General features: G+C 38.1%; 5 protein-coding genes across 8 annotated transcripts; 3 read left to right on the top strand and 2 right to left on the bottom strand.

Moving 5' to 3' along the window:
• Positions 1 to 629: 629 nt before the first annotated feature.
• LOC126375128 (neuroendocrine convertase 2) lies at positions 630 to 99,626 on the top strand. The gene is made up of 14 exons (XM_050021974.1): positions 630 to 794; positions 47,427 to 47,531; positions 48,588 to 48,822; positions 50,644 to 50,681; positions 56,809 to 56,885; positions 65,186 to 65,274; positions 74,481 to 74,656; positions 89,436 to 89,548; positions 91,846 to 92,046; positions 93,378 to 93,453; positions 93,651 to 93,808; positions 94,638 to 94,802; positions 95,757 to 95,874; positions 96,344 to 99,626. Exons 1-14 carry the CDS (start codon positions 639 to 641, stop codon positions 96,518 to 96,520), a joined length of 1,884 nt encoding a protein of 627 aa, XP_049877931.1. The 5' UTR covers positions 630 to 638; the 3' UTR covers positions 96,521 to 99,626.
• A 283-nt stretch (positions 99,627 to 99,909) lies between these two features.
• Positions 99,910 to 161,404, bottom strand: LOC126375121 (putative epidermal cell surface receptor). Of its 4 annotated transcripts, none has more exons than XM_050021962.1 (18): positions 161,191 to 161,404; positions 140,894 to 141,040; positions 113,874 to 114,361; positions 112,189 to 112,375; positions 111,797 to 111,926; positions 111,192 to 111,345; positions 109,606 to 110,020; positions 108,821 to 109,037; positions 108,381 to 108,589; positions 106,513 to 106,837; positions 105,947 to 106,145; positions 105,483 to 105,619; positions 104,964 to 105,154; positions 104,429 to 104,648; positions 103,784 to 103,887; positions 103,279 to 103,446; positions 101,843 to 101,926; positions 99,910 to 100,766 (listed from the first exon to the last, which is right to left on the bottom strand). In XM_050021962.1, the coding sequence occupies exons 2-18, from the start codon at positions 141,024 to 141,026 to the stop codon at positions 100,759 to 100,761; spliced, it is 3,369 nt and encodes a 1,122-aa protein (XP_049877919.1). In that variant the 5' UTR covers positions 141,027 to 141,040; positions 161,191 to 161,404; the 3' UTR covers positions 99,910 to 100,758. The 4 variants fall into 4 exon arrangements, with proteins under 4 accessions (XP_049877919.1, XP_049877922.1, XP_049877918.1 ...); XM_050021965.1 differs by having other exon boundaries at positions 99,911 to 100,766; positions 140,915 to 141,040; XM_050021961.1 differs by having other exon boundaries at positions 99,911 to 100,766; positions 109,606 to 110,023; positions 140,894 to 141,038.
• Positions 161,405 to 166,179: 4,775 nt separating this feature from the next.
• On the bottom strand, positions 166,180 to 185,842 carry LOC126375120 (chromosome-associated kinesin KIF4). The gene is made up of 20 exons (XM_050021960.1): positions 185,622 to 185,842; positions 185,044 to 185,464; positions 184,647 to 184,748; positions 183,257 to 183,448; positions 182,492 to 182,651; positions 181,111 to 181,322; positions 180,540 to 180,702; positions 179,346 to 179,862; positions 178,455 to 178,643; positions 177,910 to 178,083; positions 177,453 to 177,656; positions 176,321 to 176,475; positions 175,212 to 175,360; positions 174,130 to 174,374; positions 171,767 to 171,892; positions 170,352 to 170,546; positions 168,745 to 168,996; positions 168,233 to 168,294; positions 166,999 to 167,083; positions 166,180 to 166,632 (listed from the first exon to the last, which is right to left on the bottom strand). The coding sequence occupies exons 2-20, from the start codon at positions 185,282 to 185,284 to the stop codon at positions 166,624 to 166,626; spliced, it is 3,432 nt and encodes a 1,143-aa protein (XP_049877917.1). The 5' UTR covers positions 185,285 to 185,464; positions 185,622 to 185,842; the 3' UTR covers positions 166,180 to 166,623.
• A 974-nt stretch (positions 185,843 to 186,816) lies between these two features.
• LOC126375123 (uncharacterized) lies at positions 186,817 to 191,852 on the top strand. Its single transcript, XM_050021969.1, has 3 exons — positions 186,817 to 189,606; positions 189,733 to 189,939; positions 190,838 to 191,852. The coding sequence occupies exons 1-3, from the start codon at positions 187,063 to 187,065 to the stop codon at positions 190,916 to 190,918; spliced, it is 2,832 nt and encodes a 943-aa protein (XP_049877926.1). The 5' UTR covers positions 186,817 to 187,062; the 3' UTR covers positions 190,919 to 191,852.
• Positions 191,853 to 214,812: 22,960 nt separating this feature from the next.
• Positions 214,813 to 223,811, top strand: LOC126375082 (uncharacterized). The gene is made up of 4 exons (XM_050021925.1): positions 214,813 to 215,761; positions 215,861 to 216,296; positions 222,465 to 222,810; positions 223,737 to 223,811. The coding sequence occupies exons 1-4, from the start codon at positions 214,846 to 214,848 to the stop codon at positions 223,809 to 223,811; spliced, it is 1,773 nt and encodes a 590-aa protein (XP_049877882.1). The 5' UTR covers positions 214,813 to 214,845.
• Positions 223,812 to 243,793: the final 19,982 nt, after the last annotated feature.

Here is a 243,793-nt window from a genome sequence, read left to right as displayed (position 1 = left end):
CTCTCAACCGGCGCTCGAGATTGCAACCATTGATGAATATGTGGAAGCCAGAGAAGTAGGTAAGTATATAAATATAGAAGCATTATGAATCTTCATAGTTACTGTGAGCAGTAATCACATTATGCACTTCTTCAAGAAGAAGATTATAAGTAAGTTAAAGTACCCAGGATGTGGAATCTACTATTTACATTGAAATATAACTTAATAATTGCAAAGTAAGCATCATGGTTGTATGAAATCCATTAGTAAATTGCTAAACTGTCTTAGGAAGTTTCTGACAAAAGCAATTTCAGATAAATGACGTCGACCTTTTCCACTAAGCGTATAACCCTCATTCCGAAAGCTATTATCGCGTTTGAACACTACATTGCTTTTAACTGACAGTAAGATAAATCTCAGTAGATATATATCTATCAGGAGACTGTTATTATAACGCAAATAATGGCAAGGTCATGCCGGTACTTCAGCAGTGTAATTCAAAACAATGGTCGCGTAACGTTAACGTCCCTTTTATAATCTGTGAGGGCTCAAACCTCAAAGGTTTTGGTGTTTTGTGCGCATGCGTGCGGCGTGGATCGATACGCGGTGACGTCAACAGCTGGAGTCGTCAGTCAGCCGTCGGCGGCCACCGAGCGAACATGTGGCTGCAATGCTTGGCTGCAACCGTGCTGATCGCGGCTACTGCCTCCAAGGAGGTGTTTACCAACTCGTTCCTCGTGAGGTTCAAGAGGTCTGTGGGGCCGGCGGAGGCGCACCACGTCGCGCGCAACCACGGCTTCGAGAGCCTCGGCCCGGTGAGTAACCACGTGACTACACGTAAACATACCCATAGCCTAACTGTGCCAACACCGCTGTAACTTGACTTACGCGACAGACAATATCACCCACACCGGAGAATCAAGTGCTGAAGAAACGAAGGCATACTTTACTGTTGAACGTCTTCTAAAATGGTTACGTTTGAATTTTACAACATATCTACTGTTGATAGGACTTGCAATAGACAGACACCACATTTCAGTACTCAATAACTTTATTGACATTAAAATTCCAAAAACAGGTGTCATAATTAAAATAATAATCATTATGAACCGTTATTAAATAATTATTTATTTCCTTTGCTTCTATTTTTGTAAGATATATTTTTTAAGGATTGGATTTTATTTTTTGGAGGGATTGTGTCCTCTAACATGATGGACTAATGTTATGGGCGATAGGCTGATCCCTTATCACCATAAGGTTCATCATATCCATCTTTGGACTTCGTATCAACAGTGGCTGCAAGTTGTCTTTGATTACTTGTGGCTCTGCCCACCCCATTAGGGATTACGGGCGTGAGTTTATGTATGTATGTATATATTTTTTGCCACATCCACTCTCATTAAAGTATTCATTCTTACGACACGTCGCAAGAAGGTCTCTTCTTCTGCAGCCTCTATCATTTGATTTATTTAAACTTTTCTGACTTTTTTTTGACGGTACTTCTGTTGACTGCAGCTTCAAGATCTCGTCAGTTGATAGGAGCAAGGCTATGAAGCTGTAAAGCATCGTTATCGAGTAGGTAAATACACACAATCTTCTTCTTATCGTGAGAGTTGTGAGGTGGAATACCAGTCTCATCAACCCTGGTATCAGGGTTATGATTGAGCCGCCAAAGGCTCATGTAACGATTACTTACATCAGTAAATAATAACCGGGACCAACGACTTAACGTGCCCTCCGAAGCACGGATCATCTTACTTTCGGACAATTAGGTGATCAGCGTGTAGTGTCCTAACCAAACTAGGGATCAAAAAGTGATTTTTGTGATATGTCCCCACCGGGATTCAAACCCGGGGCCTCCGGATCGTGAGTCCAACGCTTAACCACTGGACCACTGAGGCCGTTGATGCGTACAATAAATGATAACAAACAATAATTAATTAAGTATTGAACGCTAAAATAATTTGTATTGATTGATAAATATAAGCACATCATATAATAGCTTCAAATACTTAATCAGCAAACGTCTGGCCAATTTGTGTACATAATAACCATAACATAAGCTCACGACGATATTCCTAATTGCAGTTTCGTCGCATGATGAACTAAGTACCCACACCACACTCAGCTTTCTGTTAGAGCAACGTGATATGTAGTGAGTCGTATCGCCGTCTATAATGGTCGAGTCAACTGTGTTAGTGAAAATTGCACTTAAGATAAATTAATAACTCATTAGTGTAAGTCTGTTAAGCACGAATCATTTTCTTTTCGGACACTAGGGTATTTAGATCCTGTAATGTCTTAGGGACCACAAAGCGATTTTTGTAATATTAATATGTCCCCACCGGGATACGAACCCGGGACCCCCGGACAGGTGGGCCTAACGCACAATCACGAGTGGTTTATCAGGTCCAGCCCCAGACCCCAGCAGGAGATAATAGAATTAAAAGATGGAGAAAACTAATCATATAATGTACTTTGCATTCACTATTTGGTTAGAAACCAACATGTTTCAACTAATCTTTTGACTGCGTTATTCTAATGGCTCGTTCACATTTTCCGAGTAAACCGGCGAGGCAGTGCAATGGAATTGACACACTTAACAATAACAATTAAGGTCGATTTTTCTTTGGTAATACGCACCGTTTTTTCAGCCATCTGTTTTCCCAGGTGTGAACTAAGCATAAGTTAATTATTCTATTCCTATTAACACAAGCGTCTATGATTAATTGCTTGGTATATCTCATAAATGTCTCTCTCTCTTTATTTAAGAGCTGCGCTCTTGTCGGTGGAGTAATTGCCATTCCTCTCTTCTTCCCGCCAAAACCATCACCTCCTGATACGACACGACCTGCACCTTCTCTTTTATTTGTTTCATAAATGTTATCCTAGGTCTACCCCTTCCTCTCTTCCCTTCAATTTTTCCTTCTATGATGTTTGTTATAAATGAATCGTGTCGTATCAGGTGGCCAATCATATTTCCTCTCCGGTTCTCTATAGTCTTCAATATGGTTGTCTTTTCTTCAACTCTTTCCAGCACTTTTCATAAATATAAAAGATTTAAGTCAATAAGGTTATTTTTATTTATTGGCTACGTGTTATGTAGCAGGTGGCTACGATCTCGTAGCTGTTGCTACGTAGTTATTGGATACACTTGACCATGTACATACGTCATGGTCTTGGTCGTTCGTAAATGATACCTACCTTTCTATTTGCTGTAAACGGATAAGAACTATGGTCAGGATATGGCAGGTTGAAATCACCTGACTGTCTGAAAAATATAAGCATGCTACTCCTTACTGCAGTATGTACTCCTTGCATGAGCTACGGCGGCTCAATCCCCTGACACCAGGGTTGGTAAGTTTGGTCATCGACCTTGCAATTGATACAAAAAGTAGATGAGCGAGCTTCGAGTCCTGCATAGAAGCTCCCCTGTTCTATAGCTTAAAGTAACTCAATGAAGCAGCTAGGCTGTGACGTCAGAACTATCTAACAAGTCCCGCCAAAGACCATGAGCATTTGTGTAACCATATCTTTTTCTATTTGTACAGTCGCGGTTGGCAAAGACTTAAACGTAATCCTCCTTTAGAAGAAAAGCTGCAAAGGTCAAGTAGATTGCGCAGTAAGTTGTATGGACTTTTTTTTATTATTGGAAGACTAATAGATAGTTTCTTCTTCTATCAAGGTCTTCTTCTTCTATCATGTGGGTTTTGAGATGGATCAACAACCGTGTTTGTACTTATCGGTTTGACGTGCTAATCATATTTATGGAAATAAAATATGGTCCGAACTTATTGATAAAGCGAAACCTTATTTGATGTACGACAAATATGACATGTATTAAAATGTTGGCAGCTCTGTTTTTTGTACCGGTATGTTGGTATAAGTGATTATTGCAGTCCAAGCGAAAATTAACCTTATGGTGAGGAACGTACACACGTAGTTTCGCATAGCATTGCCCTCAGATACCCATGACATTGGCAGTCTATTTCGAGCTCATCTAATGCTGCAGATAACATCTGCAAGTGATACAATGCGGGTAGTTCACTGCCCTACACGTGACACACTCGTTACTGAGTTAAACAAGTGTTGCTATATTTTGTATTTTCTTAGGCTCCGTTCAGACTGAGTGAATACACTGCGATGCGGGCAGGTGCAGTAACAGTTTGGAGCGCAATTAAGGGCGGTTTCAGACTAGCGTTTTTTACGCGCGTATAAGCTCGTTTTTGGGAGCGCATGTAGGCGCGTATAGGTGCACCTTTTGCCACACGCGCAACTTGTACGAGTGTTGACGCGCTTCTAAGCTCGTATAAGCGCGACTCGCGAGCCGTGAGGGACACCTTCCCGCGCGCTCACTTCCCTCTGCCAGAGGCCCCGAGTACCGCGTCTCAGTTGACAACTTCACATTGCAGTAGATATACATACGTGTCGACGGCGAATAAGTAACACAAATAGTAATGTTTCCTCGTCAGAATCCATGTTCATACTGACCGGTTCGAGCGAACACGCCGATAATTGCGAGTACGGTTTTTTGAAGCGCGTAATGTAGCGCGCGTGTAAGCGCATATGCCGAAACGACCGTATACGCGCGTATAAAACGCCTAATATGAAACCGTGTTAACGTGTAGTCATAGAAATCATGTGCGAAGTGCGACGAGTAGTTTGCGTGGAGAACGCACAGATTAGGTAATAATAACATATCATAACGCCGGTCACTTGATGTATTTAAAGTAGAAATGGTGGTCAGTCACCGCTTTCCTATTAGTGCCTATTAGACATTTGTTTTCAATGTATTTTAGAAATTAAATAACATTTAAAGGTGAAGGCTAGTTGTAGAGTCCAAGATGCGTAACTGGAATATTTATGAGCCAAAATTTCATGTAAGTACAGCATAAGTAACCCGATAAAAAAGATACTTATTGGCAAATTAATTTCCAAGAAATATTAGTACTCAGTAATGTTCCGGATGGCAGTCTGAGTCTGTCTCGGACACCTCGCTGAATAAAAAAAACAAACAAAGTATTCAATCACTATGGGGATAGACAAAGACTGTAGATGACTGTGTCTTCTATTTAAGTAGTTACTTGGGGCTTAGCCCACCCTGTGTTAATGTCGGTACATAGGGTGTTAGTGACATCGTAACGTAAACTTTGATGGGTGATTCAGACTATGATTCAGAGTTGATATCAAGCGGGATATTCCGTTAAAAAAGTATGAAACAGAAAATAACACAAAAGAAAAATGTAAATTTTCCGACAGGATATTCCAATTGTTATCAACACAGAATCATAGTCTGAATCATCCCCCTTTGTATTCATTACGATGTCACTAACACCCATATGTACTTGTACGGCTACCTATAAGTACTTGTACGGGGTGTAAGTGACATAGTAACGAATACTGAGGGGGATGATTCGGGTCTTCTTCTTCTATCGTGTGGGTTGTGAGGTGGAGTACCAACCTCATCAACCCTGGTGTCAGGGTTACTATTTAGCCGCCAAAGGCCCCTGACACGCCTCATGTAACGACTACTTACTTAAATCAGTAAGTAGCGTTTAACGTGCCTTCCGAAGTACGGATCATCTTACTTTTAGGATTCAGGGATTCAGGTGATTAATATACATTAATATCAAGTGGAATTTTACGTCATATTTGGTATGATGTCACTATATATGTGTATGTAACAGGTTATTAAGACAGTCCATAGGACATCATGTAACCTTTCAATGAGATTTTATTTTATTTTTTTGGATTATTTTAGGTATTTATATTACTGTTTACAATATGCCCGAGAGGTATGTCTGTCTGTCAGATAAATAATGAAATGCTCCCATCAGTATCAGTTTCTATTTCGATCCTGTCAACAAGACAAATTATATTTCATAAATAAATCGAAAACAAAACTCTCTCCAAATAAGAATGAGCCTAAATAACATAACGAAATAACGTATTTTTGTTATTCTACCAAGATTTTCTTACGACATAAAGTTTAACGAGTATGTAAGTGGAAAAAAATCGGAGAAAAAATTGTTGCCGACTTTAATTTCTGTCGTGAAAGTTTTGTTCATTACAAAGTGGTGTCTCCTTTCAATTAGCGTAGGTAGGTACTTTCAGGGGCTTTTAAAAGTTGTTTTCGAAAATAAAATTGACATTTACCGGCTTTGAATAAGAATGAGGAAATCCTGTTTTTTTAAAGAATTAATTTTCTATTTCAAAGAATATTATTTATTAGAAATTAGAAAGTAACTGTTCACGCTTAAGCTGCTCAACAGATTTATTTTAGTTTATCCTGCTTTTTCCGATTAGTGTGAATCAAGCATTATTTGAGTATATTGTGAAGGAAAACTGTATCACGCGTTTATATAACTTTTGCATGCATGAAGACATTGATGTGAGTGTAAGAAGCGAAAGTAATGTGTCAGAAGAAGATGAAGAGGAGGAGATAGATAGATAGATAGATAAAATACTTTATTGAGCACAATGGACATAAAATACAGAGATAAGGACAGCATATACAGAAAAGCACAACAGGAGATTGGATGTTGGAGTTACTTCAGGACCCCGATACCGACCCCGCCGGCGTGGTCGACAATTTCCCTCATTCAGCGCTTATCGCTATCGACCCACTAGGGTCGATTAATTCTTTCAAATATTTTTCCTCTCAGACGACGCCCTGAGCCGAGGTTCGCGCCCAACTGGGCACCCTCAGGCCTGTTGTCTTAAACGTTGTACCGGGTGAGAGCCTTCAGCGCTCCCCATTTGTCCGGCCAAGTAGTTAATGCCATCTGCGGCAAATCTACAATAAGTCACGTCAAAAAAAAAATGATTTTGGAGTTGTGTGTGAAGAAGATTTGGCAGGATCGTAGTAAGTGGAATTCCGTCGTTTCCGCCAAACCCAATGGGAAATAGGCGTGTACTTATGTATGTACGTATGTATGTAAAACTTTATCTCCTAAAAGTGATTTTTATGCTACAACCAATCAATCAATAATTCTTTATTGTACAAAGACATATAAGTATAGGACGTGTACGATAAGCTGCAAAAGTCCAATCAGGTTCTTGCAAAGTAATAAATTAACTGGTTGCACTTAAGACCTGCTGGTTACATGTCGTTTAATAGACCAAAACAAATACAAAAACATAAATTTTATAATTATGACTACTAATGGTTCACAATTTCACCATTGTTTACAAATAATTTGCTGGGGTCAGTGCGTGATCTTTTGCTCTTTGAATGTACAAATGAATAAAAGAAGCACAATACGCGACCTTATAGCTAAACAGCGATTTCTACCAGGCAACCGTAGGGTGAAAGAACTTTATGTATTGGAGCGCGGGCAGCTTCCAGTTTCTAACCGGTGTAATTACATTACAACCAATTAATAACTACCAGAGACAGGTAGGTACTCTTCAGTGGCCTATTCCGAGATGAATATTTAAGTGGTTCGTTAGTCCCGACTAGAATCTTAGTATAAATAGATTACGCCCCATCAAATCAAGGACAATTACGTGAATTCTACCAATTTGTTTCGGCCTTGCGACGGGTTGTTAAAGGGGTTGCAGAATAAATCCTATTGTCTATTTGAACATCCGGAGCGCCATGGGTAAAACTCATGCCCGGACAAAGCCACAAATCAGAAAGTAACTTGAATTTTTTTTGTTTTAAAGGATACATATATCGACGATATACATAAATTACAAGTACGACTTTTGAAAATGATTGTACCATATCATATTAAGGTTAATTTGAAAAATGAATTTGAATTATTTGAATATTGTAGTGTTTTGCCAATCCATTTTAAATTTAAATTTCATATTTTAAAGGAACAATATTTTAGGACAGAAATACAAAATTATATATCGCATAAGAAAAAAAAATATATACATAAACTCACGCCTTTTCCACTGGGGTAAACAGAGACTATAGAATTACATTTGCTTCAATCCTGACACACTTTTCTTGCTTCCTCTACATGTATTAATCGTTTCAACTACCCACGCCGGTTCAGAGTAGATCGTACTGAATCTTTTCTAAGCATATCTCCAATTTGGTCAATGTACGTCCTTTTAGGTCTTCTTCTGCCTACCACCAACCTTCGCTTTATATACTGCTTTCGTAATCCTATTACTCTACGTGTCCGAACCAACTTAACATTCCTTTCTCAATCTTAGTCACTATATCGTCATAGATAGATAGATAGATAGATAGAGAAAATACTTTATTGAGCACAAGATACAGAAATAAGGACAACAGATACAGAAAGGCACAACAGGCGGCTTTATTGCTCATGCAGCAATTTCTTCCAGACAACCTTTGGATTGTTACTGAGGGGGTTTTAGAAAGGTGGTGGTGGCTATCACAATTTGACAAGTGCGCGCTTGCGTGTTGCTAAGCCGTTTCGGCAGTATTTATAATTCAATTGTTAGTTACCACTAAACAATGTGTAATGATGTATTTTTTGTATAAAATATTTTACTTTCTTCTTTCTTTCAAGTTCCGTCTGAGTCAGACTTTATCTTCCTTAAATTAGGGAGTGTATGTTTTCATTAGTAAACGTTGACATATGACCTATGACGCAGCTTTCTGCCTAAAGCAGGGGTGCGCAACCAGCGAGTAAGCGGCTTCAGATTTAAACTGTTTCTTTTTTATTTATTAAGTAATTTTCAGCTTTGTAATACTATAACTGTCCACTAAAATAGAGGGCTATTTATTCGGCAGCTACAGTCACTGTATTACTAATGCGAAAGGAAAATACCAAGGGAATCAAATCAAATATACCTACTTTATTGCACAGAACTTAACTTTAACAGCCAGCCATAACACAAATACTAAAAAAAAAACAAAATGTGCCGTTCTATTACTTTAACGACAATAATCGGTTGTTTAACGTAGTTTTGTTAGTTAGATCAAAAAAGTGTAATATTATGTGCTCAAAGGTAAAGAATACATCATGAGGAAACCCACATTCATTTCCGAGAAATGCGCTTTGGACGTTGTCAGCTGGGGCAAGTGGACTGTAGGGTTGCTTGTAGGTTTGAGCTGTCTTCACTACAAAGTAAACACCTTGGTACTTGAAAGAACACTTTTATTTGCGGAGCAATACAGAGCGTGCAGTACAGACACGAATGTTAGATAGCTAGTGACGTCAACAAAATCAAAGTTTTTTTTTTAAATATAAGTTCTGTGTTGGTGTTGCCAACAGACGTACCTACGTGACCTAACCTGTATTGGACTGGCTTTTCTTTCGCTTTTGTTTTTTTTTGTGAAATACCGAACCTGTCAAATCTTCAGGTTAGGTAAGCGGAGCCTGTGAATACAGGATAACGTTAAGGAAATGATGGTTATATTTTCTTCCTCGTTGGGAGAGGTATTTTAGTATGAAGTTGGGTGGGGCGTGGGACACGTAGATTAAAAGGTTGGGCACCCCTGGTTTGGGGATAAATAGACGAAGCAATCATCTTCCACTTAGCTGATCTGAATAGATATAAATTAATCAGTTGGGCCTGGGTGCTTTAATCTATTATAATATCGAATTCATTTGCCTAATCGACATTTTGCCCGGGAAACATCTATGTACATTTCAAAGAAAGAATGAAAGAATTATTGTTTTATAATTTTTAAATAAGAAAAGATATTGGTTGCATTCCTGACGGTATTACAAAGGTCTTGATAATAGAGGAAAGTACAAATAGGAACCCTGTAAAGGCACTACAACACAGTGAACACAAGTTTACTCATTTCACAAAATCTCTTTTTTTTTTCAATTAATTTCCATCTGGGTAAAACATTTAACTACATTTTATTACTTAGACTGAATCTAGTTTGTCTATTGCAAGGTTTTGTACAAAAATCACATTGTTTGAGGTTTACGCGTTTATTATTATTATTAACACAATACCGGATTGTCACCGCGTAACTCAGGGATATGGACTCTCTAAAAACAAAAATCAAAAACAAAAGACAAAAACCATACCCGAATTTGGTTTTTCAAAAACTTGCTAACGTGGGTTCCATTATAATGAGACGATAATTATGTTAATAACGGTTTAGGCGTGCGTAATAAAGCAATATGTTAATTTGGAACGAGCAAGAAGTGTGTCAAGATTGAAGCAAAAATAATTTCATAGTCTTTGTTTAACCCCGATAGGAAATTGGCGTGTGTTTATGTATAACACCCTATTGGTGTTAGTGACATCGTATAGAAAACATTGAGGGATGATTCAGACTATGATTCTGATTTAATATCAAGTGGAATTTTTCGTCGCAAAAGTATGGAACTGAAATTAATTTTAAATAACACTAAAAGGTCGCGAATTTTCCGACAGGAAATTCCACTTGATTTCAACTCGGAATCATGGTCTGAATCATCCCCCTCAGTATTCGTTACGATATCACTAACATCCATAAGTAAGTACTTGTAAGTAAGTACTTACATACTTACTTGTATTGTTAACAAATACTCAGAGGGACGATTCAGCTCATTATTTTGAGTTAATATCAATTGCAAAAGTGTAGAGTTGAAAATAAATTAGAAAAACTAAAACATGAATTTTGTGACGGAAAATTCAACTTGATATTAACTCAGAATTATGATCTGAATCATACCTCTCAGTATTCGTTACCATGTCACTAACACTATGTACGGTTTCGTGGTTGTCAACTGACTACCTGTTGATCAATGATGACGTCAGACCACTGACGTGGAGTAGTGATACACTTTATTTACTTAAGCTTTAGTGTGCGCTGACCCTTAAGTGACATTAAGAAAACGCTTCCCTAATGACACTTACCCTGATTTGACTTGATGTTTGTATACGTCTGTTGTCTATAACCCACGCCATTTATGTTAATTATTTGTTCGGTTACCCTACAGGTAAGGTTGTCGATTTGAATAAAATATTCTAAATAAACCAGATTCTATTTATAAAATGCTTGATCAACAAATAAATATTTAAGAGATATTTTGAGCATGATGAAGATTAATAAACCCGTGGAGGACCCCAGTAGCCCAGTTGGTACGCTTCTCTCACTTTGAGGTCGCAGGTTCGAATCCAGCACAGGCCTAAACCAATGTCGAATTTGTTTCCGAATTCATGTTTGGATCTTAAATGATTATCACGTGCTCGGCGGCGAAGGAAAACATAGTGAGGAAACCCATATTCCCGAGAAATGCATTTTCGGAGGTATGTGACCTAACCTGTATTGGGCTGGATTTCCCTTTGTGGTTCTCTGTACTGTCCCTAAGCGGGATGTATTCGGATGATAGGCGAGTATACCCGAATATGCCCCCTATAAGATCGTGCTCGTCTATGGTACAGAGGCCCTATTTTTGAAACGTTTTCCTTCAAATATACATATACCTATTTCATGTAGCACATCAGAACTTGTCATGTACAATATGAGTTATATTTTCGCACGCGAGTTGAAAGCGAGTGACTCAAGTAAGGCCACTGATTGTGTAGAGGCGGCATAAAAGTGAGTTAGTGTAGTTTAGGTACTAATATTTGATTTTTGCGTTGCTTTTTTTAGTCCGTCGCCCAACACAGCAAAAGGTCACATCAAAACAAAATCCTTGCAAACGTTACAAACTTCTTTGTACTCCTGTCATTGGTAACCGATAGGTCTGCCTACACAAAATATCTGTTATTTCACTTTATCCAAACACCAAGTAATAGGTGTAACCATAAATTCGCTATTCCACCCATCCGATACCTATTAATAAACACTTGTTGTGGGCAGATTGTCCTGTTGATATGTTTGGATTCGCGTCACTTGAATGACGTCAGTCACGATTATGTGTAGTCACAAGTTGTTTTCGAAGACACTCGTTTGTCGTGAATTTTTCCAGACGTAACCGGTTTCCCAGACACGGATTTTGCCTGCTTAGTGACTTTGTGGCCACCGGCCTCCGTGGTCCATTGGTTGAGCGTTGGGCTCACAATACGGAGGCCCACATATCACAAAAATCACTTTGTGATCCCTAGTTTGGTTAGAACATTACGGGCTGATCACTCAATTGAAAGTAAGATGATACGTTCTTCGGAAGGCACGTTAAGCCCTTGGTCTCTTTCAAGTTGCAACCCTTTCAAGAACAAAGTCACTCTTTCTCTTATCGTGTGGATTGTGAGGTGAATTACCAACCTCATCAACCCTGATGTCAGGGTTATTATTGAGCCGCCAAAGGCCTCTGACATGGCTCCTGTAACGACTACATACTTTCATTAGTAAGTAAAAACCGGGACGAATGGCTTAACGTGCCTTCGGACAATCAGGTGATCAGCCTGTAATGTCCTAACTAAAATAGATATCACAAAGTGAAAGTTTTGTGATATTTCCCCACCCGGATTCAAACCCGGGGCTTTCGGATTGTGAGCCCAACGCTCAACCACTGGACCACGGGGGACATTCTTGTGGTGGTGATGGTCTTGCTTGTGTATTGTCAGCACGTGCTCATGTAGAAGAAAGGCAATGCAGAAGTAGGGCTATTTTGCGGAAATCTGAATATACTATGCAAAATAGCTTCATTTATAACGTAATACGTTCCATCTGAGGACATCCAGACGTACGCCGGGTTACCATCCTTACTTGGTTGACATACCACTAATCCGCACCAAGCGCTTCGCTTCATCTTTCATAATGCGCACAGCCAAGGAATGGAATGGGCTGTCGGCGTCGGTGTTTCCTGTATCTTATAACCTGGGGTCCTTTAAATCACGGGTGAATAGGCATTTTCTGGGTAAGCTCGTTCCAACGTCGATCTCTTCTTCTCCTCGTAGAAGAATGAAGTCAAGAGCGCACCCATATTAATTAAAAAAAAAAAATAAATAAAAATAGACGTCATTCAACTTCGTACATTGTCATGTCGTCACATTCGCCTCTATTTCTGGATATTTCCGGGGTATTTACGGCGTACTTATTTACGTACGCTTTGTTTCTGGCCTTTACGGGATCCTATTTCATCAGGTTGTTTGTTCCGTTACGACGTTTTGTTGAAGACCATCAGCTCCCCCCCACACCAATTCTTATTGGGCGCCGACCTCACCCCCTTTGAGTCTTACTTTAGCATAGAATGAAAATGACTTTTTACCCTATTTTAAGTGGCCGTAAGCTCCTAAGGAGTAAGAAGGATGCGCGCATGGACTGCTAGTCTCGCTAGCAAGGTCCGTTTACTTAACCTGAAGATTTTTCAGGTCCGGTTTTTACAGAAGCGACTGCCTGCCTGACCTTCCAACCCGCGAAGGGAAAACCAGCCCAATACAGGTTAGGTCACATACCTCAGAAAATGCATTTCTCGGGTAAAGTGGGTTTCCTCACGATGTTTTCCTTCACCGCTGAGCACGTGGTTTATGATCCAAACATGAATTCAAAAACAAATTCGCCAATCATTTTGATGCCTATAATTACAGCCCATCAGGGAAAGTAATGTGGCCTCCCCTCTGTTTGATTGAGGGGAGGCCTGTGCCCAGCAGTGTGGCGTATATAGGATGTTTATGTAAGCAAAGTAACTACATACAGGCTGTAACATCGTTACAAATTCTGAGTTGATTATCCAGTGGAATTTACAGTTCCATTGAAAATAATTAAAAAAAAAACAAAATTTTTCATGATTTTTTAAAACTTATAACCCTACGACTCATACTCTCACATACCATTCCTACGAAACATATTCCACTGAAAATTAAGTTACATACTTTGTTAAATACATAAAATAGCAAGCGAAAGTTCCCCTTTTGTTGCAAAATAGTTGGTACTGTAATAGAGAATTTTCAGCTCGGGATGGAATTTGAGTTTTCAAATTGTATACTGTTTTGTGCTTTAATATTTTCATGGAATTTAAATGTTATTATTGCGCCGCATTGTGTTAATAAATAAATGTAAGATCACGACTATAATCACAATGAGGGTAGACTATAATTTCAATTCAACCATCTTACTTTTAAAATTAAAAACTGCAGTCACTCTCATCTGAAAACTTAAATCATATGAGTTATTAGTAAAGATATTATTTTTTTTTAAAAGAAAGATTGTAAGTACCGTCATTACTTTTAAGGCAGATAAGACAACTGGGTCTGATTACTAAATAAAGACAAATCTAAAACTATCGAAAAACATTTTTCTTTTTTCTATTTAACTTATTTTTGATTTTTTATCAAAAAAATGAATACTGAATACGAAAATAATGAATACGACATTTAATTTTTATCACGTTTTTTCTATTACGTCACAGTTTTTTCATACAAATTCCATTGTAATTCGTGTTTTGGCGTTTAGTAAAAAGTAACTGAGTTGAATCTTGCCTATTTATTATCCGTATATAACTTTTTGATCCATTATTGACCATCCAATTTATTTTTTTGTAGGTATAGAATTAGACCTTGCTAGCAACAACATGGACGTGACATAAAAATTATGAATAAAAGACGTGACGAAAATATGTTTCTTTCATCTCAGATTGTGAATGAAAAAAATATTCTTGACCTCTTAATATATATTTTCTGTAGATTAAGATTAATATTCTCTTAGTATTATGTAGCTGGATATTATGAATTCAGGCAACCCAGGAAATGACAAAGCAGGAAATACACATTATTTCACAAAAAGTGCAGTTTAATGGCAGTTTAATTTGCGAATTTAAATTTATACCTATTTAGGTTAAGATATTTATCGGTGCTGATTCTTGTAAACACCATCTAATTTTATTTTTAGTTATAAGTACCTGTCATTTTCTTATCCACCGAAAATGAAAGGGACGGGTACGGGTACGGGCATAAAATTTATGGAACACGTCAATTTTACTTTTTAGGAATTTTACAGCTCCAATTTAAAACCCGACGGAATTAAGTTGACAGCACACGTGAAACGGGGTGCATACCATCGAGATGTCTATTTTATTCGCCCGGGTTATTCATTCATTTTAAAATTAACATTTGTCAATCATCCGTCCCTTTCCTTATCGGCGGATAAGAAAATGACGGATATAACTTAAAATAAAATTAGAAGATGTCTGCAGGAATCGGGCCATTAAATCAATGATTTATTATTATTTGTGTGTCTTTTCCATATCTCGGGTCTATGGAGTCTCTCATTATATATTTCGGTGCCGTAAATTCAGTTCACCTAGCTGACTGTTATTTGGAATAGCAATATCTCCGAATAGTATTTATCAATGCGAAATACACTCCACTTCTCGACACAACTTTAATGTGTTCTGAATCCTAGAACTCTCAAAACTTTGCTAATTCCGAAGTTGTGTCGCTTCAGCAGTGTCATTATAACTTACATGCTTCTCCACGCGAGTTCTCTACAAGTTATTTGATAAAGAATTCCATTTACTATACATATTGGGGAAAACGTGCGGAAAGATAAGTGGGTATATGTCATTATATACCTACTTATGTATAAGTACTATAAGTATTAGTAATATTGTTTTTTTCAGTTTCCTAAAAACATTTTCGGTGATTTGTCTATGATTTTGTCTGGAGTTATCTTTTCAATAGGTCTTATTTTTTTATCTAAAGAAGAAATTACTTACTCTAGTTACTACCTACTTACTGCAGACGAGTTTTTAAGGCTTTACAAATAAGGTTTCACACGTGACTACTAAAGTAGTTTAATTGTTGAACGAGGATAGATATAATGTTTTTCTTATTGCAAAAAAAGAGAAAACTAGTTATGGTATAACTTATAACAATTATTTTATGTCTTATTCTGACGGTCATTATAGTCCATAGACTCCATCAGAGAAGTATCGACTTAAAAAAAATGTTTTCGTTTAGAGACCTCCCACACTAGCGTCTTTTGAGCATCGTCGTCATACCAGCGTCTGCGCGACGTCTACGCGACGTCGCGTCGTGTAGGGGGTCTCTTATATTTCCAAATCCGTACGTTCACATATTGACAATCTTTGATTCTACAATTGGGTAGTTTCTTAACTCAAAGATAAATTATAAAATTCTGATTACTAAATAAAGACAGACCTAAAGGTGACAAAAAAGCGTTATCTTTTTTCTATTTAACTTATTTATGAATTTTAATGAAGAAAAATGTAATAAGTGCAAAATTTTGTCACGATTTTCTATGATGTCACAGGTTGATTTTTCATACAAATTCCACAGTCATTTCATATTTTGACCTTTAGTAAAAAGCAACTGTTTTGACTAGTTGGAAACTGGTCTATTCTCACGATAATAGACGTAATTATATGTACAACATGTAATTTCTAAGTCACAGGGCACTGTTATCATAAGTAACTGGAGAAGACAGTATCGATTTATTGACTACTATTACAATTATCGGTTACGTAATAAGAACCATCTACCTCATTTCGTAGTACGTGTTACGGCGTAGCAAAGTGCTACGTGTTTAGAATATTATTCTCTAACAAGAGTAGAGAGGGTTTTGTTCAAAGGATAGCGTTCTATTTTCTTTCTATAACGTATGAGTGAATCTCACTTTTCACAGCGTTGTTAGTATGTCAAAGAATAATTAGGATGCTGTGTGTAAAGTACGGACGGAAAAAAATATATACAGGACGTTAGTAACAATGTAACGAATACTGAGGGGGATGATTTAGACCATGATTCTGACCTAATACTGGCTGACTGATTGATGTGTAGACTTATTTGGTGCACTATAAATGGTGCCTTAATAAGGGCACTGACCGTCGTCGCCGTAATTTAATTAAAATCGTTATTTTATATATCTTGTTTCTTTTCTGTTCGGAGTTTCAAAAGTGCAGTACGCACATGAAAGTCTTTACACCTGGTAAGTAGTGTGGATCTAAGTGTCAGTCACCTTGGTGGTAAAACCACAGTTGCGCCACCAACAAAATAAAAACATAATATGACAAAAACATTATATACATGAACAAAAACACATACGCATAATACATTATAAACATTATATATGTGAAAACATTAGTATGTCGAATAAATATTTTTTTCTTTCTTTCAAAATGAGCAATGTTAGAAGCCTTTGGCGGCTCAATATTGACCCTGAAACCAGATGCACGATAAGAAGAAGAACAAAATGAGAATTGGTGTCTTTTTGTGTATTCAATCAACAAGAGACCAGGTGAAGTAGCGTTTATAAAACTGCATACATTTTGTTAGTGGCGCGCCAGATTACGCCACCATAGTGTCCTTATGCGTTAGAGCCTTTAGAATTACTTACATATTGTATAACAACGTACAGTTTTACTCACATTCGCTCCACATCTGAGCTTTCATCGTGGTAAGATTACATGACGGCTTCAATAACAACGCTTCATTAACCAACCACATCACGTATGAAATACCGCAAACTTCAAAATATTGATACCATGCTATCCAACCAGCACATTAATAACATTCAAATGTAAATTCTCTGTGGCAATACTAAGCCTCGTAGTTGCATTTTATTAAGTGGGTAATACCGCAATTCGTGTCGAAGCGAACGAAGCGAGCATGCCGTCCACCGCAGCAACCGCAGCGAACGTGCCGGTATGACCACGGCATGTGCCGCGCAGTGCCACATCTGCGGGATTGCCACGCTAACGGCCATTTGTGTTTAGTGCAGCGTAACTGGATTCAGTTTGCACAACTTAATGGAACTCGAATGGTAAATTGAATCTGTTGGTTAGGTACTCTGTTAATGCACGCTTTAACAATATTATCGTAAGTAATTGAGAACAAGTAGGCATGTATGTAGTGTAGACTTATAAAATACATTTTACTGTACGAAAGTAATACTTACAGAAAGTACAAAAGGCAACCTAAAACTTATAATATTCGTTGGGGTTTTAAGATGGACGTAGCAGGGAGTTAGCAGTAACAACTTGTTTTTTTATCAAAAAACCTATTCGGTGAACAAAAAACAATCAAAATACGAAAAACTGTACTGAACTTACAATTTGATATGAATAATATATAATGTTTATCAAGTAGATTGCTCTTTGTTCAGGTTCAAATATCCCATCCTTTTGAATTATGTATAAAGCATCACACTAGATTGCTTTTACGTGAACAAACAAAACAGTACATTCATAAGCTCACGACTTAATCCCAATTTGGGTAGTCAGACGTACATCCATCTCAAGATGAACTAACCTTACCGAGCTTTCTATTAGACCAACGTGATGGGTGATGAGGCGTATCGCCGTCTATAATGGTCGAGCCAACTGTGTTAGTGAATTAATAAGTCATTGCTGCAAGTCCGGTACTGGGACTCGATCCGGCGTTCCCTGATGGTGAAGGAAGCCGATAAACCACCGGCCCACAGTGACTCTAACAAAATATTATAATATAAACATAACATTATAATATAGACATTATATTAATGACGTCAGAATGACGAGTTTCGGAGAGTGCGCACGTACAAAATGTCCCTAGATTTCACAATTTATTTTGTTTATAATTCATGGAATTATGTTTGCACGTAGGCGGTGGTATCTTCTTCCTATCAGTATACGACTCATTTTTGTATCAAGATATATATACTTACATAAATACCTTTTATCTCGACTAGACACGTGAAAGTTGGTAAGGTATTTCTTTTCCTGTAAGTATGGTGAAGTGTGAGGTGGTGTGGTGTGTGTGTATGGTGGTGTGTAAGTATGGTGAAGAGCTTATATGGAACAGATAAAAGAAAAGGTTAACGTCGTATCTTATAGGAAGTCAAGGAATTGGCCTTTGATAGACTGGAATGGAAAATGCTACACCGACAAGAGCGTGGCTCTTAAATTGATGATGATGATGGTGAAGTTACTGATCCAGTTAGGTAAGTCCAACTTCGAGAAAGAGATCTCTCGTCGGATCCAACTCGGATGGGCAGCGTTCGGGAAGCTGCGGAATATCTTCTCGTCCAGAATACCTCAGTGTCTCAAGACGAAAGTCTTTGACCAGTGCGTGTTGCCAGTGATGACCTACGGCAGTGAGACGTGGCCGCTTACTATGGGTCTCGTGAGGAGGCTCGGTGTCGCTCAGCGGGCAATGGAGAGAGCTATGCTCGGTATTTCCCTGCTGGATCGAATCAGAAATGAGGAGATCCGCAGGAGAACTAAAGTCACCGACATAGCTCGGAGAATTGCAAAGTTGAAGTGGCAGTGGGCAGGACACATAGCGAGGAGAACCGATGGCCGATGGGGCGGAAAGGTTCTGGAGTGGCGACCACGTGTCGGACGACGCTCAGTGGGTAGGCCCGCTACAAGGTGGACCGACGATCTGGTGAAGGTCGCGGGAAGCCGCTGGATGCGGGCAGCGCAGGACCGATCGTCGTGGAGATCCTTGGGGGAGGCCTATGCCCAGCAGTGGGCGTCATACGGCTGATGATGATGATGATGATGATGATGGTGAAGTGTGGTAGGTCTCATGTTCAAATCCTTAATCCCTAGTTTGTTCAGGATATTACGGACTGGTCACCCGATTATCGGAAAGTAAGATGATCCGCGCTTCGGAGGCACTTTCAGTCGCTACCACTAGACCGCGGAGGCTTTTACATCGATTTTAACTGCGTATGGAGTGAGGGGGTATGGAGTATATCTATCACGCTGCTCCACTGCGGTTTGGTGGAGTAAAATACACAAATGCCAACAAACTTCGTAGTCATCTCTGGTAATAACTTCTCCCACTTCATTGGAATAGATAAAATGTGAAAGCATAAACGAGTAATGGTAGATAAAATTTATTGCGTCGATGTAAAGTTTAGATAGAACGAGTCAGTGATAAGTGACGGGGTTCTGACGTAATTTTCAATCTTCTTTATAAAATGATCCGTGATCAGAAAGCACGTTAAGCCGTTGGTCCCGGTAATTACTTACTGAGGTAAGTATGTAGTCGTTTCATGAGTCATGTTAGCCCTTTGGCGGCGCAATAATAACCCATACAACAGGGTTGATGAGTTTGGTAATCCACCTCATAAACCACATGATATAATTGGTCCCACGACTGTTAAGTCGCTAACGCCAGCTTTGCGACTAAAGCCTCATATTTACGAGACAAGGCGATATGGAAAGATTTCGCCTAACGACTACTTCTCTCGCCCATCAGATTCCTGAAGCCTGGCTTCTTCTTCATCGTGTGGGTTGTGAGGTGAATTACCAACCTCATCAAACCTGGTGTCAGGGTTATTATTACGCCGCCAAAGGCCCCTGACATGACTCATGTAACGACTACGTACTTACATCAGTAAGTAGTAACCGGGACCAACGGCTTAACGTGCCTTCCGAAGCACGGATTATCTTACTTTTTGGACGATCAGGTGATCAGCCTGTAATTTCCTAACCAAACTAGGGATCACAAAGTGATTTTTGTGATTAGTCCCCACCGGGATTCGAACCCGGTCCTCCGGATCGTGAGCCCAAAGCTCTACCACTGGACCACGGAGGACGTTGCCATGGTAGATTTTAGTATAGTTCAAATTCAAAAATATCTTTATTCAGTAGGTATCATAGTTGCACCTTCGTCATTTTCTACATAACGAATGTCTCATGCGCTTAAAACTGCTGCAGCTTCTCAGAACCTGCATAACCGGGAAAAATAAGCTGTAAGAAAAACCTCGGCACAGAGCCCTAGACGTTCTTTAAAATGTTAATGTGTCCGTGGTGTGGCAACAGGTACAAAATACAGTTGTATTTTACACGTGTACCAGACATGACAACCCACATCCATGAGTGCATCCCATCAATTTCCACGCCATAATCCTCAGTCCGAAATATTGAATTTGTCAGCCGTGAACGTGTTATCAGAGTGAATAAATATAGAAGGATTAAAGGAGGCTTGGTAAATATATTGTATGCTTTGAAGTGGAAACATCGTATGGATAAGTGAGTATGAATAACGGTAGATTACAAATAGAATCGGTTTCAAGAGAGCCCGTCTAATGATATCTATTATGTTATGTTTTGTGTTAAACTTACTTACTTATCTCTTTTGTGTTAGTGACATCGTAACGAATACTGAGGGGGATGGTTCAGACCATGATTCTGAGTTGATATCAAGTGGAATTTCCTGTCGGAAACTTCATGAAAATATTTGTGTTTTTTTTTATTATTTTCCGTTCCATATTTTTGTGACGCAAAATTCCACTTGATATCAACTCAGAATCATAGCCTGAATCGAACTTTTAGTTACGATGTCACTTACTCAATAATTAAAACACATAATAACGGGTTCTTACCGCTTTTAAATGGGGATATGAGACTCCCAGCCCCATATCCCATATCCCCATTTAAACGCGGTAAGAACCCGTTATTATGTGTTTTAATTATGATAATAACCGCGTAAACTTAAAACAATGTGTAGTAGTAACTCAGTTTATTATAACCGTGAGGTATCAACAAGAACTCTGCTTTACCGTTGAGTGATTTTCAAATTAAACTCAAGGCAGCTGCGGCCGAACTATTGATAAATTAATCTGTAAACAGATATCCCTAAACTAATTTGGGAAAGCGATGCTCGGTTAAGTAGACGTACGACATTACACGTGCCGTCAAAATAGATCATGTGAAGTCTGATCCACTTTAGGCGGATGAGCGAATTTAACATATTATTTTCATATAAAATTCAGTAAGTACTTAACCATACTATAATACATAATCAAATACACTAGAAGTGACCCCCCTACCACCCCACCCCTCCGTCCTTCCAACATATACTTTATGCGTGTTAGTGGTTTTATTAGCATGTGTAAAAAGATAACCAATTAGTCTTCAAATTAGTCGCTTCAGTCTTAAAGTGATAGGAAGAAAAATTTGTCCAGTGGGAGTTGACATTTTTGCACAAGTTTTACACTTCAGGACCCCGATACCGACCCCGCCGGCGTGGGTGACGATTTCTCTCAATCAGCGCATATCGCTATCGACCCAGTAGGGTCGATTAATTCTTTCAAATATTTTTCCTCTCAGATGACGCCCTGAGCCGAGGTTCGCGCCCAACTGCGCACTGTTGTCTTAAACGTTGTACCGGGTGAGAGCCTTCAGCGCTCCCCATTTGTTCGGCCAAGTGCGACCAACTGCATGGAAAGTACTTCGCCTTGGTGCTGCGACACACGTTAGTGTCTACAACAAAATATCTGTCAATTCTGATTGCACTATTACATACATAAACAGCCTATATAATACGTCTCATTGCTGGGCACAGGCCTCCCCTCAATCAACCGATGGGGGCATGGAGCATACTCCACCACGCTGCTCCACTGCGGGTTGGTGGATGTATTTGGGCTAGTAGCCCAGCAACGGCTTACCGTGCCATCCGACGACAATGTCTCCATCGGGACCTCCAGATCGTGAGCCCAACGCTCTAACCACTATACCATGGACGCTATTTCACTAGACCACGGACCTTGATTAATTATTCATTAGTCGGGCCACCATTTATTTTACCTCATTCAGTTCTGGTGCTGTATAGCCACACTGGTCCTATGTACGGTCGTGAGCAATATCATGTATCCATTTTAGAACCCTGTCGCACTATCATCTCACTTACGGTTTAATTTGTCAAAAAAGTTAATGTGACATGGTTTCAAAGTGTATAAATATCGGGAGTCTCATATCGCCATTTAAACGCGGTAAGAACCCGTTATTATGTGCTTTAATTACATAATAGTACTCGTGACCGTACAGTCTCCATGTGCTGGTAAAAACGCCAATCGCTAATCGTCGGCAGTGGGAACTGAACCTCACCATCTCACTCTCAACAACTAAGTGACAAGCGACCAATCGCCTTCTAAATGTACGTAAGTACCACTATCTAGTTACGAAGTCTTATATTAATTTGTATTATCTGTGGTTCATTAGTGCACGTTAACTATACATGTGTGACATAAATACACCCACACACGCACAGTTAAATTTTCACACATAAAAGCAGTAAGGGTTGTAAAATTATAGGCGAAATTCTTTCTTGTTACGCAGCATCAAGCAATTTATTGATATTTCGAGTATAATTGACATCGACCTATTCTGTACAAGCACATCAACTGTAAGAAGACATATAACACAGCATGACTTTGGTGACTAGTTGGTTCCTCACTATTGCACCTATACCGGTTTAAACCACCGAATAGGTACTTACATTCGTTTTAGTATTATTTAAGTTTGATTGAAATACAATTAATATTAATTAACTGTGGAGATTTTTTGTTAGCACATAGTTAAGCAATCAGTTTTATACACTAATGTTATTTGTCTGTAAATCATCCTAAAAAATAAATAAATAAAAAATAATTCTTCCATAGTAATATGGTCTATCAAAGGACAGCGGGCCACTGCTTTATTGATAATACTTATTTATTTTAAAGAAAGCTCGGTGAGGTGTGGGTACTTAGTTCATCTTGCGATGGATGTACCTTTGACTACCGCAATTGGGATATCGCTGTGTGCTTATGTTATGTTATCTACTTTATAATAATTACAAATGAGTAGATTATTTACTCTGTTCAAAGTAGATAAAAGTAAAGCTAATTTCAACCATTAAGTATAGGTACTATATTTAAAAGTTACCACCAAAACATTAGCTTCGATGTTAGAAAAACATTTCTTTAGTTATGAGGAACACTACCTCTCGGAGCATGCTGTATAGAGTGAGCGTAGGATCGGTTCTTGCAGTGCGCTGCGACGTGAGCTGCAGTCGCTAATTCTACGTATGCGTTCGACTTCGCTACTTACACATTAAATAGCACATAGTACTAGTACAAGTACTAGTAAATCTTATCTTCTATTCGATCCCAATGCTGAACAAATGCCTCCCCTTGACTTTCCCAAAAAAAGGTTTTGTTTTCTCTATTTTATGTCTGAATTAAGTATACTTACTTAAGTACTTTAAGTAAACTACTACACTAATTAAGTAACGTCAAAAGCGTTCTATTTATTAGAAACTCGTTTTATTAAAATGCAAAAATAAAACGTTAAAAATTGTAGTGTCCCGCTTGTAAAATATTAAAATGTATAAACCTGCATAAATGAAAGGCAAAGAAACGAAGGAGATTTGAATAAATAATCCTTTGAGAGAATATTTCAGTACTACGTCATTTTAATTTCAAATAGTCACCTTTTTCGTCGTCTGAAGTTTGTTGTCTAAAATAGAGCTAGAGTGTCTTTATATTTATGAGGTCCGTGTAGCTTTATGTTATACATAGGTAGGGGACGACCCAATAAAGTGTGGATGTATTGTGTAGAAAGATATGGTGTGTGAAAAGTGTGAGTAAGATGACGACAGACAGAGATAGATGTTGTACCAACCCTACCTAGAGTGGGGTAAGGGCAGGGGGTTGATTAAATGAACATATTCATTGTCTACCAAATTACGTCTATTTAAGAATTTTCTTTAAAAGGAAACACACTGCCAACTAAAGTCTACAGGAAACCCAATGTGTTTTATATACTGGGTGATGTGACATCGTAACGAAAACTTTGAGGGATGATTCAGGTCATCATTCTGAGTTTAAACAAAACATTTTTTTTAAATCGTACAGTACATCATATCAAGTGGAGTATTCCGTCGCAAAAGTATAGAACTGGAAATAATTTAAAAATACACTGACAGGAAATTCAATTTGATATCAACTCAAAGTCATGGTCTGAATCATCTCCCTCAGTATTCGTTACGGTGTCACTAACACCCATACGTACTTGTATGGCTATCTGTACGTACTTGTACGGGGTGTAAGTGATATCGTCTCTTGATTCTTAGTTAATATCAAGTGAAATTTTCCATCGCATAAGTATAGAATTGAAAATAATTTAAATAAACCAGAAAAAAAACCTGAATTTAGACGGAAAATTCCACTTGATATTATTTCAGAAGCATGGTCTGAATCATCCCCCTTGTATTTAATTCTAAGATTATTGTGAAAGACCGACCCGATTTCTAGTTCTAAAATATTGATAGAATTAAATTGCGGTACTATACTAACATAAGGTACTTACATTACTAATATAATATAACATACATTGCGGTAGGTATTTGGTCCGAATTTTTCTAAGGCTTTACGCCGTTTGGGTTTTCCTTTTATGCCAATGATTATTGGCATCTGTTTAACAAAGAAATACTTCTAGGGCCCTATGTATAAATTCTTTGCTTTGTTGATATTGGAAGTGGGTATTTCGCCGCTGAATTAATAATAATATTGCTGTTTCGCAATACTGAGGTACGGAGAGGGATCATCCCCCTCAGTATTGTACCACGTGAGGTGAGGTACAATACTGAGGGGGATGATTCAGACCATGATTCTGAGTTGATATCAAGTGGAAGTGTACTGTAGGATTTAAAAAAAATGTTTTGTTTAAACTCAGAATGATGACCTGAATCATCCCTTAAAGTTTTCGTTACGGTGTGACTAGCACACTGTATGTAATTATTTGTTGATTGATTGACTAATAGAGGAAAAACAAAATGTTTTCAATTGTTTTATCTTTTCGGACGTACTGTAAAAGTATTTACTTAAGAAATCACTATTTTATGACAATCGCAAAAGGTGTAAATCAGTTCCTACATAAAATGCAGATACTTACGTCAGTTCGCGACATCAGTGAGGATTTACCAAGTGCTTCAGTGACGGTTGGCTCTACATAATTTATCACGCTAAACGTGTCCAAACTTTGTCCATTTATTATTCCCGCGTCTCGTCTGTTGAAATATTCCAAATTGCGATACTAAATTTTAATTACATAAACATTACCGCCTCCGTGAACTAGCGATTCGAAGAAGGTCGAGGTTCGATTCCCAATGGGGACATTATGGAAATCACTCTGTTTGATAGGATATTGTGGGTTGCATCATGTTTGTTTGACCCTCCGTGACAGAATGTTTCTTTTCACTTTTTGTTTCTTCTTTTATTTTGTTGTTACGTAGTAATTAACCACTTTTTAGCATTTAACGGCCTCCGTGGTCCAGTGGCTGAAAGTTGGGTTCACGATCCGGAGGCTCTGTTCGAATTCCGGTGGGGAGATATCACAAAAATCACTTTGTGATCCCTAGTTTGGTTAGGACATTACCGGCTGATCACTTGATTGGCCAAAACAAGTAAGATGATCCTTGCTTCGGAAGGCACGTTAAGCTGTTGATCCCGGTTACTACTTACTGATATAAGTAAGTTGTCGTTACATGAGCCATGTCAGGGGCTTTTGGCGGCTCAATAATAACCCTGACACCAGTTTTGATGAGGTTGGTAATTCACTTCACAAACCACACGATAGAAGAAGAAGACTGCAACTAACCTCACGTTACCAAATTTCCTAACCATGCCGTATATACACGTTTTGGGTTTCAATCTAGTTATTACCCACATATGTAACCTTTTGTTTTCTCATGCCATGATTGATACATGTTGTGTGTACCTTTTAAATAAATAAAAAGTAACATTATTCTGTGCTTCGGAAAGCACGTGAAGCCGTTGGTCCCGATTTTACCAAGCTGCAGTGGAAGAGCGTGATAGATTAAGGGGAGACCTTTGCCCAGAAATGGGACGTATGTAGGTAATATAGGCTGTGTATGTACATACACAAACTCTGGATTATGATCTCTAAAAGGGTGCTCAAAGCTTAAAGTAGTCATAAACAATTTGGAGCCACTTTTAACTCACTTATGTTTCATTTGAACGAGTAATATTTAATCCTATATTTATTTACCGTCAGTAGAGTAAACGGTTATAATTTAATATAACAAAATTGAATTCGGCTGAGATGAAATTTTCACGACAGACTTTGAAATTACATTTGGGCATAATTAGAATCTGTACAACGTTAACTGGGGCCTGCTAAATACAAAAAATAAGTATTGAAAAGGTGTCATGTCGGAATGATAAACAACAGGAAATCATTTTGAGAATCTTTTCCTTTTTTAAAATAAAGGGACTATCCCCGATCTCAAAACGCAAAAATACCTTTGTTCAGTTGGAAACATAATCGCCAATTTTACATAAATGTATTTTTTGTTTACCGTCTATATACATACATACGTACATACATAAACTCACGCCTATTTCCCACCGGGGTAAGCAGAGCCTATGGAATTCCATTTGCTTCAATCCTGACATACTTCTCTTGCTTCCTCCACATTCATCAATCGTTTCATACATGTACGCCGGTTCAGAGTAGATCGTACTGAACTTTTTCTAACATCTCGAATTTGGTGAATGTACGTCTTTCTAGGTCTTCCTCTGCCAGCCCTACTACCAACCTTCGCTTTATATAAGTACTGCTTTCGTTATCCAATTGCTATGTCACATTCGCCTAAAATTACTGCAGCTTCTCACAACGTGTAAAGCAGCGGAAAAGTAGCTGAAACAAAAATCTCGGCACAGGGAACGGTGCACGGAACACAACACTTTATGTTAAATGCTTAAAGCCGATATTGCTACGTATAATACAGTAGGTACATGGGTTGGTATTTTCCATTGAGCTTTACGTTACGAAGTTAAACATTTTCGGGAACTTTTGCTTTGGAAACAATCTGTGCCGGTGATGTATGAAGTGGAAAGTTAATAACAACATTGTGAGTTCTGGTAACAATGTGTAGCAACTTTTTTTATTGTTCTTCCATCGTGTGGGTTATGAGGCGTATTGCCAACCTCATCAACCCTGATGTCAGAGTTGCCAAAGGTGCCTGACATGGCTCATGTAACGATTTCAATGGATCATTTTACTTTCGGGCAATCAGGTGATCATTCTGTAATGTCTTAACTAAACCAGAGATCACAAAGTGATTTTTTTGTTACTTACTTATATCCCCATATATGGGAGTCGATCCCGGATCTTGAGTTCAACTTTCAACCACTGGGTTAAGAGGCCATTCAGGTGGTCCATTTCGGCCGAAACTAACATACAGTATGATGATGATGATGCCTTTGTTTTACCATACAACAGGAAATCTTATACAATTTGAAATATTGTCTGCGCGATCTTAAATTTTTGGTCTACTTAAACTTGTGGGCACCAAAAGTTGAGGGTTCTCCAGCCCGCAGCGTTCCTCATTTGTCCGGCCAAGTAGTTAATACCATCTGGGGCAAATTTATAATAAGTCACGTTAAAAAAACTATTGTTTGATATCAAAATACCCATGTTAACAAAAAGCCCCTGAGAACATAAGGCCCAAAATAAATTTTAAGTTTTGATAGATGGGCTATTTTCGACACAGTTTCGTTTGATCAAAGTTTAAACAACTTGACAAGTCAAAGTTTTCAAGAGTGTTAAAACTTCGAACACGTCTCAAAGTTGTTATTGAGTCGTAAATTAGACTAATATTCAAACCATATAGAAACTCTGATTTGGGCCACTTATTGTAGGTATCGAATCTTGTGCTTTAGTTTGGGAAAGTTCTTATTATTTTTACATACATAAACATATGCCTATTACCCACCGGGGTAAGCAGAGACTATGGAATTCCATTTGCTTCGATCCTGACACACTTCTCTTGCTTCCTCCACGTTCATTAATCCTTTCATACACGCACATCGGTTATTATAATTTTTAACTTTGTGTCTTGTTGGTTGCGCATCCAACCAACAAGACACCAGGTGCCGATTCCAGTTCACATTGTCTAATTTTATTTTAAGTTATATCTGTCATTTTCTTACCCTCCGAAAAAGAAAGGGACGGGTAATCGAGGCATAGAATATATGGAACACACATCAATTTTATGCAGAAAAAACACCCTTCTCAAAATTTTACATTAGCCAATAGCACACCGGTTGCATATCAGCAAGATGCCTATTTGATAGGCCCGGGTTATTCTACGATTCATTCATTCACTTTATAATTAATATCTGTCAATTATCTGTCCCTTTCCTTTTCGGCGGATAAGAAAATGACAGGTAAGTATAACTTAAAATTAAATTAGGACGTGTCTGCTGGAATCGGGGCCACTCTGTTATTATAAACGAAGACTAAAAGAGAAAGAAAAAAACTTGGTTTAATATAATGTTGGTATAGTGATGAGAGAAGTCCCGCAATCGCGGCGCTCATGTCGCAGATTCTGCATAGAATTATTATACAAACTTGTCAATTAGTTTCATTAAACTCCGTCAACTTTTTTCGTGGTGCGGATGACTGTTAAATCTAGTTTATCTTTAGTCTTCCTTTTGTAATAAGGTCGAAAATGGCATTAACTACTTGGCCGGACAAATGGGGAGCGCTGAGGGCTCACCCGGTACAAAATTTAAGACAGCAAGCCTGAGGGTGCCCAGTTGGCCGCGAACCTCGGCTCAGGGCGTCGTCTGAGAGGATAATATTTGAAAGATTATCGAACCTAGTAGGTAGTGATAAGCGCTGAATGAGGGAAACATCGATCACGCCGGCTGGGTCGGTATCGGGGTTCTGAAGTGTTTGGTGTTGCGAGCTGATTGGCCGCCTCTATGGCTAGAGTAATCCGGCCATCGGGATCGTATATTACGTCCTTCGGGCGCCGATACTTATCATTTTCGATACTTTTCCCTAAGCGGGCGGTAGGTGTCAACTGCATACATTTTGTTGGTGGCGCCACAATGGTTGTGCCACCTTAGAGTCCTAGTGAGATACAACCCTAAGGCTATAATAGGCATTTGTCCAAAATATCAGCAGAATTTTCCGTAGCACAGTACACGTGTAAATAAGAGGAAAATGGAGGTTATATAAACTCGAAAAGCGAAGATATTTTATTCCACGGTAAACATAAGGGAATGGTTATTTTCTCTTTTATTTGTCAACTTCTTTTTCTATCGTGTGGGTTGTGAGGTGGGTTACCAACCTCTCCACCTTACCAGCCCCTGACATAACTCATGTAACGACTACGTACTTACACGTAAGTAGTAACCGGGACCAACGGCTTAACGTGCTTTCCGAAGCGCGGATCGTCTTACTTTCGGACAATCAGGTGATCAGCCTGCAATGTCCTAGCCAAACAAAGGACAGTCTCAGAAAGCGATTTGGATAATGTTTCCATGGGGAATCGAACCCCGGAAATCCATCATGATCCTACTGTTCTAAGCATTAAACCACGTAGACTGTTAACAGCGGTAAAAAGATAACAAAAAATTTAAAATACCTAACATTGTAGTAACATAGTATGCTAAATTAGAAGAAAATAATTAACTTTAGAACTCGTCTAAAAGTAAATTGTTAAATTAAAAAAAATACAAAAAAACTAAATCTTAACCTTAAAATTCGTATCAACCTCTTTTCTCTTCTTCTATCGTGTGGGTTGTGAGGTGAATTACCAACCTCATCAATCCTGGTGTCAGGGTTATTATTGAGCTGCCGAAGAATCATCTGACTATCTGGAAAATGTAAGACTCCGTGTTTCGGAAATAACGTAAAGCGTCTCGGGATAGGCCCAAATATCTCCATTAACTCGTAGTGGAGCAGCGTGGTGGAGTATGTTCTATATTTCCTCCGATTGATTGAGAGGCCAGTACCATGCAGTAGGACATAAATAGGTTATTTATGCTTGTTATAGACGGTATAAGATGGAATTACTTTTTCTAATACCGTAAGAGGTTTTAATTCCTGTGTTAGAACGTGCGCGTGGGTTTTAGAAGCCATTCGCAATTAAACTTTAATGCACTTGCAATAAAGACGAGGAACGATGGCATAATACTGTTTTATTTATTGCAGACAATTTCTGTTTTAATTTTTATAAGAGTAGGTACTAAAATGGTAGCTTTTATAATGAATTATCTGCATCGGCCTCCTAGACACTGCATAAATCATCTGGAAAAGATGTAAAGAGTGTCTGAGGTTCTGCGAGATAATGAATGATGTGTGAAAATTAAATATGTTTTTAAATTGTTTACGCCTAAGTTTCATATGTTTAATTATATTATTGTTTATATTTAAAGTTTCACGGCGCATTGGTGCTTCAACACTAAATAAATGTACGAGGCCTGATGATGATAATGATCTGGATCGGCCATTACCTAATTAAAAACTAAAATCCGGCTAAAAAGCCGTCACTGAAAATTAAGTTTTTATTTTTTATTTTCGGTTTCCGTATATAAGTCCTGGACAAATTATGTTAGAAACCTTATAAAGGTTTTTAAAGTTCTTTCAATTAATACCTAATTCAGTGGAACAGATAAAAAAATCAAGTATTTTTATACACTATCTAACCTAGTTACCCGGAGTCTAATTTCGAAGTTATTGATATCTCATTCATTCAAATCAGATAGGTAATTTGGAAGATAAGTAACTACTAGGCCGGACAAATTGGGAGCGCTGAAGGCTCTCACCCGGTAAGTGACAAGATTTGCCGCGGGCACATTTCTACCGAGATTGATTGTCTATTTGTTATATGAGGTCTATGGCTAAAGCTTGCCCACCCTTACCCTTACCCTTGCCTTTGTTATGCCGTAGTGAGGTAGTGAGGAGCTCGGTGGCGCGGCGCTATATGCGCTCGGTCTGCGATTGTTGAAGTTAAGCAACTTTCGCAAAGGCCGGTCATAGGATGGGTGACCACAAAAAAAAAGTTGTCATCTCGAGCTCCTCCGTGCTTCGGAAGGCACGTTAAGCCGTTGGTCCCGGCTGCATTAGCAGTCGTTAATAACCATCAATCCGCACTGGGCCCGCGTGATGGTTTAAGGCCCGATCTCCCTATCCATCCATAGGGAAGGCGCGTGCCGCAGCAGTGGGGACGTTAATGGGCTGATGATGATGATGAGGTCTCAAAAATGGTAGACTTAACGGCTCTCCACGATGTTCTTTCTTTCAATTTTATTTTTAAAAAACTTCCCTGCATTCTAGTATTTCATTACCTTATTTTCCTCCGTCACCCGCAAATGATAATGACATCGAAGCTTTTTTCCCCAACAGCGATTTCCCGATGAAAATCTAATCCAATCGACCTACTTCTCGCCTCCTGAGTTAGAAACGCTTTCAATATTTTTTACCGCCATCTTAGATTGAATAAATTAAAAAGGAAACCCATTTATACGGTTTTCTTTGTAGTCTGTGAGTATACATTAAGAGAATATTCTACTTACTTAATATTTGTTTTACTTTCATAGAAAAAATGTTGAAGGGTTACATACACATCCATAACATTACGTCTATTTCTCGTTGAGGTAATTAGAGACTACGGAATTCCACTGACTACGATCAAGATAATCTTCATTTCGAATTGTAGCATTGACAGCGACTATCCGAACGGCGACCCTCGCTACGGCGAGTCTCTTTACGACGAGTGGCCTTATTTTCCCTCTACGTCGAGCGAGTTTTGATGTTATACTACAGTTATGGTAAAAACTAGTTTGCTGTTTTCTTATACTTTTTAGTTCGTTGTTTTTATATAAGTAGTAATGCATGCTCGCCGGTTTCTTTTGAACCAACCTTTAAATTTCTTCCCTCGTAAGGCCGAGATTTCGAGACTGTATTTGGTTTTTGTATTTTCAGAAACAATATTAAACAATAGGGCTTAGATTTCAAAAGACTATTGGGCCTTACGACTATCAATGCTACAACGTAATACATTTGATCGTGGTCCAGTGGTTGAGCGTTGGGCTCACGATCCGGAGGTCCTGGGCTCGATTCCCGTTAGGGTGATCCGTGCTTCGGAAGGCACGTTAAGCCGTTGGTCCCGGTTACTACTTACTGATGTAAGTAAGTAGTCGTTACATGAGCCATGTCAGGGGCCTTTGGCGGCTCAATAGTTACCCTGACACCAGGGTTGATGAAGTTGGTACTCCACCTCACAACCCACACGATAGAAGAAGAAGAACAGACAGACATGAAACATAAAAATAATAGTTATTTTATCTGCCTATAAAAAGAGGTGCTTACCTTAAACAACTCAAACAACGCAAACTTTGTTAACTGTAAAGTTTCAACTTTAAAGTTTGGGTTGGTGAGGTTGATACTCCACCTCACAACCCACACGACAGAAGAAGAGACTTTACCTGGTGTCTTGTTAGTTGGTGCCAACTACATGAAATTTATTGGTAGTGGGACTGTGGTGCCATCATTGTGTCGTAGTGACATATGGCCTTTACTTGCCTGTAATTGATTTCCGCACAGTAACGCCTGATTCTACGAAATATTCATCAAAAGGCTTTTACACCTTTAGCCTCTATGTTAAAAATAGACATCGCCCTGTACCGTTATGTGGTTGAAATAATAACCTTAAATAAACCTAAAATTATTGGAATTGACAAAGAAATTTCTGGTCATACAATTCAAATACACACAAATTCTAAAAGTTTCTACTATCTTTTTCAACATAAATTGATTTTTTTTTGTTTTCCTCGAAGGGTAAGGCAAAGGCAACTATGCCCATACAGCCATACAGCCATGTCTTACGTATTTTTTTTGATGATTAATGAAATTATGAAAGGTGATGACGATGAATGATGAGACCTAAGCCCCACCCACGGTGCAGACTCCTACTCAAACCCCAAACGAATTAACTCAAAAGTCCGTATAAACATTCGAGTTATGAAGCGGCTTGTTGGCATGAAGCGAATATAGATAGATACACTTTGTTCATTGAATATTCCGATATAATAATACTGTCGCGAATGTTTTCCGACTAAGTTAATGCGATCATTAACCACAAAACACCACTTCGTATTAATTATTTAGATTATTCAATGAAGAAAGCAACTGTCCTGTTCCCGTTCCTGCCAAAAAGCCCAATATAAATCGAATTATTGACATACCTTGGTTAGATCATATCAGTAGAGACAGAAACGTCGGCAACCCTATAATTACAATTTAAATAGGGGTCCTACCTACCTACTTTATCTGTGAAATCAAATACTCATAAGGGAATAAAAACATAAATCTAATTTGGAATAACAGAACAACATAACCAAACAAAAAACATAAGTTTTATTTTCCTGTTCGTTGCTCGGATTTTCCGCGTAATATAGGAAATGTGTCTTGTGAAGTCACCAAAACAAGATGGCTGCAACCCTGAACTTGACAGCGCGGGAGAATTTTTCCCGCGTATTATCTTTTTTCATTTATACTCATGTACCAGAGGCAGGGACTACAATACAGCGTAGTCGGATTTTATTTTAACATTTGCCTCGTATTCTATTTTTTCTGAAGCTTCATGGTTTTCTATAGATTCAACATCGCAAATTATCAACGAGAATTATTTATTTTAATTTATTCTTACGTCATTTGGAAAGTTCTCCAATCGATTAGAGTAATTATTTTCAACAGAATTGATATTAAACTTTGAATTAAATGTTGTTTCTAGTTGTACTGTCAATAAATATTTTATTAACAGGGCATTTACGACTCTTCGTTTCAAGTGAGTTGTACTGTAAGGTCGGTGATCAACCACACAACACCTAGCTAGAAGCCACCAAAAACTCCGACAGGGCTCCCAATTTCTAAGAAATATTAAATATATCAGGGCCGCTACGAAATTCCGTATGTTATTATAGATAAAAAGTAGAATATAAATTAAAAATTAAAAAAAAAACCCCGACCAAAAAAAGTACTCAATTATTATGACAAAGATTCCCACCAAACATAGCTAAGAACACTCTCGACTGATATACCTTTCAAACAAAAAAACCGCATTAAAATCGGATCATCCGTTTGGGAGCTATGACGCAACAGACGGACACAACACATTTACACACACACACACAGACACGTCAAACTTAAAACACCCCGTCGTTTTTGCGTCGGGGGTTAAAAATACAGCGACGTCACCTAGAGATGTTACTTAGACTTCTTGAACAGTAATTTTATGTAACATGACAAAAGTAACCACTTACACGAAATTGCTCGTGAGGTATGTTCCAAATTCAATTCTTACAAAACTAATCTAACTCCATTAAGGTTTATGAAAACTTTCCAACCCGTAGGTGAGGTGTCTTTTAAACGTCCTTCATACGCGAATATACTTTGATTTACGAGAAAAAGTAATCTTGTTGGCTTCTCTGTTGACGAAGAGAAATTGCTTAGAGCTTGTATTAAAGTGTCAAAGTTGGTACAATTTATTTTACTTCCGTTCTTTTAATGTGGCGATGACCTACGGGACGCGGAAGGGACGTGGCCTGGTTAGAAAATTGTGCCTTGAAGCCGAGAACGGAAACTGTAATTATATTTGAAGCCTAATTGATGATTATACTCAAATACTGATTTGGGGTCCGTACAACCATAAGGCACAAGAAACCACTTTTTTTGAAGTCTTCATAACATAAGTCCGCATTACAGACAACATAACATAAATGGGCATAATATTAGTTTAACCTAATAGTGGTGCTAATTCCTGTCATTTTCTTATCCGCCGAAAAGGAAAGGGACGGGTAATCGACAGGTATAAACTTTATGGAACACTCGTCAATTTCAGGCAAGCAGCAAAAAAAGCTGCCCCAAAATGTTATATACTAAGCCCCGACATAATTAAGTTGACAGCACACATAAAACGGGTTGCATATTAGCAAGATGCCTACTTTATTCGCCGGGGTTATTCATTCATTTTAAAATTGTTATTGACAATCATCCGTCCAGTTCCATATCGGCGGATAAGGAAATGACGGGTATAACTTAAATTAAAATTAGGGGTATGCAGGAATCGGGGCCAGTAAATTAGCATAATGTTTAATCTAAGTACATATTTATAATTCTATATAATATAATCTTGATTAAAATGATAATAATTTTTATAAGTAACGTAGTATTAAACGTATGCTTTCTAATATAGAGTACTCTAGCATAGAGGTGGCCAATCAGCTCGCGACACCAAACACTTCAGGACCCCGATATCGATCCCGCCGGCGTGGTCGACGATTTCCCTCAATCAGCGCTTATCGCTATCGACCCACTAGGGTCGATTAATTTTTTCAAATATTTTTTCCTTTCAGACGACGCCGACGCCGATTGTCTTAAACGTTGTACGGGGTGAGAGCCTTCAGCGCTCCTCATTTGTCCGGCCAAGTAGTTAATGCCATCTGCGGCAAATCTACAATAAGTCACGTTAGAAAATCTAATATAGACCCTAATAAACCATATGGCGAAAGGTCACCAGTTCACGCCATATACTTAAGTACGTAGGTAACTTTTGTAACGACGTGGCTGGAACTAAGCATCTAAAAGCATGCTATGTTTTTTTTCTATATTTGGTCCAACATAGAACAATGATAAGTATAAAAATATGAACGTGGAGTAGACAATGTTCATGCGGAAACTTTGATATCGATAAAACTTCTTTGTACTTTATGACCTCGGGCCATAAGTATAGAATGTTCTATATTTGATATTGTAAATGCATTTAGTATTCTCCAAGTGTCCCTTGTTTATAGTGAAGTTATCCACATATGGTAATTTGGACGTAAACTTCAAGTTTATTCAAGCCACGTGATTATCGGATTTATGCGTATTTTCGGGAACCTTTAAAGTTACATCTGGGGGGTTAAAATGGCCACATCAAAGCAATTCATCTAAGAAAGCAATGTTGCAATTTGACATTTGCGCATATAAAAGTAAGTGCGCAATACAAACACATGTCAAGCGATAAGGCCGCCATTTGCCATGTACTTAGTTAAGAGTCTTTGTAATTATTTCTTTTTATTTTAGTGCAATAAAGTGTATTTGTATTGTATTGTATTGTCAAAATCAATATTGCTTTCTTAGATGAATTGCTTCGATGTAGCCATTTTAACGCCCTGTATTCCCATTAAAACATAAGATTTTGGGCAAAAAGTCATGAAAACGTACGCTTATATTAATTGATGTAGCTAATTGTAGAATGTATTTATGTAAAGGGGGAAAAACAATAGATTTTAGGTTGTGATACCTGCATACGATCGCAGGAGATACAAACATTGCCATGTGAAAATTCATGCGTAGCATATGCCTCGCCACGCATATGAAGATACACACATTGCAAGCATGCGGCGCATGGCGTGCGCGGCACATAACTCGCAATGTTTGTATGTAGCCTTATATGTACCATGTTAAACACAACAAGATTTTTTCGTCGGCTTTTGCACCTTTGCTAGCAGTGGTAAAGAGAGGGGAACTTTCTATAGCAAAGAGTAGTAATAAGTACGGTCACGAGCATTAATATGTAAACACTTTGGTACCATGTCACATTAATTTTTTTGACAAATTGAACTGTAAGTCTCACTAAATGTCAAGTATGTTAGTGCGACAGAGTCCTAAAGTGGGTACACTATATTGCTCGTGACTGTACCTACATAAAAAGAGTACTTTACTTATAAGTCAATCTTTTATTCATCTTGGGTTGAAATGATAATATTTTAAATTGTTATACACTGGAATTTTCTTTTGAAATTCTTATTCCGTCTATTTTCTTTTTGACTTAAAGTTAAAATCTTCGCTACGGAAATGCTCTGAATCCATTTAAAACATCTCAAAGTTAAAAGACTTTGTATCCACAACTTGTTGAATAGAAAGAACGTTTTATGATCTCCCGGAAGAAATAATAAAAAGGAATTCAGAAAGTTTAGTAAGAGAAATAAAAATCAGACTTTGTTTCCAATGGGTTTAAGGTCAGACTGTATGTTTATAGATTTAGCACTTGTGACACTGCATCGGCTCACGATCTGGATTCGATTCCCGATGGGGACATTGTCGAAACCACTTTGTGAGACTGTCCTTTGTTTGATAAGACTTTGAGGCTTGATTCACTTGATTGTCCGAAAATCTAAAATGATTCCGTGCACGTTAAGCCGTTGGTCCCGGCTATTAGCCGTAAAAACACCTCTACCAATCCGCTGTGAAGCAGCGTGGTGGAGTATGCTCCATACCCCCTCCGGTTGATTGACGGGAGGCCTGTGCCCAGCAGTGGGACGTACATGGGCTGTATATGTTTATGTATGTTATGACACTGCATAGAATTACATTACAGCCACGACGACCTCCGTCGGTCCTGGGTTCGATTCCCGGTGGGGTCATATCACAAAAATTACTTTGTAGTCCCTGGTTTGGTTAGGACATTTCAGGCTGATCACCTGATTGTCGATTAAGCTTTTGGTCCCGCTTACTACTTACTGATGTAAGTAGTCAATACATGAGCTATGTTAGGGCCGTTGGCGGCTCAATAATAACGCTGGCACCAGGGTTGATGAGGTTGGTACTCCGCCTCACATCCCACACGATAGAAGAAGATTACATTACAGTAGGTAACAAGCATTAAATAGAACGTCTAATTCATTACAATTAGTGATGAATATTTCAATAAAGAAAGTATTATATTATAGCTTCATAGCGCGGTACGAATTCGATCTGTCAAAGTACAGAAGCCAGGGTTGTGACGTTCATTATTATAGTGATGTATCATTCGAGACTACGCCGATCGATTCTGTTCTATATAATAGTAGGTATGGTAGCTTATGATTTATTAAAGCAATTTTCAATGTAAATTGTAGCAGATTTTGCTTTTTATATGGTTTTCACTTCTTTGTTTAGGTTTATGAATCCAGCCATATAATTAATGTAATCTGAGGCAAAACAATACTTTTGCCATGTCAAAAAAAGTATACGTCACTCATAGTGATAGTCTTGTGGCACACTGGCTTGCTTCTCAACCAGGGAGCGCCGGTTTAAACCCCAGTACCGGACTAGCACCAATGAGTTAGCACTTTTTTCTGTCATAGTTGGTTCGACCATTATAGACGGCGACAAGGCTTATCACCTATCACGTTGATCTAAGGCCGGATTTCCACTGACGTGGAGATGAGCGGAGAAGAGCGGAGATGTGCGGATTTGACCAATTACAGCGTTCGAGAGAGCGAAAAACGAAGACGCTCTGTCACTCTCTCCCTCGCAGTGATAGGTCGATTCCTGCACATCTCCGCTCCTTTCCGCCCAGATCCGCGTCAATCGAAACGCAGCTTAACAAACTTCGGTGAGGTGTGGGTACTTAGTTCATTTTGCGTTGGATGTACCTTTGACTCCCCCAATTGGGATATAGTCGTGAGTTTATGTTATGTTCTCCCGTATAGAAGTCAAGCAAAGCATCTTTGCCTAACATAGAATGACGCCTATATCTCCGGAGTAATAACACACTCATTCATCGCCAGCTAAAGTTCAGTCAAATACTTTTTTTGTGGAAATGAAGTCATAGAGCCGCAGAGAAGCCAGCCAAGCATTTAGTTCACGATAAAACCACAGCTTTTGTGTTAAATGAAAAAGGAAAACTCACGCGGCTATCCGATCCCTGTAGTGCACATTTTTCCACTTTCTTAAAGGCCATTGGAAACTCGATATCAGTTAAGTTATGATGGCTTTGTTCTGCTTCGTGAGGCAAGTGCCTATTATCTACCTTTTGCCTGGTTTTACTTCAGTTTTACCTCAAAGGGTAACACGCTTCATAAGTTGCAATAAACGGGAGGCGGTAGTGTGGTCGAGTATTCCTGTAATAGCTTAAGAACGCTCGCGTCTGGTAATAACCATTCAAGCACGTAAACGAGGTGAGCCTTTGTGCAGTGCGGGTAATTTAAGGTTTTATTTTATTTTTATTTATTTATTTATTAAGTACTATTACTTATATCATATATATAAAACATTAACAACTAAGACAATTATTAAAATTAAGACTTATAGACATATGACAATTACAGTGTACATAGCATCTACAAATTAGTAATTAAATTAACAAAGCAGTCTCTATTTACCCTTAACTGACCAATATGAATAAAATATGAAATTAAAGTAGAATAAAATAAAAAAATATATGAATTTAAAATATGAAATATATGAAATATGAATTTTGCTGTTTAGCAATAAGGCCGCCTATTGTGCTTATGTTTTATTCGTATGTTTATGTCCTTTGTATATGTTGTTGTGCAATAAAGTATTATTGATTGATTGATTGATTGAATTTATTATTATTTATTTTTACAGTGTACTTATTCTTGAAAGTAGTAACTGCGTCAGAAAAAGATCTGTGGACAACTGTGTTTATTTCCCTCAACGGAGGCAGTAAAAACTTTTTTTACACCGTAAGCAGTAATGTTTTTCTCGAATTGTTCGTTTTCCATCAAAAGCTTTGGTGTAAAACTGTACTTCAAACCTTTATTGTCGAAGCATAATGTTTGTTTTCGTCGTAAAAATGTAATAAATAAAACAAATTACAGAAGCGAGAAATCGCATTTTATGTGGGAAGTAAAAGAAGCCGATTCCTTGCCTGTTGCTCGTGTACAACCTACTTAAAAAGAAAAACGTATAACTAATTTCAATTGTAAACATCGTAGAAGGGAAGATAGAAGAAAAGAGAGGAAGAGGAATACTAAGGAGAGCTTGATGGAACAAATTAAAAAGAAGGCGAACGTCGTGTTTTATACGGAAGTCTAGTCTAGCTTTCTACGTTCCTCAGAAACAATATAGATGGCTTTGTACATATTTTTCTTCGTTTAACCTTCTAATTTCATGGATAACAGACATATGCATCTTTTATCTTTGTTTTTGGGTATAGTAACCCTTTTTATTACACCCAGGCACAATTACATTTTCCACCCATTATTATTCTGATCAAAATAAAGAGATGTAATATATAACATAATTCTATACATAACGAGATCCAAATATCAGACAACAATTATTTTTATAAATATACCTTTGCCTTTACATTATATTTTTATATCAATGAGACAATAGGTAATTATCACGTAACACTGTCATCTGTATTTATATTACTCATGTTTGAGCAAATAAATTATCTTTATTTTTTAAATCTGAACAGCGCCATCTCTATTGTTTTTGGGGAACGTAGCCAGAAAAGTACCTCATTGCAAGATAAATTGATAACTGGTTGGTAAGACTAGCTTAAGTGCAATATATAGAAATAAACACTCTCATATCAATATGAAAATATATAAATAGAATAATAAAAAAATAATAGTAAATTTCCTTTGTATTTTCAATCATCTGTCGCGGCTCCGCGGAACTACCAACACCATTCTGAGCGTGTTCGCTGATAAATGGGACTCCCCATTGCTGCGCCGATGGGTGAAGCTCCAACTCTCTTAAGTTTTCATTTGCTCTGTTTTATACTAACCCTAGCTTAAAGTTTCCATTGTTACTAACATCTATGGACCTGTGTTTGAAAATAAATAATTTGAATTTGAATTTAAATCAATAAAGAGTATCCAAACAAACAAAATACACGAAAATAATATAAATCACAAGCACCGTCGAAATATGAGTATAACCCGGAAAAATTGATACCCATCACTCTTTATTTACCGATGTGTATTGTAGGCTTTTATTGAATTGCCGTACAAGCAGATAGATTTATAATACATTTTTGTAATGGATGGGTGTTGATTTTTAATATAAGTACTTACAAATGATTTAAACTGTGTCTTTGACACACACTTCAAACGTGTGTTGATACGACGATACGGGTGAGATGAGGGGCGCTCCCCATTTGTCCGGCCAAGTAGTTAATGCCATCTGCGGCAAATCTACAATAAGTCACGTCAAAAAAAGGAGATTTGTGGACTTGCGAGTAAAAATGTTTTAACGAAACTTTTTTATTGAATTAAGGGTAGCCTTGCCCTTTTGAAAGACGGGCAAATTCTATTCTTAGATGTTTTCTAAGTAAAATTATGTCCTTTTTATAACCCATCATCATCGTCTCCGGTTTTCACAGGGTTTCTCTGACCTGACGGTTTGACAAGTCTGGTTTCTTTTTACAAAATCGGCTGTCTTACCATCCAACCCGAAGGGAAAACCAGCCCAATGCAGGTTAGGTCACTCTCCGAAACGTACAATACAATACAAATACACTTTATTGCACCAAAATAAAAAGAAATAATTACAAAAAGTCTCTTAACTAAGTACATGGCAAATGGCAGCCTTATTGTATTTCTTGGGTTCGCGATTTTCAGGTGTGGGTTTCCTCACGATGCTTTAATTTATGATCCAAACATGAATTGGAAAACAAGTTCTAAAATCATAGGCCTGTGCTGGGATTTGAAACAACTACGACCTCATAGTGAAAGTCAAGCGTTTTTCCAACTGTGCTCCCACGACTCACGGTTTGTCGTTCTTATGACCCCACATACATACATAAACTCACGCCTATTTCCCACCGGGGTAAGCAGAGACTATAGAATTCCATTTGCTTCGATCCTGACATACTTCTCTTGCTTCGTCCACGTTCATCAATCGCTTCGTACACACACGCCGGTTCAGAGTAGATCGTACTAAACCTTTTCTAAGGACATCTACAATTTTGTCAATGTACTTATAAGTCCTTCTCGGTTTTCCTCTGCCAGCCTTACCATGAACTTTCGCTTTACATACCGCTTTTGCAATTTTATTATAACCCCACTTTTCTAAAAAGTGTTATAAAATACACCACATGTGATTATTTAAGTTTGACTACTTAGGTGTTCTAGGTTGGTACTCCTAGTAAGTCATCATCGTCATCTCCCTAGCATTATTCCGTTTTCCATAGGGTCCGCTTACCTAACCTGAAGATTGACAGGTCCGGAAAACCAGCCCAATACAGACTAGGTCACATACCTCCGAAAATGCATTTCTCGGAAATGTGGGTTTCCTCACGATGTTTTCCTTCACCACTGATCACGTGATAATCATTTATGATCCAAACACGAATTCGCAAACAAATTCGACAATCATTGGTTTAGGCCTGTGCTGGATTCGAATCTGAGACCTGAAAGTGAGAGGCAAGCGTTATACCAACTGGGCTACCACGGCTCCTAGTAAGTATAGATAAATGGTTTACATTAAAGAGAAAAACTGGTGCCTCACACGCAAAATATTCACGTCGTACGTTCTGTTTTTATCTGACAAGAAAAAGTAAAATGTAGGTAAGTACGTAAGTATGTTAGCTTCGTCCTAAACAAGGTCAGAGACAACGGGACACATATTCTGGGTTAAAACACATAATAACGGGTTCTTACCGCGTTTAAATGGGGATATGAGACTCCCGATATTTTGACACTGTTACAAGTGCCATGATCACGGGATGACGATGATGAGTCATCCCGTGATCATGGCACTTGCTCATATCCCCATTTAAACGCGGTAAGAACCCGTTGTTATGATAATAACCGCGTAAACTTAAAACAATGTATATTCTGGGTTGCTTAATATCATTGTCCAGTGAATTAATAAGTATCGAAGTTGCGTCAAAATAGTTTTAAGTCAAGTGAGATGTTTTAACGAAACGTCAAAGCGATACATACATTTCTATGGAATTCGTATAGTTGTTATAAATCAGTCAAAAAGAAAAATGAGATAAATTTTTAATTATGTTAGACTGCCTCCTATTTCTAGGTTAGGTTATATATCTTTGACCCAGTTTTATAGACTAATTACGTTACACTATTATCTTAGATTATTGCCTAACATTTTCCTAACCTAATTATTTTACATTGAAAGACATGGGAAAGTATAAAACGCAAGTATTAGAGCAACATGTATTTTTTTTGAGATGATTTATTGTACTTGGTCGGACAAATGGGGAGCGCTGCGGGCTCTTACCCGGTACAAAATTAAAGATAACAGGCATGAGGGCGCCCAGTTTAGCGCGAATATCGACTTGGGGCGTCATTTAGGAGGATTACCTATATTTGAAAGAATTAATCGACGCTAACATGTCGATAGCGATAAGCGCTTAATGAGGGACATCGTCGATAACGCCGGCGGGACGATATCGGGGTACGGAAGTGTTCTCGCGAGCAGATTGGCCGCCTCTATGGTCGTCAGGATCGTATAAAAATATAAGCAACATGTACTTTGTATTATCTTTGCTAAAATGGACTTCACTCGCAATAAACCAGTCAAGAACCCTCAACAATAGCAAAGTTACAGCAACTTTAACTAACGTTAAACTTAGTTGAGTTGTTGTGATGAGTCCTTATTAGTGATCCACCTCGTTGTCCTAGTAGGGCTGTCAAGTAGTGAATGCTCACACTACACTTTATAGACGGCCCGGACACTTCATAAAAAGTTTCAATGTCATCGTGTAAATGCGAACGAGACAGAGTCCGCATGCCGTCTCTCTTACTCTTTAGCGGCTTGCGGCCTTAAGACGAAAAATGGGTAAGGTCTGCGATTGATAAGTTAACCATTACACCACCAAGTTATAAAGCTGACGCCATCAACAATGAGACTTTTTCGATTTAATATTCTCTTTGTGAACCCACATAAGTTAACGAAATTTACGCGTTCTAATACAGTTAATTCGTAGCCATTAATAAAAACAAAATCTGCGAAATCCGCTGCGCCACCGAGGAGGTTGGTAGCGCAGCGGTAAACGCGCTCGGTCTGCGATTGTTGAAGTTAAGTAACTTTCGCATAGGCCGGTCATAGGATAGGTGACCACAAAAAAAAAAGTTTTCATCTCCAGTTCCTCCGCAGATTTTGTTTTGTATTAGAACGCGTAAATTTCGTTAACTTATGTGGCAACCCTATTTTGCAATTCGCTCGCGGCACTTGTATCTCTACAAGTTTAAAGAAACTTAAATTAGATACATGAAGTATCTGCAACTTTTATTATACATAGTAGAACTTTAAAGTTTAGAACGTTTAAAGAAACTTAAATTAGATACATGAAGTATCTGCAACTTTTATTATACATAGTAGAACTTGGGAGAATTCTCTTCTGAAAGTTAAAGTTGCTTCGGAACTATGATACCTATACAACATAGAGATAAGTACCTATCATAATATACGGTTACGAGTATTAATATGTATATACTTTGATACTATGTCACATTAACTTATTTGACAAATTAAACTGTAAGTCTCATTAAATGTCAAATATGATAGTGCGACAGGGTTCTAAAGTGGGTACATGATATTACTCATGACTGTACATAATAATGCTGTTAGCTTAAGTCGAGTAGGTATATACTTTATTATCCTCTGTAACAAAACACGATCTGCTATTATGTGCAACAGACTAGGTAATAATATATAATGTACTTAACGATTCTAGGAGGTTTCTATAAATAAAGCTTAAGATATTAAAGGGATTCTGCCCTGTGTAGCAGAATTTATGTGTCAGGATCGTAGTAAGTGTAATTCTGTGGTCTCTGCCTACCCCAATGGCAGATAGGCGTGATCTTCGTGTATGTACGGTCACGAGTACTAATGTATACACTTTGAAACCAAGTCACATTAACTTTTTAGAGAAATTAAACCGTAAGTCTCATTAAATGTCAAATATGATAGTGCGACAGGGTTCTAAAGTGGGTACATGATATTGCTCATAACTGTACAACATAACATCACGCCTGGATCCCCAAAGGGGTAGGAAAAAGTGTAAAGGGACAACAAGAAGAAAAAATAAAGGAAAGGAGGTGTTAGGGAATACATTATTGTCCTAAACAGGCTTGAAGGTTACTCTAAAGTCGACATGTATTGTTATCGACACGATATTCCCTCGAGGGTCTAAGCTGCGGGTAGATTTTACTTATTTTGCTGCGGCGACGAACATTTTCTATGAATAAATAACATCACTAAATTCATCACGTTTATATAACTTGAATTAAACACGCAGAATGCATAATTCTAAGGCTGTTTGCGTTTATAATTCTGTTTTAGTACCTACAAAATTTATACGCCTATCTGCCTTGAGCCTTTTACTAACCAAATAGCGAAGGCCAAGGGACATCGAAAAAAACATAGTTCTAATCATGGCTCTTTCCCAGGTTTACTGGAAGAACCTATAGGAAAACAGGTGAACCTTAGGCATATTATCTCACTAGGACAACGTGGTCGCTTCAACAAAAAAATGTATGCAGTTGACACTGTCTCGTTGGTTACGCAACCAACACGGTAGAGGTAACGTTTAAAACAGCTACATACATTTTTATTTGTTGCTGGCGCGAGCTTGGTTTTTTTCAACCCTTGATGGGTTTGCTCTTGGTCCCAGGCTAGCCCGAAGGCATTCGCGTCAACTCGTGATCGGGTGCTGCGTATGTGGACAGGCCTGCTTCTGTCAGGGAGCTCATAAAACACTGTTTCTGTGATAAAGTCACATAAACTCTTTATTTTTCACTTTCCTTCCACCGACTGTAATTGGAATACCATTGTATTTAAGTCTATAAATTATGTAATACAAACTGGATTAAAAAAAAGAAAAGAAAGGAAAACATGAAACAGTAGGACTAGGGCCCTGTGCTGGGAGGTTTTCTGGCCACGTCTTTCCCTCAGCGTTACAGATTCCGATGTGGTAGTAGTTTTACAGCTAGTTACATAATATGTAATTTAATTTTGTTTGACGTTCAAAAAGCGCTAACTTTGTAAGCCAATTTTGAAAAATAACTATTTTTGAATTTTTGAATTTTTTAAATTTTGATGGAGCTCGCTCGCCCAGAAGGTGCCTGTTCACTCTGGCCTAAAAGCACCCAGGTTATATGCATTCGGAAATACTTACAGAAGACGGCTGAGAATTCCACTTCTTTGTTGCGCTACCATGGTATACTAGTGACTGCTAAAAAAAATTAAAATACATGTTATCTTGACTTACATACAAAACTAAACTCACGGCTATTTCCCACTATAGAAGACTATACAAGTCCATTTGTTTCCTGACACACTTCTCTTGCTTCCTCCACATTCATCAATCGTTTCATACACGCACGCCGGTTCAGAGTAGATCGTACTGAACCTTTTCTAAGGACATCTCCAATTTGGTCAATGTACGTCCTTCTAGGTCTTTCTCGATATAAATCTATATTATTATTTTTTTTTTATTTAGTTCATCGCAATAACTCGCTTTGAAACGTTCACTGGACATTGTCGGGTGCTAGAAACTGGTATACATACTGTCTACTGCACTATCAGAATTGTCAGTAGTAATCCTATTAGGATGTTTGTATTTAATAGGCTTATGTCGGCTGCAGATCGCATGGTTCTATATTACATCATAAAACTCGATTCAATCGCTATAGATCTCGATGCAATTCTTCTTCTATCGTGTGGGTTGTTAGGTGAATTACCAACCTCATCAACCCTGGTTTCAGGGTTATTATTGAGCCGCCAAAAGCCTCTGACATGGCTCATGTAACGTCTACATACTTACACCAGTAAGTAGTAACCGGGACCAACGGCTTAACGTGCCTTCCGAAACACGGATCATCTTACTTTCGGACAATCAGGTGATCAGCCTGTAATGTCCTAACCAAACCAGGGATCACAAAGTGATTTGTGTGATATGTCCCCACCGGGATTCGAAGCCGGGACTTCCGGATCGTGAGCCCAACGCTCAACCACTGGACCATGGAGGCGTCGATGCAATTAAAGAATACTAAGAGGGTATTTGACAAAAGTTAATGTGAATGAATAAAAATATATTTTAAATATAGGACATTTATTTCTATACAAAACATATGTACGCTGGTCATTATTACGATTTCTCAGTCTTAAGCCGGTAGTTGGTTTAGAAGTTAAATAAGAGACTACTTACCAAAGAAAACTGAAGTCCTCTTTATTTCGACGTGATGTCGCTGTGTTGGGGTTCGCTTCGAGAGCTGCAATGGCGCCCAACGTAGGACATTGTTATAACATTATGTAATTTACGTACGTTTGTTGCAGGTGCTTGGCTCTGACACAGAATGGCACTTCGCGCACCGCGGCCTTGCGCACGCGCGTCCGCGCAGGTCTATCGCACACACGCGCATACTCAAGCAACACCCACTTGTGAGTAGACCTAATTTACTTGACAACCGACGCTGGATGGTGTCATAGCATGGTTTTCTCACAGCACTATATGTTATTCGTTTTACCTGTATTCATAATTAATTACTTAGTTCTTGACGAAAAATGTAAACTGTTTTTTTTTGGGAAACAAAGAGTTGTGTTCTATAACAAAAAATAAGTACATGTAAGTAGCTTAACAATAGAGTTTTCACAGATAATTCAAGCAACCTCTATGGAATTATACAATTTGTAATATAAAAAAAAACTAAACAGGGTTATTTTATAGTTTAAAGTATACCCGTTTCGTAAATATAACAAATCCAAATAATTATCATATTTTTTAGATTTGTTTTTAGACAGTATTATGATACTGTTACTGGCAATAAATACATTTTATTCTTATTTGTACTTGTTTAAGGCGCGGACTACACAGCCGAGCTCTGCTGAACTGCCATTATACCATTATTTTGTCAGTTATGAAAGTAGAAAGTAAAATTAATATGTATTGTCCTGGGTAATATTACGCATCAATCTCCCCCTAATCTCGATTCCCGTGTGACATTTTGTTTTAATATTTCCCGCGACGATTTTTTGCGGAAAGTCCTAAATAATGTTGCCATATTAAATTTTCGCATTCAGGCGTAATTTCAGCTGTTATATTATTTCCTCATGTTTTATAAATAAGCAGGAACATTTGGCATTAAAAAATAATCTAAATAATCTAATTTGCTTTCTTATAATTCATTTCAAGTAGTAGGCAAATCAGCAATAAGTCACGTCAAAAAAAAGGTAAAAAATTAAAATTACAAATTATTATCTGGATTGAAACTGGCGTTTCTATTGCAAGGTTTTGTTAACAAAAAGCCCTTTGGAATGGGTTTTTTTTCTTAAAGGCGCTTAAATGAATCAATCAGCTGTTTTGTATATTTATGTATTGAATAAATCGTCCCCATTTTCATAGTTTTTTTTTCATAACTTCGGCCAATAGTCTAGTAACCAGAGCCGGCAGCGGAAAATCATCCTTTCACTGCAATTGACTGATATTGTTTTTCCTAGGTCCACACAGCGGTACAACAGACGGGCTTCAAGCGGGTGAAGCGGGGGTTCCGCCCCCTACGGCTACCGGAGACAGAACCGGCAGCGGAGCCCCGCGATCCATACTTCCCCCTCCAGTGGTACCTGAAGAATACTGGCCAGAATGGGGGCAAGCCTAAGCTGGATTTGAACGTGGAAGCTGCCTGGTCCCAGGGGTATACGGGCGTGAATGTCACCACTGCTATTATGGATGATGGTCAGTATTGGTTTTATCTATAATTATATATTGGTGCTAATTCCTGTCTCTCTCTCTCTCTATTTAAGAGCTGCGCTCTTGTCGGTGGAGTAATCACCATTCCTCTCTTCTTCCCGCCAAAACCTTCACCTCCCGATACGATACGACCTGCACCTTCTCTTTTATTTGTTTCATAAATGTTCTCCTAGGTCTTCCCCTTCCTCTCTTCCCTTCAATTTTTCCTTCTATGATGTTTGTTATAAATGAATCGTGTCGTATCAGGTGGCCAATCATATTTCCTCTCCGGTTCTCTATAGTCTTCATTTCCTGTATAAGTACACCAAATAATTTTATTCTAAGAAATTGAGATCTCTGAGCGCTCCCCATTTGTAAGGCCAAGTGCTTAATGCCATCTGCGGCAAATCTACAATAAGTCACGTTTTAAAAAAAAACACTCTAGTCTTGACAATTGCAAGGTTAAGTATTTAGAATATTTTGAAACACAGTCTGCGGAAAATTATTGCCATATATTATGATTTTTTTACTGTTGCTAAGCTGTGATTTATTGTTTTTTTTTTATAATTTTCGTAAGTTTAGAACAACCATTGATTACAAATGAATTTAATCAGGTTTAGGTACGGATCGTCTGAAGAAAGTTTTTTATAGTTTGAGAAAATCGACGTATTACACAGATTTTTTTACCTTTGATGGGTTTGCTCTTGGCCCCAGACTTGCCCGAAGGCAATTAAAATAAAAAATATATAAATATAAATATTTATTATTTTTTAATATCTAAAATAAATACCTGTACGTACTTTTAACCTTTTTCAATCCTCCCACTCACATCTCTTACTTATTGGCAATGGCTAGAAACCCTTTTTAAGTGCAAACAGGCTTTTACCTCCTTTTGTTAAACTCTTTTACCCAAGACTTCTTTCACTTCCAAGGTTCGCAGTTTCTATTTAATTTCCGCGCTCGGTTTGCAAAGACGTACGTTTCTTACGAAGGTCATATCCCTAACCCTAAGGGGAAGAAAGAGATAATAATATATATCGCCGATAAGAAACAAAAAGATTTATGTCGCCTTTTAATAGAATAGATAATCACACATAACGCCATATCATAAAACGGCCTCCGTAGTCCAGTGATCAAGCATTGGGCTTACGATCCGGAGGCCCTGGGTTCGAATCCCGGTGGGGACATATCACAAAATTGAGTTTGGTTAGGACATTGCAGGTTGATCACCTAATTGACCGAAAATAAGATATTCCGTGCTTCGGAACGCACGTTAAGCCGTTGGTCCCGGTTTATGTAAGTACGTAATCGTAATCGTTACTTGAGTTACGTCAGGGGCCTTTGGCGACTCAACAATAACCCTGATACCAGACATGATAGAAGAAGAAGAAGTTTACACAGTTCTTCTCTTCCCTACGACATTTTGTGCCCACCAGGGTCCATGTTTTAGTTCCTATGCCTATGTAACACCTTACTGTACTACATGAAATACAATAAATTTACCTATTGAGTATAATATTTGTCCAAACATCACAATACTAAGAGCGACTACAAGTTTGCTGGCAACGTCAAAGTTTACAAAGAATTACGACACGGAATTGCCGACGAGGCATATTTTTCTTGTCTTGTTCACTTATGCACTTTAACACCATCTCGAAGGAGTTTTATTTACCGGAGCCAACACCGCCTCCAACATAGGTCCCCAGAGTGTCGTCAACAAAGTTGTCGTCTAATGACATGCAGCTCTGCCCACCCCATCAAAGACTATGAGCGTACGAGTACTTTTTGTATTTAAATTCGTTTACTAAATTTTATTTTTTGTTACAGGCGTGGATTACATGCATCCGGATTTGAAATTCAATTATGTAAGTACTTACCTATATTTTTATCGCGGCCGCGGCATAGGTTTGCTATTGTGTTCGGTCCTATACAGGTTGTTAGTGAAATCGTAACGAAAACTTTGAGTGATGATCCAGGCCATGATTCTGAGTTGATATCAAGTGGAATTTTCCGTCGCAAACGTATGGAACGGAAATTAATTAAAAAAAAAACACTAAAATTTTCATGAATTTTCCGACAGGAAAGTCTACTTGATATCGACTCAGAATCATGGTCTGAATCATACCCCTCAGTATTCGTTATTGTGTCACTAATACCCATACCTACCTGTATGTACTTGTATGGGGTGTAGGTGACATCGTAACGAATACTAAGAGGGATGATTATTCAGATACATAATTCTGAGTTAATATCAAGTGGAATTGTCCATCGCACATTTATAAAATTGAAAATAATAAAAAAAAAACTAAAAAGAATCATGAACCACTTGATATTAATTCAGAATCGTGCTCTAAATCATCCTCACCAGTATTCGTTACGATGTCACTAACACCCTGTATACCTATTTCTCGGTACAAGTATGAACTTAAATCTAAAATAGATTAGATAGCATATGAAAAGTAAAACGTAAAACAAAGAATAAAATAGAAATACTTAGAGAAAATTTCAGTAAAATGAAATCCAAACATCTTCATACAATTTCAACAATAAATTAAAACTACCGTTCTAAACTTAATTATAAAATGCAACTGCGGAACATAGCGGAATAGAACAAAACACAGAATAAACAGAAAAGAAAAATTGTGGCGAGTAATTAGTAATTCTCTTTATGAGACGATGAGCGTTTGAGTTTTATATTCTGAGAGTGGAATAAATGTCGGGACTGGGTAAAATAAAAACAATTACTAATAAAAAGGCTTCTGGCGCCGTTAAAAGTACCCACGGCATTGTTTTATCACCTCCCGAAGAGTTTGCGGTTGAATTTTAAAAGCGGGATATTTATTATTCATGAGGAGCTCGGTGGCGCAGAGAGGAGCTCGGTGGCGCAGCGGTAAACGCGCTCGGTCTGCGATTGTTGAAGTTAAGTAACTTTCGCAAAGGCCGGTCATAGGATGGGTGACCACAAAAAAAAAATTCATCTCGAGCTCCTCCGTGCTTCGGAAAGCACGTTAAGCCGTTGGTCCCGGTTGCATTAGCAGTCGTTAATAACCATCAATCCGCACTGGGCCCGCGTGATGGTTTAAGGCCCGATCTCCCTATCCATTCATAGGGAAGGCCCGTGCGCCAGCAGTGGGGACGTTAATGGGCTGATGATGATTCATGATACCGTCGGGTTTTAGAAAAGGATCATTCTTATTGTACATTTTAAAAGTTAGGGATTAAATACATACATAAACAGCCTATATACGTCCCACTGTTGGGCACAGGCCTCCCCTAAATCAACCGGAGGGGGTACGGAGCATACTCCACCACGCTGCTCCAGTGCGGGTTGGTGGAGGTGTTTTTACGGCTAATAGCCGGGGCCAACGGCTTAACATGCCCTCCGAAGCACGGAATCAACTTACTTTTTCGGACAATCAGGTGATTCAAGTCTGAAAAGTCCAAACAAAGGACAGTCTCACAAAGTGATTTCGACAATGTCCCCATCGGGAATCGAACCCGGACCTCCAGATCGTGAGCCTAACGCTTTAACCACTAGACCACGGAGGCTGTTAAAGCTAGGGATTATTCAACTTTAATGCGATTTACTTTAGGTCCTCAACTGATTGGCTTATTCATAACGAGACTAGTCATCGAGTTTAGGTTAGCGATTGGGTGTCAAGTTGAATCGAAATGACTTACGTATGTGTAAAATGTATCACAACGGCCTCCGGTCTGGAGGTCCGGGTTCGATTCCCGATGGGGACATATCACAAAAATCACTTTGTGATCTCTAGTTTGGTTAGGACATTATAGGCTTATCACCTCCGAAAGTAAGACGATCCGTGCTTCGGAAGGCACGTTAAGCCGTTGGTCCCGGTTACTACTTACTAATGTAAGTACGTAGTCATTATATGAGTCGTATCAGGGTTGATGAGGTTGGTAATCCACCTAACAACCTACACGATAGAATAAGAAGAACAGACAGATATGAAACTTAAAAATAATAGTAATTTTATGTGCCTATAAAAGTAGGTACCTTAAACAACTCAAACAATGCAAACTTTGTTAACTGTAAAGTTAAAAATGTTAGGTCTACTGAGAATGTTCGATAATATTAGATTAAATGAAATAATGTACTTAAAACATTTATTACTTTATAACTGAAGCCCTTTCACAGGCCGAAGCGAAGTATTTTTAAGTTGAGATTTTTAAAGGTTGTGATGAATTAACTGTTGTGGTCTAACACTGGCAACTTTATCCTAAACTGACACATTCATGTGTTACCAAAATGCTCCGTAGAGAAGGCTTACTTACTGTTTAAATAAATGATCATCAAAATTTGAAAACCTAAAGCTCAGCCACAAAATATGAGTTTGACCTTCGAGAAACATTCATTAGACAACACAAATATTACTTGTTTTCGTAAATAAATGTTATTCTAAAAATTCACCATTTATTATTCTTTATTTCATGCCTAAATTACATTGTCAAAGTAAAACAAGTATTCGCATCAAAGCCAAAAGCCTGTTTATCAAGCTTCTTAAGGAAATAAATTGAATTTATCGTCAATGTCTCCACAGTAAACCACTATTTATATAGCTTCTATCGAGCTTAATTATGGCAAAGCATACATTCTTTCATCATGGCCATTAATTTAAGAGACACGTTCTTGTCTGTGTAGCATTCTCTAACCTCGTAGACGAGGCTAAAAAAGAAGAAATGGGGTCCCAACGGCGTTCGCCTTCTCTTTCATTTGTTCCTTGTAAGGTCTTACTGGTCTTCAAATCAAATCAAATTAAATTTACTTTATTGCACAGAACTAAAGTTCAACAATCAGACATAACACATGAATACAGTACAATTTGGTCTTCCCTTTCCCCTTGTTCGTTCTCTCTTCCCTTCCATAATGCGTTTAATTTTGTCGTATCTTATTAAGTACCCAATCATCTTGCCTCTTCAGTCTTCGATAACTCTCAAATCGATGCTTTCGTTATAAATTATAATTCCGTTTAAATGTATTTAAATGGATTTCCGTTAAGTTTTCCGAAATTTCCTGCGCAATTTTCTTAACTTTTCCTTAAGTTTTCCGTATTATGTAAATGGGAAATAGGGATTTATTTTTATATGAGCAGATCCTCAGTGTGATCTCCGTCTGTGGTACAAAATCTTTGTGTACCTTCACCCATTCTCATGAGTGTACGGTCACGAGTACTAATATGTATACACTTTGAAACCATGTCACATTAACTTTTTTGACAAATTAAACCGTTAAAGTCTCGTTAAATGTCAAATATGATAGTGCGACAGGGTTCTAAATGGGTACATGATATTGCTCATGACTGTACCGAGATTTAAAGTACGTATGTGTGGGTGAACACAGGCATAACATAACCTACTCCACTTTTCCGATATGTGCTGACCTGTAAGGAAATCGGGGCAAGCTTGGAGCAAACTGGAGTAATGAGAACGATGACGCAATTAAAGGGTACTCTTCAAGGGGAGTAGGTGTTACGTATTGCGGAGACTGCGGGCGCATTGTGGAAATATTGTACGTACTTAAATCGAATGAAATGAAATGAAATATTATTTATTGCACGTACGGTCACGAGCATTAATATGTAAACACTTTGGTACCATGTCACATTAACATTTTTGACAAATTGAACTGTAAGTCTCACTAACTGTCAAATATGTTAGTGCGACAGAGTCCTAAACTGGGTACATTATATTGCTCATGACTGTACATACACGGAACATTTTAAAACATACACAAGAAAGATTACAGCACAATTGGGGTTGGATTGTTTTTGTTTCAATTTCATTCTAAGCTAGCGCGATGACGGCGGTTTTTCTTTTTGTTGACATAATAAATAACAGAAGAGGTGGAATGAAGAATTTGGCGGCAAGAAGAGAGGAATGGCGATTACTCTACCGACAAGAGTGCAGCTTTAACAAAAAAAAAGAGAGAATAAAGAACATCAATTCGCTCAGGCAATATAATTCTTAATGAATACGAAACTTGACAACCTGGACAAGCATTGGTACATCTTAAACAGGTGGTTATACTTATCATGAGCTCCAGGGATAGAAACACACACACCCTTGAAATCTTTTTTTAGATTTGCCGCAAATGGCATTAACTACTTGGCTGGACAAATGGGGAACGAACGAGCGGGCGAGAACAAAATTTGAGACAATAGGCTCGAGGTGCCCAGTTGGGCGCGAACCTTGGCTAAGGGCGTTAAGGGCCCTAATGGGTCGATAGCGGTAAGCGCTAAATAAGGGTATCGGGGTCCACCCTTGACACCCTATTCGGATTCGCGGCAAAAATAATGTCTCAAATTAAATAGTTCAAGGCCACATTTAAACCCTTTTTGGCATTGGTTTAATAGAGGAACATTAATAAGGAACGGTTGTTAAGAATTTAATTATAGCAGCGTGTATCCATAATTTGTGCGTAAAATGTGTAGAGGGGGCGGGACCCGGGGGGAGCGGAAAGTAAACACTGAAGTCTTCATAATCCACTATAATTATTATCTTAAAATGATTTTACACAGCACAAAATAGAATTAACAGCTTAATATTCGAATTAGAAAAAAAAATAATTTGTACGTAATTTATACGCTATATTATAAAATATTGCAAATATAATATTACATAAATGCTTAATATTTATTTTGAATTATTTGTTACAGAATACAATATTAAATACGCACAAATTATGGGCACATGCTGCTTAGTTGTAAATTCATACTGAAAAGCCCAAACTTCAGTAATTATAGAAAACTTTAAATTACCGAGAATAATTAGAATCGAAACCGGGACCTATGGTTTAGCTGATCTACGTGTCGAGAGAGATATTCAAGGTATAATATTATATAGATATAGTTACTCATACATATGCATACAAATTATTTAGATATTAGATTAATACTAATATAAAACAAAATATAAACCTAAACCTACAACGCAAATTTAAATAAAATTTATACAGTACATATTGCATAAATATACATAATTTCAATATGGTTATCTACATAAGGTCTGGTACAAGAGTATTTTAATTGCTTGCTACAAAATAATAGGTTCTATAAGGTTTTGTTAGGTCACATGGAACGCTGGGTTAGGAAATTGTGTCACAAGGCGATCTATATTATCTAGGCCATATCGTGGGGCATTATAGTGTACCTACAGGTATCAAAGCCTGTGTTTAAACAAAGGACTAGTTACATACATAAACTCACGCCTATTTCCCACTTTCTTACTCTTGATCTTGACACACTTGCTTACTCCACATTCATCAATCGTTTCTAACACGCACGCCGGTTCAGAGTGGAACGAACTGAATCTTTTTCATTTTATGTTGCCTTATCTTAATATAAGGTTGTGCTTGGAATATTTGAAACCGTATTATGGATATGTATCCACAACACATAGACATACATAGACTCATACTTGTAACTCATAATAAATGGGCAGCAACTTGCAGTCAGATTTGATAATGATGTCCGATTCTTTTCCTGATGACAGTTATGTCGTCGTGGTTTTTCGCGCGGGAAATTTGTAGATTACATACATAATAATATATAAGTACGTACATTCACTCCTCGCCAGCTATGTTTAATTCCCAATAGCGAATCTATAAAAATAAGTACCAATGCATAAGTGAGCACGTACCATTGTATTTAGACCTAGATGGACGGACCAAATTGGAGATGTCCTTAGAAAAGGTTCAGTACGATCTATTCTGAACCGGCGCGGCGTGTGTGTATGAAACGATTGATGAATGTGGAGGAAGCAAGAGAAGTGTGTCAGGATCGAAGCAAATGGAATTCGATGGTCTCTAACCGGTGGAAATTAGGCGTGAGTTTATGTATGTATTGTCATCATCATTAATTTAAGAGCCATGCTCTTGTCAGTGTAGCATTCTCCATGCTACTTTTTTACGGAAAAATACTAGTACCATTATATTTTCATTCAAAATATTTATAAGTATTATTTTGTTGACAGAATGCGGAGGCTTCGTATGACTTCAGCAGCAATGATCCGTTTCCGTACCCGCGCTACACGGACGACTGGTTCAACAGGTGGGCCTTACCTTGATTCATAACATAAGCAGCCGATATCCGTTCCACTTCTGGCCACAGGCCTCCTCTCGAACAACTGGAGGGGCCCCGTAGCTTACTACACCACGCTGCTTCACTGCGGGGGCGTTTGGGCTAGAAGCCCGGGACCAGCGACTTAACGTGCTCTCCGAAGCACAGATTCGTCTCCCTTTTTCGGAGAATTACAAAGGACCGAGAGTGGTATAATTTACGAGATAAAAGTATTTTTTTTGTTGTTGATCTTACTATAATATGTGGCTAGCTGTGTCTGGTCTTACATATTATTGTAAATGAAACCAAACATTGGAAAATTAGATATAAGAGTGTTGCTGTCCCAAATAATTGAAGAAAACGAAGAAGTAAGTTATAAGTTATATAAGTTATAATTAAGTACAATTAAAGACAAAAGAAATAATATTATTTGTGTCAGTAAAAAGTCTAAAGGTGATCGATATAAATCAAATCAAATCAAATATACTTTATTGCACAAAACTAAAATAAGTGTGTTTATTAATTGTTTTTATGTCTTGTTTATATGCAAAAAAGCGTTTTGTATTGTATTGGTATAGGTAACGATTCTTCTTCTTCTCCTATCGTGTGGGTTGTGAGGTGGAGTACCAACTCATCAACCCTGGTGTCAGGGTTACTATTGAGCTGCCAAAGGCTGACATAGTAAGTAGTAATCGGGACCAACGGCTTAACGTGCCTTCCGAAGCACGGATCATCTTACTTTTTGGACAATCAGATAATCAGCCTGTAATGTCCTAACCAAACTAGGGATCACAAAGTGATTTTTGTGATATGTCCCCAACGGGATTTGAACCCGGGACCTCCGGATCGTGAGCCCAACGCTCAACCACTGGACCACGGAGGCCGTTAACAACGTCGACGTAAGTAGGTAACGATTGCTAATATAATATAATATGTGGGACATGTCAATTATCTATTTTCAACTCGCAAAATCATCTGGTATTTGAAAAGCCGACTTACTAAAGAATAATTTATGTCTGTCTTCATTTTCCGTTTGTTGTTTTCCCTTGAAATTATTTTCCTCCTGTTTTATAATTAGATTTTCTCGTTATCTTTTACCGTAATCTTCTCTTGCTTATTTCTGATGGAGGCCTCGGGAAATCTTGTCAGTTCACCTCGTGTTCTAAAATCAGTTTACACGGAGAGGGTAGCCTTTATTTGCAATACAATACAACCGACAGAGGGATTGTGTCCACTAACATGATGGACTAATGTTATGGGCGATAGGCTGATCCCTTATCACCATAAGGTTTATCATAACCAGCTTACGACATCGTATCAACAGTGGCTGCAGGTTGTCTTTGATTTCTTGTGGCTCTGCCCACCCCATTGGGGATTGCGGGCGTGAGTTTATGTGTGTTTATGTATGTATGTACAATACAAAACAGTATTATTTATAGCACAATCACACAAGTAAATAACAAAAAGTAAGATAGAAGTTCAATAGGCCTTTTTGCTGAGCAATTTCTTCCGGGCAGCCTTAGTGTGAAAGAAACTGTAATTACACTTTTTTTTCAATATTAATTATCTTTTTTGTCTTGATTTATTGTAGATTTGTATTAAATTAATTGCATTAACTGCTTAGTCGGAAACAGAGCATATATCTCTCTTCCCCCTGCAATTCGTATTAGGCGCCGAGCTAAATTTACCTCACCCCTTCTGGGACTTTATCTTAATGACCGTAAGCCACTAAGGAGTAAGAGGATGCGCGCGCGGATTTTCTTTCTCGCTCGTACCTACGCGTTAGTTACAAATCACTCACACATTCTTCTTCTTCTATCGTGTGGATTGTGAGGTGAATTACCAACCCCATCAACCCTGATATCAGGGTTATTACTGAGCCGCCATAGGCCCCTGACATGACTCATCAGTAAATAATAACCGGGACCAACGGCTTAACGTGCCATCCGAAGCACGGATATTTTTACTTTTTGGACAATCAGGTGATCAGCCAGTAATGTCCTAACGAAACTAGGGATCACAAAGTGATTTTTGTAATTTGTCCCCACCGGGATTCGAACCCGGGACCTCTGGATTGTGAGCACAACGCTCAACCACTGGACCACGGAGGCCACCCACACATTAAAGTCGAAAGATCGAATGACTTTTTAAACTAACTTCCTTTTTACTCAAATCCATTATTTCTTTTTTGAGTCTGGGATTCTCGGCCTTAGATAGTATACCCTGTGTAACTATATCCTAGTACATCAACATCACTAATAGCCATTATGTATCATTTTCGGACAACAAACACTATTGATTATATTGTCTAACACATTAGCGTCCACTAACTGCGTAGCAAACGCTACATGGGTCGTAACTCGTAGCAGCGTAGCACGTAGGTGACTGGGGACCAATAACAACCCGAAATAACCTCTGCTACGTTAATATTATCAGCTCCCGTATGTCGCGCGATAAAATAACCTTCTTTTATGCGGTAAATAAACCAAGTCTATGGGTTTATTAGCGCGATTTGCAGGTGCCGTGCTGTGGCTATACAGGATGTTAGTGACATCGTAACGTAAACTTTGGGGGATGATTCAGGCTATGATTCTGAGTTGATATCAAGTGGAAAAATAAAATAAGTGGAAATAAGTGGAATGAATAAAATAAGTGGAAAAATAATTAAAAAACATACTAAAATTTTCATGAATTTTGCGACGGAAAATTCCACTTGATATTAACTCAGAAACATGGTCTGAATCATCCCCCTCAGTATTTGTTACGATATCACTAACACCCTTTAAATATATCTATCTTTAATAAATTTAAATATACTCAAAGTACACGTCGAAGAAAAAGACCGGACAATGGGCGGCTTTGATGCATCACAGTAATTTCTTCCAAGAAACTAAGATATGTGTTTCGTATTGTTTAGCTAGTCTATTGTTTTATTTTAACAAACGTGCTAAGTTATTTATATGCTGTTAAAGTTACGTGGTACTTGTAAATCGTAAATTGATTCATGGAATTTGAATAAAATACTCGTAAAAGGAAAACAAGTTAGTATTAATTTATTTTCTTATTGGGAACGTTATGAAACTTCTCAATTAGATATCGATTTGTTGCTTTGACGTTAACGAAGTCTGAGCATCAGAATCAAATTGTTGAGTGTTTGTGGAATTTTATTTTTGGTAGGTATACTCTCGCGGTGCTGTGTCATGTTATACATAAATGAATGTGCATCGTTCTTGTGGCCGCCTTTAAAAAGGTTAAGTATGGAGTTAGATGTTAGAGCGGCATTAGCCGCCGCACTATATTTTAGCTGCCATTAGAGATTTTCGCCGCGTGGCAGAAAAAAGCAACGGCATAATGTCGCACTGTAATTCTGGACCAAACAGTTTTAAATTGTATTGCGCGCACTTGACGGCAGAGCCGCCGCAGCGGCGCAGTATTACAGTGCGACATTATGCCGCTGCTCTTTTCTGCTGCGCGGCGAAAAACTCGTAGTGCGCGCCTGGCCTTACTCTCACGGAATAGAAGATAAAGGTTGGAAGGGATAAGTGAGCGCGAAACGCGCGCAATACAAGTATGAGCAAATAGTTCATACTTATATACTTACAATTAAAACTTAACCTAAACTTTAATTAAAAAGCCCGTCTCTAATCGTACCTGGTGCAAATGTACCCATAATGCTGGCTGCGTTTCCGCGTTGAATAGCCATACTTCTACTTACCACTCCACTCTTCCGAACTTTACGATGCACGGAGCTCCGCGATAGTATATTAAAAGATCGTTTTGTGCTCTATAACCTGCAGGGAGAAAAAACAAATGTCGACTATCATGCAAGGAGATCTCTCCTTGTCACAAGAAAGCTAAAAACCTTAGTATGATCGGCTATTTAACTAAAAAAAACTCTTGAATGCAGTATCTTACGTAAAATAATGATAAAATTGCAGCCTATCACATAAAATATGCATTGCCAGTAAAGTGGGTATGGAGTTTGAGAAGCAGTAGACCTATCGTAGTTACCTGTTTGCAGGAGTAGTAGTAAAAGTGAGTAGGATTGCACCGGCGACAGCGGTTCCTATACAAAATGCGCGTTAGGGCCTTTCCATCCTCTTTATTCTATTTCCTAATAACTCTGTTACGTCACCTAACATAACTAGATAATAAGTCTAGCTAATTCTATGAAATCCACTGGAGTCCTACTTAAAGTTAAAAGTCAAGTTACATAACCATCGAGTCGCTGATAGAGCGTAATAAGTTTCGCTTAAATAAAGTTTAATTTAATATTACCACTTAAACAACTCTACTTCAGAAGACTCGATAATCTCCAATGCCGTTTAAAAGCTTAGATCAAGTGGTTCGGCTAAAAGTAAGATTAGTCGGTCTATAAAAAAGTTAGGTATCGCTTAAACATAAATGCCTTAGCCGAGTTGCAAACGATTATGATAATCAACAGTAAACAAACAGGGTGTTAGTAACATCGTAACGAATACTGAAGGGGACGATTCAGACCATGATTCTGAGTTAATATCAAGTGGAAATTACCGTCGCAAAATTCAAATTATTTTCAATTCTATACTTCTGCGATGGAAAATTCCACTTGATATTAACTCAGAATATTGAGCTGATTTATCCCTCTAGTATTTGTTACGATGTCATTAACACCCTATCTACATGTATGTAGTGTATCTTTAATTTTTTTTCTGTTCCATACTTTTGCGTCGGAACTTTCCACTTGATATCAACTCGGAATCACGGGCTGAATCATCCTTTACAGAACAGATATGATCGATGCTTGTTTTTTATTTTTAAAAATTAATGGTACTCCTGGGGCGGCCTTTGCCAAAGGGCAAACGGATACAAAGAAAAATAAAGGGAAGATGTCATTAAAATTAGAAATTTAACTATAATATAAGTTAAGTTTATGTAAAAAAAACTGTCAGACATACATAATTATATTCAGACTTACATATTATATTTGTAGCATAGTGAACAATACTGAAATTCGATAATTTCTAAACTAGCAACTTCAAATTCTTAAGAAAGGCTATAATGGCAAAGCCTCTACCTAAATTTACAGTGAAAAGACCAGATTATATCAGGATTCGTGTCTGCAAAGAATGACCTTTGATAGTTTTTACAGCCACGGACCAGATTACCGCTTCGCATCTAATCCGTCCCAGTTTGAAACGACTACGTCCTTTCATCATCTTTTATATTTTCTGAAGAAAGATTAAAGCTACATATAAAGTGCACATCACGTTCATAATCCCCATCGGGACGGGTACACATGGTCGCTAAAATATCTTCTTCTTCTTTTTCTTATCGTATGAGTTGTGAGGTGGAATACCAGCCTCATCGACCCTGGTGGCAGGGTTATGATTGAGTCGCTAAAGGTCCCTGACATAGCTCACGTAACGATTACTTACTTTTTAGGAGATAAGGTGCTACTACGCAATGTTTTGAAGTCCTAAGATGGATATGAACAACGATGGTGGCCGTTGACAAATCATGTTTGTTAGGTTATTTATAAGCACCTTTGCAAGCATTTATTGGTGAAGCGATACCTCAGCGAGCACGCGGCAAATACGCGGTGTGGATGCCGCGATATATTTATAATAGCATTCTACCTACCCACTTTTTTCTATCGTACTTGGCTCGACCATTATGGACAGCAATACGGCTTACCACCTATCACGTTGGTCTAACAGAAAGCTCGGTGAGATGTGTGTACTTAGTTCACATTGCGATGTACTCTCTGACTACCCGAATTGGGATACAGTCGTTCATTGATATTGATTGAAATCGCCGGGAAAAATCGCGACTGACTGGCCTAGCGACTGAGTGTCCTAGAAATTAAACAGACCGAATATAATCTAAAAGTTTAATCTGTTTTCAAAGATATTGGAATTTCACAACTGTCTACGAGTAGGTACAATGTCCTAAATTTCTAGATATTAAATTTCACTACTTATATTATTTGTATGAACTTACAGTATTAATAAAATTACTGTCCGTGACTAAGAATATTCAAGGAAAACTGGATATAAGTAGGTAGTTTTAATACTTGAAACCTAAGCAAATATATTTGTTTACTTTTTCTTGCCGAGTTTTCCAAATGCCAACAAATTCAATTCAACGAAAACATTATCGAAAATTGCTACCCACATCCCGGAAAGTGGATTAACCTTTGATTCCTTTTATAAAAATAGACTGTGGTTCGCGCTAGACATAAGATTATAACGTAATATAGATAGGATGACGGGTATTAACGTATAATCAGAAGTTTGAATGAAATGTTCCTCTACTTATTAAATAACCTGTATTGTATTTGGACATTGATTTAAAAGATATATTGCTGTTGCAGTTTCTTCTCATTTCTTTTCCTCAAGACTTAACACCTTGCGAAATGGCGTAGATTCAAAATGTTACATTGACCTTCAACAAGTTTATCCATGATAATTGCGTTGAATAAATAAATAATTCTTATTTCTGAATGCTTAAAGGGCTATCTATACTGGGTGTTAGTGACATCGTAACGAAAACCTTGAGGGATTCAGACAATGATTCTGAGTTGATATCAAGTGAAATTTCCTGTCGTAAAATTCATGAAAATGTAAGTATTTATTTTCATTTTTAGTCCTAAATTGTGTTTTAAGCTGCATAGAACCCAAATTTAAAATAAATAAATAAAAATGAGTAATAATTAAAAATTACCAATATAACCACAATAAATAATAACGTACCTACAACTTCAGCTACGCACAGGTGAATAGCCAACTGGGTTATCACGGTTCCAAGTAGATACATAACGTCATAAATATGTTAATGACCTAACATTTATGTTTTTTAATATATTTTTTTCATAAAGAAATTGCCGAAACCCTTTTGCAGAATTCAATGACCAAAAAAACCTTGAACCATTCCTGTAATGAAAACCTTCCTCTCAAATTAATTACTCGGCATTTTTGTCGAAGTAATTGCTGGCTGATCGATTACATAAAAGGAAATCAAGCGGAAAAAAATAATTAGTAATTGAAAGCTCTTCAAAAGAATTTCGATGTTTATTGAAAAAAAAAAATGTTCGCAGGGTTTTCAAATCAATTTAAATAATTTCTTTCGGACTTCCCTCCATAATAGCATGTATTTTGTTAGTAAGTAAAAATAAGTACAGACTACAGACCATTATTGTTAGTAAAAAAGGTAGTCCACATTGAAGCATTTGTCTTAAAACTAAATCGGCCAGTAGCAATCCAGTGGATATCTAGCCTTTCTGCTTTTTCAGGCTTCAAAATATAGCTTTAACAAATCAACCAGCAGTAGCTTGGTAGAGTATGCTTTTAAAACCTCCCATATATAAAAGATAAAGCCCGTGCTGTACAGTCTTCTTCTATCCTGTAGGTTGTGAGGTGGAGAACCAACCTCAGCAACTAATCAATCAGTGTTATTATTAATTCGCCAAAGGCCCCTTACATGGCTCATGTGACTAATCTAGAACGCGGGAGTGTGTCAAGCCAAGTTCCAGTAACAGAACTGGCGAGCAGCACCGTGTGTCCGTCTGTGTATATGAATTATATTATACCCTGCGCAAGTTCTAAACCGACAAGAACTTGTCGGTTCTTATTTTAGTACGAGTATTTCGAAAATTTCGATTGCTGGTAGAAGCTAGCCATCGAACATAATAATTCGTATATAAAAACTAGCCAAGTTGGACCTTAGGCCTTTATGTTGTTATAAATAAATTTCAGGACTGACCATTGAACTTGGCACCCATTTAGATCTCACTTCTTTTGTCGTTGAAGTCAACAACCAAGGCATAGGTATATCATAACATTGAACTTGGCTCTCATTTCATACATTGTTTTAAGTTTACGCGGTTGTTATGATAATTAAAACACGTAATAACGGGTTCTTACCGCGTTTAAACCCGCGATCCGCGTTTCGGGAGTCTCATATCCCTACTTTAAACGCGGTAAGAACCCGTTATTATGTGTTTTAAATAAATTTTAGTAATTTTAAAGCGGAATTTTCATCAGGCAAACCCCTTTGGGGTTTATTGAAGTGATTTATTGTTTTTAGTTTATAATTAGTTTATAAGTTTGTATAAGTTTAAAATAAATAAAAAGAATAAAATAATTATTTCTCCTTTCATATTTAATTTATGTTTTTGTTGGGTATGTAACTAACATGTGCTGGGATTCGTACCTACGAGCTCATAATGGGAGTCAAGCGTTCTTTCAACTGGACTACGACGACTGTATTGCATGTCTTTAATGAAATAATTATGTTTTTATTGTCACCAGCCACGGCACGCGCTGTGCAGGGGAGGTTGCGGCTGCCAGGGACAACGGAGTTTGCGGTGTCGGCGTGGCATATCACTCTAAAGTTGCTGGTAAGTTTATTTTCCGGAGCAATCAGCGCTCCCTATTTGTCCGGCCAATTAGTTAATGCCACTCGCAGCAAATCTACATTAAGTCACGTCATACCATTTAACAACATTTATACGCAGGTAACGGTATTATGACAGAATATACTTTGTTGCATTATACATACATACATACATAAACTCACGCCCGTAATCCCTAATGGGGTGAGCAGAGCCACAAGTAATCAAAGACAACTTGCAGCCACTGTTGTTGTTGTTTGTTGCATTATATGAGAAATAAAATAAAAAAACTTCAGACATTTACGATTATGGTCGGCCATGTTATCGGTTCCGCTTTCGAATGTGGCCGTGCATTTACTGCTAAGATCGGTTACGTTAGCCATATAAGAGCGCATCTTAGGTGCTCCTAGATTGGAAACTTGTCGACATGGCCGAATACTGATGGCTGGAAAATAAAGAGGGGGGGGGGTTAGGGGGGTTTGACCACACCTCGAACACTCCATACATAAATCTTACTGTGCGTAAGTGCGAGCGAGACACCATCCACGCGCTCTCCCTTTTACTCCTTAAAGTAAGGCCCAGAGGGGGTGAAGTCGACACCGGATACCAATTGGTGCGGGGTAGAGAGTTCTATACGTATGATTATTCGTTACTCTATGATATAACGTAAAAGGTATAAAAATCAAAGACCCTATAGTTATTTTATATAGGGTATTACCTGTAGATTGCGTCCGTGCCTGAAGCCCGTCACAACAGCTTTCGTCACGTGAGGTGAATGACGTTTGTCCGAAAATACAGAAGCTATACAGGATTATTATTAGACGACCCAACGTTGTTGCTATTTACATGACCCGTGGGTGGGCACTTTGAAACGTTATATAACTGTTATGTATCATGGTAGGTTATTAGAACAGCCTCGAACAGGTTCGAATCCAGCACTTGAATGTGTTCCTCTAGTTATTAAATAACTTGTAATGTATATCCTCATTGGTTTTTTAAAAGATGTGTTGCTGTTGCAGTTTCTTGTCATTTCTTCTCCTCAGCCATAACACCTTGCGAAATGACGTAAATTCAAAAATGTTACATTGACCTTCAACAAGTTTATCCATGATAATTACGTTGAATAAATGATTCTGATTTCTGATTTCTGCACATTATTGTAGATTTGCCGCGGATGGCATTAACTATTTGACCGGACAAATGGGGAGCGCTGAGGGCTCTCACCCGGTACAAAATTTAAGACAACAGACCTGAGGGTGCCCAGTTGGGCGCGAACCTCGGTTCAGGGCGTTGCCTGAGAGGAAAAATATTTGAAAGAATTAATCGACCCTAGTGGGTAGATAGCGATAAGCGCTGAATGAGGGAAATCGTCGACCACGCCGGCGGGGTCGGTATCGGGGTTCTGAAGTGTTTGGGTGGCGAGCTGATTGACCGCTATGGCTAGAGTAATCAGGTCGTATATTACGTCCTTCGGAATATGGCATACCTACCCGCGGAAGATACATGCAATAATTGTTTACAGGGTGTTAGTGACATCGTAACGAAAACTTTGAGGGGTGATTGAGGCCATGATTCTGAGATGATATCAAGTGGATTTTTCCGTCACAAAAGTATGGAACGAAAAATAATTAAAAAAGACACAAAAATTTTCATGAATATTCAGACTGAAAATTCCACTTGATATCAACTCAGAATCATGGTCTGAACCATCCCCCTCAGTATTCGTTACGTTGTCACTAATACCCACACCTACTTGTATGGCTACTGTATGTACTTGTGTGGGGTGTAAGTGACATCGTAACGAATACTGAGGGGGATGATTCAGCTGATTATTCTGAGTTAATATCAAGTGGAATTTTCCATCGCAAAAGTATAGAATTGAAAATAATTTTAAAAAACTAAAAAAAAATCATGAATTTTGCGACGAAAAATTTGACCTGATATTAACTCAGAATCATGGTCTAAATCATCCCCCTGAGTATTCGTTACGATGTCACTAACACCCTGTATGTCTCGACTGTGAGTTACGTACCTGTCCGTGAACATGTGTATACTGGATTGTATTCGCTCCAGTGGAGCGCGTGATTGGACATTTTTTCTCCCACTGCCCTTCGAGGATAGTAACTGTCGCAAAGGTGGCGATAAAGCGACAATGGATTAGTCTGTATTTTAGATTGAAAGAAATATATGTGTAAAATACTCTTAAACTCCCTTATTTTACTTTTTGATGCAAATAGCAAAGGATTAACTATCGTCTGTTTTTCCAACTCGTTATAGTCTGGGAGTCTTCAGGGCTAGAGGGAATAGGCATTTACTAAGTAAGCGTGATTCACCCTAGACCACATTGTGGTCAAACGCGAGCTAAAAAAAATCTGCTTTTCTGCTTAAGCGCTGATTATTTTTAAGCGTTTATTCTGAAGAATAAAATTGTTACAAAGTCGTGCGATTATGATTAATACGTGTCCGACCATATCTATGTGTACCTCATCTTGTTATTGTTATAATTTGTTAATCTGTTACCTATGATAATCGACGAATCTGCAGTGCACGGTAAAACTTTTTAAGTTTGTGAGGTACTGTAATGTACTGTAGAGGAGCTCGGTGGCGCAGCGGTAAACGCGCTCGGTCTGCGATTGTTGAAGTTAAGCAACTTTCGCAAAGGCCGGTCATAGGATGGGTGACCACGAAAAAATAAAAAAAAAATTTTTCATCTCGAGCTCCTCCGTGCTTCGAAAGGCACGTTAAGCCGTTGGTCCCGGCTGCATTAGCAGTCGTTAATAACCATCAATCCGCACTGGGCCCGCGTGATGGTTTAAGGCCCGATCCCCCTATCCATCCATAGGGAAGGCCCGTGCCCCAGCAGTGGGGACGTTAATGGGCTGATGATGATGAGGTACTGTACTAAACATGATACTGTATTTTTCAATTGTTTATAATAATGAAAAGAAAATTCGTCAGTGCGTTCACGAACTCCGCTTACCGTTAGTGGGATTATGTAACCAGCTTTCTCGTTAATTCGCTAATGGCCCCGATTCCTGCAGACACCTCCTAATTTTATTTTAAGTTAAAACCGTCATTTTCTTATCCGCCGAAAAGGAAAAGGACGGATGATTGACATCTGTTAATTTTAAAATGAACCCGGGCGCATAAAAGAGGCATCACACTCGTATGCAACCCGTTTGACGTGTGTTTATAAAATTTTCATTACAAATTCGACGGAAAGGAATTCCTATCGAATCAACCATCGAATATATAACAGAGTCCGTGGTCCAGCGGTTTGAGCGTTGGACTCACGATCTGGAGGTCCTGGGTTTAAATCCCGATGGGAACATATCACAAAAATCACTTTGTGATCCCTAGTTTGGTTAGGACATTACAGGCTGATTAACCTAACCTAACTAACCTAATTGTCCGAAAGTAAGATGATCCGTGTTTCGGAAGCCACTTTAAGCCGTTGGTCCCGGCTACTATTTACCGATGTAAGTAGTTACATGAGCCATGTCAGGGGCCATTGGCGGCTCAATAATAACCCTGACACCAGGGTTGATAGGGTTGGTAATCCACCTCACAGCCCACACGATAGAAGAAGAACCAATGATATTATTACTAATGGCCATAGTATTTTAGTAATAAGATCAGTGAAGCGAGAATACTCTGTTCATGTTGCGATGAATGTACATCTGGCTACCCCAATTGGGAATAAAGGCTTAATCTCATGTAATGTATGTTGTTATGAGTAAAATGAATTTTATTTGGTAAATCAATAATATAGCTGAAGGTAGCCAACCATTTGTCACTGATAATGATAACATTTCGTAGCAATATGCTACGATTCGTAGATAACGCTACGCAGTTTATTGCTACGTACTACCTGACAAGATAGATAGCGAACACTCATCAAAAGTATCAGTTTTGAACTAGACATAAACAGATAGACAAATTGTCGCGTCGGTATAAAGTTCGTTGAAATAGTTCATCATGTGATGGTTAACGGCCTTTGGCACGCCCCGGACACTTCAGTTTAAAGATACTTTATACTCAAAAAAGACATACAGTCACTTACATGAGAAGAGAACTTATAATAACTTAAGTAACTAACTTTATGCAGTGTCGTATGCACCGCCATACTTAATAGGTATCGCTCAATATGACTGCTTAGATCAGAAACCACTGCGCCAAAAACATCACAAAAACCACATAGCCATTCGATTATTTTGTGATATATGCTGAGCTAGTCTGTACATTGTTTTAAGTTTACGCGGTTATTATCATAATTAAAACACATAATAACGTGATATGAGACTCCCGATATTTCTACCTACTCCACTCCAATCTCATCAGTCATCCCGTGATCATGGCACTTGCAACAGTGTCGAAATATCGGGAGTCTCATATCCCTAGTTTAAACGCGGTAAGGTCCCGTTATTATGTGTTTTAATTACTATTTTTATAAGTGAGGGTAAATTATTTGTACAGTTTAGCTCCATCATTTGTAAACATTCTTTTACCGTAATTTGTTCTGGTCGTTGGAAGCACAATATGGCTAGCAAGACGCGTAGATCGCTATGTTATTTGTTTTTGTGATTGACGTGTGAATGGATTTGCCTAATACTTTGCGAATAAGCATGCAAGTATGGTATTGATGTAAAGCTGTTTGTGTGACACTTCATACAAAAATGCTCGTTTTACACAGACACTACACATTGACGTTATCGTACACGCGCATCTGTGTATGACGTCTGACGCCCATACGATAGTAAACTAAAGTAAGATCAAGGACTTCGGGGGGGCCCGATGACCCATAATACAGATTTCCACCTAGTATAGACATCGGCCCTCCACAAAGAGATGCTGTACTCTTAACTATAAGTCAATTGTCTTTTATTTGTCTTTTTGTGGATTCTAATAATAAACTTTACTTTACTTTACTTACATCCTATGTTATTTGCTTTTTACACGAAACAAAGTATTGTTTTACGAGCGGCTATTATGATATTTAGTATCTAGTTAACCTATACTCAGAATTTAAATTACATGTCAGAGATTAAACAACTTAAAATATTACACGATATTTTTCATATGGCTTATATAGCGATTTCTTCAGACAACTATAAGGCGAGGAAATATGAGAAATCGAAATTGAAAGATTGATTGATATTATGTGGTTTCCAGAATTTGTGTCAGGTGAATGGCAATAGGCTCGCTCCCTATTACATGGGACTTAAACATAGCTGGCGAAGATTGGGTGTATACACTATACACCTTTGCTTACCCGAACGGGCAATAGGTGTTTTCTTATCTATGTGTATGTAGTTTTTTTCTTCTCGTTTTTTATTCCCTTTCAGTCCAATATAGAAGCATAGAAACTCCGACTTCACGTGTGTGGTATTAATTACATTAATTTTAACGGCTTTAATGAGTAACCCTTTGCCGTGAGCTCAACGACTTGTAAATATAAACGCACAGGCAGCCCTCAATCAACATAATGTAAACGAAGCTTCAGGTCTTATGTCTACAAAGCTTTGCCTCGTGGCCTTATGCGCAAATAATTTACATAATAAACGTTATAATTTTCTGAATATAAAGCCTTGCAGTAATGTTTTAGTATAAGTAAGTACGGTCACGAGTACTAATATGTATATACATTGAAACCATGTCACATTAACTTTATTGACAAACTAAACCGTAAGTCTTATTAAATGTCAAATGTGATAGTGCGACAGGGTTCTAAAGTGGGTACATGATATTGCTCATGACTGTACATACATCTTATGTACTCACTATAATATGTTATTAAACCGCAAAGTAAATAATTCGGCTGCGCTGGGTCGCTGCATGCTTATAGTCAAACAGCGCCTGCGACGATGCTGCGAGCCGCAGTTGCTGGCCACCCGGCTCGGTCACGCACCTACTCCTCAGGCCGTGACTCTGCTTAACGCCCTTCTTCTTCTTCTAGCGTGTGGTTTGTGAGATAGATAGATAACCAACCTCGTCAACCCTGGTTATTATTGAGCTGCCTGGTTGATGGGGTTGGTAATCCACCTCACAACCCACACGATAGAAGAAGAGCATGATCTTGAGGGCAGTCTTAGCTGAGATTAGTTTATTAATGCCACCCTTAGTCATCATTATCAGCCGTACAACGCCCACTGCTGGATATAAGCCACCTTTAGTAAAAGTTCTTAAATTAAAAATCCATCCTGTAATTTGTAAATGTAGACGTTCAAAAGTAAGGCTGCGTTTCCATTGACGCGGAGCTGTGCGGAGGTGAGCGGAGATGTACAGGAATCGACCAATCACCGAGAGGGAGAGAGTGACAGAGCGTCTTCGTTTTTCGCTCTCTCGAACGCTGTGATTGGTCAAATTCCGCACATCTCCACGTCAGTGAAAACCCGGCCTATGAGTCACTTTAAGGTGGTCCCTCTTCCGTACATCTCTGACAGTCATCATCTCAGTACACACTCCTTTATCACACGTGACACACACTCTATCTCTTTTTTATCTTATCTTTATATCTTTTGATGCAACGTTCCTGCTAAAAGCGTGTTTCAGCGGAAACTTTGAATCTCCAAGTTTCCTAAACCAACTTGATTGCATGAATAATACCACAAATCCACAATCCAGTTTCTATTGAAATTTGTTCTGAGTATCGACGATACAACCTCTAGAATCCTAATATCAGACATAAGGTTTTTGGCAACACAACCGGGTGAGAGTCTTCAGCGCTCCCTATTTGCCCGGCCAAGCAGTTAATGCCATCTGCGGCAAATCTACAATAAGTCACGTCAAAAAAAAACTGGCAACACATCTGACAAATAGTCAAATATAAAGTGCCGCCAGAGTTCGGACAATCGTGATAATTTCCCTGATATTTGGATGTTTAGAATGTTGAGTGAACCAAATGAACACCTCATCCCACCACAACCCGAAAACTCCATACAAAAATCTTGTTCTTACCTTGTCGATGCGAGCGAGACAGATAATCCGCGCGCCCTTTTCTGACTGTGCGTTTAAAGCTGGATTAAATGGGCTAAAGTGACCCCCAACCGGGGGGTGAGGTAAATCAAGCTCGCTCCAAGCTCGTATTGGTGCGGGGCGAAGAGTGTCCCTACTGCGTAGTATTATTGTATATTCTGTGGTCTCGTTTTCCTCACAACCCAACTTGTATCTATACGGCTATACCGTCTATGGTTCTTAGTCACGCCGGGTTGTTTGCGGTTCGCATTGATGGATGGTTTGCGGTTTCTGTAGCTCCAAGCCTTGTTATTACTGCAAAATTTATATTTACCTTTCCAGTTGAACATCGTACCGCTGGATTTGTGACGTGACTTATTGTATATTTACCGCACATAACGTCACTTATTGGCCAGCGTATTAGTTCACAGAATGGGTATTATTGGGAGAGTAATTCCTGATATTGTTTTGTCGTAACATGGACTCATAATCTCCCTAGCATTATCCCGTTTCTCACAGGGTCCGCTTACCTAACCTGAAGATTTGACCAGACCGGTTTTTACAAAAGGGACTGCCTGTCTGACTTTCCAACCCGCGAAGGGAAAACCAGCAGTATACAGGTTAGGGCACATACCTCAGAAAATGCATTTCTCGGGAATATGGGTTTCCTCACGATGTTTTCCTTCACCGCTGAGCACGTGATAATCATTTATGAATTCAAAAACAAATTCGGCAGTCATTGGTTTAGGCTTGTGCTGGATTCGAACCTGCGACCTCAAAGTGAGAGACAAGCGTTCAACCAACTGGGCTACCACGGCACACTAACACTCGTAAGATGGACTGATGTACCGAATAGTGAAAAATTAGGTAGTCAATCGTCAACCCATCTTCAAAATCTTGAAGAGGACGTTTGGAGTGAGTATTAGCGCCTTTCTTCGTTTTTAATACTTCATGATTTTACGATAATAAATCTGCAGCGATATCGCCTCTGCTAGTAAAAGATTTTCTATAAGTAGAGATATTTCGCATAATGTCTCTATAGAAAAATAGAGACAGTTCCTTTCTCCAAAAATAAATATTATATATATCTTGATAAAAATATACTGACTGTAAGCTATGCATTCTGTGAACAGAATAGAAATAGAATAAATTATATAGGGAAATATGCTTTATTTTTAAGTAAGTTGTCAAATTAATAAGGTCAGGTCCCATGACGAAGCGAAGCCAAAGAAAATTTAATTGGTTCCTCAATATTATTAAGTTAAACAACAAGTTTACACAGTATTACGCGTTCTTAGTTATTTTTAGGTAGATATGGACTTTCATGATTAGAGACTGAAAAAGTAATTTAAAAAAATGGTAAAATAAGTAAGCTATTTAAAAGCTAAAATTAAACTTTTATTTACACCATAAACAAAACAGTTACAGAACAAAAATATTTGAAAAATATGAAACAAAACAAAAATAAAATTAAAATAAAACTTAAACAAATAAACAGAACTCAAAATAAATAAATTATGTACTTACAATTAACTTAAAAGTATTATAGTCCTCGGTGTCACAATACTATGTCACTTCCTTGATTTATGTTACGGTCTAATTCTAATACGAATTGCACTTGCATCCCCCTGCGATTGACTGAGGGGAGGCCTGCAATGGGACATTCGGCTGTTTATGTTTACTTTTGTTATCCAACAGATTATGAACTGTGTAATGCCTGTTGTAAAATGTGTGTTGTTATGAGGGTTTGTGTAGTGGTGGATGTAGCAAATTATTTAGGTGGCAATACTTCACAGTGGCGCCCCTCAAAATACAGCGAAATATACCTAACAATTTAATCTTTTAAAATTTTCATTAACGGCCACCCATGCGTAAGAGTTTTATGTGGCCGCTAAGAGGTCTAATTCACAGGGCAGTTGTGCCAAATCCAGTTACTCCCCTGTAGATAATAATAAAAAAAAAAAAAAATAATAATAAAAAAGTTTATTTAGGTGAAATCTACGACACACATATACATTTACAACATTAAAATATACACACATTACATTAATATTCAGTTGGAAAACATAAAGGTATATGGGTGCCGCAGTGGGTAGATCCGGTGCTGCAAGCCAGGATGGTCCCGTCCTGGTTGAATTTGAACCCCCCCCCCCCCCCCAAAACGGCGCCCGATGCGACCGCTCTGCTCACACTGCCCTAAGGCCGCCACTGGGTATATGTAGCATTTGTTATGTCATATTACTCTCCCTTGTCACCAGGTATCAGAATGCTAGACCAGCCTTACATGACGGATCTGATCGAGGCGAACTCTATGGGCCACGAGCCCCATAAGATCCACATCTACAGCGCGTCATGGGGTCCTACCGACGACGGGCGGACGGTGGACGGTCCACGTAATGCCACCATGCGGGCTATTGTCAGAGGAGTCAACGAGGTAAGTCTTCTTCTTCTATCGTGTGGGTTGTGAGGTGGAGTACCTCATCAACCCTGGTATCAGGGTTACTATTGAGCCGCCAAAGGCCCCTGACATGGTTCATGTAACGACTACTTACTTACATCAGTAAGTAGTAACCGGGACCAACGGCTTAACGTGCCTTCCGAAGCTCGGATCATCCTACTTTCGGACAATCAGGTGATCAGCCTGTAATGTCCTAACCAAACTAGGAACCAAAGTAATTTTTGTGATATATCCCCACCGGGAATCGAATCCGGGACCTCCGGATCGTGAGCCCAACACTCAACCACTGGACCACAGAGGTCGTTAACGAAGTTTTAAATAAAACATTTCGTTTTGTGCATATTTCAATCCCACCGGCTATGCTCCCGCGGCATCTCTCTCTGTGATGTCCTTCCTCCTGACAATTTTTCGAATTCCGTCCGAAAAAATGTTAGATTTTTTCTTTGTGAGTATACAATAATTTCTAAATAACTTATTTCATCGAAGGAACATGTCAGAAGCACTCTCCGACAGTCGTTTTATGAACACATAACATCTCACCTCAATGGCCAAACCTTTCATAGACGAAATAGCTTGGAATATTTCTGTCCATGTATATCAAATCAAATATACTTTATTGCACAGAACTAAAATTTCAACAATCAGACATAACACATGAATACAGTACAATTTGGGCGGCCTTATGTAATTGATTTATTTACTTATTTAATTCAGGCAACTAAATCCCATACAATATATACCTTAACCTAAGATTATTATTTTCCGAAATGAAATCATAATAATAATTATCATGGGTGAACTTGTTGAAGGTCAATTTAACATTTTTGAATCTACGTCATTTCGCAAGGTGTTATGGCTGAGAAGAAATGGCATGAAATTACAACAGTAACATAACTTTTAAATCAATGTAGGTATGGAATACAGTTAATACCAGGCATTTTTATCATTTAGGTAATTATTAATCTTATAATAAGCTTTTTAACATAAAGTGAGCTATACATGAGCTTTAAATTTAATATGTTTTTTTGCTACTATATTTATATTGTTACTGTGGCGTCCCCTAATAATAAATATTTTTTTCTTTCTAAATTTTCCGATAAATTCAAAATATTGAGGTGACAGAATTCACTAATTATTCGGACAAAATATGAGGCTTCGGGCTCTGAGGGTTGTCAACCGGTATTTCTCTAGCCCCACCTCACCCTACATTCTCACCGCCTACTTTTGCCTACTTCAGACAAAACAAAATCTACACTTTCCTCAGATTTTTTCAAGATAATATAGAAAAATCGTTCTATTTATACTTGTCACTGTTACTAGTTTCTTAAAAATGGACAAGCGCCAAGCGTAGGCGTAAATCTTATACAATATTCATGATTCTTGTAGCTATGCATATTTTACTCTTAAAGTGTTATTGTGGAGGATTTAAGTTAATATTATGAAAGTGAAATGGGCGTCTAGTTGGCATAGAAACGCGCAAAATGTATTCATAGTGAACTCTGTGTAAGTAGGTGAGATAGGTAGTAAGGTTGAGACACGCTTACCTATTTACACGTTCGAGTCAACTTGACATTTCACTGAAATGCACGAATCACCGCACGACGTTCCGTTATCCCCACAATCGTCACTAATTTAAGAGCCACGTTCTTGTCGCTGTAACATTCTCCATGCTACTTTTGCAGTGGTTTCCCTCTTGCTTCTGCCCCGCAGTCCTCTGTCTGACGCGAGTGGTATGGCGCCCAGAGTAGTCTATTTCAATGCCGTACTAGGACTCCTGTCCTCCGCCTTCGAATAGTACTGACAGTTACTGCTGCCTTCTGTCAGGTTCCAGGATACAGTCCCTATGACTCTCCTCTTCCGTCCTGCATTGCCGTGCCGATAGCTCCAATCTCCGCCTCTGCAACCGTTGAGGTCTTCAACTCCCTTACTTAACCGACTAAAAAGAAAGGTATTATACGGGACATATTTCTGTCTGGTTATAACGCAATAAAAAATGCGACAGCCCTGTTCTACTACTACTATCGTGTGGGTTCTGAGGTGGATTACCAACCTCATCAACCCTGGTGTCAGGGTTACTATTGAGCCGCCAAACGCCCCTAACATAACTCATGTAACGACTACGTACTTACATCAGTAAGTAGTAACAGGGACCAACGGCTTAACCGCCTTCTGAAGCACGGATCGTTTTACTTTCGGTCAATCAGGTGATCAGCCTGTAATGTCCTAACCAAACTAGGGATCACAAAGTGATTTTTCACGCCACGGAGACCGCGTGACTTACGACAACAACGTTAGTCAACCACAGAATTAGACATAATGAGTTTGAATGCATGATTGGATTATAGATAATTGATTGAATGATTGGATGATTGATTGATTGATTGGATGATATCACGTGGTCTCCAGGATTTGTGTACAGATAATGGCTATATGTTCGCCCTCTATTCCATGGGACTTAAACATGGCTGGCGAGGAGTGAGTGTATATACTGTACGTATATACTATATACCTTTGCCTACCCCTTCGGGGATAAAGGCGATGCTTTACGCCATTCTCCAGAAGACAACCAGCTGAATAAGTTTTAGATCTTGCGCCATATATACGTACGCTCTCAGTCATTAGTCACAGAGCCCCCAAGGTATAACCCTGAAGGCAGGGTTGATTAGGTTGGTAATCCTTCTCATAACCCCCACGATAGAAGAAGAAGAGTTGTGGCCGAAATCGGTCGGAGATTATTATCAGAAGAAGAGTGCAAAGGTCCGTTTCCTTTTAAACTCCTCTACTCAGGCCGGTTTTTGGCAGTTTTACTTTAATTATTATATGCGCAAATTTCAAATTGCAATATTGCTTTCTTAGATGAATTGCTTCGATGTGGCCATTTTAACCTCCCTGCACACAACAGCTATTTAGTCATATAAGTAAAATAACTGGGGAAAAATCCGTTGTTAATTTCCCTCATACGAGAAAACTAGATACGTCGCGAATTTATGATTTCCCTAGAGACTGGCGGGTTTAGGGGTCCTTAGGAAAATCCCTATGCGGTTACATCTCGTTATACACGTGATAGCGATATTTTATAGCATCAGGTGGTTTCATACATACATATAGCTACATACATAAACTTACGTAAGTCCTTGTGGAATAGACTAAGCGGCAAGGCCACAAACGTGAGACGCACAACTTGCAACCATTTGTAGTAATAATTAAAGCATATTATAAAAGAAAATCTGTCATAAGTACGTATATAAATATTGTAAGTCGTAGGCAAGGAAAGGTAATAAGTGTAAAACGGAGTGAACAACATATTGTGCCAATTTTCAACAGAAAATTTACAAATTATGTATATTTTTTAACAAAATATCATAAGCTTACGACTATCCCAATTAGGGTAATTAGAATTACATCTATCGCAGGTTGAAGTAAGTACCCACACCTCGCCGAGTTTTCTGTTAGAGCTTTATGTTCTCATAGTTTTTTTTTTATTTCAATAGTGGCTCTAAGATGTCTGTGGTTGCTTGTGGCTCTGCCCACCCTATTAGGGGTACGGACGTGAGTTTAAGTAAGTATGTTCGTGTCAATTTTAAAACTTTTAGTCATGAAAACCGGCATATAAGTTACTTTCCCACTTTTAATAATAGATCTTTACCTATTTTACGTTCTGCAGTACTGGCCATTTCAAATCAAAATATTTTTTGTTTAGCTTCTTAGCCAATTTGAAATTAGAATTCTTATTCAAAATTCTTTTTCAATTTGAAATTAAATTCTTATTCTAATTTCAAATTAATTTTATTTTAAAAACATCGAATTCTTCTTTCAAAAGCAATCATTTGTTTATTGATTAATGTTACATTTTCATCGCATTTCAATATTTTTCCTCATCATGGATACGTTAAATGTTCGAGTAAATATTAGTACTTACTTACTTACATAGATGAAAGGGCCTTACCTTTCCTTTTAAGTTTTTCTTTGAATATTGATACAAGGTCCTTTTCATTTCATTCAACATTGCAGTCCCAAGCCCCTTTCATCGCGATTCATTCAAGCCCCTTTGGACACCGTATTTACTTTCCTAGCTGGTAATGGAAAAGATCCCATTCGTTCAATTGACTTCAGGATTTATATTGTCAATCAATACCCCAGTCTCTTTGTACTGTGAAATCAAAGGTAGTTATCTTCCATATATTTCAATTATATATTATAGATATTAATTATTTAAATTAATATCTAAAGAGGCTGATGAGCCGTGGCAGTCCAGTTTGAAGAACGTCTGGCTCTCACTCTCACTGTACGACTGACTGTAAACCAATGATTTTCGAATTTTTTCAAAGGAGAATGGGCGAATCTGGTCCAAGAACCTCCACTGATGAGACTTATATGTAATGAAAGCTTATGCTTTCCCTATGATTCTGGCAAAGTTCTATCAGATTCTGTCCCGGGGTTCTTTTTTTACGGCCATGTTTGTCCTGGCTAAAAATGTGATAAAATACAGTGGGAGCTAAAATCGGCTCAAGATTTGTTGCTGGATAACTAAGTCTACATAAATAATTATGTATCATATTGTATATCATTTTAAAGAGGATCTTTTCCAGAATCCGAAACATAAAAAAAAAAACAAAAAAAACTTTTTGTAAGCGAATTATAGTCAATTTATATCTGCAGCGCCATTGTTTCTCGGTAGCTAAGTTCAAGTTTCATGCCTTTTACCACTTCCAAAAGTATCTTACCGATTTTTTTTATATTGCTTCCGGAATTTGATCTAAGTGATAATAACAAGAAAAATAAATAAACACCTCTCCGATAGAGACCGGCTAAGCTATTGCCTATTGCAAGAAATCGTCATCATTAGCAAGTCATTACGGTATTGCATATTATAAGCTTATCAGCAACTTGGAACTTGGTCCAAGAACCTCCACTGGTGAGACTTGCATGTAATGATAGCTTATACTTGTCCTATGATTCTGGCAAAGTTCTATCAAACTCTGTCCTAGGGTTTTTTTACGGCCATGTTTGTCCTGAGTGTACAGTAGTGGACTGCAAAATCACCTCAGGATTTGTTGTCGAAAAACTATTTAACTAAGTCTATATACATAATTATATATCATAATGTATATCAATTTTAAAGGGGAAGGTTATCAGAATCTGAAACACAAATAAAAAAAATGCATTATGTAAACGACTTTTAGCCAACTCACGTCCGTAGCAGCATTTTTCTCAGCAGCTACGTACGAGTTTCGCGCCTTCCAACCTTTCCAAAGGAGCCCAATATTTTTTTTCCTTCTTCTGATATTGCATTCTTAACCTGACAAGTGACAACAAAGAAAAAAAAAAAATAGATACCATTCCGATAGAGGCCGCGTAAGCTATGGACCTATTGCAAGATAACGTACTCAAAGGCTAGTCATTATAATCCAACAGACGTAACATGATTAGAATGCGGCGGGACGGAAATGTAGTACATCGCCTTATGCGAAAGAGACGAAATATGTGTCTCTTTAACACTAACAGCAATACAACTATTCAACTATGCAGCTTAGTACGAGAGAAACAAGAAATAAGTCATTCTAATCAAGATGCAATACAATGACTCTATTGTATACAAAAGAAACACATTTATTAAACAAGTTCAGGCAATAACTGGTGCAAAAGGCGGCTTTATTGCCAAGGTAGCAATTACTACCAGGCAACCTTACGTTTACGATACGTTTGTTGTACCATTCGGCATTGTTTATAAGACAAGATATAAGCCTGGATTAATAAAACAAGATTGTGGTGAAAGAAAACATACTACATTTGCGTCCTCCCGCATTCTAATCATGTTACGTCTGTTGGATTATAATGACTAGCCTTTGAGTACGTTATCTTGCAATAGGTCCATAGCTTACGCGGCCTCTATCGGAATGCTATCTATTTTATTTCTTGTTGTTGTCACTTAGTCTTGTCAGGTTAAGAATGCAATATCAGAAGAAGGAAAAAATGATTGGGCTTCTTTGGAAAGGTTGGAAGGCGCGAAACTCGTACGTAGCTGCTGAGAAAAATGATGCTACGGACGTGAGTTGGCTAAAAGTCGTTTACATACTTAATGCATTTTTTTATTTGTGTTTCAGATTCTGATAACCTTCCCCTTTAAAATTGATATAAGTACATTATGATATATAATTATGTATATAGACTTAGTTAAATAGTTTTTCGACAACAAATCCTGAGGTGATTTTGCAGTCCACTACTGTACACTCAGGACAAACATGGCCGTAAAAAAACCCTAGGACAGAGTTTGATAGAACTTTGCCAGAATCATAGGACAAGTATAAGCTATCATTACATGCAAGTCTCACCAGTGGAGGTTCTTGGACCAAGTTCCAAGTTGCTGATAAGCTTATAATATGCAATACCGTAATGACTTGCTAATGATGACGATTTCTTGCAATAGGCAATAGCTTAGCCGGTCTCTATCGGAGAGGTGTTTATTTATTTTTCTTGTTATTATCACTCAGATCAAATTCCGGAAGCAATATAAAAAAAATCGGTAAGATACTTTTGGAAGGGGTAAAAGGCATGAAACTTGAACTTACATAAACTGCCTATATACGTCCCACTGCTGGGCACAGGCCTCCCCTCAATCAACCGGAGGGGGTATGGAGCATACTCCGGAATATGACGGAATCATCTTACTTTTTCGGACAATCAGGTGATTCAAGCCTGAAAAGTCCTTACCAAACAAAGGACAGTCTCACAAAGTGATTTCGACAATGTCCCCATCGGGAATCGAACCCGGACCTCCAGATCGTGAGCCTAACGCTCTAACCACTAGACCACGGAGGCTGTTGAAACTTGAACTTAGCTACCGAGAAACAATGGCGCTGCAGATATAAATTGACTATAATTCGCTTACAAAAAGATTTTTTTTTGTTTTTTTTTTATGTTTCGGATTCTGGAAAAGATCCTCTTTAAAATGATACACAATATGATACATAATTATTTATGTAGACTTAGTTATCCAGCAACAAATCTTGAGTCGATTTTAGCTCCCACTGTATTTTATCACATTTTTAGCCAGGACAAACATGGCCGTAAAAAAAGAACCCCGGGACAGAATCTGATAGGACTTTGCCAGAATCATAGGGAAAGCATAAGCTTTCATTACATATAAGTCTCATCAGTGGAGGTTCTTGGACCAAGTTTCATACAAAAGTGCCCATTGTCATTTATGTTTGGAATTTGGAACAAACCCACACCGACGAAAATTGGGCTGGTTTTCCGTTCTGGCCTAAATCGCAAAAAGTAAGTATAATAAAGTATTTTTCTATCAAAGGCAGTTTTGAAATATTTATAAAGAAACATGCGTGGTTCACTGAGTGACTTAATAAATTACATTTTCTCTTTTATTGGATCAACGTAGATTTTTCCTCTTCTTTTCTTCGTATCGGGTCGAGCATTTTGCCACTGTTATTATTTATTGTTTGAATTATTCTTCGTTCTTATTTCAAAATAATTGCCTTCGTAAGTGTATTACTTATGCTGAGGCCTGAACTGACGGATTTCATGCTTAAAAATACGTAAGAGTGAAGAGCTCGGTGGCGCAGCGGTAAACACGCTCGGTCTGCGATTGTTGAAGTTAAGCAACTTTCGCAAACGCCGGTCATAGGATGTGTGACCACAAAAAAAAAGTTTTCATCTCGAGCTCCTCCGTGCTTCGAAAGGCACGTTAAGCCGTTGGTCCCGGCTGCATTAGCAGTCGTTAATAACCACCAATCCGCCCTGGGCCCGCATGGTGGTTTAAGGCCCGATCTCCCTATCCATCCATAGGGAAGGCCCGTGTCCCAGCAGTGGCGACGTTAATGGGCTGGTGATGATGAATACGTAAGAGAGTATAGCCTCTCTGATGCACCGGATGTGGCGTCGTGGCAACAGTCTGCTGAAGATAATAGCGGACTATTCTATCGTGTGGGTTGTGAGGTGAATTACCAACCTCATCAACCCTAGTGTCAGGGTTATTATTGAGTCGCCAAAGGCTCATGTAACGACTACATACATAAGTAAGTAGTAACCGGGACCAACAGTTTAACGTGTCTTCCGAAGCACGGATCTTACAATCAGCTAATCAGCCTGTAATGTCCTAACCTAGGATCACAAAGTGATTTTTGTGACATGTCCCCACCGGGATTCGAACCCGGGACCTCCGGATCGTGAACCCAACGCTCAACCACTGGACCACGGAGGCCGTTTTCCTCACATTCATTTTAATTTAATTCGTTAGTAGTTATAATTTTAAATTTTGATTGTGATTTTGTTTTTAATCCTGAAACATGTATTAAATTTTGTATCTCGAAATATGGACCCTGTGAAGCCTGAGATAAAGAACATATTATTATTATTATAAATGAACTTTGGATGCTATAAATAGTCCTGTCGTTGACGAGGGGTAGCGGTACCTGTAAAAAGGCCTAACAATTTGAAGTTCGTTCGGCGTAAAATATTTATGAAGAATTTTACAGTGCCCGTTTATAATAATTATGCCTGTATTTTTTAATTTTAGAATTCATAGAGTATTGATGAATATTTAAAAAACAAAATTGTACCAAACCAATTTTTTTTTAGTTGTGATGTGATTTTCTTTAGAAAAACCTCAAAACGGACACGCTATTTCATTCCAAATAATAATAAATTAATAAAGTGTATTTATTGTTCCAAACAACTTATTAACTATTTTTATTTTGTATAATTTAAGAATAAGGTGAAAAAGAATTGTTGTAATTATTACTTACAATAAATTTAAGTTGTTCAAGTTACTTCGTGTGTAAGCATGTGGGTGTGAGAGGATGTGCGTGTGCGTGCGTGCGAGCGTGCGTGCGTGCGTGTGTGTGAGTGTGTGTGTTACTTGGATTGAAACTAACGTGAGAGGTGTTCTTAATGAAAATCACGTCAGAATATTTTCAAAAAGGTGCTTATATGCGTCACTATAAGGCGACGTTATGTAGCTTTTATTTTAATCGCCTTAACCCTTCACTTTCATAACATTCATTACAATGATATTCAAGAGCCCTCACCCGGATAATTGCTTTAGCAAATATACCTGGATCAAGTGGGCGAGACTGCCTCTGTTTGAGAGGATTACGTCTTGAATTCAAGGGCTTTGAGAAATTACGTCTATAGGTAGCACTTGGTTAAACGACTTCTTGTTTCCATGACAACCATCAATGAGACTATTCTCAAAGCTTCGACGACAGTTAAGTCCAATGGAATACTGTTAGTAAACGTAAAACGGATACATGTAACGACTATGTACATCACACACATCAGTAAGTTATATCCGGGACCAACGGCTTAACGTGCCTTCCGAAGCACGGATATTTTTACTTTTTGGACAATCAAGTGATCAGCTTGTAATGTCCTAACTAAACTAGGGAACACAAAGATGATTTTTGTGATTTGTCCCCACCGGGATTCGAACCCGGGACCTCCGGAGGACCACCGAGGCCGTATTTCGACTTCTTTCTCTCTATTTAAGAGCTGCGCTCTTGTCGGTGGAGTAACCGCCATTCCTCTCTTTTTCCCGCCAAAACCTTCACCTCCCGATACGACACGACCTGCTCTTCTCTTTTATTTGTTTCATAAATGTTATCCTAGGTCTACCCCTTCCTCTCTTCCCTTCAATTTTTCCTTCTATAATGTTTGTTATAAATGAATCGTGTCGTATCAGGTGGCCAATCATATTTCCTCTCCGGTTCTCTTGTCGACTTATCCACTACGAAATAAACAAGTGTGAATATTTTTTTTTCATTGATGGGTTTGCTCTTGGCCCCAGACTTGCCCGAAGGCCTAAGTTGGAGCTCGCCCAGAAGGTGCCTGTTCACTCTGGCCTTGTTGCTGGTGTGGCTGTTGAAAACATATGGGAATAGAATAAAAATAGTTTATTATAAAAGGGCGCCACACACAAAAAAAAGACAACAACATCATATCAAATTTCCACTTAAACAATTACAAAAAAGCAAGACGGACGTTTGTCGAAATGATCATAAGGTGGTGGTGGACGTCGTGAGATAAAAGGGCTTCACTCAGCAACTCATTAAATATTTAAGCACACATCTGGCAAAGACATATTTGAGAGTAGATAAATACCTACCTACTTAGTTCTATCAAAGAGCCGTTCGTTTCGATCGAGGTCGCCATTTCCTCCGGGAATAACGGTCTGAAAACTAAAACTCGAGACGGGTAAGGGTGCGTTCCCGTTGAAGTGGAGCGAAACAAAAACGTACAGACGTGGCTCTTTTCTTTTGACGTGACTTATTGTAGATTTGCCGCAGATGGCATTAACTACTTGGCCGCACAAATGGGGAGCGCTGAAGGCTCTCACCCGGTACAGAAGAGGCTCACACATCCGACACTCCATCCAAAAAAAAATATTATCGTGTGCCGGTTTACGCGTAAGCGCAAGCGAGACACAGTTTGCGTGCTCTCTTCCTCACTCCATATCGGCATACGGCCATTTAAGACCAAAGAAAAAGTGGTACAGAGCGGACAGTTCTATACCTAGTCGTCTCCCTAGCATTATCCCGTTTTCCACAGGTCCGCTTACCTAACTAGAAGATTTGACTGGGCCGATTTTTTACAGAAGTGACTGCCTGTCTGACATTCCAACTTGCGAAGAAAAAACCAGCCCAAGGTTAGGTTACATACCTCCAAAAATGCATTTCTCGGGAATGTGGATTTCCTCACGACATATTCCTTCGCTGTGATAACCATTTATGATCCAAAGATGAATTCGAAAACAAATTTGACAATCATTGGTTTAGGCCTGTGCTGGATTCGAACCTGCGACCTCAAAGTGAGAGGCGTTCTATCAACTGGGCTACCACGGCTCGGTTCTATATCTATTATTATTCTTTATTCTATGACTTGCAATGTCTGTCGCTATAGAACGACAGATAAACGCAGCCATAGAGCGACGAACCGACATAACTTATTCTCTCTTACTTGCTATGTTTGCTCAATTCCACGTCTCTGCTCCGCTCCGCTTTAGTGGAAATGAACCTTAAGGCTGCGTTTCCATTGACACGGAGCTGAGCGGAGATGTGCAGGAATCGACCAATCACTGCGAGGGAGAGAGTGGCAGAGCGTCTTCGTTTTTCGCTCTCTCGAACGCTGTGATCCGCACATCTCCGCTCTTCTCCGCCCATCTCCGCGTCAGTGGAAACTCGGCCTAACAACGAGCTAATAGTAGTTAGATAGATTGAAATGATAAACAAGATAGATAACATAAAACAGCGTAAGTGCGAGCAAGACAGATAGCCCGCACACGCTCTCCCTTACTCCTTAGCGGCTTACGGCCATTTAGACTACAGCTAGAGGGAGAGGTAAATCTAGCTCGGCGCCTGATACGAATTGGTGCGGAGCGGAGAGTTACCATTCTATTATGCAATACTATTCCATGTCAGAGGTCTACTTTTATCGGTCCATTTTCCATCGAGACGTCATTTCCTAAGGGACGGAATGAAAAATAAACCTCGACTCGGATACCGAAGCAGAAATAGCTGCAGATAAACAGGAATTATAAACAAGGTGCTTAACTTTAAACGATTGTCTGTAGGAAGCCATTTTGTTGTTTTACGACAAGATTTGTAAGATAATTAATAAAATAGCTCTACATCTTTATTCATTAGGATCAATAAGTTGTTATTTTTCAATATTAATTTGACATAAGTTCACAACTATATTCCAATTAGGGTAGTCGGAGGTATATTCATCGCACCATGAACTAAGTGTCCACACCTTACCGAGCTTACTGTTAGATTAACGAAATGAGTTATCAATTTATCTTAAATATAATTTCTACTAACAGCTTCCGTAGTCTAGTGGTTAGAGCGTAAGACTCACGATCTGGAGGTCCGGGTTCGATTTCCGATGGGGACATTATCGAAATCACTTTGTGAGACTGTCCTTTGTTTGGTAAGGACTTTTCAGGCTTGAATCACCTGCATTGGAGCAGCGTGGTGGAGTATGCTCAATAGCCCCTCCGGTTGATTGAGGGGAAGCCTGTTCCCAGCAGTGGGACGTATATAGGCTGGTTGGTTATGTTTATGTATAATTTCTACTTACATAGCCGGCTATCGACCATTACTCATGGCGACACGGTTCACCACCTACCACGTTTTTGGTCTAATAAAGCTCAGTGAAAAGCGAAAATATTATAATCAAGTACAAAAATTCAATTGAATTTCCTGTCATATCTTGACATTTTCCTTCCTTCTGGCGTCCTTTATTCAATTCCCATAATATCTTCAACATGGAATTTTATTACTATAATTTTGTCCTCATTGTTATTGGCCATGTATTTTCAGAAACATTCTCGTGAATGAATATGACCTCCCCTATTACTACTGACTATAGACAGCCATTATTCGTGAACCCAACACACTAGTCAACTGTGATGTATAATCTAAGGGAGTGAAATTCGGTATGTAAGGGAAAAAAGTTACGCTAATTTTAAAACAATTTCGAGATTTCGTGTTAATTAGCTTTATTTCTCTATTTTTCTCTGAAATCAGCCGATGGTATTCATTTTAGCAATAATCGTGTATTTATTTCACTGTTTAACCAAATTTCCTTTGCTAAATGCCGTTTATAATAAATAAATATAATCTGTGGTCATCACTAGTCATCACTAGGGTAAGGTGTCCTACGAGTATAATGAAGATCACTAACCCCCATCACGTTTATTAAAACCATAAACTATACAAACTTAATTAAAGAAATAAAAAAATAACAAAATGTTATTTGTACTTATCTCATTGGGCTTGAGTATTCTTAGGGACCGCTCAAAGTTAGGGCACATTACCCTAACAAAATGTCAATATTAAAATTTTAATATAAACTAAGTAAAGGCAAAGGTATAAACGTTCATCAGCCTACCTTTGGAGATAATATATTATTTAAAAAATTGTAAAAAATTAACAAGTGAATGAAAAGCAAAAATATTCAAATAAGTTTCTTATATTAGCATAATGTTTCATTTAAAAATATAAAAAAATACCTTCAAAAATACCTTACATACCCAATTGTAAGAATGTACGCTTTTGTTTTTTATAGCACTTACCCGTTCTTCTAAAAAACTCACAAATAAAAAGTAGATCGATAAATTTTGATCCGAACGGGGTTCGAAATTCAAATCTGCAGCTTTTGTTAAAAGTATCATCGAAAATGCTACACCGATAAGAGCGTCGCTCTTAAATTAATGATGATGAACTTCTGTTATGCCGGGACGATCTTGTTACATTTAACCATTATACAACCAGCCGATTTGTATTGAGGGCTACGACCAATAGCCGTTCGACGTCTATCTACGCAGATATTGGCTTCGTTGTCATGCAGACCCTGCAGGTCTATATACTGTTCATGGAAATTTTGCGATATGTAATCCCTATGCTGCTGTGTCCAATAATTAGTTCTCGCATTCCATAGAGAGAACTAGAGTGCGCTTTAGAGACTCATTATTGGAAGGAGATTGACTGCAGAGGCAATCAGTCGATGTTCACGCAATACAAAACAGCTTGTTGATGTAGATTGAGTTGCTTCTTCTCAGCCACAACTCGTGCCAAAGTCGTGTTGAATTATAGGTCTGAAAAATAGAACTAAAATCGAACCCTAATTTTGTTATGTTTTCTCTGATAATCCTACATTATTACAAACATAATAATGAGGTATAATTAAATATTATAAAGTAATGTATTTTTAGGGTTCCATAGCCAAATGGCAAAAACGGAATCTTTATGGATTCGTCATGTCTTTTTTTAATATTTAGGTATACATCTACTCCCAACAGTTTACTGTGGCTACAGACTTGTTTAGATTACAAAAGTCGTTGCGTGATGGTTAAGCTCATGGGCGGATACATAGGGGGGAGGGGAGGTCATGGGAGTCAGGACCCCCCTCCCATCCGGGCGACGGGGTTGGGTCCACTGCAATCTAATTCTCTATGGGGGTCTGGGAGATAGGTTCGCTGCAACTTGGTGACCCCCCGACATAAAAGCTGGATCCACACCTGGTTAACCTTCAAACAAGTTTGCCTATTTTACTAGTCGCGGGTGGATTACAAGTAATTTGAACTCTACTTAAATGTAAATGATGCTTCGAATTTGTTTAATGTGTTTAGTTTGCAAAGGGTTAGATATTAGATATAAAGTTCGCAAATTCTACAGATAGGTTTGTTAACTCGTTTTTAAATGTTATAACGTAAATGCTAAATGTGTCTGCTTATTTGTCTCTTGATAAGTCGTTACTATGTTCAACCTATAGTCATTTAAATGTATTAGATTTCAATTTGATTTGTTTTTTAAATCGTAGCTGGGTACTTGTAAACATATTAAAAGGAATATGACATTACAAAAAGGAAAGTAAAGAATTGTGTAGAACGGAAGAAGGAAATGAAAGAGAAGTACAACGGATGTTTGTATTCGTCAGTCAAGCAAATGTTTTATCTTAGGTCATAGATTTAAGCTCACTATGTAGGTTGTCTATTAATTACCTAGGTCTATACGGGTAGGACTATTGAGAATTTTGTTTTACTGGAAAGTCTACTTGGTACAAAATTCCCAATAGTTCAACTATTAAGACTACTCGGTAAAACTACTGGGAATAAGGACTTGATTGTACTTACCTAATTCAAATTCAAAAATATCTTTATTCAGTAGGTAACATAGTTACACTTTTGTAAACGCCAGGAATAAGTTGATAATTAAAAGATAACGCGATTTGTCCTCAGGGTCGCAATGGCTTGGGCAACATCTACGTGTGGGCAAGTGGAGACGGCGGGGAAGACGACGACTGCAATTGTGATGGATATGCTGCTTCCATGTGGACTGTGTCCATCAACAGGTGAGCATTACCAGCATTGTCACCAACCAAGTAGTGTCATCATTTCATGGTGTTCTATACAGGTAGAAGCAAAAGATACGCAGTTTGAAAATCGAATTTAGAACTTTTCTCTGGCTGAAATTTCAAATGCCAAATATCGTGTCTTGTCCAGACCGATCTATAATCTGTATCCAGACATACATCGTGCCCTTATAACATAAACGCCTTTTAGTCGCATCATCGTAGTCTGATGCTTTAACAAAAAAAAAAAAAAAAGTTTAAATTTAGCCTGTATTGGGCTGGTTTTTCCTTCGCGGGTTAGAAAGTCAGACAGGCAGTCGCTTCTTTAAAAAACCGGACTTGTCAAATCTTCTGGTTAGGTAAGCGGACCCTGTGAAAAACGGGATAATTCATTCTGATGCAAATACCTTCAAGAAAATTTCGTTTTTTTTTAATTAAAATCCCAGGTAAACATTTTGACCACTAATTTTTACTTGGATTGAAATTAGCGTCTTTATTACGAGGTTTTATTAAAAATCATATCCGAATATGGTGATTCAAAGAATGTGATCGAATATGAAATAAGGTTCAGATTAGAATAGACAGAATAAGTGTAAATACACTACACAACGTCGTATTGCAAAATATTCCTGTGGTCCTGTGGTACTCGTCATGCTTCCTAAAACGGGGAGCACCGGTTGAGTTATTAATTTATCTTAAGTGGAGTTTTCACTAACACAGTTGGCTCGATCATTATAAACGGCGATACGGCTCACGTTGGTCTAACAGAAAGCTCAATGAGGTGTAGGTACTTAGTTCATCTTGCGATGGATAGACTCCTAACTATCCCAATTGGGATATAGCTTTAGCTTATATTATTAGGTACCTATAATATAACGGCCTCTGTGGTCCAGTGGTTGATCGTTGGACTCACGATCCGGAGGCCCCGGGTACGAATCCCGGTGGGGACATATCACAAAAATCACTTTGTGATCCCTAGTTTGGTTACGACATTACAGGCTGATCACCTGATTGTCTGAAAGTAAGATGATCCGTGCTTTGGAGGGCACGTTAAGCCGTTGGTCCCGGTTACTATTTATTGATGTAAGTGAGTAATCGTTACATGAGCCATGTAAGGGGCCTTTGGCGGCTCAATCATAACCCTGTTGATGAGGTTGGTAATGCACCTCACAACCCACACGATAAGATAAAGAAGATTAGGTACCTATGTTAGATTATGCTTTTATTTCTATCAGAATATACACAACTAAGCACGTTTACCTACTTCACACAATGACGTTCAATTAGCTCAGTTCGAAGTGCGCCTGTCGCCTGTATAAATACAAACATTTGTTTAAATACAGATTCTTTTTAAACAAACATTAATATTTGTTCCAGCTTTGTTAGTATTTGTGTTCGTTTTATACAATCCTCCTGTGGGTCATCGGGCGTGTGTTATTCATTAATATTATGAACTATGTTTGTAACAGATTAAACACACAACAAAACAGCAGATTAGACAAAATACACAAAACAACAAAACATACAAAAGAATATTAAACAGATTAGATTTTTTTTATTATTGATTTTGTTTGCGTAGAAAAACTTATTTTGTGTTGTTTTGATTATATCCAGTAACAAACTGTGTTCCAGAAAATTCAAACACGTTTTCATTACTTATATAAATACTTTTATCTTACATTATAGAGATACATTATCTACAAATGATTCACGTCAAAAAAATGATGATGTAGGGACATTACGCGCACTGTAATAAAATTTTATCAATTCTGACGATATAATTATGTCATTTTATCGATTGGTGCTAATATGTGCAAATAAGTCATGTCGTTTTACAAAATACCAATAAAATCACGTGCCACGCATGTTAGGAAAAATACAAACAAAATTCAGTGAATCGATCGATAATTTTATCAAATTCAAATTCAAAAATATCTTTATCCAGTAGGTAACATAGTTACACTTTGAATCGTCACTTTTTACGTAACGAACGTCTCATCCGCCTAAAACTACTGCAGCTTCTCACAACCTGTATAGCCGGGGAAAGAAGCTGAAAGAAAAACCTCGGCACAGGGCCCTAGACGTTCTTTAAACAAATAAATAAATAAATATCACGTTGCGCGTTGCTTTGGTGTGCGTTGCGTTGTTGTTAGAGATTGATACTTAGCAATATTGTACTCATTCTATTTCTCTTTTGTTTTTTCCTGTTTGTGCAATAAACTATTTGTTATTTTATGTTATATTGCGCATGTTAGCCCTACTGGTCCCTCTCAATCAACGCTAGCCTTCCGTTCTAGTGCGATCAACGACGGGCAGAACGCTCACTACGACGAGTCGTGCTCCTCGACGTTGGCGAGTACGTTCAGCAATGGCGCCCGGGACCCCAGCACGGGCGTCGCCACCACTGACCTGTACGGAAAGTGCACCGCCACACATTCCGGCACCTCTGCCGCCGCGCCTGAAGCCGCTGGGGTATTTGCCCTCGCGCTGCATGCTAAGTAAGTCTCCCAAATTATTGATATACAACGAATTTTTGTAAATCTGGCCTAATGCAGTTTCTTGATATTTTTGTTTCTTTTTGCTATACCCTCCCGGGTCCATATGTGGTACTATAATATTTATAACAACTGTTTACCATATGGTGTGCAATAAATACATTGAATTTGAAAAAAAAAAATGATTGATTGATTTTTTTTGTTTGATTGTAAGTAGTCGTTACATGAGCGATGTCAGGGGCCTTTGGCGGCTCAATAGTAACCCTGACGCTAGGGTTGATGAGGTTGGGCACCTTACAACCCACACGATAGAAGAAGAAGAAGATATACAACTACCATAGTTCGAACATCAGCGCTCAAAAAGTGAGACGCAAAGTTACTGCTAATATAGCGACGCTGACAGTACTTTTCCGCAGTGCTGCATTACGAATGTTGTAACTACTCGGAAACAGTAATTTTTGAAGGTTACATCGATTTTCAAATTTTGCACTTTATCAATAACGCCGCTGAGGCGTTTGCGCTCCCGCTGTATTGTATCGTGGCTGACTTTGCAAACTGACGTATCTGCAATTTTTTTGCTAAACTAATTTGTCTCTCATTGACAAAAAAAAGGTGCAAATCAGATTCACCAATCAGATACGTCGGTTAGCGACATCAGCGACAATATGTACGTCTCCCTAATATGACACTTCTACTCAAGAAACTGTAATTTTAGTTTATCTATTTTTTAAATATTTCACTTAATAAATAACCCGAATATGTGAATGAGGAGCTCGGTGGCGCAGCGGTAATCGCGCTCAGTCTGCGATTGTTGAAGTTAAGCAACTTTCGCAAAGGCCGGTCATAGGATGGGTGACCACAAAAAAAAAAAGTTTTCATCTCGAGCTCCTCCGTGCTTCGGAAGGCACGTTAAACCGTTGGTCCCGGTTGCATTAGCAGTCGTTAATAACCACCAATCCGCACTGGGCCCGCGTGGTGGTTTAAGGCCCGATCTCCCTATCCATCCATAGGGAAGGTCCGTGCCCCAGCAGTGGGGACGTTAATGGGCTGGTGATGATGATGATGAAATAACCCGAGATCCTTGTAAAAGAACCTGAACAAGTTCTTTAAAGCGATTCTCATACGACGTGGATTTTGAACCGGTGCACCACCCGGCGAGGTGGTGTTCGTGTGTTAAACATGAGTGGATTACATACAACTTCATACAAGTCTGTCAAAAAATCCCTTGCCGACCGCTTCACCGCCAACCGCGTCGGCGCGCGGTATTGCGTGAAATCGCCTAATTATCGAACTTCATTTGAACGTTAACTAACTCTGAAATTGCTTCCTTTCAGTCCAAACCTGACCTGGCGCGATATTCAACATTTGACGGTGCTGACTTCCAAAAGGAACTCGCTTTACGATGCAAAGGTGAGATATAGCAAACAGAAAGTGAACGTAGAATCGTTTTTTGTCACCTTTAGATCTGTCTTTATTTAGTAATCAGAATTTTATAATTTATCTTTGACCTAGGAAACTACCCAATTGTTAATATGTTTCTCTTGTGTGCAATATAGAATTGTATTGAACGACTGGATTAAAATGAACCTTATACAATTTGATTCCAGGGCCGATTTCACTGGACCATGAATGGCGTAGGGCTGGAGTTTAACCATCTGTTCGGGTTTGGGGTGCTGGACGCGGGGGCAATGACTGCCCTGGCCGCCAACTGGCGCTCTGTGCCTCCTCGGTACCACTGCGAAGCTGGCTCCGTGAACACTCATACGTAAGTCCACCTGTCGATCATACGTTGAAGAAACAGAGAGGAACTGGGAAAAACGGCCTCAGTGGTTGAGCGTTAGGCTCGCGATCCGGAGGTCCCGGGTTCGAATCCCGGTAGGGAAAAATCACAAAAATTACTTTGTGATCCGTGATCACCTGATTGTCCGAAAAATATGATCCGGGCTTCGGAAAGCACGTTAAGCCGTTGGTTCCGGTTACTACTTACTGATGTAAGTAAGTAGTCGTTGAATGAGTCATGTCAGGGGCTTTTAGCGGCTCAATAATAACCCTGACACCAGGATTGATAAGGTTGCGTCTCCACCTCACAACCCACACGAGAGAAGAAGACTGGGGAAAATGGAACATGAAATGTGTGTGCCCGTGAGGGGTTATGGGAGAAACCATGTCAGAACGTCGAGGTTCTTGCATCAGAAGCGTATCCGAAATAAACGAAACGGTGGGAAATAGGTGTGAGTTTAGGTATGTGAACATTCAAAACCATCAATTTAGAGTCATGTAAAAAAGTGGTTTAAACTGTGTCTTGTTCGTACTTATGCGTTAGGTTGCCTGTCCATCGGAGCGGAGCGAAGCAGCGAAGCGGAGAAGAAAATGAGAAATATTAACCAATAGAATTGCACAAAATATTTCGCAACTCCCTGTACTTATGGGTTAATATTTCTTCGTTTCTCCACTCCGCTGCTACACTCCGCTCTGGTGGACAAGCAGCCCTAGGCGACACACAGTAAGAATAAGATTTCTGTATGGAGTAACCGAGATATGCTTGTTGCAAACTATAATTAAGTTCCTAAACAAGTCCATCCGTATTGTTTCAGTGAGATCCCATCAGAGGGCAGCATCACATTGAAGATCGACACTAAAGCGTGCGCTGGCTCACCGAGCGAGGTGCGCTACCTAGAACACGTGCAGGCTGTCGTCAGCGCCAACTCCACCAAGAGAGGGGATCTGGAGTTCTTCCTCACCAGCCCTATGGGCACTAAGTAAGGATGACTATTCTTCATTGACAGGTTAGGTATGGCGTCGTCGTAAATGTCTTCCATGTAGGATACAATCGAAACCAATGTGCGCTTTTCAGTATTTAAGATCAATCCCCCCTCTCTCCGTTGCATTACTACCACATGATGGTGGAGTCTACTTTTCGCGTCTTTCACATCATCAGACTTTTGATTACCTAATATAAACATCAAATATAAATTCGGCTGCCGTACATAAGATCACATTTTAGGCATCAACATAATTTATATCTACGTCAACAGCATTGAAGAGCCACGCTCTTGTCGGTGTAACATTTTTCGTCCAGGTACCTATCTCTTTTCAAAGTCAATTCTTTGTCTTCTTCCTATGACAGGAACGACTTCTCCTACCTAAGTCACGTCTAAAATAAACTTCTTTCTATGATATGCTTCTGTTCTCCATATGTTCCTTTTTCAAAGAGGTTCGCGTTTAACCTCTATCATAATTTGGTCTGAGATGGAGTGATCAAAATACTTGAATCAATTCTGACTTTCTACATTGATAGACAATCCAGGGAGAAGGTGTAGTTCACATTGTTTTGGTGTTTTTCGACCGGGTGATATACAGTTGAATATAATTTAATACTTTCTTATGTAATGTCAGTCGCAAGGGTTGTAGTAATATCACTTTATTAATATTTTGCGTCTCCTCTCCGCTGGCAGATTCCAACATTTTTCTTTAATGGGTTGTGTTCGTTGATAGGTAGATGGTGGAGTTTATGGAGAGAGTGCTTGGCATTTTGCGAGGAGACTTACTGATGATTCAATTGTTATTTTATCATTATTTTTATTTCTTTGTTGTTTATAGTTTTCTTTTTGTTTATTTTTGTAAGTATATCTAGTTTGTATACTGTTTTCTCGCCATTAGGTTATTCTGTAATGCATGTTCTTTTGTAAATAAAAAAAATGCTGGACTTCCAGGTCCATGATACTAAGCCGGCGCGCCAACGATGACGACTCACGGGATGGCTTCACCAAGTGGCCGTTCATGACCACGCACACCTGGGGCGAGTACCCGCAAGGAGTCTGGACCCTAGAGGTTGGTATCTAAACTTGTAAAGTCTGTGACTGTGTGTCATTGACCTTTTATAAAAGTAACGACACTTGTAATCACGAAATCGACTGAAGATTTATTGTTCCTGAAAGAGCTAATATATTCATCAGATAAGCAATGTATTAACACTTTCGAACCAACGTATCCTCCATTGAAAATGAAAAATATTCATTCATTAACAAAGTTGGTACATTGTTGCAATATCTAGTTGTTGTGACCCTCTATTAAGTGAGAAAACACCTGTATCAAAAGGCCACACTCTTCATATCTATTATAACTATAGTAGGTACCATAAAAAAAATAATGAAGGGCCGTAAAAAGGTTTTTGTCTACGTTTTTTTTATGTTAGATTTCAAATCAACTTTTATTATCAGCTGCGTAAATAACCACATTTTTATATTAGGTATAACTTTGCGTTTCATACTTATCTACCATCTACATTTTCCGTCCTCAGGCTCGGTTCAACGGCGGCTCGGGCCCCAGTTCAGCATCAGGCTGGCTCCGGGGCTGGTCGCTGGTCCTCCACGGCACTCGGGCTCCGCCCTACGCCCAGCTGCAGCCCCAAGACCCTCACTCCAAACTCGCCGTCGTCAAGAAGGCGCACGAAGACAATGCACTCAACCGAAAGTAAACCACACGATGAACGGGGTAATAACAATACGTCTAGGTTTTTTAAAGCTTCAACAACTCCAGAAACATCTAGATAGTTCGAAAAAGACATTGTGATACTTGAATAACATTGTCAGGAGCGCTCTGATACGCTATCTCCATTCATTTTCTATTTATAGCAATCGTAGTATGCGGGCCGCATCATGCGGCATTAGGTTTGTTTATGGCCACTTGCGAAAAGGTTTTTGGTAAGTAAAAATAGTGTTGCAGGATTTGTGAACACAACATTGGTAAAACCATCAATTGAAACGGATTCGGTGGGTTAGCATCACTATTAACGTCAACCAAGGTTACAATGTTGCGAAACTAGTGCCGTTAAAGTAAAAAATAATTTATTCGATTCGGAGTGAAACTAAGAACTGGGGGGTTAAAATGGTCACATCGAAGCAATTCATCTAAGAAAGCAATATTGCTATTTGACATTTGTTTGCAGTGCGCACTTACTTTTATATGCGCAAATGTCAAATTGCAACATTGCTTTCTTAGATGAATTGCTTCGATGTGGCCATTTTAACCCCCCTGAACGAGCGTCTCTGTTTTAAACGGTTAACTAAGAAAGTAAATTACATTTAGATAAAGATCAAAATCAAATGTATCCAAAGAAAATTAAAAAGTAATAGTAACACAAAGGTTTGATGGTAAATAAAACAAGTCCGAAAACTTATTGGGGGAATGGTAAGGAATTTTATAATTGATCAATTTTTACAATGAAGGATAATTATATAATTATATATGTATACTTGAGAGTATTAACAGATTGTAGATATTGGAAAGGATAGAGTATTGTTATTATTTCGTTTTAAAACAAAAAAATGCAAGTTTCGTTCAACGTCATTAAGATCTATTGGTGTTGAGCGAGAGTTGTGACGTCAATGGAATTTGATTACAACATGATACTAGGAATAGGAACATTGACAAGAACTTCTTCTTCTCTTTCTAATCCTTTTATCCCCTGATGAGACGTAGGGCTCGAATAAGAGATTTCCACTCCTCGCGATCTTGTAGCTTCTCTGTAGCTTGCTCTCAAGACATGCTGAGAGTTTTGAACTCGCGGTCAACCGAGCGTCGCCAGGTCTCTTTGGGCCGCCCCCTTTTGCGATTTCCACGCGCACACTAGGTCAGAGCTCGTCGGACGGGTGTTCCATAGGTCTTCTACGGACATGACCAATCCACCGCCATTTCCGTGTCATATCAGCTTCCACAGTATTTTGCCCAGTCATCTTTAATAAGAACAATACCTGAATAACTAAGAATGTACCGGACGGTTACCAGAAAGGAGGAAAATCACACCCAGGGACTCCATACAAAATTCTAACTTTTATCGCGTCCCGCTATGCTGCGTAAGTTCGAGTGAGTAAGGCATACAGTTCGCTTCTGCTCCCCCTTACTCTTAGGGGCTTAAGGTCATTTAGACTAAAGTAAGACGGACTCAGAGGGAGTGAGGTAAATTTAGCTCGGAGACCAATACGAATTGGTGCGGGCGGAGAGTTACCGTTCTATAAGTATTAGCTATTCTTTATTCTATGCTAATAGGTGAAGTATCGGCTCAATAACACATAAATCTTGATGAAATTGGTAGCTTGAAAGGTACAAATTCGCTGAAAATTAAGCAAATAACATCTTGAACGAATAAAGAATGTCTTATATAATGTTCCTATTTCTAGTATCGTATTTGAAAAACTGAATTTACCCTCTTGAAATAGATAAAGCAACACAGTTCGTTGCCCCTTAAGTAAACGTATTATTTTCACTAGAAACAATTTTAAATATATTATGTCTACCAAGACAAGTGAGAATTACATCTCTACCTCACTAAGTTTAGAGTCCAGTCTGTATTCATTCATCAAATGATTTAAGATTGCTAGACGACGTTTGTTATAGATTAGAATCCAATATTTGTTTTTTTGGAACAAGGAGAAGAATTGTTGGTTGGAATAATTCTTTTCCCAACGATGAAAAAATGGTTTCTCCGGCTGAAGAATTTCTCTTCTTTCGTAGACACCAAAAAAAGTTTACATCTAAATAAAAGGGACTATGGATAGGACAGTGTTTCACCACGAATACTTTCCTATCTATTTACTCAACCAATTATTTGGATGTAAGAGAACAACTAAAAGAAATCGCCACGAGAAGCTCGATGCAAACTGTAGTAACTTAAATATTTTTAATTTTGAAGATCTCAAACAAATCCGGAAACTGCTTTTTGTGACGATTTCATTAATTATAAATATATTTTTCGAAATATCTTTGTCAAAATTTATTTCGTTTTTTCAAGTCTTCTCTAGTGTCTATATATACCTACCTTATTTTGTGTGTTTTTTTAACTATTCTTTGAGCATAAAATATGGGTAGATATTTCTCATTTTATTTATTACCTAGAATATACGGGTACAGTTTTATTATTTATTCGTACAAATATATTCACATTTACGTATTATCCATTAAAGTAGCTTGTATTTCACTTATTGCTTGATTTCATTTTAATTTTTGTAGTAAATTTTGTTCACTTTCCCTTTAAATCAACATTCTGACCATGCCAAACATATCAACTTTTGAAATATGCATTCGCCGAAATACTAATAAACTTTATTCACATATTAATTTTATTACATAGGAAGGTGAACAAGACTTCACGCATTTAAATTACCTAATTTTAAGCATTTTTCATTTAATTTCTAGTCATGTTAGTACTATCATTGTTTATTGAGTACCTACAGTTTTTTTTATAATTGATTGAGTACATTATTTAATATCATAATTTAAATTTAGATTTCTTTGATTTAGAAAATTCAAATGGACTTCATTTAACCCAGCTAAATTAAGTTCATTTGAATATTTTCGTTTTCATAGCACACCCCCTTCTCGTGTGCCGTGGAGATATGTTAGAGGATATACAAAGAATATATTAGAGAAATTATCGTTATCAAATAAGATTAATAAAGGTATTTATGTAACAATTAAAGAACTTCCTTTTGGGCCCAGCAACAGTAAATATGGTTATTATTAACAGCCTCTTTATATCTATTTTCTTAAAGAGATGAATTTATTAAATACACAAATAAAACATTCTCAGCGTTTTTCACTTCCATTATTATCCAAATATATTTATATAACTGTGTATGGACCTATCTACGGTAGCTATGTGGGCATAAACAGTAGATTTATTACAAAAAGCATAGGGTAGTCGTTAAGGACATAAAATCATATAAAGAAATTCTATTATGTACTACTATTATAGAAAATATAATGTGATTTGGTGTTGTATTTGAATTAAATGACGTTTTTGTAATTGCTGCTCCTTTCCCTTTCGTATTGTTTCGTTGAATTTGATTTTAAACTTGTCTTAAAGGAGAAATGAAACATGCGTTTTTTTTTTAAATGAATATTATTTTACAATAGTTTTAACACGTTAATCCGCAGTTCACTTAACTAAATACAGTGTAAGTCTATACAAACTGAGTGTAACCTCATTACACTTAACCATCTATTGAATGTATTAACACTATGTACAATACGAAGAAGTACATACACAGACCATCATTAAGGGCACTTGTGGTAAAGATTCGTTATTAAAAAACATTTTTGTTAATTAATAAATAAATTGGAACATGGCAACATACATTACATCAATCTTAATAATTAACAAAATTTGTTTAAAATACAAAAATCCGTTATACATAATATTCCTAATTTCGTAATTCATTATGTTCACGGTAATCTCATATTACGACGATTTCATACGACTTATACGCACTATTGTAGTTTGTAACTTACGACTAATATTGACCACTGAAACGAGAGTCGATAAGTTACACTGTTTTGCACTGAGCCGTCGTCACTTGCATTATTTTAAATAAAGTCTTTGGTCGTGTTTTTGATGGAAACAATATTTATAATATTAACCCTTTCACGGACGGAGACCATGGGTCATTGATGGCTCATACTAGATAGTATGACACCGTAGAATCGGAACGTCCGTAGACGTTGTGTCCTTGAAAGTGTTAACTATTATTTTCCTAATTTTTATTATAATATTGTTTCCATGGAAGACACAGGAATGTTGCTCCTCTATATATACAGTACTGGTTCTGACGTGTAGGTTTACACGCCCATTTCGTTGTACGTCCGACCATTGGGTACGTCGACTGCGCGCTCCGAGATCCCGTTGAGCCCATTAGTGTGCCCACGGGAGCTTAATTGTCAGAGATCTGCAAATGTACAATAAAAAAAAAACATAAAACCATGGTATAAGAAAACCAGGTATGCTCAAAAGTGACAGCTAGCATTTCAAGGTGACGTCATCCCACCCTACGTTGCCATTTCGTAAAAAAAAATTACCCACGACCAATATTTTTAATTTATTTTGGAAATTTTGTACTTTTAGTCAAAGATTTGCATACAGTTTTAATGATTTTTATAATGTGACAAATAATAGTAATTAAATACATTAATCAGTGATTCGCTTATTTTTTAATAATAAAATTTACGTCCTTGGAATGTTGGAGATACCAATTTAATGGTAACACCTACGTCATCAAGGGTTAGCAATGGCGGCTTGTCATAGGATTGAGCATGCCTGGTCTTCTTACACCATGCTTAAAACTACAACAGCTTCTTATGTAAGTAATGTTAAACTGAACGTCAAGTTCAATACAATTGGTGATTAAATTTCAAAATAGACAGTTACAATAGCTTCAATGCGCGGTACGAGATAGACTGTCAAAGTACAGGGGGGTTAAAATGGCCACATCGAAGCAATTCATCTAAGAAAGCAATATTGCAATTTGACATTTACACATATGAAAGTAAATGCGCAATGCAAGCAAATGTCAAATAGCAATATTGCTTTCTTATATAAATTGCTTCGATGTGGCCATTTTAACCCCCCAGAAACCATTGTTGTGTAGTTCATTAGCATAGTGATGCATCAGTCAAGATTAGGCCGATCGATTCTGTTCTATGTAACATTACTTATGTCAAAAACTCAATAAATAATGCAAAAATAGGTAAGTACTTAGATCAAAATTCCAGTTGTCGTTATTCAGATTTATGTATTATGAAATTATAATCACTGCGAGACAACAGTGAAGGTTGATTTTTGTCTTGTTAATTCGGATGCAATCCAGTTACTTAGCGCGCGGAATTCTTGTAATAAAGTAAGACATAGAAGGGGTGAGGTCGGCGCTACGAATTGGAGCGGGACGGAGAGTTACTATTCTATACGCAGTATTATTCTTTCTTCTATGCTTATAGTTGTGTGGTCTTCACATGTTTTGTCACTTACCCATAGTTTCTTGCTGTAGTTCTAGTTTGTATGCAGGGTTGTCATACGGTGGCAAAGATGACTCGCGGGGAGCTGTTGGTACAGCTAGAGGAAAGATAACTTATTAGTACAATCACGTCATCCAGTGATAAACACACATTAAAGCTCAAGGCACATATAGGTGGTAAGGCGGTTTATATACAAACTCTCGCTTTCCGCTTCCGGTAACGCCTCTGTGTGCATTGAACTTAATATTATCTAGAAAATTATTTACTGTAAAGTGAAGAGATATTAAACGTAAATTACATTTATTCTATTCGGTAAGTGACCACATTGGTGTTATTCAAAGTTAAAGGTAGCTATATATTTTAATTTTAAATCTAATTTTATTTTAAGTTATACCTGTCATTTTCTTAACCGCCGAAAAAGAAAGGGACGGGTAATCGACAGGCATAATAGTATTAGTTTTTTTCACAGATGTACGTTATTAAAGTTATTACATCTGTAGTTATTTTCATTTTCTTACGTTCACTGTAAGGTAAGCAACCTCAGGGTGTGGTTGGAGTCAGGAACGGGAGATCCTGTTCATTAACATGTATGTTTACTCAGAAAGAAGCTCGAAATGTTTATTCAAGTTGTGTATGACATTTGCCACCAAACAAGGTGTGTTATTTTGAACATTTCGTAAATTTCAGAATTAAAACATGTTCTACAATCAAAACTACTGGACTTATTAGTTTTGATTGTAGAACTTAGAACTTACCAAAAATCAAAAGGTGGCAACCTTATCGATCAACTCAGGTGTTCTTAATGATAGGATTAAAAGGCTACTAGGCCAGAGCCGTTAAACATACATACATACATAAACAGCCTATATACGTCCCACTGCTGGGCACAGGCCTCCCCTTAATTAACCGGAGGGGGTATGGAGCATACTCCACCACGCTGCTCCAATGCGGGTTGGTGGAGCCGTTAAAACCTTTGCAAAAAAAAACTCAGGTGCTCCTTCTTTCATATGAGGTTTGAGATAACTGACCGACCTCTTCAACCCTGATTTCAGGGTTATTATTAAGCCGCCAGACGCAGACTAGGTGTCGCTGATTTTTGTATTTTACATGGCGTAAAAAATGATTCTTAGTGTAGGTATAACGATGCGTTTCCACTGAAGTGGAGCGGAGCGGTGCGAAACGGAGATGCGGAACCGCTCGATCGCTCTGTCCCAAGCAGTGATTAGTCGACTCCTTGACATCTCCGATTGTCTCTCTGCTCCGCTGCAGTGGAAATGGTATGATACCGGTGTAATACTTTAGCTGTCGGATATTTACGAACAAGTACCAGCATCAGACGCAGTGAGGTCTGTATTAACTGTTTACTTGCGATCGCGACCATGGCTACACGTACCGTCCGTGAACGTGTTAACTTTGTTGAGTGAAGTGATTTTGTGTATGAGTACTTACGTGTGATAGGCACGGAGCGCGGTCGATGTCGGCGCACGAGTACCAACAGAAGCAGCAGTGAGGTCAACGCCCCCAGGGCTGCCACCACGCCGACTACCACTAGGGCTCCGTAGTAATCGCCCCGCCCAGCGCCGCGGCTGTCCGCGATCGAAGAGGCTTCTATCTCATCTGGGAGAGATAATAGATATGTGTTAGAAAAATCTAGGTAAGAGTACTACAAAATAAGAGTCTTGCACATGTCGGGATAGAGACATGCCTAAAAATATAAAGTTTAAAAACATTTTTTATTAATCTGTTTCAAAGTCCAGAAATCAAATCCAGACATTCAGTGAGTTCATTTAAACACCTGATTTCGAGTTCGTTGGTTTTTGTGTTTTGTATGTTCAAACTGATATTATGCCTTTGTATTTTCATCTGTAGTGCATAGTTTACTACTTATAGTTATTTTAAATTACCCGTGGACCCACTAATGGGCCCACAATTAAAAAAGGATCATTGTACTTACTGTCAATTTCTTCAGGAGAATCCTGTGATTTGGTATTGATTTCCAAGACGTTGCTCGTCTTAATTTTACCGTTTGTCAGAAACAGTTCTAGCCACACGCGACACCTGAAAACAAAAGGTAAAAATTTGCTAGAGGTGTGGTTGCAATCATTGTTACACAACAACACCCGAAAGAAGGGTCAATTTATGGGCAATCTAAGCCCCAGAATTAATTAGATCCTTTGGTAAATAAACGAAATTCTGAACCTACCCTCTATTTGGCCTAAACACCATTAAAAAATAAATAAAATAAAAAGAGTTTATTTCGGACATGTTCCATAGTGGTTAGTAACAAGCAATAAACAACTTAATCTAGCGTTAGTAATAGAACGATAAAAATAAAATAACATTTACACACGACACGGCTCGACAATTATAGAAAACAAGAAAACGTACACATTAACACAACACATTACTAATAAGCAGGTTCCCACCGCCTGGTTACCGGTATCTGCAAGTCCACTTCAGTATGTAAGCGCATCCAGTGGCCCAGCAGTGGGGAGCATTATTATCTCTAAATTACGTACTTTCCGAATAATCAGGCATGTTTCATAACCTGAATTTCCTTCACATTAGTAAATAAATGTCATAAAAACATAAAAATTACCTAGTACTGGACTCAAGCCCGTTAAGCAGAATGGTAGGCGGTAGATCTCTGGCAGCTAGTCGGAAGGCGTCATGTTCATGTCTGGTGCTGCCACAAGCATGGGCTGCTCGATACACGCGGACCCAACGTTCTCCAGGAGACGGTACCCCATGCCAGGTGAGTTCTGCGGCGTCTGAACCGACCACCCTCGCTTCGATGGTCACAGACCAGTTGTATGGATCTGCAAGTTGGTAACGTTGAGAACAATGCCAGTGTTTGACTTGAGAGCAAAATGATTTGGAAACGCAACTCTTGGAAATATCTTCTCGTGTACTTTGTAAGGTGAGATCCAAACTCACCAACCCGACTTGGCTTCAAACATGTCTCATTTTCTATTGATGTTATGTATGCAAATCTGACACGACTTAGTAATGCTTTCTTTTGTAATCATAGAGAAGCCGTAGAATAATTACTACCTACTAAAATTATACACAGATATCAAGAAGAACAATAAGATACTTAATATTAACTGCAACTTTTATCTTAAAATACTCACCAACAAACGGTGAAGTGGTAAACTCGACGCGACCAGGGTCGTGCAGTTCGGTAGTAGCACGTGGAGGCGGCACCAGAATCATGGAGGCTTCGTACTGAGTGCCGGGCCGGAGCTCGTGCAGCTCAGCTATTGACCGACTGTGGTGAAGCAGCTCGGTCATGCTGTAGATCGGAGTGCCTACTGGCCTGTACCTGTGTGGGAAACAAAATCGGATTTATTCTTCTTCTGTTATTAATCTTGTCTACAATTCGAAGAAATGGGAAAAAAATAATAATTGTGCACTCCTTATTATATCGTATCGTAAGACCACAAAAAACTTTTGAGTTTCTATTTTAATCTGGGGATGGAGGCATGGAGCCTATTATAATACAGTTTTGGGCTGCAGCTTCTACAAACCAAGGTAAAAGCTTAGTGCCAAAAAACAGTAAATGATCTTAAAGCTTTTTTTTAAGTTATAGTATTACCAACATTTTTTTAGCATACCGCCCCTCGCTTTAGCCACTACAACTAAGTACATACCTGACTTGTACACCATCGATGAACTGCAGCTCCTCTTCAGTGAAATGTCTCCAGCTAACATGTGCAGCTGTATCATTGACATCGACCACCGAGAGTCTACAGTCTATTGTCCTGCGCTTCTCTTCCATTGGTGGTACCTTGGTAAACAAAAATTACACATGTGTTGGCGATTTCTTAATCATCATGCTATAAGTTTATTTAATTTTTTATATTTCATTTTTATGATGACGTATTTTATCAGCTTTCGATGTATCGATTTTCATATTAGCAATGACCGTTGTTCCTAGATTTCTGCTTTCTTAAAAAGATTTGTTATCTGGGTGCAATAAACTTGTTCTTCAACAGTCCAGGGTACGTAGACAACATCTTATATAAATTGGTGCGCTCTTTGAGAATCTGGATCTAATATGCCATCGACGTAAAGAAAAAGGCAAATAATACAATTGGTTTCTTACTGTACTTACCGTTGGTAGATCCAATGTGCGTACACTGTAGACCTGGCTCTCTGGTTCCACAGGCAAGTTGTGTAGGAACAGTTTGCCCTTGATCTTGTAGGTGCTGGACGGCTTCAGACCTGTCAGACGGAACTCCAAGCGAGGAGTAGTCAGCACTTCATCTGCCGGGGCGAACACTTGCGAGTACCAATTTGACACGTCTTCGTCACTATGGAGTAGAGAAAAGTGTTTTTTTTTTTTTTTAATCGGGTGAAACTTTGTACATGATAGGTCATTGTGAAATGTGTCGTGGGGTTGTCAGTCTATCCCGCTCATACTCAGGCTAGTTAGGCTTATATATAGCGTACCTAATAGAGTTGTGGATAAGTACTTATTGAAAATTACGCGTTTTTCATTATTGTTCTGAAATAGACAAACGTCAGAACAGAATCGATAGATAAGCGGAGCACAGTATCCCAATGATAATTAATATGAATAAGTAGCTTTGGGTCAACTGATAAATACATTTGTATTGTTTCCTTATCTAAAGAGCTTATTTGGTAAAATTTACCAAGTATATTGCAAAAATGACTTACGCTTTATCAGTATATCTCAAATCAACGCTGCCTCTCAACCCAACCAAAACTGGAGGCAGGCCGAACAGCAACTTGACACTAGTCGGCGAATCAGCTTGCAACGATAGCACTGTTAGCTTTTTATTCTCTTCTCCATAGTTCGGTGGAATGGTTAGTCCTGGGGGCAATGCGGTAAGGGTGGGGTCTCTGGAGTTCACAGGCCGGTGGAGATTGTTCTGGTCGTAGTCCGGAAGGTCATCGGTGGGGAAGTGGATTTCTGGAGGAACTGTTGGAAGGAACGCAGGAGGGCGATTTGTATTGACCGCGTCAGGACTTGGTGTTTGACCTGAAACACGAAATGTTCTTTAATATCTCAGCAGTCAAACATACAAAATGATACAGAGATTATTAGTAAAATAATGGCAGCGTGTGTTAGTATGAGTATGGGGTGAAGTATGACTAGAATAAGTGGTGATTAACAAGTTTATGTTGTAAGTAACAATTAAGTGACGCAACGCAACATTCTGGCCACAGCTGTATTCAGTCACAGTCGAAACGATTGTCATAGTCAAACTATATCTACAACAAGTTGAACAATATCTAAAAGAAGACTGAGACAGACGATTGTCTCCACTCACATCCATCGAAAGTTACATAACATTAAAGGAAAAACAGCTAACAGCTAGGCGAGGTCACTGACCTGCCAGGACGCCATTGGGTTTTTCAGCTGATCGTCCGAGGTTCCTATTTACCTCTGATTCCACTTCCATTTGACTTACTAATTGATCCAAACCCAGTGGACTTTGAACTGTTGGAATTTTTGGTCCTCTATATGGCACAGGGCGTAACAAAAGTGTTTCATATGGGTTAGGTGCCTTCGCCGGTTGAGTTTTACCTTCCGACCACATACCGCCCACATTCTCATCCGTCTTCATAATGTTTAAATCATTATTTCGTCCAAAGGACCACTGTTTTCCATAAGTTTTTTGCTTGTTAAGCTTTGAAGAAACGGTATTATAACGTGAACTACTCTGGATTACTTTAGACGGTACATATACTATAGTTCTATTTTCTGTAGCAGGCATAAACATTTGTTGTGTAGTGAGTGGTACGACGTTCATGGTGTCCATGGTACGGTCATTATCAGACACCCTGATGTCAACGGCTGGCAAAAAGAACTTCACATCACCTTTTTGTTTAAAATTTGGTGATGGATGGCCCATTTTCAACAAATTATCGCTCGGCGGTTGAATAAGTTCATGCATCTTATCATCAGAAATGACAAATTCAGGTAGTTTTGGATAGTACTTCAACATGTCTTGTGGGTTTTTGAAGTCCATTAATATGTCAGGTATTTTAAACTGTCCCTTCCAATTCAAAGATGGATTATAAAAAGCTTCTTCGGGACGAACTGTCTTAATTGTTTCTACATTCTTTGGTGTAAAAGCAGTAAGATTATGTCCGACAGGGTAGTTAGGAAAGTTTTTTGGAAGTTGTAATGAGAACTTTCGAGATTCATCGATGACAACAGGGGTCGGTAACACAGTCTTCAGAATTTTAGGAAAACTCTTGACTGGGTGTAAGTGTCGAAAGAAATCTGTGGGGCTGGCGCGGTCAGTATGCGCGGACAACATCGTTTGGGTCGTAGTAGTGAGGGGGGGGACTGGTGTCACATAGTTCTCCGACCCATACATTGGTATCACATTATACGTTTGTAAAGTCGTGGCATTCTTTTCTTCGGCTGCAAGCAATAATGAGGATGATCATGCAAATGAAAATGATAAGACAGGTTTAAAATCAAAAGTGAAATGGTTTTATGAATATAATAATGATGATACTGAATTCCCTCATGCAGTTTTGGATGAAGAGCTGGTTGTCATAGGTCTTACCATTGGGTATACATCCCCATTGTTTGCAACAATCTTCGTCGGAGATGTTAACGGGACCGGGCCGATGGAGCGGTGGGCAGCGCAGAGTTTGAGGTGGCAGCGGTGGAAGAGGAGAACACACCTCTTGGCAGTCCAGCTCGCCATTCTCACAGAAACATCGCTGCTCGCATCCCGTCAGGGATATCGGCACTTCGGTCCAGTTTGGTACACTGGTAAAGTAAGATGCAATAATGTACTTAATCAATATTTATTTAAAAAAAAATGTAAAGAAGAAATACAATGACGGATTCAGTGGTTCAGAGCAATAGTTTACCTGCTACTAATATAATGGTTTAGTATGTAAACAAACAACAGAAGATGTCAAATACCTCTGGACAATAGTGGCTCCTTCATCTTTAGTTCGAACCCAATACTAAAGAAGAAAAATCAGCAATACTTACTCAAATCCTTTATAATGACAAGTTCCGTCGCTAAGACACCGGGCGGCTCGAGGGCAACAATTTGGGGGTATGGGAGGCGGGCTGGGGGCCCACCGTACGCAGCCTTTGGAGACCAGCTCGAGGCCCACGTGGGACGGACACTGCAGCTCCACGCATTCCCTCTGATGATGCCCTGTGCACTCGCACAGCTCTGTGCAGCCTATGTGGAATTCCTCACCTGATAGATAAAAATGACAGTGTAACTAATTATGACACCTAAAAACGAATGCTCAGAAATGGAATAAAAGTTAAGTCAGTTCATAATTATTATTCTTGATACCTATAACATTGGTCTAACAGGAAGCTCGGTGAAGCCCATACTCACGCACTTAGTAGTAAAATCAAATCAAATATAACGGAAACATTATTATTTCATTTCATTATTATTATTATTTATTTTTATTTTGGTGCAATAAAGTAGTGTATTTATATTGTATTGTAAACATTCAAAACTTATACAACACATGAAAGTAATAAAAATAGGCGGCCGTATTACTCTAATGCAATTTCTTCCAGGCGGCCACTACTAGTAATCAAATTGCGATAGATGCACCTGTGACCAGCCCAATTGGGAATAAAGATGTGAGCTTATGATGTTGAAGTTATTTGTAACAATAAAATGTACTTCTATTACCCATGCAAATTCATGGCTATTTTTTCACAAATATTGAGTAAGTACACTCAAAGTTGTGGTCAAGGGCTAGCAATAGAATTCCTACAATCTAAAAAATGTTCGTAAGGCTTACCAATATCATAAAACTTTCCATCTTGATAGCACCCTGGCTTATCCTCCGGCACTAACATCGTATCATTGTCAGTCTTGTCACTTGACGCTGTTATTGTAAAGTTGAATTTAGTTCCTGTCTCTTTAGTCTTTAGGATATAATCTCTTCCTCCAGGCAGATCGAGTATTAGATTCGAATATTTGAGTTCAACGTCTTCAAAGTTTTTGCCTCCATCACTGCTTAGTAGCAGGTAAATGGGGTTTTCGCTGGAGTTCATTTGCATAAGGTTGACTTGGACGCTGTTATTCTGGAGGACTTTGACAGAGCCTATAGGTTCTTTCGGGGCGAGGGGGAGAAAACCTGGGTTGGGTTTTGGGTTGTCATGTTGGCCGACATGATGCACTAAGTCGCTGTAGTCTTCGAATCCTTTTATGCTCTGCTGTAAAAAAGCAGAATTTACTATAAGTAAGTATGTAACATTGAAAAAAGCTAGAGTGAAACAGTTTAATGTGGCTGTAGTCCCATTAGTAGACGTTTTAAGACGAGATATGTCCATACGAGTCAATGAACATGTCTAAGAAATAGAAAAAGTTAGAAAGTTTTTTATCATCCCTGATGTCATGCATTATGTATGTTACTTATAGATGTACCTAAATATAATCCCTAGACGACCTCTCTAGTAGCCAGTGGTTATGTAACATCGACCATCATTTCACCAGAAGCCCCGGGTTCAATTCCCGGTTGATTTAATGTAATGAATGATTTTGTTGTAAATTAACCAGAGAATAGGGCTGAATTCTTATTGAAAACCTGCACTTACTCAGCATAGCAAGGACCCGTGGCCGTAATAAATCATCAAAGTACTTAATGAGAACGGTTGCGGCTCTCGAGTGATACGTAGTATTCAAAAGCCATTGCAAGTTGAATATTCTGTCAATACTTAGGCCTAGACTTCACCAATGTGTAGCTGTTTATAAATAATAAATAGAATATCGCGCCATGTTACGTACATATCATGTGCAATTCTAATTTATTAAGGAGCTCGGTTCGGAGGAATTATGAGGAGCTCGGTGGCGCAGCGGTAAACGCGCTCGGTCTGCGATTGTTGAAGTTTAGCAACTTTCGCAAAGGCCGGTCATAGGATGGGTGACCACAAAAAAAGAGTTTTCATTTCGAACTCTTCCTTGCTTCGGAAGGTACGTTAAGCCGTTGGTCCCGGCTGCATTAGCAGTCGTTAATAACCAGCAATCCGCACTGGGCCCGCGTGGTAGTTTAAGGCCCGATCACCCTATCCATCCATAGGGACGGCCCGTGCCCCAGCAGTGGGGACGTTAATGGGCTGATGAGATTGTTTATTATAAAAGGACGCCACAAAAACAATAATAACATCATTTAAAATTTTCAGAAAACAAACAAAAAAAGCAAAACGGATGTTCGTCGAAATGTAGTCGAAATGATCTTAAGGTGGTGGTGGACGTCCTGAAATAAACGAGCCTCACTCAGCACAAGTCGCGCCATGATTTGGACACTAGTTAGCCAGTACGTCTCTACATTGGCAGAGTCTAGGTCTTAGGTTTTTTGTTTATTTCATGTTAAGTTGTTCAAACCTCAGTGGTGCTGGTGGTGGAAGTGGTGCTGCTGGTGGTATTCTCAGGCTCTTCATGGACGTCCTGGGAGACATCGCAGACCTGCACCTCGCAGCATTCGTCGTTAGGATCCTGTACGTTGATACACTTGTCCGATGGCTGAAGTTTGTTGCATCTGAGGACACATCACATAATACGCATCTGAGGAAATGTGTTCAAATTATAATTGTCCAGTTTAGTAGAGTCAAGAGATCACTTCTTATTTGCCAAGGGCAAATCCGATTTTGATGTTTTTTTTTTTCTTTTGTAGGGGCAGTTTTTTATATCATTAAAATGGGTCCAGGCGTCTTGGAGTAATCGTTGATTTAAACCAGATATTTTATCTTTTGAATTTGCCTCATTAAAATCGATAATTTACTAGACTTTTGTTAATCGAAAACTATAACAGAAACTTAAGAAGAAAGGTCTGTGCTTACTTTAACACAATATTATAAGGATGGTAAAATAAATATGATTATTCATCAGTTCTACATAGCCTTGATCGATGGGGCTGGCATAAGAAACTTAGTTATAAGCCCCTAAAATAGAAAGAAAAAATAGGATGGTAAAAAATAAGGATGGATTACCTAGGCTTGCAAGTGACGACGGAGTTAGGTTCGCAGGAGCAGGTCTGCTCACACCCGATGTGCCACTTGGTGCCGACAGCGTGCGTGTCGTTGTTGTACCGGCAGACCTCTACTTTGTTCACTTTCAGTTCTGTAAGGACAACCAAGTTGATGGTGTTAGATATTCTTTGTGTTAGGTTTGTTTGTTTGTTGTGAGAAAACCCACATTCCCGAGAAATGCATTTTCGGAGGTATGTGACCTAACTTGTATTGGACGGGTTTTCCCTTCGCGGGTTGGAAGGTCAGTCAGGCAATTACTTCTGTAAAAAATCGGACCTTTCACATCGTCAAGTTAGGTAAGCGGACCCTGTGAATAATGGGATAATGCTAGGGAGATGATGAACCATTATTACCTTGATTGCCAGTAGCGCAAGCGACGATAGAGCAGCACTCGTCGACCGGTGACTCGAAGCACAGCGGATCACTGAGTCTGCGCCCGCGCCGGATGTACGGGTGCTTGCAGCGAGGGGTGCAGTCGAAGGTGCCGCCCGGAGAACACTCGCAGGTCTCCTCGCATCCGCGATCGATGCGGTCGCCGATCTGAGGGTAAGAATAATCAATGAAGTGCTATTAAAAAAAAGTACTTTAGTTTACACATAACATAAACACATACATAAACTGCCTATATACGTCCCACTGCTGGGCACAGGCCTCCCCTCAGTCAACCGGAGGGGGTATGGAGCATACTCTACCACGCTGCTCCACTGCGGGTTGGTGGAGGTGTTTTTACAGCTAATAGCCGGGACCAACGGCTTCACGTGCCCTCCGAAGCACGGAATCATCTTACCTTTTCGGACAATCAGGTGATTCAAGCCTGAAAAGTCCTTACCAAACAAAGGACAGTCTCACAAAGCGATTTCGACAATGTCCCCATCGGGAATCGAACACGGACCTCCAGATCGTGAGCCTAACGCTCTAACCACTAGACCACGGAGGCTGTTAAACACATATACCTTTTATATTTGTTATTGGGTAAGTATACACATACGTAGCAACATAATTCAATATACTTATAATCTGATTTGGGGAACGTAAGCCTGGAAAGTCCTTCATTGGAGTAGTCAGAGGTGTAGTGAAAACTGCACTGCGCAAGAAAAATTTGTAACGCATTGGTGCAATTCCGGTACGGGGTTCTCAAACCTACTGCTCAAAAAAGCTGCAACTTACCAAACAATACACAATAAAGAAACTTTGCGTGCTAATCAAAGCCGCAAAGTTTACCATGATGCCTAAATTCTCAAAAAAATTGATTGTCTTTAGTGTTGGCAATTTAAAAAAGAAAAGGAACGTCACGTCTCTCTTTTTAAGAAAAATAATGTTTTGGCGGGATTTTGGTCGGAGACAAAAGAAAGAGAAGAAAAACAAAAGACGACAATTTGGGTCGGGCGAAGGATTCGCAAGACTGAAAAACTGATTGCAAATTGTATTGGACTTTAAAAATAATACTTATATTAATTAGTGGTAATAATTGGACTACGATAAGTTGATAACATTAGCTAAATTTTAAAGCTGTTTAAAATTTATACCTTTATTACTAACAGATTCTAGAGATTTGTAGTAAATATTACAACTCGTATTTACTGTTAGGTCTCATGGACAAGTTGTGTCATTTGCTAGTAAGTACCGCGTATAGCTCATTGAAAATAACTATATACTTGTAGGCACTACAACGTTCATTGATCATATGCTTGCAAATAAACATCATAATTTAAGTGTTCTCAAGTAGGGTACCGCCGAGATTCTTAAGTTCACAAGCCATGTTATAAAGTTTAATGACCCGCAAGAGAAAAGCAATAAGGAAAATGTCGTCGACAGTTTTTACTGTAAACTAACAATAAGATGCTAAATTATGCAAGTTGTTGCAAAAGAGGAAATCGGTGAAGGTAAAAACTACACGAAAAACAAAATCAATGGAGATAAAGATTAATCTTACAGCAACACGAATCGTGTTACTTATTATCTACGGTAGAACAATAACCTCAAGTTAATCAAAAGTAAGACGCAATTCTTTTAAGAAACCGCAAATAACTCTACTGACCTTATAAAATACTTCATTTTCTTTGCAGGTGTCTGTTTCTTCTGAGGCTCTGTCAATAGTTAGTAGTGGACTGAATGGCACTTGGAGATTGGAATAGAACTTCTCAGGGATCTGCTTTTCATGTTTGTTGTGGTCGTGTGGCATCAGTCGAGGAGGATCGTCCTCATCTTCGTCCATATTCACATCGCTAAGGTCAACTTTTTGACTTTTCTGCTGTTTTGTTTCATTGTGGAGAGCGTTCGCGAAATTTTGCAACTCGTCCACATTCAGATTTAGAAGTCTCGGTTGTTTAGGAGTTTCAGGTGCGTCTGCGGCTTCTGTCGCTTCTACCTTAGGAGTAGCATCTACTTCTCTTTTCTGGGGTTCTGTTGTGGGTTTTTGTGGTGGTAATGTTGGCAGGAATGAAGGTTGAAGCGATGGGTCTGCAGATGTCGTTTCGGCAGGTGGTAACGTTGATGGAACTTCGTCATCTTCGGCCCCGATTTTACCTGTAACAAGATTGATATCTATTAAAATGTGTGCAATACCAGAAATGATTACATTCATATCGAATAAAAAATATAATCGTCCCTATCACCATCTACATTCATTGTGATATTAGAAAGTCTGTATTTATTTTTCAAATTTGTTCTCTTAGAACATTATTCGTCTTCATCTTTGTGTAATAAACTTCACCTGTCGGTATTATTTTCTTATTGATCTCGATTCATTGAACGCTGTCTACAGAACACAGGTTACTCTCATCTCTAACTAGATTACGGTCAGTGGGCGATCTAAAGCCACACAGAAATACGGTTAGTTACACTTTTTAGTCGGTAAAAACATCAATCTTATTCACAAAGCGATAAGCATCTTGATCGATTGATCGAGTCTCAAATAAACGTACCTAACTGTTGTATTCGGGTTGGCGACGATTGAACTCTAGCATCGTAACGACATTTGTTTTTTCTTTAATCTTACTTATTTACATTTGAAGTGGCGGTTTTTCAACTTGATCCGTGATATTTGGAACTTAGTCTTTTTGCACCGTTACTTGCTTTTCTGTTGATGATTTCCAATCGGTAAACTACCCTCCATGTCGCCATAGCGTGATCCCATTTTCACAGGATCCGCTTACTTAACCTGAAGATTCGACAGGTACGGGTTTTACGGAAGCGACTCCCTGTCTGACCTTCCAAACTTTTTTTGACGTGACTTATTGTACATTTGCCGCAAATGGCATTAACCATTTGGCCAGACAAATAGGGCCCGCTGAGGACTCTCACCCGGAGACCTTTAAACCCCTGAAGGGAAAACCAGCCCAATAAAAGTTCAGTCACATACGTCCGAAACGCATTCAAAGAGCAAAAGTGCAGTCACTGAGCCCAGCGAATTATTTGTAAACAGTCTTGAAATTATGAACCATTAGTTGTCATAATTATAAAATTTATGTTTTTGTAGGTGTTTTTGGGCTATTACAGAAACGACATGTAACCAGGAGGTCTTAAGTGCAACCAGTTAATTTGTTACTGTGCAAAAAACTGATTGGACTTTTGCACCTTATCGTACGTAGGTTCTCTCCATATCTCCTTTAACGTCGGAAATACAGCCAAGTCATATGAGTCTTCAAATTTACTTCAGAAATAATATGTTATTTTTAATATTCGAGTTCATTCAACTTTATCTGCAGAAGGATTAACCTCAACACGTCTTGACCCATGTCTGAATGTGATGAATGGCCGGAAAAATATCATCAATCCATTGTTACCTCACGGGCCCTTGATGGCAACCTCTTGTTAACACTGTAGCACTTCCTTTCATGAAAAAAGCTTTTAAAGTTTGTTTGACCGTATGTGACGGGGAAAAAATGGTTGTTATTGTAAGTATCGAAACAGATTAGTATATGTGTGTTTAGAAACCCTGACACCAGGGTTGATGACGTTGGTAATCCACCTCACAACCCACACGAGAGAAGAAGAGACGAAGTTTGTGTAAAGCTTAATTGAAATGTTATACTGCAATTCATCGAATCATCAAAATTAAATTGCAAACGAAATTGGACAAAAGTAGCAGAAAGTAACAAATGTCCAGCACTATTAAAACATATAATACCGGGTTCTTACCGCGTTAAAACCAGGGATATGGGACTCCCGATATTTCAACACAGTTGCAAGTGCTATGGTCCGTGATCACGGGATGACTCTAGTTTTAAGTACTTAAGTATGATAATAACCTCGTAAATCCTGGTATCAGGGTAAATTATTGAGTCGTCAAAGCCTCTAAAATGGCTCCATGGTTCATGTCCAACACTAGTCGGGGTTCTATTATGATCAAGCATTGCCATTAACATTGAATTAAGTGGCGCTGGCGTCGCGTCGTACTCGTTCACCGTATAAGGAGACGTGAGCACCTGCGGACGCGCATAGTATTTGCATGCGGGTGAGTGTCACTCATCGACTTTAAGGTGACATGAATATGCGAGCAAACATACTGTAGTGCTCTCAATAACTGCCATACAAGGGCATCCGTCATAATGACAAGCTATCAGATACTATCATGTAATGTAAAGATATTAGGCACCAGCTGAGTTGTAATTTTTCTGAGTAGTCTAAGCGGGTTCCAAATGGTGGGGCGTGAATTTTTTTGGCGAATTTTTTCATCTCATATATAGATATTAAGTTGTTATTTGCGAAAACCTATAATTGGCTTATTGTGTAGTTATAACAACAGCCTCTGTGGTCTAGTGGTTAGAGCATTAGGCTCACGATCTGGAGGTCCGGGTTCGATTCCCGATGGGGACATTGTCGAAATCACTTTGTGAGACTGTCCTTTGTTTGGTACGGACTTTTCAGGCTTGAATCACCTGATTGTCCGAAAAAGTAAGATGATTCCGTGTTTCGGAGGGCACGTTAAGCCGTTGGTCCCGGCTATTAGCCGTAAAAACACCTCCACCAACCCGCATTGGAGCAGCGTGGTGGAGTATGCTCCATACCCCCTCCGCTTGATTGAGGAGAGGCCTGTGCCCAGCAGTGGGATGTATATAAGCTGTGTATGTTATAGTTATGACATAATCTATTATTTCTTTTGCTGTTGATTTTCCGAAGAAAATAAAATAAAAATAAAGTATTTCGTAGTGTAAGAAATACATAAATTACATGATAGTTATCCGTGTGTGTGACCGGCCAAGTTAGTGTCAAACGGATTTTTTGCTGGTTGTTCATTCTGCCTAAAGACTAGGTAAATAATATAAAGCTATGTTTTTCATAACTTTTGCGTCTTTTTACTGGAATGCCCCCACTTAGGAAACATTCCCAGCACGGCATATCACTGGTTTGTGACACGTTTCTCCAGTAACACACATTTCTCAGTTATAAAATTCGTCATACCGTTTTCTCTTAACACTGCGTAAATTGTAGAACGTACCCATCACTTTTACTGTAATTCTTTCACACCTCCACGATTATTATTTTTATTCGTCAAACACGACTTTGTCTTAATCGGAGTTAGGTACCTAATTGCTTTTCGCTTTCTTTAACGTTAACGAATATAACGTAAGTGATAATACTTATACTACTACATACTATGGAAGAAAAGAAGTAAGTAGATAGATTATGGGAAATAAACAAGAAATAGAACTTAGGAAATGCGCCTTGACTTGCCTTTTAAAAGACTCCAATGACGAAGATCTCCTAATGCTTTAATGACAGAGAATTCCACAGACGGACAGCATGCGCCGTGAATGACTTGGAGTAGAAGATTGAGGAATGGGAAGGAATATTTAGACACAAATTGTTGGATGAACGAGAGTTGAGGGCGAGAGAGTTGAAGAATGAAGGACGAAGCGATCTTTAAGATAGAAAGGAGATTAGGGTTAAAAAAGACAGAATATAGAAGGAACAGGATATGAAAGTCTCTCCGACGATGAATAATTTACATATTCTTTATATACATATACAGCCTTACAAATAAAAACACTATCATTTCAAAATTATACTAGGATTAGTTAAACCTAGTATAAGCCGATAATAAAAAAATCGAATAGAAACCAAAAAATCACATCTGTCAATGTCAGTCTGTTTTGGGTTTTTCCGAACTTAAACTGGGATGAGGGTTAGTTTAGCGATAGTATGAGACGTTACACCAAAGTATAAGTTATTCCGAGATTATTTGTAGATTGTTCTTATTCTTAGGTTATGATCGGTACAAAAAGTTACACCCGATTTAGTCTTCTTATCTTGTCGATGGCAAACTAAATCGTAGTATCGGCCCAAAACTTGGCAACAAGTATGGCGCTATCTGCAGCGCTCATCAAATCCTCCTGCGTGTGTTCGGGCACGCAGGACACGATTTAAGATGTTCCATCGTTTGGGGAACAGTGCCGCACTTGCACTTTAAGTCCGAGCCATCCGAGAAACCCCACCTGAACAAATTGTCCTTACTTCGGCCCCCCTGAGTCCGAAGTCTATTTAGAGACTTCCAGGTAAGCCAAGGCAAATCAAGACCTGGCGGAGGTCTCTCATGCCTACATCCCATAATGGATAACGGACTCATACGAGTGGGGGGTCGCTTAGATCAATCTAACTATACTTACGACAAAAAACACCCTATCATTCTATCACGCCATCACCCACTTACAGAGTTGATAGTCGTTGATTTTCACCAACAGTTACTGCACGCAGGACCGCAACTGTTATTGTCATCACTGCGTGAACAGTACTGGCCTATACACGGTAAACAATTAGTTAACAAAATTGTACACAAATGTGTGATTTGTTTTAGAGCTAAACCTAAAGTAAGTGTACCTATAATGGGCAACTTACCACCTTCTAGAGTAAATCCAACACCTCCCTTTCTTTATACGAGCATTGATTATGCAGGTCCTTTTAATGTTAGGGACAGGAGAGGACGAGGTTTCAAGACAAGTAAATGCTACATTGCTATATTTGTGTGTGCAACAACCAAGGCGGTTCACATTGAACTAGTCTCCAGTTTGGAAACTGTTAGCTTTCTTTCAGCCTTAAGGCGATTTATATCCCGAAGGGGAAAACCAAAGGAAATGTTGAGTGATAATGGCACTACATTTATAGGCGCTAATAACGAGCTTATTGAATTATATAACTTTTTAAAAGATAACTCTGGTAATCTTATGACCTCATGTGCGAATGAAAACATTATCTGGAAGTTCTTACCTGCTTATACCCCACACATGGGTGGGTTGCATGAAGCTGCGGTTAAGTCTTGTAAATACCATCTTAAAAGGGTCTTAGGTAATTCTTTATTAACCTACGAAGAGTTCTCGACTATTCTAACTCAAATAGAATCTATTCTAAATTCACGCCCTCTATGCCCAATACCTAACTCTAATAATGATGAAGTTTTTTGCTTGACGCCAGCCCACTTCCTATTAGGTAGGACACCTGGTTCAATACCCGACTACGACTACACTGATGTACCTATGAACAGATTAACTCACTACCAGCAGTTACAGCAAGTACAACAAGATTTCTGGCGAAGGTGGTCTAGAAATTATATCGGACTGCTGCAGACACGTTCCAAGTGGAGAAGTTCCAAGGGCCATGGTCTCCGCGAAGGCGACGTAGTCCTCGTGAAGGAAGACGGGCTGCCCCCGAGCCACTGGAGGCTTGGACGCATCACCAACTGCTGCCGGGGGAAGGACGAGGTCACGAGAGTCGCAGAAATCCGCACCGCGAGAGGGATCATCAAACGCGCATTTAACAATATTTGCCCGCTACCTATAAACGGAATAGAATAAGCTTGGATGAGTCACCACTTGCTGCTGAGAGAAGGACGAGGTCACGAGGGTTGTCCCAATCCACACCTCAAGGAGGATCATCAAATGCTACCTTTAAAATAAGTTATATACCTACTAATATTACATACTTGCACTATTTTCTACTTATCAACTAAGATTAGTTTGTACATACCTACTTAAATTAATCACTTACTACCTAAAGCTATTTCCTACTTGTCAACTAAGATTAGTTTGTACATACCTAATTAAGTTAATTACTAACTACTTAAAGCAAACTAAATTCATATAATTTACATACCTAAAACTAAATTTATATAATCTACCTAATCCTAACTGCTTAAGGCTAACTAAATTTATATAATTAAAAAAAATACTTCAATTATTATTTCTGCATAACTTACTTACCTATGAATACTTCATAAACTAGTATTATAGTTTAACAAATGTTTGTTTGTAACCAAGAATATGTTCTTAATATTTACCTTCTAAGTAAGTACTTACCTTCTATTGATATAATTTAGTAAGAAATGTTTATAATGTAACCATGTTGAGTTCTACATAAGTACTTGCTTGCCTAAATCAATTTTAAATTAATTTCTGTATAAATACTTTAAATTAGTATTGATTTACTTACCTATTTACCAAAGAATTGCTGTAGGACACCTAGGTGGTGGCAGCATGTCAGAGACAAGCGCCATCTAGCGAAAACGGAATGTAACCTTTTTTGTCATAAAACAAAAGAAAAACAATAAAAAACAAAACAGTAACAAGAACGACGCCGTTTCATTTTCCCGCTCCTTATATTAAATTTATTTTATAAAACCAAATATATCCAATTATTATCCATATTATTTACCTATTTCTTCACCTGGCACCCGGTTTATTTGTAAGGCCGAACGTGTTAAGTCCCCAAAAATATATTGGATAAGTCCCCATTTAATTCTTCAAGATCACACGTTCACTTTGTAACCGAAAATTAGATATCAACCTCTCACATACATAAACACACATTGTATGCACGTATGAGTTTCAAATTTATTGCCTCACATGTGGTTCATACACCGTGAACGTGTTAAGAGTCAAGTAAAAAAATATGAATTTACCAACCGCCGATATAAGGGTTACGTGCATAAATAAAATAATTATGCCTCTTAACGGGTTTAAAGTACCTTTCCAACTTTCCTTCAACACAAAGTAACTGTATTATAATAAATTAAAAGTGTATAACGGGCTTTCCCTTATCATAGTCCGAGAAGTACGCGGGGAATAATAATTTAAGTACTTATATTTGTGCATTATACGAAAACGACTTAAGGGATTTTGATGAAACTTTCTTCGTTTTGCTCTTTAGAAATTTAGAAAAATACATAACACACATTATAACATGAGACAAATAGAGAGAGAATAAAACAAACAAGGCACACGTACATAATAACAGACAAACAAAAGAAATTACTTCGTAACATTTGAACGACGGCCTGCGTGGTCTAGTGGTTTGAGCGTTAGGCTCACAATCCGGTGATCTTCAAATCCCGGAGGAGACATATTATCACAAAAATCACTTTCTGATCCTGAGTTTCATGAGTTTGGTTAGGACATTACAAGCTGATCACCTGATTGTCCAAAAAAATCACAACGTGATTTTTGTGATTTATCCCCACCGGAATTCGAACCCGGGACCTCCGGATCGGCCCTTACCTTTAGTATGATCGGCTATTTATCAAAAAAATACTTTTATATGCTGTATCTTATGAAAAGTAATAATAAAATTGTAGCCTCTCAAATAAAATATACATTGCTGGTAAAGTGACTATGGAATTTGAGAAGCAGTAGAGCTATCGTAGTTATCTGTTTGCAGGAGTAGAAGTAAACGAGAGTGGAGTTGAACCGGCGACAGCGGTTCTCATACAAAATGCGCGTTAGGGCCTTTCCAACCTCTTTCTTGTATTCCGTGTCATATACCATTACTATATAAGTACTTACTTATTGAGATGTAGGATTCTATTTTAGTTCTTTTCTACAATGGCTACAAAGAGTTGCATGCAAACAGAGTTGTTAGCAAGCGCGCCGGCGACAGCTAAGTAAGTATAAAATAGAGGCCTGTACCTATGCCCTCTAGTCGACCTCACACACGCCCGCATAACCGGTTCACTCCAACAGACAGTGGTGGGGTCTAATCAAACCTTGGATTTCTTACTTTGTAATTCAACGAAACGAAATGCCTAACAGATTTTATACACGTAAACATAAACTGCCTATATACGTCCCACTGCTGGGCACAGGCCTCCCCTCAATCAACCGGAGAGGGTATGGAGCATACTCCACCACGCTGCTCTACTGCGGATTGGTGGAGGTGTTTTTACGGCTAATAGCCGGGACCAACGGCTTAACGTGCCCTCCGAAGCACGGAATCATCTTACTTTTTCGGACAATCAGGTGATTCAAGCCTGAAAAGTCCTTACCAAACAAAGGACCGTCTCACAAAGTGATTTCGACAATGACCCCATCGGGAATCGAACCCGGACGTCCAGATCGTGAGCCTAACGCTCTAACCACTAGACCACGGAGGCTGTTGTTTTTATACACATGCGTACATAAACACCCGCGATCCCTAATAAAGTTAGCAGAGCGACAAATAACCAGATTAACTTGAAGTCATTTTTCACGAAGACTAAAGATGGATGTAATAAACCGTATGGTGATAGGTGATCAACTCATCATCATCATTAATTTCGTCGGAGTAGCATTCTCCATTTTTGTCTATCAAATGCCAATTCTCTGACTTCTTCATAAGACACTACGTTCGCCTTCTCTTCGACGACTCACGACGTTCAATTCCATGTATGTAAGCTCTTTTTGGCCTTCCCCTTCCTCTCTTTCCTTCTATCTTCCCTTGTATGATGTTTGAATAAATTCGTCGCCTATTATTGTCCATATATCTAGCTGTGTTAAAAGACGTTATTGGTAGACCTTTAAAACCTAATTAAGTAGGCCATATGAGTAAATACAGAATTTAGAGCGAAGAATGTAAATCTTGTCGAATTCCAATGACTGAGTAAGCGCGTGTGGATTGTCCGCGTCCAATATTGCACAAGATATGTGTAGATACATCCGTCTCGCATCCGTATGTATTGATGTCGCAGACATTTACAGAGAAAAATATGTAGGTACAAATGTGACGAAAATGTTTAATTTATACTCAAAATCAAAAATATTTAGTCAAGGTTATATTTTTTGGTCGATGTCTCGTCAACCTAAACCAACTGCAGCTTCTCAACCTGTATAGCTGATGAAAAGTAGCTGCAAGAAAAGCTTCGGCACAGGGCTCTAGACGTTCTTAAAAAATTTAGTAAGTAATACAATTTAATTAGTTTATAATTTATGCATATAGTTCATGTATTATTCTCGATTTGTAAAGCTAGACAAGCATATTTTGCGCGCACTCTGTTGTTAGAGTATGTCAGTATTATCAGCCCATGCCTAATTCACCAATCATAAGAAATCTTGATAGAGTGTGTACGGAACGAGGATCTGAGAATACAGCTGCTAGATAGTTACAGTAATATTTATCAGGTGGGGGGCTGTAACAGTGCTTTGTCTTTCCCATTGTCGGGAGAAGCAATGGCACTGTACAAAACTGTAATGGTGGGCTTGAAGAGAAGGGGATGAACAGTTTGTTTTAAGCCTATACATCATTGCATTAGTTTAAGTTATTTTTAGTTTGTGTAAGTTGTAGAATCGAAAGAAGTCACTACGGAGTGACAATATTAATATAACGTTATCCCATTTTTACAAGATGCGCTTAGTAAAACTGATGTTGAGGTCCGGTTACTAAAGAAGCGACTGCCTATCTTAACCATAAAAAACAGCCCAATCACAGATGAGGTTATGCCTCCAAATCATAAAGCAATACGGGCCTCTAACAGACCAGACCTCCAAATCCACCAATATATTTTTTTTTACGTAGATTCAAAGAAAGAGAGAGGTAGAGGTCGTCTGTCGCGTGGATAGCAAATCCTTTCACCACAATGACGTCAAATTACAGATGACATCACAAGTTAACTTTAAAAATCAATGAAAAGGTGATGTGTAAAAAAAAGAAAGTATTATTTCTAAGCTAAATATATTATAACTTCCGTGATCAGTTCAGTATTCAGTAGAGTTACGAGTATGAGGTTGAACGGATCTAACTGCGCAGTGACCATAAGGAAATCCGCTGTCTTCCACCTATTGATGGCCCTCTATGGCAGTGACATCCGAAATATGTTTTTCTTCAAGTTTTGACCGCTAAATTACGACAATAACTGTTTTGCAGTCAGTATAGTCTCAATGCTCCAGATATTCGTTTTCCTAAAACAGTTTACAATAACTGATGTATCGTATCTATCTACTCGGGAAAATTGATAGCATTACTCTTTAAAATCTTCTTCTATCGTGTGGGTTGTGAGGTGGATTACCAACATCATCAATCCTGGTGTACCCTGGTGGTTTAGATAATAGTGACAGATATTTTCAAAAATCTGCCAAATATAATTGTTAAAACAAATTCGATAAGCAATGGCCTTAGGTCATGCCCTAAGGTTAGGGCATTACCACAGAGTTCTTATTACAGAGAGATGCCGCGGGAGCATAGCCGGTGAGACCGAAATATGCACAAAACGAAATGTTTTACTGAGGCAACGATCGTATTATAAAACTTTCATGTCGTTCATTGCTTCTTTGGTATAGTGCAATCACAACTAGCGCTTGTTTTACTACGCAATTAATAGCGAATAATCGAATAAACCAGCGAGAAATATTGTGGCCGTTTCACGCACCCAGTGAGTGAGTTAACAGGCGTCATGCGGACTTGTGTAATTCCGTGCTGAGGGCGTATTTCCCTTGTTTCTATGATCTATGGGCATTTTTATTTATATTTATTGAGGTTAACAACAGCTTATTTACAATATTAACCACGTATTAACGAAAGTAGTAGGGGCAGACGAGTGCACGTATATCAGTGGTACGCGCGTGCTTGTATATGTGTGTGTGTGTGTGTGTATGTGTGCGTGTGTATGTGTGTGTGTATGTGTGTGTGTGTGTGTGTGTGTTTGTGTTACTTGCTGATTGACTGTATAAATTAACTTCTCTAGCGTGAGCTAACAAACGCATCAAAGTACGATAAATGTTTAATGAATAAAACTTATTAATAATAAATAACCATGTGAACATTTTCAAGGTATTGTACTATAGTACCTACATTTTATACAAATGCAAAGGTTAGGCGCGTTCAAATCATTATGGCATCACGAACGCTATGTCGTGCCGTGTGGACCGACAACCATTGATGCTTATACGTAGATAGTGCACTGATGATCACGAATCACGCGAGGTTATGCACAAGTGCAGTTTGTAAGCGAGAAGACGCGGGCGCGGTTTTATCAAACTCTTCTAGTGTCTATAGAATCGCGGGAATGTAGTCACAGAAAACGCGCGAGCGGAAGCGAGTGAGCTTAATATCCGCGCGAACTCCTAATGTGAATGGAACCTATACATAGTGTAAATTCCATTTTAATACCACATTAGGTACAAACACATTATCGACACGAAAGGTATTATACAACCAACGAAAATATCAACGAAATAAGTATTTTTATATGTACTTATCGCGTCTGTGGATAGTTCTAGTGCTTATCATTTCAACTCTGTTAGTTTCTTCACATTTCATCTCTCAAAAATAAAGAATAAATACTACGTATAGTAAGAGTAAGCGAAAAGAGGCAAATATTGAGAGTTATTGACGACAGAAGAGGCAAGATGATTGGACACTTAATAAGACACGACGAATTTATTAAAACATCATAGAAGGGAAGCTGCAAGGAAAGAGAGGAAGGGAAAAACCAAGCGCTTACATGGAACAGATTAAAGAGATGGTGAACGTCGTGTCTTATAAGGAAGTGAAAGAATTGGTCTTTGATAGAAAATAATGGAGAATGCTACACCGACAAGAGCGTGGCTCTTAAATTAGTGATGTTGACTACGTAACCTTTCCTAAGGACATCTCCGATTTGGTCAATGTAAGCTGCTGGCTTATTTTGTTTGGTGCTTTTAGATACCAATACAAAATACCTACAAATACAGGCTGATCACCCAATTGTCCGAAAGTAAATACTTCGCAAGGCACGTTAACCGTTGGCCCCGGTTACTACTTACTGACGTAAGTACGTAGTCCTTGTGTGAAACATGTCAGCCTATGGCGGCTGAACAATAAAACAGAGTTGATGCGGTTGGTCATCCAGCTCACAACCTACAGAATATAAGTTGTCTTCTGAAGTCTTGTGGTGGTGGTGATGCAAAGGCATCACATTGAAGTACAAACAAAGATTGTTCATTGCCGTGCCGAATCTAACATTCCAGGCTCACAGTACTGTACCAATAGTCAGCAAGTCAAGGCCTCCGGGTCTTCATGTCATCAATTAAGCCGTGTCGACCACTTTCACTGCGGACTGGTGTGATCCGATCTAACCAGCACAAGGCCGAGACACAATGCCTTGATTCATGGGACCGATGAGCTGCGTGGGCTTGAGATATCGTCGTATCATTCGGTTTGTTTAGAGTTACGTCAGGATATTTGTACTTAGATGTAAATATACATACGGCCTCCATAGTCTACTGGTTGAGCCTTGTGATAGGTTAGTCGGTTCTGGCTACTATGTTATGTTATTTATTTTATTTTTTTGCGCGCTTTCCCTTACATAAGGGACCTTCGGCCCTTATTATTATTATATTTATAATTAACCCTTAACCCTTAACCCTTCGTTGTGGAAATTGTACAATGAGGGACTTTCCAGTGCCTCAAAAAATATATAGATGGCGCTGTTCAGATTTCCTATTTTCTCATTACTCGGGTACATAATCATTCAAAAATAATATAACGACAAAAACATATATAAATATAATTTATGTTGGAAGAGAGGAAGGGGAAGACCAAGAAGAGCTTACATTGAACAGATTAAAGGATTATTTAGTTTAATCTAATAATAATTAATAATATTTTTTATCTGTGAAACACCCGTCATTCCCGAGAAATGCATTTTCGGAGGTATGTGACCTAACCTATATTGGGCTGGTTTTTCCTTCGCGGGTCGGAAAGTCAGACAGGCAGTCGCTTTAATAAAAAACAGGACCTGTCAAATCTTGAGCAGGGCTAACAACACATAACAATAGATTCAATCAATTTTGTCGAAATCGATAAGTTTGTTTATTCCTAACAGACGTGTGACGTGATTATTTGGGTTCACATATTAGCACCAATAATCAAAACGAGGAGCTCCTTGGCGCAGCGGTAAACGCGCTCGGTCTGCGATTGTGGGAGTTAAGCAACTTTCGCAAAGGCCGGTCATAGGATTGGTGACCACAAAAAAAGTTTTCATCTCGAGCTCCGCCGTGCTTCGGAAAGCACGTTAAGCCGTTGGTCTCGGCTGCATTAGCAGTCGTTAATAACCATCAATCCGCACTGGGCACGCGTGATGGTTTAAGGCCCGATCTCCCTATCCATCCATAGGGAAGGTCCGTGCCCCAGCAGTGGGGACGTTAATGGGCTGATGATGATGATTGCCCTACCGGAGCGTCACGAGCCACGCGTATTTGTAACAAAACTATAAAAAACCCAATAAATAGTGACTTTCAACAAAGGAGTTTAAGTTTTCACCACCGCCAGCACCACGCCACGAAAGGAGACATCTCCACTTACAGTGCAGCATGGGCCGTACACGGACCCTGTGAAAAACGGGATAACGCTAGGGAGAATAATCTGAGAAACACCACAAGACTGCATCGTATAATAACGTAAATCTATTACAACAATCGAGTATTTTCCTGACCCAGATTGAAGGTGAATGCATTATCATACAATCACTTTACAACACCAATAGATGTGCCTTGTCGTGTTGGTAATAAGGATGATTATATCTTTATTATCTTCGCTTTCCCGCGGTATGGAATAGAGTTGCGGTAGTTGCAATTTGTTTTAATTGTTTTTTCATATTTTCTTACTATAAGTAGGTATAGTGTTATTAGAGCCTCCTTAGTATAGTGATTAGAGCGACAGGCTCACAATATAGATATCCGTGTTTGATTCCCGATGGGGACATTATCGAAATCACTTTGGAGACTGTCCTTTGGTAAGAATATTGCACGCTGAATCACCTGATTTTACGAAAAGGTAAGATGATTCCGAGCTTCGGAGGGTACGTTAAACCGTTGGTCCCAGGCTACTAATCCAGGCACCTTCGCCAAACCGCACTGGATCAGCGTGGTAGAGTATGCTCCATACCCCCTCTAGTTAATCGAGGGGACGCCAGTACCCAGCAGTACGACGTATATAGGCCCCTCAGCATTCGTTACGATATCACTTACACCCCGTACAAGTAGCCATACAAGTGGGTATGGGTGTTAGTGACACCGTAACAAATACTGACGGGGATGATTCAGACCATGATTCTGAGTTGATATAACGCGGAATTACCTGTCAAAAAATTTATGAAAATTTTAGTGTTTTTTTTTATTATTTTCAGTTCCAAACATTTGCGATGGAAAATTCCACTTGATATTAACTCAGAATCATGGCCTGAACCATCACTCAAAGTCACTTACTCCTCGTATTTAGACAGTTGGAAGTTAGTTTTTCTGTTTTGCAGAATTCCTAAACCATTAGTAAAACGAACGAATATCGAAATATTGTAAAATATATTTCTGTAAGTAATAGCACTTTAGTTTTGATATGTCACTAACCTAGATGGGAATAATATTGAGAAATAACTCACTCAACCTTTTTAATGGCGCAACCTAAGTCTAACTAAGTTATATCCTGTAGAAAGGCTCAAAGTGCTCAGTGAAACAAATCGAAAATAAATGATTCCTAATTTAAAAAGCACTGTGGCATCACTAGTGGGGATCGCATGCGCAGACATCGTCATGCCTGACAGGCGGTTATGTCAACGCCGCGCGCCGCCGGCGCATTACGTGTGGCGTTACTAGCTTCCTATTAGTGGCCGTGTCATTAGCGGCTCCGATACTTGCTCGGAAGTAACTTGGTAATTCTGCGGGTAATAAACTTGCCAATTTAAAATGGGAAAGTCTGAAAGAGGGGGTAGGTAAAACCCCATTCAGGAGGGGGAGGGGGGTCGCACAAACGACCGTAACGTTAGAGGCAGCAGCCTATTACCACATTGATTCTGATTCCAACAGCCGGAGCCGTGGTAGCCCAGTTGATACAAAAGCTTGCCTCTCACTTTGATGTCGCCGGTTCAAATCCAGCACAGGCCTAAACCAATGATTGTCGAATTTTTCGAATTCATGTTTGGATCATAAATGGTTATCACGTGCTCAGCCGTGAAGGAAAACATCGAGGAAGAGGTATGTGACCTAACCTGTATTGAGCTGGTTTTCCCTTCGCGGGTTGGCAGGTCAGACGGGCATTCGCGTCTGTAAAAAACCGGACCTGTAAAATCTTCAGGTTAGGTAAGCGGACCCTAACCTAACCTAACCAGGAGATTCGACAGGTCCGGTTGTTCACAAAAGCGACTGTCTGTCTGACCTTCCAACCTGCGAAGAGAAAACCAGCCCCAGCAGAATGTGGGTTTCCTCACGATGTTTTCCTTCGCCGCTGAGCACGTGATATTCATTTATGATACAAACATGAGTTCTTAAACAAATTCGACAATATTGGTCTAGGCCTGTGCCTGTGATGGGAAAGTGATAGGTATAATTAGGAGGTACCTACTGCTACAGTCATGAGCAGTATAATGTACCCACTTTAGGACTCTGTCACACTAACATATTTGACATTTAGTGAGACTTACAGTTCAATTTGTCAAAAAAGTGAATGTGACATGGTACCAAAATGTATACATATAATGCTCGTGACCGTACATTCATTCATTGAACGCATAAATTAAGTCATACTTATTTTATAAAGTCAGTTCTCGCCCGAAGTTATAGCAAACGTCTGGCAATCATAGAGGACATAAAGGGCAATGGAAATCGGTCAAGTTAACACAGAGTAGTGAAACCTGTTCCATTTTAGTCCGACGGTTTTAATGTATTGTTTCCGGAGTTGAACGAAAATAAACTTTTAAAATAACCTGTTAAGGTGTTTTCAACAATTTTATTACGAGCTCTAATTAGCACTTGGTCATAACAGGTAACTTGTTTACTTATTTACGTAAACAGCCTATATACGTCCCACTACTGGGCACAGGCCTCCCCTCAATCAACCGGAGGGGGTATGGAGCATACTCCACCACGCTGCTCCAATGCGGGTTGGTGGATTTACTTATTTATTCATTACCAATTCTGATTGTGATGGTGATGGGGACCTTTGCGCCTGGATCCATTTATTTGCATGTTATAATTTTCATAACTAAAAATGTTGACCTAAAGCTAAATGTTGACCATCTGCAAACTATACCTACCATTTTTAAGGCGAATAAATGAATTATGAATTATCCACCCGTGGGGGCTTATTTGACTAAATAGATTGTTATTGTCTATTTTATATAATGTGTGTATATTTTAACAGTGGCTGCAAGTTGTCTTTGATTACTTGTGGCTCTGCCCACCCCATTAGGGATTACGGGCGTGAGTTTATGTATGTATGTACGTATGTATGTATATTTTGACTGTAAGTAACTGTGATTACTATTTCTATGTTAATAAATATTTCATTTAAATAATTAAAAAAAGAAATTATGAATTTGGAAAGGGTAAGATTGTGGTAATAAAGGTTCCGACTCTTCCGTGCTTTGAAAAACACGAAGAATTGTTTAACGATCTGAAGAATATTAAACAAATAAAACAAACAAACAAAAACAAAAACAACAAACAACAAACAAACAAATGTATTAAGTAGTGTAGTTATTTTTAATAAATAAAATAATAAATAATAATTAGGCAGCTAAATTATATTATATTAATTTTTTAAGAACGTCTAGGGCCCTGTGTATAGGTTTTCCTTGCAGCTACTTTTCCTTGGCTATACAGATTGTGAAGTTGCAGTAGTTTTAGGCGGATGAGATGTTGGACAAAAAATATTTCATAATAAATTTTAAAAAAACTTGAAGTTGTCGGACTCAGCTATTGCTTGCTAGTAAGACCTCAATCACACTGTCTATTTCCTTAGTTGCATCTTTTCTTTTTTACAACGAATAATGTAGCAAATACAATACGTAAGTTAAAATAAAGATAGAGAAAAATAAGTTATTGTGTCGAACAATCACTTTTAAGTTAGACAGACAAAGTAAGGAGATAAAGAAAATAAAAGATTTTGTCGCACAATAGGCAATAAAACTTATTGCAGTAACGTTTTTTACCCTATTGCCCAAGCAATTTGTAGGTTGTACTTACCTAGACACTATCATTCGTCAAAATGTAAATTTAATTATGAAGGTAGAGTAAAGATTTACTTCGGAGTTATACAATCAAAGTGCGCACTGGATGCGTTTAAGAATATACATTTTTAGTCTTCTAAGAAATAATATAGTATTTTTTTAAAGTCGTCTCAATATTACGGTCATGTTAATCCATAGTTTATCGCCCTATCAAAGTATACACAAACACAGAACATGTACAAAGAATAACTCAGATCTAAAAGTAGACAAGCGATCTCTTCTCATTTCTTTCAGAATCAGAATCATTAATCAACGTAATTACACGTAACTTTTTAAATGTCAATTCAATTTTTGAATCTACGTCACTTTGCAAGGTGTTATGGCTGAGAAGAAGAAATGACAAGAAACTGCAACAGCAACACATCTTTTAAATCAATGTACGTAGGTATACATTACAAGTTGCCTGAGAAACATATTTAATAAGTACAGACATTTTTATCATTTCGCTTTTAAATTATAAAATCCTTCTTCTACGCTACAGAAATTATCTCGTGTAATTATAAGTATTACTATCTGACACCTAAATAAAAATAAATAATAATATATAATTTGCATATCTGGCTAATTAAACAGAGTTAGACTATCAGGGAGTTCTACAGCAAGTACTGAGCCGGGCACATTAACAAATAAAAGAACCATAAAAGTGTGTCCCGCGCCTGCGTGCGGGCCTGTCGCTCGTGATATGCTCTCGCAACAGCGCTGGCGCAACAATGCGCTCCCAGGCTTCTTGCTACACGGCTTAGGACTAAGTTAGTGTTGTAGTGTTTGTTAGTACTGCGATGTCTGTTCCAGTACAGATGTGTTGTGTCTTCGAACTACATTAGTAGTTAGGAATAATAAATCACGTACTTACAGTCGTACCCACTTTAGAACCTTGTCGCACTATCATATTTGACATTTAATGAGACTTACGGTTTAATTTGTCAAAAAAGTTAATGTGACATGGTTTCAAAATGTATACATATTAGTACTCGTGACCGTACATATAAAAAACACTACACACCACCACACCTCGTCCATCATTATACCTCTGCCCACCCCTTCGGGGATACAGGCGAGATGCTATGTTATGTTGTTGTTATAAAAAAGACTTACGCCAGTGACTTCTAATGGAGTACATAGAGCCACGAGTTAAAAACGTAGAGTGTAAATACTTTGGGTTATAAGATCAGATAGTATTAAAATAACCGATGTTCGATTTTAATTCTTTCGTTTTTTGGAAGGCATGTTAAGCCGTTGATCCCCCCGGCTGCTAGCCGTAAAACACCTTCTGAAATCTGCGGAGCAGCAACGGGATGGAGTATGCTCCATACCCCCTCCGATTGAGTGGACGCCCGTGCCCCGTATATGTGGGACGCTTTCTGTGGTGGGTGTCCCCGATATTGACCCCTCTGGCGTGGTCGACGACTTCCCTCAATCAGCGCTTATCGCTATCGGCCCACTAGGGTCGATTAATTCTTTCAAATATTTTTCCTCTCAGACGACGCCCTGAGCCGAGGTTCGCGCCCAACTGGGCACCCTCAGGTCTGTTGTCTTAAACGTTGTACCGGGTGAGAACCTTCAGCGCACCCCATTTGTCCGGCCAAGTAGTTAATGCCGCCTGCGGCAAATCTACAATAAGTCACGTCAAAAAAAAATGTGGTGGGTGTTAGTGACATCGTAATGAATACTGAGGGGGATGATTCTGACCATGATCCTGAATTAATATCCAATGGAATTTTCCGTCGTGTTTATGTTAACATACATACATAAACTCACGCCTATTTCCCACCGGGGTAAGCAGAGACTTTGGAATTCCATTTGCTTCGATCCTGACACACTACGACTTTTATGTTTACGATTTCAATTATTATCCGTACCTGACCCCAAAAACTAATTCAGTAGTTTTTGCCCACCTGGGGTTCGAACCTACGACCTTCAAAACGCAAGGTGTACGCCGTCACGGCAGAGGTATAAAACACGCTATAAATCAACAGTAAGACAGCCTTTTGTTCGGTCATGGAAAAAAATCTTAATCTAGTTGGGTTTCTAAGAAGAGACTTTTAATATCTCGACACTGATAATTAACTCTAGCATTTTAAGTTCTATTGTAGTCAAAATGGATTAAGAAGTAGAAAAAATAATAAAAAATTGTCTTTAAATAAAAACTTCATAAGTCTACTGGTTATGAGAAACCGTGAATTAGACATCATTTGAGTGTATTCTTTTGCCTTAGCCAAGTTGCAATCGAATAAAGAAAAACGACAAGATTTTTTGTGACGGTACTTGCTGTAGATTAGCCGCAAATGGCATTAACTACTTGGCCGGACAAATGAGGACAAATAAATATGTGGGATCGATATGTCACCTAATGTTAGTCCCGTACATTTTTGTGACTGTCATTGTCTATTGTCGAAATATTTTATATTTATACCATTTGTGACTTTAGTTAACATAGATTACTTGACTTCACATAGATAAAGATTTTTTTATAGTAAACTGAAAATATGACAATACACTTGACAAACTTTTAGTTCAACTTTCTGAGATTGATTTATTAATTAAATATGGACCTCATTTATTCTTGAAAACAAATAAGTACTTACCTATTTTATCAAATCCTTTTTAAGTTATACCTGTCTTTTTCTTAAATCCACCGAAAAGGAAAGGGACAAGCATAAAATTTATGCAACACACATACATTTTAGAAAAAACAAATAAAAAATAGAAAAAACAACCCTCTCAAAATTTTACATAGGCCAATATCCCGACAGAAAATCATTAAGGATTTAGGCGCATTAGGGCTAATTCTCATTATGGCAACCGACTCGCAAATGGACTACTTCTCATTATGGCAACTTCTCATTTGGGCTACTTCTCTTTTGGCTACTTCTCACTTGACACAGCACACGTCAAACTGGTTGCATACCAGCGAGAAGCCTATTTGATTCACCCGGGTAATTCATTCGTCTTAAAAAGATCAATTTTCAGTCGTACGTCCCATTCCTATTCAGGGGATAAAAAATATCAGGTATAACTTAAAATAAAATTAGGTGTTTGCAGGAATCAGGGCCAATCTGCCTCTTCTGGGCTTAAGCTTCTCCTTAGATTTGCTAGAGTAGTCAATAGCCAAAGGAAAATTGACTAAGCCTATTCTGAGAATCAGACAGTTGGTCATCGGATGACTCTCATCGCAACAAAGACCGTTCTAACCTCCAGAATAAAAAGACCTGAGAAACACGGAATGCGACGGACCTCTTCCGAAAAAGGCGTCGGAGAAGTCACGACTTTACTATTTTGTTCCGCCATATTTTAAATGCTTTTGGAACGTTGAGAATCGTGTGGATGGGACTTATATTCTAAAAAAACTAGTATATCTTTTTAAGTAAATATTAATCTTTTGAAAATGGAAATGCCCAAAAAAACCTATGCCAGAAATAAATATGTTTTCTGAAAATGTCAGTTGTTTTACCGATCTTTGTTTTCGATAATGTCATTGTCTGCTATCGATGTCTGTCGATATCTTTGTATATTTTGCTTCGAAAACGCAATACATTCATTTACAGAACAGATAATGTCGATGTTTGTTATGTACAAGCCTCATCTCACTTACTGGAAAGTGGCAATAGATACGGTAGACAATATAGAAAGCCTTTAAAGATATATTTACTCACAGTTTATATTTTGCATAACATTTATTTTAGAACCATTATTTTAGGGGGTGAGGTGTGGGGGGCCACCCGCGGGTATTGCACTTCGCGCGCTTTCTTTTGACGTCAGCGTACATACGTCACAGTAAAAAAATATTTCAGTAGTTTAGCTATGACTAACTGCTATTATTTACTTATGGAATGTAAAATATATTTTCGTCAAAATACCTCGCTTTAACAGTTTGACCGACAAACTTCATAGGTAGAGGGGTGTCTAAAGATGGAGGTGCCCACGTGGTGACTCACAATCTATACAAACATTGCAATTTAGTTCTATATTGCGATAGCGTCTCAACTTTATGGAGTTTTCTCCCAAACCTGTTGTTAATTCTACATTCGTTAAGGCCGTGTGAATCACTATTTTTACGAAACACTAAAGTTTAAAGTAACGGGGATTTCTGATTATATTTAGTACTTTTGAGTAATGTAGAAATAATTGAGTTAGTTATTATTGCATCGATCTGGGGAGAGCATTAACCTCTTCGAATCGATCCGCTGACCCACAAATGGACGAAAGAGAAGAGTGAATTATCGTTTACTGAAAACGTGTCATTTTGGCACCAATCGTGGCGGACGGAAGTATTTTCTTTTATTACATCCATAATCTAGAATGACCTAGACTTAATACAAAGTGCCTATCTGAAAAAGTTACGTGAAACTAATTCAGTTACTTCCTCTTTTAACATTACTTATCTTCGATAGCAGCCTTCGTGATCTAGTGGTTGGAGCTTTAGGCTCAAGATCCGGAAGTCCGGGTTCGATTCCCGATGGGGACATAGTCAATATCACTTTCTGAGACTGTCCTTTGTTTGGTAAGGACTTTACAGGCTTGAATCACCTGATTGTCTAAAAAAATAAGATGATTTCATGCTCCGGATTCCGTGCTTCGGAGGGCACATTAAGCCGTTGGTTCCGGCTATTAGCCGTAAAAACATCTCTACCAACACGCAGTGGAGCAGCGTGGTGGAGTATGCTCCATACCCCGTCCGGCTAATTGAGGGGAGGCCCAACAGTGGGACGTATATAGGCTGTTTGGGTTTTTGTATCTTGGATAAACTAATACTACAAATAATACTTGAATAGGTACTTATTAAGATAAAGGTTCATTTATAACTTATTCCTTAATGATTAGATGATTGCATGAGGACACGGAATATAAAAAAGGGGATGGAAAGGCCCTAACGCGCATTTTGTATGAAAACCGCTGTCGTCGGTTCAACCCCGCTATCTTCTACTACTACTCCTGCAAACAGATAAATACGATAGCTCTACTGCTTCTCAAATTCCACTTTACCGGCAATGTATATTTTATGTGCTAGGCGAAATTTTATCATTACTTTTCGTAAGTTACTGCATAAGTACAAAAGTATTTTTTGATAAAATTAAATAGCCGCACGTTCTAAGGTTTCCAGCATTCCTGTGATAAGGATGGATCTCCTTGCATGATAGTCGATATTGGAATTTTTCCCTGCAGGTTATAATGCACAAAACGAACTTTTAATAATTATACTATCGCGGAGCTCCGTGCGTCGTAAAGTTTGCGGACGAGTGGAGTGCAAAGTTGAAGTATGAACTACTTACTTGCTCATACTTGTGTGGCTTTTCATCTTTCATCCGTGTACATGAGGTTGTAAACGGCAAATGACATTCGCAACTCTATGTAGTCTAGCAATTGGGTACGGTCACGAGTATGTATACACTTTGAAACCATGTCACATTAACTTTTTTGACAAATTAAACCGTAAGTCTCATTAAATGTCAAATATTATAGTGCGACAGGGTTCTAAAGTGGGTACATGATATTGCTATGACCTATGACTGTATATTCGCTTAAAAGTCGAAGATTCACTAATTACTTATACCGTATACAATATTGCAACGACATTATTTATTTATTTATTTTCGGAAAACCAACAGCTACTTTAAACAATATACATATAAAAATTTTACATTACAAAATAAAATGTTACATTACAAAATAAAAGTATAATTTATAAAATGTATAATTGTATAATCATAATACAACTCCGTGCGCCGTGCAATACAGTCTCATTTAATTCCATTGAAACCAGTAAGGTCACAAGGGCTTATCCACATTACGACAGACGATCAGTGAAGCCCAAAACGTGTTTTGACACTAACCACGTATTAACCACGGACCACGGGCCAAGCAAAACTGCGGTTGGACAAAAAAATAAGAGAAAAAAAAACTTGTAATGGGCCAAAAACATCGTGTGCCCAAAATATGACCAATGGTCAATCATTTCAAAGATGGAATGAAAGATAAAATTTAGGTTTTAATGTTGTTTTTTTTCATTTGGATAATCAACAGCGTTACAATAAATGTATGTGTAGCTTTACACATAAACATTAATTAAACGTAATGCCAATACCGTAAGTACTTTGTTTATTGTAATCTGGAGTAAACTGAATTGCCCTTAACATAAACAGCCTATATACGTCCCACTGCTGGGCACAAGCCTCCACTCAATCAACCAGAAGGGTATGGGAGCATACTCCACCGCGCTGTTCCACTGCGCGTTGGCGGAGGGGATTTTAATCACTTAAGTTAAGCCGGGACCAATGGCTTAACGTGCCCTCCAAAGCACGGAATCATCTTATTTTTTAGACTAATAAGCTCAATGTACTTGTTGGTTTAAGGTGAGAGCCATCAGCGCTCCCCATTTTTCCGGCCAGGTAGTGAGCGGCAAATATACAATAAGTCATGTTAACACTTTCAAGGACAGAACGTCTACGGACGTTCCGATTCCAAGGTGACATACTATTATGAACCATCAATGACGCATGGTCTCTGTCCATGAAAGGGTTAAAAAAGTGTTTAGGTTTACGCCTATATGAATCTAACAAGATTCGAATCCCGAGTTCGAATTCCCGGTGGAGACATATCACAAACATCACTTTGTGGTCTTTAGTTTAGTTAGAACATAACAGTCTGATCACCTGATTGTCCGAAAGTATGATGATCCATGCTTCGGAAGGCACGTTAAGCCTTTGGTTCCGGGTAATACTTTCTGGTGTAAGTATGTAGTCGTTACATGAGTCATATCAGGGGCCTTTGGCGGTTCAATAATAACCCTGACACCAGGGTTGATGAGGTTGGTATTCACAACCCACACGATTAGAAGAAGACTGTTAAATTAAATGATGCAAAAACTCTAATATAGGTACGTACATTTTATTCTAAATTAAAGTACTACCTACCTCTAACTAGATATATCCAAAAGTGTAACTCGATATACTTCTATTAAGTATAGAGCTGCAAAAAAAATAAGCAGAATCTGATTGCTAATTCAGGGATCGACAATATATCATTAAGAAAAAGGTAAAAACATATCTCTGACCAATTAAACTTCAGTTCCATATTACAGCTGTATGTTTTAACCCAGAAACATGAAATTTTCTCAAGCTACCGGTCTGTCTAGGTCTAACCAGGTTTTAAAACTAGGCGTTGTTGAAAGACCTAATTTTGCACGTGCGTATTGTGTGACTAGACTTTAACTTAATATGGTATATAATAGCTCCATTTATATTTAAGTGGTGTATAAGGTTTTGTAGCCCCACGATAAAATAGATTTATTTTTATGCCCATCTGTCTGCCAGGAAAATAGTAATAAGTATACTTAATTCAATAAAAAAACCTTAGTCTATTCTTGAGCTTTTTGGCGGGAACGTGAATGACATGGTTGCTTTCTTCACTCAATAATCTAAATACTTAATTAATACGAAGTGATGTTTTATGGTTAATGATCGCAGTAAGTTAGTCGGAAACATTCGTGATAGTGTTATTATATCGGAATATTCAATAAACAAAGTGTAAGTACCTATCTATTCTCTCTCGCTGTCTAGAAGCCGCTTCATAACTCGAAAGTAGATGCGGACTTTTGAGTTAATTCGTTTAGGGTTCGGAGTAGAAGTCTGCTCCAAGGGTGGGGGTTTAAGTTTCATTATTCATCGCCACCACCTTTCATCATTTCACTAATCATCATCAAGAAAAATATACATAAGGCTTGGTTGTATGGGCCTATGGGCCTTTGCCTTGCGCTTCGGGAAAAACCAAAACAAAAAAACCTCACTTCTTGGTGATGCTATTGCTATAACAATTGGGTCGTGTACTAAGACACGACCCAATCGTGTCAGTTGTGTCGTGTGTGTGTCGGGTTTAAGACTCGTGTAAGTAAGTTGTGTACTAAATAAAGGCAGATCTGAAACTAAGGAAAAACATATTCCCTTTTCTATTTAACTTACTTATGAATTTTAATCAAGAAACACGTAACAATAAATCCGACATTTTATCACGTTTTTCTATGACGTCACAGTGTGCTTTTTCATACAAATTCCATAGAAATTTTGTGATTTGACGTTTAGTAAAAAGTGACTGATTTGACTAATTGAAAACTAGCCTATTCAACACATTCCGCAAAATAAGAACTAACTAATTCTTTTCCTACAATTGTAACTGCTAAGTTTTTATTCGGTCGCAGATTATAATAATAACAAACAAGTTGTTAATATTAAGCAATGGTTGTTTCTCACGATTTTCTCGCGGTGATGAACAAACGAATTCGTCGATAGATGGAATATTTCGCTATTACTGTACACCTTTTGTCTTATCTCCATTCACAGGAAAAATGGAGCAAGTCAATCGTGATACTTCGTTTTATTATGTTGATTTATGTAATGATTATGAGGTATTTATAAATAATTACTTTAAAAAAACAACGAAGAAGCGATGACTTTCTGATATCACTGAAGAATAATCTTTATGTCTTTATTGCCATTCTCATAAAGTGCCTCTTAGTTGCTTCTGGTCTACGGTGACCCTAAGAAGTCGAAGAGTAAGCCTTAGATAAAGTAATCACTGAAAAAGCTTACAGCAACGAATAAAAGCAGTATAAAATACCTAACAACATAATTATTTATAACTGTCTTACTATAATCTATGTTCATTCTTCAAAATCCGACGTATAATTTGGACATTTATTCTAAAAAGAACCTTTTATCGCTAAAGTGCAAATTAATCATTAATTCGCGACAAAAAATAATCTCACACTTTTTTGACAGAGCGTTTAACCTGTCTTATTGTTTAGCAGTTCATTGACCTGTAGTCAATCACTTTAAAAAGATTAAACGACTGGTTTACAAATGCCGTAGTTATTAATAGTTTAGTAAGTATAGCGTGGCTATTTGAATCAGTACAGTTATACGAATTAGTATGGACATTGCGTTGGAATTTCTGTTTGACACAATCGTATCCATTACATCGTTTACCGTTAATATTGACTGATGTTTAATTGTAATTAGATCAGGTTTACTTACAGCAAAAAGTGACTAGTTTTTTGTATGTATGACCAGTGTTTGTATGGCGTTTATGTACAGTTAGCTAAGTTTGATTGGGGGACTTATTTGGACATTAGTCAAATAACAATTGGAATTACAAACATTCACAAACTTAAGTATGAAGTCATTATACTTAAATGAATATTAGGAAGCTAAATTAATGAAATTTTGTAACAATATACTACGTATATACATATACATACACAACATACAGGGTGTTAGTAACGTAACGAAAACTTTGAGAGATAATTTGTTAATTCAGACAATGATTTTGAGTTGAAATCAAGTGGAAAGTCCGTCGCAAAAATATGGAACTAAAATACACAAAAAAATCATGAATTTTGCGACGACGATTTTTGTATGACTTTATACATATTTAAGGATATCTAGGACACTGAGCCGACGTTTATGTTGCTACTATTTCTCTGCTATAGGTTGAGAAGCTGCAGTAAATTTAAGCCGTATCTATGGTAAAATAAATATATTTTTGAGTTCAGCAGTTAAATGTGTATAAGTATTAACATTCTATTCCAACACAAAAATAAATAATTAAACTAATTTAATAAAAGTAAACACAATAAGAACATTGAATTTAGGTATTATAACAATAAACAGTATTATCCATTAACTGGAAGAGCCATCAAAAAATAATATTGCAAGCACCAATGTTCGCCAACGCATAGCAGTACAACGCCGTGCGAATTAACTAGACACCATTCACACACAAGATTTCATATTAGCGAAGCGTATATTTAATCCGCACGGGTTATACTCGTACAAAGATGTATGTACCTCTAGAAGCGGTCAACTCACTGAGCTCTGTGTCGCAGTCGGTATACTCGTGGTTGCAGTCGACAGTGTACGCGGCTGCGCCGGCGACGGCCAGCGCGCACCACAGCGCCACTGCGCACGCGCGCACTGCCATCACCGCATCCTTCTCTGGAACAATTATTCTTCTATAGTACAAAATATATTTAAAAAATCTGCTTATTAATACATACAAATCAAGCAAGATTTTACCATAATCATTAGCTTAGCTTTAACTCTTTGTCACAAGGTCCGATTACCGAACCTGCAGGGCTAACTTGCAACGTGATAAAATTATCGACCGATCCAATAAATTTTGTCAAAACCAATAAGTTTGTTTTTTCCCTAACATGCGTGTCACGTGATTTTGTTCGTATTTTGACAGAACGATGTGACCTATATGGGTTTACATATTAGCACCAAAAAATACGACAAAACGACATAATTATATCGTCAGAATCGTTAAAATGACTGTGACAAAATTTTATCACCTTGCGCATGTTAGTCTTACTAGAGATTCTACATCTCCAGTCCAGGGCAGACTGCCAATGTGACCTTTCAACTTTGCCAAAGCAAGATTTATTTATACAAATAAATCAAAAATACATTGTTGCCCAAAAAATTACATACAGCACAAACTATAAAAACATAGTACAAAAGCTGCCTTATTGCCAAGGTACTATGTGGTGCTATTTTCTTCCAGGTAACCTCTGAATTGCATGTACTTCAGCACTTCTCATCAAAAACATTTTGGTTCGTATAAGGATTATCAGAAAAGTATTAGGTAAGTAAACTACCAGTTTTAAGAATAAAAAAATAACATTGAATAAACTCATGTTTCGTTGAACACAAATTCGGAAGTGTTTTGACAGAAATTAGTTAATAGTTACTACGTAAGTTTCGATCTCTTAAATTTGATGTAAGTACTAATAAGTATTATATGTATATGTACCTCATCATCCCCCTAACATTATCCCATTTTTTACAGGGTCCGCTTACCTAACCTGAAGATTTGACAGGTCTGGTTTTTTACAGAACCCTGTCTGACCTTCCAACCCGCGAAGGGAAAACCAGCCCAATACAGGTTAGGTCGTATACCTCCGAAAATGCATTTCTCGGGAATGTGGGTTTCCTCACGATGTTTTCCTTCACCGCTGAGCACGTGATAATCATTTATGATCCAAACATGAATTTGAAAACAAATTCGACAATCATTGGTTTAGACCTGTACTGGATTTGAACCTGCGACCTCAAAGTGAGAGGCAATTCGGCTACCACGGCTCCTATACGTATATTTATCTACTTACTAATAAAAAATCCAGAACACGGCATTAAATCATTTCCACATCTTAAACCTAAATCATTATTTAAGAGCCTGGTGTAACTAAAACCGGTAAGTTATTTATTATCTATTGATTGAATTCCCTTAAACAGTAAATTCTTGAATAGGCCTTTCGTGTTAACATAAATTTCATATAACTGTCGCAAAATATAGACCGGAGTACTTTGTTTGTACTATAAAATATACAGGGTGTTAGTGACATCGTAACGAAAACTTTGAGAGATGATTCAGGCCATGATTCTGAGTTGATATCAATATGGAACGGAAAATAATTTAAAAAAAAAACACTAAAATTTTCATGAATTTTCCGATAGAAATCATCCACTTGGTCTGAATTATCCCCCTTAGTATTAATTACGGTGTCACTAACACCCATACCTACTTGTATAGCTACCTGTATTTACTTGTACGGCGTGTAAGTGACATCGTAACGAATAATGAGAGGGATGACTTCATCTCATTACTCTGAGTTAATATCAAGTGGAATTTTCCATCGTAAAAATATCGATTTGAAAAAAACTAAAAAAAAACATGAATTTTGTGACGAAAAATGCCACTAGATATTAACTCAGCATCATGGTCTGAATCATCCCCCTTAGTATTCATTACTATGTCACTAACACCCTGTATCTCTTATTATTATTATTATCATGTTAAGGATCAGATAGATTTTTTGATTAGAAAAAAGAAAGAAACCACTTGTCTCACATTTCTCAGAGACGGCAATAACAAACCTTTACTTTCTATTATAGTTCGTTCAACTGTGTCCTACAAACCACACGTGTCGTCTAGATGGATGATTCAGCCTCCGTACCTTCAATACATAATTATACTGCTATTATGCGCGTGCGCAAGACTTCGCCAACGAATTATCTTCCAGTTTGGCGATTTATGTATTGATTAAGTAAACGGTCCTACTATTTTTGTTATATTCTTTGTATTTTTATTTGTTTTTTTTTTCTTTTATAGATGAAGTATCTATTTGAACCATTTAACCCAATTCTCAAAAATATCAACAGCGACATAACATACTTAGCACTACGGAACTATTCCGTGCTTAGCACATAAAACTTAGAGACTCCCAAAACGGGAACAAAACTTGTGGAAATGTAGTATATATTATTAGAGTCAACAAAGCAGAAACTTAATAACTAGCTTATTTGACAAAAACAACAAAATCTGACTTGTCCCTGGCAGATTAGAAGTGAAACTCTTCATTGACTCCATAGGTACAGAGCTAATAGAAAGAGCTCTCTCTCTCTCTTTATTTTTAAGAGCTACGCTCTTGTCGATGGAGTAATCGCCTTCAATACTCCATAGATAGAGCGTGTAGAACGGCGGTTGCCCCAATCTCATTCCGTTCCGCAGTACACCGACCAATTTCTCAATCGGTAATGTTCTAGCTAGAGCCCTACCAGAATCCATTTCCTCGGCCTCCAACCAGTACTGATACCGCTGCTGCCCGGCATCAAATCGTCAGATCAGATCGTCACAAGATCGTCATAGAACCTAAGTAGCATTTTATAGGTAGGTAGGTAGGTAGTAAGTACCTAGTACTGACAATTGTTTGCATGGTTACAGATTGTATGGAAATTAGTTGTCACTTTCATCCAAGGTCATCTTTTGATCACAAAAACTTGACCATTGTTACGAGTATACAAGTATAAGTAGGTATTTATCTTCTGTCATAACGTCGCCTTATAGACAGACAAAACCATATTCTTGGTGTGGTTTTTGTTAACCGTTACTTAGATAATGAAATACATTGATTCATTATAAAAATTAAGAATCATCATTTTGAATTTCTTATTAATTTATCTTGTTCCGGATGATATCTAATAAAAAAAAACCATAATGAATAGATCGACCATAATGAGGTACGTACATACCTAACGTTTAGAGCGCGGGAACCGAATGGTTGCAGTGCGATGCATTCCTGCATATAAAGCGCATTTTTATCTCCTCCGCTACAAAAGATGCAGTTACCCGTAACAGGTTTCCAGATAGACATGATGCCTGCTTGGAGAGATTTATATTATGTTTACATGTCGGAGTAATAAATGATATATTGTTTGAGTTTACACGGTTAATATCATAATTATAACACATAATACCGGGTTCTTACCGCGTTAAAATATCGGGAGTGTCATATTTCTTTTATCGCGGTAAAAACCCGGTATTTATGTGTTTTAATTCTAATCACTACATAGTATAAAAAAAAGTCGCTTTTTCTGCCCATATATCCCTATCTACGCTTAAATGTTTAAAACTACGCAACGGATGCAGTTTTTTTTTAAAATAGAGTGATTCAAGAAGAAGGTTTATATTTATAATAACATCCATTAAATGCTTCTATGCTGTTCTGGGAGCAAATAAAAAACATAGAACACGTTCAGCTGCTTGTCTTCCCGGGCATGTCGTAAAAACCGACAGAGGGATTGCGTCCTCTAACATAATGGACTAATGTTATGGGCGATAGGCTGATCCCTTATCACCATAAGGTTCATCATATCCATCTTAGGACTTCGTATCAACAGTGGCTGCAAGTTGTCTTTGATTACTTGTGGCTCTGCTCACCCCATTTGGGATTACGGGCGTGAGTTTATGTATGTATGTATGTACATCCATTAAATCGTAGAGAAATACTGTTATTTTTAGGAATGTCGTATTCGTATCATCGATTGATGTGATGTCGTAAATAATTTCATCTCCCTATCCATTCATAGGGAAGGCCCGTACTACTACTACTAATGTTAGTAGTAGTACTATTTACTAATGTAAGTACGTAGTCTACAGTAGTAGGAATGCTACTACAACTAATAGTTATTACAATACTGAATTTCAATATCTGGTTATCCGAAAAAGTAAATACGAAGGGGAAATGGATAAAAATCTATGAAAAAGTAATACACAAAAACGTGTAGTGTAACTTTTTTTTCTTTGTAATCTCTTGAAATTAATTTCAACTTGAAATTTGAACTTGAAATTAAAAACAAATGACATACTAATTGTATTTATTTATATTGAAGACGATTACGACTAATTACATCTAAAGGCCACAATTACAAGTCTCCACTTAATAGAATTTAAAGAATAAACACACCTGGCCCCGATTCCTGCAGACACCGCCTAATTTTATTTTAGGTTATATCCGTCATTTTCGTATCCGTCGAAAAGGAAAGGGACGGATGATTCACAGCTCTTAATTTTAGGAAGAATGAGTAAATTAATGTGTCGGGTTATTGACTGACGTAAAATTTTTAGACGGTTGGTTTAGATTTGTGCTTAAAATTGACGTGTGTTCCATAAATTTTATGCTTGTCGATTACCCGTCCCTTTCCTTTTCGGCGGATAAGAAAAGGACAGATATAACTTAAAATAAAATTAGATGGTATTTACAGGAATTAGCACCATTGTCCGGTACTCCTTTCAATGACGATAAATAATAAATCGACGACTTTGGAGAAAGTACCCCAACACTAGACATGTTCATGGTCACATTAGTACAATGACAGTTTCAACACTTTTGTCTATGCATGGCAACATGGCAACTGAAGAGACCATTGAAACTTTCTAAAGCGCATTTTTTTAAAGTAATTGTTGCGAAATTATCGCTCAGTTTCCTTTTTACCTGGCGATTAGCGCCTTTTGTAAGATGAATAGTGTTTTTTATGTAGGAATTTTTTGTCTTGATAATTGAAGATTTGTCTCGGTTGGCACTTGGCGGGATAGAGAGTACTGGCGGCCATCTCCCGGCAACAAATTAAGACAATATGCCTGAAATAGAGTTTCCACCCGTACTTTATTATGTAAGTATTATAGTTTTGATTAAGTTGCCTGGAAGAATTTGCTACTTAGCAATAAAGCCGCCTATTGCCATCATCTTCCTAGCATTATCCCCCGTTTTTCACAGGGTCCGCTTATCTAACCTGAAGATTTTTACAGAAGCGACTGCCTGTGAGACTTTTCAACCCGCGAAGGGAAAACCAGCCCAATACAGGTTAGGTCACATATCAGGATGTGGGTTTCCTGTCCTTTCCGCTGAGCACGTGATAATCATTTATGATCCAAACATGAATGCGAAAACAAATTGGACAATCATTGGTTTAGGCCTGTGCTGGTTTCGAACCTGCGACCTCAGAGTGAGAGGCAAGCGCTACCACCTATTCTAGACAAGGCCGCCTAATGTACTCTTTCTATTTCTCTTTTATTTTGTACTTCCTGTGTGTGCAGTAAAGTATTTGTTATGTAGATAAGGTATAAACGCAAAATATTAGTAGGTACCTCGTTGCCTATTCATATTTTATTATTTTCCATGAAAATATCAAAGGACCATTTATCATTAATTATTTTTTTTTTTTTTTTTCAAAAATACTACATTTCCCATAAAAAAGGCGGCAACCCTAGCCTTAAGGTATCCAGGTGGCCGCGAAAAGATGGACGTGATGAATCGAACAGTGACATGTGAGCGCCCATCGCAAAAATTGATATCAAGGTGTAGGGTACGCTTTCTCTGACATACCTATAAATACTTATACCCGTCTCGTGCCGTGGTTTCCAACACAAACACGTTTAGAAGCGGGCGGTTCGTGTGAATGACTGAACGGCAACGTGCCCATTTCCTCATCGCTTCCATACAATACCGTCTTCACCATAAGGGCACACGGGGCCCGTGCCCAGGGCCCCCATTCTCGGGGGGCCCCAAAGGATCCACAATTTCTCTCACACATTTATTCTCAAAACATTTTGACAATCATCAGAAGGTTAGATTTACAAGGCATATCATTATATTACGCCATTATATTATCGATGACTGCGACTTTTCCAAAAACCAAAAAACCTGTTCTGTATTTGATTACCTATAAATGGGTTCATAGGCACTTAGTAAGAAACGTAAGTGTTTTTCGTTTTTTACTTTCCAATTCGTTTTCTTTACTTTCAAAAAGGGCCCCAAATTCTTGTGTGCTCGAGGGCCCCAGCCTAGTTTAAGACGGCGCTGCTTCCATACCACACGGTATACCGTCAGTATACCTTCGTTACTGCAGATCATGCATGGCAAGTTGCAAACGATTGTGATGAGCGCCACGACAGCAACACACACACATGTGGGATAAGTAAGAGGCTGAATGTTGATTTTTGAACGAAGACTTATAGAGAAAAGATGGATGATTGAGTTGAAATGGAGTGAACGGATTGAGAGGAGTGATTTTGAAAAGGAGGAAGACGTTGGGTGAGAGACGAGGTGGAAGGGTGTTTTTTTCTGCGGGCTTAGCACCGTAAGCACGTGACTCTTTCTCGCCGCGACAGAGATCATCTATCTCTTTCTGTGCAGTACTGTGAGAGAGTGACGGGTGACGTATGTCGAGGCGAGAAAGAGTCGCGCGCTTACGGTGCTAAGCCTGCAGATCTGCATATTTAAGTCTGAAATGGTGTTAAAATAGCAAATAGGCGATTCAGCCTGCATTGTCCTAGCCAAAAAAGTACAGTCTCACAAAGTGATTTCGATAATGTCTACGTCGGGAATCGAACTCGGATATATAGATCGTGAGCCCAACGCTCTAACCACTAGATCATGGAGGCTGCATTGTGTAAGTAGGTATGTATATCTAAAGTTTATTTTAAAAGTCAAGCACCCACCTAGCCCGCTCATGTGAACCACAGTATGTTTATGTTGGCCTGGTTTCCCCATAGGTTCCCATAGTAGAACAGACGTGACAATACAAAGGTATTGTTTTCCAAATGATGTTTACTTCGTGAACGGTTAATGTTAGAACATTCGTTATATTGGCTCTAGGTCGATGGACGTAGTAAAGATAGGTTATATTGAAATATTTTTTATATATTTACAGTGTGTTAGTGACATCGTAACGAAAACTTGAGGGATGGTTTAGACCATGATTCTGGGTTGATATCAAGTGGAATTTTCCTAAAATGGAACTGAAAATAATTAAAGAAAACACTAACATTTTTATGAATTATCCGACAGGAAATGGCACTTGATGTTAAATCAGAATCATGGTCTGAATCATTATTCGTATGTATATATCCTGTGTATATGTTTTGTGCAATACAGCATTATTGATTGAATTCACGATTTCAAACTCAAATATTGAATACAGGTGTAGGTATTTTATATATTATCAGACGATGACAGACACTCTTCCAGATAAAAATACATTTAATGAACTATAAATATAAATATACCCAAAATACCTACCTACTTAACTTTTAAATAATTTAAATAAACCCTTGATATCAATTTACATACAAACAAACCAGTAATTTCATTACTTACAGTTAAAGAAAAATAAAAAAGTAAAGTTTGTAATATAATTCCATAAAGACGATTATGCTAATAAATAAAGCGATTTGGAAAATATATATTCGCAGAATTGCGGGCATTGAGAGCATTTTAAATTCAACGGGTTATAAACGTGCATTTATGAAACGGATGCATTGAGCGAAATATTTAAAGTTGATTTAAAACTTAATTTTTGTTTTCTTGGTAGACCTAAGTATATAATTATTTTAGTACTTACATACATAAACTCACACCCGTACTCCCTAATGGGGTGGGCAGAGCCACAGTTATCAAAGACAACTTGCAGCCACTATTGATACGATGTCGTAAGCTGGATATGATAAACCTTATGGTGATAAGGGATCAGCCTATCGCCCATAACATTAGTCCATGTTAGAGGACATGATCCCTTTGTCGGATTTTACGACATAATAACCGGAAAGACAAGCAGCTGAAGGTGTTCTATGGTTATTGTTGGTTATTAAAATATAACAATAATAATTATTAAACTTTATTGTTTAAAACAATGATTTATTACAAGTTAGATAACCAGTAAGATTTCGCTATTAAATTCCATTATCTATAAACCTCAACCGAGGGCAAAGCCTGTAATTAACGATAGTTCGACTTGCCAATGTAAACACCATTAACGTAATTAATCTTTACAAAGTTTCTAATCACAACTTAAGGTGAATTTACAAATATAGTTTTAATTAATACACATATTAAGATTACAAGCATTTTATGTTTATAAAAGATAGTCATCACTAATTTAAGAGCCGCGCTCTTGTCGGTGTAGCATTCTCCATGCTACTTTTTTAGGGAAAAAAGGGCAGTGGTTTCCCTCTTGCCTTCCACTCCGCAGTACTCTGTCTGACGCGAGTGGGATAGCGCCCAGAGAAGCCTATTTCAAAGCCGTATCTGCTGTCCTCCGCCATTGAATAGTACTGACAGTTACTGCTGCTCTCTGTCAGGTTCCAGGTTACAGTCCCTTCCGTCTTACATTGCCGTACGGATAGCTCCAATCTCCGCCCGAAAATATAATAGCTTGTTTAAATTATTTTTGTGATTTTTACTCATTTTTCTACACGTATTGGATACTAGATAGATAGATAGATAGAATCTTTATTTAGGTTTAGGACGTTACATAAACTTCTTAATACACACGTTACCCTACGTTATACCTACTAACTATTTAGCAATCCTCAATCGCGAAACACAGTAAAATACTGTTCCTGGTATGCTATTGCCAATAAATCGCAGAAGATCAAAAAAAAATTAAAAAATCTCTTTGTGTAACAATCTCGATCTCATTCGATCACTTAATTTCATTCCACAAACAAACTAAGAAGGTATTACAAAATTGAAATAAGCATGTCTATTCCGACGTTAACAAAAGTCAGATTCATGTGATTTTTCAAAATTCGTTTAGGCGATGTTAATTTGGGAAAGAGAAGAAAATAAACACTTATCTTTACGCTACGCTTGTCTTTGAAAATTGCTCATTATTCTAATAATCCAGCTTAAGCTCCCTCAACCAAGTCTCTGCCGCATCCGTCACACAATGCAGCTCGGCTATGCCACCTGGGAACTGGTGTAGAGGGCACTCGTTCACTATGTGAGATAGCTATGGGAGCTTAAGCTGGATATATGATCTACGCAGGATATTTTATTTTTGTTTGCCATACGCACTAATAATTCTAATAAGTAATTACTTTATTTTGTCTCAAAACGGATGACTGTCAGTCAAGTTGCATAAATACATTAAACATGAATATACCTACTTTAAAATTGCTATTGCAACATTAAGAATGAAATGTCACATTGTAGAATTAGCTTTAGAAGAATGTTGACTTCGTTCCCACGTAAACAATATGAGATCTACCCTCGGTTTTTGTAGCCTAATCGGTCACTGGGTTTCGTAACTATTGTGTGCCATAATGACGCTATAAGCTATTGTTCCAACGAGTAATATCAACGTAAGCCATTGACTAGAAACTTGTTTTTTCAATCATTCAATCAGTGTTACAAGTTTCCAATTTTCAAAGTATTCTGTTATAAAAGAGCTTATGTCATGTTATAACGATCTAGTTATGCTTTAGAAGGGTTTTTTTTTCTGAATTTGAAATATTATTCGGTATGTCCTCAATATGCAATGAGCCGTGAAAGTAAGCAGTAGTGGAGCACGAATAGTAGAAGAAATAGAGAAATGAAGTGTGCTAAATGCTTATTACATTCGCTATATGTACATAATAACAGCCTCTGTGGTTCAGAGGTTGTACGTTGGGCTCACGATCGGGAAGTCCCGGGTTCCAATCCCGGTGGGGACATATCACAAAAATCACTTTGTGATCCCTAGTTTGGCTAGGACAATGCAGGCCAATCACTCAACTGAAAGTAAGATGACCCGTGCTTTGGAAGGCACGTTAAGCCGCTGGTCCCGGTTACTACTAAGGCTACTAAGTAAGCAAGTGGTAGTTACATGAGCCATGTCAGGGGCCTTTAGCGGCTCACAACCCACACAATAGAAAAAGAAGATGTACTTATATACGTAGAGGCCTTCGAGAGATATATATTTTTAAACATATTTTTCTGATTTTTTTAAACTGTAATACACGTTTATGGTGTTCTTAGAAGTAGGTTTTTTTAATTGTAATTCTTATGCTAAAATGATTGAGAAATAAAATTGACGACTATTTTATTAAAATTTTATTGCGGAAAACTTGCCAAATTCAAGTCAAAGTCAAGGATCATTATAAAATTATAATACTTAATAAGTACTATAATTTTATACGTAAACTGTTATTTTTTCCTTCTAATCCATCATTAGTTCGTAAACACACTAACTAAATAGATATTGTGGTGTATTTTTTCCACATTATCACGAGCCAATGTTTTTATCCTTCCATCACGACGTCATTAGTGATTGTCAGACACGATCTTGGTAGCTTTTTGTAGAGTTGTGTGCTTTACAACATCCATTAAATAGTGTAGTGTAGCTGCAAAAGTCCAATCAGTTTCTTGTAAAATAATAAATTAACTGGTTGCACTTAAGACCTTCTTGTTACATGTCAAATCAAATCAAATCAAAATCTTTATTTGTGAATACAGGTATACAAAAGGTGTTGCATAAAGTTATTACAATCTCTGTATTCAGCCTGTTAGTAGGCATACAAATAGTGGCTTATTATTTAACAGTAATTCAACAATTTAAACAATAGGATTTTAAGCAGAGATGTCAATTTAAAGCTAAAGATACATGTATATTATATAAGACTATTATCCGTTAGGTATTCATGGATGTTATAATAGGCTTTATTTGTCAATAGTGAATGTAACACGTTCTTAAAATTTTCCAGATCTAAACATGTCATACGTTCAGGCAATTTATTGAAGATCTTAGGAGCTAGACCTAAGATACTTTTGTGCAGTAGAGCTGTGTTATGTGTTACGTGGTATGTCGTTTCTGTAATAGACCAAAAACACCTAAAAAAACATAAATTTTATAATTATGACAACTAATGGGTCATAATTTCATCACTGTTTATAAATAATTCGCTGGGTTCAGTAACTGAACTTTGCTGTTTGATTGTACCTAGCACGACTACGCTATGTTGGTAAATTACGAATCATCACTAAATGTTTCCAAGAACTTGATAATAAAATAAGGAGATAAATGGGCTATGAATATCAACAGGGCTAACATACGCAACGAGATAAAATATTGTCACGGTCATTTTATCGATTCTGACGATATATTATGTCGTTTTATCGTCTAGTGCTAAGTAACGCAAACAAAAAAAGTCTCGTCGTTCTGTCAAAATACCACACGTGATATATTGTCGATGAAGCCTGGCACCATGATTTTATCAGATTCTGTGGACTTTTGACACATCACGTAATATGTTCATACTGACACTTTTTACTATACATCATAACACACCTACTTAGTTACATTTTGATGCGTCAATTTTTACAATAATATATTTTTTGTCTAACGTCTCATCCGACTAACAGGCAGCTTCTTCTTCTGTCGTGTGGGTTGTGAGGTGAATTATCAACCTCATCAAAACCCTCCAAAATAAAGATAAAAAATCCCTGGTGTCAGGTTTATTAACCCGTGCTGCCTATTGTGGTAGCATTATTATGTATGTGTATTTGTCGTAACATATAAAATGGTTTTACTAGCTGCGCAGTAAACATTTTTTGGATACCACAGGAACATTTCCAACCTCTTTGCGCAACATCCTGCGGCTAACTTCACACAACATGTCCCGTCTTTCGACGCGAAACGTACCGCACCAATTTAGTTTTTTTATGTGTTTTCGCGCCAAATTATGGCACATTAGCAAATAGCTGTACTGTCAAAAGCGTCGAGATTCTTAATCTGACGTACACTGTCGGCCATTGAAGATGCGAAACGGAGCGAGAAGTTGCTAAGACGAGGGATTTGCGAAATCGCATCATAGCGTGAAAACATCTGCTGGCTGCCCACGTCTCAAGTAATGTGGGTTTGATAATTGCTTGTTTCGTGGTATTAAATGTTAAATGAGTAATTTACGCCTGTAAACGAAGGTAAAGCCTGTATTTGGTAACAAGACCATTAGTTACACTTAAACGACCTCCGTGGTCCAGTGGTTGAGCGTTGGACTCACGATCCGGAGGTCCTGGGTTCGATTCCCGGTGGGGACATATCACAAAAATTACTTTGTGGTCCCTAGTTTAGTTAGTACATTGCAGGCTGATCACCTGATTGTCCGAAAGTAAGATGATCCGTGCTTCGGAAGGAACGTTAAGCCGTTGGTCCCGGTTACTACAAACTGATATAAGTAGTCATTACATGAGCCATATGTCAGGGGCCTTTGGCGGCTCAATAGTAACCCTGACACCAGGGTTGATGAGGTTGGTACTCCACCTTCCAATCTACACGATAGAAGAAGAAAAGAAGAGTTACACTTTGAATCGTCAATTTTTACATAAATAAGTATAAGTATTGTCGAACGTCTGATCCTATAATACTAAGCACTGTAGCTTTTCACAACCGTATAGCCGAGGAAAAGTAGCTAGTAGAAAAGCTTTGGCACAGGGCCTTAAACGTCCTTACAAATAATAATATTTAATATAATTTGACTTAATTAAAACACATAATAACGGGTTCTTACCGCGTTTAAATCAGGGATATGAGACTCCCGATATTTCGACACTGTTGCAAGTGCCATGATCACGGGATGACTGATCTCATATCCCTGATTTAAACGCGGTAAGAACCCGTTATTATGTGTTTTAAATATGATAATAACCGCGTAAACCTAAAACAATGTATAATTTGACTGCCTAACATTCTTCAGACCCTTAAACTATTTTTCAAAGCATGGCAAAGTCCGGCACAAAAGTTACTAAACAGCCACTTTAACTTTGTTGATCGAATTCAAGCGACCGTTGCCAACAACTTCTACGTCCCAGATAAAAGTGCCATTTAAACTGATAAAAGAAAGAAAGAAAGAAAAACTGCAAAAAAACACTGACTGCCATATTTAACTGTGCCTGCCTAAAGGTCAATTCTAAATATTGTAAGATGTTTTAAGTTAGGATTAATAGTTTCAGAAATTACCTTCTACAAACAAACTTAAATCTTTTAATCTCTATTTTCATCAACATTACGTTGATTTAGAGTACTCATTACCTACATTTTCGTAATAATAAGCCGACACCGAAATAACTATAATTAACCGTTACAGAAATGCAGAATCAGCTTCTTGTTCCAAAGCTTAAGCCGCGTTTGTTTCCAAATAAGCCGAAATTTCAAAACTCACGATCGTTGTAATTAAAAGTATTGTTTGTTCATTGAATGCTGTGAGTGTGCGAGTAGGCTAGTGGGTTCCCACGGCGTTGCGCAAGTATGACCTTGGATGGGGTCCGAACGTGGTCCGTGGATGCCCCGGTCGACATGGGTCACCACACTAACGGAGTGTAAGGCCATAATCAAGTAACTGGCCCTGTGAAGTCTTGTTATTGAAAATACCGCGTTGTAAACTGTAAATAGCTCATGAGTAACGTTCGGTACATGTCGCTGTTTTGTGTGAAATAATTTGTTAGAGGTTTAAAAATTTATGTTTTCTTAAATACCTCAACCATTTATTTTATTTACCAAAAGTCATAACGTAAAAAAATAAAAACAAATGAAACATAATGTAATCATAATTACACTTCAGAATTCCGATACCGACCCCGTCAGCGTGGTCGAAGATTTCACTCATTCAGCGCTTATCGCTATCGACCCACTAGGTTTGTTAAAATCTTTCAAATATCATCCTCTCAGACGACGCGGACGCCCTGAGCCAAAGTTCGCGCCCCACAGGCCTGTTGTCTTTTGTACCGAGTGACAGCCGTCAGCGCTCCCTATTTGTCCGGCTAAGTAGTTAATACCGTTAATCTACAATAAGTCACGTCAAAAAAACTAATTGGTTTTTTATCTTTATCGCAACTACTAAAACTAATTTGAAGGTATCCATTGCATTTAAGCTTTAAGAGCATAATTCGTGGCTGACTTTGCAAACTGACGTATCTGCATATTTTGCTAAAATAATTTTGTGACTTAATAACAATTGCAAAAGGTGGAAATCAGATTCGCCAAAAATTTCAGATACGTAAGTTCGCGACGACGTTAGCAACGAATTTTGTAAAAGGGAAAAAATATATTTTTTCTTTTTCCCCTTGACGCAACGCAATGTTACCAAACACTCGATTGTGAGATCAAACACAGTTTACATTATGAGACACAAAACAGTACAATAGTAACCGCAATGCAATTCAGAGAAAACTTTAACGTGACAGACGAAATTGCAACTAGGTATGTACTTACTCTGTTAAATATTGTTTTATTAATTTGACAGAGCATTTGCCAAGTTGGAAAACAATTGAGAAGACGTGTCTATTCCATACATTTTCATCGCTGTCACTGGATTGTTCTCTCATTCAACGCTTATCGCAATCGACCCACCAGGGTCGATAAAATTTTTCAAATATTATACTCACAAACTACGCCTTGAGCCGAGGTTCGCGTCCAAATGCGCACCCTCAGGCCTGTTGTCTTAAATTATTGTACCAGGTGAGAGCCCTCAGCGCTCCCTTTTTATCCGGCCAAGTAGTTTATACCATCATCATCATCAGCCCATTAACGTCGTATTTATTTTTAGTTTGGTGCAATAAAGTGTATTTGTATTGTATTGTATTGTCCCCACTGCTGGGGCACGGGCCTTCCCTATGGATGGATAGGGAGGTCGGGCATTAAACCATCACGCGCGCCCAGTGCGGATTGATGGTTATTAACGACTGCTAATGCAGCCGGGACCAACGGCTTAACGTGCCTTCCGAAGCACGGAGGAGCTCGAGATGAAAACTTTTTTTTGTGGTCACCCATCCTATGACCGGCCTTTGCGAAAGTTGCTTAACTTCAACAATCGCAGACCGAGCGCGTTTACCGCTGCGCCACCGAGCTCCTCCTGAGTTTATATCATTTGCAGCAAATCTACAATAAGTTATGTCAAAAAAACTGTGGATTGTCAGGAAAATATGTTGTCCTGACAAGCTTCTTCTATCGTGTGGGTTGTGAAGTGAATTCCCAACCTCATCAACCCTAGTATCTGGGTTATTATTGAGCCGCCAAAGGCCCCTGACATGCTCCCAAGCTTACAAACATCAAGCTGTCAAATTAAGTACCCACTATTTGGGTATTGTAAGCATTTTATTATCTAACTTTGCCGTCTTGCTGGAAATAACTTTATCAACTCATCTATCTATCATACAGTTCTTTGCATGGCAAGCTGCTTAACGTATCTACTAAATATCCAAACTTTGGAAACACGCCCAACTCATCCTACCGCACTTTTTGCGACAATTTGTTTGACTGGTACGATAACAAAACAAGCTTTTTATTCAAAATTTGTTTTTTTAAATAAAAAACATGGCTGCGTTGAGTCGTGGAGCGAAAATTTTTTACTGTAACCGCATCTCAACAACTCTAGTACTGTTATGTTCGGATAAAACTGTTACTTAGCAGTAATATGGCTTTAAAGTGGATTTATTTTTCACAATTCGGTTTTATTTCGATTTAGGTGGGTACAGTCATAAGCAATATAATGTACCCACTTTAAGACTCTGTCGCACTAACATATTTGACATTTAGTGAGAGTTACAGTTCAATTTGTCAAAAAAGTTAATGTGACATGGTACCAAAGTGTATACATATTAATGCTCGTGACCGTACAGAAAAACTGAAACTCTACCTCAAAATAATCTTTATTCAGCTGGTAACACAGTTACACTTTGAACAGTCATTAACATATTTTAAACATAAGTAGGTAAGTAGATTTTTTTGATGGACGTCTCATGCGCCGAAATCTACAACAGCTTCTCGATCTATACATACAGCCGTGCAACCTCTTTTAGGCACATCATCCTGTCTGATAGAGGCGTTATTTTAGAAGTTCATCTTTGAATGACGTCTGAAGATAGGGAGTGGAAAATGTCTACGGACGTATGCGCCTAGCATCATATGGATTGTTTATATTTTTTTACTCAAGCTGACGAAAAGATTAAATACTAATCTGGGAAGGTATTATTTATACAATAAAATCCGGATCAGTACTTTCAACTATGTATAAAAGTAACAGAGAAATAAATTAGGCAACGAACCTCATTTCGTATTTAAGAGTAGAAGTGGGCCTCATTCTTCACGCTATATAATTAGAAGATTAAAAAGTGCATTCCGCATACATACATAATGTATTTAACATAACTACAGTCTAATTGGTGCGGAAGTTGCGGTATGTATGCATGTAACCGATTGGTTTTAAAAGTGCGAACATTTTTTAGATAAGTAGGTGTTCAGCAGTGAGGAGCTCGGTGGCAGAGGAGTTCGGTGGCGCAGCGGTAAACGCGCTCGGACTGCGATTGTTAAAGATAAGCAACTTTCGCAAAGGCCGGTCATAGGACGGGTGACCACAAAAAAAAATATGTTTTCATCTCGAGCTCCTCCGTGCTTCGGATGGCACGTTAAGCCGTTGGTCCCGGCTGCATTAGCAGTCGTTAATAACCATCAATCCGCACTGGGCCCGCATGATGGTTTAAGGCCCGATCTCCCTATCCATCCATAGGGAAGGCCCGTGCCCCAGCAGTGGGGACGTTAATGGACCGATGATGATGAAGCATAATATTAAAACATACGAAGGTAACTGAATAGATGCAATTATGTATTTATAAAGTAAATTAGTGTTGTCAATAAATAATTTCATAAAATAAATGTTTAGGTATTTATTATGTTTTAATTATAACAGTTTATTTGTTCACAGAAATATTAACTATTTTCGTAACTTAATTTAAGGATATAAAAACTTTTTGGTGACATTTAAAAAACTCTATAGTTTTTTTTTCAAATCTGATACCTATAAAAAACACACTAAGGTGCGATAATGTACTTAAAATGCACGCTTGTTAGCTGGGGTGCTTTAATTCCTTTTTTGTTTTCTGCTAATATAATATTATGAACGTTACTATAACTCTGTTAGGTACTTATATTATTTAAGCATAGGCGTTCTTATTGGAAATCGCATCAAAACTGTTCAAATGTCCATACTCTGTAACATGCGAACGCTAAGACACACAGACGACATTAGCATGCAAAAATGCGCATGAACACCGTAAGACGCAATGGCAACTCTGGCATATTGATAACTCTACAACCGGGACGGTACGGTTGACAAGCCGCCATTTTGGAAAATACTTAATTGTGTAATTTATCTGTTTTTTTCTGTTGGACTGCGAGTCTCGGTATCTGAATTGACAATTTTAATCCAACAACAAAAAAACCCAACGATGTTTATTTTAATTCGTTCAAATAAATTAATGTAGTACCTAATTTAATTTATGTTATGTCGAAATTTTTTTTTTCTTTCTTTCTTTCTTCTATATACGCGATACGCTATCATTCGGTTCATCCACAGAGTTCTTATTATAGACAGATGCCGCCAGAGCATAGCCGATGGAACCGACATATGCTCAAAACGAGCATATTATTACATGACGCAACGATCGTATCATAAAACTACCCACATCATTCATTGTTTCTTTGTTATCGCGCTACCACAACTAGCGCTTGTGTTACTACGCAATGAACCGCGGGTAAATCGATTTAGCGGTCCAGCCAGAAATGATTTGGAGCGGCCGCTTCACACGCCGACTTGTGTTAAAAGGCGACATGCGGAATCGTGTAATTTAGTTCTGAGGGACTATCTACCTTTTTTCTATGGTCTGTGGGTACATCATATCCGATTTAGAACAAAAATATCAAGCGTCGACACGAAGTGCCCTGTTAATGACCTGTATATGTCCTTCCTGATAGGAATATTCAAATTCAAAAATATCTTTATTCAGTAGGTAACATAGTTACACTTTGAATCGTCAATTTTTACATAACGAACGTCTCATCCGCCTAAAACTACTGCAGCTTCTCACAACCTGTATAGCCAGGGAAAAGAAGCTGCAAGAAAAACCTCGGCACAGGGCCCTTTTGAATTCAAGAAACAGACCTTGTTAATTAGCATTTAATAACTGAACTAGTAGTATCCTAATTCATGTTTTTAAAGCGATAAAAACCATATGGTAATATCAATACCTGCTGAGGTTTGTGGTCGAAAGAGACAGGGATAGCATTGCCTCGAGAATCACACATAACTCCTCTAGAGTATGCAGTGTAAGTTCATAAAGGTTACCCAGTAAAAACACAACAATGTTTAACAAACTACTGACAGTAAAAACAATAGGGACAGTGTCAAAACATAAGCAATACAAAATAATTATGTTTGTTTAGATGTACAATTCGGAACAGTCATAATTAATTGTTTTGGATTGCATCACTGGCTATTATGTCGCGGTAACAATACTTTCTATAGAAAGTATACACATTTGTGTTTAGGCTACATTGTTACTGGTAACAGGTGTTTTTGGAGTCATATCGCGGATATTGTTGCATTGTAAATGCCGTTCGGTTAATAATAAATCTAGTAAGATTGTAAACTAACGGAAAATTTTGTAGTTTCCTAGGTCACAGGGCACATCGAAGCAATTCATCTAAAAAAACAATATTGCAATTTCACATTTGTGCATATAGCAATATCGCTTTTTTTGAATCAATTCAAAATGTCCTTTTTAATCCCCCGATTACTAAGTAAAGACATATCTAAAGGTGACAAAAACGTTTCCTTTTTTTCTATTTAACTTATTTATGAATTTTAATCAAGATAAATGTAATAAGTGCGTCATTTTATCAAGTTTTTCTATGACATCACAGGTTGCTTTCTCATACAAAATCCATAGTAATCTCGTATTTTGACGTTTAGTAATAAGTAACTGATTTGACTAGTTGAAAATTAACCTATTGTGAAATGATGATGATGATAGCGTGCTTATTCTGCCCACCGCGATAGGGTTAAAGAGCGCAAAGTGCATCTGCTATCTGTAATAATGATGCTAGTTATAGTAAACGTTTAGATATTTAGGTAAGACTACATTTAGATAGGGTAGTTTTTTTACTTAAGTTACACAATGTTTTAAAAGTGCGGACTCTACCAAGATGACTTGGCGCCTACCAACTTCTGCTACTTGGCAGTTGCTTATTTATAAATTGCAAATTAATAATTATGAATAATAATAATGATTAACTTTTAATAGAAAAGATAAATGACATTGTAGGAACTGTAAGTAATATAAATATATACTTACCCAGTAATTAATTAATTAATTAATTATGTTTAAAGATAAAAAAATGTAAGTAGAAATGCATCTCAGATAACGACGAACCGACAAGGCCCGTATTTTGCCTAATGTGTAGAGTTTGTGAACTTAGGGTTTATGTAGTTAGGGCGTGTAGAGTTAGAAGCTTGGCTCTACATGAGATCTGATAACGTTTTGACATTGCGATCGATATGATCTCGTCTTGGCACATTTTACATGAAATACACACACACATACATTCACATTACACTTTTTTTTACATTTTTTTTTCATGGTTTTGTTGGCATTATTTTTATACGTATTCGTCTTTATTTTCTAAAAAAAACAGCTACACAGATAATTCGAAATATAAACTATAGAATGAGTGAAAATATTACTATATATATTTTGGTATGAAGAATAATATTATGGTCAAGAATTGTAATATACTAGGTACGTTACTTTTTTACTTTAAAAGCACGAGAGATTAGTGTGGATTTTGGAGATTGTTTAAAATTAATTCCGACAGAGGCACACGTTGAACTCTTTTGTACGCACGGTTCGTAACTCGTAACATAATAGATTTCGCTCACACAATAACCCAATAAACAATCTTCAATCAACTATTTCCTACAACAACCGGTTTAATGTACAGCGTAATGCCTACGGAACACAGGCTATCATTTTCTAATAAAAACTCGAAAGTTGAATGTAAACAAGCCCAGCCGTACAGGTACTCACATCTCGCTCCGAACAGATTGAGTGAGCGGCCAATGCTTCCTTTCTAAGACGAGTCGAATACCAAGACGCTGCGCAGGCGTCCCTAAATAATACCTCTATTATACAGCTTTTAAACCAAACAGAACATACCGGTGGACTGTAGAAAAACTCCAGGTAAAACCACTTTTTAACAAAACTGTTTCTTGCGTTCACATTCACTGGGTTGGTCACTAAATGCTTTGCAGGAATTGTAAGGAGGGTTCCTCGAACAATTTGGGGTCTCGCGATAAAAAGTTGTTATTATTTTTACGTGCGGTACGTAGTGTTGGGTCGGCGCGCGGCGCGGGACTGCGCGAGCGACGCGACCGGTTGAGATTTCTCCCCGTAAACATCGAAAGCGAGCCATCGAGCCTTTCTTCGACTGGTGGCGAAACGCGGTGTGAACACCCTACTAACGGTTCTCGCTGACTCGTGTTGTTTATATCCGTTCTTGGAACTCTACATTTTCGTAGAGTTACTATTCATTCCAGTTTACATTTTCAGGTAAGGTTTTCTGTAATTACGTAAAACGATATGGGTATTCACCTATTTATTTTCAGTATTCAATTCAATTCAAAACAATTTATTTCGGATAATACGTATACATCCATAATTTGTTAGTAACAATGCACTTACTTACTAGGTTAGTTAACAATCAAATTAAATATTAAAGTGTTAGTAACAATGACACTTACTTAATTCAATGTTAGTAGTACAACACCTATATATAACACACTATCATTATTTATCATAGGCACCAGAATCAGGCATTATATATAGTTATTAGTATTGTGCTACATTTAGAACTTAGTTCCCCAAGATACAGGCACAGCCTAATTTGGGGACCCCTGTTGAACTTTTTTTTTTTAATTTATTTAAACGAAAAACTGCCGATGTTTTTTCTTGCATTGTATAATTGCGCATGATATTGTGTATTTTTTTTAAACAAAATTATCTTTGTAATGTGTTTGTGCAATAAAGTTTATTATTATTATTATGTACCTATGTCGTTCCCATATCTCGGCCTATGGAGTCCCGGACTTAAATTACTATTATAGAAAATTATTTAAAGTTGCTGTAAACGTAACTGTCGCATATGTGTATAACCACAATAAGCACAGCTATGATCGAAGGCTAGAGGACACTTTACAAGTAGATAGTCATCTATCCCTTTTTTTTAACGCTGGTAAATACATAAGGCATACCACGCCGCCCGGGCGCCCGGGCGCCCGGGGGGACGACGTGATTATGTGGGACTCCCGGATGGTCACACCCGGTATACCCACTAAAACCCAACGGTGTTCCTGCCTGCACCTATTAGCGGGACACCCGTCGGTGCTCATCCGTTTCCAAACTCTGCCCTCATTTTATGTGACTGATCACATTTCACGGAACACAATCGCAAACCGCTTAAAATCACCTATCCTTAACTCAATCAATTTTAATTAACCTACTTATAAGCGGATACTATGAAAAACGGGATAACACCATGAACATGATGACTTATCACACAAAAAACTATGAAAATATCTCACGGAGGCGAATATTTTCCAGCATCTCAAAGAATATTCTTTTCCTTACTTGTTTTCGACATAACAAAGAGAAAAGGTATAAATACAAATCATTCCGTCTGAGTTTTCTGTGTTCGCAATAATAATAATAAAAAAGGTTATTGCATGAATTATTATTCAGGTTAGGTACATAGCAACCCAACAAATTTACCTTTTTTGATATATTTTAATATGGCAATAATGCTCTCTCTCTGCTACCAACTCTTAGAACAACGACATTGTGCTTCTCAATTTAATTATAATAAATTATTAATTAACAGTAACAATCAGGGCGTGTTATTAAATTAGTGCATTAGTGGACCCACAACAGTGCTACAATCCAATAAATACAAGTTTGGTGCACCTAGTACCGTACATATGGTCCTTCGAGCTGGTTACTTATTATTATATTGTAGGTATCCAGCATCCAAGGAACCTAATTATTCGAGATCCATTGGTAGGGGAAAGCGGGGGCTTTCGTTTGACTCATAAACCGTGCGATGACGCGCGTATCGCCGTCAGGATGCCCGAACGCGGTCAAGGTGCCTCACACCTGAATAGGGTCGCAGGCGCATACCTATAAATATCGATGGAGTATTTACAAATCAGAGCCTTGGGGGTTCTTAAAGGTCCTGTATTAATCTGATCCTTAACTTATAACTCTTCTCTTATTCCTCTTTTCGTGTGGGTTGTGAAATCAATTACTAACCTCATCAACCGTGGTGTCAGGGTTACGATTGAGCTGCCATAGGTGCCTGATATGGCTCATGTAACGACTACATATTTACTTAGATAAATAATATACGACTACTTAACGTGCCCTCCGAAACAGGGATCATCTTACTTTCGAACCAAAATGTCCTAACCAAACTAGGGATCACAAAGTGATTATATCGCCACCGGGATACGAACACGGGACTTCAATTACTGGACCACTGAGGCCGTACTTATAATAAATAGGAAACTATAATCTGTCTCTCATCATCAATATCATAAGACTGATCTCTAATAGCCATGCTTTTCGCCCGCAAATGGGAATCGAACCCAGATTCAATTCCTCTAGGTCGTGAGCCCAGCGCCAATGAGATAAGTATTGAATTTACGAAGTAAAGCTTGGTTTATAGTTTTTCTGACGTACCAACCATAGGCTATATAGTCCATCCGTGGTAGCCCAGTTGGAAAAACGCTTGACTATGATAACGCTTGACTTGCTCTTATATGATAATTATCATTTTCGAAATTATTTTTTGAATTCCTATTTGGATCACAAATGATTATCACGTGCTCAGCGATGAAGGATAACATCGTGAGGAAACCCACATTACCCGAGAAATGCGTTTCGGAGGTATGTGACCTAAGCTGTATTGGACTGTTTTCCCTACGCGGGTTAGAAGGGCAGACAGGCAATCGCTTCTGTAAAAAGCGGACCTGTCAAATCTTCAGATTAGGTAAGCCGATCGTGTGAAAATAGGATAACGCTAGTGAGATAATGATGATGTTTCTGATATACCATCACGTCGGCATTCTTCATGTCTGCTTCATTGACAGTATCATGTTGAGCTCGTTACGTTATTGACAACAACCCCAGATTCTTTTCTCGGAACAATCACTAAATTCCAATAAAACCATCACAAACAATGTTCCCAGAGTCAACAAAGTTGTTTGCCATTCCAAGGTCTTCATGAATGAAAAAGTTAAAAAAAATCTCAATAATCAAACATCAAGCAAACGATCTTCCATCCAAATATTATCTTGCCGTCCAACGCCGCGCACAGTTACTTAAATTTAATAAAACAGCAGGCCCCTCCTAATTTTAAGTTATACCCGTTATTTTCCTATCCGCCAAAAAGAAATGGGACGAATGATTGACAATTGTTAATTTTAAAATTAATGAATAACCGGGGACTAATAAAATAAACAGCCCTGATTTTCAACCTGTATGACGAGCGCTGTCAACTTAATTCTATCGGGTTATTGGAGGATTTTGGGAGGGTTTATGCGATTTCTGCCTAAAATTGACGTGTGTTCTATAAATTTTATGCACTATATGGTTACGATGTTTAAAAAATATTTGATTTCGCGAGTCTATGTAGATGCGAAAGTAGCACCTGGCCGCAAGACATCTAGGTTGAAGTCTCCATGGTGTAGTGGTTAGAGCGTTGGGCTCACTATCTGGAGGTCTGGGTTCGATTCCTGATGGGTCATTATCGAAATTACTTTGTGACACCGTCGTTTCTTTAGCTAAGACATTGCAGGCTGAATCACCTGATTGTCCCAAAAAGTAAGACGATTCCGTGCTTCGGAAGGTACGTACGTAGGTCCCGGGCTGCTAGACCAGGCCGAGATACCTGCAACAAACCGCACTGCACCACCGTGGTGTAGTCTCCCTCTGGTTGATTGAGGACGTTTATAGGCTTTTGTTTTTTATTGGTGTTCCGAACTAGGTATAGTATAGTGTCCCAATGGTGTTATGTTACTTGACTTAACATTTGTGTGTGGCTATGACTCGGCTCTGGCGACTTGGCGTTTTATGCACGTTTGTAAACATTGCGTGTGATAGGATAAACTTCTCATACTTCTTATACTTCAGTATAAGATGTATTAATAAAAATGCAACAATCTTAAATAAATATTAGTATTTATTCAGAGATCTACTCCATAATTTATAGTTTTATATAATAAGGTTTCCTGACCGGACTTACGTCCCGATTTGAAGGCACGCCCACTGGTACGCACTGGTAGAAAGCTATACTGTATAAACATCATACTATTTCATATACAAAAAATCCTCTACAAACATTATTTTAGGCTATTTAGTACTATCTACTACAATACTAACAAAAACAATTGTCAAAGGTATATTTTATAATTCTGATTGCTAAATAAAGACCGATCTAAAACTAACAAAAACATTTTGATTTTCTATTTATTTATGATTTTTTATCAAGAAAAACGTCCGACATTTTATCACGTTTTCCTATGACGTCACTGTGTGCTTTTTCATACATATTCCATAGTAATTTCGTGTTTTGATGTTTAATAAAAAGTAACTGATTAGACTAGGAAACTAGCCTTTACTAAAGTCTATTTCAAACTAAACCCAAGACACTGCTTTTATAATTACGTTAAATATATTTTTGTTTGGCGCAGTTTATAAAATAGTATACCAAGAGGTATACCATAACAAATTGCTAGTTTTGAACAGAAGTCGATGAGAAATAGCACTATAACAAAATAACCCAATTTCATATGCACTGCTTGTTAGCACAAGTGTTCAAGTTAACACTGACTTATGTATGCCGAATTGGTCCCAATTTTAGGGGCGTTTAGTTTTCAAAGTGACAGATATAATTCGTCACACCTAGCGGCACGGCCATTTTGAAGTTATAAAGTACAGCAAATCGCTCCGTCAATATAGTTATTATTTGATAAGAAACTTGATGAATACAATAAAGAACAGCTATTCGCTCCTGTGACGTAGTTATTAATTAATACGCAACTTAACCAGCGGGACAAACGTCGAAGCAGTCATCAGTGCCGCTAGTTCGTGTGAATTGTAAACGGTGCAAATCCGTTTCGCCAAATATTTCAGATACGCTAGTTAACCAGATCAGCGACGAATTATTCCCAATAGGAGGTATTACTGACGCTAAAATAAGCCTCTTGCTAATATTGAAATAGATAGTCCTACACAGTAAACACGACACTTATCGAGGTTTACACATTTCATTGAACGCGAATTTAGTAGTAGTCATTGTTTTCTAAATTCTATCAATTCGACAAGATATTTGAATTACGGACGTTTTACAAGTACGTACCACAATATATCTCAAGACGACTCAGTCAAAGTAACAATCCATAATACACTTAATTTAGAATAGAATACATTGCAAAATCATCAAAAGCGGAAGTACGCAAGTCAAAGCGAACAAGCCTTCATTTTCGCACTTCTAAAACTAAAATTAAACCCTAATCGTCCGCAAATCCAGGTCGTTCACTCAGTCTGTAACAAACAGATAAAATAATTATCATCAACAGTCTATGTTCATCAAAGTCATAGGCCTCTCCTACGGCACGCTACTGAGCTAAGTCTTAATTTTTTTCATTACACGAATATTAATTTATGACTTATTGACATAAGAACCTCAATTGTTATAGAGCATAAGGTTTTACTAATGATTATTATTTATTTTAGGAAAATGTACGAGTTATTTACATTTATAAGAATTCTGTAAAGTCTGTAATATGTGACTCCCTAATATGTATGAGACGTGAACATTGAGAACACAATATTTTATTTCGTGATACTAAAAAGTTTTAATAAAATTTTAATTATACACAATTTCAGTAAGTAGATTTACGAACTCACCTTTAATTCATGGTCACCATTCTGCTGTTCTTGTGGGAAGAAGTAACTTTTCTTCTTTTTCACGAACGTAGTGTCAAGGTGACCTCTGCAAACGAAAACACCCTGTATTACTTAATTAATCTATACGTATTTAACAATAATCGAATGCTTATTTGTAACATTTAATTTAGATTCTCTCGCATAGCTTTAATCATTTCCAATGTTGTATTTAAAGCTACGTTTTTCATGGAATTTTCACAAACCCTCCATGATTATAAATTGTTTTAGTACTTAACATAGTTCTGCAGAGCAACAAACATTAAAATCGTCTTAATTTGCCCAATAATTGAAAACAAAGCTACGAATGGGAAACATCTATAAATCCTAGCTAATGAATAATTACACACTAGTTTCAAACTTGCGCTAACTCTATGATAGATAACTCTATGATAATATTCTACCGTTGATATATTGCAGGTGTACATTACATCGCGTTCTAGATTGGTTAGTCAAATACCACAATTGACCCTACGTCTATCTAGTACGTAGATGGCATGAAACTCTAGCCGGCACTAATGACTGCTTTGCAGAACTATGCACTTACTGAGAATGTAGATTACAGTGTTTCCCTCCGCTTAAAAATATGCCATATGCCGGACAGGTTTTTATAAAACGAATACTTCTCGAGACTGCGCCTTCAAAACGAGAAAATATCGCATTAATTTTTAGCAAAGTTTTAACAAGACATCTGTTTTTTTTTTATTGGATTTGGCAGTAATCAGTAAGAGCATAGTCCGCAGTTCGTGGTTTTAGGCCTAACCTCGCGTAGGAACTTCAAGAAAACCGACAGGAGGTTATATCGCGCGACGTCTATGCCGTATTGGAATATGCTGTCGGCGCAGTATGAAGACATTGGGGCGACGCAATTATACAACAGTAGCGCGTACATCCATTTCTGCGTGCGGTCATCAGATCTAATCCTGCGTTCCGTGAGCGGGCGCAATGGACGCGGATGTCGCCGCACTAGCTCGCTGCTCTGTGGCATGTTAGGCAGGCAATCTTCCTCGGGTGACTTTTGAGGTTCGTTGATTGAAGGCAGAGAATCCGATCTAAATGCGAGCGAATTACATTAGCTGCGTTCACATTTTGTATCTAACGCCTGGTGAAATGCGTAACGCAATTTTTGTAAGAACTGTTAGGTGGATTTGCATTGTAGAAATTAGAAGGCGTTATGTTAATAAAAATATTAACTTACCGTTTGTCAAAATAGGAAGTACGAATTGGTGTAGTGTCAAGAGTTGCTTCCGTACTCGAAGGCTGTAGAAATTAACATAAAATTAATTTATATTTTAACATAATTTCCTCATTTTAGATTTGGAATTTGAAACGATCTACTCTGAACCAGCGTGCCTTTATGAAAGATTGATAAGATAGATCGAAGCAAATGGAATTCCATAGTCTCTGCTTACCCCGATGGGAGATAGGCGTTAGTTAATGTATGTATATAGTGTACTACACGCTAACAATGTGTACTAGGCATGGATATTTGGATACACTAAACAGTGTTCACTGTTGTGAGATGTTGCACTGTCCCGTACCACATTGCAATGTTTCCTTTACACTGGTTGCCTGGAAGAAATTTCTGCTTAGCAATAAGGCCGCCAGATTGTGCTGTATCTTTCGTCCATTTGTGTAAATTTGTTTTATATGTTGTGTGCAATAAAGTATATTTGATTTGTTTTGACTTGATTTGTTCTATTCACAGACCTGGTTCTCCTTGTCCTCGGAATCGGAGCTGGCGCGTCTGTTCTTGCAGAGGTCGGCCGGGCACCGGCAGGCGGGCCCGCAGCCCTTGTCGGCCTTCTTGCAGCCGCACATCTTGGTGGAGCACGCGCCGCGGCACGTGCAGTGCGGGGACCCGTCCGAGCCGCGCTTGGTGGCGCGCGACGATGTGTCCGAGGACGTGTCCTCGCGGCGGGACGTGTCCGTGAAGTTCATCGTTAGACGGGGGCGCTGCGCCTGTTGACAAAATTACAGAATTCATAGTTTTGTTCCTACTAACACCTGTATTGTAAGATACATAAACAGCCTATAAACGTCCCACTGCTGGGCACAGGCCTCCTCTCAATCAACCGGAGGGGGTATGGACTCCACCACGCTGTTCCAATGCGGGTTGGTGGAGGTGTTTTTTTTTACGGCTAATAGCCGGGACCAACGGCTTAACGTGCCCTCCGAAGGACGGAATTATCTTACTTTTTCGGACAATCAGGTGATTCAAGCCTGAAAGCCTTCAAACAAAGGACAGTCTCACAAAGTGATTTCGACAATGTCCCCATCGGGAATCGACCCCGGACCTCCAGATTGTGAGCCTAACGCTCTAACCACTAGACCACGGAGGCTGTGTACCACGGAGGCTGTTATTGTAAGATGTTAACTCCAATCTTCCTCGACTCCGTCCGGCCTTCCTCCAACTCAGCTCAAAATCGGTATTCTCAGACGGCGCCTCAACCTTAACTCGAGTTTAGACGTCATCATTTTTATAATATTATGTTGGCAGTATGATAATCTTGACTCCAATGAGTAAGCCCTCAAACCGATTTACAGACACAATAGTCTACTTAACCAGTCTAGTGATAAGGCTGCCATTTGCCAAGACTCTTTTGTAACTATTTACTTTTATTTTGGTGCAATTTAGTAAATTTGAATTGAATTTATAACTAAATCAGAAATCAGAATCATTTATTCAACGTAATTATAATGGATACTTGTTGAAGGTCCATGTAACATTTTTTAACGTCATTCCGCAAGGTGTTTATGGCTGAGAAGAAGAAATGACAAGAAACTGCAACAGCAACACATTTTTTTAAATCAATGAGGGTTTACTTTACAAGTTATTTAATAACTAGAGGAACACTTTTAATACCAAACATTTTCGTCATTTAGGTAATCATTAATCTCATAATAAGCTTTTTACATAAAGTAAGCTTCACATGAGCTTTACATTTATTTTCTGTCAAATTCAACATATTATCTGGTATTTTGTTGTAAAAACGTATACATATCCCTGAAAAAGATGAATTAATTTACTTAATCTAGAATTTACAGGCTGGTCACCTGATTGTCCGACAGTAAGATGATCCGTGCTTCGGAAGGCAAGTTAAGCCGTTGGTCCCGGTTACTACTTACTGATGTAAGTAAGCAGTCGTTACACGAGTCATGTCAGGGGCCTTTGGCGGCTCAATAATAACCCTGACACCAGGGTTGATGAGGTTGGTACTCCACCTCACAACCCACACGATAGAAGAGATCTAGAATTTTTGAATGGAATATAATCATTTTATTTTTATTCCTTGTATTGTAAGCATAAAACAAACCTGTATCCTCTTGAAGAGCGGCGTGGCGCGCCAGTCCGGATCCTTGTCATCCTCGAACTCGTCCTCCTCATCATCAGTCGGCTCTACGTACTCCACCTTCTTATCTTCCTTGCTCTCCTTCTTGCCGCGTTTCTTCGTCTTACTAGTGTTGTTGTTCGATGTGCGAAGTTGGTCTAGTTCCTCTGCTAGCTTTTTCTGTAAAGTTGAGGAAGAAATTCTGATTACTAAATAAAGACAGATCTGGAGGTGGCAAAGGACATTTTCTTTTTTCTATTTAAGTTATTTATAAATTATATTATAATATTTATTATATTAACTTTAGTTTTACTTTTAGGTATTTATTTATTTATTTTTTGTTGCACCATCCCGCATCCAAGTTGTAAATGTTTGTTTCCTTTTGTTGGTTGCCTGGAAGAAATTGCTCTAGAGCAATAAGGCCGCCCAAATTGTACTGTATTCATGTGTTATGTCTGATTGTTGAAATTCTAGTTCTGTGCAATAAAGTATATTTGATTTGATTTGATTTGATTTGATAAATTGTGGTTAAGAAAAATTTAATTATAAGTGCGACATTTCTATAACGTCGTAGGTTGCTTTTTCATACAAATTAAATAGTTGTGATTTGACGTTTAGTAAAAAGTAACTAATTGGACTAGTTGGAATCTAGCCTATTTTGTTAAATTGTATAAACTTCTGCCTACTGACGTGTCTTCGTCTTTCTCTAGCCCTTTTCCCAGTTTAACTAGGGTCGGGTCTCCTTACACATCCGCGCGAGAGACCTCTGTCCCGGCTTGGAATTGGCCTAAAATTTTATTTTAAGTTATATCCGTCATTTTCATATCCGTCGAAAAGGAAAGGGAGGGAAGATTCACAGCTCTTAATTTTAGGAAGAATGAGTAAATGAATGAATAACCCGGGCGAATCAAAAGGTACGTCGCTGTAACGTGCTGTATACTTAACTGTGTCGGGTTGTTGACGGATGTAAAATTTTTAGTCGGTTGGTTTAGATTTGTGCTTAAAATTGACGTGTGTTCCATAAATTTTATGCCTGTCGATTATCCGTCCCTTTCCTTTTCGGCGGATAAGAAAATGACAGGTATAAATTAAAGTAAAATAAGATAGTCTACTGGAATCAGCGCCATAATTTCTCTTCAGCTAAAACTAGACATATTACAAACAAAGACCTCCACCAACCCGCAGTGGAGCAGCGCGGTGGAGTGTGCTCCAAGACCCCGCCTTGTTGATTGAGGGGAGGCCTGTGCCCAGCAGTGGGACGTATATAGACTGTTTATGTTATGTATATTTCAGAAGATAAATCTATCTATAATAACAAATTACTCAGAAATATTGCCTTTCTTCGAACTCCCAGTTCTTAGTAGATTCATTAGGTAAATAGTAAATATGCAAATACGTACATTCTCCTCTTCAATCATCTCCAGTCGCTCCTGTTGGTACTGTATAACGTTCTGTAGATGTCTGCATGCCTCGTTCTTGTCACCCTTCCCCACCACGCCTCGTTGCAACGCCACCAGCGCCGTCAACTGTCGAGCAATACAAACGGACCACTGTTAAACACGTGACATCTTTCTATAAGAGAGATTTACCTATAACACATTGATATACATTGATACACATTGTTTTTTTGTGTCCATTGCGCTCAATAAAGTATTCTATCTATCTATCTATATACGAGTACCGTAGATAATATCATCACACAAAAATACGCCAAACCTTGACGCTAACGCAGCGGTATATAACGAGGCTGTATAGCGTTTAGTACAAAAAAAAGACGAATGGGGATTAAATGCCATATCCTACTACTATTTTATAGTTTGGCGCAGTGTTTTAGTAAAATCACTGTTAATAAGAAAATAAACTTTTTTTTACATATAAAAGGGTTTTCAGCTCAGCATAAGACTCAAGACCCAGGGACAACAGAGTGCTGTTTTTCAGCTGAACCCTAAAATAAAATTCATACAGCGCACCCTTCGGAGGACAGCAATAACTCGATTTTACCAATTTTTCAGGAGTTAAAAAAACCGTCCTACAAATTAGTCATGCCTACATTGCCAAGTGGGCTAGTCAGAGGTACATACATCTATTGCAAGATGAACTAAGTACTCACACCTCAAGGCACAGCATCACGCCTGTATCACCAAAAGGGTCGGCAGAGGAAGTCTTAGAAATACCATACAAAGAGAAAATAAAAACCCTTGATAGACCCACATTTATTATTTTCAAGTGAATAATTGCGTATATTTGGGGAAAAACTTAAAAAACATGGTTACTATAACCCGTGCGAATTACATAAACACCTCGCGTTAAGAGTTTCATAGCAGAGTGGTGTCTATTCGATTTGCAGGAGGTATAGAGAGGCAGTTACATGTTTCCTAAGTAAATTTTACAGAAAACTAGAAGGTAAAGGTAAAATTACATTTTGACGAAACCAAGTGACCAATGACCCGTAAATCCCAGCAACTCGGCCACTTCACTTACCTGTAGACAAGGAAACTTGTCAGCCTAGTGTATATAGAGTAAGATGGCTACTAAGAGTTAGTGAACTTTATCTACTTCTCCGCTGCACTGGCAGTCTACAAAGAGCATAGAATTAATTCGGCTGCTCATCAATACTAAAGACAAGAATACACAAGCCAGTAGCTGGCGCACTTGCAAGCCAGCTTCTTGCACGCACGGTGAACAAAAAAATCGCCGCTAGAGAAAATAGGATAAAATCAAATATGAAGTTAGCGTCGATTTTTTGTGTATTCCATGCCTTTAGGACGATGGGTTGATTCACTTATCAGATACGGTTCGTTATCCCATTTCAAAGTTTAAAATCAAAAGTGGCTGCAGGTTGACTAGTGATTACTTGTGACGTCAGTTGACTTTTCCCACACAGTGTGGGACTTTACAGGCTACGTTTCCCAAAAAATATATAGATGCCGCTTTCCTTCTGCATTATATATGTCTGTTATCCATGAAATTAGAAGATGTTTAACCTTCCTTCGTTCTAAAATGGATAACAGACATGCATCTTTTATCTGTTTTTGGCTATAAAGATACCCTTTTTTGTTACACTCGGGTACGATACATCTTCCACTCATTATTATTTTGATCAAAATAATGAGAAGAAATACTCGTAGCATCATAATTATATTTTTTTTTTTATGAAATGGGTACATCGGTTTCTCGCTCGACGTTTATCGTGATAGTAATTTAACCGAGGGTGACGCATTTTAGGGAAAATGACAAACTTATAGAGTTCGACAAAACTTATCGACTCGGTCGATTAATTTTATCACGTTGCGCATGCTGCCCGCTCCTTCAAACTCCCCCGCAAACGCCCTCGCGCTCGCTCGCCGCAGTTTGCAGTCGTTTAGCGGGCGGACATAACTGACGTACAGTCATAAGCAATATAATGTACCCACTTTAGGGCTCTGTCGCACTAACATATTTGAAACTTACAGTTCAATTCGTCAAAAAAGTTAATGTGACATGGTACCAAAGTGTATACATATTAATGCTCGTGACCGTAGGTACCGTGTATTCAAATGTCCGAGTTATAAGTTCCAAAATCTTGTGTACACACACAAGTATGGTTGGACGAAAGAGTACCATACCTCCTTGAATATTATACATTTATATAATCTCTCCACCAACCCGCAGTGGAGCAGCGTGGTGGAGTATGCTCCATACCCCCTCCGGTTGATTGAGGGGAGGCCTGTGCCCAGCAGTGGGACATATATAGGCAGTTTATGTTTATGTTGTAATCTCTTACCTTCTGCTCATTCTGTATCTTGATAGTAGCGAGTTGTCTCTCGAACTCAGTCTTGCTGTTCTCGAACTCGAGCGCGAGTCTGTCGTGCGCCTCCTTGATTTCCTCATATCTCGCCTGGTAGCCCTTCTCGCTCTGGTTCTGAAGCTCCCTCTTAGCGTCCACCAGCAACTCGAATAGACACTTCAACGCGACTTTCGCTTCGAGCATCGATTGTATGTTGTCCCATTGGGTTCGTGATTTGTTTTCTGTGGATAAGTCATTATTTTATAGGATTACAACACACCCCGTACATTCTTTTTTTTTTAAATCAAATGGGTTTGTTCTTTAGCTCTCACTTTTAGGTCGCAAAACCAATTATTGTCGAATTTGTTTTCGAATTCATGTTTGGATTATAAATGATTATCACGTGCTCAGCGGTGAAGGAAAACACCGTAAGGAAACCCACATTCCCGAGAAATGCATTTTCGGACCTGTAATGTTTTACCTTCGCTGGTTGGAAGGTCAGACAGGCAATCGCTTGTGTAAAAAACCGGACCTGTCAAATCGTCAAGTTAGGTAAGCGGACGCTGTGAAAAACAGGATAATGCTAGGGGAATGTTGATGGGTTTATTTTTGACGCCATGTGTTGACAGTTTAAAAAGCTTAACCAGAAGATGCCTATTTAGGCTGGTCTTAAACGAACTCAAGTTATAAGTTGAAGGGAACACCAAGTGGAAGTGCATTCCACTCCTTGCCGTTCACATTATAAAATATGAACATACACCTAACGCGTAAGTGCGAAAGAGACAGTCCATGCGCTTTTCCCCTTACTCCTTAACGGCTTACGGCCATTTAAAACTAAAGAAAGTGAGGTCGGTGCACGATAGGAATTGGTGCGGGGGACGGGGACGGGGACGGGGGGGGGGGGAGTTACTGTTCTAAACGTGGTATTATTCTTTATTGTATACCTGATGGCCAGTACCATTACGACTAAATATATATCATAGTATTGTAGTCGTTACATGAGCCACGGCAAGAGCCTGTGGCGGGTTGATGGGGTTGGTAATCCACCCGCCAGCCCACACGTCAGAAGAACTATATACCTTGGTCAGCAGTGAGTATCTTCTGTTGCAAGTCTGAGATCTGCGCCTTGCGGAGCGCCAGGTCGTCCTCTAGCTCGGCGATCTTCTTGCGGTTGGCCTCGTCGTCCGTTCTGTGACGGAGTTCTTCCAGTTGTTCTGTTATGAAGGCCCTGGAAATGTGCAATTTGTGAGTATTTGCTAACAAAATTATCAATAAGTGCGCTAGCAAAACTATGTTGCGTTTTGCGGCCGTATCAGGTGTTCATACTGCGAGTGTAGAGCGCGCTTTAGTGCGGAAAAATATCGAAACATTAAATTAGTCTTCAATCTTCTTCTATCGTGTGGGTAGGTGGAGTACCAACCTCATCCACCCTGGTGTCAGGGTTATTATTGAGCCGCCAAAGGCCCCTGACATGACTCATGTAACGACTGCTTACTTACATCAGTAAGTAGTAACCGGGACCAACGGCTTAACGTGCCTTCCGAAGCACGGATCGTCTTACTTTCGGACAATCAGGTGATCAGCCTGAAATGTCTTAACCAAACTAGGGACCACAAAGTAATTTTTGTGATATGTCCCCACCGGGAATCGAACCCAGGACCTCCAGATCGTGAGCCCAACGAACAACCACTGGTCTACGGAGGCCGTGGAGTCTTCAATAATAATGTTATATAAAGCATAAGTTATCCACGTCACTTTTAAAAAGAAGGCGGTACACGACGAGAACTAGGCAAAGGTTGGGTTAGCAGTGGGAGTGGAATGAGAGTAAATATATTCAGCTAAAATAAAAATCCTGTTCCGGTCGCTTTCACTGGTCAAGTTAGTAGACCCTAGCATAAACATAAAATACAAGTAAAAACTCTTAGGGTAGAATCACATCTGACCGCAACGCAACCCACTTTCCTATGTTTCTATCCTTTATTATTTGCTAGAGGGAGACAATGAATGGGAGTGCGATCGGTCTCATGCGACGTCATGCCATACTAAAGTGAACTCGAGTTAAAGTTGAGGTGCCGTTTAAGAATAGCGATTTTGCGCTGAGGGCCTTAAGGTCGCCTCAACTGAGAACGAAGTCGGGGAAAAGTCGAGTGAACATCGTAAAATACGGGTGTTATAGCATTATGTATACCTGTACTCCATAAGCTCCTCCAGCGATTTCTCTGCCTCAACAATACTGAGATGGACCTCCAACTCCTGCTCGATGTAGTGCTGCACCGCGCCCGCCTTCACGCTGCCCTTAGCGTTGCGCTTCAGTGCCGCGTTCTTCTGTCTGTCAAGCGCTTCCTGTGATGGTCATAAAACACAACATAAGCTCACGACTATATCCTAATCGGGGTAGTCAGAGGTACATCAATCGCAAGATGAACCCTCACCGAGGTTACTGTTAAGGTTAGGTTACACAGTGCGAGCAGCTGTGCCTGTGTACTCGTATGACAGTAGCTCGACTCGCCTCGCACGGTCACACTATGCAAACTGCTGGCGTCGCAGAAGACAGCTACTATACCAGTGTACTGGTATAATTCGTTTGTATCATGTCGCCCAAACAAGAAACACTACCCGGCGTAGGCCCGAGCGTATAAGCTACTGTCATTTCGCAAAATCGTGCGAGTTGACGACCGAGCGGCGTGCGAGTGGTGTGGTGGGGGAAGCCGGGGAAGGCAAGTAGCGAGTAAAAACAAAAAATATTGAAGTAACTCGAACGCGAGCAACTGTCCCACTCGCACATGACAGTAACTCGTATGATGCGGTCACACGTGCGTAGTAGCTGCACCTCAATAACTGAGTCGGTCAGCTCGCATGTTAGCTCGCACTGTGTAACCTAGGCTTTAGACCAACGTGTCACTTTGGTCCTGTGGTACATAACCTAAGGTACAATTTGCTTCTCAAACGGGAAGCGCCGGTTCGAACCCAGGGATCGGATTTGCACTATTGAGTTATTCTCTTAAGTGCAGTTTTCACTAACACAGTTGGCTCGACGTAGATGGCGATACGGCTCACCACATATCAAGTTAAGAAAAATATAAAATCACGCCTATATCCCACCGGGGTAAGCAGAAACTATGGAGTTCCATTAGCTTCGATTCTGGCATACATTTCTAGCTTCCCCCATATTGATCAATAATTTCATACTCGTATGCCGGTTCACAATATATAAAAAGTTCAGATTAGATAAAAAGAGCTATGCCTTTTTTAAGGAGATGCACAATTTGTGCAGATATTTAGATATTTTATTAAAAGTATAAGGTCTTTTAAGTCTTTACCTTGAGCCGCTTGTTAACAGCGACAGCCTCCTCCATCTTGCGTTTGAGCACGTTCTGCTGCTTGGCGTGCAGCGACTCCATCTTGGCCATGGCGGTGGCGCGCTTGCGGTCCTCATTGCGCAGGCGCAGCATCGCGCGCTCGTTGTCCGCCTTCCACTTGCGGAACTTCTCGCTTTCTTCGCGCATTTGGCGGATTATTTTCACCTAGGGGAGTTGTGGTAGATTGATTTAATATAATGAAGTGCATATATGCATGAAATTAATAAAGCAGCTTCTGAGAACGACCAGAGGTCTGCACGACAACCACGCAGCGCGCGACGCGAATTATATCGAGGGACCCTGTGAAAAACGGGATAATGCTAGGGAGATGAATGATGGACAATACGGCCAAACGCGTGAAATATGATCGACCCTATTTAAAAAAAAAAACTTATTGTGTAAAAACAAGCCTGCCTACCTTAGTAGCCTTCATGGCGTGCAGCTCAGCGTTAAGAGCGGCGATCTTGGCCTCATTCTTCTCCTTCATCTTGATGATGCCCGCCTGTTGCTGGCACTTCTTCTTCAAGTCAGTTATCTCTTGTTCTAGTGCAGATACCTTCGTGCGACGCTCCTCGTGGCTCGGGTCTTTGCTCTGGGGATTACAGTATTACAAACAAACATTATACATATTTACATGATCACGTTAACGCGTGATCAAGTGATCCCTAATGGGATGAGAAGAGGCTACTAGGTATCCTAGGTCAAAGATAAATTATGAAATTCTGATGATTCCGATTTAAATAAAGACAGATGTGAAACTAATAAAAACATTTTCTTTGTTCTATTTAACTTATTTATGAATATTAATCAAGAAAAACGTAATGTTAAGGCCGACATTTATCTTGTTTTTCTATGACGTCACAGTGTGATTTTTCATACAAAATTCCATAGTAATTTTGTATTGTGACGTTTAGTAAAAAGTAACTGATTTGACTAGTTGGAAACTGGCCTATTGCATCTTACCTTGTTCTGCTTGAGTTGCTGCATTAGTTCGTCTCTCTCCTTCTCGAGCTTGGCGATGCGTTCCTCGTTCTCGCGCAGGTTGCTGTGGCTGTCGAGCATCTCCTTGTTGTTGGCCAGTATGGCCTGTACCACGGACGCCTTGATCGCCATCGCGTGGTTCAGCTCGCGGAGTTCTTGTGTTAGAGCCACCTGGGGGACAAATTACGAAATGTTTTTATATCAACATAAGCTATATTATAATTAAAACACATAATAACAGGTTCGTACCGCGTTTAAAGTAGGCATATGAGACTCCCGATATTTCTACCTACTCCACTCCAATCTCATCAGTCATCCCGTGATCATGGCACTTGCAACAGTGTCGAAATATCGGGAGTCTCATATCTCTACTTTAAACGCGGTAAGAACCCGTTATTATGTGTTATAATAACCGCGTACTTAAAACAAGATATAATATAGTCGTTGGCCAATTGGGCTAGTCAGAGGTACATCAATCACTAGATGAACTAAGTACCCACACCTCACCGAGCTTTCTGTTAGACCAATGTGATATAGATGGTGATAATTTTAGGAATAAAAGTAAACAGCTTGTAGTTGTCCCTCCGAGGCCTCCACAACAGGCACTTATTTTCATACAAATTCCATAGTAATTTCGTGTTTTGACGTTTAGTAAAAAGTAACTGATTTGACTATTTGGAAACTAGCCTATTGAAAGAACTAGAGGTTTTGTGGAAAAAAATCACATCAGAATGTGATTTTTTCAAAATAGGAGTTTATATGGTTTTTACTCTAAAGCGACGTCAACGCAATTTGTAAATTTGCTGACGGTAAATACGATTGCATGTTCACAAATAACTTTTAAAATTGCACAAGCCAAACAATAATACTTACATGTCCTATAGCCCTCTTCTCCTCTTCGACGACCGCCTGTTCTTCATTTAGCACCGCCTCATCATCAATCTTTTCATGATCACTCTCAGCCACAAACGACAACTTGATCTCATGGTCTATCAGTTCTTCATTCGTCTTCAGATTCATCGACTGCAAGTCTTCGAGCCTCGTCTTCATATCTTTGAGACATTCCATCACTGTCTTCTGTGAATCTGTGTCTTTTTCACTTACGTTAAGGTTCTCTATTGTCTGGTTGCATTGTTCTGTGAGCTCGTTTAGTTTTCTTTCTATTTTTTCCTTTGCCGCTTCGGCTAGAAGCGCTTTCTCACAGAGATTAGTGTTCTCTATCAGCATGTTGCTAAGGTGTTCTGTGACTTGTTTGTGTTTCTTTAACAACTCGGCGTATCTGCCGCGTTCTTTCTCTAGTTCCTCTTGTAAGTGTTCGTTGTTTTGTTCGCTTGGTGTAGGGCCTTTGCCTAGTAGTTGGAGGCGCAGTTCATTCACTAGGTTGTTTAGCCTGAAATGATGATAGGAAATAAGTTTCAATTCAATTCATTTTCGAACTATTAAGCTGTTTTCTGAAAGATATAGTTTTTTAAGTAACACGACTCGTTAAGGCCTTGGAATTAGGCATATAACGGCCTCCATGGTCCAGTTGGACATTGAGCTCACAAACTGGAGGTCCTGGGTTCGTATCAGTGGGCACATATCACAAGAAAACGCTTTGTGATTCCCACTTTGGTTAGGACATTGCAGGCTGTAATTCGGAGGGCACGTTAAGCAGTCGGTTCTGGCTAAAGTTATAGCTACTATACTTGAGTATATAATATAGTTATTATATAAGCCATGTCATGTTCTTTGAGGGCACAATGGTGATCCTGACACCAGGGTTGATGAGGTCGGTTTCTGTCTGGTCTTTGGATCTCACAACCCCCAAGAGAGAAGAATTGAATTCTATAATAAATATGTAATAAGACTTAATAAGACACGACGAATTTATTAAAAACACTATAGAAGGGAAGATAGAAGAAAAGAGAGGATGGGGAAGACCAAGAAGGGCAAGAAGAGCATACATAGAACAAATTATAGAGAACACGAACGTCGTGTCTTATAAATTTGGCCCTTGATAGACAAGAATGGAGAATGCTACACCGACAAGAGATGATGATGAATAAATATTTATGATAGGTGTACCTGACGATCTCGGCGGCCTTAGCGTCCTGGTTGATGACGGGCTTGTTGCGTATGCGCCGCGCGCGGTCCGCGTACCGTAGCGTGGACACCGTCTCGTCCAGGTTGTAGTCCGCGGGGGACACGCACGCCACCATCAGCGTCAACGAGTTGCCGCCCAAGCTGTCTGGATATTACGACACAAACATAAACTATACAACCCAAACATAATACTACGTATAGAACGGCAACTTTCCGCACCCCACCAGCGGCTGAGTTAATTCCCCCCCCCCCCCCCCCCCCCCCCCATTTCGCATGAAATAATGTTACAGACATCAGTCAAAAATCTTTGGTACCTATTTTTGTTAATGATAATAATAAATATATGATATTACCAATTACAGAAACTATTTTCAGAACAATTTCCTAAAGAACTAATAAGCCACTTGGCAGCAAAAAATGGGATTTAAACATAGCTTGCGATGCTTGTGTAGCTTGAGATGAATGGGTGTATATACCATAGACCTTTGACTCCCCCTCCGGGGATACAGATGTGATATTTTTGCAATTCTAAACAATCAAATGAGCTACACACCCTGCAGTAGCCTGGTGAGCTTGCTGTCACGATAGCTGATGAAGCTGCGGTTGGTGCCGTCTCCCAGCGCGGAGATCACGTTGCCCAGAGCCAGGAGACCCTGGTTGATCTTCACACCTTCCTTCAGCCGCTCACCAACTGCCTTCGTCTTCTTTATGCGCTCTGACCCGGCGAGGTCCACCAGGTGGAACTTCGAGGTTGTTGCTATGTTTCTGCAGTAAATTATGTTAAATTAAACTTATTTAAGATTCATATTTTTTACGCATTTTAATTATTTAAAGGTCCTAATTCCTGCAGACGGCATCTAATTTTATTTTAAGTTATACCTGACATTTTCTTATCCGCCGAAAAGGAAAGGGACGGGTAATCAACAGGCATACAATTTATGGAAAACACGTCAATTTTAGGTAGAAATTTAAAAAACCCTCCCAAAACTTTATATTGGCCGATAACCCGAGAGAATTAAGTTGACATCACACGTCAAACGCGTTGCATATCAGCAAGATGCCCATTTTATTCTCCTAGGTTATTCATTATTTTAAATCAATTGTCAATCAAAATCAAACGTGCATTTCCTTTTCGGTGGATAAGAAAATGACAAGCTTAAAATAAAATTCGGAGGTGTCTGCAGGAATCGGAGCCGTGTATGTGTAATTTATAAAGTGTTATAAATAAATTTACCCACTGAAGTGTTACATAGGCATACGAATACTCTCTCTCTTTACTCTACTTCTCTAACTTTCCTACTCAAACTCAAAATGTTTTAAGTTTTTGTGTTTTTTCACCAGGTTTCAAGTTGATGCAGCCTGAATGGCCACCGCCACCTCGCGAGATCTATTGTGTGACCAAGTCCCTCTTAAAGAGAAAAAGATCCTCCTCCAGACCAATCCGTTCGATAAAATCTAGCGTCGTTTTAGGAGAAAGCTCCATGACCTCCTGGGGATCCTTTATACGGCCCCCCAGTGCTCGACTTTTACTGTGTATGAGAGCCTCACAGCTGCACAGCCTCCGTGGTCCAGACGTTTCGCGTTGGGGTTGGGTTCGAATCCCGGTAGAGACACAAAAATCACATGGCGGGCCCTGGTTTGGATAGGACATTGCAGGCTGATCACCCGTATGTCCGAAATTAAGCTAAGCCGTGCTTCGAGTCCCGGTACTACATACAGACGTAAGTACATTGTCGTTGCATGAGGGGCCTTTGGCGGCTCAATAATAACCCTGATACCAGGGTTGATGAGGTTGGTAGTCCACCTTACAACCCACACGATCGAAGAGCACGGCTGCCTAGCAGGTTTAAACAGAATCTACATAAAGCAAACTCGGTCAGTTCCATTCTATTTAGGTGCTTGATCAGTATCATAATTAGTTGACAATAGCTTACTTGTCAGTGCGACTCTCTTTAGCTATGATGATTGTGAAGACGGCGTGGCTGCGGCTGGAGGCCTGGTTCATGGCGGTGGAGCCCGTCACGCGGCCCAGCGAGCCGCGCTCCAGGACCATCATCGTCTCCATGGTGGACGTTACTGGCATCTCAGTTATACCTGCAGGTTGACATCAGTTTTTTTTATTTTTACATAGCTTTGAATCAGTGGTTAAGAGGTTAGAAGGATATGTGCGTGAAAAGAAAAAGAGAATATGACTGACATGAGATGTTTGGAAGAGAAATACATGTTGTGCCAAACCCACATAGATATAGATAAATGCAGGAGGATGATGATCTTTAAATTAGTGGTTCCCAACTTTTTCTTATCTATGACAAACCCCCGACACTCCATACAAATATCTCATCATCATCAGCCCATTAACGTCCCCACTGCTGGGGCACGGGCCTTCCCTATGGATGGATAGGGAGATCGGGCCTTAAACCATCACGCGGGCCCAGTGCGGATAGATGGTTATTAACGACTGCTAATGCAGCCGGGACCAACGGCTTAACGTGCCTTCCGAAGCACGGAGGAGCTAGAGATGAAAACTTTTTTTTTGTGGTCACCCATCCTATGACCGGCCTTTGCGAAAGTTGCTTAACTAACAATCGCAGACCGAGCGCGTTTACCGCTGCGCTACCGAGCTCCTCTAACAATCTCACAAGCTCCCAAAAACTGATTTGACTAGTTGGAAACTAGCCTATTAGGTAAAAAAGAAATACCTGGTAATATGACTCCCTTGTTGATGTCCTCCCTTATTTCTATGATGCTGTGTCCTCGCTCCTTCCCCGACAGCAGGTCGTAGCATTGCTCCTGGTACAGCTCCATGAAAGAGACATTCACACGGAATATGAACTTATCCTCATGTGTTTCTATGTAGTCAAATATATCAGCCACTGCTTGTGGTATCACGCCTGGAAATTAAGAAAAAATCCTGTTTGTAAAAGGCTTTTAAGAAGATATGCCTATGCATAGTACGCCGATGCAGAAAATGGAGCTATCAGCCCCCACGGCATAGTAACGGCGCCAAGCACGAAAATCATTAATTATAACGAGGGTGTTGGCGTCAGATCTGGCAACCTCCCGCTGCCTAGGTATGTTGATTATATGACACATAGCAACAGGGGTCATAAGTAAGGTTTTTTTTATATTATTTACATTTGTATTTTCCTTCTCTTTATTATATCTTAATATTGAGTTAGTAATTTTCATTTCGCTCGCTAACATCGCAGTCCTTTGATTGCAAATTTGCTATCTACGTAGATAAAACCTCGTACGACTATTGGTCGAAGCCCTCGATAGAATATGCGCCCTACGAGGCTCTGTTGCTGTGCCGCGGAGGCACAACAAAATAATGGACATTTCCATGATCATTAATATGTAATACCATTGTGAGATGGCTATAACTAATGTTAACATCCTAGAATTTGTAACAGTAAATTACAATAGAGATTGCAATAGAAGTTTAGATTCAATGGCCTAATTGTGTAACTTAATTTCTATATTGACATATAGAAATCCTACCCTATGATTGGTTGAACTTGACAACTCCTGTATATTCATTGATATTTTAGCCAATCATAGCACAGAATTGTATGTGTAAAGATAGAAATTGAGTTACACAAACACCCCCATAAGGCCCTGAGCCTTAATTGTATAACTCAGTTTCAATCTTGAGGGATAAAATTCCTGTCCTAAGATTGGCTAAAACTGACAACTGTTGTCAGATTATTGTAATTTTAGCCAATCACATGATAGCAGTTCTATCTATCAAAGTAGACACTAAGTTTATTTATTACTACAACACTATCACCAGTGATGTGCCGTTCCCGGGAAAGTTCCCATTGTGGGAATATTCCCGTTGTAATAACTCTTTAATGGTAAGGAAACTGGCTGCTTTTCTTTATCAAAATCTTCTTTCTTGGACTCTTATTTGCCTAAAGGTTAGGTGAGCTCTTTTTACATAACTTTTGCACCTTTTACTGCCAGGTATGAGAACATTCCGGGAACAGCACATTACTGACAAATACCATTACATGAACACCTTACAGATCTTTGCTCTACTTATAAGAGGATTGTATCGGTACATTTATATTAAAATTGTCTCCATACCTAGTTTGGTGGAGTCTCCATCTGAACCTGAGTAGTTGGTGCCCATAGTGTATGTCTTGCCAGAGCCAGTCTGACCGTAGGCTAGGATAGTTACATTGTAACCTGGAATAAATACATTTGATAATTTGTTATTGTTAGTGTTTTATTCTCAAATAAGAATAATAACAAAGAAAGAAGGGATAATATACTGCTGTTCTTGGTCTTCCTCTTCTAATTCTTTCTATCTTCCCTTCTATGATGAGAGCTTTCATTGAACTAATTAAAGAGCAAGGCAACACTGTGTCTTATAGAGATGTCTAAGAATCAGCTTTGGATACAGAAGGATAGCAGAATGCTGCTTGAACAAGAGTGTGACTCTTAAGTTAAAAAGAAGAATACCTATACTGCAGTTACATACCTTGAAACAGTTTCCCTATAAGGCCTTTCACAGCTGTGTCATAAAATTCTTGCTGAGTGATGTGTTGAGGGAAGACATAGTTGTATGTGAATGCTAGATCCTTGATCACCACCTGTGGCTGAGATGGCACCACATCGATACACTCCTCACAGGCCCTGTCTAGCTCAGACTGCATCAACGGCCTTATCCTAAGGGCCACCTGCACTGTATCTATGGTATCTTTACCCCTATCTTCAGCCATCTTGATTTCTATTTTTTATTCTATTTGAAGATGAAGAAATACAACCCCCCAGATTCACCAGCTATGGATTTTCATGTCCTTGTATTGACAGAGAGAAGGGAACCTGTCAATGTGTTTTTTACTTTTCCCCCTAATGGTTATAAATTTTATGTCAAACCAGACATTACGCCCAGTTATGTCCTGAAAAGAGGTTTAGATTTTTAGTATGACTAATGTTATTTCTTACAATTCATTCAATAAACACTAAAAAAATAGGAATGGCTATTAGTTATTTTCAGGTTGACACAATAAATAAAACTAATTTGAGAATAGTAAAAAATATGATGGGTTTTCTCACCAAGTTATCCTAATCCACATAGCACCTAGGTACTGCCACAAGTCAATAACAATAAAAGTTCACAAATAACGGTAGTCGTAACTTTCTATTTATAATAAACAAGTAAATATTATTTAAACAGAACGCTAAATCAAACCTAACAAATTGTTTTAGAATCTGAATAATCTGAATTGAAGAAAGAAACACTAAAAGCAACGGTTTGAATCAACGGACACATTTAAATTTGGGAATGAAATATGTTTCTTACGCTCGTACTTAGTAGTAATAAGTATTTGAAACAGAGAGAGCTCTGTATATTATCTTGCTCACTTCTTAATTTCTTTTGTGCCTTAAATCGTACGAAAAAATCAAGACTACATCAGTGACTCAGTGTTGCTATACAAAAAAATTAAGAGATGAAAAATAAAGTAACAGACACACCAAACAACTAATAATCGGCAACGAGTGACTTTCTAGGTTCTAGGCTACATCCCCCAAAAACAATATAGATGACAATAATTACCTGATTTCTCATTACTCGGATACATAATTATTTCAAAATACAATGTAATGACAGAAGAATATTATTATATAATATAAAAAATATTGATGCTTGATATTTGGATCACATTATGTATTGAATTATGTTGCTACCCATATTGCTTCTCTTTATTTTGATCAGAATATGGGTGGAAGAATTTTGCTTTACCTTTTTATTACAAGGTTCATCATTTATACCCAAAAACAAAGATAAAAGATGCATATTCTGTTTTCGATGAAATTAAAAGATTAAACGAAGGAAAATCTGAACAGCGTCATCTATATTGTTTTTGAGGAACGTAGCCTGGAAGTCCCTCTTTGCGTCGACGCCGACGCGAGCGAGTCACTTCATATACATAACTAACTTCATATTTCAATAATATCATAGAGCATTGATACATACGTACGATAGTGTGAGGGTGTTTTCATACAATATCCGATTCTAGTTCGTCAAATAACGGATCTGAAGTGGTCATAGAACTATTTATATGGTAGTAGAAGTAGAACACACTACATTCGATATCCGTCATTCCCCGATTAACAAGAACTGCGTGATTAATACCCGAAACAACAGAATAACTGCCCAATGCACTGCCCGACTCCAACGCATTCATTCCTATCTCTATGATCAGACTCCATGGATTGATTTGTGTAATAAGGCCTAAACAACCCATAGACAAAAAAAGTTGTTACAATTTTTATTCTATGGCATTCTGTATGTCTGTCTGTTGTCAAATCAAAAAACGAGCGAAAAATTAGTGTTTGAGAGTTATTTTGTGAAAGAGATTTGTGAAAATTCACATAATCACGAGATTGTGAAACAATAATAACTTTGATATTAGTGCTGCTTGAATTGTGTTGTACAGTGTCGTTTAGAATTACGTTTCATCCAAGTAATCCATGTGTGAATATACGTAGCATCATGCCTCCCAGAACAAGAGCAGCGAAGTCAACAAAAGGATTGAAAGAAAATATCGTAGTCGGCACGAAGACAAAACAAAAAACTACTGTGAAAGAAACAAAATCTGTAAGGAAGGTTTTAGCTGACAAAACAAACTCTGCCTCAGACGATAATGCGTCGATAGAAGCCCCTAAAAAAGTGGTGAACAAACCTTCAGTTGTGCCGAAAACTTCTAAGATACAGAAGGAGAATGATAACACGATCAGACCACAACGTGATCGGCGACTGCCGGATCGTTTTGTAGAAAACAAGGTATTGAAAAATTTATCTAATAGCAAAGAAAAGTTGGTAACTACTCCAGTTTCCAAGGACGACAAAAGCTCAGTTAAGGATTCTATTGTGGAATCGCCTTTTAAAACTCCTCAAAAAGTAGGTGAAACTAGTCTCATTGCTTCAAGACCACGTAGAGTATGTCGTTTACCATCTAAGTTTGATGACCACTCTATCAGTCCCAATAAATTTATACCAGTTCAACCATCTCATGCCAGTACACCTTTAGTCCAGAAGAAAGTTATTACCCCCAGCACAAACAACACACAACATAAGAATAATGTCAGTAACAAGGCTACACCACCAAAACCTAAATCAGTTGAGGCATCACCTAATAAGAAAGTTGTAAAATCCATTGAGGTATCACTTAAGAAAGGTGTGCCCAAAAAAAATATGAAGAAAGTTTCCCCTGACACAAATAACAATGCTAAAGGTAGAACACTTCGAGCTAGGAAAGTTGTACCCAAGGAAACTAATCAATCATCATCTCTAATTAGCCCTGAGAAAAAAGTTAAAAGCCCTATGAAAAGAAGCCCAGTTAAAAAGACAAAGCCTATAAATAAAAACTTTTCCTTTAAAGTTTTTGAAGAGAATAAAAATAATCAAAGCAATCAAGATGTGTATGAGTTTACTTATGATCCAAATGAAGAACCACCTCCTCAGAAGAAGAAAAAGAAAGTTGTTAGAAAGAAACAAGCAAAACCTAAAATGGTTTTCTTTAAAAACAACTATGACATTAATGTCTCTAAAGCTTTGACAGCTTTGAAGAATGTTGTCGCTAAGAAACAGACCCCTATGCCTAATGATTCAGGAAAAAATACACACCAACCACATCAAATTGGAGCTTCAACAATTGATATAAATTCACATCAAGTATCACAAAAATCAGCAAATGTAAACATCAAAAGTGTACCACAAATCCAGAGAAATATAGCATCTAAGATAATTATTGGTGGAGCTAATCAACATGCTGTTACAAATAATATTTATTCTGTTCAAGGGCATCAGAATGTCCAAACAGGCATTCCAAAATTACAACTCACTGCTAATGTTGCTGCTGTTCAACCTCCTCCCAAAATGGATAAAATACCTGAACAGCACAAATCTATAAGGGTTGAAGATATTGCAGCAGACTTTGAACCCTCCTTACATGATGACATGAATTATTCTCCAGTAAATTCACCTATGCGCCCACAAACTCCTGTACCACAGCAAAACACATCTGCTGTGCATATCAGCAATGATCCCCTCAACCTAAGGGAGAATTTGAGCTTCTTTGATGAAAATCCTGTTGCTAGCAGCAGCATGAATACTTCAGTCAGACATCCTCATGCAAGTCCATGGCGTGTTGAATTTGAAAACTTACCTATCCGCTGGCATGTCAATTCATATGTCAAAGCAAACATGACCCCAGCTGTTGAATGCTCTTTTGTAAACTTTGAAGACAAAAAGAAACATGTCTACACCAATTTAGTAGCAGAATCTAATGATTCTCTGCCTGAAATTGTGTCAAAAGATCAACCAAATCTAATACAAACCAGTATGATTTCTTTCATTAAAGAAGTGATGGAAAAAAGTTCCACCAAAAAGAAAAAAGCGAGATCTGTAACACCAGTAACTGCCAGTCTGTTCAATGATACAGCTAATAAAAGCCCTTCTAAAACTGTTGAGAATGTTAATAGAACTTCTAGACAACTTTTTACTCCTAAGAAAGATACTGACAAAGCTTACTCTGATAATTTAGCTGTAGAAAATGTAAAAGATACTTCCAATGATAAAGAAAACTCTAAGGAATCATCCAAAGGTCAGAAAAGAAAGAATAATGTTGATCCTAATGAGGTGCCAGCGAAAACTCCGCGTAAAGAAAAAGACAACACATATTTTGGGTTTGATGACAGTGAGAATCAAGATCAGGAGAATGTGTCTCCACAAAAGATTGTAGAAGGTCGGAAACGCGGTTTGAGGCCTAGAGCAAGAGCTGTTTTGAAAGAAATTAATGAACAGACTGGTCCCACTCGAGCAGTTGTTCCTGTTGCTGCTAAAACAGCTCAAAGAGTTGAAGTGGAGAAACTGTATGAAGAAATGAAGTCGGCCACAGATGCTCCTGTGTTCCCTGATAAGGAACAGGAAAACATTGGGACAACAAATGTGAATCAGACTGTAGAAGAATTGCTGGATGAGGATTCCCAATCTGTGCATCTGTTTGAGGATATTGAACTTGTCCATCACTTAAAGGTTAGTATGTTTAACTTATAAGAAGATTAATTATTTTACATCATACAAAATCTGTTAACAGCATTCTAATGTGCTACTAATTCTGTAATGTTATCTTTATTGTAAATGTCATTATTGAATTTACAGCCACAAAGGAAAAGCTATGGTAAAGCCAAGAAGGTGACATTCCGACAGCGTTCAAGTGATAGTGACACTCAGGTCAGTGACCCAAGGCCAGAGTTGGATTCTGATGAAGACATGAATGACCTTACCTTTGATCCTGGTGTACCATTTGTGGAAGAGAGGAAGACTAAGAAGAAACAAACTAAGAAACAGAAGTTGACTAAGAAAGAGGTGAGTTTCTCTAAACTTTTAATATAAGATCTTTTTTATAATTTGTTTGGGAATTTTGGAACAATGAGTTACTCATCATGAAGAGATAATAAAGTTATACTAATGTTGTAATAAGATAAATACATTCTTACTATAGAAAATTAAAAAAATCACCTAAAGTTAAAATATTCAATATTTGAAAAGGAAGAAAACTGGGCTTTACGACTGCAAAGAGGTATTTGACTCTAAATAGAAGAATGTGTAGAAGAACAATGATAAATTAATCTTTTATTGTAAAAAAGTATCATCTTATATTATCATATCATAAGTTCGCGACTATACTCCCGAGTTTTCTGTTAAACCAAAATGTGATATAAGTCCGGGACACCATAGGCCCGAGATATGGAAATGACATTATAATAAAAATCTTTATTTTCTCTTCACAAAGGTAACCTGAATTATGTAATCTTAACACTTTGGCACAAGCTGAAGTGGCAATGGGCAGGACACATGGCGAGGAAAACCGATGGCCGCTGGGGCGGAAGGGTTACAAGGTGGACCGACGATCTGGTGAAGGTCGCGGGATGCCGCTGGATGCGGGCAGCGCAGGACCGATCGTCGTGGAGATCCTTGGGGGAGGCCTATGCCCAGCAGTGGGCGTCGTACGGCTGATGATGATGAACACTTTCAAGGACAGAACGTCTATGGACGTTCCGATTCCAAGGAGCGTCATACTACCTATTATGAACCATTAATGACCCATGGTCTCTGTCCGTGAAAGGGTTAACTAGGTAGTGAGTCGTAGTGGGCTCTATTTTCCGCATTTAGACACATGGATGGCTCATTATGCATTGTGAGTCATATCGCCGTGTATAATCGTCAACAAAAAATAATGTATGTATTTCTTTGTACATTCCAGAAGGAGGAAGCAGACGCGTGGGCCGCTAGCTTTAACTCCATGTGCGAAGATGTTGACGAGTTTCCATTAATAGTCGAGTGATCAGATCACTCCCGCCGCGTTTTAGGTTTGTTCAAAATATCAATCATTTTAAATTATCATGGATAATATCTTAAAATTGGTTCTCATGCAAAATATTATCATGGAAAATTTTAAAGTATCATTTATTATCATGTTAACATTACCTATTATTTGAAATATTACTAATAATATAAAATTGCAAGTTATGCTGTTTTTAAAAGGAACTACTTATAAAGTAATAATATGCGATGTAAGTTAGTGCAATATAGCACAGTATAAAACATATTCAAGGGTATTTTAAAATTGTTGTATGGACAAAAAAACATATGTGTTACTAATAATTTAAAACTAATGCATAAAACTTTAAAGTTTTTGAGTGTAGATTTGCCATACAGTTTTTAATAAAACATAAATAAATCCTTTTCTTGAACGTAATTTTTAGTTTTTAAAATGAAAAATAATTATCATGAATTCTACTATGACTATGACAAAAATTAAGAGATTATATTTTCGTGGCCATATCTTTGCCATCATGTCAAGTACAAAATATTGTCACAATTTTTTTGGTTTATTTAGTCTGAAAATGGCCATTGCATTTTTAATTTACATTAAGTTTAATTTTGGTTTAAGAACTCATTTTATTAAGTTAAAGTATAGTATAGTTGTAATATATTTTAAGTTATTAAGAGGAAAAAAGGGATTCCATGAAGTTTTACGATTTAGTTAACTATAGTTTTAGTGTCATATGCTCCAGAATACTGTGATTTGATCTGATGATTGAAACTTAGGTCCATTTGGTCTACAATATCTCAGTTTTTATTTAACAAATCTCACATATAACACACTTCATAGAATTCGACAATAATTTCATGATATAGTTATTACAGAGTTATTTAATTCCAATTTATACTTTTAAGTTTTAATGTTTTATATTTGACCTTATACTCAAATACCATTTTTTTATGTTATACTTTAAACAAACCTCCCCACCATAAACTGGGGGGTTAAAGTGGCCACATTGAAGCAATTCATCTAAGAAAGCAATATTGCAATTTGACATTTGCGCATATAAAAGTAAGTGCGCAATGCAAACAAATGTCAAATAGCAATATTGATTTCTTAGATGAATGGCTTCGATGTGACCATTTTAACCCCCCTGATTGGAATTTAGAATACCGCGGTACAAAATCCACTGGTACATTTTTTTTACTGTTACAAAAGACAGTGTTTACGTAACCACGTCAGTAATACGTTTACATCAGTGATATTATTAATTAACATCGTCTAATTCGATATTACATCGTAAAAAAACAGTATAGGTCCTTATTACACCAATTGGTATTTGAGTAAAGGCAAGTTAGATGTAAGGGCCATGGTATAAGAAAACCAGGTATGCTCAATCCTATGACAAGCCACCATTACTAGCCGTTTGATGACGTATGTGTTACCATTAAATTGGTATCTCCAACATTCCAAGGACATAAATTTTATTATTGAAAATGAAGGCAATTACTGACTAATGTATTTAATTACTATTACTTGTCACATATATGAAAATCATTAAAACTGTAAGTAAATATTTTACTAATAAAAACATAAACTGCCTATATACGTCCCACTGCTGGGCACAGACCTCCCCTCAATCAACCGGATGGGTTCGTTAAGCCGTTGGTCCCGGCTATTAGCCGTAAAAACACCTCCACCAACCCGCATTGGAGCAGCGTGGTGGAGTATGCTCCATACCCCATCCGGTTGATTGAATATTTTACTAAATGTTCAAAATTTCCTTGCAAAGTAAATATAAAAACATTAGTTGTGGGTAATTTATTTTTTACGAAATGGCAACGCTGGGCGGGATGACGTCAGCTGGGGTAACCTTGAAATGTTAGCTGTCACTTTTGAGCACATCTGGTTTTCTTATACCATGGTAAGGGGGACCATGGGATAGTACCCGAATTTCCAAATGTGTGATCTTTTGTAACGCTGGTCGCTTTTATACCACATAGAAGTCTAAGCGAAATGACATTATACGGTATGCATTAATAATGAATAAATATTTTTACAAAAAAACCAGTGGTTTGATAATTGTTAAGACTTAAATCGGTCTCCGATAGAGATTCGTGAAAATAAAGTTCGTTTTGTGGCTAAACTAAAGATTGCTAAGTTCACTGTTTTGAAATGAGTATAGTTAATGGTCATTAGGTGGCGTTGAAAAGGTTTCTGTGTTCAGAAGTTACGCTATTATACTTCACAGGTGGCGCTATGAACACATGTTATAGTACATCTATTTGACAGCAGATGGCACTACTTAACTGAATTTTATAAAATGTTTATGAGAGGTCGTGATCTACCATAGTTTAATTTTATTTTCAAAAATCAATGTGTAATTGAAATAAAAAAATTGATAAATCTCTTAATTTTACACGTAATTAAAATTTGTAAATTAGAGGCTTCTCTTCTAAGCAACTTCATTCGTATTGGTTTCTTGTTAGGATAGCAACTAACTGATATTAATTTCTTGTTAGTTTCAATCGACAGTAGTAAACAGATCAATTTTTCCTAAATAATATCAATAAATATGGATGGCTCATTGTCATCTGGGCAAGCCATTACACCGTAATTTTGTAAATAATACTATAAATTATCAATAACAATAAATTTTCAAGTATTTACTCAGTTGTGAGCGATTGTCGTGTATTGTGTGAATCGTCGTACATTTTTTGTTAGTCTACTATAGTCAACATATAGGTATTGAAGTTTATTCGCTATTGAGCGTGGTGTTCTGAGACAGTCCATTATTGGCAAAAAGGCAGAAATAATGGTCGAATTGGAAATCGGAGAAACTCAATTGGATATTTTGTATATCCAATAATATGGATAAACAATATCTATAATATACACGCGTTTCGCCGTATTGGCAATTTAATATTTTAAATATTTGATAACCCTACAATAATAATTACACAAACGTCCCATCTCGCGATTCCGTGGAACATTTGAAATTAAATTGTAGGTATAACTTCAGCGGGCGAAACGCTCGAGGCTAACTGCAAATTGATATTAAAACCTCACGAGAATCTTCCAAAAAGCGTAATTAAAATTGAAAAATTAATTCATCCAACAAAGTAAGTATCCCACTCGGCCCTAATGTGATGGCTGACGATATTAAAATGATTGCTCTTTGGCAAATATGGCGGGCGGCTGAATTATACAGCGGAAGCAAATATTACCCTTGCAAACATTCGTCCCGGGAGAGCGAGCTAGTTCGCGCACTCAAAATTAAAAGCATACAATGAAAATACCGAGTGCCCCTACTCAGATACCTATGTCGCGAAACTAAGAGTGCTTCAGCCGTCGGGCTCTTAGCGCGATCGACGCTTTGTTGTCAATGAAAACAGACGCCCAAGTGTTTTTTTGTTTATGAACTCTCCGATGTTGCCACTCGAAAATAAATAGCGGAGGTAACGAGCAATATGCCCCTAACAAGCTGAAACAATGGTTTGTCTTCGTTGTTGTACTACATTATTGTTTGTAGCTGTTCCGCTCAACGATTGCTGTTACTTTTAACTCCAATAAAATTGTTGTTTTACGTCAATGGATAGCATTGTGTGAAAAGTGCCACAGTTACTGTTATTGATGTGTGCTAAGTATAACAAAAAGGAACAAGTAATTATTCAACATTTGGGTACAAAATAGAAGTAAATACTCGGCGGGTTTAATTGCGACATTTTTAATTGAAAAGCTCATCCAAACCAAGGCCCGTCTTAATAAATCAACAATTGGACTATTTCAGTCATTTAATTAAAGGGTTCCTGGCAGGTTGTTCGGGTCGGGAATATTAACCGAAATTCTCGGTCAACATTTACAAAATTGACACGTCAAATATTTGTAACTTCGTCCTGGGACCACGTTAGACAGCAAACAGAATCGTGTCTGGTCGTCCCTTAATTTCCAATGTTTCTACATTCTCTCCCGGTACGTTTTTCACCTAATTTAGCCCTTAAAACTTTCGTATTTTGGTCGAGTTTAGAGTAAGCGGCATGGGTCGAGATAGCCGCTTGTCAAAACAAAATGGCGCTGACTGTGTTTGAATTGGGCCGTATCAGTCGCTGCGGAGATTCATTTTGTCGCGTTGCTTAAGATCGTCGAGTCTACATATTGTCTCTGCACACACGATGAGTGCCGGCGTGTTGGGCGCAAAGCTGGCTACAAATTTGTTGTTTCAGTACAAATACTATGATGATATTGTTTGCAGTTAGACTTTGCGTTCGATCGAGGAGTTGTTTAGCGCACTCGCGCTCGGCTAGTCAACACTTGTAAATTGATTAGGACTACTGGGGCCGTCGGCATTGATACATCAACTAATCACGATGTAGACGGTGATAGATTGGCGATGATATGCGAGATCACGTTCACGTTTGTAGTGGCTAAGGAAGATGGATTTCACATTGAATGAATTGTTTGGACTTTTTGTTGTCTACCCGCAATTAAAGAGGTTGATAACCGATGTCTCTTTAGATTTTATTTTAATTTAAGTTTTTTAAACCTTTGAAAATTTCAGCTATTTGTGACTCTACCCACAGAACCCGTAAGCCCGTCATGTATCATTGCAAGTAAACTATCAAACACAAACACAGCCGCCTTTTTCCCATGTTCATTCACAAAGTCGAAGACATACAGCCGGGTGTTAAGGACCTGCACACAAATTAAGAGCACTCGTAAGTAACCCAGTGAGAGTCATGTTTGAATCAACTGCTCAATCCCGCGCCAAACACGACTTACTATGTTTAATCTCCAAATTTACCTTTGATTAAAAACCACATGTAGTAAACAACTTTCAAAAGAGGAGCATACTTTACAAATATTATATTGTAAACTTTACATTGCGACGGTAAATATTAAATAATATGTGTACGGGTAAATATATTGTCGCTAGCCGGTGGCGGCGAGTCTACCTGTCAGTGTTGCCATTATCATAAACCAAACACGTCAATATTTGCCGCACAAACAAGGGCGTAATTTTTAAATAAATTGTGGCATTTCGCAAAATTGCTTCCGCAAATAGGATTTCGGACAAGAGCGAGTGTGTGCACAACTTTTTTCGGTCGTTATACTCAGCTGTGAGTGGTCTTGCTGTCGCATTTATTTTAGTAAATATTTAGCTATTTTGACGGACGAAATACTGTGTTTATATTATGAAAAATGCCCGTTTTCAAGTTCGACATTTTTAACAGTTTTTCCTACTCAACAACAGATGGCGCTACATGCCACTTTCCTAATCTCGTCTGGCTTATTGCATCGGAAAATTATAATTCGGTATTTAATTTATGTTTTAAAAAGTGTATTTACACAACTATTGTATTTTTCAAAGACTTTTAACAGTAAATTACACTAACATTGGATAATTGATCTTACTTTTTGCACAAGTACACGAATGTAGAGTCAACATACTTATTTTAGAGAAGTCTTTTTCAAAACAAGACACATCCGTTTGAACTTTGGTTAAATCAAAGGGCAAGGAATGTAACACGAGCGTCTTTATATAAGCGGCCATTTTGTCTCGTGTTTCCCGCCAGTGGCCCCGCACAAGAAAGATAATCCTTATTGGCCGAACCCAGCGAGGCAGCGATCGCAGTGAACTCAGGGCGGAGTGGATATCACATTTCACGAGGGCTTTTGTGGCCGCCAAATTTAGAAAGTTAACCGTTAAAGGTGCGATATTTTATTAACGTCAATATATAAATTATGGAGTTACTTCGTGCGTGTACTCACGCAACATTACTATGTTGGTAACTGTTCCGATTAGCATTGCTTTAGCAGGGAAACTGTTTAGCATTTTGACTCATACAGTCTTTAACGAAGTTGAAATTGATCCAAAAAAAAAATGTTGATTGAATCGATTGGTTGATATTGATTGATTGATTGTTGATTTATTTGACTAAAAGGTAATCAAATACTAAATGAAAGTAAGCAGTGTCAGTATAAGTAACGGAAACTCCCTGCCTTTGTTTGTACAGAACTTGGATTTGTATCTACCAACGTAGGTAGATAGACAGTGCGTACGACGATTGAGTTTAGCTTTCCTTGATAGATAAAATATTTTTACAACAAGAAGAAAAGACAATTAAGCATCAAAATATGTTAATAAAACATTATAGTGGCCACTTACACAGTCATAAATATTAGGTAATATTATTTATTACCTAATCTATATATTAGCTAATATTATTACCTAATATTGATTATTTACCTAGGTTCACCCCCGCTCTCTGCTGACCGCAATTGGAAATAGGCGTGAGGCATGTGCGTAGGCGATGTGCCTACAATTTAAATAGTAATTTAAAAATAGTCAGTTTTTCTGTCTTCTTCTATCGTGTGGGTTATGAGGTGGATTACCAGCCCCATCAACCCTGGTGTCAGGGTTACTATTGAGGCGCCAAAGGCCCCTGACATGGCTCATGTAATGACTACTAACTTACATCAGTAAGTAGTAACCGGGACCAACGGCTTAACCTTCCGAAGCACGGGTCATCTTTCGGACAATCGCGTGATCAGCCTGTAATGTCCTATAACCAAACTAGGGAGCTAGCTTTCTTTCTCGACGCATCTACGAGATTTTTTCAAATAGTAAGTAACATAATTAAGTAGCGAAGAGAAATACAATTATTTCGATTGAACTTCGCCAACGGAACTCCACAGTCATCGTAACACATCAATTATATCAAAATAAAACGATCAATAATTTTACCTCCAAATTCGAAAATTCAAATAGAGTCGATATAATTCAATTACATCGGCAATCGAGGCATGGCAGGCCCTAGTCGTACTGCGATAAACGCGGCATCCTAAGTAAATAGCTGACATCTGTCCATATCTACCGTCTCCGCCCGGAGTCAGACGGACCTTTTACATTCAAATATTATTAACTTACCTTTGTCAAACTCGAATTTTGAGCTCGCAGTATCAAAGTCACATTATTTGTAAATATGTTAGTACTTACAGGGTGGTTAAAAGGCCACAACGTAACAATTTATCCATAAAAGCAATATTGCAATTTGACATTTGCGCATATAAAATTAAGTGCGCAATGCAAACAATTGTCAAAAAGCAATATTGTTTTTAAATGAATTACTTCGATGTAGCTTTTTGATAAAATACAATGATATATATATAACATAACATTGCGCCATGTATCCTCGAAGGGGTAGACAGAAGTATGTTTATAATTTACACCCGCTCCTGGCCAGCTATGTTTAAGGCTCATGTAATAGAGAGCGAGCCTGTTTATTGGCATTAACCGGGCAAAAATTCTGGAAACCAATGATCCAAACATGAACTCTCGAAACTCATAAAGTCGAAATGATTTACGTGATACCACGATGTAGGTAAGTCACGCATTCTCCGAATTGGGCATATTACGGATATTACCGGATTTTTGGACTTTTACATGGCTTTGGCAAATTCTGAATTGTGGATAAAGTACGAATATTACAAACACGGTCTGCGAGAAAGATAATTTAAATCTTAAGGAAACATCGTAAGACGCAACGACTGTTCCATTCGATTTATTTACACAACACCCCTGTTTAGTTAGTGCAAGACGTAAGTTCCGTACATCTGAGCCCTTCATCTATTAATTCGAAGCCCGAAGTAAGTTGAACCGAACCTACAATTTATGTAAAACGCCCGCCGAAAGGCAAACATCGAGCGGTGCTTGGTAATACTTAGTAACTGCTTGTGTTAAGTAGATTAAGCTCTACCACTGTATGGGTAAGTGTTTATAATTTAGATTTGTAACTATACCTATATAGGTACCTACTGTGTAGAGCAATAAGTATATTGGTACGACTTCTCTCTCTCTCTATTTAAGAGCTGCGCTCTTGTCGGTGGAGTAATCGCCATTCATCTCTTCTTCCCGCCAAAACCTTCACCTCCCGATACGACACGACCTGCACCTTCCCTTTTATTTGTTTCATGAATGTTATCCTAGGTCTACCCCTTCCTCTCTTCCCTTCAATTTTTCCTTCTATAATGTTTGTTATAAATGAATCGTGTCGTATCAGGTGGCCAATCATATTTCCTCTCCGGTACGACTCATGAAAGACTAAAGTGATTTGTGATGAACAGAGGCATAAAAGATGGTTTTCCATAAATTTCTACAGCTTGTTATAGTTAGTTACCAAGTTGTACTAATTCCAGTCCGAGTCGTTGGTGAGTACATTTCAATAAAGTAATTGACCTTATATTTTTTGTTATTTTTAGCTTGTTAGGATCATTGAAAAAGTGCAAGAAAGAGTTGAAGAAAAGAGAACCATTATGAAGACTATAGAGAACCGGAGAGGATATATGATTAGCCACCTGATACGATACGATACATTTATAACAAATATCACAGGAGGAAAAATTTAAGGGAAGAGAGGAAGGCGTAGACCTAGGGAACATTTAGGAAACAAATAAAAGAGAAGGTGCAGGTCGTGTCGTATCAGGACGTGAAGGATTTGGCGGGAAGAAGAGAGGAATGACGATTACTCCACCGACAAGAGCGCAGAAAAAGAACCTAATCTATTAATTTCCGACTACGGACTAAGCTTTAACATTTAAAATCTTTCGGCGTTAGAAAGTTTATGTAGCTTAAGCAATAGTTCTTGTGGCGGATATTTTCGGCATCCTCTGCAGACTGACCTTTAGACACATGACTACCACATTCAGTTAAAACTTTTTAAAAACTAGATAGAATCAAGATAGAAAATACTTTCCGGGACTGGCTTATACCTATAAGTTTTCAAAATCAAGATAGTGGATACCTTCCGTAGCTGTAGAATTAGTTTTCAGTGGTTGCTTTTTGCCGACTAAAATAATTAGGTAAGTGCCTAATTTACTTACATTGTACATGGTATACCAACAACACGTCCCCTACAAACTATAAAGAAACGAGTAAATTCCCGTGTCCAGCTAATTCCCGCCGTTCCCACCGGCCGTAAATCAGCCGGTTGAACAAACAGTCGGAAAGTGCGCAAACAACATAAAACACGGAATGATTGCAATTAAAAACGCATCGTGGCGCGTGCCGCCATCTTGTGCAGGTTTCGGGTGACTAATGGTGACGTAATGGCGGCCGAAGGCAAAATTATATTGATGACTGTTAAAGATCAAACTTTTTTAACATTTTCCAACGCGTATTTACTTACTGAGTAGGTACGTGGCTTTTGCGGGCACTGAAAGATGTAGAGTCAAAAACTCTACAACTCGCCAAAAATTCTACAATACCTACACTACTATAATACATGCCTAGTTTATTGACCATCACTGCACCAAAGGAAAGTAATCCGCAGATAAGTATTTTGATTTTAAAAATCTTTGAATAAAATAAAAGATATCCAGTTTCCTTAGTCAGAAAAAAAAACATAAATTGCTCACAAATCCAAACCCTCTATCGTTTGCTATAAAAAATCACATGAATATAATGCCCTCAAGTAGTAATAAGGTATTTTTTTTATACATAGAATGTTGCCAGCGGCGTTAATATCGCATAAGACGGGGTTTATCCGCTAGGGTAGGTACCAAAAGAGAATTATATATAATGTATACAAAGTTACAAAGCTATGGTGCGCCGAGGGTACGGATTTTATGCACCCTGTACTCATTTTGACGTTTATTAAGAGAGTTTTTGTGATTTGCGAAGTTAGTCTGTTGCAGTTTAGGCACATGTTTGGTTTTTTAAACTAGAGTTGTCTGGGTTAGGATAAGCGTTGCTTTTTTAACATATCTACTTACCTAGGTGAAGTGTTTAGTGATTTTTCATAAGATATTGTAGATAATTAATGTGGTATGTCAACATAGTAGGATTTTAAGAAATAAAACGGGTGCTTTAGAAACTTATGAATGTAATTGAAATGTAATCTGTACTAAATCATCTAAAGAAACACAATCTATTAAAGAAAAAGTCAGTTTAAATATTTATTTGAATGTTTCATAGTATACTTAAGTAGTTTTCTTCTGCGGAAAATGAATTTCTTGAGATTTCTCGGTATAATATCCTTATGTTAATATGTATGTGGAGATAATATCTTGATAGTTGATAAGTGCAGGTAGTCGGAGTTATACCAGTTTATCTGAAAGCAAATAGGTAAACATGTACCTCAACATCATCAAAGTACAACGACTCTTGTCCTTCCTTTCCACTTTGTTTAAATCAATGCAAAAATTAAAAAAAATAGAAATCAGCTCTATTTTTTAAAATTGATTAGGTTATTTAAGAAGTCTACTCAAATAAGTATTTATTTCTTTCGGAAAAGGCAGTGGACAAAACTAATTATAAAATAAAATACACGCAAAAAGTTTTAGTTACAAAACATAAAAAATATAATAACAATACTGGCATAAACTGCATTAAAAATCATAATGATTGCCATTTGCTTCAATAAAAAAGTTTATTTTTGTCTTCTTCCTAATTTATGGCTTTTGCGAATTTTTTTTCCATAATTCAGCCGGCAAATACATAAACTGAAAACATAATCGTACTTTTTTGAGAAATATCTTTGTAAGATTTTTTAACTAAAAACTGCGTAGATATAAAACTTTTTACCAGAGCGTTGAATTTTTAAAAGTCGGTATGGGATGTCACCTTTTTGTAATATCGGGGTTTTCTGAGAAACTGTGTGCCGCGTATGGAAATATTTTAAGATACGGCGGAGTTTGTTCAGTGAGATAAGCAATGTAGCGGATGCTCGTGTGTTTGCTTAAAGCAGTCTGTTGTTGCTTACGTACCTTCGTGGGTATGGATGTGTAAGTATATAGGGAGGAAAAGTTATATTAAGTAGATAATGGTGCTAATTCCTGTAAATACCATCTAATTTTATTTTAAGTTATATCTGTCATTTTCTTATCCGCCGAAAAGGAAAGGGACGGGTAATCGACAAGCATAAAATTTATGGAACACACGTCAATTTTAAGCACAAATCTAAACCAACCGTCTAAAAATTTTACATCAGTCAATAACCCGACACATTCATTTACTCATTCTTCCTAAAATTAAGAGCTGTGAATCATCCGTCCCTTTCCTTTTCGACGGATATGAAAATGACGGATATAACTTAAAATAAAATTAGGCGGTGTCTGCAGGAATCGGGGCCAATGTACCTGTATTCGTGAATCAATGTACGTTTCGAGTTCGTTTCTGAAACAGACATAGGTAATAAGCTCTCGTCTAAGTCCTGGCTTATATTTTAATTTGTCTATTGTCCAAGTATCCATCTCAAAATTGCAGAGGTTAAAACGGGACAGATGAAAGACAGGATACCTTTAAGAACGACTTTCCAGGCTAGGTTGCAGAAAAATACAGATGGCTCCGTACACATTTAACGTGATAATTATCAGATTGCTCGGGTACATAATTATTCAAAAATATAATAGCAGATGCATTTATATCAAATAATTGTTCCTTGATATTTGAATCAGTTGTGTATAGGATTTGTTTACTCACTACCTATTGGACTTTGCTTCTCTTTATTTTGATTAGAATAATAATGGGTGTAAGATGTGTTGTGCCTGGGTGTAGGTCAACAAGGGTCATCATTTATACCAAAAGCAACGATGCTGTCTGTTATCTATGAAATTTTAAGGTTAAACGAAAGCAACATTGTAAGTACAGCGAAATCTATAATATATTTTTTGAGGACGTAGCCTGCAAAATCTCTTATTAAAGATAACAATGTGATTTAAAACATTTGTTAAATTATTTGCTAAACCGTATTTTATAAAATAATAAATGTTTCATTACTCGTCACACCATAAAATTACCTTTCTTTGTCTTTTTTAAATAAGTACCTACGCAACGCACCACACGGCTCAAGTCGTACTTACTTTAAAAAATAAATTGCCGCGCTTTCACAAGAAGTTCTTTTTAGTTCAAACTTTCACGGAGAACCGCTGAAAAATATATTCTGCCACTATTTATTAATCGTAAAAAATAAGTAAAAATATTGAAGGTCCTGTGCGTGCGACATATATACGCATTACATGGTACATGAATAATGTATGGCGATGTGCGAGCACACACCAACTGCTACCGACGCTATGTTCCCATTCCTGAGGCGTGGTTCGTGTGTAATGTATAGGTAAGTAGGTTCAATTTGCTTATGTACACTCTTTTATTTGGTTTCAATGAGATTTATGACAATTACCATGTTATATTTACGTTTTAGGCATGTCCTACTTGTGGTTATTACTGAAGTTGTATTTATAGGTATGTGATGTAATAGATAGGTTCGGATAGGTTCCTTACAAAACATGGATATTAAATGTAGGTAGCTAACCGTTTAGTCATAAATAAACTCAATATAAGATCGATATTTGATTCGAAATTATAAAACTAAACTAAACATCAATCTGTTTTCCTAACTAAATCCTGTATTTTATTACATTGATGTACCTGCCTACATAGGTACCTACTTGCATTAACTGTTATGTACTTATAAAAAAAATGGCAGGTAAAGGTCTTTCATCATCAGCCTTACGACAACCACGCCCAAGGTCCTTATAAGATTTTAATTATACTACGTAATGGAAAGTATCTCCTTCACCAAAACAAAGGATCGTTCACAACTTCCTTGCGCCGACAATGCAAGCTACCGAAAACCACGACTACATAAAGCCTAACTCCAGACAAGGCTGTATAAACGCCGCCCATTGCCATAGCCGAAAACCCCGTTGTCGAGAGCCAGAAAAAACGACACTTTAAAAAAGTTACGTAAAGTTGGTTGATCGGCCGCATCGGAGACAAGCCTGAGTCAACATCGTAGGAATTAGTCCAAATTATGTGCCCCCCCGTGCCGAATCAATATTTGTTGCCTACACTCTTCTTTCTACAGCACGCACTATGCTCACACACACGTGAAAATAGCAAAAGTGACCTTAAACATCGTATTTAGAAATCATAATCTAACGGGGAACGTCAGGCGCTTAAGCCCTGTAATGTTGAGATAAGAGTCATCCCACTATAACTGTCTCACTCGACTCAATGTCGTCTCGCTCTAACATTTTCTCGGGACACGAGTATCCCGGTGTTGTGTTTGGGAACAGATACATGCCTCAAGATTTTTTGGGCAAAAAGTTTGTGTATATTCTTCATATAAGGGAGTTAGGAAAATCGTACAACACTTTGATAATAGTTATACTTACTAATAATAGATACTTTTGGTATGCATGTCGCTATTATTACGATCAGAAGAATTGTTAGTCGTAGGTATTAAAGCAAAGTCAGGGGTTTCAAACATGTCTAGTATGGATAAACTTATAAATATCAATCATTTTTATTATAAAAATGTGACATTCAATAAAACCTGTGAATGAGAAACCAACAAATTTAAAAACGGTCAAATTAAAAATACCATTTCCACGTAAGTTACACATCAATTAATACAAAAACTCGCGTCCCGACTCTTGTTGAATATTCATAAAGAGCTGTTAATTGCACAAGTCTGCAAATACGAGGAGAGAGCGACTCTACGGTTCCTGGTAAGGTCCCCCCCTTTCGGACCTCGGCCCCGTCTCCCCCCTCTACCCCCGCTCCCCCCTGGCATCGCAAAAGGCCAACCCTGCTTACACACATGCGCAAAACGCCCACAAACACACGAAGCGCGCGCAGCCGGGAAAACTACGGCTTTTACGTACGTATTGTGTACAAGAACGTGAAAATGTATATGGAAAATATTCAGATTATTATAAACCCTAATGGGGACGGGTCGATTTTATTTATTAAGTGTAAACTTGATGGAGACGTTTTTTTGCGGTGTTGGCATTGAGAGAGTATTTTTCTTGAGAGTTATTTAAAACTAAATATTCATTCTATGTTATCTGTAATTAGTTTTATATAGGTACCTAATTACTCCAACGCCGGTATTCCTCTAGTATCGCTAATACCACAATTTATTTAAGTACTTATGATTTAATATTGAAAATATACACATAGACGTATCCCAAATATCTCTTAATCCTTAAAAAAATAGCTTTTCAACTTTATTTGTTGTCCTACCTGTATTGGGCTGCTTTCTCCTTTTAGGGTTGGAAGGTTAGACAGGCAGTCGCTTCCGTAAAAACCGGAGCTGTCAAATCTTCAGGTTAGGTAAGCGGACCCTGTGAAAAACGGCATAATGCTAAGATGATGATTTCAACTTTATTTCCACAAAAGGCAACATTGAAAATTAAAAAAGACAGAATGACATCTGAGTTTTCCCGCTGTACTGCGCAGAAAACGCGTGTTGGTTGTGTGCGCATCTATTTACGCGGCGAGTAAATATGTACCCCCGCCGTTTGTGGAGGCGCATTAATAATTCAATTCGCCGCTCGGCTCAGGTAGCGTTTAAACGATTTTTAACTTGCCGTCAAACCGATTAATTGGGAGGAGGGGGCCCTGATAGACTGCCGAACGGTTAAGATTTGGTACACACTTTTGTTAGCGGAAAGAATGAAGATATTTTTTGACTTTTTTAAAACCTTTGAGGAGTTTGGTGGTTTGGAGAATGATTGTAAATCATCTTGATTCTTGATTTGCTATTGTCCTCTCTAAGGGTCGTATTAATAAACTAATCTCAGCTGTGACTGCCCTTAAGATCATGGTCAAGTCTCTGTTTTTATATGAGAACTGTCACATTGACATGATCTTGAGGGCAGTCTCGAGGCTGAGATTAGTTTATTAATACCACCCTAAGAATACTGAGACAAAAACAAGTAACAAACGACTTGCTTATCTTAAAAACTTGAAACAAATTAAAACATAGCATTGTTGTCCAAACAAACTGCAGCAGTCTCTCTTGTATCGATTTGTTTTCAAATAAAAATCAAATCAAATGTATTTTTTTATTGTACAACATCTGAAACATACAAAACTTGCACAACACATATATTACGTTTTTTTTTTTCATATTTCATTAGGTATTAAGTATTTATAACAAAACGTCAATGAAGGACTTTCCATGTTACGTTCCCCAAAAAAATATAGATGGCATTGTTCAGATTTCACGTGATAATTACCTATTTTCTTTCGTACATCCTACATAATTATTTAAAAGCATATATAAATATAATTGTTGATTGATATTCGGATCTGATACGTACATAATTATGTTGCTACCTATATTGCTTCACTTTATTTGGATCAGAATAATAATGGACGGAAGATGTGTTGTGCCTGAGTGTAATAACAAGGATCATCATTTGTACCCAATAACAAAAGACGCATGTGTCTGTTATCCATGAAATTAGAAGGTTAAACGAAGGAAAATCTGTACAGCGCCATCTACATTTTTTTTGGGGAGCGTAACCTGGAAATTCTCTCATTTGACTAAAACATCTACATTTTTCTCAATAATATGACGCGTTTGCCGTCCCGATTAAAACCGCCAACATAGCAGGGTGATCCCTGTAATCGTGGCTGGGTCAAATATTAGTGTTTGGCAAAGAAGTCTGTTTGTCCGGCCGCTTGTCCCGACCTCAATCAACGGCTTGTCACCTTACACGGCTCATTATTGCATGGCATTTATGGTGTTTGTATTAAATAGATTTGTGTCGGACTCTGGGACAAGAAGAGTTTTCCATGCTGCTTATTCCGGGCACAAACGGGCTGTCATCTCCAGACTTCTATAATTTATCAAGTTGCCTACTAGTCTTGGATTTAGCCCACTGATTAAATAGTTTTATATATGTCTGTCTCTGGTACGTACAATTAAATGTGATAATTAAAAAACATAGTGGGTTGGAAGATCAGATAAGTGGGTTTTTCTGTGTAAACTGAACCTAGCTGTTAATAACTTCAGGTTAGGCTTGGGAGGCGCTGATGGAGAAACCTAACGACCAACAGTTTATGAAACTTAGTACATAATTTTTAATATTAAGTAACAGTTAAGTATGTAATAATTAGGTACTAGTGACTAATGCAATGCGCATATTGTAACCTACAATACTTATATTTCTTTATAAAGCACTTTTCTATATTTTCCGATTATTTTATAAATTTCATCATTACAAGGATTTTGATATAAATTAAATAAATAGGTAGTGTTTATTTTCACCGGAATAAACAGAACAGCCTCTAAATTAGAACCATTGTCACGGCATAAAAAATCAATAAGTAGGTAAGTACAGTTAGGTTTTTTTTACGTAGTCCTTTGCTACGAAAAAAAATGTTTGCGTTGATGTCTTTTATATGAGTGTTTTTTTATTTGCTGATAATGCCGTGATTAACTTAATTATTTAAAACTATCTTAAGAAATGTATTAATTTTAATTTTTGCTAATCTGCGTGATTTTAGCAATTTGCCCAGGGCTAACATGCGCGACGTGATAAAATGTTATCACGGTCATTTTATCGATTCTGACGATATAATTATGTTGTTTTGTCGATCGGTGCTAATATGTAAAGTCAAATAAGTCATGTTCTGTCAAAATGCGAATAAAATCACATCGTCGTCACGACAAAATTTATTGAATCGATCGATAATTTTATCACATTCTTCACGTTCAATAATAAAGTTTATTATTCACTCACATATTAAATGTCTATTTCGGAGGAAAATATAACTGTACCCACAACCTTTAGTAATTTATACATAGGTATACACGGTTAGGTAAATAGATGTATATAAGGTGCTTAAAACTATAAAACCATGGGTCCATGTTGATACTATAAAACTTACTTCTGTATTTTTACAACATTTCTATTTCTATTACGTATGAATTATTAAAAAAAACTTATAACACTCCGCTAAGCTTTACCTAAAATGAAAATGCAATTAAATCCGCTATGATAATAATATGCTATTAAGCAGCATAAAGCCGTGTGTACACTAGGCTAGTGAGTGAGAGTTGAGCGCCCCTGTATCTTTGTTGAAATATTTGCAGTGTAAGCGGTGGAGGCCCTTAGGGCTGGTGCACATCTGGCGGATAGACGATGTGTTAGGTGATGTGATGATATGAAAATTGTTGAGTTTTGGTATGAATGAATGTGACCAACACACTTTTTTTTTTGAAAATAAAAAAATAATTGGTTAGGTATACCTCTCCGAATGATTGAGAGGAGCTCTGTGCTCAACAGTGGGACGTATATATACGTAGTCTGTTTATGTTATGTTATGTTTGATATGTCATTAGGTAGGTATACGGTAGGTCACTTCGGGAGAGGAACATACCTACACCTAAGAGAACTCTAAATTGATCGTCCGAGAACCGATCCCAGAACCCCTTTCAACTAAAGAATAAGGGTAACTACATTGTAATACATAAACATAAACAATATACATAAACAACGGCAACTCTCTGCCCCGCACCAATACGTATCGGGCGTTACCTCACCCCCTCTGGGTCTTACTTTAGTGTTATAGAAGCGCGCGGACTATCTGTCTCGCTCACTCTTACGCGTTATGCGGCACAGGATTTTTATATGCAGTATCCGGGGTTTTCTTCAACAAAAGCCGAGAATGTATATGTGCTACTTACTTACTCATTATTTTTATTCCTTATTAGGTATTATTTGTACTGTAAACTTGGAACTTTATTGAGTAATAAAAGGTCAAGCTTTTGGGTGCACTCCCATAGTGTACACAGGGATAATCGCCGGTTGGTGTCAAATCACATTTAGATTAAATTGTCTTAAGGGGCCTCTAGTCCGGGACTCCATAGTCCCGAGATATGGAAATGACAAATATAATAATAATTTTGGTAGATTTAACTGCGAAGATTGCTTGACCTTATTACCCAATAAAAGCTTAAGAAATTGCATAATATGTCACACATGACGTTTTCAGATCTACAGCCTTCCAATCCCATGTACCCACAGCCTTAAACATACCAATGTTAGGTGCCGGTCGATGTTAGTCCAGCAAATTTGTTCTCCCAAGGGATTAGCCTGTTTTTCCACCAAAGATAACACGCCTATCTCATGCTAATTATGTCTGTTTGTCTGTTTGCATTGGGAAATCGCATCTTGTGATATGATTCATTAAGACGTTTCTCATTGTCTTATCATGAAATGGGATTTTCTGATGAATAAATAGTGTCAGGAATGTGGAGATGATGACATAGAGCGCCCACGCTATTTTAGAGTTTCAAATGTAAATTTTAACGTTTCTCTACGCGACCGGATTGAAATTATTTCACGTCTTTTTTTTTCATTTTATTTAATTAGTTTAGAGTGAAAACCATTGATAATAATTTTGTGTGGGTTTTACTGCGAAAATTAAAATGTTTATACTATGATAACATCCAGAATGTCATTACTTATTAGAAATATGATGTTTCATCCTTCTTTTTTCGCTTTGAGCTTGTATTTTCCCCGTGTTGCCAGTTCGGCGCCTAATCGCGCACTGATGTAAAGTACTGTCAACACCGCTATATTAACAGTAACTTTGTGTCCCACTTTTTGTGCGCTGTTGTTCAATCTACGGTAGTATAATAGTAAATTTATGGTGAAAACCGACTAATCCTAATGGGAAAAGCAACCTATTACCGTTCATAATCATATTAAAGTTAAAGAGTTCTGTCACGGGGCCTATTTCATAAAGTAACAATAAGCTACTTGTCAGACGAGATACTTTTTACGAAACGTAAAAACGAAAGTTTTCTTTGGTGTTTGTATGGAAATACCGTCCTGTGACGTCATCAATAAAAGCGGTCAAACGTCGTACTCATTGTTATTTAATTCATAAATAAAATTCGAAAATAAGTCGAAAAGCAAAATGAGATTGATTTTAAATCATCCTGTACTGGCTTTTATATCTAGGTTAGCATTTTATAATGTATGTTTGACCCAGTCAAATACCCTATTGTAAATTACAACAACTCGTATTTATTAATAGCAGCACACGAAATGACTAAAGTTAAACATAATATACCTAGTTATAAAATCATAATTTGAATTTACCTACAGTGCCTCGTACATAACCTCAATCCACTCTTAAATAGAACTTAAGCAAGTCCGTAGTTTTATTTTACACTTTCTAATGAAACATTGTAATATTCATAAATGTATAATTGCACGCCTTATCCCTTTCCCTAACACCATCTAACAGGATGGCCAAAGCAAAAAACTATTTATTGCACTCAAAACAAAGAACTATAATCAGTTAAGTAGTAAGTACAACAAGCGGCCTTATTTCTAAGGTAGCAATCTCTTCCAGGAAACTAATGAGTAAGACAACTTGAAGCTACATGATTTGTTCTAAGATGGTTCCTTGAATGTGATCGATCAGCCTTTTCATTTATTGCCTAAATGTTAAACAAAATGTAAATGATCTAGTGAGCCAGCTAAAGTGATTCACATTTGAACAAACCAAAATGGCCGCTTATCGCCGCCATGTTGTTTGCTGAGCGTCGCGCGCTGCGCAAGAGTTTACTTGGAGACCTGTTTTATTGTACAAAGGTCTTATACTGGAATGATAATGAGGACAGGGATTAATCTGTTTGCGTAATTTGGTATTTATTCTTCTTTGTGTTGTATTTGTGATTTTGTTTAGGGAACCCTTAGACAAGTGGCTCTTTATAACCTCCTTTTATGAAGTCAGATTAAAATCGTTGTATTTGAACACCGGAAAATGGTGGTGAATCTAACCTTTGTATGTATTTTTGGTGGTTTCTTGCCTTTTTTGTTAGTTGTCTTTTATAGTTAAACATATGAAGATATTCTCTCCTGAAGCACGAGTTTAAAAGTGAAATTTTATCTTTTCAAGGTCCAAAAAGTAGATAATTAGGACACCGAATGCGTTTCCAAGGCTTTAAGGTCGTAAGCCGGCGATTTCTCCACGTAAGGCCAAGAGGCTGGGCTCATCTAAATATGTACTCCGCACACATTCTGTGTACTGTGTACACGACATAGCTTGCACACAAAATATTTGGTAACGCAGTGTAATCCAAGGAGTGTGCCTTGATAAATTAAATACACATTTGTCGATTTGTATCTGTTGCCGAATTCAAAGCAGTTCGGTTGTTAGTTCAGGCTACACGTGACGTTTCAGTCTGTGGCTTTAGCGAATTATGCGAGCATGAACATTTTAGAAATGGACATATTTAAATTGAGTATTGATAGGTAGATGAAACGTGGCCAATAATAGTTATTTTTTACTATTATTTTGTCCCATCTAACGCATCAATAAAATAAAATCAAATGTCTATTATAAAATATTATAGAGTTATTGACGACAGAAGAGGCAAGAAGATTGGACTGAATCAGAATTGGTTGATTGTTTGCACTTAAAAGGACATAACGAATTTATTAAAACACCATAGAAGGGAAGATAGAAGGAAAGAGAGGAAGGGGAAGACTAAGAGAGCTTACATGGAACAAATTAAAGAGAAGGCGAATGGCATGTCTTATAAGGACGTCAAAGAATTGGCTTTTGATAGACAAGAATAGAGAATGCTGTACCAAAAAGAGTGTGGCTCCTAAATTGATGATGATGAAGTATCTATCAATAATTCAAATATCAAATCTATCAATAATTTATTTTTCTCCGCTTGTCATTCAATTTTCAATTTCACTCTTTGTAGATGCCTTGCATGTTCAGTATAACAGTCAGTGATGTTCACTTCTCGGGTATGTTTCCACCTTGTTCAGTAAAAAGCTTATGGTATACCCAACCTTTAGGCAGATAAGACCAGCGGGCCTAGCACCGTAAGCATGCGACTCTTTCTCGCCGCGACAGAGATCATCTGTCTCTCTTTGTGCAGTACTGTGAGAGAGTGACGGGTGACGTATGTCGAGGCGAGAAAGAGTCGCGCGCTTACTGTGCTAAGCCCTCAGAGTCCAAGAAATAAAATTTGAAAAGAAAAGCAGCCAGTGTCTACTGTACTATTAAAGAGCTTTACATTCCCAATTTAGGAACATTCGCGGAACCGGCACATAACTATAGTCAAGAGTTCTTCCCTGTTGACTAGTTCCGGGAATTGCACGAAAAAAACAACATTAAACCGCAGTTTAGTGCGGTAAACCATAGAGCTGTCGATGACATCAGCAGCGTCACCTCTTCAGCTATCTCGAATTAATGCATCATCATCATCATCATCAGCCGTATGACGCCCACTGCTGGGCATATGCCTCCCCCAAGGATCTCCATGACGATCGGTCCTGCACATGCATAAACCTAGGTAATTTATTTCTCAATATACAACTTACTTACATAATATTAAAAAAAAAGTGGCACACGTTATTTTGACTTATTTGTATGCTCTTCTCCACGCCCATTATAGGGGGCAACAAATTCAGCTACTGTCTCGAATGCGTGTGAATATTTATGACAATGTTGTTCATAGTAACTAATTTTATGGCAGCCCCTGAAGCATGGCACTCGCCAGGTGACAGTTATCGTGGCTAGTGGCTACTGTCGACGTAGATAAAATGTCGTAGGTACATTTGTCTATGGCAGCTCTGCACAGTGAAGCAATAAATGAACCGATAAATAAATGTATGCGATAAATAAGGAATTAAATTGAACCATTTATCTTGTCGCGCGCGCAATACGGGTGCTCTGCTACGGCTACTCGTGCTGTTTACCCAGGTGGATCGAAAACTTTGGACTTAAAATTACACAGTCCATCAAGATGCGGTGACATTGAGCGTGAGGCTGCTGTTGTAATGTAGAAAATAAATGAACATAAATTATAATTATTTTCAAATAATTCTACATTAATAGAATGAGGATAAAAACTAGTAACTCAAATGTAGGTGGCAGCACTGTTGATTGTTCCTTTATTTTGACAGTTCTCCATACTGTCCAGCTAAAATTTGTAATAAATTGCTATAAAAATGTGGAGCAACGTGGAGTGTATCCCGTCTGTAGGACGAGTTACGAATAATAAAAGCCATCAGTTGGAAAAAGGCAGTTTTAATTCAAAATAAGTTTTCCTGAGTTTACTTCATTCTGATATTTGGGGAATAAACATACTTAACACTATGATTTTGCAGTTAAACGGGTTATAAACGCCACCCAAATCCCCTGGTACACCACCCAAATCCCCTGGTAGTTGCGGCTTCCGAGTACATTCCGCTTAGGGACGGTACTGAAAAGTATCGGCGTCCGAAGCACCAATTCAGGCAGCCAATCAGCTCGCGACACCAAACACTTCAGGTCCCCGATATCGACCCCGCCGGCGTGGTCGACGATTTCCCTCATTCAGCGCTTATCGCTATCGACCCACTAGGGTCGATTAATTCTTTCAAATATTTTTCCTCTCAGACGACGCCCTGAGCCGAGGTTCGCGCCCAACTGGGCACCCTCAGGCCTGTTGTCTTAAACGTTGTACCGGGTGAGAGCCTTCAGCGCTCCCCATTTGTCCGGCCAAGTAGTTAATGCCATCTGCGGCACATCTACAATAAGTCACGTCAAAAAAAAAACTGTTTTTTTCCTCATTTAAGGGTGATCGTTCGAAGCTTGGTCAGTGACGAAAAAAACATTTAAAAAACCGGTTACGACGTAGTTAAGCGTCCAGACTGCCTGGAGAATGCGCCACGTTGCACATTCACCAAGATAAGCTCATGAAGCGTCTAGACTGCCTAGAGAATGCGCTACGTTGCATAAGATAAGCCGTGATGAGATCAGACGCTTGGTCCCTTCCCATTAGTTTTTAAAGTAGTCTTAAGCTGAACTTCTTTTAGACAATACGTGTGTCTTATTCTAAATAAATAGTTTTAAATTCAATTAAATTGTCTTTTTAAAAACAGTCCTCTCACCCCGGGTGATTTATCTGGCGCAGCCGGTAGGATATTTGCATTAAGGCTGCACCTGAGGACTAGAAAATCGGTCGTCGGGTCAAAAAGTCGCAGATATCCACGAACCAAATAAATAAGTTAAACACAAGTGAGTGAGCGGACAGAGTGAAAATCGTTTTCACATAATACGAGAGACACATAATTCTACGAAGTTCAGTGCAGCTTTATCGTGGAGGATATGGCAGTGAGCAGATTGTGAGTGACTAATTCGCATTCCACTTCTTATGCTTATCTATTCCTGTTAGTTGCGGGCTCAATTATTAATAAGTGAACTCTATAGCTCTATATAGTTTGTTTCAGTTAACTTCACTGAGATAAAGAATATCTGATTTTCACATATCGCACTAAAATAGGTGATAAGTGAACTTTTAAGTATTTTTATTATTTTTGTTTGTTACATTTATTTTATTTTGTGTGTGTTTCGTTATAAAACTATAAATATGGCTCAAGTAACGTTAGTTCCCAAAGAAATGCTGTGTTTGATACCGAAGTTTAGTGGTCAACCAGAACAGCTTAATTTATTCTTATCTAAAGCTCAATATGTACTAGATAGTTACACGATACAGGGTAACCTTGCTCAGAGCACATACCTTTTCCATTGTATAAGTAGTAGGCTTGTAGATAGAGCAGCTACCCTTATCAGTGAGAGACAAGACATTACGTCCTGGGATGCATTGAAATCTGTGTTACTTCAGCATTTCGGTGACCCACGCTCAGAGGAGTGCATTAGTATTGAACTCGAGAGCATGAAAATAAAGTCGGGGGAGTCCTACAATGAGTTCTGTAACCGCATTCAACATGTTCGCAGCGCCTTATTTGCTAAAGTAAACCGGTTGACCGACGAAGGCGTAAAAGCAGCCAAAATGATCATTTACAATAACAGCGCGCTCAATGTTTTTCTATATAACCTTCCGGAAAACCTAATACGTATTGTTCGCCTAAAAGGTTGCTCCACTCTCGAAAATGCGTTAGGCATCGTAACTGAAGAGGTGAATTTCCAGCACCAATATAACTCTAAACACAAACAGTTAACTTCAACACATAATGTACAACCACAAAATTCTCAAAATGTTCAACCCCAGAATTTTAAATTTAATATTCCACAAAATACACCTGTCTTTCGACCAAGTGCTTTACAACAGTTCCGGATGCCATTACCTGGAAATCCTCAATTTAAATTTGGGATTCCACAGCAGATGGGCTATAAGCCAAACCTGACCCAAAACCAAAATAATTTTAAACCAAACCCTCAATTTAAATTCGGTATTCCCCAACCTCAAGGTTTTAGACCCAACCTCAATCAAAACACACAGGGTTTCAAATTCGGGATTCCCAATCAGTATCGGTTCGGGATTCCACCCCAGCCTCAGGGATACAGACCCCCTGTAAACAACTCCAAACCATTGGACACTGATGTCTCTATGCGAACAGCAACAAGACAGTACATGTTAGATGAACCTGAAGGTAATAATAACCTTTTCTATAACTACGAACTTGCGGAAACTTACTGTCATCCAAATGAAGGAGATTATGAAGCATATTACGATCTGTATGAAGAGCCGACCAGCTCGGAAACAACCAAAAACTACCCCGGATTTTCACGAGCCGGCCGCACCCAACAACCCGAGATAGTAAATCTTAATTGTGATAGCTTATTAAAATTACCACACATCAACTTACCTGAGATAAATGCTCGTTTTATGATAGACACGGGAAGCACTCGATCGTTTATCAGCCCAAGGAAAGTTGACGAGTTCTTCGCCAACTATAAGTTCTTCGAACCCTTCGAGGTTGTAAGCACTCACGCTCGTAGCAGACACGACGAAGTCATCGTCATACCCCTTCTGAAAACTTTTAAGAGCATGTTACAACATAAGTTTTATGTTTATGACGTCGATAATCGCTACGATGGCTTGATCGGTTCCGACCTTCTAAAACAACTAGGCGCCACAATCGATATGCAGAATCAAGTTCTCCGAACGAAAAATGTAGAAATACCAATAATATATAACCCACCATATGAAGTGCAGCTTCAACCACGTACTGAAACACGCGTGACGATTCCTGCGGACCTGAAAGATGGAGAAGCGATTATTAATTTCGTAGATTTCGGTAAAGACGTGCGTATGCCGAGCGCAATAGTGACATACAAGAATGGCAAGCAAAATATCAACGCGGACGCGTTATCCCATATAAGGCTAAATGCTTTAGGTAAAGACGATACTGAATCCATGCAGGTGAATGTAGACGAATCTGAAAGACGATTACATTCTTACTTGGATGATGTGGTCTCTGAAATTGAAAGGTTAAGTAACGCGCAACCAAATCGGAAAGACGAAGTAATATCAATAAGCAGTGGAGAGAAAGAAGAAACAACAAAGCATGAGTTAGAAACTGAGTACCCTATATTATCGCCTTCTGAAAGCACCATTACAATACCAGAAGGAACGATGAGTAACATGTCTCTATCACAAACTGTTCATTCGGCACCAGACATGGACACAAATGGCATACCTATTCTAAACGAAGCCATAGACTCTAAGCCTAATCAGATGTTAATTTATACATGGAACAGAAACGAGATGGCTGTAAAGAATATCTCTAGTAACAATCAAAAGATATTAGAGGCACATTTACCAACAAATAGGCCAGATTTGGTCACTCAATTCCTAAAAGAATATGTAAAACCAAAAACTAAGCATTTCATATATTTTGAAAATGAAATTCACCGTAAACAGTTTACACAAGCGGCTATAAAACTTTTTAGAAAAGGAACAGTTAAACTATTTGAATGCACTAAAAGAGTTATACATGTAGAGGACGAAGAAGAGCAACGACAAATTGTTTTAAAATACCACGAGAGTAAGACATGTCATCGAGGAATCAACGAAACTCTCATGAAGCTGAAACGCGTATACTACTGGAACAATATGAACATAACAGTCAGTAGCGTGATAAACGCATGTGAAATTTGTAAAGCAATGAAGTACGACCGCAAACCATACAAACCTGAATTGCAGTTGACACAGACGCAGACAAAACCTTTCCAAGAATTGTTTATGGATTTTTTTCCAATAGAAGGGAAATACTTCCTGACCATCATTGATGCGTTTAGTAAACTAGGACAGACTTTCGAAATTCCTAATCGCTCTACACCGGAAGTAGTAAGAGCTCTGATAAAATACTTTTCATTTTACGGTGTCCCCGGTAAAGATAAGCCCCGGTTTCAAAAAGCAGAAGTGGTTGGAGAGATAAGTAGGAATGTAGTACCTGTCGATGTTAGGAACCGTAATACCAATGTACCTATTAAGGACATTCGTCGTCCTCCACAGGGTCGTGCTCCTGCTGGTGGTCCAGTTGAGCCAGAGCCAGGAGGAGGCCAAGCTACAACGGATTGAACACAATCCCGGGATACTTCCTGTAAAAGAGGGAACTGCTATTATAAGTTACGATAAGTGGATAATAATTAAGAATCTAGATTTAAGTTTAGTATACGATGATATAGAGTTTAATTTCAACCGCTATGCGAACCTCAACAAACACGTCCTAAACCATTTTGGCAAGAATGTTTTTAATTTCGAACTCGCGAATGTCAAAAGTCAAACTGATCACCTAAAACACATAACTTTCACTAAACTCAGACAATTAAATCCATCAAAAAGAATAAAACGTGGACTACTAAACCCTTTAGGGTCACTTATAAAAGTAATAACTGGCAACTTGGACAATGAGGATGCTGTGAAGTATGATAAAATGTTAAATGAACTCAAAACTCGACAAATTTCAGAATTAAAGAAAATGAGTCTGGTCACTGAAATGTTGGGGACATTTACGAATAACAGCAATGTAACAAAAAATAATTTCATCCAATTGGATAGGGAAATTTGGGACATTAGAAAAATACTGAATGAGTCAATGACAAATTTTACAAACAATAGATTAATTCATATTTACAATTTATTTTTACATAACTTCCAAATGTTGTATATCAGATTGGATGAAATAGAAACAGCAATAGCATTTAGCAAAATGGGAACTCTCCACCAGTCAATATTAGACACTGACGAATTTGTAACTGTTTTAGGAAAAATTGAACGTAAAGAGAGCCTTGCATATCCCGTAAATTATGTAAATTTAATTAAAATAGAGCAGTGTGTAGAGATTAAGGCATATATCAAAGAAAATCAGATAGTCTTTATCATCGAAGTTCCCTTGGTCAAAAAGGGGATATACGATTATTATCACGTCTTTCCTCTACCTATTACAAACAACCTAAATCAATCCGTCCTAATTATCCCAAAACAACCTTACCTTATTGCGAATGGTTCGAACACATTCTCACTCACCAAACGCTGCAAAGAGTTGGAGAGAGGCTTCTTTATTTGCTACGAAGAACACATTCCCCCAAGATCCATGGAGGATACCTGTGTGGCGGACTTAATGAAGTTTACTATGAATATTACCACCTGTTATCCTATCCTGGTGGAAGTGAAGACAATTAAAGTAGAGCCCATACAACCTAATCGATGGATTCTCTACTCTAAAGCCAACATCCTTTTGAAGACACGCTGTGGAAGTGAGATGAGCAGAATCTACATCAGAGGTACTTACCTGGCTGTGATCGATGATAACTGCGAACTAAAAATCGATGACGTCACACTGAGGCATCATAGTTCCGAAGCATCTCCAATACTATATCCCAAGTTACCTCTTATAAATTTTCCGGAAATCCCAACTTCAGCAGCAGCATCGCCCTGGAAGCCTATCAACTTGGATGAGGTCGACCTGCGACATCTCCAAGTGTTGTCGTACGCCCTAAAAAAAGCTGACAGTGTTGTGCTAAGTGAAAGTGATAAAAGTGTAAGTGCGGTAAATATAAATAGCATTAGTATAGGAACTCTATTTTTATATATAATCTTAGTTTTAACAATTTTTATCGGTATCTTCATAACTTTAAGAAGACGTCGAAATTCTCAGTCTCAAAAATCATCCCCTGAGAATTTCGAAGTTATGGAGGGAGGAGTTAAGCGTCCAGACTGCCTGGAGAATGCGCCACGTTGCACATTCACCAAGATAAGCTCATGAAGCGTCTAGACTGCCTAGAGAATGCGCTACGTTGCATAAGATAAGCCGTGATGAGATCAGACGCTTGGTCCCTTCCCATTAGTTTTTAAAGTAGTCTTAAGCTGAACTTCTTTTAGACAATACGTGTGTCTTATTCTAAATAAATAGTTTTAAATTCAATTAAATTGTCTTTTTAAAAACAGTCCTCTCACCCCGGGTGATTTATCTACGTAGTAAATAAACGTCAACATAAAGCATCACGCCTGTCTGATGCATTGGACTAATTGTGGCCTAGTACCTAATCTCTTTGAGTTTACATAACTGTCTGAAATCGCAAATAAATGCTAAATTTGCCAGCAAGCCAGCAAAGATACTTCTGATGACTTATGACTTGGAACACCCTAATAAATTGGTTATTTATGGGGTTTTAATTTACAAATGAATGAAGTTTGGTGCATTTAGAATCGCTTTTTGCTTGTTGATGTCAGTGACACCCCATTGTCATTTCTTGTAGGTGCCTGTCCGTTTTATATTCAGTGTGACCGGGAAAGCTGGACTTTTGTTGGCAGGAAGAAGGAAGAGAAAGTAAACATGTTCATTAAAAACGTCAACATTCTCTCAAACATTGTAAAATATTGACAGTGTACATAGGTATATACACTATATCTATATTTGAGTATACCTGAGTGTGTCTTTGATCTTCAACTCAAATGTCTCATCTAAAATTGTGCATTTTAGAAAGACACAAAACGCATCAATAAGTCATTCGAAGAGAACACCAGTTAAAAACTCGAATCCTAGCGGCCCTACCAAATAAATATACGTTTTTCACTTTCTCCCACAACAAACATACTTAAGTACATACATAAAATCACGCCTATCTTCCTTTGGGGTAGGCAAAAAGAGACCATGCTATTACATTTACTAAGATCCTGACACGCCACTTTCGCTTCTTTTACTTTCATCAAAGTCTTTACGCATGCTCGTCGGCTACAACAAAACTTTGTAAAATATTGTCATCATCATCATCAGCCCATTAACGTCCCCACTGCTGGGGCACGGGCCTTCCCTATGGATGGATAGGGAGATCGGGCCTTAAACCATCACGCGGGCCCAGTGCGGATTGGTGGTTATTAACGACTGCTAATGCAGCCGGGACCAACGACTTAACGTGCCCTCCGAAGCACGGTGGAGCTCGAGATGAAAACTTTTTTGTGGTCACCCATCCTATGACCGGCCTTTGCGAAAGTTGCTTAACTTCAACAATGGCAGACCGAGCGCGTTTACCGCTGCGCCACCGAGCTCCTCCAAAATATTGTCAGTGCAAGTAAATACGACCTTGAGTTTCATTAAAGAAATAACATTATAAACCTCATAAAGAAACAAAATGCATATAATGGGCATTCATTACTTTAAAAACCCGAGTCCTTACCCTTCTGGCACACAAAAATAGGTACGTCATTCACTTTCTCCCATAGCGAAACTTTGTAAAATATTGACAGTGTAAGTAAATGTGACCTTGAACTTGACCTTGGCTTGTTCAGCAGCGATAACTAGAGTTAATATTGGCACCGCACACGGTTCTGTTTGACGAACACTGAGCTCTATCAATATATAAACATAATATTTATATTTGAACCACTCGCGTTAACCCGCACTTGTGTAATTTGTCTCTGAAACTGATAATCCGCGGGTTCCGTCCGACTGTTAGTTTACTGTAAACCTTAAGTGTATATGCTTTGGTTTAGATAGTGGAGAGGTGTTGTTTAGAAAAAAATGGTGTGGAAACTGCAGTGTTATTTTCGTGGAGAAAAGTGTAATACTAGGTATTTATTCATCATCAAAACAATCGAAGCACTTCCAAATTTTTGTTCCACTGCTGGGCACAGGTCTCCCTCCATTTAATCGGAAGGAATACGGAGCATACTCCACTACATCTTGCAATGTCCTTATTCTCCCTTCCCAAGCAAAGGATATGACAGTCGCAAAGTTATTTTTGATCATGTGGGGATATTCATTGAGTTTCGGAAATCAAATCCTGACCCACAAGTCGTGAACCCAATGCTGTATTCTTTAGACCACGCAGGCTAAAATAAGGTCCTGCTTGTCCTTATTTCCTGGTTCTATGTACACCAAGCAGAACTAACAGCCCTTTTACAAAACGAAAAAATGAATTTCTAGCACCAATCAAAAGAAAACCCAACTGTCCTAAACCGATAATAAAGAAAATATTTCATGTTTGTGAAAAGAAGTAAAAATTGGCAAAAGAGTCACGTTCAGAAGTTGACTGACAGTCACGCCACTTAAAGGAATTACTGAGTAAACCTCGCTGATGCAACGATTCAAGGCAAATGTTACGACCAAAGACATTTGCTATTTAGTAGGTAACTAGTAAAACAGACTAAAACATGTTTTTTTTTAAATATCGTCTATGGCCCTGTGTCGAGGTTGTTCTTGCAGCTTCTTTTCCGCTGCTATACAGATTGTGAGAAGCTGTGTAGAAGTTGTGTAGTAGTTTTAGACGGATGAGACGTTCGATAAAAAATATATTTATGGGCATTTCTACGGGATGGGCCGATTGAGTGATTCCAGTGAAAAAAGTACCTGTAGCATCTAATTACGTACTTGGAAAAAATACTCACGTATTTATAGAACTCTTGGCTTGGTGGAGAGTAGTTTAGAAGCCCGTAAAGATTTATAAAAGCATCAAAAAAAAAATCCCGAAGTTTGAAAACGGGCAGAATTTGGCTTAAAATGACGTGAAGCCATTCCAGAATTGACTCGTTATTGCTACATAACTTTTAAAATACTAGTTTCCAGAACATAATTTTAACGTTCACAGAACAAGGGATAGTTAATAAAGCTAAATACGTAATTGTGTTTATTGTGAACCCTTTAGTTCTAGTACAATGTCATATTTTAATTTTGAAGCCGGCATGTGTCTCAATTCGGTGAAAATAAGTTTTGTCAACTTACATCACTAACTACGCGCAGTACTATCATCACTACCCGGTTCCCGTGAAGAGCCAGGTGCGCCCGAGTGCCCGAGATGTGTGGATGGGCGGACTGCTGCATAGAGGAGAGTTTTTCGAAGGGTCGAAATCGTTCGTTTTTTTTGGGGTAGTGTTAATTCTAAAATCGGTGGAAGATATTAATTTTGTTTATGAAGTATTTCATAATATATGTGCTAAATTAATAAAGTATTTAGGTGATATCTGACTGTATGTTTTGTATTAATTGATTTAATTGATAACTTTACTAGATAATCGATGAAATATGATATTTTCTCAATTCGATGGGTCTCAATTCCCTGGAAAATGGGGCATCGAATTGAGAATTACTTGCATCGAATTGAGATTTGATATTGTTTACATAACAAATGGCATCACGCCTGTTACCTCGAAGGAGTAGGTTAGGGAGAGGGTTAGGTTATTATTATTCTGAGAACATTATTAATATTAGATGTAATAATTCAATCAAAAAATCAAATAAAGCAGTTGGCCAGAACATATTTGCCGGAGGGATGGCTCCAGTGGAAAGTAATTCCTCACACGAGACAAGACCTCTTAGGCCCAAACTTGGACCCGCTTATTTTGAACAAAATTAGATTTGCTCTCCCGACAGTCGAGCTTGCAAGAGCATTTTGCCCAGAATGTACATCCTTCCCGGAGAAGACCTACCGGGATATGAAAATTAAAATACTGGAATGGCCCTTTTGTGTAGGTCTCATAATTTGCACACCTTAAATCAGTTCAAGGATCAGAGGATCAGCTGTGCTAAATGAGCTGATAGTGGCTTCACTCGCTGAATTAAAACCACTGCTTTTAAGCCGTAAGGATGCGTCTAAGGAGTTAACAGATAGTGAAGATACAGACGATCTATCTACAGTTCGGTCCTCATCATCGAAGTCAAAGAAATTGTCCAGGGTCGATAAATTAGAACAGAACTTTAGTGAGATGAAGGACATGCTTTCCAACATCTTAAAGAGGCTCGATAATATTTCAGACGATGAATGTCGTTCGCACGAAGGATGTCTTGAGGAGGATACAACGAAATCATTCACCTGGAAAGCTCCGGATCTATTACCTGAAGAAGATGTAAGTAGAAGATTTTGATTTCGCTTCCATGACTAAGGAACAAGATCCTTGAAGGAATCAAGTGCTTGAGGTTGGGTGAACTAGCATAAAAGCAGATACGTTATTCGTCTTTCACGTCTTTTGAGTTAACCCTTGCTTAAAGAAGTTTAACTCGTCAAACGCCGCAGCTGATTTTTTGATAAAGCAGGAAACCGGTTTCGGGACGACTTTACACGGCTTGTTATTGCAACGAGAAACGTTTGGCAATACTATGAAGGAACTTTGAACCAAACATCCTACTCTGAAACAGGATCTTAAGGATGCATTTTTGGGATCAAACTCAGGTTTTAAAAATATATCAGATGATGTCCTACAATATGTATGCGGTCGCAAGGTAGAAGCTATTGAGCAGAGAAGAAATGCTATCTTGCCACAAGATGAATACCATGCTACATTAAAATAGATATAAAGTTATAAAGACAGGTCACAGAAAATTCTTGACAATAGTACATCAATACAGAAAACTTCAGTTTACTTGCCTACCTTTCGGCCTATTGACTGCACCGCTCACGTTTGCAAGGGTATCAATTGCATCGCTGCACGGCTAAGGGAAAAGGGGATAAGAGTGATAGTTTACCTCGACAATTTTCTCTTAGCCAATCAACAGAAAGACCAGTTAGAGGAAGACACCTTATACGTGGTAAATTATCTGGAGAAGCTTGGATGGAAAATAAACAGAAATAAATCTCTGAGCCCACCAACCCATTGTCTAGACTACTTGGGGATAATGTGGGACGCAGAGAAAAATAGAACCTTTTTACCGGACAGCAGAATAGACAACTTAACAAGTTTCCTTATGGAAGTATTGAAATCAGGAACCTGGAATTGGGTCACAGGAAAAAGTCTTGTAGGGAAATTGAGCTTTGCATCTTTCACGGTCCCTCTAGGAAGATTACATATCAGACATCTTCAACGTGCAGCCAATTGTCTTCCTCAACACCAGAAAACACGGAAATTTCTAATACCGACAAAAGCTCTACAGGAATGTTCTTGGTGGTTGGAACACCTTCACAAAGGACGAACAATTTTCATATATCAGGACACAGTATTCATCACAACAGATGCTTCAGACAACGGATGGGGTGCTCATGTCAACGAGTCTCTAATCAGCGGAGTTTGGGAGAAGAGCCAAACCTTGTGGCATATAAATCGCAAAGAGCTGTATGCAGTATACCGAGCATTTCAGATGACATTACCCCAACTACGAAAACGACGAGTCATTATTCAGTCCGACAACAAAACGGTTGTGTCCTAGTGTCCTATATAAGGAATCAGGGGGGAACAAGTTCCAGTCTCTTAACAGACCTAGTAGCAAAACTTCTGGAACTTGCTCAAAGGAACAGAATATAAATTTTTGCTTATTACATTCTGGGTGTTTTTAACGAGATTGCCGATAGCCTCTAGCGGCAGAAATCTCTAGCGGACTGGCATCTGTCGGATCGAGTGACGAACTTTCTATTCAAAAAGTGGGGAATTCTTCAGATAGATCTTTTCGCAACTTCTCATTCGAAAATAGTTCCGATTTATGAGGCCTGAGATGTGAGGGACAAAGGTGCTATTTTCATAGATGCATTCAGCAAAACATGGGACTTCGACCTAGCTTGGGTATTTCCTCCACCAGCGTTGATACCTCTACTAGACGAACGCAAGGGAAATTAACGCTTGGAACTACGCATGTCAAAGGGAAGTGAGGAAGGTATAATGTCACATGGTCAAGCCTAGGCAAGACATGAAATATATCATTTTCTTCCCTTCGTGGGGAAAAGTTTCCTATTTTTTACGATATTCATTTGTTTCATTCACCTTTCATACACATATCCGTCCTCACGCAATCCAATCCACACCTTTTTCGGTCGTCTCCTACCCCCTATGTCCATCATGCACATTCATACTCACCACATACCATCTAATATGACTTCCATTCCTAGTCATCAGATGTCCATACCACATCATTATTGGTCATTCATTGCATAATTTCTATAATAACTAGCAACATCTCTAAGTTCGCTGGCTTATTTCTCAATTCCGTGATTCATTTTCTCAATTCGCTGAGCCGCTTCTCAAATCGGTGTTTCATTTTCTTAATTCGGTGGTTGTCCAATTCGGTGATTAACTTTTCTCATAAACCACTTCACCAAATCTGGTCCCAATTGCATCATTAGATTCAAGATGAAATATAGTTCAATATTTGTTATTAAAATATTCATAAAAGCCTAATTTCAATTTCGGCACCGAATTGAGAAAAAATAGACCCTTCCGTAGAAATGCCCTTATACAAAAATTGGCGATTCAAATTGTGACTTGTAACTACGTGTTCAAATTGTGACTACGATGTTAGTGTAACCAAAGATATTTTTGTGTTTGAGTATGATACGATATAAGTACCTAAAAAATTCCAATAATTTCTCCTATGTATGTTTATGTTGTCTGATTAATTAGACAACAGAGAAAGATATGATAAAGCCTAGCCTAGTGCGAAAGAGAGAGACATATCAGGCAAATATAGAAAGGTTTTATAGTTATAGTTCAGTGTTTACCGGAGAACAGATAAACCCACATAATGATCTCTATTTTAGTAATTCGTATTTTCCATTTTCAAATGTACCTATTATAAAAATAAAGTCCGAGTCCTCCAAAACATTTCATTGAACGCAGACGGACAGTTTAGCGCGATCCCGCTTCCTCATACGGACTTGCTAATGAGATGAGCGAGAAGACACACTGCACAAATTATCGGCTCCACGTAACCTGGCCCGATGGTTACATTTTACGTGGAATGCCTCGTTTACACATGCTGACTAGTTGGAAATCATCTCTTTATTTAAAGGTTTTATGTCATGATAGAAATTGTGGATGAAGAAACGTGAAGGTCAGCGTTATGTAGAGCATGATTGTACTTATTTCTTGTTAACTCGTTTTTAAAAGTATTAAAATAATTATATAATCTTAAAAAAGGAGCTAAGTAATTTGTTTTGTTTTTAGTTAAAATATTTTACCCGTAGACTACTTACTACCTATGTTAATCAACTAATTTATTGATTGGCCTAATGGCAACTCTATATTTCGACCGGTCACATTCGAGTCTTCATTTGTATATGCAGCCTAATTTAGGTCTAAGTTAATCTCCTATTAAATGGACAGAACTTACAGAAGTTTGTTACGAGTAGAGGTGAATATTTTTTTAATATTAAATATACTTAGATACCTACTTTATTCACACACAGGACACATAATACAAAAATAAGCAAAAATAAAGACAGGGACAGCAGGCGGTTTTAATCGTTTTATTTTCTAATGTCTAAAATCCCATGATCTGTGTGTGAGAGAGAGAGAGAGACATACATACATAAACTCACGCCTATTTCCCACCTGAGTAAGCAGAGACTTAGCAAATTTGCTTCGATCCTGACACACTTCTCTTGCTTCCTCCACATTCATCAATCGTTTCATTTACGCACGCCGGTTCAGAGAGAGAGAGAGAGAGAGAGAGAGAGAGACCTTAACAAAACTGCTACCGAGTCAACTAGCACATCCGTCAAGTAATCAAAACGCGGCATCATTTCCAAAAGAGCAGACCAATATTTGAGTTTTCAATTGACGTCCGCAGATTCGTACCATCGTATGGTACAGTATGGATCTAAGCTGTGTGTTTAGCGATACACATGTAATTGACGCGATGGATGTCTTTTAGACGTTTTATCGTTGAAAGTTGGCTGCCCACGTGAGTAAATTACCTACTTAAAGGTTGATGCACAACGAAATTAACCTGTATGGGAAAACGGAAGTCCGAGTTTATACGAAAACGCAATGCGACGTGGTGTATTTCTACGTGACCTTTTTTTTTTGACGTGACTTATTGTAGATTTGCCGCAGATGGCATTAACTACTGGGCCGGACAAATGGGGAGCGCTGAAGGCTCTCACCCGGTACAACGTTTAAGACAACAGGCCTGAGGGTGCCCAGTTGGGCGCGAACCTCGGCTCAGGGCGTCGTCTGAGAGGAAAAATATTTGAAAGAATTAATCGACCCTAGCGGGTCGATAGCGATAAGCGCTGAATGAGGGAAATCTATGTGACCGCTGTATAATACATACATACATACTTAAATTTTTCTCTCAGACGACACCCTGAGCCAAGGTTCGCGCCCCACTGGACACCCTCAGGCCTGTTGTCTTAAACGTTCTACCGGTGAGAGCCTTCAGCGCTCCATTTGTCCGGCCAAGTATTTAATGCCATCTGCGGCAAATCCACAATAAGTCACGTCAAAAAAAAAGCTCTCTGCAATGTGTATTGAGCTTAACTTTAAGTGCAGTAAAAGCTATGGAAAATTGTGTAGAAGGCCCCAAATGCCTTATATGTCTAACAAAGACATAAACCGGTTGCTGTACTAGATGGTTAGTGAATAAGCTACTTGACAACCTAGTCAAATGGGATACTTTTTACGAAACGTCAAAACGAAAGTTTTCTTTGGAGTTTGTGTGGAAATACTGTCCTGTGACGTCATCAATAAAAGCGGTCAAACGTCGTACTCATTGTTACTTAATTCATAAATAGAATTCGAAAATAAGTCGATAAGTAAAATGCGATTGGTTTTTGATCATCTTAGACTGGTTTCTATTTGTAGATTAGCATTTTATAATTTATCTTTGACCCAGTCAAATACTCTATTATGGTATGGTAATCAATTTAGGACAACATGGTGAAGTCATACATCACAAGGCGTTGTCTGACCCAGAGGTAAGCCGATACTAATGCGCATTGCAAAGGTCAACGACCTACCTAATATGTAGGTACTTGCGGAGTAGTCTCCGAAATACACACATCTAAATGCCTATTGATTACCTACACAACACTACCTATATAGATTTGCATTTATATTTGACAACATACCATCTTCTTTGACGCCCTTTTTCTTGGGTCTGTCCCACTTTGGTTGAGTCAAACGTGATTTAATCCCTGAACGTTAACGCAATCGGATGTAAATCTGGGCGTATTGCGTATACGTTGCTTTAATGTGGCCCAGCCCCCGCGACATGGAAACCGCACCGCGCGCGGCGCGATTTATATCGAGAGTTTTGACCGACGACCATACACGTAGACAGCATTCGCTGTGTTTGCCTTATGGTTGTCTGTAAGAAATCGCTTTAAGCGATAAGGCCGCCATTTGCCATGTACTTAGTTAAGAGTCTTATGTAATTATGTATTTTTATTTTGGTGCGATAAAGTGTATTTGTATTTAGTATTTTCCATGCCGAGCCTGCTGTTGGAGCAAAGGATAAATTCTCGACGTATTTAAAAAAGTAACCTACTTATTTTCAACAATGGGTGGGTAGCTGATACCTAACAGCTTTCCAATATTCTTATTGAGTTCTCCAGTGCATCAACCCTTTCTCCTCGCATCCATCATTCTTATGACACACGTTTAAAACATTTGACAGTGACTTTACCCTGACGTCACACATACCAAACCGTACTCGCAGAGGACGCACAAAGGTTGTACATTAAACTCGATAATTGCAACAGGTAGATGTTGAGGACGTTTTAAAATAAATTCTGGTTAATGGTAAGTTCAAAACATGAGCTCAAAACTTTGCAATTGTACAATAATGCTGTTTCCCGTCGTTCGTAGATATTGAAACAGACAAACCAAGAAAATCGCTGGAAGATAATTAGATCTCTTGGTATTGGACGCAGTGGAGCAGCATGGTGGAGTATGCTCCATACCCCCTCCGGTTGATTGAGGGGAGGCTTCTGCCCAGCTGTGGGACGTGAGTTGGTGTTTATAATCATGATTATGATGATAATATGGTATTGGCGCATAATGATAGGTTACCCAGCCTAACGCCTACCTTATGTTATGTCTAATGCGCGAAACAGAACGCAATTTCTAAAGCCTCATATGCAGTAGCTATACGTATGTCCGCGATATGTATCGGCACCAATTTTTAGCGGTGGTATGCCATCTCTGGCTACTCGTGTTGTTGAGCAATAGTCTAGTCTTCTTCTATCGTGTGGGTTGTGAGGTGAATTCCCAACCTCATCAACCCTGGTGTCAGGGTTATTATTGAGCCGCCAAAGACCTCTAACATGGCTCACCTACTTCTCAACCCACACGAGAGAAGAAGATCCGACTGTCTGAAAGTAAGATAATCCGTGCTTCGGAAGCCACGTTAAGCGGTTAGTCCGGGTTGCTACTTACTGGTGTACGCAGTCGTTACATGAGTCATGTCGGGAGCCTTTGGCGGCCCAATAATAACCTTGACACCAGGGTTGATGAGGTTGGTAATTTACCTCACAACCCACATGATAGAAGAAGAACCATTCAAGGATTGTAAAACCGTGAAAGATAAACAATAAAATGTGCTATCGCACAAATACATCGCTTCATAACTAACAGTTGACCAATAAGCGAAATCAAACACATTGGTTGAACGTGCGACTTCTAATAATTATGTTTGTCGGAATAGTTAGCGGGCGTCTTGGCTCACGGACGAATGTTATGGAAAATAACATTATAATGTGGAAAATAAACATTAGCCAGTCACTTTGCCTGTTGGTTTTTGTCATTGAGATTCTTCCGAACAGGGTTAGCCGATAACACGCCTTTGTTACCCGTGTGGTGAATGAGATGGATACCTTCATCTTTGTGACGGATTTCTTTTCTATGTATGGTCAGGATGCAAAAATTACTATCCGTTATGCTAATCGTCTTGGGAAAGTCGAATAATGCCTACGACAAAAGTAGATAGGATAGTAATCTGTTCTTCTTTTTATCGTGTGGGTTGTGAGGTGGAATACCAACCTCATCAACCCTGGTGTCAGGGTTATTACTGAGCCGCCAAAAGCCCCTGACATGGCTCATGTAATGATTAAGAACATACTTACATCAGTAAGTAACCGGGACCAACGGCTTAACGTGCCTTCCGAAACACGGATCATCTTACTTTCGGATAATCAGGTTATCAGCCTGTAATGTCCTGACCAAACTAGGGATCACAAAGTGATTCTTGTGATATGTGCCCTCCGGGATTCGAAGCCGGGGCTACCGGATCGTGAGACCAACGCATAACCACTGGATAACAAAGGTCGTTCTGTTTCTTAAAATTTAATCACAATCATCGCAAAACTATAGAACGTTATTAAAAGTGATTGCAAGATTGATTGTTCAACTGCACGGAGGTTGAGTGTTTGATTCCTTTTTCGGAGATCGAAGACACTTAACTTGCCTTTGCCACCCCAATGGAGATTACAAATCCTTGTTTCTAATCTAATCTAGCCTACAAGATCCCACTGCTGGGCAAATACCTCCCCTTCCTCTTTCCATTTTTCGCAGTCCTGTGCACACTCCGGTTAGTCCTTTCGGCAAGCGTCCAAGTCGTCACGCCATCTCTTTCGAGGTCGAGGAGGTTTCGAATCCTTGTTTAAAATAGACAATGGTGCTAATTCCTGTAAATACCATCTAATTTTATTTTAAGTTATATCTGTCATTTTCTTATCCGCCGAAAAGGAAAGGGACGGCTAATCGACAAGCATAAAATTTATGGAACACACGTCAATTTTAATCACAAATCTAAACCAACCGTCTAAAAATTTTACGTCAGTCAATAACCCGACACATTAATTTACTCATTCTTCCTAAAATTAAGAGCTGTGAATCATCCGTCCCTTTCCTTTTCGACGGATATGAAAATGACGGATATAACTTAAAATAAAATTAGGCGGTGTCTGCAGGAATCGGGGCCATTACCAGTAAGTTTATGTTCCACAAACCACCAAGCTACACGCGGCTAATAAAACAAAATCATAGGTACATAAACATATTAATCTTCTCAAACGCCTCGGTGAGTGCACACAAACAGTGACAAGTTGACTCTGGCAACACCGCCGCACAATATTTGCAAAGTCCCAATATTATCATATTGCCGTATTGCCCGCGTATCAACGTTCAATTTGGTCTTGTTCTAAATTAATTTGCCGAGACTTAGAAATTATTGTACCAGTCAACATACCTATTTGTTAAGGCAAATAATAAATATTTGTACCGAATGTCTCTTGATTGTAGCCAAGAGATTTGTTTAAACTCGGTTAGTGTAGTGACTGGTAAAAGTTTAAATACACACTCGTGTTTATGGCTGGACTAATATCAATTGAGTCAATGTTTTGTCTCTCTACAACTCTATAAGCTGTTGTATGAAGCTCCTTTAATACAAATGCCAATATTGGTCACTTGAAATTGTTATAGACTGTTTGACGAAGTAACTACTCTACTGGAGAAATAAACATCGAATACGTTCAATTGCTTATCAGTCTGGGAGGTTGTAATTTTGACTAAGGAATTGTCTTATGTTCTTCCCAATCATCATCACCAGCCCAGTAACGTCCCCACTGCTGGGGCACGGGCCTTCCATATGGATGGATAGGGAGATCGGGCCTTAAACCACCACGCGGGCCCAGTGTGTGTTGGTGGTTATTAACGACTGCTAATGCAGCCGGGACCAACGGCTTAACGTGCCTTCCGAAGCACGGACGAGTTCGAGATGAAAACTTTTTTTTTTGTGGTCACCCATCCTAAGACTGGCCTTTGCGAAAGTTGCTTAACTTCAACAATCGCAGACCGAGCGCGTCTACCGCTGCGCACCGAGTTCTTCCCAATATTATGGACTATCTATATGAAACATAGAGTACTTTGTCACTTTATAGTTCATCCTATTTTAACATACTGACTATACTCCTAATTGGGGAAGTCAAAGGCGCATGGCATGCGCCTCTACTCTGTGTGTTATACATGCGTAGCACATGTCTCCCCATGAATATTAAGGTACAAACATTGCATGGCGTGCGATGCATATGCCTCGCAATACTTGTATTGTTGAGTTGGTGATTGGTAATCAACCCAAGCTCCTTTTAAAAAATATCCATTGTATTTAAGACATTGTATTGTACTGTAAGTATTGTTACATAGATCGATCAGCGGCGCCTAATCTATAATAGCTTACCGCGCCTTGAAGCTATTGTAAAATGTTATCTTTATTGAAATATAATCATATTTTGTACAGTACTGGTCATTCTGTTTAAGAGTATATTTACTAAAATATTCATCATCATTAATTTAAGAGCCACGCTCTTGTCGGTGTAGCATTCTCCATTCTTGTCTATCAAAGGCCAATTCTTTCACTTCCTTATAAGACATATTACGTTCACCTTCTCTTTAACCCTGGAATCCTATAATACAGGGTATCCTAATTTAAGTTCCAGCCTTTACACATGATAAAAAAAAGGAAAATCAGTTCCATGTAAGCTGTTCTTGGTCTTCCCCCTACTCTCGTTCCCTGTAGCCTTCTATAATGTATGAGTTATTGAGGACAGGCGAGACAAGGTGATTGGACACATAATAAGACACTACAAATTTATTAAAAACATCATAGAAGGGAAGCTACTAAGATATTAACATTTTTAAAATAGTTATTTCTCGATCATTATTTTCTTATCATACAACATTAGCTCCGCTATCAGATAAGGCAGGGTATTTGCACGTATCTTATGATTCGTGCTGATGCTGCTCGTCAGATATGATCCATCAGCGTCATAAATTACTGTCAGCGCTAAGCCCGCCTTCCTGTGCGCGGATATCGTTTGCTGATAACTTGCTTTAGGGGTGTGAACGTTTGGAAAATAAGATCTTTTGACATCGTGGTTATAACAGCATCTAAATTTTAATACTCATTATATCAGCGGGGTTAAAAAGGCCACATCGAAGCAATTCATCTAAAAAAGAAATATTGCTATTTGACGTTTGTTTGCATTGCGCACTTACTTTTACGTATATGCGCAAATGACAAATTGCAAAACACGAAATTGTTACGAAAAAACAACCTGTGACGTCATAGGAAAACGTGACGAAATGTCGCACTTATTATTACATTTTTCATTATTAAAATTCATAGGGTGGAAGGCAAGAGGGAAACCACTTGCCCTATTTTTCCCTAAAAAAGTGTGTGATGCTCTGTCGCGGAGCCACCATCTCCAATTCATTTGAAAACGATATAGATTACTGTACGTACCATGTACATAGTGTACGTGAAAAGATTTTATGTGTACGTGCTATAATTAGAAAGAAAACAACAAATCAAAGTGGCTTCGCTGGAGAGCATACTCCCCAGCGGAGCCACTCAGTTTGCATACTTCGAGATGTTTTCTTCCTGTAAATTGAAGTATAGTTTGATGTACGTACTACGTACATAGTGTACGTGAAAAGATTTTATGTGTACGTGCTATAATTAGAAAGAAAACAACAAATTAAAGTGGCTTCGCTGGAGAGCATACTCCCCAGCGGAGCCACTCAGTTTGCATACTTCGAGATGTTTTCTTCCTGTAAATTGAAGTATAGTTTGATGTACGTACTACGTACATAGTGTACGTGAAAAGATTTTATGTGTACGTGCTATAATTAGAAAGAAAACAACAAATTAAAGTGTATATGACGGCATGAACAAAACGTGAAGCGCTGAAGATTTTAAGAAACAATCTCCTTGCGAGAACTTTTTTATCTATGCACAAATTACTAAGAGAACCTATTTCAGACGAACGTCTCTCATACAAAACAAAGAGCCTCAGAATTTAGAGTATGACACTTGATTTGACATATAAAATTATATTGCCACACGCAAAAATAATTGTGGGGTTGCCATAGTAATGATATGGCACGGCGTGGCAGTAGTGATAGCTTTAAATTATTTAGATTACTTTAAATTTTGATGACAAGGTTTGGTGACGGATCGGTACGGCACTGACAATTTATGTCAAATCTGTCATAGATACACGGCCGGAAATGTTCATACAAAAAAATTGTACCATAGCGCAAATGTACCGAGTTTAGAAAATGACAGCTACTTCACCCCTCTCCTACTTCATTTCACCCCTCTGCGATCTTCCGCCATCTTGGGACAATCTTAGGTTAGGATATAAACATAGACACAAGGACAAGCGCTGCCCGCCCGGCGTCCTAACCGAACAAAATTCAAAATCAATCATTGTTTCATTGTAGTTTTATAAATGTAAGTGATCGAGTGAAATTTGCATTGAATAAATTCCGTAGTTAGCCTCTCAACTAGAAAACTGTGATATCCATACAGTATGAGTGTAAGATAATTATTATTATTATTATTTATTTAATTTTAAGATAACATAGATCCAGATAAGTAAGCGAAAAGACGAAAAGACGCTATATTTCACCAGTTTCCTAAAAGTGAGCTAGGAAGAACTCTAGAAGTGCAGAAGTTACAGTGTTTGTGTGATGACAATTTGCGAAGGCTTAGGACTACTGGGAACAATTGTGTTTGCCATGCGGATTGCACAAAGACATTTTTATTAAAAACTTTCCGGGTCTCTCAAGATTAGCAGTGTTATTATAAACAAAATATTAAAGGGTACAGATGTCTCTAGATAAGAGAGTTTAGAGGAAAGTTTGCCATTAATGCAAAAAGGCATATTTAAAGTAATAATAATAAAGCCCTATTTCAGAAAAAAATCCATAAAATATAAAACAAAATTAAAAAATAAAATGTTATACAAGTAAACTGCAGTCTTTTTTTTATAAACCTTGTCATCAAAATTTAAAGTAATCTAAATAATTTAAAGCTATCACTACTGCCACGCCGTGCCATATCATTACTATGGCAACCCCACAATTATTTTTGCGTGTGGCAATATAATTTTATATGTCAAATCAAGTGTCATACTCTAAATTCTGAGGCTCTTTGTTTTGTATGAGAGACGTTCGTCTGAAATAGGTTCTCTTAGTAGTTTGTGCATAGATAAAAAGTTCTCGCAAGGAGATTGTTTCTTAAAATCTTCAGCGCTTCACGTTTTGTTCATGCCGTCATATACACTTTAATTTGTTGTTTTCTTTCTAATTATAGCACGTACACATAAAATCTTTTCACGTACACTATGTACGTAGTACGTACATCAAACTATACTACAATTTACAGGAAGAAAACATCTCCAAGTATGCAAACTGAGTGGCTCCGCTGGGGAGTATGCTCTCCAGCGAAGCCACTTTAATTTGTTGTTTTCTTTCTAATTATAGCACGTACACATAAAATCTTTTCACGTACACTATGTACGTAGTACGTACATCAAACTATACTACAATTTACAGGAAGAAAACATCTCCAAGTATGCAAACTGAGTGGCTCCGCTGGGGAGTATGCTCTCCAGCGAAGCCACTTTAATTTGTTGTTTTCTTTCTAATTATAGCACGTACACATAAAATCTTTTCACGTACACTATGTACATGGTACGTACAGTAATCTGTATCGTTTTCAACTGAATTGGAGGTGGTGGCTCCGCGACAGAGCATCACACAAAAAAGTAGCATGGAGCATTCTACACCGACAAGAGCGTGGCTATTAAATTAATCATAATGAAAATTCATAAATAAGTTGAATAGAAAAAAGAAAACGTATTTTTGTCACTTTTAGATCTGCCTTTATTTAGTAATCAGAATTTCAAATCAAATCAAATAATTTATTGTATGAATTTGGGTACATAATTTGGTCTTAAAATTATACTTATGGCTAGGTCCCACCAAACTCTATCTTTGCAGACATATACAAACATTATTTACAATACAGGAAAAATAACATTCACAAATATAGATAGATTACAATGCATACCTTAATTATACTCATTGATATCATAATAACATTTTTCTATTAACCAATTACAAATTTTTTTTTTAAATTCAATAATATTCATATCTTTAAATTTATCGGGTAATTTATTATATATTTTAATACACATGAGATAACAATTATTTGAACATAAGGCAAGTCTTTTTAATTATTTAATTTCATAATTTAATTTTGACCTAGGAAACTACCCAATTTTTTTACCACCTCATAAGACACGACGCTCGCCTTCTCTTTAGTTTGTTCCATGTAAGCTCTACTTGGTCTTCCCCTTCCTCTCTTTCCTTCTATCTTCCCTTCTATGATGTTTTTAATAAATTCGTCTAATCATCTTGCCTCTACTTCTTCAAACTTTATATCTTCCTAACATTTATTAACGTACTACAAAATGTGATAGATGTTCTCTGAATATAATTTCGCAATATTCCGTCAGTTACCTCGTTAACTCACAGATACCAGTTGTGAAGACGAAGAGGATGTTGTTTGATTAACACTAATTAGTATAAACCGGCTTCTCAGACGGTCTAACGAAAGTCTCCAAGTACAACGATTTATTTACCGTTAACGCCACCTCTATTCTATAGCAACTTATACGAAGAAATATTTTGCGAGCTGCAAGTGCATTTTGGTTTTTGACAAACACAACTTTATGATTTTCCGTCATCGTCAAAGCATTTGCATACAAAAGTGTCTTTGGTAAGAGTTTGTGAACAGTAAACGTATGTTGGTAATCGTATTTTGGGTTTAATATGTGTTTGATGAATGTGTCGGCGAAAGTAACGGCTTTCTTTATTCTGGTTTTTTTTTAATAATTTATTTGGTGACGGTAAAATTCCCTTATTTTAAGTTAGAGAACATAAGAGTCGAGAGAAGAGTGGTTTTAAGGTACTTATACCTAATCGGTCATTAATACGTATCCTATAATATTGCATTAAGTACATTAAAAAACTTTTTTTTTCTCTCATAAAATTGAAGGAATATAGTGCATACTACATGCCCGTTTGCTCCATTACGGTCTAGAGTGTCCTTTCTGTTAAAAAAAATCCCGTAGCTTAAGTAAGTTCTGTGAAGAGTGAAAGAAAAATCTTGATAATAGGCTGTAAAAATTAGGATCATGGTTACGAAAAGCCGTTGATCAGCTGCACAATGTAGTCTTAAAAATGACCGTTTAACAGTAATGTTATTTGAAGTTGTTACCAAAATTCTAAATAAAATATTTGAATTTAGAATTTAAATATCGATTAAATATGAACATAGCCTATAGCAAAGTGCGAGTAAAAGCTGATAAAATACTTTAACACTATAGTGCTACGTATACAATACATACGTCGACACTTTCCTGTCTCAATCAATCTGATTTTGAAAAACTAATTTCCTTTTAAAATAACGCGCCTGCCAGCCAAGATGTTGTACCTAGACGGGGTCACATCATTTTAGTACAATTCATCGAAATTTTCTCTTCTCCCTGCAGTAATATTACAAATCCACCCCAGCAATTAGTAAAACCATCAACCGTTTAGCGCGAACCTTCCCACCGAACAATAAATCCGTCATCTCCACCGATTTCACGGACAATTCCACACAAAGCACAAGTCAAACTATCAAAAAGACCATCCATTCTTCCCATTCATAGGGGGCTAACAACATTATACCCATGTAATACATATTTCATTATTACTTTCCACCTTTATGGCATGTTTAATTTTATTGCCCTAGCAACCCCGGACGTTATTTTTTTAATAAGGCAACGGCGCGAAGTTACAATGCCATCTCTATTCAATAGGGGGCGGTGTATTGTTGTACAATATTTTTTCCGTGAGCGTTTTTGGATAGTTTCATTGTGGATTTAGAGAATGGAGGGTTGGCAAAATAAGTTGCATCCATGAGTTTTTATTGTAAATCACATAATCATCATTTAATTTTCTATAATTTGAAATTTAATTTAATGGTTTAATGATATCTACAACGCAACACAGGTACATTATTGCAGTTTTCACACATTCGAAATCACCTCCTTATCGAATTAATGCTATTTTTCATTAAAAATATTGAGTTGGATACCAGTATTTAGGTGCGAATGACTGCTATTCAGAATCAACAACGTTTTTGCTATCGTTTGTTTTGCGGACGGTCCCGCGATGCCAGCTTCCACAGCGACCTCAATAGTTCCTGAACCCATCTTTCTATTCAAGGAGACACCGACGCTCGCTTCCGGTTGCCCTTTCATTGTGACGTCCCATCCGCCACGCCGCCGCCGGCCATGCGCAACAATAGCGCAATTCAAAAATCGAATTCCGAATTCAAAAGCGCATCGTTGAGGTTTATTGGCTTATCGCTTGATTGATTGTGCGAATAGCGATGCGATTTTATTTTTTCAGTGTTGCGAGTTCGAAATTTATATGTCGATAATATATTTTGATTTGGGCGTGGCGAATTGGCACAGCTTTGTCGGCACAGGAAGTTTTAGGAAGCTAGTACGTACTAACAGGTATTTTTGTAAATGCAAGGAGGTTTGTTGCACTTGTGTTTGCGTTACGGATGTTAGTTGCCCCATTGAAGTAAAGAGGCGCGCTTTGTTGGTTTAGACGTGCAGAAATGTATTAAATGCGTAACGTGATGTACGGTCTTTAGAAAACAAATAAACAAACATCCGAACAAGAAATGCAGGAACATTCGCACATTATTCATTAATTGTTTAACAAATAGCATTTGCATATATTCTAAAAACGTAAGAGTAAAGGCCCAAATTTCTTTATCGCAGTTCCTATGACTCAGATCAGTATATCCAAGTAACGTTTTTGTAATAAAATAATAAAGTTGTATTAGCATAAATTAAGGTTGACTGTGGCATCGCTTTCAACTTCAACTCGGCTAGTATGAGTTAAAGTTGACCTTTCCTGTGACGTCACACATGTTATTCATAATTTTACTATCCAAATCAGCTTTAGTTTCCACTCCTCTTTTTCTCTCGTCTGGGGTGTGGGACGAATGACCGACCTCATCAACACTGGTGTCAAGGTTACTATTGGCAACATCTACAAGTACAGTTTTCTCAGTAAATAATAGTTTACACTTAATCAGAGTTCCTACATAAACGTAAATAGTTCCCTACTCTACGTTGTACGCAGTTTAGAAGTGTATTCTCACTGTTTTTATAGCAACACTCAAAACGTTTTGTAAATATTTACAAAGCGTAAACAGTTGTTTATTAATGTAATACTTTTAACATTATAAAAATCTTTACACAAACTCTAATGTGATGTGTGCATCCGCGTTTAGTGGCATTTTAACTTTATTTACATGTGCTAATCAAATTGATTAACGTGCTCATATTTTAATTTTTTCGCAAACATTAGCTAAATACGATGTCTATTCAGTTTTTATACCGTTTGTGTTTGATATTTTGTTTGTTTGTTTTTTAAATTTCTTGGAGTCCAATCATTACTTTTTTTTTCTCACGTATTAACATTTGAGGACTTAACTCTTTTTTTTGACGTGACTTATTGTAGATTTGCCGCAGATGGTATTTAACTATTTGGCCGGACAAATGGGGAGTGCTGAAGGCTCTCACCTGGTGAGGACTTAGTTATTTTGTTCATTGTTACTTGTATATTCTTCACAAATAAGTATGATGTATGACTATACTTCTTCTTCTTCTTATTTATCTTCACAAATAAATAATAATAAGAAGAAGTATAGTAGTGAGTTATTAATTTATCGTAGGGGAAGGCTGGGCAAAGTGAATACCCCGGGCAAAGCGAATACTCCCCACTACTCCTAAAATATTAGATGTTAATTCAACACACCACTACTATTACGTCGGGCCATCTTGGTTTAATACGCGGCAAACATCGAACCGAGGGGCCGCGTCGTGTCCCGTCCGCGGAGTGGAGATTTGTGTTTTCGTAAATAAAAGATTGATTTTACGCGGTAAGTACATTGATTAATTCTCCTATATTACTAGTTCTTGATTCTTAGGAATGTCTTAATTCAGTAGCATACCAAAATAGGTTTTTATGGTATATTTAACAGAAAGTCAGAATTATTCGTTTTTGCATGAAATGTGTTAACCTCAAAATTTACCTAGTGGGGCAAAGTGAGTAGGGCAAAGTGGATACCATATCCACTGATGACGTATTATCTAAAAAGGTCTTTTACTTGTTTCAGATGATCAATAAATATAAAAAAAACTGTTTTCATCGAAGATTAGGAAAATATATATAAAAGAAGACGGTAAACTAATTGAAAATTGGATTCGATGTGACATTTGTCAACAATGGTGTCACGAAAATTGTTCTGCTTTTGATGGCACTTAAGGGTATACCTGTGACAATTGCCAATCTTAATTTTATAATTTTATGGTCAATAAAAGTTATCGTTTCAGTTTATCAAAGTTATTTCTATATTTTCAGAGACTGATTATGGGTATTCACTTTGCCCAAGTGCTGTATCCGCTTTACCCGGGGTACCGGGCAAAGCGAATACAATCGTACTTTTTTTTATTTTAACTGCAGTTGATTATTGTTTAAATATTCTTGGTTACTGATGTTGGTATTTGTAAGAGCAATAAATAAAGACTAATTTGTGATAATTATTTTGTTTTTGTATTGTAAACCTTTTCTGCTATAACCTTAAATACCTTAAGGTATCCACTATGCCCGGCCTTCCCCTAAGTGCAGTTTTCACTAATACAGTGGGCTCGATCATTATAGACAGCAAAACGGCTCACTATCCATCATGTTGGTCTAACAAAAAGCTTGGGATATAGTCGCATTGTTTAACTATTGTGTCTGGAATTCTCGACCTTGCGACGTCAGATATAAAAAGTATTATATCAAATGTTGCATCAGTCTTCTTCTTCTGTCGTGTGGGTTGTGAGGTGAATTACCAACCTCATCAATACTGGTATCAGGGTTATTATTGAGCCGCCAAAGGCCTCTGATATGGCTCACGTAACGACTAACCGGCTCACGTAAGTAGTAACCGAAACCTACAGCTTAACGTGCCTTCCGAAGCACGGATCATCTTACTTTTTGGACAATCAGGTGATCAGTCTGTAATGTCCTAACTAAACTAGGGATCAAGAGAACAAAGTGATTTTTGTGATATGTCCCCACCGGGATTCGAACCCGGGACCTCCGTATCGTGAGCCCAACGCTCAACCACTGGACCACGGAGGCCGTTGTTGCATCAGTAAAAGCACATTATTATACTTAATTCTGAGAAACATAAAGTAATTAGAAATATTTATTATGTTGATAAACTCGACTATTAAATCAAAAGCTGTTGACAAGAGCAAGGTTCAAGTATTTTTTTCGATTTGTTTTTCTATTTATTAGATCAAAGTAGCAATAGCAATAACCCATAACAACCATTTCCCCCACTTTATACTGCATTCGTTAAAATTAATCAACATGCTGAAGTTTTGTCCCGTAACACAAATAACGTGATCACGCAACTTACTATGTATATTTGTCTTAGCTAGACATGCCATTCATCAAAAAGAGCCATTAAATATCCATTATAAATGTTATTTTTCGGATGACAACACTCAACAATAGTATTTACATTCGATGTCAGTTTGTTTTACATCCGAAATACACATTGAATGAACGCGGAACATATTTCTTCTGACATTCCCGAATCCTTTATAATTTTGGACATAATGTCTCTTATTATAAGAGCGCCTTAGTTCCGAAGCCCTCTTTGTCCAACAAAGAAAGGTGAATGGAGGTTGAATAATAATAACACATGTCTGGCCGGTAGCAAGAATTGAAAATATTAAAAAGAAAAAAATGTTTGAGAATATGACAACACCACCGCCACGTGTTGGCGGCACAATAGCATTTGAAATTCGAACCTTCTTTTGTCAATTCTGTTTTTATTTTTATTATTTTGAATTGTATAAGATATGATACCATTAGTAATTATGACAAAAAATATTTTTCAAATACTTACTAAGTACTTTCATAAAACAACAGCATTACTTATAGGTACTTGACATAAACTCATGACTATGATATTGCGGTAGTCAGAGGTACATTCGTCGTATGCTATCAATACCATAATCATCGTAGTAGTATACCGTAATAGGCTAGTTTCCAACTAGTCAAATCAGTTACTTTTTAATAAACGTCAAAACACAAAATTACTATGAAAAAACAACCTGAGACATCATAAAAAACGCGATAAAATGTCGCACTTATTATTATATTTTTCTTTATCAAAATTTATAAATAAATTAAATAGAAAAAAAAGTTTTTGTCACTTTTAGATCTGTCTTTATTTAGTAATCAGAATTTTATAATTATTTATCTTTGGCTCAGGAATCTACCCAATTCTTAAAAACATTGTTGACTAACATAAAATGGATGGTAATTTTGTTTTTAACGGCATGTCGCGCGATAATTTACGTATGTATGTATGTGCTCAGTGGGCTCATAAATTTGCGAGCTCGTGATTTATATGGGGATTAGAGAGCGTTATCACTACGGTACGACGCAACGCCCTACAGCGAAATACATGCGTGCGGATATGGAACATATTTCATACATAAACAGGCCCCAAAAAGATTCACACAATATTTTTGTTGCTGCAATCTAATAATACCCAACCGCACAAAATGTCCTTGTGGCAAACAATGCATGTCAAAAACAAAATCCTCTGGAAACATGCTGACAAAGGCTTTGGTATGAAAATCTGTGGCTGTATCACTCGGTATCTTTGCCCCGTCATGTGTTGGTAACATTGAGTGCTCTTGAAATTGGCGCGTAAACTGACAGCGCGCGGTAAACTTTTTTACGCTATCCTCATCTATGGCTATTGTTAGTAGTGCTTTATGCTTTGAGCGGTAACAATTTGTTTATTTAAGAATTGTAATAGCAATCGTAGAAATAGAGCAAATATTGCAGATTTTTTGAGCTGTCTTCTAGAGGATTAACGCAATGTGACACAATTCGTCGCTTTTGTACGGAAAATAATGTTGGTCGGTCCATTAAGTTAAGTGAGTATAGGTTATAAATTATACAGATATACATTTTATTTCTCAAATAATATGTTTTTTTAAGTAAATACTCTAATAAATTAGTGCTTGTTTTTAGTTAACCCTTCCAGGTATACTCTTCCTACGTACTTTCCTACGCCTTCTCAATATTCTTAACAACATCGGACTTCGGTACACTACTCGTACACGTACCTAGATACTTAAATTTTTCGATTAAAACAATATTTACAATATAACCACGAGGCGTTCTCAATATATTTCTTGCTTAGATTGTTTTATAAACTTGAGTCTCGCTGTAGATTTTGCGCTGAGCGTTTTAATTAATTAACTAAGGAAACTTCCATCGGTCTTCGGGACGTTAATCTTGCAGGCTGTGTAAAATTCACAAAAACTTTAAGCTCCACTCACTAGGCGGTAGTTTGAGTTGCCAACTTGTAATAGGTTTAAACTGTGAATATTTTAAATCGTCTGTATCGGCATTTTGCGAGAGGCAAAGGAAATTAATTTTCGCTTAATATACGCTGTGATTACTGTTCAATGTTTTAGTTTTTAAGACCAAGAATCAAAGTTAGTAATTAAAATGTAATACCGTTAATATTATTCCAGTTAATAAATAATAAAATATGTAAGTAGATTTAAATAAAAAAAAGGTATGGAATCTCGATTACAATATTTACTATAAAATATTTTATGACAATTCATCTTTATCATCGCGTTCACGTTTAAGTATATCCTTTTCATTAGACTGCGGTAGTATAGGTATTTCACCATACTACCTACTTAAACTACTTATACTCTAGGTGGGTTTTAGGTCAACAAAATCAATCCATCTTTGGTGTCTATATACCTGTCCATGATATGGGTGATTATCATTGTTATTCCATCATCAGAGGTCATCAGAACCTTCGATAAAACGAGTTCATATTTAGACTTATCTAAACTAAATATGTATGAACACCAAAATATTGATTCACAACCTGTCTGTGCCTACAAGTACTCGTATGTAGACTTGCATTGCAACAAATTCCCACAAGCCATAAGAACGAGGGGGCAAATAGATAAATATTTGTGATATTTTCCTCTAGCAACACCGCCCTGTTTCGCGCGGTAAACAGAAATTTTAATCGGTGTGCAAACGGTTTCGGTTACACTTAGCGAAACTTGGAAAAAACGCGATCTCCTAGAGTTTGTTCAGACAATATTGGCGCTGTGAGTCAGTGTTTTCCTGCACAACATAATGCCAAAGTGGC

The sequence above is a fragment of the Pectinophora gossypiella genome, chromosome 18 (genome assembly GCF_024362695.1).
Source record: "Pectinophora gossypiella chromosome 18, ilPecGoss1.1, whole genome shotgun sequence".
NCBI lineage: Eukaryota > Metazoa > Arthropoda > Insecta > Lepidoptera > Gelechiidae > Pectinophora > Pectinophora gossypiella.
This window is presented reverse-complemented; position numbering and strand designations above follow the sequence as displayed.

What these genes read in the sequence shown, in the direction of transcription:
- LOC126375128 (XM_050021974.1), top strand. Translation starts at nt 639, where the DNA reads ATGTGGCTGCAATGCTTGGCTGCAACCGTGCTGATCGCGGCTACTGCC. An exon ending in ACGGACGACTGGTTCAACAG is followed by an intron (nt 56,886 to 65,185) that starts GTGGGCCTTACC and finishes TATTGTCACCAG; the next exon opens with CCACGGCACGCGCTGTGCAG. An exon ending in TGGACTGTGTCCATCAACAG is followed by an intron (nt 89,549 to 91,845) that starts GTGAGCATTACC and finishes CTTCCGTTCTAG; the next exon opens with TGCGATCAACGACGGGCAGA.
- LOC126375121 (XM_050021961.1), bottom strand. Translation starts at nt 141,026, where the DNA reads ATGGCAGTGCGCGCGTGCGCAGTGGCGCTGTGGTGCGCGCTGGCCGTC. An exon ending in TGTCATTATAAAGGATTTGA is followed by an intron (nt 108,590 to 108,820) that starts GTAAGTATTGCT and finishes TTACTTTACCAG; the next exon opens with TGTACCAAACTGGACCGAAG. An exon ending in GCACATTGGATCTACCAACG is followed by an intron (nt 105,620 to 105,946) that starts GTAAGTACAGTA and finishes TTGTTTACCAAG; the next exon opens with GTACCACCAATGGAAGAGAA.
- LOC126375120 (XM_050021960.1), bottom strand. Translation starts at nt 185,284, where the DNA reads ATGGCTGAAGATAGGGGTAAAGATACCATAGATACAGTGCAGGTGGCC. An exon ending in GCTCACCAGGCTACTGCAGG is followed by an intron (nt 180,703 to 181,110) that starts GTGTGTAGCTCA and finishes CGTAATATCCAG; the next exon opens with ACAGCTTGGGCGGCAACTCG. An exon ending in CGCTCTTCAAGAGGATACAG is followed by an intron (nt 168,997 to 170,351) that starts GTTTGTTTTATG and finishes TTTTGTCAACAG; the next exon opens with GCGCAGCGCCCCCGTCTAAC.
- LOC126375123 (XM_050021969.1), top strand. Translation starts at nt 187,063, where the DNA reads ATGCCTCCCAGAACAAGAGCAGCGAAGTCAACAAAAGGATTGAAAGAA. An exon ending in AACTTGTCCATCACTTAAAG is followed by an intron (nt 189,607 to 189,732) that starts GTTAGTATGTTT and finishes TTGAATTTACAG; the next exon opens with CCACAAAGGAAAAGCTATGG. An exon ending in AGAAGTTGACTAAGAAAGAG is followed by an intron (nt 189,940 to 190,837) that starts GTGAGTTTCTCT and finishes TGTACATTCCAG; the next exon opens with AAGGAGGAAGCAGACGCGTG.
- LOC126375082 (XM_050021925.1), top strand. Translation starts at nt 214,846, where the DNA reads ATGGGCTATAAGCCAAACCTGACCCAAAACCAAAATAATTTTAAACCA. An exon ending in TATTAATTTCGTAGATTTCG is followed by an intron (nt 215,762 to 215,860) that starts GTAAAGACGTGC and finishes TAAATGCTTTAG; the next exon opens with GTAAAGACGATACTGAATCC. An exon ending in GCACATTTACCAACAAATAG is followed by an intron (nt 216,297 to 222,464) that starts GCCAGATTTGGT and finishes ACCTTAAATCAG; the next exon opens with TTCAAGGATCAGAGGATCAG.